At 44.6% G+C, this 288,358-nt stretch overlaps 2 protein-coding genes and 1 pseudogene across 3 annotated transcripts; 2 read left to right on the top strand and 1 right to left on the bottom strand.

Moving 5' to 3' along the window:
* The first annotated feature begins 60,411 nt into the window (after positions 1–60,411).
* On the top strand, positions 60,412–95,532 carry Kcnj6 (potassium inwardly rectifying channel subfamily J member 6). Its single transcript, XM_042687340.1, has 2 exons — positions 60,412–61,328; positions 95,196–95,532. The coding sequence occupies exons 1-2, from the start codon at positions 60,431–60,433 to the stop codon at positions 95,516–95,518; spliced, it is 1,221 nt and encodes a 406-aa protein (XP_042543274.1). The 5' UTR covers positions 60,412–60,430; the 3' UTR covers positions 95,519–95,532.
* Positions 95,533–145,538: 50,006 nt separating this feature from the next.
* Positions 145,539–274,833, bottom strand: Dyrk1a (dual specificity tyrosine phosphorylation regulated kinase 1A). Of its 2 annotated transcripts, none has more exons than XM_042687185.1 (12): positions 274,734–274,833; positions 234,629–234,714; positions 185,275–185,471; positions 181,591–181,710; positions 179,071–179,259; positions 172,912–173,059; positions 170,929–171,215; positions 166,873–167,019; positions 163,108–163,248; positions 156,367–156,673; positions 155,539–155,663; positions 145,539–148,852 (listed from the first exon to the last, which is right to left on the bottom strand). In XM_042687185.1, exons 2-12 carry the CDS (start codon positions 234,636–234,638, stop codon positions 148,232–148,234), a joined length of 2,292 nt encoding a protein of 763 aa, XP_042543119.1. In that variant the 5' UTR covers positions 234,639–234,714; positions 274,734–274,833; the 3' UTR covers positions 145,539–148,231. The 2 variants fall into 2 exon arrangements, with proteins under 2 accessions (XP_042543119.1, XP_042543120.1); XM_042687186.1 differs by having other exon boundaries at positions 181,591–181,683.
* Positions 169,793–170,175, top strand: LOC122114198 (annotated as a pseudogene).
* Positions 274,834–288,358: the final 13,525 nt, after the last annotated feature.

The following is a 288,358-nucleotide window of genomic DNA, read 5'->3' as shown; positions in this document are numbered from 1 at the left end:
CCCGTTTGCCAGGAACCCCAAGCATGAGTGTTGGGGTCCATCACGACCATCCCAGGGGACCACACGGAGGCAGGCAGGCATAGGAGAAACATTATTATAAGGTTTATTAGAGGGGCCAGGTCTCCCCTGGGAGAAGGGGCAATATGGTGTCTGCCCCTATGCAGGTGGGTAGCTCTGGACTTGGAAGATGCCACAGCAAGTAGCTGGGCAGAGCCCTCCGGCCTCCACAGATGTCATTCTGTACACATTCTCTGTTGCCTTCCTTAGAGGAAGTGGATGGACACCCATGAACAAAACAAAAGCAAAGGCTGGGATTGTCTAACTCTGCGACTTCCGCATCCAGAAGTGTGCTATTGAGGAAGTGACTGCCCTTATCCACAAAACAGGGTTAAGACTTGAGCCTACTACTGTAAGCACCAAATGAGAGGAGCAACCTAACGCTTTAGCATCTCAGCGCCCAGCAAATCCCAGCTGCTTGATACCTCTCACTGCCTCTCCTTACCTCCTGCACTGCAGGACCATGCCCTTTCCAAAACACCGCATTTGTTTACTGCTTGCCGTCGGTCAATATTCTGCTCATGAAAGACTGGGCCAAAAAAAAGTGTCATTGTGCTTTTCACTGTGAAATGCCAGGCAGAGGTAGATGCACAGAGGGGAACTGAGATCAAAGGACACAAAAATAATCAACTTGGTGATTGATCCAGGGCAGCTGGGGATTCCGCCACCATCTGGAATGAAGCCACAGAACTCGGGCAACACTTCTGGAGATGGACAGGGCTCCCCGGAGACATGCGTTCTGTTCCAAGGATGCTGAAGTGATTACAGAGCAGGGAAGACCAGGATGGAACGCGTGCATTGCCTGTGGAGGGGGGCCCTTCACCATCTGATGCCTCTTACTTCACCTCTGATACATCTATTGATCCAGAAAAATGTGCAACTACATATAATCCTTAGCAGTGAAGTGGACACCACATCTCAAATGAACCATCTCAAGTAATGGGTGATGCTGTATTTCCTTCCTATCAATGAAATGCTTGTTCCCAACCGGTTTGCAGAAAGTAAGGTGGAAGGCATTTTTTAAGCAGGCTTAAGAAAAAAATTAAAGAATGAAATTAAAGAAACAAATCCAAAGCATCATTTCAGTCTTTGCCAGAAGATTAGAGAAGCAGAACTGACTGACACATTTCCTTGGGGAAATGTAAGCAAGAAACATAGGTGGGTAATAAAATCCCCCATCAAGAAACAAAAACACTTCAAGTATTAGGCAGCTTTGATCAATGCCATTCTATAATTATATTTTCTTTTATAAGCCTGGGCTGCTACTTTTATTAGAAGAAAGCTTATGGAATAAAAACATTACCAACCCAGACTACAGCCCCATCTCTAAAGCCATGTGTTTCCTCTTGTCAAAGGACAATGGGACTGTTTTTCCCAGGGTCCACACACACCTGGCCTGAAGTTCAGTACACAGGCCCCCATGCAGGGACTATGGTGATGAACTTGCTTGTCTTCTCCCACCTGGAGTGAATCTAGGTTCAGAAACCCCAGATCACAGCCCCTGAGCAGTAACTATCCATTGTATTTTCGTGCCTTTGAGGACGCAGGAGGAAATTTGTTTTGTCAGTGCCTCCAAGAGTGAGGTAAATCAGAAACCACCTGTAAGAGAAGGGAAGCGCTGCTGTGTTTGAGGACAGAGGCCAGCCTGTGGTTGGGTCCAGAGGACGCCATGTGGCTAGATGACAAGGTCCCTTTCGGGGCTGAGTTCCAACAGCACCACAGAGCCAGCACTTGGTGATGCGGAATGTGAGACAAATTTAAAAATAGATTGTGTAAAGATGTAGCAGAGGAGAAATCACAATACAAATTGCCTTTTGCCACCCAACTGTGATAAACAGTGGGAAGTAATGGAAATGTAATTGAGGAGCCCTCAGATGGGGTCTTAAACTTTGAGCAGAAAGGACTCCACATTAGCAAGCAGCAGGGGATCTTTTTTGGGGGGGAGGGGAAGTGGCTCTGATTTGATCACTTCATGGTTTGGATCCTGTTGACAAAGTTTCCTTCAAATGTTTGTAAGAGAAGGATAGGAACATGAAGGAATTTCCCAACAAAATACTGCCTTTTGAAGGAGCATAGCCAAAATCCTTCCATCAGATGGAGAACCCCACAATAGCAAGAATCCACGTGGGTCCTGAATGACTTGGTTTTACCGTATAAACCTATGTAAAGCAGAAGCAGGACACAGTTCCATCCGGATTCTGCCACCCGAGGTCATGAACCCACACGAGGCACATATTCTGTACCTGTTTCCTCACCTGGAAAATGACGACGAAAATGAAACCCAGAGCACAGAGCTAAGAACTCACAAAAAGTAGACACACAGAAAATACTCAGTGGTGCCAGCAGGGACAGAAGAGAGTAAGAACAGAGGCTGGGATGTAGAACACTTGTCTAGCAGGCCTGAGACCTTGGATTTCATTACCAGCAGAAGAAAGGAAGGAAGGGAGGGAGGGAGGGAGGGAGGGAGGGAAGATGGAGGGAAAGTAAAGGAAATAGCAACAATTAATGTTATTGTTGCTTTATAGTTCAATGAAGCATCGCACAGCAAACAAACATCACTCCCTCCTTCTTGCTTCTCTACTTCCCTACATCTCCCTTTGGTAAGAACGTCTAGGTGAAAACACCATCACCTCCTCATGCAACCAAAGCTTCTTAGGAAGACATTATCTCCTAGCCACAAACTCAAAGACCCACAGCCCTCAGCCCCAAAGAGATGCACCAAGAGAAAGGCTGTGGTACAGTCTTTAAGCCTGGGGCAACCTGTGGAGACGTGGAGGGGCAGTCTCCTGGACCAGATGAGAGAGGCTCATTGGAGGTAGGAAAAGTAGACTGATCACCTACTCCTGAAATCTGTGGTAGACTCCACCTCACTCCCTGGACGCTCGGGTGGCCCTTCCCGCTGTGTGCATCTCCAGCCCCCAGCATTCATAGTCCTGGCTGTTCAGTGGCCTTGAAAGTCACAAGAGTTTTCACCATTGATCTTGGACTCAGACCCTAAACCCACGCATATGGGCCTGCAGAGACCTAAGGCACTGAACGCTGTTCCCCAGAGCATCATGGGGGAAGGCTCTGAGCCACACGTAAGAGGCACTGGTGGAAAGTGTGACCACAGGGAGGGCCAGGCTTTCCACGCAGAATAGGAGATTGGCGATGGTGACTGGTACTGATTCAGCCATCCAGAGAATTCTTCCTGGGAAGAGGAGAGACAGGAGGGGAGGGGAGGGGAGAGGAGGAAAGAAAGGAGGGGAGGAGGGGAGGGGTGTAGATCCAGATCGTACTCTTCTGATAGGAACAGATCCTATGAGATTGGGGCCCTACGCCACGACTTCGTTTACTCTCCAAGTCCTGACTGCACGTATAGTAGCACAGGCACAGATTTTAGAAAGCACACTGAGCAACCGCAGCTAAGAATATGGAGAGATTATCAATCATTGTGTCACGGAATCAGATTAGTAACCATTCTCAAAGAGAAATAAGGTGAATATTACATACTGTATTTAAAAGATTTTTATTTTTAAAAAGCTCCATGTTCCATGGATAGCTACTGGAATGGAGCCCACACTGTCTTAACTCTTCATATGCTCATTTTTCATCAAAGCAAGACCGGCCAGCACTGTGACGGATATGATTTGTCTAAAACTCAGGCAGAGCTGGAGAGGAAAGGCGGGATCCATGAACAGCTCCCTGGTGCCATCAGTAATGACGGAGCAGTTTAAAACTTCGTGGCTAGGCAACTTCCTGCCACTGCAAATCTTCCTTCCCAGCTTCTGGTGTTTGCACACGATCCGTACTTGAGAAATAAGCTTAGCTTCCTGTCTGTGACCTCCAAGAAGACTTTGCCCGGCCCAACGTGGGAATGACACCACGGCTCTCCAGCTGCACTATGCTTAATTAAAGTAGCTGTTGATGGAACTGCGACCTGAAGGAAAACATTCCTGACCTTTCCATGACTAGGCTCAAATTGCAACTTTAATTAATAGTTCTTCTGCCAGTTCTTTCTAACGCTTGTTTTGAACCCATCGGCTGATGTTTTTGCAGGCCAATTCCCTTTGGATTTCAAAACTGATCAGCATTAGATTCTCATGGGTGTTCGCGATCACCTTTCTTTTCCTAACTAGATTGGGTCTACTACGTTTATTGCAAGTTCCTGGACAAATATGTTGGCATATTTGGGGAGTCCAAGACATATCTACTGACCCACCCCCTTGAATATGCCAAGTAAAACTTCCCTGAACATGGCTCAGAATAGGACGATGACGGGAGGCCATCCCCTTGAGGGCCAGAAAATGACATTTCCTGACATTCTCTGGTATCCCCAGACATGCGCATAGCCAGCTTTAGTAAGTCCCTGTTTGAAAAAGGGTCACTAGACCTCCAACCTGCCTCCCCAAAGGTGTCTGTCACGTAAGAACCACTGGTGGCAGGAATCTGGAAGCTTGCTGGAGTGCTCACACGTGGAATGACCTTCAGTGACCTTGCCCCAGGTTCCTCCCAGCTCACACTTCCCTCAGGAGGTTCCCACACCAGCCAGCAGACAGCCTTTGGGATCCCGACACAGGCAGAAGTTCAAGCTCCGCCTTCTATTCAGTTGTTTTCAACTGTTTTCTGAGATGCTGGCCTGGATTCGAGAGAGGGCAAAGGAGAACCAAGTCCAGGCCGTGGCGGAGGAGAATTTTCAAAGCAGCCATATCTACCGGAGATCCAGGGACACATTTATTAGGTCCCCACTATGTGTAACGCCATCTATGGAAAGGGATCCGAGGGATGCCTTCAGGATTTTCTAGTCTGCTTACAGACGGAGAGTAACGATCAGAAATCATTGCTCCATCTCACCTACCATTTCCTGATCCTCTTATTATCTTCCAGAATCTGGGTTAGGAATTCTTAGGTGAACTGTCACATCTAATCTTCTTATAAAGTTATTATATTGTGGTTATCATAAAGTTATAAAATAGCTTCATCTAAAGTTATTTTAACTTTTAAGTTAAAATGTAAAGTTAAGAGAAGGTTAAATCAATGTAAGAGAAGTAAGGTAAAGTTAAATATAAAGTTGAAGTATACAGAGCAATGTAAGGTTGATCAGAAAGCTGTGGACTCACAAATTCTACCCAAAATCAAAGCTATTCCTCAGCTCCAAGGCTCCATGAGATCTCTCTTTGCCCTAACAAATGGAATGTATCCTCACTAAATAGTGTTCTAAACTTACCAAGTGCCTAACTAAATCATTTATACATTTTTAAAAAGTTAAAGTAACTTTATATAAATATATAATACAAAGATAAAATAACTTTATATAAAGTTAGTTTCTATCTATCTTATTATACAAGTTATAAGATAAGTTTAAAGACACCATGACTCAGAGCAGTTAGACAAATGTCTAGGAGCATGTGCCAGTAAATAATAGACCAAGAGCCCAACTCTGCTCTACCTCACTCTAAGATTGAGTCCTTTTCCTAAGTACTGCAACAGTGAATCAGCCAGTGGAGATGAAGGTCGAAGAATGGAATCAGGGTGTAAATATGGCCTTTGAACCACCGTGGGGCGGAGGAACTGTACTGGAACTATTGTTTAGCTGAATCATTGGGTGGGCAACCATGACCCGCCTGATTCCCCAAGGGAGTACCCCAACAGAAAGAAGTATGTGTGGTCCAGCCAATTTTTTGGTGAATCATGGGGCTTGAACTCTGGGCCTGGGTGCTGTCCCTCAGCTTTTCAGTTCAAGGCGAACGCTCTACCCCCTGAGCCACAGCAACACTTCTGGTTTTCTGGTGATTTATTGGAGATGAGAGTCTCACAGACTTTCCTGCCCGGGCTGGCTTTGAACCGACAGCCTCAGATCTCAGTCTCCTGAGTAGCTAGGATGACAGGTGTGAGCCACCAGCACCTGGCTTGAATCCCCAATTTCTTATAAAATGGACAACTTTCCTCAGCAGTTTGTTTTGGAAGTTAATGAAGGAATCCCCACGAGACCCCATCTGTGCACCTTGTCTGTCAGTGCACCTTGTCTGTCAGAGAATGAGTAGCACCTGGTAAAGGCTGGGCCACGCTGCTTGTGAACAGTGAATCTGACCCACATGGCAGCAAGCAGCAGTGGTGAGCTCAGCACACTGAGAGGGCGTGGTTTCCACGGTGCCATCACTCCTGGCTGAGGCCTGTCATGGCTGAAAGTACAGGGTAGGCCTTCATCCAGTGACACGCGGTTTACTTATGGACAGAATAGTATGCCACTGGCTGAAACCTTTTAGGAGAGTTCTGAACGTTGTCTGTAATGCTTGGGACTCCTTGTAATACAAGAATATCTTTCCTGATCATCCCAGTTCTTCATATTGAAAGGATCCCATGAACACGGTGTCCTGTATCGCTGAGCCTCACGCACAGGTGACCCTGCTAATCCCAGCCTCTTCTAAGCTCCCTGAAAGTCTTCAGAAACACTGCTCATGAACGACTCTGTTCCTGCACCTGCGATGCCACCTGGGCCTCCATGGTCACCCGAGGTGCCTCCAGGTCTGCGTAAAACACCTGCTCTCAGAAGGAGGCAGAGATGAATCCGAAGGAGCTGAGGAGGTCTTAGGAGACCGAGCTGTGCTTAAAATCGCCCATCATTGGGTGACTGAGGTGTAGACAAACTGAGAAACATGCGGAGTTTAAGGAACAACATTAAATTCTCCCAAGGAGCCATTTTGTAAGAGCCCCTAGAGTTTCTAAGAGCTAAGTCACAGCAAGCAGATGGAGACGTAGGGTGCTGGTTGGGAATTTTAACATCTAGCTCTGCCAGTAATTCACACTTCCCCGAGCCAGGCAGGACCTGTGTTCTGTGGGACCCGGACCCGGCCCCCGGGCCCTGAGCCGTGGATATGGGACAGACAGTGCCCTGGGGCTGGGCAAGCCGACACAGGTCAGTGTAGAAGCTTGGTAGCTTTCTGGGTATCAGGACCTAGGGAAAGCCCCTGACTGCCACTCACTGCCCTGTCCTGAAGAACCAGTATGGAACCAAGTACTGATCATGAGGATGCTGAGTTCCTGGGGCCCCAACAAAGTAACACAAACCTGGTGGATAGACAGAGATTCTTCACAATTCCTAGACATGTAAGTCTGAAATCAAGGCACAAGCATTGCTACCCAGCCTCTTTGAGGCTGTTATGGCTCCTCACATTCTTTGGCTTGTGGCTGTATCCATGCAGTCCCTCCCCACCTTCACATAGCCCCGTCCCTCTGGGTCTCCGTGCCTTCTCCTGCTTACCAAGATAACAGGTTTAGGATCCACTCTAACTTCAATATGAGCTCATCTCCAGATCTGCAGGGAAGACCCTTGTTTCCAATAAAGTCTGGGTGAGTGTGGGTGGAGCGGAGGACACTGGACGACATACCTCACGGGCTGTAGTGACGCCCTGACTTCCGCTAGCCATGGAAGGGTCAGGCTGGCTGAGGGGAAGGGAAGGTGGAGGGCCGCAGAGCCTTCCACCTGGACTTCAGCCAGGGAAGAATGTTGCCTGGGTGGCTGCAGGAGGTGCCTCTTGGGCAGAAGGCCACTGAAAGGTGGAAAGACCGGGGCAAGCTAGGCACACCGCCCTAGGAATTGATGCAAGTGTGAATGTTTTATGCTTGGAAACAGGTGCACAGGTGGGAAAGAAAACTAGAAAGGAGGGAGATCAGCCACCTGGCAGATGTGGGTTCAATAAACAGTAGCTATATCGGTCAGTTGGTTATGCTGGGCACACCCAGAAAATCCAGGGTCATCCCTCCAGCTCAAGGATTTCAACTTAGTCACACTGCACAGTTGGTTTGGCCGTGGGAAGTCATGGATTCGCTGGGTTCAAATGTGGACCTTTGGGGGGAAGAATGATAATCAGCCTCCTGCTGTGTGTGTGTGTGTGTGTGTGTGTGTGTGTGTGTGTGTGTGTGTGTGTGTGTGTGTGTGTGTGACAAAGGTGTTTCCAGGCAGAAGCAGTTTTCTCTCTGATCCTGGGCCTGGGAAACGCTGGGTTTGCAGTTTCAGCTGTGCCCAGGCCTCCTGGTTGGGAACATGCCATCGAATCTAGAGCATGGAAGATTGGATTCCGATTCCATCCTGCTTCTTACTAACACTGCAGCCTTACCCAAATCACTTGCTGCTTTGAGGGCCTGTTCTCTCTTTGCAGGAGGGAACAGTGGTTGTTCTGTCTCTCTGCTGGCATGCCTGGTGCGAGGTGAACGTGAGTGAGACATCATAGTAACCACGCACACACACACACACACACACACACACACACACACACACACTGGACTTCATTGCACTCACCATCACTAGGGCAAGCAAACCACGAGCCCTTCTGTAAGCAGACATTATGTCTTTGTCAATAGAGGTAAGTCAGGCAGAGTCACCTCCCGGGCTCAGGGCTGAGGATGTAAAATGCTTCCCTTCCTTGAGAGTCTCCAGCCCCGTGGCTGAGCACACATCCCCAAGGCTGCAACTTCACTGACCTCTGCCAAGGTTTGAATTAGGTTTGTGAAAGAAGTATTTGTCACACAATCAGCAAAGTTCACGTGTTCTGCAACAGAGAAGGGATCAGACTTGACAGCCCCGGGGGAAATGCTCCCTTATCTAGAAGATTCTATCAGGACCGCATTACTGAAAGCTGCCTGTCACAGAACCCAAGGTTAAGTGGAGAAGGAAAATGCAGTTCCCATCTGTTTGGCAGAAGCGACGTGAGGTGGGGGACAGGACAGGCAGGAACGGGCGACACCCCAGGATCCAGGCCACCAGAGAGCCCCGCTGCTCCCCTCCCAACTCAGCCACCCAGGGTACTGAAGCTAAAGCCCTCTATGGGAAACTAAGGCAAATAGATCTCTCTTTTCTTTCTTTCCATCCTTCTCTCCTCCCCTCCTCCTTCCTTGTTTTTCTTCCTTGCCTTTTTCCCATTCTTCCTTTCTTAGTTCCTTCCTTCTTCTTTCCCTTCTCATTCTTTCCTTCCTTTTCTTCTTTCTTCTTTTCCTTTTCTTTCCCTATCCATAAAAAATGGTTCTAACTATGAACTTAGGCCATGGCATATGCTAAGCAAGTGGTTTACCACTTGGCTTTCTTCCTTTCTTCTTCTTTCTTATTCATGGGCATGATAAGAAGTTTTAGGTTTATGGAAATTGAATTAAAAGTACAGAAAATTCCCCTAAGACTACACCCCACTCAGAAACACACATACACATACACATGTACACATGTGTACATACAGTTACAGTTTGCCCTATTATTAGCGTTTTACATTACTGTGGAATATTTGCCAGAATCGTAACACTGTTGTTATATTATTATCAGTTTGTAGAATTCAGCCACTCTGGGCTATTCTTTGTAAGGAGTTGGTTTTTTTTTTTTTCTTAATTGATCACAGAGCTTGAACACAGAGCCTGGACACTGTCCCAAAGCTTTCGTTTTTCACTCAAGGCTAGAGCTCTACCACTTTGAGCCACAGCACCACTTCCAGTTTTCTGGTGATTAACTGGAGATAAGAGTGTCACAGACTTTCCTGCCTGGGCTGGCTGCAAATCGTGATCTTCAGATTTCAGCCTCCTGAGTAGCTAGGATTACAAATATGAGCCACTGTTGTCTTGCAGGAGATTCTTTATTACAGTTGCAATCTCATTGCCTATTCTAGGTCTGTGTATTAAAGATTTGCAAAGTATTCAGAACACTCATGATCTATATTTCACTTGTATTTGCTGTTGTATCACCATTTTCATCTCTGATTTTATTTGAGTAATTTCTTCTTTTGGTCAGTTGGCTAAGAGTTTATGATTTGTTTATTTTTTAACAAATAGTATTTTATTTGGTTGCTTTTTTGTATAGTGTTTTAGTCTCCACTTTGTTAATTTCTACACACACACACACATATATTATTTCTATCTACTAGTTCAGGGTTAAGCTAAGGGCTTAAAGTGCATCATACAGGTATTAATTTGAGACGTTTTGTTTTGTTGACATAAGTATTCATAGCTATAAACGTTCTTCCTAGGACTGCCTTTGCTGCATCCCAAACATTCTGATATGTTATGTTTCATTTTCACTGGGCTCTTGGAACAATACATTCACCAATATATTGCTCAAATTCCATGTGAGTGTATAATTTCTGTAGTTTCTTTTGCTGTTAATCTGTAATTTTGTTCTAGTATGGTCTGGCAGTATATATAGAGTTATTTAAATTTTATTATATTTGCTGAAACATGCTTTATGACCTAAAATGTAATCTATTTTGGAGAAAGTTCCATGAGCTGCATAAAAGAATGCACATTGTGCAGCTGCTAGATGAAATGTTCTATAGATGTCTTCCAGGTCCGATTGGCCGATGGTGTCATTCATATATGAGGCTTCTGTGCTGAATTTTGTCTTGTGAATGATCTAGTGGTGAAAGTGACATAGTGGGGTCTGGATCTGTCATGTGTTAAAGCCTATATATTTTTTGTTTTTTGGTTTGGGTAGTTGTTTTTTTGTCGGTTGTGGAAATTGAACTCTGGGCCTGGGTGCTATCCCTCAGCTCTTCAGCTCAAGCCACAGTACCACTTCCAGTTTTCTGAGTGGTTTATTGGAGATAAAGAGTCTCACAGACTTACTTGCCTGGGCTGGCTTTGACCCGTGATCCTCAGATCTCAGCCTCCTGAGTAGCTAGGATTACAGGCATGAGCCACTGGCACCCGCCTGCCTATATGTTTAATAAAGATCACCAAGATTTGGTTATAGATTTTTATGTCTTCTTGGTGAAGAGACCCTTTTATTACAAGGAAGTGACTTTCTTTGTCTCTTCTGATCAATGTTGATTTTGAAATTTACTTTTTCAAGTACAAGTATACTCCAGCCTGCTTTCAGGGTGATTTGTGTGGAAGACTTCATTCCAACCTGCCAATGTTTATTTTTACCAGATAGATCTGTTTCTCGTGGACAACAATGGTTGGTCCTGCTTGTCATTCTATGCATTTGACCCAAGAACTGAGTCCATTAATAGAGTGTTAACAATGAAAGGTGTGAAGTAGTTCTTGCCATTGTAAAAACACTTTAGTGTTAGATTCTTTCCTTCTCCTCTTCTTGTCTACTCATTTGGTGGAATTTATTCTTTATGCTTAATCCACTCCCTCTTCTGTACGCAGAATGTCTTTTAATATCTTCTATAGTGTTAGGTGAGTGGTGGCAAATTGTTGTAATTTTTGTATATCATGAAATATTTTACTTGCCCTTCTGTTAAGACAGCTTCAGAGAATAGAGCATTCTGAGTTAGCAAGTGTTAACTTTCGGTACTTGAAATACATGGTTCCAAGCCCTCTTTGCTCTTAAGGTCTCAGTGGGGAAATAGGACGTTATTCTGATGGATTTCCTCTTGCAAGTGGACGGGTTTTTCTCTCTTACAGCTTTCAATATTGTTCTTGTTTCTCTGTACATGACATGTTTGTAGAATATGTTCTTCACTGGTCTGGTCTGTTGGGTGTTCTAAAAGCCTCTTGTATATAGATGGCTTTCCTTTTTCAAGATCTGGGGAGTTTTCTGCTATTATTCCTATGCCTCTGGCTATCGTCACTTCTCCTTGAGTAATGCCCATAAGACATATGTTTGGTTTTTTAACTGAATTTTGAAGTTCTTGCAAACTCCTCTCATTTTTTTTATTTTTTTCTTCCACATTTTTTCTAACTTTTTGACTATCTATTCTATCTTCAAGTCCTAAAATTCTGTCTTCCTGTCTTCTGTATCATCTGCCCTGCTGGAGAAGCTTTCCACTTTACTTTTCACCTCTTTGATTACTTTCCAGGATTTCTCACTTTATTGAGATGAGATCCCTTTCGTGTCTTTCATCCCTTTTCATGAGGGCTTCACTTCATTTGCTTATTAGTGTCTTCTTTGGTCTCTTTCAGCTGTTTGCACTCATTGGCCCAGTCATTTATAGTCACTTGGTATTTATATCTCTGTTCTCACTGAATTACGTCATTTGCTTGAACTCATGTGGTTGCTTGTAGATATTCCACTTTTATTTCATTGAACATTCCTTTGCACCCAGTATATGGGATTTCCTCTCCTTCCCCGTTATTTTGATCATTTCTTGCATAATTGTTGGTTTCTCAGAGGGTCCTACTTCTTTGCCTCCTCATATTTTGTATTCGATTTTACTCATTTGGGATAAAATCTTGATTGTATTTTTAGCTGTCTTAAGTCTTCCTATGGGGTTAGTCTCTATCCACTGCACTTGGTGTCAGCAAAGTTGCTGAATCAAGTCTCACTGCTGGGTGTGCATCTCACCTCTAATAATTTTTCCAATTCAAACCCCAATGGAATATTTAGGTACAGTAAGATACCATTGATAGCTTTATCTACATAACCAGTTATGCCATACATATTAGGGCTGGATTTTTGTATCATACTATGAGGGGTAGAAGGATAAGAGTAGTTTGCATAGGGAACAGAACTAAGCTATGAAGAATAGGGACGGGAGGGAGTAGATGTGGAATCAGAAAGATGGTAAGGCCGGGCACTGGTGGCTCATACCTTAATCCTAGCTACTCAGGGGGCTGAGATCTGAGGACTGCAGTTCAAAGCCAGCCTGGACAGGAAAAGTTGTGAAACTCTTGTTTCCAATAAACCACCAGAAAACCAGAAGTGGAGCTGTGGCTCAAGTGGGAGAGTGCTAACCTTGAGCTGAAGAACTGAGAGATAGCGCTTAGGCCCAGAGTTCAAGTCCCATGACTGATCAAAAAAAAAAAAAAGAAAGAAAGAAAGATGGTGAGAAGGAGAATGGGATCGGATAGATGCTGGTACCTAATATACTCCTATATAGGTATATAGTTAAGTTGTTGTGGGAGGGTAGTACCATGAAAAGTTACAAATGGGTAGAAAGGATAAGTATAATAGAGAAAGAAAGAGAAGGATGGGTTACTAGCAAGAGGAGAAAAAAGAAAAAGAAAAGATGAAAATAAAACCATTTTCTTCCTTATTGAGGGTAAAGGTTGGTTGCTAGCTGGGTTCTGTCATCAAAATAGAACCACACTTTGAAATCTTAGATTCTGTTCTGGGATCTGGTTTGAATTTGCCTAGTGGAAGGGAAAGGGAGGGAGGGAGGGAGGGAGGGAGAGAGAGAGAGAGAGAGAGAGAGAGAGAGAGAGAGAGAGAGAGAGAGAACACACTCCGACTATCTTGAAACTCACACTTTGCCTTGCTCAGGTTTTCTTGTCCTGGTAGTGCCCCAGGATAAGGTAAAATTCAAGGTAGTCTCTAAGGCTGCCATTTGAGGGAGAAGGAGTTCCTACCACTCTGATACTTTGTTTCTAGACTGCCCCAGGCCAAGAGGGGTCTGTGGATCTGCAATCACCTCTCAGGGATATGCATGTGATGCACTTTCCCACCACTGACCTTCCCTCCTGATCACCTGCTCGGCACAGGAGGGGTGTGGGTAGATGTCCCAGGAGTAAGGCATATTATAATGTTTCAACAGCACCTGCTCCAGTGGGATCCTGGGAAGTTATGGCTGACACACCAAGCACTCACCCATTGCATTATTAGACATGGAGTTCTTTTTTCAGGCTACTCGTCTGGCTTCTTATGGATTCTTATATTCTAGTTGCTCTCACTTTCGTATTGAGACAGTATGGCACTCTCAAATGCTGCTTGCCTCTCCATTTCATCCTGATCTGAAAACCACCCAAGCCAGACTTGCAGTTCTCAGTGTAAATGAGCGGTTCTATGTAGAGTGTGTGGGTCATGCCAGGAGAAACACACACACAATACATACATACATATATACATGACCCACATACACACTACATACATTACAATACCACATACATGCCTATAATACACATACACACATGCAATACATACACACACACATATACTACATGCATGCACACCTAACTACATATACACATGCACTACATGCACACAATACATGTGCACACATACATTACATACACACACATACACACACATTCACACACACGGCTCTGGGATTGCCACTACCACTGCTGCAGAGGGAATTCTTACCTCCATACACCTTCTGAGTAAGGCTTTTTGTTTTGATTTTTGGGGGTGTTGCTCTGCTTTGTTTTGTTTTAGAAGTTTAATAGTCAATAGTTTATTTATTTATTTATTTATTTAGTCGGTCCTGGGGCTTGAACTAGGAGCTGTCCCTGAGCATTTTTTTGCTCAAGGTTAGCACTCCACCACTTTGAGCCACAGTTCCATTTCTGGTTCTTAGGTGGTGAGTTGGAGAGAAGAGTCTCTGGCCTTTCCCGCCTGCCCTGGCTTCAAACCAAATCCTCACAGCTCAGCCTCCTGAGTAGTAGGATTACAGGTGTGAGCCACAGCACCAGTAATAGTAATTCCCACTATTACCTTCATGGTGCCCGACATCCCCCCCTAAACAAAGCTTTCCCTCCTAGCCCTGTACCCTGTTGACACACAGAAAATATCACTGTCAGATACTCATCAAGGCAATCATTCTAATCCATGTTCTTAACTGACAACAAGCATACAGATTCTAGACCAATGCAGGAGAGATGAGCCGTGAGACACCCCCTCCCCCCACCTGTACAGAAAGCAGCACAGTCCTGGTGAAAGACAAGAATCCAACCTAGGCAGACATCTGAAAGCAAACACTGCCATATATTGGTTCAAGAACAGAAGAGTTTATGCCTATAAAGTGTTATGTGTAACACCCATGACTGTGTAGGCAACCCCCCCCCCCCGAAGGCCATGGTCATCTCAGAATCATTCCCATGTGTTCTCCTGGGGTCATAGGCCTGATATCAAATAACCCAGTCCTGCCTGAAGTGGAAGCTCCTAGGATCCAGCCACCGCCATGCCCCCAAGGTGTCTGTCTTCATTCACAGCGCTCCCCCTCACAGTGACCCTCCTCGTCAAAGGAGGACTGAGTTCCTACAGCAGAGGCAGCTCGCTCCACCAAGAGATGGCTGGGTTTGCAGACGGACACCAAGCTTCTTACAAGTTCATGTAGCCCACAGTGGCTTATGAGTGAACTTCATTCCATCCCCTTTCTCGCTACACCTTGAAGACAGGAATTGGGCAGGTGCTAACACGTTGACCTCGGAAGGCTGAGAAGGATGAGCTCAGAGCTGCTCCTGCAAAGCCTGAAAGCTGGCACGAGAGATGAGCTTCACTGCTGTGCACTGGGCTTTCCAGAACCTTCCAGGGACACCTTACAGGACTGTTGTATGCAGCAAATGAAGCAAGGGCCTAATGAGGTGTAAGAAGAGGGCTCCCAAAAAAAAGCCAAGGATCAAGACAAACACTATTTTAGTACAGTGGGTATTTTTTTTTTTCAAGACAAACACTATTTTAGTACAGTGGGTATTTTTAATTAAAATGAAGGCCCAAAAGGCACAATGATCCAACTATTCCAATTCAAAATAATGTCAAAAACCTGTCTGTCCTGCCCATCTCTGAGCTTTGGTACCACAGTCTCCTCATCCTAAAGTAGATGCTAGAGTTATGAACATTTACATGCAGTCAAATGGTTTCCAAGCGTATTAGCCTTACAGATTGTAAGAGCAGTAACAAATGAGAGAGAGCTGCACCAGATAGTTGTGGGGTCTTAGGAGTCAGCTAGCCATCCTTCACCAAATGAGGGGTCCAGGAAAACGCCATGACACAGCAAAGAGCACACAGATGGGGGGGTGGATATGAAGAGTGACAGGAAACGGGAGACAGCATCTTGATGCAGACAGAGGCTGAGTGGAAAGCATGAAAGGAAATGTGTAGGACAGGCCAGTATCCAGGGCAATTTCTCAGGCACAGAATTACCTGCCATCAATTCAAGAGAAAAAAAACTAATGGACAAAAGGCACACTGTTGCTGCTTTTTAACTATAAATGTAGTTCTCCCATTACAAAAAAAATAATGCAAGCTCACTGTATGAAGTAAGAAAATTACAAGAAGTACAGGGATGACACCCCCAGAGTTGTGACATATTTTCTTCCCATGTTCTCCAGGAAGATAAAATGCAACAAAATGTTTGAGAAATGGAGCAGCAACTGGCAGAAGAAGAAGTCCTTTCTTCAAGAGTTCTTGCATGTGGGGTGCAAATGCTGACTGAGAACAGAATTATGCCCCTGCTTGCCTCATGTGTCCCCAGACACCCCAACAGTACATTTCCACTGTAGCTCAAAACATGCCTCTCTATGCTCTCCCTCAAAGACAGAACACCCTCATGGGTGGGTCATGGTTTCCCCCATCATTTTTAAAATTCTGCTGCTAGGCTGGGTGCATTTTTCCTGTTCTTCTGAAACTGACTCCATCCCTGAGTCTCTGGCCTGCAGAAGGAAGGAGTCTGTGGTTCAGGTGTGTTAGTCTGTAGGCAAAGGTGATTCTCGAGTTCTAAGCATCCTTCCTTTTGAAGAGCCTCCAATTCTTAGTCCACAGACCCATGAAGCTTCTCCTTCTATTAATGCATGGGGGGAACACTGGACACAAGCCAGACCGAGAATTCTGCAGCAGATGCTTAATTCCCTCCCAGCGAATAGGCAAGATTTGTGTTATGCAATTTCCCAAAGCGCTAGCTGATAAAACGGCTATTAACTCTCCTTTATACAAATCTTTAAGGGTGCGATTCAATTTATCAAAAAAAGAAGACATCAATTCCCCACCTCCCTCAGCTGAGTGTGGTACTTGGCTCTCAAGTTCTTAATAAAACAAATTAACCACGAGTGCAGTTCTAGTTCAGGGCCTGGAGAGAATGGCCCCGTGTCTAGGAGAATCAGATAGAGAACAGGCACTGGGGCTTAAAGTCAAAAAGCAAGAGCTGGGTCATTACTGGGCCATTACAATAGGTCAGTCAGAGACAACTGGGGGGTGAGGACCTCCCACTGGGGTAAATCTACCCTAAGGTAAATCTCGTCCAGGCATAAGCTGTGAGTACTCCTAAAGTTCTCACCACAAGTATTTATGCCTTAATCTTATAAGGTAAATGCTTTACTGTCATTTTAGACCTGGCAAAACTGTGGTGTCCAGGAGAGGTTAAGAAGTTTACGTGAAGTCACTCCAGCAGTCTGCCTCCACAACTCTTGCTCCCACCTGCCAATATGACATGAATCATGAAAGGACTGAACACGAATGTGGAGGCCAGACCTTGTAGCAGCCAGGGAGATGGAACTTGATATAATGAGCAGTCGGGATCTGGGTTGCGTTTTTGAGGGAATGTTGTGATCAGAGTATTTAGGAGACTTACTACCACACTAGGGTGAAGCAGAGGTAACAGAAGGTAAGAAATGCAAAGGCCAGGCGTGAATCAGAAGAGCCTGGCCACCAGGAAGGGCTTGTCTGGAGAGGATGCTGAACACTGGAGCTTGGAGACCCAGGAACCCCAGGCCCACACGAGACACTATTTCCCAGCACTGTCAGCTCTGATGGAAACTTTGGTCAGACAACCCATCCGGTGCCCTTCCCAAAGCAACTTGAGAGAAACAGAGATGGAATTCACTTGTTTCAGGTTAAACTAGTTTTGATAGAAGAAAGCAATCCTAAAGAAAAGTTGACCTTTCCACAGAGTCCATTTCCACAGAGACAAGTAATTATACAGGACCTGGGGGCAGCGGGTGAAGGCTGGGATGAAGGGAGAATCTTGTCACTTGGCACTTCCAGCTGCTCCCCCTTCCAGGGAAGGGCTAACGGTTACCCGCTTCTAACCAAGAGTTAGCTTGGTCCTGGCTGGCAGCAAGGTCAGGGGAGAGTAATGGTAAATAGGGCATGGTGCCTGCTCTTGAAACTGAAGGCAGGAGTGTGGATAGACTTGTCCAGGATACATATTTCACGCCAGCCAGGACACATTCTGAGAGCTACAGCAGCTCCTGCCCCTTCCAGCCTTTTACAACATACCAGGAAGGCAACAGGAGTAAGAGAAAATGGGGAAAGGGGATTGCTATCCGCAGTCATTTTCCTTTACTCTAACACCTCCTAGGCGCAGAAACCCTGCAGCCCTTCTGACTGCCCTAGAATAACTATCTTCTTGAAGCAGGAGGAAAAGATGGGATTTTCCACTAACTGGGGATTCCCTAATGGAAAAAAAAAATATATCAAATGACCATATCACCTTTCCTGAAAAGATGCAAGCTCTTCACACACATCAGAGCATAGTGCAGACCACATGCAGCTATTCATAGAGCACAAAGATGCAGGAAACTTGATTCTATCACAACACATAGATAGTTAGCCCTATTGCTTACGCGTACTTTCTCATCTCCAGTGAGGAGTCGAAATTTTTCTGTAAAAGCAAAGATAATACAAAAGTCATAAGCGCCCTCCAAATTTTTGGCTGGAAGAGATTAAAGAGCAAGCAAAGCATATGCTATACAGATAAAAATTGGAAAATACTGAGGTGGCAGTATAATCAGAAGGCATTCTACCCAAATCTCTTGAGCTTTATAATTCTGCCTTTTAAAATTAAACCCATTTAGAATATTTAATGCCCCAGCCATAGCTTCAGTTTTTTTCTCACCATTGGAAAAAACCATGGTGTAGAATTTAAAGACATAATGATTCTAAAGCAAATATTAAGTACCTGCCTGAATAAAAACAGGTACTTTCCATCTGCTATTACTGGTAAACCGGTTGCATTTCTACCATAAAGCACATGCTATATGTTCATGTAGGTATATGTTTGTGCGATTAGGTGTGCACACACTTGTATGTGTACATGTGTTTGTGTATGCACATGTATGTTTATGTGTGGACACCTGTGTGTGTTTCTATCAAGAAACCATAAAGGTGCAAGCTAGAATATTCGTTTCACCAAGGTGGCATAAACACAATATATCAGTTATAAATTCTCCAGGTACACTCTGAGTCTACTGAGTGTCTTTTCAAAGACTCTGATATGAAAATCCTTCTTTCAAATATAGTTTTGGAGTAGCCTTTAATTTTTACTTCCTTATTTTTACAGTAAGTCATTTTAAAATTAGACCCATGGTCTAATTACAGTTTGTCATGAGTGAAGTTAAAAGTAAACTAATGAGCTCCAGATAAGTTTAATGTCATCTGTGGACTACAGATGGTTGCATAAATGTTTCCCAAAATATCTCCTGCAGTTCTCACATTCAAAGCAGATGAGTGACCACGGTCCAGGATGTCCCATTGCTTTGACCCCAAGGGCCCAGAAACATTATAAAAAGCATGAGGAAGCCTAAGACCCAGAGTTCTCTTTAACAGTATTCCTCAAATTTATTTGCCCAGAAAAAAGCTTCATCCCATTGTCACATAATCATAGTAATTTGGGAAGTTCTGTGGCGCACACACGCACACCATCCTCGGCCGGATAACATTCCTCGTCAGCTGCATGGCGGCCACACTGTGAGCACCACGCACCTGACGCTCCCTCGTGGGTCCTGGAGCCCGCCCACCCTTGCTTAGGAGTGCCCACAGGGCCACCGGTGAGCCAGATGGCAGCGGGCAGACACCCCACCTGAATGCGCACACTAGAGGTCTAGAGAATCAAGATAAGACCCCAAAACACAGGGGAGATAAGATCACATCAAATGACAAGGCGTGTACGTAACAAAGGGGAGACTGTACAGTAAAGGTAATCCACAGAATGGGAACATATTTTCACACTACCCATCCCAGGAGCAATTGAGTATATAAGGGATAGACATTCAATGCAGAAAGAGGGCGAGGGAGGGAGAGGGACAGGGGAAGAAGAGGAGGAGGAGGAGGAGGGGAGGGAAGAGGAGAGGAGAGACAGGAAGGGGAGAGAGAAGAGGGGAAGAGAGGGAAGAGAAGAGGAGGAAGAGGGGAAGGGATGGGAGAGTAGAAGAGGAAGAGAGGAAGGGAGGAAAGAGAGGAAGGGAGGAAAGGACAGGACAGGAGTGAGGAGAAGAGGGGAGGGAGAGGAGGGAAGGAAGGGGGAGGGGAAAGAAAGGAGGAGAGGCAGGCAAAAATTGATTTTAAAATCCTAAATTGACATTTCCCAAAAAATAAAACACATGCAAATTGCCAGTGGATATATTAAAATATAAGACTATATATTAATATATAAGACTATTAATCACCTTCCAATGATACAAATGCAAATCAAGATCATAGTGAGGTATCACTTCAATCTAGTTAAAATGGCTACTATCAGAAAGGCCAAATGTAAGTGCTAGAATGAATTAAGAGATACTTATTTACTGCCAGAAGGGATGTGAATAAACACAGCTATAACAGACAGTATGGAGGTTCCTTGCAAATCTTTAAGAAGAGCTACCATATGACTCAGTAATCCATATATATACCCATATACCCCAAAAAGCTGTCTTCCAAAGAAGAGAAGAGTAGCTACTCCCTGGAAATGGCAGGAAGATGGTGAGGGTCTGCCTGCTTGTGATTCGGTACAAGCCTGCCAATGGCTTGGAATCCAGTCTCTGCTGCCCACACGTCACGCATGACTGGATGTGCTGGCTTGTAAGGCCCAAGTGGCAGAGCAGCTTGTACGACAGCCTGGACCTGTTGCAAAGCCTCCTCTTGTTCTAGAACTCACTGAAAACCATCGGTTTCCCAGCAAGTGGCCCAGAATAGCACACAGGATGTATTGCCTCCAAGCCCTAAGCATTGAGATTGTCTTTTGGTTGGTGATGGGGCCTTTACCTTGAAGGAGAACGTCAAGGTCTCAGGGGTTTATTTCCCACTCTCACAGAAAGCCTCGAGTACTTGCTACTTCTTTCTCACAGGTCTGCCAGATCTAACAGTTTCACGAAGGCTTACAATATCCAGTGAGGGTGACGGGGAAATTGAGGTCCTACACTGTCTTGAGCTTGGACGGTGAGGGTTCACCAGCCAAAAGCAAGTTGTGGCTGGTGGTCTTGATTACAGGTATAAAGGGGAAGGGATAATTACAGGAATTGCATACAAGGCCTAAGAGGATGTGTTCACTTTCTCAGGAGATGACGCACATGTGCACAAGCACATTCGTCATCTTCTGTCTGTCTCCTGCCGTTCTTAACAGAGGACGTTCAGCTTCCTCTCTACCAGCGCGCAAGTTCTTAGGGGAAGTGACCAGTTCACTCTGACAGCTCCAGGCTGCCACACCGGAAGTAGCCGCATGAACTGAGGATGGAAATCCATGTCTGGGTGGGAGCCAAGCACATGGGGAGATACACAAAAACAGAGTGAAGCCAGCTACCCTGTAGCCATTTGAACTTTCTATGTTGGGGTCTCTCCTAAACATGCCACCTACAAATAGTGTTCCCTCAGCCCGTGTGTTGATTTAGGGACGCTCCAAAAAGGTGTTTCCATGCTGACTCGAAGATCGAGGGCCCCTTCCCGTGTGATTATATCTTATCATTTCCTTTTGTTGGTCCATCTTGCTCTAGGACGCTTTGGGGTGAACCGGACTACAATGTGCCCTGTGGGGCAAGTGTAGGCCCAGTGTGTCCTAGCAGTAGGGGATAGCTTGCCTCGAAGCCCATTGCTCTGGTGTTCACTGGAAACACTAGTCCTTTCACCTAAGTGTGAGTGTATAGTAAATACACAGCCTCTTGCACAAGGATCCATGCTCACTTTTTACAAACGAGCAGGGAAACCCGAGAGGTTTCCTGAGCGTGGCTGCTACGCTGGCTCCCGGCAAGCCAGCAGTCTCATTTGGGTTGCTGAGTTTTTCATTTGTCTTCTTTCCTACATTTTCCTCTAGCAGGAAAATTGGGTCTGAAGAAGAGCCTTAGGAGAAGTTGTAAAGATGCCTCAGCTAGCCTGTATGTCTTGCTGTCATCTTTTTCATGGGAAAACTCAGAAACGAAGTAATAGCACCTGCTCCCAGTGAATGCCCAGCTGCCCTTGCTCCCATGATTACAGAATCCGCAGCCTGCAGTGTCACAGATAGTGAGAGGACCCTACCTACCATGCCCATGACCTGGACAGCGTGGCCTCAAAAGACCAGCTCTAGAAACCACACGGACCCACAGGCTGACATGTGGCAGGGAAGAAAAAGTCAGACAACTCAAGATGACTCACACAGACGCTCGAAATTTTAAAAATCCACACACAGCCACCTACGGTATTTTAAATTAAAATTTTTTACCCCAGTCCTTTGGAAATAGAATTTGCCCACATGTCTAAAAAAGATTTTTTTTTCTAGTTCCCATATATGAATTCCACAGACCTTCAGGCTTCTCCATCTCCCTCCAAGACGACATTACTTTCCAGCTTTCGTATATGAAACACAAACACGGGTTTAAGCTGAAATCTAATCAATCTACCCTTAGTAGAAACATGAAAATCAAATTCTCATCTCAGAATTTTCCAAACAGCAGCTGCTGTGTGGGTTTTTTTGGGGGGAGGAAGTTGTTCTGGGTTTTGGAGGGCTTTTTTTGTTTGTGGAAAGACAAAAGAAACAATGCTTTTGACCAACACCTCTTTGGGGTGGGGTGGGGGGAGTTCTTGGCCTTCCTACCTTCTCATGGCGGATGGAAAGGGGCATGACAACAAGCCTGCATCCAGGATGTCCCCAGATAGCCTGCTCCTTCATGGGTCCCATCTCTGTTGATACTCTTCTTCGTTGAGGGTGGCATCTGAATCAGAGGTCTCTAAGATAATCCCTATGACCATTCCACAGCTTTTTTGCCACCCATCCAATACCATCTGTAGGATGATCCGTCCTATAGTGACGAGTAAAGGTGAATGATACGTTTATAATTTCCCTGGGATGAGGGGATGAATTCAGTTCCTGGTCTCCTGTCTTTCTCACTTAAATCATCATACAGGGTCCCCAGTTCCTAAAGCTATCAGGTGTAAGATTCACAATGGCTGATCTCGTGTGTGATGTCCTGTGCTAACCTGCACCTTGTTGGGCATGGAGAGCCTCAGAATATCCCAAGGTGGCTTCTCCAGGACTCACAAGCCATTGGTCTTCACTTCCTTCGCTTCCTTGTGGGTGAAATCAGATGAAGCTTTCCTCTCTTTTCCTTGGTGTAGTGGGCCTTGTCTCTGATTGTGGAGTTCCTTCAGCCTCATGGGCTTTCAGGTGCACACTCTGCCACCTATTGACTCGTAACATCCAGAAATTTCCCATTACCCCTGCTGTCAAAACTTGCCAGGTCCATTAGACTTCCATCCCGGGTGCACATGGTGGCATCTCATAGATGAAATGCATGATCGAAATCCTGCCAAAACTCCAGGCAGTTACTCTTACCACCCCCTTCCCTTCTGTCCCCAAACCCATTCCTTGTAAGTCTAGTGACAACCCACCTGTCCCCCAAACAGCTGGCATGAAGCACTGGAGAGAGGTCCCTGGAGTGGATAGTTACGGGGTGGCAACTAGCGTCACAGTGCGAAGGAAGCATCTTCTACTCCCGCCCCCTCCCCCCCCACCCTGCCCGGGAGCAGCAGCGTGGTCTATGCACACATTTGCATTCGTCCTGCGCCCTGCTCCGGTCCTCCCAGAAAACGGTCTCCCAGAATGACACTGTACTTTCTCTAGATGTGAAATCTGTGAACATATTGTGTGGGATACAGAATGAGGACGCTACATTTAAAAATCACATAACTCTGCAAATTCTGGCTAGGGCTGTGCTGCTAAACATTTATCAGCAGTCTCTTCAGGAAAAAATAATTCAGACCACACACACACATATATACACGCACATACACAAATACACATACACATACATACATACACACACACACATACACTTTTCTGGTCTAAAGGCATTTTCCTGGTCTATTTATAAGTAATCACCTACATAAAAAATTTATTGTGAATCCCACATAACCAATTGGTTATTACACAATAAGCTTTTGTTGACTTTCACTAGCTAGCCTGCGCCCGTGGCTAATATATTCAGGTAGAATTCCAACCTGAATGCTGGTGAGTGTCTCCCTCTGGTCAAGTGAAGAAGATGAGGATGGGTGTAACAGCAAAAAAGTGACAATTCCTTTGCTGAAACGAGAGTTTTCGGCTAATAGAATAATACTGTCTTGGTGTGGGTGGATGTGCGCTCACACGTGCACATGTATGTTATTCATATGGTAACAGGTACAGGTCATGCCCCACCTCCCAGTTAACTTCACACTGCCAGCAAGTCTCTCACTTTCTGCTATCTGGATCGAAATTCTTCGCCTTTAGCACCGTCAACCCTTGGAGCCAGTTCCTGAAACAGCTCTTGGGGAACATGGGCTGGAAGACAACTGTTCCAGGCATTAAGATGTGTTTAGCATCTCTGTCTGACTCCTTCCCATGAGAGACCAGTACAATCTGCATTCCCTGTGTCCGTGAGCATCTCTAGATATTGCCAAACATCTTCCAAGGGCAAAAACTACCTCATTCAGAACAACTCATTTTAACAATCAACAAAACAACCTGCCAAACCTTGATGCATTGTGTTTGACAACCCCCCATGATGCCAACTATGGCTATGGAAGTAACATCAAGAACCCAGATTTTTTTGGGGGGGGGAGGAGAAGGAGATGAGGTCACAGGCAACAATGCAGAATTTCCATCGTACAGATGCAAGAGATGGAACTAACCTCAAGAACATTGATAAATAAGAGGGTGGAAACTTTTAGCGCTTAGTACCTTTGCTTTTAAAGTTATTAGTGTAACTGCCAGTGTGGGTAGTTTTGCTTTAACGATAGTGGAGTTCTTAACAACTACCACTTAAAATTCCTGAAACATTAACATTGAGCTGTAGAAAGTCTTGGGTACAACATCACCTCTAACTCATGGAAAGCTTCAGTTTGGAGATGAAATTTTTGTTCTGCCTCTGAGCTTCACTCTAGAGTTTCTGGTTTACCTGAGTCAGTTGCTTCACCTCTGTAAATGTGTCTTCTGCTCACCCAGGCTAACATCTCCCCTCTGGTTCCTCTGTCTTGTTTCCCTAGTGCTCTACTGATAATGGCTCACATGCTTTCATTTTCTCAGCCTCCTACTTTGGAAAGTTACTGTGGAAAGTCCCTTAAAACTAACTGCACCTGAATCATACAGTGACAAGACCTCTCCCTGACCTGAGGCTTGGCTCTCAGTCCCAGAGGGGAATTAGGACCTATAACTCACCTGTATTTTCAACAGCTGCATGTTGTAATAATGCACTCTGTTGATCGGAGAGTTGGTTTCCCTTTCAGACAAACTTTGAGTGTGTAAATCCCCACCAGCCTCTTTCTCTATGACTTCTACATCCTCATGTTAAACCAACTACAGATGAGAAATATTTGGGGAGAAAAAAATGTGTTTGTAGTGAATATATACAGATTTTTTTTTCTGGTCATTATCCCCAAAGTAATACAGTTAAATCTAAGTGCATAGCACCGATATCATATGAGCTAGTAGACGCCACCTGCAGGTGAGCAGGGGCCGGTAGAGGATGTGTTGTGTTATAGGCAAGCACTGTGCTGCCTATATGTGCATAAGTGATGAGAGCACTGTGGGGTGTGGCATCCATGAGGGATCCTGGAACCAATCCCCTATGGGTGTGGAGGGATGCCTACGTATGGCGTGAGACAAAGGCTTTAAATCAGCAAAGCACCATCATTTATATAACCTCCTGCCCTGGAAAACTTAGGGGCAGTGTCTGACACTTGGATTGAGGCCATGGGGGCCTCAAGTTATCTTGGAGGAAGCAGGGATGCCTCATGCCCAGACAGGACCTGTCCTGGGCCCACCTGCCCTGTGGGAATGGCTTTTACATAACCCAAGAGAAACAGCACACAGACAGCAGCTGCTTGTCTGAGGTGGGCAAGGGTGTGCTGGGGACTGCTAGGGTCCCCAGGCTGAACGGTGGAAAGGCAGGGTCCCCAATGCATAAGGCTATCCTCACCTGCCAGGCCCCTACAGCAGATCCCGTGCAACTGCGGAGACACCTTCTTCCTGGCAGGGACACAGAGACTCTTCTTCAAGACAGCAGCAGTGGGCCTGGCTCCCTGGGAAGACTGGGTTGTCTGACAACTTCCCAAGTATCCATACCCCATGATACCTAGATTTTTTTGGGGGGGAGGGGTGATGAGATCACATGTAACATGAATAATTTCCACCATACAGATGCAAGAGACGGAACTCACCTCAAAAACGGCAACACAAGCCGGCGCCAGTGGTTCACGCCTGTAATCCTAGCTATTCAGGAGACTGAGATCTGAGGATCACGGTTCAAAGCCAGCCTGGGCAGGAAAGTCTGTGAGACCCTTATCTCCAATAAACCACTCAGAAAACTGGAAGTGGCACTGTGGCTCAAGTAGTAGAGTGCTAGCTTTGAGCTGAAGAGCTGAGGGACAGCACCCAGGCCCAGAGTTCAAGCCCTACAACCAACAACAACAACAACAACAAAGAACTGCAACACATTAAATAAGAGGACAGAAACCTAGTGCATAGTGTAGGGTTTGCCGAAAGGAGACCACCACATGGTTCAGGCAGAAATGAGTTTCTTGAGGGGAGAGCGAACTGCAGGCTTGCACGAGATGGAGGCCTGCAGAGAGAGAGAAGAGAAGAAAAAGAAAGAGGGCGGGGACTGTGAGAGAGTGGGATTCTATAGGGAACCACCGGAAGTGCAACCCCAGCGGATGCGGACGCGATCTTAGAGCCTAGGGAACCTCTCACTGTCCAAAGGAGGCGTGACTGGGGCGGTTCAGGAAGTGACCTCAGCAGATGAGGAAGCGACCTCAGAGCCTGGGACCCTTTGCTGACTCACAGGCCGGTGATAGATAGTCAGGTGATTACTAGTTTCAGGCAGGTGATTTCTGGCAAGGCTACGTGCTGTCTTTCACGAAGAGGAAGGGGGGGAGGGGGCTGCTCCCCCCAGGCAGATCTAACAGGACCTTTGCTTTTAAAATTATTAATGTATCTATAAGTTTGGGTAATTTTGTTTTTAACCACAGCAGCATTTAACAACCACCTCTTTAAAAGTCCTCTGCCTCGTGGACCATTGCTGCTCATTCTCTGATTGCCCCCACTGACTTGGTACGAACAGACTGGCAGGCAGGATAGGATGGGGCCCAAGAGGCAATCGTGACGTCTAGCTGCAAATAACTGCTGGATCCAGGTCTCCCCAGTGGCGAGCACAGGACCACCAAGCAGGAGGTCCAGTGGACTCCAGACACCCCCGGGCAAGAGCCAGCCTCTAAGTTGTCAAGATCTGGAGAGTGACTGGGGCGTGGTTCTGAGAAATAACATTCATGAAAGGACCGCTGACCTTGAAACATGCCTGGAATGGCTCAGCGTGGCTCCTTTCTCTCAAGATGACAGGTAGACAGCAGGTTAGAAGCACAGTCCCCTGTGTGGCGGTGTTGAGCTGGTCTAGACTTTGCCCACGTAGCCTGATGGGATGAAATTACATCCTTGGTGGTCACATTCTCAAAAGAGATGAATGCAAGTCTCCTCAGACTGGATCTGTGCCCTAGAAAATGTATTGTTATTAAAGGAGCCAGTCTGGCCACTCGCTAGCCTCTGGCTTCCTACTTGCCACGTGACCTGGTACCGGTGTGATATCTTGGGTCCTGGGCACCTCACCAGAGCTGAGCAAAGGGTAGTACCATGTCCCTAACGCTCCAAAATGGTGAGCTGCATAAACCTCTTCTTTATGAAATAGCCAGCCTTAGGTGTTTTGTTCTAGCAACACAATACCGGCTAATACAGTTCCGAGGGGTAGAGCAAGGAGTGACAAATTCCACGAGTCACCTGATCTCTCTTCAGTTAGGCACACAGGTCTCAGCAAGGGGCATGGTAGGAGATCACGTAAATCATGACACTCCCCCCAGGGGTCCCTGTGAATCTGGATCACCTTGTGGAAAGAACCCATGGGGACAGGAGGCAGAAAAGGTCCCAAATATCCCTGGGCAGACATAGCTTCCAAGGCCCTCACCCTGCCCCTTAACCACTCCCCACCCCAGCCTCACGTGCCACAATCCCTCAAACCTCAGCTGGCACTGTTCCCACACCACTCCCAGCTCCCCCTTTGCTGGTCCTGGGAGCAGGCCAGGCCCACCTGAGGAATCTGGCCTCTGAGACAGGGTGGTAGGGGGTGGATCTGCCCCAGGGCTCTCCTACTGCATGTAGATGGGGCATCCTATATGCTCAGAGCTGGGAAACTCCCAGGGCACTGGCAGCAGCCATGACCAGCCCCTAGCTTAGGGGTACTGTTATCTGCCTTGCAACCCCCTGGGTTGGGCACAGCAACCTGGATGCATTGGGGTGCAGTCTGGATTGTCCAAGCCCTCAGGAGCAGAGCGTGGACATCCCCGTGCCCATGAGCAGAGGGTGAACCTGCTCGGACCTCATGTCACACAGCCATCCGCCCCGCCGGAATGTGGGCTGGAGGTGCGTGGCATGGGTTCCGTGGCCTCCTCTGGGCCAGGAGAGGGAAGAAGGGGAGGAGGATGTAAGCAGAGGCAGCAGCGTGTCCCCTGCTGCTCAGGGAATCACCTCCTGGCCACAGGAAGCCTCTAAACCCACCCACCCCCCAATCCCTCCCTCCACGTCCTGAGGGGGCCCAAGCAGGGCTCTGCAGGCCCCTCTGCAGGGCAGGCCGCCAAGCCAGGTAGGAATGTGCCAGCAGTTGGATTGTGACCCTGGGAAACAGCTCACCATGGGGGGTCGGCCTCCCACTCCCCCAGAAACACTGAGAAGGCCCTTCTAGTTCAGATCTATCATCCGATGACACACATCCATGGTCTTGGTGAGGCTTCTGGGGTGGGGTGATCATGAGAGGCAGTACTTCTGGCCTCTCCCTTCCTCTTGCCCTGGGTTTGAAGGGCCTGCCCCTGTGCGGCCAGCATTCCCCACGGCTGGCTCCTCTTGGCCCACCAGGGGAATTCTGCACAGGCCTACGCGGCCCTGTTGCCGCCGCCCCCTCACCCCCCTGCGCCCCAGCTCTTGGTGGCTCCCATGGCACTGAGGCACTGGCATTTTCCAGTCCCCTCCCCAGGGGACCCCAGAATTCACAAAAGGCAGCGGAATGGCTACCCTGCAGCCAGGAGCCCCACGGACCGACCCACGTGGCCCACGCCGCCAGTGGACACACACTGAGTTCCATTCAGAGTCTGTGCCAGGGAGCACTAAGAAAAGGGCCCCAGCTCCCTCCACCCCTGTCCCCTGTGGTGTGCCCCCCCATCCAATCCAGGGGCTCCCCCTGACCAGCCCTGACACCTGTGACTCACTGAGACTGTGAGGTAGAACCCCAAGCTGAAAAACAGGTCTCTGGAGTAAATGAATGTGGGGGTACCTGACCCAAATCTGAGGCTGATTTGAGAATCCCCAGTGCCGTTGTGTTTGATCCTGAATTATGGCGTGCTCCTAGGCTTAGCTGCCCGGTAGTGCAATACACAGCGTATAAAGTGAGATCGACAGCAGCCTGCCCCCTCAAACAAGTGGGGAAAGCAGAGGTGGGTGGAGCCCCCAGCCCAGGTACATCACCCCCTTCCCAGGACCCTGAGCCAGCCCCAGGCTCCTCCCACTCTCCGAGGGTAGGGTCTGTGGTCCCTGGGGTCTTTGAGGATGAGTCACACTTCCCAGGCTTATGATAAGCAATGTCCAGGTTTCCTTCCCACCACAGAATGAATAATTACCTCTGGGACAGTTGATTTCCCCTGAGTCAGTTTTTCTCATTTTGTTTATTTTGGGTGACGGTTCTGCTGGCTGATCACAGAAGGCAGCTCACAGCTGTCCACGGCACTGACAGCTCGGAGCCTGGCAACGGCTCTCCCTCCCGTGTGAATATCCAGACCTTCCTGCCTCCCCCTTCTATAACAAAGCACACACAGGTCGCCTTCCCAAAGCAGTCTTTCTCTTTTCGAAACAACCCCCGGCAGATCATGCTTTTTTTTTTTCTTTTTTTGTTCTCCGGGGTTGAGGGGTGGATTTGGGGGTTTTGGTGGTTGTTATGGGGTTTTTGGTTTGGTTTGGTATTGGGTGGGGGAGGTTGGTAAGACTTTGAACTCCAGATGAAAAGCTGTCAGGAAGCTTTTGAAGATTGGCAGGAGTTAAAGATAACAAAGAAAGGAGTCTACAGAAAAAGCCTTGCAACCATCCCGGGCACGACCTTTTCTGGCCGTCTTTGACAGCCTCTGCCTGTGTATTTGTAGATTTTTCCCCCCCATTTGCCACTCAGTATAGACATTCCAGAAATAGTGGAACAGGACTATAGAAGCTAGCTGAGTGCTTTTTTATTCCATTTGGGTTTTTTTTATTGTAATCCTTACTCCTGCAAATTTTGTTTATTTAGATGCTTGATCAACTAAGATAGCAACAGACTTCTCTTCGATTTAGAAGTGGGTCTTCCTGGGGTCCTCGAGAAACTAACCTTCTTCCTCAAGCCAGTTTTCCTGTGGAATTTGGTGCTACTGCCTGCCACTGAGATGCTTTATCCTCAGAATCTTCAGATGTCTGAGCTGCTGGGCTGGCACAGGCCCAGCCAACTCAAGGTTTCCCCTCTTCCACCCCACACACTGAGACAGGAAATGTCCCAGCAATGGCAGCCAGGCTCCCTCCCCCACATCAGTCCCCTCCCCCTCCCCACCCGCTCCTCCCATGCATGCCTCCCATTCCTGCTTGCAGTCATTCCCACCCATCACACTGGCATCCCACCAATCGGCAGGCAGGTAGGCTGAGGCTGAGGATAACATTAGGTACACTGCCCCATCTGTCCCATAGTCTTCAAACGGAAAAGCCACACCAGGAAACGAAGCCACTTATCCTGCTTCTGCTGTTTCGTTTTAAACCTTCGTTTAATTAAGTGACATTCAAGAGGCACTACCAAGTGTCAGTCATTAGAAAGACAGACATACCTCAGGCTTCAGGCTAACCTGACCAGATCCGCGTTCTGCTCGCACAGAAACATCGTGATAATGGCCTTTTTACTCACTTCAGCATCGTGATGGTCTCTTAAAAGCTGGCTGGCTTTTGTTCACTCTAGCATCCCTTGAGAGTTAAATTGCTTCATCTTCTCTGGGCCCCGGAAGCTGTTCTTTCTGAGGAGTCCTCAGTAGTCTAAAAAACCCGGGACAAAAAAAAAAAAAAAAAAAAACCCTCAGTATTGCCTGGCAGAGGCTTTCTTTCCCCCAAGGGAATTCCTTCTAGCACTGACCGTCTGATCTGCAGAAAGTGGAGTCTGAGCTTGCGGATGACAGCCATCGCTATGTCTCGGCCGCTTGTGGTACCTTCAGTATGTTACTGAACATGCAAGACAGTCAGCCACCTTTGATCCCAGGCTCCCAAAGGATCCCCCTCTGCAGAGGAAAGTCAGCCGGTGTGCACACGCTTACAGATCCCAGCCTGATTCCAAAGCAAGAGAGGAGGATGCGAGGGGAGGGATCACTCGGTGGAGGCTGGTCTACAAAGCCTGACTCTCTGGCAGCATCCTCTCCTGCAGGTGACAGCTGCTGACAATGGCTATTTAAGAAGAAGGGGAAGAAAGGGAGAAAGAACAGAGATCTGTGAGCTGTCTTCTTTCACCACTGCACGGAGGTCCTGACCTGCCACCCCTGCAGCTGACCCTGGGGGCACGAGGCGCAGGGCCTCCCTGAGAACCTGCGATCGCTCCGTGGTCCCCAGGCGACCTGCCCTCCAGATGCAGCCTGCGTTTGCTGCCAAGGCTGGGATGCGTCCTCTCTGTGTGTACAGAACACTCTCGCCCTGTGCAATTTACGCCTGGCTGACGTTTCTCACCGCGCAGTCCGTCTTCATCAGAGGTCTGTGGTTCCCGGGAAGAGCCCCAGATGTGCCCTCAAATGCTCTGATCTCTGGGAACTCGGGGAAAAATCTAAGATCACACAGCTGGCCTCCGAGCCAGGAACTACCATCTGGGGCCTCCACTGCTTACCGGGGTCAAGTGCAGTTCTTCTGGTCGCCTCTGGGCATCGGGAAGACACAGATTGTGGGTAAGCAGACTGCCTTCCTCAGCCCGCTATGCCCCGTAGGGCTTTCATCGCTCACAAGCACAGACGCACAAGAAGCATTCATTCCACCCTGCATCCCCAGCCCATCAATACTCAGCCCTCCGCCCCAGGGTTCCCCCTCAGTCTGCCCCTCACCCCCTGCCCAACCACGTTGCTCTCTGTGTCGTCTTGCTCCTGGAGGACCTCGTCCTGCATCTCACGTGAGCAGTTCAGGTCTCTATTGCCTTGGATACACCAGGATGTGGATTTTTCTGGTACCCTAGCTTGAATTCCTCCTGTTCCCCACAGCATATCCAATCTTACTATCACAAATCTCAGAGTATCATCATCAAGGCCTGCCTGTATCTGGGAACTAGTAACGTTGAATTGAGAGAACTGAGCTCCGTGGAGTTGCAGGAAGCCCTGGCGGCCATCCTGAGTCATGGAGAGTCTGTTTAAATCTATTTCCTGGGAACAGGTGCTTCATCGATCCTCAGGATTTAAGAACACACTGGCTGCATTAGGGCGGCTCTGCCGACCCAGCAGAGTGCGCCTTCCGTGCTGTGGGCCCTGCATCTCCGTCTGTTCTTCTGTCGGCCCACACTGCTCTTGGCTTTCCCTCGGTACCTCACCTCCCCTCAAAGCTACTTCCTGTCGCCTCCTCTCTGCACTCCTCTGAGCCTTTGCTGCTTCTGTGACTTTTATGTTTCACTCTCCACATAGAAATTCCCCATCCCCCGCCCCCTACCGGCTCTGTCTGTATCTCTCCGCTTCCTAAGGTGCTGTGGCTTCCTCTCTAGCCAAGTGCTCACTTCCAGATCGACCAGGGGTGATCAAAGCAGCCAGGACCATAGGGGTGACGTGGGCCCCTTCTGCTGGAAAATCCCTCTGAAGCGCTCTTTGGGACAAAGTCCCAGGATGACACAGAGCTGCCCATCTTCCACACAGCACTTCGCCTCTTCCCACCAGGTAAACCATGACAGATCCTAGAGGGATATTCCCACAGGTCCCTGAGTCCAGCAGCATCACTTTCTGCAGGGATTGAAGGCTGACTGGCGTCTGCACAGGAACAGGATCGCCATCCACTCTAGTTTTCCATGCCGGATGTACCCTTTGCATTTCATGTTTTGCTTCACAGAGTGGAGCTGTCTTCCTACTCTCCCTCCTTCCTTCATTCATTCACCAAAAATACATTGGTGAGTCAAGCGCAGACTATGCTACGGCCTGATGATACACAGATCAGGGAAATGCCATCCCTGGGATGGCGTGAAGGCACCCACAGCGTTGGGTGTGGGACACGGCCCTCGTTTTTCTACTTCTTTCTCCCTTCTGGTCAGGATTTACAAGGAAGGTATTCTTTCCTTGTGAGGGGCGCACAGTGTCTGCACTGTGCTTAGTCTGGACCTTCCTGCAGCCCCTCCTAACCACTGTGATTGTAGCGCAAGCCCAAACTCAGAGTCGGAGCACTGCCGACCAGCAGGCTGCCCACCCTTCACCCCCAGCCCACTGGGTCTGCTAAGCAAAAACACTTCTCTCACTTCTCACTGCACTCAGCGAGTGCAAACCCACTGCGAAACAGGATGTTAAAACTTGCACTCCATTCCCAGGGCACTCTTAGTGTGCAAACAGGCACATAATCAGAACAACAGCCCCCACCCCTCCCCTGCCGCCGCTTTCCCACTCCCCTGCCCTTCCCTTGGGCACCACACGACCAAGAAGAGAGGTGGGAAACATCCCCACCCCCAGCAGTTCTGCAGGGAACACCTTGGGCAGCGTGTTAATAAAATAGCCGGCAGTGTGGAGCAGCGCACACCACAGCTCGGTGGTGAATTATTCTAGGCCTAACGCTTTCCAAGCAGAGATCAGACCATTAGCAAATGCTCCTGAGAGCAGGAGCAAAGGTTTTGTCTTCTCTCCATACGTGTGACTGTCTCTTGCTTTTGCTTAGACCTGTTCACACAGTCCCCTCAGAAAGAAAACCTATTCCTGTCCCCGAAGAATGCTCTCTTCCCCCAACATTCTCGCCAGCAGCTTCAAAGGACGTCATAAAAGCCAGATCCAAGCTGGAATGCCTCATCGCAGGGGCTCTGTTGTTAGCTCTGTCATACGAAACAAGGGTTTTTCTGGGTGCATAAGAACAGATCTGCTCTAGGCAGCCTTCCATTCCTGCCAAATTTGAGGTGCTGGTAAAAAAAAAAATAATGCATTCTTACAGCTTCTGCTCTACTTGCAGGGCATATTCTTGTCACTTATACTACCAAAAAAGAAAAAGAAAGCACTTTTTAGATCTGTCAACACAAATGTCTTTGCTATACAGATCAAGGTTCCCGCTCTGCGACTGATTAGCCCAGCTCCTGCCTCTCCCAAGATGGCGCTGCGGTGGGATCAGCTCACAGGGCTCTGGCGCTGCTGGCCGGAGAACGGGCAAACCGAGGAGGGGGCGCCTGTGTCCTGACAAGCATCATGCACTCAGGCACTGTCTCTCCCAAGGAAGTTCATATCCCAGGCTGAACAGATCATATTACAGCAGAGACAGTAGATTGCATTTCTGCAGCAAGCCAGGGGACTTGCTGATGTCAACCTAACATAACAGAAAGAGTCTTCAAAGAGAAGAGTTTGAAAGTTGCATTGCAATGTAAGGTGCACACCAGAGTAGCTGTGTATATTCTCAAAGGGCCTGAGGGGAGGGGAGAGTTGAAAAATGGTGGCAAGGGTTACATAAATCGTTTTGAAGCAATAATGCTTTGCTGCAGGACTCATAATAAAGGTGGCATCTATCTTAGGACGGACAGGTACTTGTTAGCCCTACGAGAAGCATTTTTCTATGTAAAGCTGCTGCGGTCATTGTCCATGCTGCGACCAGGGAAGAGTCCCTTTGGTCAGTTCTTGTCATCAGAGACTCTTATGTGCGTGCCTGAGACCCCCTCATGAATGACATCCTGCTTATCTTTGCCTCATCTGTTGGGGTTTGACACAGTAGCTCCACTTTAATTCTACTGACTGTCACAGTTCAGACTGTTTTCCACCTTCTAATAGTGTCTTCCAATGTCTTTGAAATCCTAGCAGAGTAGAAATTACTTAGTATCAGGACCTCCAAACCCAAATAGCCAAGTCCTTGTTACATTTCCTAACTACAAATGGACACAGGGCTAAACGATGAACCCACTAGACATGGGGGAGTCTAAATCTAGCTGGGTTTCAGGCTGGGTACAGAAGTTTCCATCTCATATTCTAGTGACATCTCCACCCCACGTGTATTCATGAAGCAGTCCCTGTGGGGGCCTTAGCGGGATGGGGGGAGTGTCCTGCCCCCACAGGAAAGGGGGGGAGGGGAAGCATTCTGCCCACAGCGGGGAGAAAGGGGAGAGGGAGTATCCTGACCACAGGTACAGGATGCTTCTCCAGGCTATGTTGATACTTACCAGCCTTCACACACACACTTATTTTCTGCTCAGCTATTTCCCCAGTAAAGTCCATCGTGGATCTGCTATGTGTACAACTCCAGCTGCCTCAAAGTGACACGAGTGGCGCTTTCTCCTCTCTCTTTTGGGCTGAGATGTCCTCACAACCATCCAGGAGGAAGTCAGCATATCTAGTGATGTGTTTCAAAATCCCTACTACTCATTAGGAACTATCTCATGACCAACTCAAACATTAGGGAGTTATGGAAATTGTCTTATACATTTCTAAAATCTGTGTCTCTGGCTCAGAAAGTATCTGTGTATAGGTATTTGCATTCTATATAAACAAAAGTATATATACACATCCAAATACACACACACACACACACACACACACACACACACACTTGTAGTCCTCAGGAAACAACAGGACATTGATGAACTGGTGGATGTCAAAATTTATGCTAAATGTTGTCACTCTTAATTTCAATCCCTGATGAACAGAATCTTTGGACACAGAACCTCTACAGAAGCCTGATTGTAAGTGGACACACGTACACATATGTATGTGTATGGCACTTGTGTGTGTGTGCATGTGTGTGTTGTGTGTGTATGTGTATGAAATTTGAAGGTCAAGGACCCGCTGGCTTCTCAGGACTGACTGCCCTTAGCACAGTAGAGCAGCCCACCACCAGGAGGACCTTGGGATCCTTGTGTGTGCCCCATAGTTTCCCCAGCACCTTCCCCTCATCATCACAACAGCTCAGTGGGCTCTGAGGTCTTGGCTCGGTACTTCTGTGGTAGCACTCAGCACCTCGGTGGAAGCACACAACTCTACTCATTTGTCCTGTGTGCTAAAGGCCAAGTGTGAATTTGTACTGAGTGGGTAAATCTAGCCTGCAAGTTCATGGAGAGGCGGTCAGACCTCAGCCAAGCCCACCAGCAGGGGCGGGAGACTCCTGCCCGCCCTCCCTTGAACCACCTTGATGCTTTGTGCTCACACCTGGCCTTTGTGACTAGAGCACTTCTGTTTCATATCACCAGTACATTTCATTTTGTCCTGTCTCCACAGACACAGATTCAAGCTCAGGATGAACAGAAAGCAATGGTGAGATTCCCAGTGAAAGAGTCCTAATATCCATTTCAACATCTCTCTCTGTCCCATCCAGGAAACCGATGATCGTAGTCCCCACTCCTTCCACTTCTCCCACCCTGTCTAAAACACAAGTGGAAACTTGGCTCTTTTTTGTCCTTTGTCTGAGAAGTGCAATTCTGCGCCAACTTCCATTTTCTTTTAGTGAGATCTTAATGAGGGTAGCAGCTGGGAATCCACTCATCATCCTCAGGTGTAAAACACATTTCAACCCTTAATTTCCCTACATCCAATTAAATTTCTGTGGACATCTGCAGTCCAGGGTTGGAAAGCTGTTTCTCTACATTGAGATTGAGAGATGCCATCTCTTCTACAGCATCATACAAATAGCCTAACCATCCTTAGTATAAGATTTATGCAACAGTTCCTGGATTCGGTCTGGTTTCCTGTGGGTGCATGCAGCTACCACTCTAGGCCCAGGAAGCCACCAATGTGGCACTGTGTCTCCCACAGACTCCGCCCTATGCCCTGGTCTCCAAGAATACCCATATTGCCCTGTGTTCTTGGAACAAATTGCTCAAAGCTTGGTGGCCTAAATGACACAAAGTTATTATCTGTCAGGTCTTAGCACTCAAAAACCTAACACAAGCTTCAGTCAGAGGTCAACAGGACTGCATTTCCTCCTGAGGAATCAGGGAAGAGTCTCCTCTCTCTTCCCACAATCCTTGCAGGGCCTCCTCCCCCATCTTTGAAGTCAACAGTGTGGGATCAAGTCCCTCTCACTTTTCATGTGTCTGGCTTGCCTTCTTCTGCCTCTCTCCTCTACTGAACAAGTACACTTGTGATGACATTGGGCCTCCTGGATAATCCAAGATGCCCTCCCCGAGTGGCATAACCCCAGTGCTGTCGGCAACTTCCATTCTCTCTTGCATAGCATAATTATTCTCAATGAATGTGGTATCTGTAGCAGCCAAACTTTTCATCTCTATGGCAAACTCCTTGAGTAAACAAGTTATGGGAAGAGGGAGTCGTTTTGACTCACCTTCTCATCTAGTCCTGGTCAGCTGGGTCCTGGTGTCTTGGGGTTGCAGTGAGGACAGGACGTCGTAGTAGAAGGACATGGAGGAGCAGAGTTGCCCACCTCATGGTGGCCAGGAAGCCGGATGATTCGTTCAGTGACTTCTTTCCTCTCACGAGGCCCTCCTTCCCAAGAATATTGTCATCTTGTGAACCTACCAAGCGATTTATCACAGTGATGAATGCAGACCTCAGTCATCCCAAAGCCCTATCTCTGAATACCACAGTGTTCGGCACCAAGCCTTCTAACTGTGAGCCTTTTGCAGGGACGTGTCCATACCATATAGCATCTTTGGGTTTGTTCTTCCTCTCCATACTGAAAACACCGACCCTTCCCTACATAATGGATGCAAGCTCAGCTCCGTACACTACAACCTAGCTCCCTTCTCCAGATCTTATGCTCTGCTAGCTTTTCCTAATCAAATGCCAAGATTTCAACTCTTTAGACAACCTCATTCTTAGCCTTTCACAGATAAGACTGTGAAAAAGAAAAGAGGATCTCCTCTCAGACAACTTACAAATCCCTTCTGGTCCTCTTCCAGGGAAGCAAAGAAAATACCTGACACTTTAGGAAGAAAAAAGACAGTTTCTTGGTTGTCTTGCCTACATGTGCCTTCTTTAAACTGCTCGAGTCCTGGAGGTCTGCTTTTCCCTCTGCATCAACCCCTCCTCTTCTTACGCTCTTGTGGATCTAAGATCACATCCTTTGTTTCTGGAAGCTTCCGCTGGGGCTTACACGGTGTGCTGCACAGTCGTCAAAGTCTTCTACTGATTTCACACCTCACAAAACGTGCCACAGCAGAGATTTTAGTTTTATCTTAGGAAGAGCCAAATGTCAGGAAACATCTAAAAGAAGATAGGACTGAGCCAGCATCAAACAGTGAACAGATCCTAGAATTAGAACTCTGTGTTAACTTTTATCTGGAACCTATTTAGAAATAATGATCGATTTTTTTTAATCATTAAGACTTTTTAAGATAAAGACAATTTAGAGAGCTTATAAAACATACCGACCACCATTCCAAATAGATAAACTTGAAGAAAGGGAGATTGTATCTTTGTTTATCCAAAGAAGATTTCTCAGGCTCCTAATATGCAGCAAGCACTGTCATTAGTACTGAGTTCATAGTCTTAGGAGCCCTCATGCTCCCTTCCTGTTTTTCCCCAGCTTCCTCTGAATTACAGAGTAAAGTGAGTATTTTAGAGGATATCAGGGAAGACACCTTGAGCAAGTTAAGAGAACTTTCCAGAAGCTTGCCTGTCCTAATACTTAACAATGGTGATAGGTCACATTTTCTCGCAGTCTTGGGAGGGAGGGGGAGTCTGAGATACATAATCCGCAGAGCAAACAGCCCTCTCTGCTAGAACCCACTCACATGAGTCTCAGAACCCCAGGACGCTGGAAGAATGGAGTGGCTTTCATCCCTGTACTTTGTTGTGCTGACCTAGGCTGGAACGTTTCTGAACCTCTGATTATTCATTTACCTACATCTAGTCATGCTTTCTTAACCCTTCCTACCTTGCCCCAAAGAACTTGTCTACCTTCTTCCCATTCCCATGTTTCAAACCCTAAATCCCAATATGATGATATTTAAAGGTGGGCCTCTGATTGGTGACTGGGATCATGAGGATGGTTCATGATGTGTTGATGTATCCTTATGAAATCGACCATCAAGTACTGGCTTGTGAGGCTTGGTTGAAAGGTGGCTACTTGAAAACCAGGAGAAAAGTTAACACTTGGATCTGGATTTTCAGCCTCTAAATCATAAGAAACCAATGTCTGTTCAGTCTATGGCATTTGGTTATAGCACCCCTGTGGACTGAAACATGTTAGTACTAGAATTGCCTTTGGTACACTACCAGGCTGTATGCACCTCCTTTTTCTTCAAATCTCAGAGCCCCTGAAGGTCGGATATCTTTATTCACCACTGGACCCCAGCTCTGAGCCCAGGATCTGGCAGAGAGTAGATGCATGAAGTGTATCAGATGAATTCAACTGAACCTTCCTGCTGCCCTGGATTCTCTATTGCTGTCATTTAAAATAATAATAATAACATACTACTTTGTTGAATGCAACTCCATACAACTACTTAAAGATAAAAGTAAATTTTTAAATCATCAAATTATAACCATTTTGGTATCACAAATGCATAGTCTTACACTTCTGAGAGAATTCTAAAATGTCATAGGCCTGAAGTGCAAGTGCCAGCAAGGTTGCGTCCTGGAAGCTACAGGGAAAAGTCTGGCTTCCGGGGACTGCCTACCTTCCTTAGCTCAGGGTTCCTTCCAACCTCTTCAGAGTCAGCAATGTTAGGCTGAGTCTTTCCTAAACTATCATCTCTCTGGTTCTCTCTTCTGCTTCTCTCTTACACCTGAAGGACCCAAGACAATCTCCCCACTGAATTACAACCTTAATACCATCTGCAGCCCAAATCCCCTTTAGCCGTGTAACATATGTGTGCATTCTTCCAGGGGTCAAGAGGTGGACATTGTCAGGGCCATTATTCTTTTTCTAACACACACCCTACAAAGAAGCTTGGAAATCCAGGATCCTAATTTGTGATGGCTACAACTCAGAGTAATCCAGGAACTGTCATCCTGCCATTACCTCTAAGACAAGGGTCCCAAATAATCCTGATCTCAGGATGTGGCTGTGTTGGCAGAGTTTGAGTTACTTAAGGCTGGTCCTCAGGTTAGCAACTACTTAACCTCCACTTCCCTCTCATGAATTACTACTGGGAGTACCAGATAGCCTTTGGGAAAGGATTTGTGTTAAGAGTTCTGATACTTTGCTGCTCTTTGCTCCTCGCAAAGAACATGGCATGATGTGTGGGGAAACCGATACCATTTGTGACTAATCTGAGATTTCTTTCTTTGAACACCTACTTCTTTCCAGTGTATCCAACCATCTGGATGACTTCCCAGTCTTTTCTCCTTAATTAACTCATCTGGGGGGATGGGGGAAGGCCTCTGATCTATCCATTATTTATAGAGAACTGTGGCTCCCCTATTGATTGGGTAAGACATAAATTTTCCTGGGGATAAAAAAGTTCAAAACATGGCTGGGAAGGTGGCTCAGTGGTAGAGCGCTTGCCTTGCATGCCTGAGCCCTGGGTTCGATTCCTCAGCACCGCATAAGAAAAAAGCCAGAAGTGGCGCTGTGGCTCAAGTGGTAGAGCGCTAGCCTTGAGCTGAAGAGCTGAGAGACAGTGCCCAGGCCCAGAGTTCAGGCCTCACGACCAGACCCCGCCCCCCAAAAAAAGAAAAAGTTCAAAACACTTTGAAGAGTGTAACATTTTACTTCCCATAGAAATCTTGGTGGAATTATAGCCAGGAGAAATGAGAATGGAGGTAATCTACATGGAAGTGTTCCTGGCCACACCAAAAAACAACCATCGAGTTTTCTAATGGCTTCTGTGGCTACACCATGGAAAGTATGTGTTTTGTACTGTTTGCAAGGGTCGGTATTGTTTTAGTCCATTTCTTGCTGCTAAACCAGAATAGCACAGGCAAGGAGATTTATAATGAACAGAAATTTATTTCTCAGAGTTCTGGAGGCTGGGAAGACTAAGATGGAATGTCAACATCTAGAAAAGACTTCTAGATTATGCTGTGGAGAAATAGTGAAAAGGAGAGAGAGAGAGAACAAGAAAAAGAGGATGCCAAAGTCAACCCCTGTGTAAGGAACCCACTGAGTTCATTCATTCATTCGGAGCCTGGCCTCCCCACTGCTAAACATTTCCACCTCCCAGCAATGTCAACAATGGGAATTCAGCTTCCATATGAGTCACAGAGAGGAAACACTCACACGATAGCAGGTACTTAAAAGTCAACATGACATCCACAAATTCATGTAACTTCACTCATCCACCAACTTGTTCATTCAGACGATGTCTCCTGATCCTCTACTATGTTTCAGACATCATCGTCAATTTTGGGCTGTGTCATTTGGCAGTCAGGATGAAAATTGACTATCTTGAAATCATGGGAGTTTCTCGAGGGGCTGAATCACAGAGATATCTAGAAAGATATTCATTAAAATATCAGTAGGAGCTGGCTCATGCCTATAATCCTAGCTACTCAGGAAGCTGAGATCTGAGTATCACAGTTCAAAGCCAGGCCAGGCAGGAAAGTCCATGAGACTCTTTATCACCAATTAACCACCAGAAAACCAGAAGTGGCACTGTGGCTCAAAGTGGTAAAGCACTAGCCTTGAGCAAAAGAGTTCACGGACAGCACTCAGGCCCTGAGTTCAAGCCCCACAATTGGCCAAAAAGAAAAAAGAAAAAATCAACAGGCACCAGACACCGGTGGCTCATTCAGGAGGTTGAGATTGGAGATCTCAGTTCAAAGCCAGCCTGGGAAGAAAAGCCAGTGAGACTCTTATTTCCAATAAACTACTTTTAAAAAAATCCAGAAGTAGAACTGTGACTCAAGTGGTAAAGCACTAGTCGAGCAAAAGAAACTCAAAGATAGCAATACATGCCCTGAGCTCAAGCTCCAGGACCCAGCATACACACACACACACACACACACACACACACACACACACACACACACAAAGAAAACAGGAACTACTTCTAGAGCAAGCATATAGGGTTATTTCTTGACTGATTAAGGATATTTTTATATTCATGTATTATTTTATATCATTTATATGTTTACTTTTATGTTATTTATAGTTACATATTATTTTCATATTTTTCTGAGGTGATTAAGGATACATTATTTTCATAACTCAGAACAAAAACACAAGGGCTTTGTTGCCACTTAAAAATAACAACGATCCTGAAAGACTGACATGGCCAGACCATGTATGAAAATAGAACTTGAACCCATAACCTAAAGCCACCTGTCCAGGAAACCAATCCTTAATCTACAACACATAACCTAGGAGGCCAGCCTTCTGTGAATCATAAGTGTAAGAAACCAGACTGCTACCTCTAGGGACAATCCAGGAAGCTCAACGGTAACTTCTCAACAATTGGCCCAACAAGATAAGAACATGATTGGTAACTGACCGCTTCCTTTAATTCCAACCAATCAGAGAAAACCAAACATTCCCCCCAACCAATCACATAGAAGGCTCACTTACAGTTAACCTGCCTACAGCTTCCCAGTGGCTACTGCTTCCATCAGAGCATTCCTAGAGACTTTTCCCCACTCCACTCCACAGCATGCCCCTCCCCTGCCTTCTCTGTGTCTCCACTAACTGCAAATGGTGGTGGTGGGCTTTAGTGCTACAGCAGCTCTAAATAGCCTTTGCTTTTCTTATTTGGTTGGTGCTATGGTTTAGATACAGTTGACTGGGCCCCCAAGGGTTGTGGGTTGGTAACTTGGTCCTCCATGTGACAAGTGGTATAGAACCTTGAAAAAGTAGACCCTAGCAGAGGGTCATTGGGAACTCAGAAGGAACTGATATAGCTCCTGGGGATGTGAACTTGTTCTCAAGAGAAAGTTGTTATTTAAAAGACCGTAATGCTAGCTACTCCAGAAAAGTGAGCTAAACTGGCTTCTTTTCATTATAAAGTGTCCAGCCTCAAATATTTCATTATAGCAACAAAATGAACTAATTCAGTTAATGTTCACTTATCTCCACAATTTAAACCATTCTGATACCATGGAGAGGCTGACGGGGACAAGGATTTAAGAAAAAGAAGCCACCGGAGGTTTGGTTTCCATTAGCGATGGGCGGAAAAAGAAGGGGAGGAGAGGGGAAAATTTAACCATAAAAGAATTAATCTAGCCCCTCTAAAGGAATTCACTTGGCAAGAAAGAACAGGTTGACAGATAATCCCATTGTTGGTGCTTCAAAGGTAGACCATGATTTTTTTTTCTTTAATACTGGGATCCTGACACTTGATTAATTACTGTAGATTTTTAAACCTGAGAACTCTTCAATCACTTTTAAATAAATGGATAAGGCTTATATATTTACCAAAGCCAGAAATATACAGCCTTCTCTCAGTTCACATTTTCCTAAAGCTATTTCCTCCCTTCTCTGGGCACAGTACCAGCATATCTACGTATAACTTCCCATCAGGCACTAATTGGGTTATTGGTGATGTGTGGAAAGCTGACATGTGCTTGCTTACTGCTTGAAAAATGAAAAAGTGAACCAGCTGGCTAAAATGGTCACAGCTTCCAAACTAAGAAGGAAAATATTTGCACATACATATCAGCAATCCCCCAACTCTTTTTCAATTACTCCTCCTTTCTCCAAACTCCCATCATCCCACAGCCTGAGAGCCCGCAACACCTTCCGTGTCAACTGGTCTGTCCTCCTAACAGGTGGCCCCTTTCCTCTGACTTAGGGCAACATGCTGGCATCCCTTTCCATCAACTCCATGCCAGCCCAGTAGGAGTGGGTATTACTGAGGTCTGGATGTGCTGCCGCAGCCCTGCGGATTAGAATGTAATGCCAGCTCTGTGTACGATCTTCACTTCTCCAGTATGCACACCCTAAAGTGAATATGCTGGTGTTATTTAACTAAGTATGTCCAGAGAATCATCATCCCAAAACATGACCAAAATGAAAACCTTTAATGGTGTGCCTTACGTTAGTAACTGTCACATTCCATATCATCTATAAAATCACATGTGTGTTTTACACTTACTCAATTCATGCCCACCTCACTTCAGACGCTCCATAGCAACCCAGGGTTGGTGGTCGCCATATTGAATACTGCAGGTTATCAAAATGACAAGACATGAGGAACATGATGTCCCTTCCTCTGATGCCCACCACAGGATTCTCTCCAGAAAAAGTTATTCATTTATTCTAGATAACTTTACCGTTCAGCCCATAAAAGGAAGAACTAGCAGATAATTGTTATTTTGTTTTGTATCCATAAAGAAGATATTAGAGTACTGGGAGCTCACACCTGTAATCCTTAGCTATTCAAGAGGCTGAGTGCTAGAGAATCACAATTCAAAGCCAGCCTGGGCAGAAAAGTCTATGAGACTCCATCTCCTCCCCCCAAATAAATGAAGACTAGAAAGCTAAGCTGGAGCCATGGCTCGAATGGTAGAGCACCTGTCAAGCAAGCAATCGAGCAAGCAAAGCAGAGTTCAAACCCCATTCGTCAGGTTCACCTGCTCTCTACCCATTGAGAAGGCATTTTAAGTAACCCAGTTTCACTCATGGGCTATTTAAAATGTAGATTTTGCTGGGCTCCACTGGCTCATGCCTGTAATCCTAGCTACTCAAGAGGCTGAGGTCGCAGGGCCTCAATTTGAAGCAGATAAATCCTTGAGATTCTTATCTCCAGTTAACCAGCAAAAAGCCAGAAGTAGAGCTGCGGTTCAAATGGTAGAACACCAGCCTGAAGCAAAGAAGCTAAGCAAGAACTCAAGGCCTTGACTTCAAGAACGGCTTTGGGTGCCCAGACAGAGCCACTGCAGGGCTTTGGGACCATTGGGCAGGAGTCTTCCTCCTTCTATGGAGAAGCAGCCCCCTGCCACACTGCATGAATTGGGGGATAGAGCCAGTGGGGGCATTGGTGGGAGACACAGAGTACCAAATGGTACCTGAGCCTCTCAGACCCTGGTCCCAGAATCCATGTCTCCAGAAACCAAGCAAGCTTCCCTTCAGTAGATTCCAAATAGACAGGAGGAGATGGAGCTCCAGATCTTTCTCTTCCTGGGCCAAAGACTCAACTGGAGATCAACTGTGATCAGAGCTGCCTTAAGATGCTGCAATATGTTGTGGCATATATAAGTGTTCCTCCTTTTTTGGCAGAGTGATCCCAGAATAGGAACAAACACTGGCAGCGAGCTGTAAAATAAAAGGCTCCTTCCTTTCCCCCCTTCAACTTCACTTTAAATGCACTTCATTTTGCAAGGGGAGCACGGCTGCTGCCCAAGCCGGGAGAAATTGGAAAGCGCCTGGTGAAATTCGTTTCATATCCTGACTTCAATGAGCGGATGAAGATAGGCACGCATCCAGTTTACTTGGGGCCAATCTAATCCCAAGTGAGACTTCCTCCCTCAGCAAGCAGACCCAGAGTGGCCAAAAGAAACAGATCTCTCTTGCTGTGGGGTGTGGGCGATATGGAAAGACCAACAGGGAGAGAACAGGGGTCGTGCTTTCTCAGGAAACACTATAGTTCCTCCATGATGGATGAGCCCATTGCAGGAAGAGAACGCTGAGCAATCAAAGGAAAAGTTCAGGCTGCCAAAAAAGAAAGACTGCTGATTCAGAAACTGAGCTAGAAGCAGTGTCACTCCATCTACTGCAATGGCCCCCATGGCAATTTGTATCTAATTGGCATGAGAACATTGTTAAAGACAGTGCCTAAAGTTGGGTGAACAGGAAATGCTGGAGTCCCTCGAAAGCTCACACGCCTTCATCTCAGTCAAAGCTCACCAATGGCCCACCAGAGGTTCAAGCCTGGCTTCACGCGCAGCGGTGGGCATTGAAATTGTAGACATGGACAGAACATGAACAAGAACAGGTCCAGGCCTCTCCAGGCTGGGGAAAGGAGTCACCCACCATTTGGGCTGCGACCCAGGCTGACCTTGGTCCTGCCTTCCCTCAGTGAGAAGCCATGGCTCACCCAAGAGAGCTTGGGAAGAAGGGCCCAAATTCCAGAGCCGGGAGTGTTGAGGAGGGGTCTTCCTGCCCAGGCTCACACACAGATGGCTCTATGCCAAGCCCACGGTAAGCACTAGGAACTGGGAGACGTTAACACCCCAGGAGGCTGTGGGAGACCAGCCCTGGGAGACCTCATCTGTGGTCCTAGGGTTCTGTTTTACTCCCAGCCTATCCGTGGAGTGTAACAATGCCTCAGGTGCCTGGCATTTGTGTCAGAGAGCCTGCTTCTGTGTGGATACTACGTCACTCTTGGGTGTGCTCATTGCTGGTTGACTGAGTCTTGTCTCTGTTACTCAGGGGAGGCCAGGGGAGGAAAGCGGGGGAGCCAGTGTGTGCCGAGGACATGAGGGGACAGCTGGCAGAGTAGGGGTGTGTCGGAGGGAAACAGGAGCAGGCTGTGCACACCAGGCAGAGTGAGTGTTCACTGTCCACCTTCATCATCACTCCAAGATCCATCAAACCAAACACATGTCCATACGGGCTCCTCAGGATCAGACAGGCACAGGTCAGACCGTGATAAACAATCTTGGAGAAAATAAACTTAAGCACTCATATATACACCAGGATCTCTCGGTGCCTTGAGTAGGCTAACTTGTTTAGAACTCTCCAAGAGGAAGGTAGAGCATGCAATATTTCCTAAAGCTATTGTCCGCTTATTTCCCTCCTCCTTCATGCCCACCTCCCTGACAAACAGGACCCTTTTGTCCCCATCTCTAGGATACAGGATTTGGTCCAGGCTGACAGGAGTGTCTGTTAGTTTGCCAGTGCCGATGGCTTAACAGATCAAGGATACCGAGGGCCAGTCTTCTGTTGATAGCCAGGGTAAGAGGTTTTGTACCACAGAAATGGACAAATACTGCAAGTCAGGCCTTCCCCCACATACCCTGAGAGCTGTTTTACCCCTATTACACTGGGGTTAGCACAGTTTACAGTCTTCCTGGGCTGAGAGCAGCCCTGTGGGTGCCGGGATGCCTTGGCTCTTGCTCACTGCTCTATAGAACAGGGTTCCACTTCACAAAATCCTTGGAACCCTCAGCTACTTCCCACTGCACAGACTGGAAGGGCAGCCTAACCTGCAGGGGCCACCTTTCACTCCTCTCGCAGAGAACCCCACCACTGATGGTTAACAAAATGTACTCCGCCTGTGACATCCTCTTTAAAAGAACAGATGCCTAGCCCAAGAGCCAGTGACACAGGTCTGTAAGCCTCCCTCCACAGCAGCCAGAGAATGAACGAGAGGATCACAGTTCCAGGCAGAAACGTTTCTGGGATATTTACATAACTGGGCACAGTGATCCATGCCTGTCATTCCAGGTACGTGGGAGGCTGAGATTAGGAGGATCACAGAGCCAGTCCAAGCCAAGCAGAAAAGTCCAAAAGGAGGGAGTGTGGCATGTGCCTGTCAGCCCAGAGACTATGGGAAGCAGCCAGACACATCTGGGCAGGAAACAAGAAGGCTCTGGGTTCAAACCCCAGTTCTGCAGGGAGAGGGGAGGGAGGAAAGGAGAGGAGAAGAGAGGAAGGAGGGTAAGAAGGAGAGAGGACAAAGGAAAGAAGGGAGGAAAGAATGAATGGGGGAGGGACAAAAAGAAGAAGGAGGAAAGAAGGAAGGAAGGAAGAAAGGAAGGAAGGAAGGAAGGAAAGAAGGAAGGAAGGAAGGAAGGAAGGAAGCCTACCCCAGCTTTCAGGTTTGATCTGTTTGTCCCTTGAAGCCTTAGCATACACAGCACGATGCCCCCAAAGAAATGAGAAAGACGTTTCTAATGGCACCCTCTCACCAAGCCACCTCCAAGTATACGCGGGGGTCTGCTTCAGGCAAGCGCCATTTTGCAGAGCACAGAATATTCATGCATGGTTTTCAGAAAACCGAGTTGACCAGGAAATTAAGGCAGAGAGAGAGAGAGAAGGACAAGAACACACATGGCCGATGTGGGTGTCACTGAAATGTAGGCGTCCCAGGGAAGCGTTGGATATGGGAAGCTGCTGGTCCCCATCAACCAGTAGAAACTTAGGATTCCAATTGCTTTGCTCTCTTAGGAAAATGAGATTCAATTTAGACATTGGGAAGAAATCATTCCAAATCACATGAAGCTTTCTAACCAACAGAATATCTTACATCAACTTGAAAGAGTTGCATGCACTGGAGTGAATGTATTTCAAATAGAAGCTGTAGTAAGAGTTCTTCACACAGTCCTGAGGTCCCTTAGCTATAGCTGAGGAACAAAGCAAGTCTCCAGCCCTCAAATCTACCCTGAGCCCTCCACAAACCCTGGCTAAGGAAATGCCCCATTCTGAGAGCGAACAAACCACCAATGGCAATGACAAACAGGCTTGCCTTCCAGAAATCCCAACCTCCAGATCCTTCTCCAACCACACAGATTTAATGAGGTGAGAATTATGGGCCTTTCTCATTCCAGGCAAGTACAGCCAGGCATTTAAACCACATCTAAGTAAAAGCAATTCTGTTTTATCGATGTAGGAATGAGAGTACTCACGGAAATACATGAAGAAGATAGAGCCTTCGAAGAAGAGGAAAACGGCATTAATCCATTCGAAATTCGGACACTCAACATGGAAAGTACAAAGTTAAACAACCTGATGCCCAGAGATTGTGCAAGAAGGTGAAATCAGAAGGGAAATGATACAGAGAAATGTTTCCTTGTAAAATTAACCACACCTCTTTAGAGCAGAGAAATACTCACCCTGAGCATCTGTGTGTCAGGTAGACCCTCTCAGTAGGTGCTGAATATGGGGGTCAGTTTATCCAGAACCCTTAATTACATGGTCACTGCTCTGAGCCAATTACCCAAGACCCACACTTCCTCCTGAAACCCACTTTGTGTTGTCCCCGGGAGAGGAAAAGCAACAAAGGAAATGAAATTCAATTTTCCACTTGCTAGAGCTCTTAACAGACAGGGGTCTGAGGGAAGTGGGCTGGAACACTTGTGTAAAATTGGAATTCCAGCTAATGCAAGGGTTCAGATGGAACTATTCTTTCCAAAGCACTCATGTCCCCCGAAAACTGACAAGAAGAAGCCAGGCATCCTGGGTCATGGAAAGCCAGGGGATGGGGAGAGGAGGAGGGTAGTGGTTCTGAAATAGCCCTCCCCCACCAACCCTCAAGATGTCACAAGGCCCTGTTTAGAAGCTCTAGCTTTCCACAGTTCTAGAACCATAGGAAGGAGTGTCCGGGGTCTCAGCTATACTAAAGGAACCCAGAAATCCATGCCGCCTCTGGATCCTCTCCACCCCTCCTCAAGACTGAAAACCCCCATCCCACCATGGCTCTCCAAAATGGATGAACACAGTCCTCTGACGGGACGCTGAAGGACAGGGCCCCCCGGGAACACCCCACCCCCAGTGGGCTTTCCCTTATGCCTTCCACAGGCAGGGAAAGGCTGGGCCCGCCACTGCCTCAATCCTGGGAGACCTCCTGCCCTCCTCCCAGAACACCCCAGTGCCTTCTCCAGGGTGACTTCCTCTCCCTCACGTAAGAAAGTTCCTGCTTCCTGTCCCCAGCAGAGCCACTCTACCATCCCCTGGGCCCCCTGCAGATGAAGCCTTTGCTAATCAGCCCGGCCAATGGATGTGCCAGAACATTCTTGGTCTCTTGTCCATAGCGTAGAATGTCACCGCACAGTGACAAAGGACTTTGTGTGGGTTCCATGTCGCCAACCTCTCTGCTTGCACCCTGGTCTCCATCTAAGGCTCACTGGTCTAGGCTGCAGTTTCCAGAGCAGGTCGGGCTTATCCAAACAGTGGCTGCTGTACTTACAGTCAGCTTCCAGCAACCCAGACACGGTGGGAGAAGCAGCAGTGCTCAGCATCGCCATCCCCCAGGTCCCACCCTTGCATCTGCCCTTCTTGTTCCGAGGTCTTCCTGGGCACATCTGCAAATTGAAGAAACCAGAATTCAGAGTTCCACGTGGCCTGAGCAAGATTCCAACCCAGGCCAGCCTGACCACAGCCACGCTGTACCTCCCGACATGCATGGTATGCACAGGAGACACCTCACCCCGTCCTGCTAATGGAGCACCTAAGGCTCCACGTCCTACAGCCAGGCTGGGCTTCTTCCAGTCTGACAAGCTCCCCACACCATGCTGGGACAGAGGTCCCAATGAGAGTCCTTCTTACTGTCAGAAGGAAACCAAGTCCAAGCTCCCAGGGGAGGAACAACACCACTTCAGAGAACACAAAAGACGGAGGTGGCAGCTGGAGTTCCCAGGCCTGAATGGCATGCACAGGTCACACGGATGCGGCTAGCTCCGCACTGAGCCACTGTGAAAATGACCAAAGATGCCCTCTTCCTCCAGGCCGGCTCCAACCGTGAGAGGGCACAAGGGTTGGCAGGCAAAGCACTCACTGGATCTCAGCCTCACGTTCTCCTCCGAGTGTCCTCCAGGCACTCTTATGTCCTCCTACACAACGGAACGCGGAGGTCCCGCGAGCTTCCTAGTGCTTCCTTCCATCTGCACTTCAGATTCTTGAAATCCCTTTCAAAGAGAAATCACAGTGTTCCATGTCCCCTTTTATCCAGCCCAAAGAGACCTGTCATTCTCTTCTTTCAGCAATGAAACGGTACATTAAAGGCCGCAGCCCAGGCCCAGCCAGCGTCGGTGACCTGACCTTGCAGGGGCTCTAGACCTTCTAAATTTAAATTCACATCCTTGGGGCCCCAGGCAGAATCGAGCTGTCACAAGTTCCCAGAGGAACACAGGAGCCATTTTACCACACACACCGGCGACTTTCAACTTCAGCCTCTGTCTAGACTTCTGCTTACAGTCATCTCCGTGTCAACAGAGCCCAAGGAACAAGACGATGAAGACCAGCACCCTTCACACACGCCACAGTGGAGGTGACAGGCATTATCGCCAGAGGCTCGCTGCCAGGGAGAAGGTCCAGACGAGGAATCCGTGGTGGAAGAAGGTCAGGGAAAGGAGCCCAACAGGAAATGATCCATTTGTCTTCAGACAGCATTTGTAACTCTGATTGGTCATCTGTCTCCAGGGAGTGAGATCACCAAGTGCATCTGTCTCTCTCCTTCCATGTCCATGTTTAGAACTATGCCCAGAACTATGCTAATACGCAGGGGTAACACAGAAGGGGGAAAAAACTCACCTTTCCCCACTGTAGCTCTTTGTAAATCTTTTCCTGATGTACCACTGCAACACATTTCCCAAGTGCTCACTTAAGTATGTTTCTTTTCTTTTCTAACCCAATTTTTATATATATATATATATATATAGATATGCACATATATATACACATACATATGTATATATCTTTATGTATGTATATATACGCTTAAGTGAGCATTCTTCTTGGGAAATGTGTTGCTGTCTTATGTCAGAAAAACATTTACATATATACATATATATGTGTATCTATATGTATATATAGTGGGTATGTGGGAACATATATACATATACACATGCATAAATACACACACACATGCTTGCATATACATTACACATATATACTTATATAAGTCTATATCTCCTGGAATTTTCCATATTAACCATTTGATAGAAGTCAGCATATTTATGATGTTGGGCAACATCAACCCCATCAACTTTTCATCTACCATCCACCTGCTATCCATCTATCCACCATCATCCATCCATATTGCCACCATCTATCCATTCACTATACCACCTATATCCATCCATCATCCCATCACCAACCATCCACCACCCATCCATCCACTATCATCTGTTCTTCCACCACCATCCATCCATACCATCCATCCACCATGATCCATCCATTCACCACCATTCATCCACCATCCATCCACCATCACCACCATCCATCCATCCACCAACCACCACCATCCATCCATCCACCAACCACCACCATCCATTCATCCACCACCATCCATCCATCATCCCATCACCAACCACCACCATCCATCCATCCACCATCTATCCATCCACACCATCCATCCATCCATCATCCACCATGATCCATCCATTCACCACCATCCATCCATCCATACCATCCATCCATCATCCATCCACCATCACCACCATCCATCCATCCACCAACCACCACCATCCATTCATCCACCACCATCCATCCATCATCCACCACCATCCATCCATCATCCCATCACCAACCACCACCATCCATCCATACACCATCTATCCATCCACACCATCCATCCATCCATCATCCACCATGATCCATCCATCCACCACCATCCATCCATCGTCCATCACCAACCACCATCATCCATCCATCCACCATCATCTATCCATCCACACCATCCATCCATCCATCCATCATCCACCATGATCCATCCATTCACCACCATTCATCCATCATCTATCACCAACCACCATCATCCATCCATCCACCATCATCTGTCCATCCACCACCATCCATCCATCCATCATCCACCAACCACCACCATCCATCCATCATCTATCCTTCACCATCCATCCATCACCATCCATCCAACATCTGTCCACCAACCACCATCATTCATTCATCCACCAAACATCTTCAGAACTTTATTTTCCTAAACAGAAAGTCTTTATCCATTAAACACCTACCACTTCCTAGATGATTTCCTGGATGACTCCAATGACTTCCTATAACGAAAACCACCCTTTGTTCTCTTATGACATGTCACTCTGTATATGTCCTTAAGACTCATCCATGTTGCACCCTGTATTAGAACTTCCTTCCTTGCTAAGGCTGAGCACTATTCCTGAAATTATTCTGCGGTGTTATATTTTGTTGCTGCACCCATTCCATCTTTGGGCTGCTGTGAAGAGCTCTGCTTGAACACAGCCTTTTCTGTGGGCTTTCCCTGACAAGTGAGAATGAAAAGCGTGGCCCAGGCTGTGGCTGTGCTGAACTCAGTTATCTGCATTGCTACAGAAGACCTGGGTCAATGAATCTGCTGACGCCTGGGTTTGTTGCACTCTCGGCAGTAATTCCATTTGAAGCTCCTTCAGCACACAAAACCTTGGGGAAATGTCCCTGGCATCACGCTCCCCACCTCCTCCCTTTCTCCTATATCATACCAACCTCTCAGGAAAGCCCACCTCTTGATGTCAGCACCTATCCAGCCTCATATGCACTGTTTTTCATTACCTCTGTTCCATCAAACACCTCATTCTGTATTGTCACTCTCCCTGTTGGCTTCTTGTCAGCATTTAAATGTACTCAAAGCTCTCTCGTTCACACACACTTGGCACAGGCACTCACACACACGCACACACACGCACACACACACACACACACACACACACACACACCAGTTCCTGCTCCAACCAGCTCCCTCCAACTCTGTCATTAAATACATGCCTTCATCTCTGGTCCCTTACTATCTCACTGATAAATCACTGTATAGCACACCATAGCACAGCCTTAGACCACCACTCAACTGTACCAGCTCACAACTGTCACCCATGTGCTGATTTCTTGGTTTGTCATAACAAAGTACCATAAACTGGGTGGTTTAAAGGAACAGAAATTCATTCAGTTGCAATTCCCAAGGTCAGCATCCAACTTCTCCATAGGAGAGCCCCCTTTGCCTCTCGCAGCAGCCTGGAGGACCCTAGCATGCCTTGGCTTGTGGCTGAACCACTCTGAATTCTGCCTCAGCCCTCAGGGCCTTCTCTTCCTTGTCTCTGTCAAGTGTGTTCTGTCCTGGCCTCTAATTCAAGTTAGGGGAAAACCTAATCCAGTATGATCACATCTAGTTCCTTATTCTCATTAATTGTGTAAAGACCCACCTTATCCTAGAACAAGGCCACATTCTGAGCTCTGGGATGAACATGAATTGGAAGAGGAAACCTTTCAAACCACTATACTAGTGAATCCTAATTGCCAAGTGCAACGGACATTGTCTCAGAAGCGTTTTGAAGAATGTGTTTTGGTTATTCAAATCCGAAATAGCTTTATGTTTCCCACTTGTTTTTCAGATGACAGAAACATATTAAAGGAAATTTTAAATATAGAAATATTGAAAGAGAAAGCAAAAACGCCCACACAAACCTACAATTCAGAAATGGATCAAAATTCATATTTTGGAGAACATTCTGTATATACACACACAATCACACATTTGCAAATGAACACACAATCATAAGAAAGGCATCTATGCAGAATACACCGTATGTTTCAGAATCTGATTTTCCCTTTCCCACTGTGGCGTGGACGATGTGACAGGTCAATAAACATTAGTAAACATGATGTGACATCAATAAACACATGATAACTCATCCTGCCCCCAAAGCCACACTGGTCACACAGACCAGGTACACCTCCCACAGTCTGGGCGCCATCCTCAAGTGAGAAACATATAGATCACTGATGTTTTCTGACAGGACAGAGCAATAGTAAAAACAGGAGCATAATAATGTGTACCACGAGAGAGGTGAAAAGCGCCACAGGAAAGCAAAGAGCAGTAAAAGAAAAATGATGGAGAATACTGAAGGCAATGGTTGTGATTTGAAATGTCATCTCTTTGGGAAATGTAGAAAGTGGAAGACTTCATGTATAATGACCATATAATATTCCCTTGATTATATCTACCACAGTATGCCTACACAGGCCATGTTGGCAAACATTTATTAATTTGTAGCTATAAGAATACATTTCTCGCATACCACTTATAAGTTTGTGAAGTAAATACTTTAGAAAGAATTTTAGCCTCTGAATCCAAGACAGTAGATTTTAAATTATAAAACCTACTATCTCCCTATTCTCCTAAATGACTGTTGTTTTACACGTTCAAAAGTACATATATAGGAGATTAAGGTTTTGCTCTCTTACAAGTGGAGCTGTAGCTCAAGTGGTAAGAGCCTTGAGTGAAAAAGCTGAAGGACCAAGGTGAGGCTCTTAAGTTGAAGCCTCATTACTGGCAAATACATATATGTATATGTATATGTATATATATATATATATATATATATATATATATATATATATATATATATACTTTCCTACCTAGCACTCACCCATCAAAAACTGCATGTGTTGTTTATTTTCAACTTTGTCATTCTTAGGGTAAAAATGTTATTTTATTTATATTACTTGTACTTTTTACATGGTTGACCAATTTTTCATATGATTTCTAGCTGTGTGTTATTTCTCAGATACTCCTCATTCACACCCATGAACTATTTACTATTTGTGTATTGGACTATTTATTGCTTTTTTGTGTGTGCCAGTCCTAGAACTTAACACAAGACCTTGGTGCTGTCTCTGAGATTTTTTTACCCACAGCTTGAACCACAGCTCCACTCCTGGCTTTTTGGTGGTCCCTGTCTGGGCCATGATTCTAAGATACCAGCCTCCTGAGTAATTAGGCACCTAGCTTATATACGTTGCTTTTAAAAGTGAGGGACAGCTGGGCACCAGTGGCTCATGCCTGTCATCCTAGCTACTCAGGAGGCTGAGAGCTGAGGATTGCGGTTCAAAGCCAGCCCGGGCAGGAAAGTCCGTGAAAGTCTTATCTCCAATAAACCACTGGAAAACCAGAAGTGGTGCTGTGGCTCAAGCAGTAGAGCGCTCACCTTGAGCTGAAGAGCTCAGGGACAGCACTCAGGCCCAGAGTTCAAGCCCATGACTGACCAAAAAAAAAAAAAAGTGAGGGACATGGACTCAGTGTGCCTTTGTCTTCTTGCTTGTCTGTTTATCTGTTTTCCTGTTTGTTTACCTGTTTGCTTATTCAGTAAAGCTCTGCTTTGTCTTCTCAACAAAAAAGGGGGGGGGGCTGGGAATGTGGCTTAGTGGTAGAGTGCTTGCCTAGCTTGCATGAAGTCATGGGTTCAATTCCTCTGTACCACATAAGCAGAAAAAGCTGGAAGTGATGCTATGGCTCAAGTGGTAGAGTGCTAGTCTTGAGCAAAAGAAGCTCAGGGGCAGTGCCAAGGCCTTGAGTTCAAGCCCCAGGACTGTCAAACAAAGGAGGGGTGGGGGAGGACATAGATGTTACACATGGCAAACATAGTTTTTCAATTGGTCTTCCTTTTTTATAGACATTTAAATTTTTACATTGTCAAAAATATGTCTTTTAAAATAGTTTCTAGGTTTCTATTGTGACTTTTAAAACATGGCTCTCTCCACTCAGAGAATTACTTTGAAAATTCATCTTCTATATCTACTTCTGGAGCCTTTCCATGTTGCACTGAAGTCCTCGATCTGTGTGGAAATTATTGTCACATACAGAAGGGACTCTCTATCTCTCTCCAGTGGCCATTACTTCCCACGGCAGGCACGGACGGATGCCCCAGCCTGCCGCCTTGGCACTGGCCTCCAGCTCTGCCCACACAGCACCTGCCAGCCCCCATGCCTCTTCTCACCGCTCCCCAGCCCCTTCCCCAGCTCCTCCCGGGATCCAGCTTCTTGATGGCACTGTTTTCCAGGATCTATATTCTATTCTCCATTCAGGGGTGTGGAATTGTACATTTGTTCTTTTGTATCTGGCTTATTTCGCATCCTAGTGTCTTCAAGGTTTATCCACGTTCTAGCATGTATGAGGATCTCCCTCCTCATTAAGGCTGAATGCTGTTCAGTTATATGAATGGATGACAGTGTATTTCTGCACTCTTCTACTGGTGGGAAATACAGTCATGTCCACCTTTCCACTAAAGGCTGCCATGAACACTGTGTGCAAGTGTTTGCTTCCAGTGGTTTTAGGTTTATGCCAAGAGGTGGGCTTGTCGGAGCTCATGATTTTTTTTGGTTTGAGGTGTGTGTGTGTGTGTGTGTGTGTGTGTGTGTGTGTGTGTGTGTGTGTGTGCAGGAAAGCTGGGCTCTCTCTGCTTGGTTTTCAAAGAGACTAAAGGGGCACATGCATTTACATTCTCTCCAGTCATAAATACTCGATTCTCCCAAATGCTAGTTCTTACAAACACAAACGTGAGCCGTGCATCTCACTTCCTTTTGCATCTCTCCACTCTCTCATAACCACTCTCCCTGATGGTTCACTCATATCTACCTAACGATATCATGTATTTCTGCCCATAAAATTAGAGGTAAGGCTTGATTTGATAACAGAAGGAACATGTGTATTGATCCAAACAGTTATTTGGAGGTTTTTCCTTGCTTCTATACATAGGTGGCAGGTCTTCAACACAGCTCACGACCCAGGCTCCTTCCCTCCTGACTCCCGCATCCCTCCCCACCCATAGCTCAGGACCCAGGTTCCATCTCCCTGACTCCTGCATCCCCTACAGAAGGGTCAAAGACGGAAGAGGGGGCAGAGCTGCTGTGGAAGACCTTAATGGAGAAAGGGACACCTTTCTGTAGACAGGCCAGCACTCAGCCTCCGTGGCCAGCCTGACTGACAGCAGACAAATAGCAGGGTCCTGTGACACAGAAACACAAGCAATGACATGAACACGGCAACATGAACATGACAACGTGAGCTAGATAGGCAGAATTCCTTCTCTGGGATTTCAGCTTACATCGACTAATTAGAACTGAAGGGAAGAGCAATGAGCAGGAGGTTTCGTTGATTTGGGGTTGCTAACGCTCAATTCTTTTCCATTAGTCGCGGCACGGTTTCCACAGGTCTTATTCTTGGGAGCAAACATGTTGGCCTTGAACTTGGCGATGTAATGAGCAGTGGCTGAACCCAGGAACTGTTGAGTCACACATATGCTTGTGTGTGTATGTGTGTGCGCACGCGTGCACACACACACACACACACACACACACACACACCCTCTCTCTGATGTTGGCATCATTTGACATAACCTGCTTATCTTTATGTAGCTGTCTAGAACCCTACTGGTAGTAGCCTGCTTTGGTCATAAGGGGCTTCAGGTCTTTAGTAAACCTTGTGGTGAAGAAGGCTAGAGTAGTCAATCTGAAAAATCCTCTTCTTCCACCTCAGGACTGGGCGGAGCCCAGGGCCTGGGGTGGCTGCCCAGTCGGCCTACCAGCAATCAAGACCATAATATGCTCCAGGCCTCCTGGGCGACACAGCCTTTCCAGCTGGCAGAGCTCCATCCAGTCATTATTCCACATGGAATCCTATTTAGACACCATGCAAAGCAAAATTAGCAGCAAGCGGTCAGATAGGATCATTTAGGACCAAAAGCATTCCCGCAGGGAAGGCTGCTGGTAAACAGGGGAGGAGCCCTCCACCCTCATCCCCATCCCTCCTCCACCCCTCTCCTGGCAGCCTCTCTTCCACCACCCCTCCCCCGCCCAGGCAGCTGTTTTAAGAGGTAAAATGAGCATATTTCCTCATTTACAATTGAAGGGCCATTGAGAGCAATGATGTAAAAGTCAAAGCTATCACAGCACACAGCAGGCTCTGTGGGTCCCTTGCTTGCTCTTCCTAGGACTGAAAACATCAAAACAGGTTTATGCAATCAATCTACAAGACAACTAAGCAGCTCCAGGCAAAGCTGGTCCACACATTAAGATGGCACCACTCCAGTCCCATCCCCGGCTACTTCCTTACTCCCACCAGATCTCATTTGTCCTTTAGCCATGGAAAAAGCATCATTCCTGAAGAGGCAACACAGCTACCAGGGCCCGGAATGAAAGCCTGGAGGGAGACATGGCTTATAAAACTTTTAGAGGCTCTGAAATTATTGGCTACACAAATAATTTTATACAGTGGTTGACACGCATGTAACAGCAGGTCCCAAAATCGCCTGCCCTCAGAATCAGACTTTTCCTAATACATCGATAGCTAATACATTCTACATGAGGACCACCAGAAAGAAAATAACCACACTCCAAACTACAGATGCTAAATGCTGAGGCAGAAACCCAACCAAATGTGTGAATACACACACGGGGGAGAGAGAGAGGGAACATTTCTCCACACTTCTTTTATAACCTTGGCATTGAGTCAAACCATGAGAGTACAGCGCATGCATACTAACAAAAGCAAGAACACTTTCTAAGCTCTGTAACTTGACCAGAGAGGGAAGTTCTGGCTCAAAATTCTTGCTCTAAAATAGGAGAACAATAAGGAAATAATTTATTATAATCAGATCTGAGTCACGTGTCTCTTGCAGACACGGCTGTGGGTTTGCTTAACCTTACAACAATGGTGATTGTGTGTGGAGAGAGGGGCAGGTAGTGCGCAATCGGAGGCTCAGCGGGTTTGAATGCCAGGGTCTAACCAAACTTGATGACTTCAATAACAAGCGTCTATGATCTCACAGTCCTGACGGGAGGCTGGAAGCCAGTTGGAGTGCCAGCAGGGCTGGTTTCTGGCTAGCCTGCCCTTGTCGATGGAGCTTTGTCAGCGTGCCGCTGTGAGGCCTCCTCTCCCGCACATCCTCGCCGTCTCTTCCCCGGCTCATAAGGACACAGGCCTGTTACATTAGGAGCCCTGCTCTTTCTACTTGTAGTCCTTTCCCTAAAGCTTCCATCCTCATAGCTAAGATATGGAACCAACCGAGATGCCTCTCAGGAGATGAATGGATCAAGAAAATGTGGCATACACACACACACACACACACAAACACACACGCATGCACACACACACACACAATAGAACTCTATGCTCCATCAGAAAGAATGACATCACCCCATTTGTTAGGAAATGGAAAGAGTTGGAAAAAGTTATATTAAATGAAGTAAGCCAAACTCAAAGAAACATAGGTCCCATGGTTTCCCTTATTTGCAATAACTAGTATATGTCTGGGACAAGCAGAAAAGGTCAAAAGCTATGTACATATGACCACATAAGATGATGTTAAGCGAAATGAACCCAAGACAGGGACACAAGTGGTTTTTTCTTTCTTGTTATGGTTTTTAACGTATTTATAATGTACCATGTGATTTTTTTTGTTTCTTTGGAATGTTCCTCGCCCATGGTATAACCCCTGTTTTCACTGTATTTGATTCCAGTGCCCTGCATCTTATATATACATTTCTCCAATTTGGGGAGGGGAAGGGAAATAACTTTTTTATAAAGTAAGAATTTTAAAAATTAAAAGATAAAAATAAAGATTCCATCCTCACATTATTCACAATCGGACCTGAAGCTTCACCCCACGGTCCAGGTTCTGGGACTCACGATTCAGTTTCAGGGCCCACACTTGCTAAGCAGTAGAAGCCCACCTGTCTGAATCCCAAGCTGACTTCTTGAAAGAGCTGGCTGCCTCTCCCTGTCTCAGACGGAGGAAGAGACACCCCCCCGCCCCCCCCCCCCCCCCCGACAGCAGGCACAGTGGCCACCACTGGCAGGGAGATAAGGGTTCTGTAAGAAGCTCCATCCTGGCGGGCCGGCTGGCAGAGGACCCGGATGAGCCAGCTCACGGCACACAGAGGCCCAAAGGCCGCGCCAGAGGCCCATCCCAAGCTACACTAACACCGTTCACTACAAGGCTCGTGCAGGTCTGTTATCTGTAGAGAGACAGCATTTCATTAAGTTCTTTCTGTCTGTCTGTCTGTCTGTCTTTGAACTACCAGCTAACGTCCTGGAGGGCGACTCAATGGACCAGGACGTGGAGAGTCCGGTGGCCATTCACCAGCCAAAGCTGCCGAAGCAGGCCCGAGACGACCTCCCAAGACACATCAGCCGGGACCGGACCAAGAGGAAAATCCAAAGATACGTGAGGAAGGACGGGAAATGCAACGTCCACCACGGCAACGTGCGGGAGACCTACCGCTACCTGACCGACATCTTCACCACGCTGGTGGACCTCAAGTGGAGGTTCAACCTGCTCATCTTCGTCATGGTTTACACGGTGACGTGGCTGTTCTTTGGCATGATCTGGTGGCTCATCGCCTACATCCGTGGAGACATGGACCACATAGAAGACCCTGCGTGGACTCCCTGCGTCACCAACCTCAACGGCTTTGTCTCTGCCTTTCTGTTCTCCATCGAGACGGAAACCACCATTGGCTATGGCTACCGGGTGATCACAGATAAGTGCCCGGAGGGAATTATTCTCCTCTTAATCCAGTCTGTGCTGGGCTCCATCGTGAATGCGTTCATGGTGGGATGCATGTTTGTGAAAATATCTCAGCCCAAAAAGAGGGCAGAGACGCTGGTGTTTTCCACCCACGCGGTCATCTCCATGCGGGATGGGAAGCTGTGCCTGATGTTCCGAGTGGGGGACCTACGGAACTCCCACATCGTGGAGGCCTCCATCCGGGCCAAGCTCATCAAGTCCAAGCAGACTTCAGAGGGGGAGTTCATCCCCCTGAACCAGACGGACATCAACGTGGGCTACTACACAGGCGACGACCGGCTGTTTCTGGTGTCACCGCTGATCATTAGCCACGAAATTAACCAACAGAGTCCCTTCTGGGAGATCTCCAAAGCCCAGCTGCCTAAAGAGGAACTGGAAATTGTGGTCATCCTAGAAGGAATGGTGGAAGCCACAGGTAAGACGGCTGTGGGATGGGTGCTCAGTCCACTGGGCCATATCATACTGAGCCTTATTCACCATTGACCAATCACTTCTTCCGTGAAATTAGATGCTTCTGTGTCCATTAAGTTCAAGTATTTTCATTAAGAATACAGTGTGTGTACGTGTGTGTATGGGTGTGCGTGTGAACCTGTGTGCACGCTTGTGTTAATGACAGTACTGGGGCTTGGGCACTGTCCTCTAGCTTCTTCAACTCAAAGCTGGCACTCTATCACTTGAGTGACACCTCCACTTCTGGTTGTTTGGGTTGTTAATGACAGATCGTCTCATGTTCTTTCCTGCCCAGGCTGACTTTGAACTGTAGTCTTCAGATCTCAGCTTCTCAAGGAGCTAGAATTATAGGTGTGAGCCACCAGTACCTGGCTCACTTCCCATTTTTAAAGCCCTTTAGAAAATATTAACAAGCATGACAAAAAATACTGCTGGGATATTTTAAATTTCCAGATATTAAGTTAAAATCCGATCTGTCTCTTAACATGTTTTTAAAATCGCTTTAAAATGTGGCTCATTGAAACGCTTACGTTATTTATTACTAAGACAAAGGGAAGAAATTAAGCCATTCCAAAGGAGGGAGGGAAATAGGCCTGAAACAGTTTTAATACAAATGTGTTTTCACCCCTCTCTCAGGGTGCATTTGTTAGACACCAGAGTTAGTTTTCCTTTTGTATCCAGAGCAGTCTCTCTGCACTCTACCTGCAAGCCCTAGCAGACATTGTACCGCGGACTGAGCGACAAACACCAGCATAAAAGCAAAGGACTTGAAGAGCCACCCATCCATTCATGGCAGTCCTATTGATCTTTCTACTACTTGCACTAATCATGGCTGCTTTTGAGTGGAGGTGATCTGTTCTCTAAACAGAAAGCACTCTCTGTTTCCTCTGAAGTCTCCTCTGGCATCTTCATACAGGCTGCACCTCCCAAGAGCCAAGAACATCCTGCCCATAATTGTCTGTAAACATCCCACACAATAGAGCCATGAGCCCTGAACCCCAGTGCTGACAGCAGTAGCTCCCAGGAAGAGTGTAAGGTAAAATGCCAGTTCATCCAGCGCTCACTGCTTTGAGCCCCAGTGTGTCCCCCTTCACACACGACCTGCCCTTCTGTGTTTCTAACTCTTCACCTTGAGTTGCTGGGTTGTTAGACTGTATCTGGATATGCCCACTCAGCCCTGAGCACGCCCGGTTCTCCATCAACCTCTTGACAATAGACGCAGTCTAGTTGCCCTGAACATCCAACTTCCGTCCCCCAGGCCCCTGCAAGAAAGCGGTCATGTCCTCTGCCACACTGTCCCAGAATTTTGTAATTTTTTTCTTTTGTCAGTCATGGGACTTGAACTCTGCGCCTGGGCGTTGTCCCTCAGCTCTTCAGCTCAAGGCGAGTACTCTACCGCTTGCGCCACAGCACCACTTCTGGTTTTCTGCTGGTGAATTGGAGATAAGAGTCTCATGGACTTGCCTGCCCAGGCTAGCTTTGAACTGCAGTCCTCAGATCTCAGCCTCCTGAGTAGCTAGGATGAATAGCTAGCGTGAGCCACTAGCCCCTGGCTACAATACATTTTTTTCAAGTGCAGCAAATACTGAAAACATGAAACATGAATAAAGCTTGTGCACGGTGCTCGGCGAATCCAGTGCTGTCCTTCCACAGAGCACTAAGAACACAGACCGACTCTAAACAGCCCTCCACACAGCAGCCCATCGGCAGCGCCAACCACCCGTAGGCCTCTAACATAACATCCTTGAACAGAATCTTCATTAACAGGGACTGGCCTCTAATTGCTGTTCCCTAAACAGAGGCAGTGGCTCAGTTCTTCATCCACCTCTGTGCAGTGCTTACAGAGGGATAAGGGGTCAGTATATATTTATCCTACCCTGCACTGTGTGCTTAAGTTGTGGAAAATGAGCCGCAGAAATTGGCATCGGACAGTAATAGGTCAAGACTGTGCGATGAGAAAACTCTTCCCGGCTCGAACCCACACGGCCCCTCTTATTTAAAGATCTTTCCCTGTGTTTTGAACTGTAACTGTGCTGAAATACTAAACAACTGATGCGGGTGTGAACACAGCTCTATACCTTCCACCTGGTGTTTGTTTGTTTTGTTTTGTTTTATGCTCTCCTCAGGCAATGGGTGGGGTTGGGAGCCAGGAGAAAAGAGAAGAAGGAAAGGAGAGAGGAGAAGAAGCAAGATGCTGGGCTGGGAAGGTGGCTCAGTGGTAGCGCGCTTGCCTTGCCTGCTCGAGGCCCTGGGTTCGATTCCTCAGCACCACATAAGAAAAAAGCCGGAAGTGGTGCTGTGGCTCAAGTGGTAGAGCACTAGCCATGAGCTGAAGAGCTGAGGGACAGCACCCAGGCCCAGAGTTCAGGCCCCACGACCGGACCCAAAAAAAAAAAAAAGAAGCGAGATGCTGGGAGGAGAAACAGGAGAGGGAGAAGAGGAAGGACAGGGGAGGAGAGGAGGACAAGGAGGAGATGAAGAAAGAAAGAAAGAAAGGGAGAGAAGAGAAAGGAGCGGTGATGGGAAGTAGCAGGGAAGAGAGGAAGAGGGAGGAAGAACGGAGAGAAGTAAGAAGGATGGAGAGGAAAGGGGAAGAGGAGGCAAGGAAGGAGGGGAAGAGAATAAGGAGGGAGATGTGAGAGGAAAGGAGGGGAAGGGAAGGAGGAGGGCGAGATGAGGGCAAGGGCGAGGGGCCGGGGAAGGAATTCTCTTGAAGCCAGGAATGCGGTGGCTTTCCCCGCCTCCTGAGCACAGGGACTCTGGCACCCCCTCGTGGCATCCTGAAGTGTTGCAGCTCAGGCAGCATCAGCTGACCACTCGTGATTGCAATCCTCAGAGGGACAGCTGTGGACGGATCTCACCACCCTTGTGTCTCTGGCCTCTGATTCCTGGGGTGACCCCACTTCACATGCAGGACCCCAGCTTTGCACTCTCTCACAGAACGCCCAGCCTGGGGGGGAAAAAAGGAAAATTTGGAGTAAGCAAATTTAATTTCCAGAGTCCTAATTCTCCCTGGGGCAGAAATGTCTCTCTGATGAAAGCTCGTGACCGGTGAGACTATCCAACGGGAGAGACGTCGTTTTCTTGGTAATCCGCAGTGATCCTTGCCTCTAAGTCTGGGTAGTGGCCAACAGGAAGAATAAAAATGCTCACCTCTGTGCCTCAGAAAAGGAAATCATTCCTCATTTTACTTAAAAACAGGATACATTCTAATTTCTGAAAAAGTAGAGGAGGAGGGCTATTCTAGAAAGTTCTGGAAGAATCTGGAAACCAGACATGTCTTGTCCTTTCCTTATAATAACAGTTCAGTACAATTCCATGCCTTGGTATAACTCATCCCTTAGGCTTCAGAGGGATACTTCTTTGTGAATGAAAACCACAAACGGGATTTACAGGCATTAAACAGGCTCTTGGGGAGAAGGAAAAGAATGTTTACTGTATCAAAGCCACAAGAAAAACAAATACGGGGCAAAGGCATGATGAGAACTAATTCACAAGGATCTAATTATTCATGACCGTGTAGGGCTGGAAATCAGAAACCATGAAAACCAACTAAATGGCCCCCTTGACGCATTGCTTTCTCAGGCTAGACACTGACCTTGAACGTCTGGTCAGGCATCTGGATTAGCCCTGCATCCTGACTCAATACACCTCCCTGTCAGGGGCACCCCTGGCCCACGGCAACCTGGACAGGCTTTGTCTGGAGTCCTGTATGACCTCACAGAAGTCTGCCCACCTGTGTCTTGGATCTGCTGGGAGCTTACTAGAAGAGTAGAGAGATGGCCGTATTACATACAGGGCGTGTGATATGGTAACCCCACCTGCACCGTGTGGCTGACTACCACCTCCAGTAGAACATGAGCCCCTAGGAGGGAGGAGGACAGGGGCCTAGACCTCCTTGATGTCCCCTGAAGGACAGACAGGCACACACACACACACACACACACACACACACACACACACACACACACACACACACACACACACACACATACACACCAGGGACAGACCCACGTTCTCCGGATGGCATCAGCCTAGTCCCGTCTAAGTCAAAGGGACAATCGAGGTGACCTCTCAAGAACTTTCCAGTCATGTGATTCTATTTTTGAAAATGAATCAAACCCTGGAAAATTCTGACACCAGCCACCCAGACGCTGCGGAGTTGGCCACGTCTCCTCTGCAAATAGACTTTTAAAGGGGGCCCTTTGTGCTCCCGACACATGGGCAATCTGGAGATGGTTGTTGTTTACAGAAGGCTTCGTAGCTATGTAAACAAACGTGCACAGCAGCTGTGGCGAAGCACGTTAAAATAGTAGAGCATGCGTATAGACGGGTATTTATAGAGGGCAAGTGGGCCTCGGGCGCATGGCACCCGCCCAGCGCCGGGCACCCTGCCAGCCTGCTCCTCGCTGAAGCCTTCCCAGCCAGCCTCCATTTGTCACCCCCCGAGATGATGTGGCTATGACCGTCCCCAGCACTGAGCCTCAGGGGCATGGAACCTTGGGGGTGCCCTTAACTCTTTATGAGATGTATACAATTTAGACGGAAACAGCAGATCGAACCATTAACCCCTGGCCACCTGCCGTTCCCTTCTCACAACTGCCACTTCAGGACCAAAGTCATCTATACCTTACTAACTTTCCCCCACATCCCAGCATCCCACCTGCACACGTCTAAGTACCTGTCTCCAAAAGATAAGTCCTTTTATAAAGTACTCTGATTCAGTTATACCAGCGAAAATAATTAACAGTGGTTTCTTAAGATCCAATAGCTATTCAGTGTTCAAGCTGCCAATTACCTCATAAATGTCCTCCGATTTTGTTTGTTTAGATTTACAGTCTCCATAATTGTATGAATAAGCTCTGTTGGCCAGGCGCTGGTGACTCAATCATCAACCCTAGCTACTCAGGAAACAGAAATCTAAGGATCATGGTTCAAAGCTAGACCAAGCAGGAAAATCTGTGAGACTCTTTATCTCCAGTTAATCACAGAAAAAGCTGGAAGTGGCTCTGTGGCTCATCCAGTATGCAAAAGAGAGAGAGAGAGAGAGAGAGAGAGAGAGAGAGAGAGTCAGAAAGACTTACATACTGATTTGAAAACTGAGGAAGTAGAAGAAAGGAGACAGCTTCCTGATGCTTAGTGGATGCCGCCCCGTGGTGAGCTTCTGTATCTGTGGATTTTTGGCTTTGTGGATTTGGAAGGATCGTAAATACTTGCACTTGGATATGGAGACTTTCTTGACATTTACTCCCTAAACCATGGCGTTCCCGCCAGAATCTACCCAGCATGCACATTGAACCAGCTCTTATAAGTAATCCAGAGGTGATTTCATATCCATGAGCGAATGTGTGTAGGTTTATATACACATTCTATACCGTTTTATATAAGGAGTTTGAGATCCTGAGGACTGGGGTGTCTGGAGGGATTCTAGAGTTAATCCCTCATAGATGCTAAGAGAAAAATGCGTACAGACAAGAGAGCAAGTCTGACCACTCAGTGTCCTGTGCATGAGTGACCAGGGGGAGGCCAGGAAACCCCAGAGACGGGGAAAGGCAGGCTGTCCTTCACCCTGGACAAGCCTAGCTAGCGTGGCATTGCTCACGGACAAACATGAATCCCATCCCAGAAAGCAGCTCTTCCATGAGGACAAGGAAACAGATTCCAAGACCAAGGGCCAGTGATGTGGCTCAGGTCACGTGGCCTCAGGCAAAGCAGGAAAGTGAGGGTCAAGGCTGCAGCTGGTGCTTGCAGCTCAGTGCTCTGAGTCACCAGTGCTTGTTACTCAGTGAATATTCTGTGAAGGAAAAATGTACCCAGAAAAAGTTAACTCATATTTAATGTGCAGACTGCTGGCATTAATGTGCTGTCTCCTCTTCTTTCCCACCGATAATTCAAAGTCCCTTGTTTGCTTTCCCAGTGTGATCGATTCACATGAATTTTAAATGACCACATATTAAAATTAGCTGCACCCTCTAACCATTCTGGTTATTGAGCACTAAGGAGCCCCAGGGGAGATTCTGACGCTGCCCTGCCTCTGACTTCCAGGCACCGTTTTACCTTGCTGTAATCACACTGTCACTCTGCTCTGATAGCTTTGATTCTGCCGAGTGTGGAGGACGAGCTGGTAGAAGTTAACACTGCCGTGCTCTTGAGCTGTGTCTAGTAATAATTATTCAGCGATTACAGAGCTCAAATCTTATTTTCCCCTTTTGATACATGGCTGCTAATCCCTCTAGTGGCAAGCTGCTATCACCAGATTTACCATTTTCCTTTTAAGAGCTATCACCTAAACTACCCAGACTGGGAAGCAGTTAGTGGATAAGATCTGAAAAGCTACAAACTGGGGTGAAAAATCTTCACAGTGAGATCTACCTGTAAGTCTCTGTAAGGAGACTATCTCCTTGCTCAAAATCTATCGACTAACATCAATCCTGGTTACAGAGGAAGTAGAGCAGAAGAATCAGAGTTAGAGGCCACCTTCCATGGTAAGGGCCTATCTCAACAATAACCAGCAAAACACAGAGCTGGAGGTGTGGCTCAAGTGTTAGAGTACCAGCCTAGCAAGCATAAAGCCCTGGGTTTAAACTCGCATACTGTGAAAGAAGGAAAGAAAATGGGGGAAAGTTGGAGGGGGAAGGGAGAAGAAAGGGAGGGAAGGAGGGAGGGAGGGAGGCAAGCAGGCAGGCAAGGCTCCCTTCTAAAATGTCCACCTTAATATCACCTATCCCAGTAAAGTAACTAGCTGCGTCAAATCTAACGCCAATTGCTCCCAGCTTGTAGGGACCCTGTGTTCCGGTTTGCTAATGTCCTAACCATCTGCAGCTGGGTGCACAGTTAAACTCTCCCACCACAGCTTCAGGGAAGTTGCAAGAGACCAAACACATGACGCTACTCCTACACATTTCCCATAATCCGGAAGGCATTTAGAGTACCATAGTTTAGAAGGTATTGGGGTTGCCATATATTATTATGGTTGTAAAAAAAAGTCAGAATACTCTATAAAATGATTCATTATTAAAACAGAAGTACCAGAAAAGTCCATTGTTCTCCAAATGGGCCATGAGAAGTGACTAGAATGAGACTCAGTAGGAATCAGAGAGGTTACACACAAAAAAGGCAGTGGAGGGACTAGGAAGTGGCTCAGTGGTAGAGCGCTTGCCTTGCATGCATGAGGCCCTGGGTTCGATTCCTCAGCACCACAAAAGCAGAAAAGGCCAGAAGTGGTGCTATGGCTCAACTGGTAGAGCACTAGCCTTGAGCTGGAGAGCTGAGGGACAGCGCCCAGGTCCAGGGTTCAAGCCCCATAACCAACAACAACAAAAAAAGGCAATGTGAGGCCAGGCACCGGTTGCTCACTCTATAATCCTAGCTATTCAAGAGGCTGATATCTGAGGATCATGGTTCAAAGCTAGCCCACGCAGGAAAGTCCATGAGATTCTTAGTTCCAATAAACTACTCAAAAAAGCTGAAAATAGAGCTGTGGCTCAAGTAGTAGAACACTAGCTAGCCTTAAGTACCAAGAGGCTCAGGGACAGAGCTGAGGCCCTGAGTTCAAACACCAGGACTGTCACACACACACACACACACACACACACACACACACAGATGCAATGTGGGATTCAAAACCAAAAGAAAAATCAACCAACCACCTACAAGTTAGCTCTTAAAAAGAAAACAGCACAAGCCCAGCACTAGTGGCTCACACCTGTCATCCTGACTACTCAGGAGGCTGAGATCTGAGGATCACAGTTCAAAGTCAGCCCAGGCTGGAAAGTCCATGAGACTCTAATCTCCAATAAACTACCAAAAAACCAGAAGTGGCGCTGTGGCTCAAGTGGTAGAGCGCTTGCCTTGAGCAGGAGGGACAGCACTCAGGCCCAGAGTGCAAGCCCCATAACTGACACAAAAAAAGAAAAGAAAAGTAACAGCTCTATTCCAGTTACAAGAAAGATGTCCATACCGAGTCTCTAATTCCTTAAACAAGCAAAGTTTAATTATTTCCTAGAGCTTTCAGTTATATGAGGCTGACAGTGTTGTCAGGGAACCTCTTCCTGACGATTTCTAACATCCAGAAGATCACGGGAAACCACGTAAAACACACATACACACACACCCCCCAAACAGCTAGAGCTGCCTCCAGTCCAGTGAGCGCCTCTCCGCCCCTCCCCCACATAGGAGCCTGCATACTGCCTTCATTTCTAGCAAGCTTCTTTCTCCAAAGCAATCTCACTCACCTACCGCTCGGCTCACCAATGCCCTCCTGCCAAGCCCCAGTAGCCCCATTTACTGGCTGGATTTATGTCTCTCTGCCTCCGTTTCTTCCACTCTTAAACTGGTCTCCCCCAGGAGACCTCTGTGAATTCCATCAGAGCATCCTCTTTCAGCTCATGGACTACATGGGCGGAAAGCAGCAAAGCTGCGCTAGGACGAGCACCAGGCCAGGCAGCAGGGACCTCGCTGCTGGTGCCGACAGCATGACAAATGACCCCTCTGAAAGTGCTCCGAACCCTCAATGTGACTGACACAAACCGAGAGTGTCCGTGCACGCGATGGTGAACACAGCGTGGGGCGTGAGCCGGGCCTGGCCGCCTCTGCCCTGTCTCCTTCCCATGAACTCCAGATTGATGGGATCTGAATTAATGAGCATTGCTGGGGCCAGTCAGAAGGACTGTGTCCTATAAATAGCAGCATCCATCATAACAATGTCCGCCAGAGGTGGACGTGAATTTGACCGTGCTCAGGTCTTCTGAGGCCAGTGGCAACAGGACTGATAGTTTGTATCTGGGAACAACACTTCTATGTTACCAGTTCCTCATCCATAGAGTCCTTTCAACTGTTGAGGGGTCCTCTCATGTCCTTATTTTGAAAACTCGTTTTTTTAAACTATTAGCTAAATAATTTTTCCCTTAGGGGTAGCTCTGCTCTAATGTACTGACCTGTTTTCACAAGGTTGAGGGACAAACGGGATTTTCCTGACAGCCAATTCCATTGTTCCCTGTTTCCAATGAAAGAATACTGAGCTGGACACTGGTGGCTCATGCCTGTCATCCTAGCCACTCAGGACGCTGAGATCTGAGCATTGTTTTGAAGGCAGCACAGACAGGAAAGTCCATGAGACTCTTACTCCAATGAACTACTCAGAAAAAGCCAACTGTGGAGCTGGGGCTCATATGGTAGAGGGCTGGCTAGCTTTGAATACAAAGAGGCTCAGGGACAATGCCAAGGCCCTGAGTTCGACCCCCAGGACTGGTGGAGAGAAAGAAAGAGAGAGAGAGGGCAGGAAAGAAGGAAGGAAGGAAGGAAGGAAGATTCCACGCACTCAGATATGAAAATCCTGCACCAGGGGCCCCATGGAAGGTCAAACTCAGCATTGAGAAGGATCTTCTGCTCAATTTAGAAGGACTTTCCACTCAAAAGCAGAGACCCATTGCTGCCCTTCTCCTTTGTCTTATTAGGAGCTGCGTATGACTTCCCTTTGATCTGCCAAACACCCGTAAAGATAGCTGCTCTCCCCATGTAATAAATGAGGAAGCTGGGTCTGAGGTGAAGGGCTGGGAACACAGGAACTCTGCCCAAGGGCAAGTGAAAGGCAAGGGGTAATGCTGAGATTGAGTCTTGGAGTTCCCCGTAGCCCCAACACACTTGCCTCTCCTGTCACTCCAGAGGGGAGGGCTGGGCAAGGGCTGCCCGAGGGTCTCCGGATCTGAACTCATCCGAGCACTGACCCGGGTGATGCTCACCCTTTGGTGACCAGCCCCGCTCCACCCAGCTCACCTGGCCTGGAGAAGACAGCAGGGAAGCTCTCCCCATACCTTTTGGCATGGAGCCTCCCGGGAGCCGCCTGGGCTCCCAGCTCCACCCAGTGCCATGTCATCCGGTGACCACGGCAGAGCTCTCAGCCAACTGCATCTAAAGTGGCCCAGTGTGTTCGCCAAGCGTGACTCAAAGTTCAACCAAGCAGCCGCTGATGACCCTTTGTGGAGGAAAACTTAAGTTTAACATTGACGGGAGAATCGATTTCCATGCTGAACTCCCTGTCAAAAAGCACTATCAGAAAAATAATATAGACAAGGCTGGAGATGTGGCTTAGTGGTAGAGTGCTTGCCTAGCGTGCATGAAGCCCTGGGTTCGATTCTTCAGTACCACATAAACAGAAAAAGCCAGAAGTGGCGCTGTGGCTCAAATGGTAGAGTGCTAACCTTGAGCAAATGAAGCTCAAGCCCCAGGACTGGCAAAAAAGAAAAAAGTAAAGAAAAGGAAAATATACAGGCTTTGACTAGCCTAACACAATCTTGTTCAGGTTTATATTTCACTGTGAAACATTGTAGCAGAACCTTTTTTAGCAGGTGGTGGTAGTGGTGATGATAAATGAGGATGATGGTGGTGGTGAGGATGATGATGGTGGTGGGGAAGAGGACGAGGAGGAGGAAGAGGAGGAGGAAGAAGAGGAGAAAGAGGAGGAAGAGGAGGAGGAAGAGGAGGAGGAAAAAGAGGAGGAGGAGGTTGGTGATAGCTAGGATTACAGGCATGAGCCACCAGCACCGAGCTTGGCAAAATCCTATGGACAGTCTCTGTCATCACACCCACATAGCAAGGTAGCAGCCACAGGCGGGAAGTTAAAAGAGGAAAAAGTGCGCACGGCTCTGTCCCCATACCTTTTTATTCGCCGACACACTATCACTTTAATGTGACATCACACCTTCTTCATGGGGTTTTCTCAAATGTCTAAAAATGTCAAAACCATGTTGAGCTCTTTCCCGTCCCAAAGAGCCAGACACACACTGCAAATCCGAGGTGTCATCTATGCCAAGGAGCGCTGGGACGGGGTGGGTAGGCCTTCCCAGCGCACATCGCACACTCTCGATCGCTGGGCAGTGTGCATGGGAGAGGAGACCATTTGCACTTGTTTTCTTCCTGAATACAAACATAATGGGAAGCAGAGGTTTCCTGACCTTTCAGAGAGCTAAAATGGAACTTCCGTTCAAAAGCAGAGATCCATCGGAAAACAGCGCTATTATTAACCTCGCCTTTTTGAAACGGTGAAAAGAACGTGCGCAGGTCCTCGTTAAGGAGTATTCGTGCGCTCCCCCTTTCTTTTCTCCCAGCAGTTCCCCAACTTCCCCCCAGGCAGTGGTTTTTCTTAGGGCTGATTGATTTGGAGGCTGGAGGTCCTGAACGCCAAGAGCCTTTCTTCAGCTGGCACTGAAGCTAGGAGACTGACCACAGAGCCACCTTTGCAATACAGGAAGTTCCCCACCCACGGCAGCATGTTTGGGACACAGTACAGAAAGTCATCCCTAAACAGGTACTGGTGGCTCAGGCCTGAAAATCCTAGCTACTCAGCAGACTGAGATCTGAAAATCGCTGTTCAAAGCCAGCTTGGGCAGGAAAAGCTTCGAGCCTCTGATCTCTAATAAATTACTCAGAAAAAGCCAGAAGTGGCACAGTGACTCAAGTGGTAAAATGCTAGCCTTGAGAAAAAGAGCTTCAGGGACAGCGCGCAGGCCCTGAGTTCAAGCCCCAGGACTGGCGCGCGCATGCACACACACACACACACACACACACACACACACACACACACACACACTGTCAGGGAGGGAGCACAATTTTGTAAGCTGCTCACATTCTTCACGAGCCAAGCAGAGCAATAACAGAGGACCAGGACGTTGTCACCATCACTAAATATCTAAAGTTGCCAAATCTCTTCCCTTGATGCCACCAACACCAGGAGCAGGGGACCGGGCGGCTGCGGGCCCAGGTGGGGTGGGCCCAGGCCTGTCACTGGTCACACTGTGGAAGGAAACCCCAGGTGGGTAAGATTCACTTCCTAAGCTGCCTGTCGCCTTCTCTCCTCTGTATCTGAATATGGGAGCTTGCCATTGATAACAGCCCTCCGGGGTGGGGCCAAGGCCTGGGGTCCCCGTGATGGGGACCGCTGGTGACAAGGGCCACGGAGGCAGAGAGCAGGGCACTGTGGTCCAGCGCTGTCATTCTGTTGCAGACTGAGAGGACAGGAGTGGCCAGGGATTGGAGTCCAAGGGGAAAGCACCACTGTGTCCCCGGCCGGGACTCCCTCCCTCTGGAACATTCTCTGTGCTTGTCTTCTGGGGCCCATACGCAGGAAGGTCACCATGGTCTGGGGTTCTGAGCTCTGTGCAGACTCACCCAATGGGATCTGTGCTTTGATAGACATGTTACCTAAAGAATCCTTCTGCACTACTCACCGTGTCAGGTCGCTGGGGCCCCCACAACCCGAGACAAACCTGCGGCCACTCGTCAGGCACACGGGGTACACAGCTGTCCCTGTCTTTCCAGGCATTTCCCAGACTCACCACGCCCACCAGGCCATCTGGACCGTGCGTGGTATGCTTTCCCGGCCTCCCTCTCCCCCTCCTCCCCCACCTCCCTCTCCCCCTCTTCTCCCACCTCCCCCTCCTCCTCCTCCTCCTCCCTGCAGTCCTGTGGCACTTTGTTCTCCACAAGCAGAGGAAGAAAGGGGCTCCATCCCACAATATCCTCCAAAAACACGCCGCCCTGGGCGACCAAACAAGCTCCTGTCCCTGCCTCCTAAATGCCCACATGGCCTTCCTGTAGCCCTGCCCTGGGACCACACCTTCCACACAAGACCCAAGACACTCAACTCACACCTGACACATCAATTCTGAGCTCCACTAGCAGGAAAACACGCCTAACACAGCCCTTGGTACCATCTATCTCAGAGACAGAAACTGTGACACCTAAGTGATCATCTGATGGATTTTCAAATGGAATTCGTGCTGTCAAAACAGAAAATATGACAGCAGGTTTTCTTTGTATCCATTAATTTTTTTAAGCTAGGAAACAAAATGGTACATAGGCAGAACTGTTTCTAGAAGCTCTCTTACAGAACTTTCTTTTCCTGGCTATTCACAACCCCAAAAAAGACTTGTATAAAACGTATCACTTTGCTTCTATGTTAAAAGTATCTACTCCAGCCCTCTTATTTAAGTTGCCATGTGTTTAAGGAAAGCAATGGTAGGAATCTGAGCTAACTAGACAGCCCTTGATCTCATGGGGCCGTTTCTGGATCCCAGTCAGTGCATTTTGTTTCTTAAGGAATGTCAACTCATCATGATACTGTCATCCTTACCCGGGGTTTCAGTTACTCATGGCCAACTGCAGTCTGAAAATAGACAACAGGAAGATTCAGAAAGAAACAACTCACAAGTTTTCAACTGAACGCTATTCCTAGTGTAATGAAATTGCTTTCAGTCCCACTTTATCCTGACAGGAAGGTGAACCTCCCCTCTGCCCACTCTCTCTACTCTAGCCATTGTATATGTGCTCACCCACCCAGCCTCAGTTCGTCACCATCTTGGTTATCAGACTGCTTGGCCATGGTGCATTTGTGTTCGAGTAACTTCCATTTTACCAGTGATGGCTGCAAAGTACAAGAGCTGTGCTGGGGTCTTCACTGTACTGCTTGTCATCTGTCTCATCTGATTTCCCTGGACCTCAGCTCCCACACCTGACGACTCCCCTGCCCAGCCTGCTTGCAGGTATATTAGATGAGAAGATATCAAAGAGCTGAGAATGGATCTGAAATGAGGTAGACAATTAAAAAAAAAACTTCCGCTTACACTGCTGTCATAGCTGCAGCACTCAGTGTTTTACTCACCTGTGAAATGACAGATTGTTTAAACATCTAGAAATCTCTAGTAAGAAAAAGTGCTTATCCTCCTTATTAGCTGACAGGTCTCTCCTAGCGGAATCTCAATGAGATGAGCTGGGAACTCCATCATGTATAATTCAGCTATATGACAGCTCAGCCCTGAAATTATCCTCAGAGAAATAGAGAGAAATCATTCTCTGCTATGCCCTTAAAAATATCAGCTAAGAGCTGGGCACCAGTGGCTCACGCCTGTAATCCTAGCTACTCAGGAGGCTGAGATCTGAGGATCACGTTTCAAAGCCAGCCCGGGCAAGGAAAGTCCATGAGACTCTTATCTCCAGTAAACCACTAGAAAACCAGAAGTGGCGCTGTGGCTCAAGCGGTAGAGCACTCACCTTGAGCTGAAGAGCTGAGGGATAGCACCCAAAGCCCAGAGTTCAAGCCCCACGACCGACCAAAAAAAGTCAGCTAAAAAAGCGCTGGTGACTTCATGCCTGTAATCCTAGCTACTCAGGAGGCTGAAATCTGAGAACTATAGTTCAAAGTCAACCTGAGCAGAAAGCCTATAAGACTCATCTCCAATTAACCAGGTAAAACAGAAGGACAGCTGTTGCTTGAGTGGTAGAATGCTAGCCTTGAGCAATAAAGCTCGTGGACAGTGCCCATGCCAATAGTTCAAGCCCCATTAGTTCAAGCACAAGGACAAGTGCTAAATTAAAGGCTAACTGGCCAGGTCTCTGTTTCTCCTTCACATGCTTTATACCTGTCTCATGTCAGCCCAGAGGACATTTCTATCTTGGACGACGGGGCCCAATGAAACAAGCCTTCAAGGCAGCCAATCTGCCCGAACTCATAATAAACAGGATACTAAAATGTTTCAACCATCTATTGCTTCTCTATCTGGCACCTTGATCCATGTATATTCTAGAATGCATCTTAGAACATCCAAATGCAACCACAAAACATGTAGGTAACATCGCAAGGTTTTGGCATCATATATAAAAATGATAAGAAGGTAGGCATGGCCTTCATCTTTTATTTTTCTAACAAGAAATCCTAACAAGGGGGCTGGGAAGGTATTTCTGTGGTAGAGCACTTGCCTTGCATGCATGGTCCTGGGTTCGATTCCTCAGCACCACATAAGCAAAAAGAAAAAAGCCGGAAGTGGTGCTGTGACTCAAGTGGTAGAGCGCTAGCCTTGAGCTGAAGAGCTGAGGGAGAGTGCCCAGGCCCAGAGTTCAGGCCCCACAACCGGACCCAAAAAAAAAAATCCTAACAAGTTCAGTTGACTAGCTTCCTAGAGCAGATTAGACTAGAAGCAGCAAACAAAAAAGGAGATGAGTTTGCTGAAACCGGCACATTGAATGCAGAGAGAAGCAATTGGCGATTCCCACTGGGGATGAAGAAAAGCCCAGAGCTATAAATCAAGGAAGAAAAGCCCAAACACGTGGCTCACCCCAACTGTGGTGAGAGGAGTCAATGCTCATCCCACCCACCTTCCAGCACAGGCCGTACAAAAGGACAGAGCAGTAGGTGAGGCTTCAGCTGGAGGGCCGGCCCCCTCTTTCCTCCCTCCCTCCCGCTTTCCTCCCTTCTTCCTGAGTGGCATGGAACAGGACGGAGAGCTTAAATGATGATACTCAGTGCGGTCGGCTGGTACAGAATGGGAAGCGTTTGCCTATTTGTATTGCGATTAAGGGACCAACCTTGGTCACCTGAACACTCCCCCGGGCCATGTGACTGAGGAAAAAAACGCTGGGCCCAACTATCTATCACCCTTGCTGGCTTCCAGCAGCTGATCCTCCCAGCCAAGACTCGTCAAGCTGAGAAGCTCCAGTCACAGGGCCTCTCAGGCTGACCACGGAGGCAGCTCCAAGCGCCTGGAGCCATAGCACTGGGTTCTAGGAGTGACCAGCCCTCAGCCCAGGGCCCCCTTCTAGAAACCTTGGGTTCTGGGTGCTGTGGGGTCCCGCCCCACAGGCCAGGGCCTGGGGGAAGGACTCCTCCCTCCTGGCAGTTCGGGTGCAAGCCAGCTAGGACACTCAGGGTCCCTTCTCCGCCAGGCCTCACTCAGAACAAGCTGCTTTTGGTGTCTCTCAGGAGTTTGAGTCTGCGCGCCTTTAGGCTCTCCAGCCCCGCCCTGCACTCATTTACGTATGCTCTGACCCCTCCCTACCACCTCTGGGTCCTACATCCTGGTGCATATGAGCTGAGACCCTCACCCAAGGCGCAGGTCTCTCTGTTCACCTGTGTGCTCCGGTTAACACCTCACAGGAGAGGACACACCAGGTGCATTGTAGTTCTTTCCTCCCCAGACGGCACCACCTCAATACCCCTCCCCCAACTCAGCCAGCTTGGCAGGGGGATGAACCTCCTGCCTGTGCCTCCTGCCCGTCACTGTCATCAACCGTGTCTTAGAACTGTGCCTGTCACTGTCAACCGTGTCTTAGAACTGTGGCCATCACTGTCATCAACCGTGTATTAGAACTGTGCCTGTCACTGTCAACCGTGTCTTAGAACTGTGCCTGTCACTGTCATCAACCGTGTATTAGAACTGTGCCTGTCACTGTCAACCGTGTCTTAGAACTGTGCCTGTCACTGTCATCAACCATGTCTTAGAACTGAGACCGTCACTGCCAACCATGTCTTAGAACTGTGGCCATCACTGTTATCAACCGTGTCTTAGAACTGTGGCCGATATCCCAGAGCCAAATGTCTTTGCTGACAGAGGAGGATCAATTTCTTGTTCCTCATTTATTTGATTTCAGTATTTTTACATGCATAGAAGACATTCATATACATAAAAGAATGCACAACGGAACCATAGCCTCCACTAGGCCTCTGTTCCTTTACCCAGGCAAAACCCATGCTCACAATCATTGGAATGGTTTTCCAGAAATATCCTCTACTTCTCCAAGTATATGGAGATGAGTCACACAGACTTTTCGGCCTGGGCTGCCTTAGAACGTGGCCCTCAGATCTCATCCTTCTGAGTAGCTAGGAATACAGGAGTGAGCCACCAGCACCCAGCTGATTAGGTCTTTTTAAACTACAAAATAACATCCCATCTTAGGGGTGTGTGATCACTTATGCACTGGTGCTCTATGGAAGATTATCTTCAAGGGCTGCCTGCTTTTTAAATCAACCTCTTTGGTTTCTATGGAATGGAATCTTGGAAATAATACTGATGGGATGGAGGGATGTGCATATTTTACTAGTGTGCATGTGTGCAGGTACACACATGTGCACTGGTCCTAGGGCTTGAACTCAAGACCTGGGTGCTATCTCTGAGCTTTCTGGCTCAAGGCTAGCACCCTACCACTTGAGTCACAACTCTACTTCCAGCTTTTTCTGCTAATGTGGTGCCAAGGAATTGAACTCATGGCCTCATGCATGCAAGGCAAGCACTCTACTACTTGAGCCACAGCTCTACTTCCAGATCATTTTGGTCGTTAATTGGAAGTAAGAGTCTCATAGGCTTTCCTGCCCATGATGGCTTGAAGCAATGGTCCTCAGATCTCAGCCTCACGAATAGCTAGGATTACAAGTGCCCAGCTACCAGTTCCCAGCACATGTTTTATATTGCCCAGTTGCTGTCCATAGTTGTGGTATTTGCAGATAACACTAATGGGTGTGAATCTCCTTCAGTAGAGGGCATGAACAACTCAGTCATCTTTGCAGTGAGATAAAAGGGTACCAGGTGTCACTGAGATCCCTCAGGGAGGAGGCCTTTGCAGCTCAAGGCCACTGCGCCCCCAAGGGCTCAGCAGTTTGGGTCTTTGCTTTCTCCCCTCCCTCGTCCCCCCTCCCCTCCTGTGACCTGAGTCACACAGAATTCACCAGCCACATGTACACTCGCAGGAAGACAGCTTAATGGATGCCCAGAAGATTTTTAAAGTGGCTCATTCGTTTTTTGCCCTTTGGAGTGAGACTATTATGAAGGATGCAGCTCAATGCAGAAATCTCTAAGAAAATGACCCGACCTGACCGGCTCATTACACACCAGACAGACCGACATGAGCAGGTTCATACAGGCAGTCATCAGAAACTCCGGGTTGAATTATAGAAGCGGGCAGGTTCCCGTGCCAATTCCCAGCAGGTGTCTGCCGCCCTTCTGGAAGAGCAAACCAAGAAAGAACAACCACAGAAAATGAGAGGAAAGCCTCTATCCAAGGAGCACAGTGAGTTATCAGAGCAGCATCCGGCCAGCTCTGGATGGTCCTTCATTATCCCTTCCCACCCTGGGAATCCCCTCCCCTCCCCTGAGCGCCTCCAGCTGTCAGCATCAATTGGCAAATGTCAGGAAGGGCAGCACACAAGAGCTCTTGCTTTCTGAAGAGAATAGAAAGACAAGAGGACGCCAATGTCCTGACATTGTTAGTATCTGACCAGGACTGTGGAAGCTAAGCCTTTTACTTAGATCGATGCTTTGAGACTAGCTAGAACTTGTGGAGTCGAGGGAGCAGGGGAAATATCCACAACCGATGTGAGCCACACACACACACACACACACACACATACACACACACACACACACACACATACACACACACACACACACACACACCCCGCAGCTGGGAGCAGCTGGTGTTGTTGGGAGTGGATGAGCAGGTGAGCTGTGAGGTTCCAGTGACAGTGGCTGCAGCATTCTGCACAGTCTGTAGATTCTCCAGAGATTATACCCAATAACATATGAATCTCACACACCCATAAATATATACACTTATCTACAGAGATACAGGCTTCTACATCGTGGTAGGTACACATAAACAAACACCCCTATCTGTAACCAGATGGATGGATGGATGGATGGATGGATAGAGAGTTAGATGGATGGGTGGATGGATGGATGGGTGGTAGATGATTTATTATAAGTGACTCGTATGTTTATGAAGGCTAGACGATCCTGAGATCTGTAACTGACAAGCTGCAGACCCGGGGAGGCTCCTGGTGCAGTGCGATGGTCTCTGTCCCAGTCCACAGGCAGGAGTGGACCACCGTGCCAGCTCCCAGGCAGTCAGGCAGAAAGAGCAACTTCTCTTTTTCTTCTGCCTTTTTGGTTCAGTTCTGGGCTATCAATCAATTGGAAACAGACCACTCACCCTGCATAGAGCAATTAGCTTTACAGAATCTACTAGTACAAACGCCGACCTCTCAGAGGTACCAAGAATGATACATATTATTTTATATATTTATCACACCTCTGGGCACACCGTGTCCAGTCAAGTTAGCACATAAAGTCAAGCCACGGCAAGGATTTGGTGGTGGCCACATACTGCGGAGCCTTGCCCACACTGTGAGCACAGGTGGTGAGCGCCCTCTGCTGCCTCGGTCTAGACATGCTGGTGCAGAGTAGGACTAGGTCAGACTGAGGCCTGTGGGAAGCCGGGCCTTGTTAGAGCCCCCTGACGGGTGCGGGTGCGTGCTAACGGAAGCCAGCACAGTATATGCGTGTGCTGTGCTGTCCAGCCTGCAGGAGGCCTTGGAAACTGCGCCAGTGCTCACGAGGCCTTCACGAATCCTGGTGTTTAGAGGAGCTCCATCACCAACCCGAGTCAGTCTTGGCACACCTGCCACTCAGAACTGTCCTGAGAAGCCTGGCTTCCCCAGAGACCTATGCACTGAGTTGGAGTTTTACGACCTTCCCTCCCAGGCCAGAGAGAAAAATAACAGTTGAAGATGAGCTGTCCATATATAACAATGTTAATAGCAATGGTACTAAAGATGTCACAATGGTGAACAGCCCTTCTGCTAGCTCAGGGCTTCCCTGAGCACACAGGCCCAAAAATATCGCGCTTCCCCCCCCCCCCCAACCACCCCCCCCCACTCCTCCTCCTCCTCCTCCTCCCTCTTCCTCTCTCTCTCCCTACCTCAAAAATGAGTTGGGGGAGAGGTTTTTGTCAAGTTCTCCAAGCCAATCATTGGAGAGGCTTCTTGCCATCACCTGTAGTGTGTGGGAGATTCCACACACTGGCTGTCAAAATTTCCTAAGAAACGCAGGATGCTGAGCTTTGCGCGATCCCTACGCCACACAGGACGTTTCTCTCCGCAGCTCAGCTCCCTCGATCACCCATGACCTGAAGCCATCCTGTCTCTTACACTGAGTTTGGGTCATTAGCATCTGCCAAGTGGCCAAGTGCTCTCTATCTCCTTTCAGCACAACTCCGCTTCCTCCCTGGCCTTCCTAAGTTTGCCTGAGATCACTCTCTTACCAATAACCAGTCCTAGCCCACATTTAGGGAACCCCTACTGTATACTGCATTCATTCATTCACAACATGCTCACTACGCTACCATCCTCCCCATGACACAGAGAGGGACACTGCAGAGCTCATTAACTCACCTAAGGACTCACAGGACGTGTGTCAGGCATCACCTCCTGTGTAACAACTTGCCCCAACACATGGAGGCTAAGAAGAGTCCGTTCGTTACCTTGTGGCTATTGCAGACCAAGAGTCCAGGGAGTGGCAGGCTGCGATCTCGGGCTCGCGGTGTCTCATGGAGCTGCAGAGATGCTGGCTGGGGGTTCACCCTCACACCGCTGGGGCGGAGGCCCGTGCCCAGCCACCTGGGCCTCGATGGAGGCTGCTGGGAGATCCTAACATGGCAGCTAATTTTCCCCAACGCCAGGAACTCAAAGGAGAGAACAGGAGGAAGCCACGGTGCTCTCGATGAGCGGCCCGCAGGCACACAGCACCGCGAGACCTGAGTCGCTAAATGCAGTGCGCACAGGAGCGGGAAATCAGGCTCCTTTTGGTGAAGGCGGACCTGAGAACAGGTGGCCGCACATTAGACGTGAGAGCGCTGAGACTGACCGCCTGGCTTCAGGCTGCCAGAAGCTCTTATGCTAAGCCCCAGGAGGACCCAGCCTGGGCTCAAAGGCAGCAGTCTGCCGCCAGGTGGTGGGTCCTCCTGGGGAGGAATCTGAACCAGTCATCGATCTTGGCCCCAGTCCATGTGGCTGCCAAGCTCAGCTCCCCTGGTTAGGAGCTCGAGGGCGTCAGGCACCAGGGCCCACACCGGCCTCCAGAGGAGCTGGTAAAGAGCAGTGAAGCTGGTGAAGCTCCCTGGCCCCAAATCCGCAGCACCTGCAGCCTGCCCTCCCTCCCTGCACTCAAGGTGTTAGGGATTTTGTTATTCTTGGCTCCAGAGGTGTGGGGCGAATGACACTGAAAGGCGTTGGCAACTTTCTGGGTCTCTACCCTCTATACTAGTAGCATCCCAGCCCTGTCTGTGACCATATACAAAGTCTCCAAGTTGGGCACTGGTGGTTCATGCCTGTAATCTTAGCTACTCAGGAGGCTGCGATCTAAGGATCGCAGTTCAAAGTCAGCCCAGGCAGGAAAGTCTGTGAGACTCTTCTTTCCATTTAACTACCAAAAAGCCAAAAGTGGTGCTGTGGCTCAAATGGTAGAATGCTAGCCTTGAACACACACCCCCACATACCCATGCGCACACATACACACACACACACACACACACACACACACACACCTCAGAGACTGCACCCAGGCCGAGTTCAAACCCCAAGACCAGCACAAAACAAATGTTATTAATATTTTTCAAGTCTCCAGAGGACACGGCTCAGAGATGGAGCATTTGCCTAGCAATATCCAGTCAAAGCTGATTTTACGCAAGTGTGCGTGTCACGCTGAGAGCCTCATCTTCCCAAAGTCTCTCGCTGCCCCCACTCCCCTGCCTCCTCTCATGGCTGAGGACACTAAGCGAGCACTTTCCCCGGAGCCACACCCAGCCCCTGTGCCCCGTTTTCCTCCCACCCCACCCCTTCACCGGCGGGCAGCGGACACAGCCTGGAGGTGGGTGATGGTTGTCTCGGCCCACGGCGCTTTCTCCAGATGCCAGGGACACAGACAGCCCCGCTTCCTTCCCACAGCCCTGAGTCTGAGATTCAGCCTCTTCCTCCTCGCAGCTTCTCCTGCAGTTGCAAAGTTAGGACAGCAAAGCACAGCACCCCGGTCCTGGGGTCACTGCATCTGCAGCTGAAGGCACCCCAGCAAAGCCCCCTTCTTCTGCCACCGCTGGCTGGGGTAGACCGAACAGAGAGGCCTTCTGGTGCTTTCCCGGCCTGGCCAGTGCGACCAGAAACCCACCAGGGCACTTCTGACCAGCCCTGAAAGATGGGCGATCGCCAGCGCCACCTGGTGGTGTAGTGGCCACACAGCCAGGCCCTTCACCAGCTGTACACAGAGGCCTCCGAGTAACCTAGGATTTCCTGCATCAAAAGCAGTCACTTGGGGCTGGGAAAGCGGCTCTGTGGTAGAGTGCTTGCCTCGCATGCATGAGGCCTTGGGTTCGATTCCTCAGCACCACATAAGCAGAAAAAAGCCGGAAGTGGCGCTGTGGCTCAAGTGGTAGAGAGCTAGCCTTGAGCTGAAGAGCTGAGGGACAGCGCCCAGGCCAAGTTCAGCCCCCACGACCAACGAAAAAGAAAAGAAAAAAGCAGTCACTCACTGAAAAACACCCCCTGGCCACAGTCCTCTCTCTGTGGAGGCCAAATCTGCGCAGTCTTTGTAGTTCGGAGAGATGGCCACATCTCTGAAACTCCCTTTGCAAAATGAGTGCCTATTGAGAAAACTCCCGATCAACTCCTGATAACTACCCACCCTGCAAAGCCCAGCTTGACTTTGGGGAAGGAGGATTTGCCTGTATCACCCTCACTGCATGGATTTCTCCTTCTGCATGCCCTTCCCTTCTTTCCTCTCCCACCTGTCCCCCACTTTTTTTGTTGTCTTCTTCTCAGTAATGAACACACATAAAATGTTTGGCGGGGAGGGAAACACCATTAAAAAAAGAAAAAAAAAAAAACATTGATCTCATTGAAAAGAAAAATGTACACAGTCCTTCCACATGTATTTTATCTTCCCTAAAAAAATCAAGCGGAGGTGGGAAATTTAAATTAAGCTGGGAACATACCATGCTCCTTGGACCTTTAAAAAATAAAAAACACTAAATCAGAAAGCAATAACAGAGAACCCAAACCTATGTGTGCAAGAGACAAAAGAAAATTTAGAAGAAAAGCAGCAACACCAACACAAACACATCACCTGTCTTCTGTAACTGAAACTCACCAGAGGAAAAGGCTTCCAAAACAGCTCTCTCCTTACACTGTGATGGCTGCTCGACTCCACTCGGGACCTCAAGTTCCCCCGGGAGGAAGAGTCCTGACTTTTCCAGAAGCTTTGCCGGAGAGCAGCTTCCTTCCAAGATGCTAAAGTAAGGGTTGCTTTGCAGCTGGTTATCGTAAAGCAGTTCTTTCTTGTGTTGTCCTCAACTGGGGATGACAAGAATCAAGTCAAACCCTCTTCAAATACAGGGTGAAAGGGGAAAAAATGAAGATAAAGTTCCTCCAGGGCAAGCAGGCAAGGAAAAAGAAATGAAAGATATCCCAACGAGGAGAAAGATGTAAAATTAGCACTATTCAGAGAATAGGCCCAGCATCAGTAACTCATGCCTGTAGTTGTAGCCTCTCAGGAGGCTAAGGGATGAAGTTATACATTTCCTCCTCCCCCTCCTCCTCCTCCTCCTCCCCCTCCTCCCCCTCCCCCTCCTCTTCCTCCCCCTCCCCCTTCCCCTCCTTCTCCTCCTTCTCCTCCTCCTTCTCCTCCTCCCCCTCCTCCCCCTCCTCCTCCTCCCCCTCCTCCTCCTCCCCCTCCCCCTTCCCCTCCTTCTCCTCCTTCTCCTCCTCCTTCTCCTCCTCCTTCACCACCACCACTACAACCACCTCCTCTTCCTGTCCCTCCTCCTCCTCCTCTTCTTGTTCTAGTACTCAGGTGCTTGAACTCAGGACCTAGACAGTCTCAGCTTTTGCACTCAAGGCTAGAACTCTTGTCACTTGAGCCATGCCCTCACTTCTTAGCTTTTTGAGAAGGACCTCACAGGCTTTCCTGCTTGGGCTGGCTTCAAACCAGGACCCTCAGATCTCAGCCTCCTGAAGAGCTAGGATTACAGATGTGAGCCACCAGGGCCTGGCTCTCCTCCCCTCCTGATGAACATCTTGACACCCAGAAACAGAGGGGTAATGCAGCGGCGGGAGGGACCGTCTCCCATCAGGACTCCAACATGGGATTTCTATACACATCGCCCCAGAGGAGTTTGTGTTTTAGAGCCCAGAGTATTTGCAGCGCTTGTGCCATGGGCCCAGATTTGCATGTCACTGAGCCCACCACTGTCCCGACTTCTCCCCTGGGAAGCAGGGCTGTGGCGGACACTGAGCGCTGTGGCCTCCCGGTTATCCTGGAGCAGCTGCAGTGGCAGGCCTGATCAGAGAAGGCCCCGGCCTTGCCAGGGAAGGGAGCAGATTCGGCCCAGCCTGCACTTGCCTTGCGCCCCTTCCCCCCACCCCCAGCCAAGCTGGCCAACTTTTTCTTCTGGTCCTAGTCCTCAGGGGGCACCTCAGGGGGCCCTGGGCTGGGACAGGACAAGAACAGACCAACAAGGCCGAGTCCTTGGAGTCTATCAACACCACTTCCCAGGACTCTGGCAGCCTCTCAGACACCGTTAGTGGGTTCCACTGACAGCTCCGTTGTCAGGTGGGAAACTATGTCCACCATTTGGTGAACAGCTTTTGAGCCCTTGCCCATCGGGGACAGTGACAGGACACCAGAGGAGGAGACAAAATCTGGACGTGGCTAAGGATAGGAAGAGCCCAGTATTCACGGCCGATCCCATGTTCTGAGTATGTCGGCACACAGTCACAGGGACAAGGCTGTAGGACATAATCTCCTTAGCGTTCCAGACAGCTGAGGAAACGGAGACTGCAGCCCTACACCCACCCAGATACCCCAGTGCCCACAGCCAGGCCCTGGCAGCAGCTGGCCCCAGGACAGCCGAGGACTTCCTTCAGTCCCTTGTCTGCTCCTTCTCCTTGTATTTCTTCTTCTTCTCCAGTCTCCCTCTCCTCCTCACCTGCAGCACGAGGCACGCCTGGATCTGCACAGGGGTCCTGCAGCCCAGGCCGAGGGCCCCCTCCCTTGATCAGCACACCTTTGGGTCCACATTGCTGGCTTATGTGGTGCTCAGCCCCCGGTCAGGAACGCAAGACCACTGTTTCATGCCATTCTGTGGAACAGAGTAGTCTGATCTGGGCTACAGTTCCCAGGATGCCTAGAAGAAGAAAACAAAACCATAAAGCCGGGGGCCTGTGCGGAACTCCCACCTGGGATACCACCAGGGGCTGTGATGCAGCTGATGAAGCCACAGAGACTGAGATGCCGGGAAACTCTGTGCAGGAGCCATCTCGTGTGAAAAAATGAGATGGGAGGATTTCCCCCTTTGGGTTCCAGCTAATATAAAGACTCAACCCAAAATTAATCATTGGAGGGAATAAGGGGTTTTCTGTCTGGAAGTGTAGGAGGCAACATTTCTAGAGACTGTAAATTTGAGGAGCAGAATGGAAGAGAAGAGAGGCCCCGGGCATCAGATCTGGAAACAGCAGTCAACAGAGCGACCTGGAGCTACTGCTGCCTCAGTTTCCCCTTTTGCAGCAGAAGCTGTGGGACTGCCTTTGTTGTTGTTGGTGGTGGTGGTGGTGGTCATGGGGCTTGAACTCTGAGCCTGGGTGCTGTCCCTCAGCTCTTCAGCTCAAGGCCAGCGCTCTACCACTTGAGCCACAGCACCACTTCCAGCTTTTTCTGCTTACGTGGTACCTCATGCATGTGAGGCAAGCACTCTACCACTGAGCCACCTTCCCAGCCCAGGGACTGCCTTCTTGAAGCTCCCCTTCCCACGAGTGCAGCAGGCCTCGGTGCTGCCGGCTTCTCTGGCACTGGCGTGCCTCCCTCCTTGGTAGCCACACACTGCCCTTTGCCTTGGCTGGTGTGTGATCAGGAGTGAGTATGATACTTGAGTCTGTTTCTCTTTTCATCCATTCCCCAAGACAAACCAAGGAGGGCAAGGGCAGGGAGGAAAAACAAGAAAAGAAGACCATCTCTCACCTCCACCCACTTCTGCAGGAGGCTTTAAATCCTCCACAGAGCTTTATACAAACATCAGGCCTGCCTGCCTGCTCCTGCACTGCTCCAGCAAACGCAAGGCGCTTCTAAACATTCTGCACTGCAGATATTTTAGGAGCAATTTTTAAACGGCTACACAGCGGCAGGAACCTCACAGAAAAGCCAGTAGGCGAGGGGAAGTGTTTCCAAGAGATTTGGAATGCCATGTGTGCCTTCAAATGCTTCACCTACCCCTTTATTCGTGCATTTTTCCCACCACATGGCTTGAAGTGCCCCGATCCTGCTTGCATTCCCCATTTAATCTCCAAGATGGATGTGTTGGTCATGCTATGGGCATGAAATCCGTTAATTGGGCCCTGACTTCTGACAGCCCTCTCTACACCACCACCACATCCATTCCACTGTGATGTAAAAAAAAGCAATCGGTGCACATTTAAGAGAAAACACCTTGTTACAAAAATAAGTCTCACGGGGCTGGGAAGGTGGCTCAGTGGTAGAGCGCTTGTCTTGCATGCATGAAGCCCTGGGTTCAATTCCTCAGCACCACATAAGCAGAAAAAGCCGGAAGTGGTGCTGTAGCTCAAGTGGTCCAGCGCTAGCCTTAAGCTGAAGAGCTGAGGGACAGCGCCCAGGCCCAGAGTTCAGGCCCATGACTGACAAAAAAATAATAATAATAAGTCTCAGTGCTTAAGCCCCATCTCATAGCATGACAAAATGAACGTGAGTGGACAACAGATCTGATTTCATATCACCTGCTTACAAAACAATTACAAGCAAACTGGGGGTAGTGGCGTACTCCTGTAATCCCAGCTACTCAGGAGGCAGAAATAGGAAAATTAGGATTTGAGACCAGCTCAAGTCAAAGCCAGAGACCTATCTGAGAAAACAAACTTACAGCAAAAGGACAGGGAATGTGGCTCAGATGCTACAGCACTTGCCTAGCAAGGGCAAGGTCCTGAGTTCAATCCCTAGTACAAGTTTCACAGAAACTTGTTTGCCCCAGAAAACCATTTCTTGGGGCAGAGACTTTTCCAAATCATGCACTGGTTGCCACTTTGTTTAACTGCCTTTTTACTGATACTTCAATGAACTTTTCACACAACAAAGAATGTTCCATAGTTCTTTGTGCCCAGTATTATCACTCTTACATCAACCAGCTCTGAGAGACAGAGAGAGAGACAGACAGAGACAGACAGACAGAGAGAGAGAGAGACCTATAGGGAGCCACATAACATCTAGTATTCTTTCTTCCTTGGAAGAAAAAGTCTGTTGGAATTCTTGTGAAGAACAGCCAGTGAGTTCACTTTTCTCCTTTATAAATAACAGCGGCTCTGTGGGGCTCAGCGTGCTCTTTATTCAGAACATAATGCGGCTCCTGCTGGCTGCGGGTGTAGAGCTTAGAAATTCACCTCATTACTTGTGACGCACAAATTCCTGCCCATTCAAGTCCTGGGGGGGGAGGGCTAAAGTCCTTTCATGTAGCTCCCAAGAGTTCCAGAACTCTCTGCCATTGACTCCTAGCAATGGCATGGCATGAGTCACCTGCCCTGGGTCACATGTCTGTCTGTGTGGCCTTAGGAATGTCCAGGCTGTCTGCTCAGGCCTAGTCCTCCACTTCCCATCCAGGGCAAGGGCAAGAAAGATACATCCCCAAAGACAGGGGCGATGATGGACACAGATGTGGAGAGGCAAATCCTAAATGTCCACCACATCCTGGCTCTTGTGGGCGTTTTCTCTGTGCCTCGGGAAGTCATTTAATCACATCTAAGCTTGCTCATGGCTAAAATCGGAGTGGCAAGAAGTAGCATCCTTCATGGGGTGGCGGGAAAGATCCAAGGAGACCAAATGTGAAAGGAGAGTGGCCAGGGAGCCCCAGGACCCGCCCAAGGCCACCCTGCGATGTCCCGTCAGCACTTTCCCCATGGCTGCTGGGGCTGGGGCTGGGGGACAGTGGACCTGAAGTCAGCACCGAGGGGAAGAAAAGCTGGGAGAAGGCCTTAGCTGCCAGGACAATTCTCCTATCTATCAGGGCATAGACACGTGTTCAATGGGGAAGGAAGAGGACCCGTCAAAGCAATGGAAGTGTTACAAGTGACTGCCATTGGCGGAGTATAATGAGACAGGAAAGCCCGACAGTGCCAAGAAGCTAGGAGGCCTGGAGAGGCGGCACTCACTGATTACACGGATGAATGAATGAACGAATGAATGAGCGAGCTATCATACCTGCCCCCTGTCCAGTGCTACACAACATGTTCTCTAATACACACATGCGCACACACACACACACGCGTGTACATGCACACACAGTGCTTATTCAGGTTCTGAGCAATGGCCAAGCATGCACAAGGGCACTTGTGCCAAAACTCCTCCCTCAAAACCTCTCTGGACTCTGGAGGTCTCTGCTCTGCTTTCTTTTTTCTGGAATTCATTTTGATAACTGTGATTTACATGTTCAGAGCACATAGGCATTGCCTTGGGGTTCGTCTCCTAAGAACATCCTCCTTTGGTCCCACTGTGAATGTCTAGAGACTTGTCTAAGTTATCATGTCCCAGTGTATTTTAGATCTAACTTGCACATGTGAAAGAAAACATGTGTAATTGGTCTCTCGGAGCTTGGCTTACCTCACTTCACATGATTTGTTCTAGGTCCATCCATTTCCCTGCAAAGGACATAATATTATTCTTTCGAATAGCTGTGTAAAATTCCATTGTCTATACTGCTTCTTGAGCCCCTTACAGTCTCCTGGTGTTTCTGCAGGAGAGATATTTGATATTGTCTTATAGAGTTGTTTTGCCCATTTATCCGAGTAGTTGTTATAACAAAGTATATGTGCCTCTAACTTTTCTAAGGGGAATGTGTTCTTGGCTAAGAGAGGTCATCTGGCCTTACCTCATACAGCCTGATAAGAAAAAAGAGCATTACATTGGAAAATGAGAACAGGGAGATCATTCGGTGGATTCTTTTGCTCAGAACACCGAACTAGAATGCCAACAGGGTTGGAGTTAGGATGGAAAGGACTGTGTTAGGGGAAATATACCAAATACTCACTGAAGTCCTCACTTCTGCTCACCTCTGCGGGGTAAATCCACGCTAGCAAAGCATTGCCACAGAGGCCAGTCTCACCCTAGCCCTCCACACTGCCCTGGAATGTTACCGTGTTTCTCTGGACAGCCTGCTCTCTCCACATGTCACCTCAATGAAGGATGGGAACTACTTCCTGTCTGATGTTCCAGATCACCCAGTCAAGCGCAAACTTCTCATCTCAGTCTATCCCCTGCTTCCTTCCTATTTGAAAAGAAAAGGTGTTCATAACAGAAGCCGGTGTTGGTGTGCATTCTCTTAACAGAAGTCCACATCTTCCCTCCGCTTTAGATCCCATCCCCTTATCTGTAAAACCAGCATCTGCATTTGTCCATGGGTGTCACTGTTTTAGCACCACAAGTCGTCTGTCCCAGAAAGCAAGCCTCTTAGTCCCTGGCAACCAGGAAAGCCATTCATTCTCAGGCATCACAAGTAACTCCGGATTCCCTTTCTCCTGAGTAGTCAGTCACACTCTCTTGCCAACGAGTCCTTTGCATTAGTGAGTAACTGTGTTCATGTCTCTTCTGCAAAATCCAAACTTCTCGCAAGAGTGCTGGATCAGTGAGTTATATGTAGGTCTCAAGTCAGACGGCTAATAAAAGGTTACGATTACATTGGAAAGGCGCCAGGTGAAATGTGAGTTCCAGCCTAACAGTGGAAGACTGCACATCGAAGCGTAGAGTCAATGAAACATTTAGTTAAAAAAAAAATGTGGAGCCACACCTGTCATGTTAACTACTCAAGAGGCTGAGATCTGTGGATCAGAGTTTGAAGCCAGCCTGGGCAGGAAAGTCCATGAGACTCTTCTCTCCAATGAACCACCAAAAATCTAGAAGTAGAGTTGTGGCTCAAGTGGTAGATAACTTGAGAAAAAAATAAAAAAAATAAGAAGAGTCTTGAACAAAACAAGCTTAGGGATAGCACTCGGGCCCTGAGTTCAACCGTTCAGGACTGGGGGACAAAAGTGAGGGCTTTTCTCTAAATGTCCATCTAAGGAAAGAGATCAAAAAGTGGTCAAGTAAAAAAGCAAACTAGACACAAGTTTAGCCATGAAAATCTTGGTAAAGCAGCAGAGCTAGAAAGGAGCAGGTGAAGACAGAGTCCTGTCCAAGTCCTGTCCCAAACCCGGAGAAATCCCACTGACGGCACCGTCACGGGGGAGCGCAGGGAACCCACGCGAAAGCCCTTACACTAGGCTTGGCAAGGACGTGGTACAGCTTCAGGCTGCATATGTGAGGCACCCAGAACAAAACCTGCCGCGGCCACCGCTCCAGTGCGTGCGTTCAAGGATTGAGGTCCAGGAAGGAAACAGAACAGGAAATGAGTGCCATTAAGAAGACAGCTTATTACTCACAAGTGCTCAAGAGGAGCGGCCCCACCCGCCACAGGCCGTGGCCAGGGTGGGTCAGGGGACAGAGAAAATGAGGAGGAAATGGCAGGCCTGGGCCTTTATTATGGTGTCCATGGGAGAAAAAAAATCAAAGCTGTAATAAGGATAATGGTTAAAAGTCTGTTTAATAAATGATGCCATAGCTTGGCACTGGCTTACGCCTGTAACTACTCAGGAGGCTGAGAATTGAGGATCAAGGTTCAAAGCCAGCCTGAGCAGAAGAGTCTGTGAGACTCTTATCTCCAATTAACCACAAAACACTGGAAGTGGCACTGTGACTCAAGTGGTAAAGCACTAGCCTTGTGTACAAAATTTCAGGGACAGTGCCCAGGCCCAGAGTTCAAGCCCCAGAACCAGCAAAAAAATAGAATAGAATAAATAATGCCATTAAGAACATGTTAGTCTAGGCATTCACACACAGTGAGAATGAAGGAGACTCTTAGGGGAGGGGCACAAAGGCACAACGTCTCTGCGTCTCTGATCATATGAAATAATTTTTATCAAAATGAACTCCAGGAAATGGAAACAAAGAGGGTTTTTTTCCTTTTCTTCTTGTTTATCTTTTTTTTGGGGGGGGGGAACGTAGGGATGCACAGAAAGGGACAAAGGAAATGCATCAGTGGTACTCACTAGACACTATGTGAAAAATGAACTATACAATTTGTGGGCAGGCACTGGAGGGAAAAATGGGAGGAGAATGAAGGAAGAGGTAACATTATCCAAAAAGAAATGTACTCATTACCTGGCTTATGAAGTGGGAACCCCTCTGTACATCACCTTAATAATAACAATGTTTTAATTATTTAAAAAAAAAGATGATGTCAGTTGCTCTACATTGCACTGGACACTCGTGTCTTATTTCTTCTCATCTATGACTTATCCTCAATCTAGGGAAGATGATCCCATCCCCCTTCTCTCTGATCCACACACACCATGTACGCCAGGACTGTGATGTCAAAAGTTAGACAGACAAGTGCTTTGGCCCAGAATCTGGGAACCTGCTGTTCCTGCTCTCCCAAGAACTTGTAGAGCATCCCTCAGCACACCAGCTACCCAGGCTGGAACAGGCCACGCCTCACTCCCAGGAGGAACAGAAAGATGAGATAACAGAGATTAGCCCAAACAGGAACGCGGTGCTGTTATTCTGTTCTCCCTTGTCTTTAAAAGGCAGAGGCAAATACATGATTAAGCTTTGTGATATGAATATCATATCACCCCAGGATAATAATAGGCCCAAACTGTGAATACAAACTGACACATGCCCCTGTTCTACTGGAATCTAGCCAGCTGGGTGAGGACTTGGATACCTCATGGTGATCCTGAGCAATAGGTGATATGTGGTGGGGGTTTTGTTGCCCATCAAGTTTACATTTGTTCCTGGAACTGTTTGCATCGCATTTGAATAGCAAGAATCCTTCTTTACAATGTCAGACTCTCCTGGATCACATTTTTCACCATAGATGGTCTGGGATGAGGAATGTGGAGATTAGGTAATATATGTACTTCAAAACTGGATTTAGACTAAAGGAGACTCATTTCCAACAGCATTACGTATGCACTGACGGGGATGTACTAAGTCAGGGGACTTGGCTCAGACTCTATAAACAATACCAAATTTTGACAACTAGGAAAGATTCCCAGTGTGAACACACTTAACTGTACTAGCTCCACAGGAGTGTCCTGAGAGCCATAAGCATGCTGTCCACTGTTAAAGAACAAGATAGCTCCCAACGTATCATAAGAAAGGCTGCCAGCTGGGCACAATGGCTCATCCCTGTAATCCCACATACTTGAGAAGTAGAGATGGGGAGGATTGTGGTTCAAGAACTTCCAGGGCAAAAAAAAAAATTTTTTTAATAGAAACTATCAAAAAAATAATTAAAGCACAAAGCACTAAGGATGTGTCTCAAGTGGTGGAGTATCTGCCTAGTAAGTGTGAGGCTTTTAGTTCAAAAATTAGAGAGAAAAAGGAAGGAAGGAAGGAAGGGAGGGAGGGAGGGAGGGAAGAAAGGGAAGGAGGTGAGGGAGAGAAGGTGGGGGGAAAGTTCTGACATTAAAAAAAAGTAGTTTTATCCAAGCCAAAACACAAGTGACAAAGCTCTGGGAGCATAAACTATCAGTTATCCAGTGAAATGTCCCCCACAGAACATGGCACCCCATGAAGAGTGTACACATGCTTTTTACAGTCACAAGACAGAGTAGGTGGTGTGAAGTTCACAGATAAATTCACACACACAAATAAAAGAATGAGTTCAGGACGGGCTTTGGTGGCTCACACCTGTAATCCTAGTAACTCAGGAGGCTGAGATCTCTGAGGACGGAGGTTCGAAGCCAGCCTAGACAAGAAAGTCTGTGAGGCTCTCATCTTCAATTAACCACCCCAAACTCGGAAGTAGAGCTGTGGCTCAAAGTGGTAGAGCACTAACCTTGAGCAAAAATAAACAAAAAAAAAAACAAAAAACAAAACAGCTCTGGGACAGCTCCCAGGCTTGAGTTCAAGCCCCACAACAACAAAGAATGAGTTCAAGTAACGAATACACTTTAACTGTACTAGCTCAATAGGAATGTCCTAAGATCAGAGAGAATGTTTTACTATTACTTCCCAGGTTCGTGGCCAAGAGTCTCTAAAGAGCAAGGCAAACGCAGTTAAAGCTGCAGGGGCCTGAGACATGACCTTAGGGTTCTTGTACGGATTGGACGTGAGCACAGGTGTGCATGCTTGGTGCCTTCCTGGTGCAGCCCGGACGGAGGCACGGTGCGCATGCTCGGTGCCTTCCTGGTGCAGGCCGGACGGAGGCACGGTGAGTGCTCGGTATCTTCCTGGTGCAGCCCAGACGGAGGCACGGTGCGCATGCTCGGTGTCTTCCTGGTGCAGCCCGGACGGAGGCACAGGTGCGCATGCTCGGTGCCTTCCTGGTGCAGGCCGGACGGAGGCACGGTGAGGGCTCGGTATCTTCCTGGTGCAGCCCAGACGGAGGCACGGTGCGCATGCTCGGTGCCTTCCTGGTGCAGCCCGGACGGAGGCACAGGTGCGCATGCTCGGTGCCTTCCTGGTGCAGCCCGGACGGAGGCACGGTGCGCATGCTCGGTGCCTTCCTGGTGCACCCCGGACGGAGGCACGGTGAGTGCTCGGTGTCTTCCTGGTGCAGCCCAGACGGAGGCACGGTGCGCATGCTCGGTGCCTTCCTGGTGCACCCCGGACGGAGGCACAGGTGCGCATGCTCGGTGCCTTCCTGGTGCAGCCCGGACGGAGGCACAGGTGCGCATGCTCGGTGTCTTCCTGGTGCAGCCCGGACGGAGGCACGGTGCTCATGCTCGGTGCTTTCCCGGTGCAGCCCGGACAGAGGCACGGTGCGCATGCTCGGTGTCTTCTCGGTGCAGCCCGGACAGAGGCACGGGTACGCATGCTCGGTGTCTTCCTGGTGCAGCCCGGACAGAGGCACGGGTGCGCATGCTCGGTGTCTTCCTGGTGCAGCCTGGACAGAGGCACGGGTGCGCATGCTCGGTGTCTTCCAGGTGCAGCCCGGACGGAGGCACGGTGCGTGCTCGATGCCGTTCCGTGCTCCCACCCCACCAGCTCCGGCTGGAAGCAAGCCGGGATCTCTCTGTTGTTCCCCCGGGATCCTGGATCACCTGGCCGGGGTGGGGCGAGGAGGGGGACGGGACGAGCGGAGTGCAGGCCCCGTGGGAAGGCGGCCTGCCCAGGCCGGCCGCACTCAGTCTGGCCTCTCTCGGCAGGGATGACGTGCCAGGCACGGAGCTCCTACATCACCAGTGAGATCCTGTGGGGTTACCGCTTCACGCCCGTCCTCACGCTGGAGGACGGCTTCTACGAGGTCGACTACAACAGCTTCCACGAGACCTACGAGACCAGCACGCCCGCCCTCAGCGCCAAAGAGCTGGCCGAGCTGGCCAGCAGGGCCGAGCTGCCCCTCAGCTGGTCTGTGTCCAGCAAACTCAACCAGCACGCGGAGCTGGAGACGGAGGCGGAGGAGAGCCCCGAGGAGCAGACCGAGAGGAACGGTGACGTGGCCAACCTAGAGAATGAATCCAAAGTGTAACCCGCGCCGCGGGGGACCCCTGCCCCACGCCGCGCCCCCCGCGGGGCACCCCTGCCCCACGCCGCGCCCCCCGCGGGGGACCTCTGCCCCACACCACACCCCCCGCGGGGGACCCCTGCCCCTCCGCCCCACACCACACCCCCCATGGGTGACCCCTGACCCCCGCCCCATACCACACCCCCCGCGGGGGACCCCTGCCCCCTCTGCCCCACACCACACCTCCCGCGGGAGACCCCTGCCCCTCCGCCCCACTCTGCCCCACACGGCGACTCCTCGTCTCCAGCCCTCGGCTTCTCTCTCTCTCTCTCTCTCTTACTTTGACCTTGATTTACCTAATTTAATTTCAACATGACTAGGACACAAATCTTGGAGGTGTAAAATTTCTACCTGCCCCCCTTTCGGTTGTCTAGATTGACAGGTAGACCCGGATTTGGCTAAGAGGAAATGCACTCTGGTTTATAAAACCCAGGCCAGGTCTTACACACACACACACACACACACACACACACACACACACACACACGCATACACACACACACAATGACACTCAACTATGAGCTTCAAGCTTCTTACCTGCATGGAGTTTTACGATACAGATCCACTCAAAAGAAGTGTCAGAAGATTTTACCTGGCTTTGACAAGGAAGGACTCTAGTGCCTATTTATCACGCAGTGAGGCTAGGTTACCACCCTCAGTTGTACAGAGCCCAATGTACCTCATCTATTACAGAGCAGGTGCTTGCCCATGCGGGCATGGCAGAACTAGGACCCAGGTGAGCTGAAGACAAACCACCTGTACATAGATATGCCTTATGTAATGACTTTCTTTTGACCATTCGTAATCAAAGTCCAGCATGTACAAAAAGTACAATAGAACAGAACTTCTAAATAATGTACATAGGTGTATCATTAATGTAGTTTTAGAAATATATATATATAACACTTTAGAAATAAGAAGAAAAAAATGTCCAGTAGGTATTTGTTTTGAGATCTGTGTTTTCTGTCTTACGTTGTTCCCTTTGACTGCTGGCCTTTTACTGCATGGCCTTTCTTCTGGGTCCCAGACTGGCAACTGTTCAGACACCTCTGTATCTCCCCATTGACCCTTTTGTTCAATCTAATAAGCCATAGATCTAGGGGCAGATGGCAAGACTGACCACCAGACCACCGGAACGCTCACACACTGTGACTTGCTTACAAACCGGTATTGTTTGTTTAGGGATAAACAAGGGCTTTGCTGCATGGGAGAGAATATCAGATACAGAGTTCTCTAGTACACTACTAACCATACTTCAATGCTTGTCTCATAAGCTCTGGCCCTGTGGAGATCAATAGTTAAGTTTTCTGCCAAACCATTAACTTTCCAGCTGTCCCACTCACCTATGAGCAACTACTGAGTGTTAAAATGAGACATGTTAGCAGAAGTTGGTTTGAGTATAAAGCCAGGAGATGTGGGGAACAGGCAGTAGGTACCCATATCAGAATTGTTGATCTCTCACACTTTCGACTCCATCTGACACTCTAAGAATGAGAGCTTGCCTGGCCCTAAGGGATTCTACATTGGCATTTCTTGCAATGGGATTTTTTGTTGTTCTTTTTCTTCTTTTAAAATTATGAAATGACCAGACTTCAGTATTCAGAGATTAGATCCATAGTCTTAGTGAGAGTCCAAAAACTATTTCTAGAGTGCATCACTATTTAAATATCAAATCCAAAGTATCTCTCCATCAAGAGAAAACAAACAACAAAAAAAGGTAGCCTTCATTCATTTTTATCTACAGAGAGGAAAAAAAGAGGGAGAGGGAAGGTGGGAGGGAGGGAGAAAGGGAGAGAAAGGGTACTAAAAATCCAAATTTCAAAATAGGAAAAAATGTAAGAAAAGCAAAGTGAATGTTAAAAAAAAACCTCAGGGGCAGGTGGAGATTTTGCACTGTAACAGATCTTCCCCATTCATCTTGCATTTATAGACTGTTTGTTCTTTAACACAGTTGTCCATCATAAATATTCATTGACTGGATCCAAGTTTATTTTCAGCTCCTACAGCTGCGTGCTGTTTGAGACTTTGTACCATGCAGGTCAAAGAGCTCAAACTAGAGCCGTTCCTCTGTGTTTCCCTCCTGTCCTTGACCAGACTTCACAGGCCTTTTGCTGTCGTTCGGGGGACTTTATCTACTAAGAAGGATGCCCCCGAGATGAGGAGAGTGACTGCCATGAACACCAGGGTCTCTCATCTACAACAGCAGAGACCCTGCATCAGGAGCCCTCCTCTGACTATGTGGAAACAAGCTATTGGCTGCAGCCTTTCCTGCCTGCCAGCATTTGTTGGGGGCATGGATTATCTGTTGAGTCATCCGCTTGACTCCCTTCACTCTATGCAGGAGGTGGTGGGGGAGGAAGGAGCGAATGCACTTTCTGTGTGGCTGTGGGCGAGCCTAAGCTAACCTCGCTCTGGTCCCAGGAGGCCCCTTGGCTTAGGGTGCCCACTAGGGTTGCAGGGCAGGGTGGGGGTAGAGTGGGCTTTGGGGAATGCCCACTGTTTTTGCTCTTGAAGACTCATTGGACCTCTTCAAATCCATTACTGCAGGGTTTCATGGGCAAACACTCCCCTCAGTTGGGCTGGGAGAGCAGGGTGGGGCCTGCTGGCTCCCCACCTGCCCTTTAGCACAATTGGAGAAGAGTCTTGGCAGCACCTGGGTCACCCACCAGTTCTGTGTCCATGAAAGGATACCGGCTGGGAGGTCATTCTGGGCTTTGCAGTATTTTGGTGTCCATGTAGTTGGACCAGAACTGGAACCAGATCTTGTTTTTGTTTTTGTAATGTGAGCTTTGGATCTTTCAAGAGAATGTTCCTGAAAGACCTTTTATTAGAACGTCTCTATCAAACAAGTCTATTTTTCTACAGTTATTAAGAATACGGTTTAACAGTGTATTTTGTGTCAACTGTTACAATTTGGGGATTTCATTAAGACTGAATTTTCTAAGCAGTAGTGAGTGGGATTTTTCATGAAGACAGTTTAACAAAATGGACGCACCGTCCCCCTTTCCCATTCTACCACACCCAGTCCTCTGCCACCCCTGAGTCACTCCATTAGCAAACCAAGTGCTCTGACCATAAACAAGCCTGTCTGAACCTGGAAAACCAGTAAGTCTTGACGATCACTCTCTGCTTGCTATTCTGGACTGTATGGCTGGTCTTGTCCATTAAGCATAGTAGGACTCATGGGCCAGATACGAACCTGTGACTAGTGGGTGATGGCGTGCCAAGCTAACAGTCAAGTGCTCCTAAGAAAAGGGCAGGCTGAGCTGGAAGTGTGACCTTCCGGTGGGCCTCTGAGACTCTTAGATCTCTCCCTTCCACCCACCCCACTGTGCTCCCCGTGGGAGGAGCACCTACTTTTTTATAGATCAATTTCATGCAACCATTAAACTGTTGATGTTTGGGGCTGTCCACTCTTGGCATTAACATACTGGCCACTATTATTCTGTCGGCTCAATGCTGTTCCATTCCTTCATCATGTGGCATTCCAGCCTGAGAGAGCCAACATACAGTCACCCAATGTCCATGAAATGGAGCACTCCCTTCCCCCACTCCTTTTCTCCCTCTTGATCCTTTCTGCTCTTTCTCCAGTTCTCTAGCTTCAAATCTATTGATTTAACTCAGCCTCTTAGGTTCCCTAACAGAAATCTAGCTGCTGTCTCTAAAAACACCAACCTATACCATAAGCACAATTTCTCTTACAGATTTAACCAAATGAGGGCTCTAATGTGTCTGGTTTTTTTTTTTATTACACTCTAATTTAAGAATTATGAGCTCATTTAAAAGCTTAAATTTTCAAATCTCCAGAGCAAGTCTTCTGTTTCTATTTCACTGTTTCTTCCTACATCCCAGGATTCTTGCTTTCTTTCTCCACTTTGCTTTTTTATATTTAGATTTAAGCTATATACTTGGGATAGTAAGGTAGGAAATAAAAGCAAAAGAATTCCCTAGAAAATCCAATGAACACACTGAAAAAAATGGGAGGTCATTCAACTAGCTAAGCAAACTCAATTAAAATACTCCTAGTCACTTTCTAAAACATTGGCCAACAGCGGACAGACATTTCGGTCTTTCTTTCCTTTACTTAGGTAATACTCTCCAAGATTCACAAGAGTCAGAAAGGCAGTTGAAAATTAAATGTCCTACATATATGACCAGTGTCCCCTTCCACAGTGAGTTCCTGCCAATATGTGGCCATAAACGTGAAAAGCACAGGGAAAACATTCATAGCAGGTTGATCATATGACAATACATTCCAGAATAGTCAAATATTATTATTTTGTTTCTAGACTTTAATGACCAATCTGTCCCTAAGAAATTTGTTACCTTTTGATTTAAAGTCAAATCAAATATACCTCTTCCTAGTAGTTCTACCCTTAGCCTCTTGAAGAGACTGATGCAAAATGTTATTTTAGACGTCAAAAGACTGTCGGAAGGCTGAAGAGATTTGGGCAAAGCACAGCATGTACGATAATAACAAAATGCTATTTTACCTGACACTGTGAGACCTCACAATCCTGGGCACTCACACATTCAGTCAGAGTACTAGGGTTTTGACCCATTGAGAACTTCCTTCAGGTTAAGAAGTCAGCAAATAGATTCCGATGTCAAATCCAAAAGACTATATCAGCCATAGGCTGTTTTAAAAAAAAAACAAAAAACCAACACATGCATACATAAAAGGTGGCAAACCAAATCAGCTAACAGAATCTATTCTGATTGGAGCCTGACTTTTTTAATGTCTTAAGTATATAACTGGTTGTGGAGAGGATGAGAATGTTTTGGGCCATGGAAAATTCAAATCCCAGTTGGTTCACAAATAACATTCTATTGGCTCACAGCATGTCATTTGCGTGTGGACTGCCTCCACTTCCACTCTGCACTGGGCAAAGCTGAGTAAATGCAACAGACTGAAGTATTTACAGGAAAAGCTCACCAACACCTGCTACTGTACCAGGAAGCAATGTCGATCATTAAGTACTTACAGTATGAATATTACTCATAGGAATTGTACTGGACTCATAAAAGACTCCTGGGGAGCATGGAAGATTGACATGCTTTCCCAGTACAAATCTATTAGAATCAGAAAGGGTCAATTTCCAGGAAAACAGCCCATATGTTTGGTACAGGGACACCTACTTCACAAAACTCTGAGAACTGGTTATCTGGTGGGGGCAAACAGATGAACAGCCAGCTGAGACTCAGAGGGTAAGTCAGCAAGTGGATACAACCAGTAAAGCTACTCAGTCATGAATAATAAATGAGACTCCCCAGACCAGTAAATGAATGACTTCCTTGGTGTTTACAGACATTGGATCCTGTGGACCCATGGCTTCTGCCCCACCCTAGAAGAGAGCCTGCAGGGCTGCTAGATGAGACGGCTCTTGTCTCCTTAGGAGTTTCCTCTAGCCTACCACTCACAAGTGATTCATGTGATGGTGATGGCCAACAGCGGAACTATTGCTGGGGTTTAATTATACTAGTCCTGGCACACGTGCTCTCCCTCCCTCCCACTCAGCTACAAGTTGAGCATGCCAAAAAGAAACTAAATGCTTCTTTTGGAAACCCAAGAGGTTCTTTGACAGGAGTTCAGGGGGTTTGCAGAGGGTGGTAAAGAGATTTTTGGATCATGTGTCACTTTCTAAGAGAACAATTGGTAATTACAGAAGCATTGGCTGGACTAAATCGAGACAATAGGGGATTTCAGATAAGTCAATGTTAAATGACATTCTGTAGTGTCACTTGTTTGAACTCACTTGTGTTTAAGGAAGCATTATTAACAACTATGGCCAGCCAAGTATGGTCTTTTATCTTATCAGTTCCAATGAAAAACAACCACCACCGCCATATCAAGTTCTCAGTTCTGAGTGCTTTTCTAGAAATTAGGTGGGAAGGAAAAATGTTCTGTGACCCATTGTGGCATGCTGAATCACTGATAGCTAAATGATGGATTTTGGTGGTTTGGACTTATGACGTATGCAACTAATGACATCTGCTATATAGACGTGAAAACTTGCAACCCTTCAATTGCATGCAAGAGAGAAAACTGTGTCAAAAGGCTCAAAAGTTCAAAAATACCCTAAAATTTAAATCAATGTTAAAGGAGTCAAACTCTTACTTGGCCTCATCATCTTGGCAAAAGAAAGCTTAACATATCCACCTAATTCAATTAGAATCCTAGAGAAAGGCATAGACGATTAGCTGATGTGAGGTGATCAGCCGTGAGATTGGTAAGGGTTGCATCACTTGGAAAAATGTACATATTGTTTATAGACACCCTGCCCCTAGAATTGAATCCCAAAGTGCACTATGTTTCTCGGAAGAATTATGAGCATATAGTCAGCAGATCTTAGTTCCTGAGAGTGAAATGTTCCTGTCATCAAAGAGCAATTGGCCGTTTCTAGATTGAGGCTCAGCATCCAGGGTATTAACTCTGATCATGAATACTGTGACATCAACTTAGCCAACCTTTACGAGAATATGAAGGGCTGTTTTTCTCAGGCAATGTAAATACCTGCTACCAACAAGCACTAGTGAATAAACATGTCAGGCATCATTGTTTCTAAACTTTTAATAGACATTATAATATGTTCATCCAGGGTCTTCCAGTGTTTGGCCTATTACCACACATACCAGTAACAGAATTTGATCAGCTGGAGTTAGGGCATGGGACTCCAGCCAGCTGTGCGTGATCCGGACTCCTAGATCTTAGGCCAGTGTTCTCAGGGGAAGGGACAGACTTCATCTTCAGTTTTACCTGTAACAGGCTCCATCCTGGAGTCCTGTCAGCGTCACTGCCTGTGGGAGGAACCACAAGTAATACCCTCCTTTGCTTAGCATTGCCTACTCCACCTGCCAGGCTCTTCCAAGTGAGCTTCTCCCTGGAGGGCGGATCATCTGGACAGTGATTCAAAAGAAGTGTCTTCTAGGGACCATGTGTCTTTAAAGCTTATCTTGGCTAGCTGTCTTTTTTTTTTTTTTTTTGGGTCAGTCATGGGGCCTGAACTCTGGGCCTGCGCACTGTTCCTCAGCTCTTCAGCTCAAAGCTAGCGCTCTACCACTTGAGCGGAGCCACAGTGCCCCTTCCTGCTTTTTCTGCTTATGTGGTGCTGAGGAATCGAACCCAGGGCCTCATGCATGCAAGGCAAGCGCTCTACCACTGAGCCACCTTCCCAGTCCAGCTAGCTGTCTTTGACTCCATAGAGCACCACTGGGTCAGGGGTGAGGAATGGAGTAAGACCTTTTGAGTTTATTAATTACTGCTGACCTCACTCTTGTCCATCCAAATATAATAATACTAAAGCAAAAACACAGAAAGTATAAGGATATCCTCTAAAGTTCTGATTTCTCCAGAATAATTTTTTTTGGGGGGGGTCTGGTTATGGGGCCTGAACTCTGGGCCTGGGCACTGTCCCTCAGCTCTTCAGCTCAAAGCTAGCGCTCTACCACTTGAACCACAGTGCCACTTCCGGCTTTTTTCTTTTTGCTTATGTGGTGCTGAGGAATCAAACCCAGGGCCTCAGGCATGCAAGGCAAGCACTCTACCACTGAGCTACCTTCCCAGCCCCCTCCAGAACAATTATTTTATAGTTTTTTTTTCCAGATATCTTATTCTCCACCCTCTAGAAATTGTCACTTTGGGACCTGTGATATCATGAGGGCACTCAGTCAACAGGCAATTGTAGCCACCTTTCTGGAGAGTTTGACTGGTACCTGCTTTGTGAGAATGTCTGAGCGTTGATGTGTGTGTACCTTCCACTACCAAGAAAAATTCCACTCTCATCAAGAAACTTCATTTCCCTTCCTCTTCCACTGACAGGGCCACCAAACAAGGACCACGATGTCAAAGATCTGGCCTTTACCTAGAGCTCACGTGGACTGCAACACTTGGAGAGGCAATGCTTGCTGCCCCTGGTGTCAGGATTTTGGGTGGCAGCAGGATCTCATGCAAGCATTCTTAATTCACTGTTCAACCCATCACCAAAATTCGATTTCATTATGAGCAGAAGCTAGAATCTGGGTCTAGTACTGGGTTAGTGCTGACCTTACCACTTGCTCAACACCAGCATCCAGTGAGCACGTGGCATGTTTGGAGTCTGACCTCTTGAGAACAAACATGGAGGACATCACTTTGAGCTGAGGCGAGATGACAGGGCATCTATGACCTCAGCCCAGCAACTGACCAGAGCAGTGCAAAGTGAGTTCTTGTGCTAAAAGGACCAGACTTGCCCAGTAGGGTCTTTCCATTCTTCCATCCTTCACAATATATGATTAGCTAGTCAGCTTGCCAGAGAAGGTTGTGGATATTTTTGCTTGGAATTCTTTTTATAAGATGAGGGCCACGTAGGACTGCGATTCTGAAGTGATCCCCAAAAATCTGCCTGTGTTCTTTCCTCCCCACTGTCTGCACACACTGTATTATGGGAGAAATGCCTGGCATTCACAGGATGCCTGGTTACCCAGGAGCTGCATATGGCTGTTGCCATGACAACCCCAGCTTGTCAGAATGGACCACTCCTGCACAGGCCCCAGGAGACCTGGCAGAGGCCACAGGGACCTAGGCTCTGAAGGCTGTTCCACCTGCAGATGGCCCAAGAACCCCAGATGATGGAGGGCAGGGCCTGCGTACCAGGTAGAATGCTCCTGCTCCTTAACACGGCATCCACTTCAGTGACCACATGGCTTCTAGCGGAGCTCTTCTGATGCCATCCTTTCTGTACCATACATAGGCATGCACTTGAGCAAATACACACATATCACATCCTTGTATGTGTGTGTATGCGCGCATGTACAGATATGCACATGTGGCAGTCCTAGGGTTTGAACTCGGCCTGGGTGCTGTCCCTAGCACCCAAGTCTAGCACTCTACCCCTTGAGCCACAGCTCCACTTTCAGCTGTTTTTGGTGGTTAATTGGAGATAAGAGGCTCACAGGCTTTCTTGTCTGGGCTGGCTTCAAACACAATCCTCAGATTGTAACTAGGATTACAGGCTGAGCTACCAGCACTCAGCTCACATCTAACAAGTTACACTCATGTTTCCCAAGGTAACTCATATCCAAAGAGCTGACATTTTCTGCCGTCAATAAAATTCCACCTACAAAATTAAGATTGGCCCAAGACAGTGTTTCAAAACTAACACCAAGTACAAATACCAATTCTTTTTTTTTTCACTTACACCTTTAGAAACCCTGATTTCAAAACAGAGACGTTCATTTTTGCCCCATATTGGAAAGTCTCCAGAACATTATTTGTCCTTGAACTTGACATTGTCCACATGGCTTTGAACCTGAGAATACTCTACATTGGCATGTAGGTGAGGTGGAATCAAACACTAGTATTTTCAGAGTTAAACCCAGTCTGACCCCTGGACCAGGTATGAAGCTGACCGGGACAATTCAGAAATGATCAGTAAACACCAACTGCAGCTGCAGACAAAGTCTGAATCTGGCAGTTAGTTGAAACCAGGTCTGCTTTCAGAAAGGAAGTTCATGTTCAGATCTAACTCATGCCCACACTGCAGGGGACCAGCCTCTTCAGCTCCCAGTGTCTGCAACTCACTTGTGGGCTTACCAGGTCTACAGCTTACCTGGTCAGCTTGCCGTATCCACTCGGGGCTTTAGAAAGTTAACAAGAATTTTGTACAACCTGGACAGATGCATTTCTAGACTTTACTCCCATCTGCTTTGCTGACTCTGTTAGAACAGACATCAACAAAACACATGGCCTTTTTTTTTTTTTTTTGTCGGATGTGGGGCTTGAAGTCTGGGCCTGAGCGCTGTCCCTGAGCTCTTCAGCTCAAGGATAGTAGTGCTCTACCACTTGAACCACAGCACCACTTCCGGTTTTCTAAGTGGTTTATTGGAGATAAGACTCTCATGGACTTTCATGCCCGGGCTGGCTTTGAACCGCAATCCTCAGATCTCAGCCTCCTGAATAGCTAGGATTACAAGTGTGAGCCACCAACGCCCAGCTACACATGGCCTTTTATCAGTTGCTTCTTCCCAATTTACATCCCCCTGTATTTCTTTACCCATTTTTAGAAGGGTAAAGCCTCCTCTGAGTGTTACACAACGCAATATCTGATAACCAGTCCTTTGAAACTAACACACAAACTCAGAAAACAACCAGACATACACACACGTATGAATGCCTCACAGAAGGTGAGCATCATTAATAGAAAATAAACACACAGCTGCATCTTGAGGCTCAGCTATGAAAAACTTGACCAGTTCCAGAAGATTATCCCTTTTAACACAAATTGAGCTCTACGCTCTCTAAAACATGCATCTAAAGCCCCTGGAAAAAAATGCATCAATCCTAAACCCAGCAGTATCATTAAGGAGCCAAAAGGCTTAAAACATAGTGATATTTGCTGTAAGTGCTTTACTTTCACCATATTCTTCTCCTTAGTGGCATCATGTTTTCTGCTTTCAGTCTCATACCAATAGAGGAAATTAGTAACTATTTTCCAGTATTACCTGAACATAATTAATTATATTTGTATTTCCTAATCAAATAGCATGCTGCCAAGGCCTGGAATATTTGATGTGGCCTAGTAAAAGGCTGTTCCGTGAGCCACTTCCTAGGTTAGAAAGGAAATTATTCTAGAACACTTACTACTAGTTCAAAGTCCACAACAGTGTCACATTTCAACAGGTTTCAGGGATCATAAATCTATTTAATTGAGCCTAAGACAGAATCTGGTTTGGAGACTGCATGGTTGGAGACATGTGTGTGTCCTCTGCCCTGCAAATTCTCACTTTGGCCAGCACACAGAACTGTCAAAAGCAAGTCCAGCTGGCCTCCCACCAGGTCATCAAGTTCACATGTCGTGAAAAGCCCACTGGTGTCCATTTCTAGAGAACGTAAGTCTTCTAAATACAATTTTTTGGAGGCTAAGCATAGCTATACTTATTCTTCAATTCTGTCCCTAGAAATTTTTTCTAAGAACTTGGCTTCTCTAAGAAATGCTCATATCCTGCCGAGAAATAAAGTGTTTTATTTTCAAGTATGTGGACTTTGCCAGTGCAGGAAGCAAAGAAACACAGACACAGCAGCTGAGACTCGACAAGGCCAAAACATTCTGAAAGGTGTCTGATGCCCCATGGTTCATTGTTCTAAAGGCACATTCACTTGGCTCAGTGCACAGACATCAGTGAACACTTGCAGCATCACAAGCAATGTCTTGTCTCTGACAAGTCCTAACAATTTCCACTGTCCGCAGCAGGATCACACCCCATAGCTATCAGCTCTCGCCACTGTGTGGAGTGCTCTGCAATCCTGAGAGCAAATACTCAGCTCCCCTTTCCACATGAACAAAAAAGAACTGTGTCTAGCTTTAGGAATAAGACAGCCCCAGAGAGAACAGCACGTACAACCAATATACTGCATTTAAGGCAACAAAAATGGTGTCATGAGAAAGGAAGTGACAGTGTCCCCATATTTCTTGAGGACTCGTGGGCTTTGGAAGGCAGGGGTCCAGAGGAGAGCAGGCACTTCAGATGGGAGGATCAGACATGACAGATGTGGACAGGGAAGGCCAGAGTAGGTACCTCAGCCAGTCTAAGTTGGGCAGATGCCCAATCACAAATACAAAGTGCTTAGACCAACTGGTGCTACAACTGTAGAAGACTTGGACTATCAGGCAAAGGAACAAGGACAGAGACAGGACTAGCATGGAAATTCTTATTAGTAAAGCCCTCAAAGGCTCAAAAGGCTCCTAAGACTTTAGAATTGAACAAAAAGAATAATTCTCCCTGGACAAAAGCAAAATGCCATAGGTACAACTTCAGCTTTCAGAAATAATCCAGTGAGGACAGGGAAAAGAGAAAATAATCAGTAGCAATGGAGTAGTGAACTACAAATGCAGCAAAACATAAAACAAGGATTATTACAGTAGAGACAGACATTAAGGATGCAGTATATGAAATAAAGTTCTCTCTGAGCAATTCCAATATCCTTGAGAGGTGAACAGGAAAAAAAAAGAAAAAAGAAATGTATCCTTCAAAGGCTTCTGACTTTCCTCCATGATAACGTAACTCGAATTTGCTTCTAAAGTTACTATTGCCAAACTTTCCACCATGTTTTTTATACTGAAAAGCCAGGTAGGGCTCAAGTACTAGTCTGGCTCCTGATGCACCTTTTGTTCTTTTGTAACCCCCCTTCATCAACTCCAGATACATCCGTGCACGGACTACAAGACGAAAGCATGAAAAATGCAAAAGCACAAATTATGTATTGAGAAATCACTACAATGCCAAAATTTTAGAATAATATATATGTACATCTTTAACAACTCGCTGTGTTAGGGAGAGTGTTTACATATTGAAGCGTTCCTCCTTTTTTTTTGACTGGAACAATAAAAATAAATTTGATATGGCCTTTGCTTCTTTTCTTATATGCATTTATTCAAAGACGCTGACCTTTTCTACAGGCACAAGCGTGCCAAGCCCTTTGCCATTCAGGGTGTGTGACTTCTTACCAGAGCACAGGGGATAATGTCTAAGTGTGCAATGGTCTCTCTCTCCCTTTCTCCCTGTCCCCCATTTTCTCTCCATCTCCCCCTTTCCCACCTTCTCTCACCCAGCCTCATCCCTCACCTCTCCCTCATGCTCTGTCCAAAGCCAGATCCCAGCAATGGGTCAGTTCTGCTCCTTCCCACCCCTATCCACCAAGGCAGGCCTCACTGGACACCTGCTTGCTGTTCATACCTGATGGAACTTGGACAAACTGGAGAGGACTGGTTCACTTAAAGAGCACCTTGTCCCAACCTTTACCACAACGCCACAAGCCTTAACAAGAGATCTGAGACTCCTGAACCCACATGGTTCTTATTTCTAATTAACCAGCAAAAAGCTAGACGTGGAAGTATGACTTGACTGATGAGTGCCAGCCTCAAAGGGGGGATGGGGGCGAGGTGGGGGGAGCCAAGTGAGAGCACAAGATGCAGAATGCAAGCCCCGGTGTCAGTATAAAAATACGGATACTATAAATAAATACAATAAATATTAAATAAATAAATACGGGGAGGAAGGGAAGGTTAAGAGATGAGTTGGGAAAATGCCAGAAGGACTTCCGAGTATCCCTCAATAACGGGGTGCAAGCGTCCTCGTGGCAGGCAGTGACGGCAGGCTGGGAGCACTCCGGCACAGGCCCATCCTGGTGCTTCCACGCCTCAAGCAGCCCCAAGCTGACTCCTCCAAAAGTCACACTTGCTTGCAACCACGGGACAGGGCTTCATTTGGAAACGGGGTCTTTCCAAATGTAACTAAAGGGTAGGCTCTAAATCCAGGTGTCCTCTGCAGAGGACACATGAAGATAGAGGGACAAAGGCCATATGAGGATAAAGGTTGAGATGGGAGTTCTGCTTCTACAAACTAAGGGACTGCTGGTGACACCAGAGCGGGAGAGGTGAATAACAGACCCTCCCTGGAGACACCTGACAGAGAATGTTGTCCTGTGGAACTCTGAGTGTGTACATGCCTGTCACTTCATCGTTCACAGCCTGTGATACTTCATTAAGCAGCCCTGGGAATTGGGTAAGCCTCAGCCCCTAACTGTCCAATTGGCAATGAAGAAAATCCAAAAGCAGGGCTGGGAAGGTGGCTCAGTGGTAGAGCGTTTGCCTTGCATGCCTGAGGCCCTGGGTTTGAGTCCTCAGCACCACATAAGCAAAAAGAAAAAACCTGGAAGTGGCGCTGTGGCTCAAGTGGTAGAGCACTAGCCTTGAGCTGAAGAGCTGAGGGACAGCACCCAGGCCCAGAGTTCAGGCCCCACGACAGGACCAAAAAAAAAAAAAGAAAATCCAAAAGCAAAACCATAGGCACCACGGAGGGCAGAAAAGACGGGGCTCGCCACACTGCCAGCCTGGGCAGAAGAGTCGAGCTCAGCTCATCATGGTGAATTGGGGCACAGGCTGAGGCTCCTGCCACAAGTCCTGCTTTCGTAGCCTGAACTGGGGAAGGCCTCCGGTACAGCATGCTCGTAGTTTCATAGCAGGTCCTTCAGTCTCACAAGAAATGAATGAATAAGTATGAGGATGAATGAATGGACCAGTGAATAAATGAATAAGAGGATAAGTAGATGAATGAATAAATGAGTGGGTGAATGTAAGGATGGACAAGCTGATGAGTGAGTGAATCGGTGAATACATGAATGAGTAAGTGGATGAATTAATGAGTAGATGGATGAATTAGTGACTGAACGAATTGGTGAGAGGATGGGCAAATGAATGAATAGGTGAGTAAATGAGTGAGCAATTAAACAAATGAGTGGATGAATGCATGAATGAATGAATGCCTCCTCCCTTTTCTCAGTACACCATAAGAGAGGAGCCATTCTTAGCTTCTGCATGATGAGGAAACTGAGGCTCAGAAAGTTCTAGCTATCTCCCCAAGCCTCACAGACCAGAAAGCCAAGATAGCATTCTATAATCTGATTTGGCACCCACCTACAGCAATTATGTCCAGACCCCTCTGATATCTAAAGCTAAGCTTTCCCATGCAGTGTCTGTGAAAGAAAAGAAATTTCTAGAAGCCTGAGTGGCAACAAATTATCTATAAAACATGCAGATTGACAACATTGTTTCTAGTAAATCTGACTGTCAAAATGCCTGTGGGTCGCATCTGTCACCCCAGATTAAAAACCTCCACATTTATTAAGCCTGTAGGCGCTTGCAGCAGCTGCTTCCAGTTACTCCATTAGCAATCCTTGGCTGCTGTTCGCAACTTCTGAGACAAGTATTTGGGGCATGACTGAAAGCTCCCATTCCTTCCCTAAAGTTGCTGTCAGGTTAGTTAATTCTGCCCGTAAAATAAGCAGATTATGCATGGTAAATTAAAATAGCTGGAGAAGCTTTCTGAAAATAGGAAGCAACCTCCTGGTCTTTTATGAAAGAGTGCTCTCCTGAGAGAGACTGTCACCTCTGCGGAGAAGCGACATGTGCATAAGAATCTTGAGACTAGGCTTGGAGCTTTTTTTCTTCCAAGGTGCCATTTCGATATTTATAACATCATTCTCCAGCCGTACAAAACCATCGATAGGAGAAGCATCTGTCCTGCCATGTCCCAATGATGCTGCAGGCCTAACATGGCCGAGTGGCCAGATGTTCTCCACCCCTGAGAGGGTCGTGCACCATATCATCGTGGAGTTCAGTCCAGACTGACCAGATCCCCGCCCAAGACCCAACAGCATCATGACACTGAAATGTGGTCTACTCCCCCAAGAAGCCTAAGATCTGATGATGGCAGTTTGAAGCCAGCCCAGGCAGAAAAGTCCTTTAGACTCTTACCTCCAATTTACCACCAAAAAAGTAGTCGTAGTAGCCAAGTGCTGGTGGCTCATGCCTATAATCCTAGCTACTCATGAGGCTGAGATCTGAGGATCATGGTTCAAAGCTAGCCTGGGCAGAAAGTCCCAGGAATTATCTCCAATTATCTCCAATTAATTAATTATCTCCAATTAATCACTCAAAAACCAGAAGCAGAGCTGTAGCTCAAATGGTAGGGCTCTAGCCTTGAGCAAAAAGAGCTCAGGAACAGCACCCAGGCACTGAATTCAAGCCTCACCACCAAAAAAAAAAGGGCTGAAGTATGGTGTGACTCAATGCTAAAGGACCAGCCTTGAGCAAACAAGCCAAGCAAAAGCACGAGGCCTTGAGTTCAAGCCTCAACACTGGACCCCCCCAAAAAATAAAATAAAAACATGTTTTGAGCTATTTTAATAAAATGAGAGAAATCACAGGCTCCTTTTTGAACATTCATAAAAAAGTACTTTTTCCTGACATTAAATGCATTAATGCTGAAATAAACTATAAATTGATTGAATATTTAAAAGCAATTAAGTAATAAAAACAATACTAGAATGTATTCTAGAATTGGCAAAAATAGTAACAGTAACAGTTGAAATTATATCAAAAGCACTAGAACATTAGAAGGAAAATAAACTTCTAAGAAGAGAAATTCATGAATGATCTGCTATCCAATTAGTAATGGGAAGTGAATCATAGGAATATGCTGAAATCAGATTTTTAAATTTTTGCCTCTGTGACACTATTAATGATATGGGTAGACAGTGTCAGAGTCACAGCATGCTGGGGCATGAGACATTAACAGCATCTGGCCAATGAGGGTGTCACTTCCCAGTATATAAGAACAGTCACCAGTAAGAAAATCTGTGAAAGTTCACATGAAAGAAACTTGGTGCAGAGGCCCCAATTTGATTGCCAATCCTGAACCTTTACCAGACATCACCAACAAATCCACACACAGATCATTTCTAAACCACTGATAACAAATGCCAGAGGAAAGGCTAAACTACCAATCTGCTTTCTTGTGAAAAAGTTTGCTGTCTTAATATAAAAAAGAAAACAAAGAATATACAGCTGATAGGAAAAATGAATACATAGAAGGAATACATAGGAGGAATAAAGTGATTCTGGAAAATACTCCTGAATTTTTATGTGGGTTATAATTGATGTCTTCCAAATAAACCATCACTCTTGTGACTTACTCCATAGTCCTAATTTCACAATGTGTGTGTGTACGTTGCACACACACACACAACTACCAATACTAGAACATCACATCTTTGCATGGCTTGTTTGCTAGGCTGGTACTCAACTTACCAGTTGAGACAAGCTTCCATTCCAGCTTTTTGCTGGAACTGGAATCTTGAAGATTTTTCTTCAGGATCCTGTAGATCTCGGCCTATAGCTAGGGTTACAGGACTGAGTCACCAGTGCCCAACTTCATTCTTTTTTTTTTTAACATTACAGTGTGCCCTCAAAATATGTTCCACAAAACCCAGATGCACACATATTTAAGTCCTGACCAAGTACTGGTGCTCTTACATAAATTATGACAGCTATAATGTCGATGGACGATATAATCTTATGGGATGACTATGTATAGGAGGTAAATCATAGATAAAAACTCATTATGTAGCTTGTGACTAAACAAATAGCAGACTATGGTACAAAAACTACCCAGAAGACATAAAGTAATAGACTATGATTGTTCTGTACGGAGATGAAAGCTAGTGTGGGGGAGGGGCTGTGAGGTGAAGAACTAAAGTTGATGCCGCACCATGGGGTCACTCCTAGTATCGTTCATTTTTAAGTTTTAATGAAGGAAAGAGCAGAGACCCCTGCTTTGACAGCTGGGCCACATGCAAGACCTCCTGAGGAGTTAAGGAAGCCTGAGCTTAATCCAACGAGACAGCTGGTACAGGAAACTTTTATGTCTGCAGTGACAAAATAAATCTCCAGCACAGTAGCTCAGGCCCACACTCTCCTAGGAATTTTTAACAGTTTGATGCCAAGTTGAATCTATCTGCAAACCTCAAAAGTAATTATTAGTCAGATCTGGGATGTACCTGCACAGGCACACTTACTAGGATGAGACTGTCAGCTGAAGGGCTTTTAGAAGTGATTGGCTGATGAAGGCTCTGACTTCATGAATGAATTCACCACTGATGGAGTCATCCATTGTTGGATTCCTAATTGGACACTATGGGCGGTGATGGAAATGTTAGAAGGTAGGATCTGGCTGGAAGAAGCAGGTCCCTGGAAGACTGTCTTGGAAGGATGATGTGTCTTGTCGCCCACCGCTTTCAGTCACCATGCCCTACCTCCTGTCCACAGGAAGTGAGTCACTCTATTCAACACTACATGTTCCCTGCCAGAGGACATGTGACCATGGCCTGAAACTTCTGACACTGAAGCTAAGTAAATCTTTCCTCTCATTTCTGCCAGGTATTGGGTCACAAAGAAAGTATTCATATTATGCCCACATGAGGATACAGAGGCCAGGCTGATACAAGAGTTAGGACTAGACCACAGATTACACAGCTTAAACAACAAATTCATCTCTCAAAGTTCAGATGGAATTGAGATTTGGGAGCTACAATGGTTATATCCCAGTGAACTTTCTCCTGCTGCTTTGCAGACAACAGATGTCTGTATCCTCCTCCTGGTCTCTTCATTTCCTCCTCAGGGCACTCATCATGATGGCTCCCTCACGTGACCTCATCCAGGTCCAGTTGCCTCTCAGAGACACTGGGCACCCACACACCAACGCATTGAGTTATGGCTTCAATATACAAACTGGAGGGGGTAGATCACAAACCGTCCATTCAGAAGAAATAAAGGAATTTTATTTCTTTATGAGGTGAAGAACCAAAGTTGCAGATTTATGTACCAATGGTTGAACACCCTATCATATACTAATACAAGGGAATTAAGTTCCAGAGATGTTTTCTGCCAAAGGATATTGGCACCTACTGCTGTTCTGCTGAGTTGTTCCTCCCTTATGTCAGCATGGCTCATTCACTTTCCTCTCCCAAGTCTCATCTATCAGCTCCACAAAGAGGACTTCCCCGACCTATCACTTCCCCCGTTGAAGCCCTGGCAAATTCTTTGGGAAAGAATGAATTTTATCTGCCATGCAAAAAATCTTAATAAATCGTTCCAGAGAAGAGTCAAAGTATATGCTTGCAAGTCTTTCTTACCATAGAGGGTGTGTGTTTGGGGGGGGGGGGGGGTGTATAGCTTTATTTTAGCTGCATGAGGGGAGGTTAATAAGGGAAAACTTGACCTAATGAAAAAAGGTGTAGCAGCAGAAAGATGCTAGCCACAAGCTCAGGAGGATGTGTAGGTACTGGCAAATGACACCTCAAAGTTTTCAGTCACTTGAGCCCATGGGGCCCTAATCCAGGAGTGGAGTTTGAGGACCAAAGAGAATTTAACACGTGGGGTGAGTTAGTCAGAGGATATGCTTGAAGTCAGCATAAACACAACTGACCTCTTCTCAGTAAGTATCAACAGACCCCAAAATACTGCAAATAGAAAGTGTGCATTTTAAAACGTGTCTGGAAAAACTATGCCTGGAACTGTGTAAGATACCTACTACAATTTGCTCTTTCCCCATCAGGGAAGTCATTTTCCAACTCTTGGCAGATCCTGTCAAACAGACACCCACGAACTCCTAACACAGCCAGAGCATGAGCCTGCAAAGCAAGAGCAAGGGTGGGCGCCCTGTCTGCTGAACACCTCCACACTATTAAACATCCTAGATCCAATCACTTGGGGGTTGACATTGTGTTTGTAGCTCTATCAGAAAAAGAACTGCAAGTAATTTCAACAGGAAGAATGAGAAGTAATTCCTCCCTGAGAGTCCTCAGACAGCAAACCCCTTGAAAGCTTGTGAGATTTCGGGTCTTGGACCTCTTCATATGTCCAGCACATGCTGTGATGTGGAAGGGCACACACTGCATGGCCTCAGAACAAACATGGTGCATCGCAGGACTTCCTAAAGACTTATTCAACTGTCATTACTACCATGCAGATTTAATGTGCCTAAATGACTCGCAAAGAGGTGTAAGGTCCGCTCCTGGATGATTAGCAGACTCCACCCTCCTCGCAGCAAAGTCTCCACCCAGTACCTGCGTTACCTAGGCAACTGGGACACCTGGAAGAGGTCACATCTGCATCCGCTGAGGTCACATCTGAATTTGATGTGGCCACACCTTTCCCCGCCCCTACCCTAGATAAGGCCTAGCTGCAGGCCCAGGCGCTCTCTCTGTTCTTATCTAGCTCTCTGCTCTCTGTTCTTTTCTAGCTCTCTCTGCTTTCTCTCTGCTCTAGCTCTTTCCTCTCTTTCCCAGGCCTTTTCCAGCCACGTGGAGTGCCAACCTTGCCTGGTCCCAGCAGGTCTACTGAATAAACCTACCCCTTACCTGAGTACCACGTGCGTGCTGGTGCTGTTCTTACTCGGCTACCTCTTTTTAAAAACCTAACAAGAGGAAGCCACCATATGTCCTTGGAAGGCCTTAACCCAAGCCCAGCTTTCCATGGCTCCGTAGTAAGCCACACGGATGGATTCAACTCCAACACATAACTACTGAGATCTGCTTCAAGGTGGATGTGCTCCAGGAACAGAGCTTATCCCCAGGATCAACCTACCACCCAGGCCCCCTCCGTGCCTACCTCCTGCATCCCAGGTCAGATACCGTCATCCACAACATCCCTGACAAGGAGGACCTTGCTGGAGAAAAGTCTGGAAAATACACTTGAGAATACAAACTTCTAGAACTGTTTTCTAGTAAGTATCCAGAGATTCGAATCCTAACTCTGCTACACACCAGTCGTCTTCAACCTGAGCCTGTATCCTCTAGCATGAAAAGATGGCAGCGTGTATCCCACACGAGAATTCTATTTGGTGTGCGATGCAACTCTGATCCTAGCAGCCCAGCGTCCAGCACCGGCGGCGCTGGCTGTCTTCCGCAGGCCTAGTGACTCCTCTCACGTGGTACTTGAGCTGGAGGCAGCCGGGGAGGGCGCGGGGCTGGAATGGGCCGGGGGGGGGGGGGGGGGGGGGGGGGGGGCTGGGCCTGATTCTCCCGTCACACATGGCCCTCAGGGCGGAGCCGGCCGGGATCACCGAGGTCGGTCCGACGCGCCCTCCCGGGGTTCTGGGTGGAGCAGGCGGTTGGGGACTGCCGAGGAGGGTGGACAGACCTACTTCAGAGCGCAGCCGCCCTGCGAGGAGCGGGACCCAGTGGGAGAGGAACCCAGAGGCGGAAGCCCAGTCAGCCCTCCGTCCCGCCACCTCCACTTCCGGCCATGTCTACTTCCGGCAGCACAGAACCGGAAAGCGACGCGGGACGAGTTCTGCGCTGCTGAGACCGTCCCTCCCCCGAAGCTGCCAATCAAAGCGGTTGACCAATCGGGCCGCGAAGATGTAGTGATGTGTCCTAAGAACCGGAAGCGGGTTTTCTAACTTCCGCCCGCTGCCCCTGCCCCCGGCTCCCCGCCCGGGGCGTGGTAGCGGGCGGGGCCCGGCCCGCCGTCTCGGCGGCTCTGGCCCGGGCCATCCTCGCTGGGGCGTGGCCGAGCCCACGGCTCCGCGCCGGCAGCGTCTTCACCGCACATCGCCCCGCCGCACCCCGCAGGCCGGGCGGGTCCCCGCCTCGGAGACCGGAAATGAGCCGAGAGGCCGGCGGACCGGGCCCCGCGCGGCCCCCGGCTGCCGCCCAGCCCGGGCTGACTGTTGGGGGTGGACGGGAAGCGGAAGTGCGAGCGGACCGGAGGGGGAAGCCGCGGGCGTGAGGGGCCGCGGGGCCGCGGGCCGAGGGCGGGCAGGGGCCGCCCCGAGCGCCCGGGGTGCGGCCCCGACGCGGGGCACCGGGGTCAGACTTGGCCGGTCGCCAGCGCAGCCAGAACCTGTCTGGCCCGCCTTGAAGAGGCTCCTTTGTGTGCCTTGTGTTTGGCTGGACGTTGGAGACGAGGTTTTGCCTGGCCAGGCTGGCCTGCGTCTGTGATGAGCCTGCAGGCGGGGCCGCAGCTGTGCGCCTCGCTGAGGAGACCCCTGAGGAGCTCACAGTGCGCACGCTCTTACTAAATTGTGGTTTGTCCTAGACCCAACATCAGTGATACCTTAATTGGGTCAGCCAATCTACATCAGGTACCTGTATAGTGTCAAAGTTCCTTCCTGCCATTTCAAACTCCCTGGAAGTCAGGCACGGTGGCACCTACCTGTGATCCCAGCGCTTCAAAGGCGTAGACAGGAGGGTAGCAGTTCCAGGCTAGCCAGAAGTATACGGCAAGGTCCTCTCAAGTAAATAGGCAAAAACCCACTGGGCACTGGTGGCTTATATGTGTAATCTTAGCTACTCAGGAGGCCAAGAGTGGGAAGGTTTGGGGTCAAGGCAAGAAAACAAAAAGTCCTTGTGACTCCATAGGGGAATCTGAACAAGGTGGTACATGCCTGTGATCCCAGCAACAATGGGAATCTTAGAAGTCGATCACAGCACAGATGCATACCCAAGCAGGAAGGTGCACTGTACCCTAAAAATTCCCAGTGAAAAAGAGGGCTGGAGGTGTGGCTCGGCAGTGTTGGAAGGACGTTGGTTCAAACCCTAGTACTGCCAAAAGGAAAAAAAAGAAGCCTCTATCAGTACTCTGCAGTTCAGGACTCTGCCTTCAAACTCATCAACAGTGAGATTCCCTTACACATGGCTTCAGAAAGAAGAGGCAGCACTAGGGAAGAGAGGACAGGAACAGAAGGAGAGGACTTCCCTCCCTGGAAGGCATCTGTAGAATCTCAGAGGGACCCTGGCCCACAGGACTCCTGTCACTGAGGAATGATAAAACTGACTTTGTCCCACTCACTCACCTCTGCCCTTCGCATGGCAGTGGATTTTCTCCCTCAGACGCCACACTGTTGGCCACATCCCAGCAATCCCAATGCTTTGGTGGCCACACTTGCCTCTGAGCAGCGATGTCAGAAGAAATCAGTCTTGACCACACCTTGACCTTGGCCTTCCACCCTCTGGGACTGAGAGTTATTTATTTCAACTATCCAGTCTGGTATTTGTGACAACACATACAGCCAATTACACTGGGTGGTCAGAGGCTCACGCGTCATCCTAGCTACTGGGGAGACTGAAATCTGAGGATCGCAGTCCAAAGCCAGCCCAGGCAGGAAAGTATGAGACTCGTATCTCCAATTAACTACTAAACAACTAGAAATGGCCCTGTGGCTCCAGTGGTAGAGCACTAGCCTTGAGCACAGAAGCTCAGACAGTAAGTACCTAGACCCTAAGTTCAAGCCCCACAACCAGTGTGTGTGTGCACACACACAGAGGCCAGCAAGCAGAAACGGCAGTTCTATACCCAGCTTCAATGATGGCTGGCACAATGTTCTTTCCCCTTCCAGGCAAAAGTACAAAAGATTACCCCTTCCTGATTCCAGACTGCCACTGTGTGCCAGAAAATGGGTATAGGGTGACCTCAATGAGAGCTGCTACCACCGCTCCTGGTAGCCTGGAGTAGAAAGTGCACCCAGATGCCCTCCACCCTCCGTGGATCAGGCTGAGGCTCTGCACTTGCTTCCCAGAAGTTTACTACGTGTGAGATCTCAGCCATGCAAGCAGCCAGGCATCTAGCTTTGTCTGATGCCTCAAGAGGCAGGCACCAAGCACAACCACATGGGGCCCAGTGAGCCCTGGCTTGTGGGCAACCTCTGCAATCCCACGCCATCTTTAATAGAGTTAAATACGGATAATTGGTATCTGTAAGGGATTAGGACACACGTCGACAGCCTGTATAAAATTCCATGGCATTTACAAGTGGCCTACACAATCCTTCCTATACTTGAACTGTCCCTAAATTATTTCTAATACAGGGGCTGGGAAGGTGGCTCAGTGGTAGAGCGCTTGCCTTGCATGCATGAGGCCCTGGGTTCGATTCCTCAGCACCACATAAGCAAAAAGAAAAAAGCCGGAAGTGGCGCTGTGACTCAAGTGGTAGAGCGCTAGCCTTGAGCTAAAGAGCTGAGGGACAGCGCCCAGGCCCAGAGTTCAGGCCCACGACCGGACCCAAAAAAAAATTATTATTTCTAATACAGTGTCAGTTATGTAAATGATTTGGGGGAATAACGACAGCATGCTCAGTACACAGCAATGACCTTTATATCACTGGTAGGAGGAAAACACAGGGCTTCATGAGTGGTGAGCAAGTTTTCTACCACTGAGCCCGCCCCCCCCCCCCCCCCCCCCCCCGGCCCACCAATACTTTTCATCTGTGTATGGTTGAATCTTGAGGGTGGATATAAAGGGCTGACTTTGAAGTATACGAGAGCTCACGCCTTAATCCTAACTACTTAGGAGGCTGAGCTCTGAGGAGTGTGGTTTGAAGCCAGCCCATGCAGAAAAGCTCGTGAGACTTTTGTTGGTGGTGGTGGTGGTGGTCATGGGGCTGAACTCTGGGCCTGGGCACTGTTCCTCAGCTCTTTTGCTCAAGGCTAGTGTTCTACCACTTAAGCCACAGCACCACTTCTGGCTTTTTCTGTTTATGTGATGCTGAGAATCAAACCCTCATGCATACTAGGCAAGCATTCTACCACTGAGCCACCTTCCCAGCCTCTATGAGACTTATCTCCAGTAAACCACTCAGAAAAAGGCAGAAGTGGTGCCGTTCCTCAAGTGGTAGAGCACTAGCCTTGAGTACGAAGAGGCTCAGGGACAGCACCCAAGCCCTAAGTTCAAGCCTTAGGACCGACAGAAAGAGAGAGAGAGAGAGCTGAGAAGGAGGGAGGGAAGGAAAGAAGAGAAAAGAAGCAAGGAAGTTGAGAAAGAAAGATTGATCTAATGTGTTAGGGTTGCTTTTTGCCTGAAGTTTGAATTTAATGTTGATTTTTGGCCAATTAGTTTACATATTGTATATTATACATATTTTTAGGATGTCCAAGGTTTTGTTTTGTAGTACTGAAGTTTAAACTTAGGGCCTAGCACTTGCAAGATAGGCACTCTACCACATGAGTCACAACCTCTGCCATTTTTGCTTTATTTATTTTCTAAGTAGAGTCTTTTACTTTTTACTCCTTTGGGCCTGTGATCCTCCTACACTTCACTCTCTCTCTTTATTTTCCCCCTACACTTCTCAAGTGTGACAGGTATGGGCCATTACACCTAGCTTTTTGTGAAGAAGGAGATCTCACTTTTTCCCCTGACTGGCCTCAAACAACAGTCGTCCTGATCTCCATCAGGAAGAATGGGATTTCAGGTGTGCACGCCTGTGCCTGGCTTGAAGTTAGCTGTTTCAGAAAGAAATAGTTCTTGGAAATAAAAGCAACAAGCCAAAGAGAGATGTGATAATAGGGTGTGGTTTCTGACAGGATGGCCATCTTCCTAGCATCCGCTTTGTCATTAGTCTGTCACTCACTCACAGCTTATATTTTCTCAGGTGGTTAAAACATTAAGGGGCTTTGAGGAAGTACAAGTGTTTCTATCTTCTTGAAGTGGGAGGTGTAGAAAATGGTAGGGGCTTCCCTCTGTCTGTCTGGCTCTCTCTCTCTCTTTCTCCCTCCTTCTCTCCCTCCTTCCTTCTCTCTTCCTTTCCTTCCTCTCTCTAATGTTCCTCCTTGAATTGCAGCCAAAGTCACCCAAAGGACTTCCAGGGCATATCAGAGCCAAAGCAGGAGGGGAGGGAGGGAGAGTCCCAGGGGAAACACAGGGCTTCGATCAAAGAGAATTGCAGATCAGAGGTGAAGGGCAGGGGAGAAAATACTCTAAAGGAAGCAAATGTCAGAACAGCGCCTGAACTGGCTCTTTGGGATCAACAGTTACAGTCTTCACAGCATATAGAGGATGTGAGGGTCAAGATGTAAGAGGGCAGTCTTCCTGTCTCACATTAGAAAGTCAACAGGTAACATAGCAGGCAAGCATACAAGGTAATAATACAGTAAGTACAATGTGGAGGTGTTGGTAGAGTAATGGTCCCCAAAGATGTCTTCATCCAAATCCTGGAGCCTGTAACTTAGTATCTTACATGACAAAGGGGATTTGTCTTGGTGTGTGATTGACTTGAGATGGAGAGATGGTCCCAGATTAGCATGTGGCATCTCTATATGTGATAGACTTTGCATCTGAAATGTCCCCTGCAGGTCCCTATGTGAAAGGCATGGTCCAGTAGTGCTGTTAGGAGACAGGGCCTCATGAGAGGAAGTTAGGCCATTGGATGAATGGCATTGAGGAGGAGTTGGGACCCAAGCACCTTTCTGCCTCTCTGCTTCCAGGTGGCCATGAAATCAGCCTCTTCCTCTGCCACACAGGCTCACCATGATGGTCTGCCTCACCACAGACCCCAAAACAACAGAGCCAACTAACTACAACAGATGGAAACCTCTGTAGCTGTGACCCCAAACCTGTCTTCCTTGTAAGTTAATGTTCTTGGGTATTTTTATCACCATGATATATAATTGTAGAAAGCTATTACACTGATAAAAATGTTAAGTTTCACCAAGGAATCCTGCATATACTACTCCCTAAAGAGAAGAATATGTGAGAGAGAAAAAGGGGACAGTTCTGAAAACAATGTTACAAACCGAGGATTTGTGTACTCCTGCTGCATGCCTGGCATGAACAAACATGTCTCCACATGTTGAAGCATGAAGCCTTCACATGAGGTGTTCTGGGCTGCACGAGCCTTGGCCCATTGGAAACTGGGAGGCAGGAAAGTTGGGAGGGAAGTGGTCTCATCAGAAGTCAGACCTGTCACTGAACCTGAGCAGCATTTTTTTCCCTCTAGGGCACTGTACCACTTGAGCCACAGCTCCACTTCTGGCTTTTCTGTTTATGTGGTACTGATGCTATGCAAACACTCTACCATTAAGCCACATTCCCAGTCCAAACGTGAGCAGTTTTGAAGAATGGGTTGACTTGGCTTACGTAAGGGAGGTCAGAGAGGGCAGAAGCCACAAAGGGAGGTGAGAATCGCTGAGCAGAGATGCCACAGGAACCTGCTAGAGAGGCCACGGGGACGGAATTCATCCACGGATAGAGGGCAGAAGAGGATGATCTGATCTGAACCCGCTGTCCTCAGCTAGTCTGCCCTGCACTCAGGTATTGCCCAGACTCAGAGCGTTACATTTCAAGATGCCAGGCTCTGGTGTGCAGTTGCCACATAAGAGCTAGAAGGAACCCCTGAGGTCAGAGCAGCTCTCTGAGCTTCCAACCACTAACTCATTCAAAAAGTGCTCGCCAGCTCCCACAGTACAGGACCATCCCAGGCACTCAGAATCCGATTATAAGTAGGCCAGTCTGAGGGCTTCCCTGGAGCTCACATGCCAACAGGGACACTGGAGACAAATCCCCTGTGCTCAGCTGTTACTGTAACAAACAAAATAAAAAAATAGAAGAGCTTGAGAAAATCAAGAGAAGGAAAGGTCTGTCAGGGTTCACGGGAGCTGATTTGGGTTTATCTCATCGTTTGCCCCATTGTGTTGAGGCCTGTGGTAGTACAGAACAACATGGCAGAATCATCTGAGGTAACAAAGCTGCTTACTTCACAGTGGCCAGAAAGCAGAGAGGAGGCCAGGAAAAAGGCCAGAATCCCAGTATCCTTGTCAAGGGCACAGTGCCAATAACCTAACTTCCTCCCCCGAGGCCTCAACCTCCCAGGGGTGGCTGTGCTAGTGACAAGCCTATGGACTAGACAGTAATGAGTGCTCTGAAGAAAACACGGGAGCTGTCATATAAGGAATAAAGTTGCATGAGAGGGGTGAGCGTCCCTACCTCTATCACACTACCACCGGCCAGTCTCCCCCAGGACCTCTGCCATCTGGAAAACAACAGCGGCTGTGCTGCCAGAAGAACCCATTGCAGACAGCTGCCCGCCCCATCTGCTACCAGCATTCGCCAACTATGCACCAAACCCAGCTGGGCATTCTCCAAAGATAGTCCCAGACACACAATGACCTTCCTGAATATCAGCTGCCAGAAAGACCTGTCAGGGGTCTGAGAGCGGGTGAGCTCGAGCAAGCAGAACACACGCGCCCGCCCACCTGCAGATGCTTCCTGGGGCCTCTTTTCTATATAAGGCTGTGCAGCCACACACATGCGGACCAAGCCACTGGCTCGGCTCTGGTGTTGCTAACTTTGGAAACAGCACATATCGGAGTCCCACTGACAGCCACGTCCACCTGTGCTTATCTGCTGGCCAGGCTCGCCCCTTACAAAGGCACGCAAGTGCCCAGGCTACTCAGGCCAGAGGAATTTCAGCGTGGTGCCTGGCCCTGGGAAGAGGATGATACTTGTTTGGGGACTGCAAAGGTGAGATGGGGTCAGAGAGCAGCTGCACTTGCTGAGTGAGATTTACAGTGGTGGGTTTTAAACTCTAGGGTGCTCCGGATTCAGGGGTCCACGTGGAGAACCTGCAGGCTCTTTGATCCTTCCAGAGACTGGACCCTGAGGTCCAAGGCAAGAGGAAGCTGGAATTCTGCCCAGGAGCTTCCAGTGCTGAGGACTCATAGCTTCAGGACTCAGTTGTTCAACTGCCTGGAACAAGTTGTTTGGAGATGAGGCCTCATGGGGAAAGACAGTCCACTGAAAGAGCACAGGCCCAAACACCAAGCCCTGGGGAAGGCTCCTAGGGAAGGAGCTGGAGCTGAGGGTACTTAGTCTCCAGGCCTCCAGGGTAAAATCTGACCAACAGTTTTGTTTGTTGTTTTTAACTCTCTTTGTCAGTTGTGGGGCTTGAACTCAGGGCCTAGGTGATGTCCCTGAGCCTCTTTGTACATATGGCTAGAGCTCTACCACTTGAGCCACAACTCCACTTCCAGTTTTTTAGTGGCTAACTGGAGATAAGAGTCTCACAGGGATTTTTCTGCCCAGGCTGGCTTCTTTCAAACCACAATCCTCAGATCTCAGCCTCCTCAGTAGCTAGGATTGCAGGCCTGAACCACCAGCGCCAGACATTTTAACTCTTTTTTATTTTATTTTTTTGTGCTGGTCCTGAGGCTGTACGCAGGACCTGAGCACTGTCCCTGAGCTTTTTTGCTCAAAGCTAACATTCTACCACTTGAGCCACAGCTCCACTTCCAATTATTTTTGGCAGTTAATAGGAGATAAGTCACTTCTGGCTGTGAACCCCGATCCTCAGATCTCAGCCTCCTGAGTAGCTAAGATTACAAGTGTGAGCCACCAGCATCTGGCTGTTAACTCTTATTTCCTGTATGTCCTTCCAAAATTCTCACTTCAATCAAAAGTCCCTTTCCTTTTGTCTCTTAAGCATAACTAAAATTAGCTAATATTTATAAAAATGTAATAAAACGAGCTGTGAGTACAATAATGGAAATCAGATTATAACCACAAATAGTCATAGCTACCCCAAGTTTCCAAAGGTGTAGGCGGGTTTCTTTGGATGTGGTGGTGCTGGGGTTTGAACTCAGAGTCTTGCACTTGCTAAGCAAGTGCTCTACCTTCTAAACCACTCTGCCAGGCCTTTGTACACTGATCACATTTTGAGATAGGGTCTTATTTTGTGCCTAGGATAGCTTGGACTGCAATCCTCCTATTTGTGCTTCCTTGATGGGGTAACAGATGTGTCACCACACCCAGCCATTGATCAGTTTTTGACTAGGCTGGCTTTAAATTGTGATCCTCTAATCTCTATCTCCCGAATAGCTGGGATTTCAGGTTTGGGCCACCATACCCAGGTTCTAATGCTGAGATCACCTATGAGAGATGGGTACCACCCCTCCACACAAACCTGATTCCAAGGCTGCTCCACGCCTCCACCCCCTCTGCCCAGTGGCCAGCACCACCACTGCCTCCCACGAGAACCAAGGCAGAAAACACAGTTTCCTCTTCCATGTAGACCTTCCAAGAACTTAGAACTGAGCTTGCCCCACCCACTTTTGGTTGTTGCCTGAAGCCCTTCCATCTCTGTGGCCCATCCTGACCTCCAAGCTCCACCCCATGCACATACAACCCATTTGTCACACACCGGTCCTCCATGGGAATGCATGGTAACACCCTCAGAAAGATATACCACAGAGCTGCTCACAGGAGTTTGCCCTGCCAGCCCCCGTGGGATTCTGGGAAATAACCAAGTGTGCCAAGAACTTGAGAGAACTCGTCCCTTCAGATTATGTTCAGTCAAAAAATGTAAGGCCAAAAGCTTAAATCCAACTCCTCACCAGCTCGGCCTGGACCCTGGTTTTGCTAGGTGCCTTCCTGGATTCTTATCTTACGATAGGAAAGGAATACACCCTGTGACCTGTAGCTGGGACTATGTTTTCACACCAGAAGACAGTACAGACCTGGCGAAGCGTGTGGCTCTTGCGGTTCATTTACATGTAATGACACAGGACTGTGTAACACGCAAAGCCCCTGGACACTTGAGAGATCTCATTCCACCGCCTAGAAGGCGGAAAACCCGGTCTGTGTGGTTGCCGTAGTAATTGAGGCCTTCTAGAACAAACCCATGCTTGGCTAATTATAGCTTTCTATTTTTAAATTCCTCCCCATTCTTCTCCCCCAACCCAACATTTCTCACCCAATTCCAGCATAAAATACTATTCCTTGTTATCAGCACCGCCTGGGCTGGGCTCAAAATAGCTCATTCTGCACGGGAAGGGAGGGGCACTGCCCCCAGCAAGCCACGGCTGGCTCAGAGCCCCAGCTGCTTGACACCATGGGAATGAGAACAAAGACACACATTTCTGGGGCTATGACCCAGGATCAAGGGTCAAGGGCCAGATGTCAGGGGCCAGGGGGAAGACTTGCCTATAATTTGCTCACAGTCTCTCCACTCCCACGCCTACGCTCCTACTGCCTCATGGAGGCCATGTGGTGACAGACCACGGGTGAGGCCCAGGAAGAAGCTTCCAGAAGCCTTCCAGGCTCTAAGCTTTAGACTAGCCCAGGCTCCACCTGAAGGTTGTCCTGTCCACAGTGGAGCGGGTGCTGCAGGCACGTGCAGACATAGACCACCAAATGAGAACGGGCTTCCCCGGCAGCATCGCCCATCCACACAGGCCATCCACAGTGGGGAAATGGCTTCTGCCCCAGTCCTGGGGCCTACAAGGCTGAGATCCCCACTCCACATGGCGGCAAGCTGCTGTAGTCCTCTCCCAGCGCCTTTCTATACGTCCGGCCCTATAAGAACTCCACTCACAACCTGGTCCTGGGGCGTCAGCGTCTGCCAACCATGGTGACGGCCTCGCCCTGACTTCAGGGGTAAGCAGTCAGTGGGGATTTTTTTTTTTTTTTTGGGAGGGTGGTACTAGGATTTGAACTCTGGCTCTCATCCAGGCTGGACAAGATTTCTACCCGCAGCCATGCCCCAGCTCCTTTTTGGCTTTAGTTTGTTTTAGATAAGCTGTGCAGCTGACCTCAGACCTCAATCCTCCAACCAGTGCCTCCTGAGTAGCTGGAATTACAGACACATCTCACCGGCCAGGTGTAGTGATGCCCAGGGCAGCAGGCAGTCTGTGACCAAGCCCTGAACACGAGGGCTCGTTGTGCCGAGGGCCTGGCTGGGCCTCCTGGGCTGACGGCAGCAGGGGTGTGGGTGATTTGGGTCTGTTTTATACTGATGGTCTCACCCCTGGTGCAGATGGCACTTCTGGCAGGCTTTGGGGACCCGCTCAGGCCAGTAGCCCAGAAGGACCCAGAGGGGTTGGAGCAGGTGATCTTTAAGCCCAACCTTGGAAAAGTCTGTGCCCGCGAGAAGACTCCACGGTGGGCGGTCCAGTGTGGACAGCTGTGGCGGAGGTATCTTCTGCAGTCATCTTTTACTACACAAGGCAGAGTGCAGGTGTGCGCTGCCAAGTGCAGAAACACTGGCCCCATGGCTTTTCCATCTTAAGACCCCTTTAAAGACCTCTTTAAAGACCCCAGACAGGCAGGACATGGTAGCTCATGCCTATAATGCCACCTACTGAGGAAGCAGAGATCAAGATGGTCTTAGATTGAGGCCTTCCTCAACCAACAAGCCAGGCATGATGATGCCCACTTGTAATCTCTGCTATGTAGGAAGCAAAGGTGAGAGGACCGAGTTCTGAAGCCAGCCAAGACAAAAACTGGAGAGCCTGCCTGAAAAATAATTAGAGAAACAAAAAAGGCAGGGCACGCTGGGGACACAGCTTAAATGGCAGAGCACCTGCTGGATGAGCAAGCACGAAACCCGAGTTCAAGAACGACTCCAAGGGGAGGGGAAACGGGGAGAGAGTGAGGGAAGGAGTGAGTGTACTCTTCACTGACTTACGTGACTGTAACCGCTCTGCAAATCCTTTACAAACAAGAAACATTTTAACAAGACTCCAGAAGGCTTTTAGTTAGGTGAGAGATAAATCATCTTTTCCACACTCAAGCTGAGCAATTTCTAAAACATAAAGCCCATTACATGTCCTTAGAAACAGCAGTCCTCGAACAATTACTCCAAAAGGACGAAAAGAATGGTCCGCAGACACTGTATTGTCATCAGACCTCCTGAGGGTCTGGCAGCCAGCAGTCAGCCGCAGTCCCAGACTTCTGCCTCCAACCATGTGATGACGACACATCCTGGAGCCGTGGAGACCACCGCACGACAGCAGTAGAGAAAGGGTTTGTAAATTTTATTATGATAACTTACTTCGACCTTGCAGATGCCCTCAGAAGGATCTCAGGTGCCCGGGGGACCCCAGGCCACGGCCAAGGGCTCACGCACGGGCTTAGACCTGCAGTGAGCTAGCAGGCGTGGACACAGGATACCGTGGCAGGAGGACAAGCAGGAGCCATGGCCGTCACAGAGGCAGCCTGTCCAACGGGCTGTACAATGCCACACGCCTGAGCACAGAGATAGGGCATTCTCAACTTGTGCCCAAGTCAGGGATTTGCAACGTGTCCACCTTAAAGAGACTAAAAGAACTGGGCATGGTGGCTTACCTCTGTCATCCCAGCTACCCAGGAGGCAGAGATTAGGAAGATCACAGTTTGAGAGAGTCTGGGGGAAAAAAGTTCATGAGAAGCCCCATCTCAACAGAAAAAGGTACCCAGGACTGTGATCTTTCATTATTCCCACTACAAAGTGGTATAAATAGGAGGATCACAGGCCAGGCCAGCTTCAAGGGGAAAAGGGAGACCCGATCTCAAAAATCACCAAAGTGGACAGGGTTGGAGTGTGGCTCACCAGTAGAAAACCTTGTACAACTGTGAAGCCCTGAATTCAAACCCTAGTTCACACACACACACACACACACACACACGTTTAAAAAAAGGAAAAAAAAGACATAAACAAGAAAAACAACAAAACTCTATTGTTCTACCCTTCACTTGCTAGATGGACTTGCAAGTATAAAAATAAAACAATTTGCAAGCTAAGTACTATTTCTATGCCTATCTCAAGATGTATGGGTGAAGAACAGGTGAAAGAAAGTAAACCCATTCGAGGAAGTAACTGGAAATCAGCAGTATTGGTCAGAGAATGCTGTATGGTACTGTGTAACAAAGAGCCCCAATGCTTAAGAGAATAGGACTTGAGTGATCTGTGGGACTACAGGTCCCTATACTTCCACTAAGTATGGATAAATTTGGGTTCCACTCTCCTTCCCCCACAATCTTTCTGCAATAAGAAGCAGGAGTGTGAGTGTGGAGGAAAAGTCCATGAACATATTGAAGGTTCTTGGGTATTGCTATTACTAACAATTCACAGGCCAGGCCCGACATCAGCAGTTCAACTTTGCCCACAGTGGGAGTGGGCCTTAACAACAATCCCATAATCACCTTGGGGTGGGAAAAAGAGAGTAGGAGAGACAAAGTTTAGGGAGCAGAGTAAGAAGTCCTGAGTTCAAGCCCTAATACCTGCATATCCACACACATGCATGCACATGCAGGCGCGCACGCGCGCACACACACACACACACACACACACACACACACACACACACACATACACACACACAGTCCCCTGCAAAAGCACTGGCAGTTAGACCAGGTAGGGGAAAAGAAAATCAGAACAAAAGCTCATACATAGCCATAACTTGAGATGAAAGTTAATGCCCTTTAAAAAAAAAAAAAATTTGTATAGCGTTAGTACTGGTACTGGAGATTGAACTCAAGGTCTGAACACTGTCATTTCGCTTTTTGCTCAAGGCTAGTGCTTTACCAGGTGAGCCACCTCTCCACTACCAGATTTTTGCTGGTACATTGGAATCTCACAGACTTTCCTGCCTGGATTGGCTTCGACCTGCAGTCCTCAGATCTCAGCCTCCTGAGTAGGATTGTAGGCATGCGCCACCAACGCCTGGCTAATGTTATTTTAATATAAACAAAATGCCCTAGGGTTTTAAACCATCAGGCACCAGTTCTAGATGCCAAGTGATAAACTTCTGGTAGCTGCCATTACAAGAAACAGATCTTTTATTTAGCAGGGGGAGAAACTGAGGCCCAGAATGAAGCAGAGGCCTTTCTAACATCATACAGCCCACCACAAAAGGGCTGGGGCTCTAACGGTATCTTCTCTGTTCCGGGACCTTTGCTGCCAGGCCTCCGATGCCATTTCTACCTCCTTGCCCTCGCTGCTTTTCTGGACCATTTCACTTCTTAGGAGGAAGAGGAGGCACTTATAAGAGGGGCAGGGGCTTCCGGGAGCAAGAGATGGTTAAATAGGCAGGGCCATCAGCAACCAAAGGATATACCCAGAAGTTGATTCTTGCCAGTGTTTTCCTTGCTTTCTTCCTGCCATGTACACGAATCCAGATTCCTCTTGCTTCCTCTGAGATCTGAAGAACCATGCCAGGTTCTTGGCCCAGGGGGGTGGAGATGTTCCGCTGATTCCATGCCTGGCGCTCTCAGAGCACTTTAAGAACGTGAGCACTGAGCCCTTTCTTCCTGCCTCCCCACATTAAATTATACTCAGAGCTTGGCAAAGAACTCCTCACTGCCTGGCCCATTAATCAGGGCACGCCATAAATTCCCTGCCTCATTGCCCTGTGGAAAAGCATGCTGCAAGATTGTCACACTCCTGCAGGTCAGGTTCCCCGAGCATCAATCAGGGAGTGACAGCAGGACAGCCCCAGGACACCTGCCCAGCCTGGCCTCCCGCACCCTCCCCCCCCTTCTCTTGTGTGGCCATGTGATCTAGCCACTGGTCACTCTGGGGTCCCCATCTATTAAAACATAAATGGGAGCCAGGTCCTGGGGGCTCACGCCTGTCATCCTAGCGACTCAGGAGGCTGGGATCTGAGGATCGTGGTTGAAAGCCAGCCTGGGCAGGACGGTCTGTGAGACTGTGAGTCTGTGAGACTCTTATCTTCAATTAATGACCACCCCCCCCACACACAGAATGGTGCTGTAGCTTAAAGTGGCAGAGTGCTAGCCTTGAGCTAAGAAGAACCCAGGGCCTGAGTTCAAGCCCCATAACTGACAAAAAATAAAAGGGGGGGGGGAATACTGAAGGACTTACCCACCTCTCCCCTCTTGGCCCAATCTTCTTCTGAATCTAAAGATAGAATACGAAGGATCAACCTCCACACTATTTTCCCAGGTGCACTCAGACGTCAGGCACAACCCCAGGCCTGTGCACCCAATGTGGGCAGGCCAGTCTGACTGAGCTTGGGCAGCACCGTTCCACTGTGAGCCTAACCCACGCCCCCGGCCTGCTTGCTCAGACCCCATACACACCCAGCTCCATCCCCACTGCCCTGCGCACCTCCCAGCCCAAGCAAGGCTTGCTGCCCCTGCTGCCATACCTCAATAAGCAGTCCTCACCGGTGGAGATGGAGAGTCTGGACTGTTCCTTCCTTTCCCCTCCCCGTTCCTAACAAAGGCTCCTGGACTGCTTTGAAAGTTTCTATGTGTACCCTAGAAGGTGATTTTTTTTTTAACACAAGAATACCAATGGTGGCTCTGGGGAGCAAACGTGTCCCTCAAAGCCACCCAGGCTTTGCTCTGGCTTCCCATTCATCCCATTGCCTTCCACCTGGATCAGTCAAACCACTGCTGGGAACCAGTTCCAGGGGCTCACACCTGTAATCCTAGCAACTTGGGAGGTTGACATCTGAGCCAGGCCAGGCAGGAAAGTTTATGGAACGCATCTCCAATTAACCAGCGAGAAGCGGAAGGGGTAGAGCTCAAGTGGTAGAGCACCAAACTTGAATGAAAAGCTAAGGAACAGCAGCCTATATTTGCACACATGCACGCACACACACTCACACACAGTGCTCCTGGACCAGTACATACCTCCTCCTCCTTTCTCCCTAAAATGCAAAACAAGCAAAATGCAGCCTGGAAGGCCTTGAACACCAGCAAAGGCAGCTGAGGGGCGTCGCCTGGGTGTCCCGTGCCTCCTCCAGAGGGCATTGTTTGGCCTTGGCTTTGTTTCTCCCAGCTCTTCGGTGCCAGCCCAGGTCTCTCCCTCAAGTGTACCCAGCACAGAGCTCTTCACGGCTGTGGAATGCAGCCATGAGCAGTACCTCGTGTTCAGTGCATGAGGAAACGGAGCCTCGCAAGCACCTGAGGAGTGCCCACTCCCACAGGAGCTGCCTACACGTGCCACACCGTGGCACGCTGAGTCATGAGGAGTCCAGCTGTCACAGGACACAGGCCCTGGACTGGGGCTGAGATCAGCACGGCTAGGGGACGGAGGAAGATGCCAGCTGTAACACCGGCTTCTGGGCAGGGCTGCTCCGGTCCTCGGTGCTCACTGTGCCTGGCTGTCTAGTCTGTGGCCAGACCTCTGGGTTTCTTGTGGACAAGAGTCCTCAGACAAGGCTGGACCCACGACAGTGATCCACAGCCGTCCGGAGACAGTGCTCCCCTAACTTCTCACCTGAACCCCAAGGTCTTCTGACACCTATCTCTACCTCAAATAGGCGTGTGGGGTATAGTTCAAACAAAGTGTTTCATTTGATTAATTTTCAGTTGTGCTGGGTAATTCTACAATAACTAATATGAAGACTCTCCACTTCATTACATGTTGTATATTTGGGGGAACTATCTAGGAATTTCTGGCATATTGGATAGATGCACATTGAACTTGGTAAGAAACTGACAAACAAGCAGTGTTGTTGGCTCATGCCTGTAATCCCAGCTTCTCAGGAAGCTGAGGTCTGAGGATCATGATTCAAAACTAACCCGGGGGCTGGGAAGGTGGCTCAGTGGTAGAGTGCTTGCCTCACATGCATGAGGCCCTGGGTTCAATTCCTCAGCACCACATAAGCAGAAAAAGCCGGAAGTGGTGCTGTGGCTATCAAGTTTAGAGCACGAGCCTTGAAATGAAGAGTTGAGGGACAGCGCCCAGGTCCAGAGTTCAGGTCCCACGACCGACAAAAAAAAAAAAACTAGCCCAGGCAGGAAAGTCCATAAGAACACCAAACATTCCCATTGCTCATTGCTACAAAATCCCTTTGAGCAAACAGGAATGATCACAGCTGACCCCCTATGCCCAGACACCAGTTACAACGAGGCAAGATGAACTCTAGACCAGACAACAACATAACCTACAACAACATAACAATAAATAGCAGCTGATGTAGAATGTTTTCAGCAATTTGCATTCCAAGAAAGAGACTCTTGGATTACTTCAGAGGATAACAGAGGAGGTGACACTGCAGGACCAGCATGGCCTTTAGGACTCAAAGCTGAGTCAAAGGAGGCATCTGTGGCAGCCCTGTGGGACAGGGGGTGTCCGGGCGCCCCCTCCTGCTTCTGTTCCTCCTCCTCCTCCTCCTCCTCCCATCCTGCCTCCTTCACTACAACTGGTACCTCTTGTCTATCACTCCCAACTTTGTCTGTGTCTCTTCTACACCCTGACACTAAATCAGGCCAACCTCTGGAGCACACTAACATCACCATTTTCTGAATGTGTCCTGGACGACCACATAGTTCTGATCATGCATGCACAGGCCACCCACCACCTTCCCTCATCTCCAGTCATCTCCCCCCTACACACACCCCAACCCAACCCTATCTTTATCCCACAAACACTGCTCAACACTGTCCTCAGGAGACAGATCTGCAGCTCTCCAACATGGCCACATGGCAGTGCCTCATGAAAACAAGCTCCTACAATCCTCCCCATTTCAGCACCTGGTACAGCAGGGCAGGGCAGGCAATAGCAACGCTTTCCACACCAAGTAACCACACAGCACTTCTTCCTCTGAAACGACACATCCTCCAGACTTCTACTTGGAGGGAGCATCAGAAGGCTCATTATAAAAGATTGTTCCCAGATCAGATGTCAGACACAAAGCCCTGGGCCTCCCATGACCTTCAATTACAAGTCAGTGTCTTCAAGAACCTCTCATCAGGTACGATTCTCTCATAGAACACGATGTGGAAAAACACTTCACTGACACGCACACGTTTAAAGGATAAGAGAGCACCGAGCAGCCAGGTACGCAGGTGCATGCGGTCCAAGGCCAAGAGTTTCTGTTCTCATGGAATTTGGGGTGCATGGGCCTCCCAGGGCATGAGTGCCCTCACCAAGCCAGAAGCCCTGGTTTCTATTACATGCGTATGAGGAATTAAATCACTGGCACTTGTGATTACACGTAATTCCCAGATGTGGAGGGCAATCACAGGGTTCTAGCCTTGGAATCTCACCTGTGGTTCCTCTAATAACCAGCCTCCATCTTCATGAACACATACTCAAGTGTGACACCAAGGGGCTCATTCCTCTTCTCTGTCACAGGCAGTGAAGAAAAAGACCAAACACGTTGTTTGGCTTTTTGTTTTTTTGTTTTGGGGTTTTTGGTTTTTTTTTTAAATGCCATGCTGTGGCCTAAACTCAGGGCCTGGGTGCTGTCCCTGAGCTGCTTTTGTTCAAAGCTAGTACTCTACCACTTGAGCCACAGCTCCCCTTCTGGCTTTTTTTGGTGTTTAATTGGAGATAAGAGTCTCATGGACTTTCCTGCCTGGGCTGGCTTCCAACCATGACCTTTAGCCTCCTGAGTAGCTAGGATTACAGGCATGAGCCACCAACACTTGGCTTTCTTTCTTTCTTTCTTTTTTCTTTCGTTCTTTCTTTTGGTCTTTCTACATTATACCTCCCCACTTAAGTCTGAAATAAGGTAAGGATTCTCACTCTGTGCCAGGGAACACTGCACTGGAATTATAAGATAATTAAATTACTGCTCATCACAGTATAACTAGTTAAGTACAAACAGTGCTGTACTTTAAAATATACTCATTTGTAGATAATATCATCATCAGAAAAATATGAGATTCAACAGACAAATGATTCAAACCAATGAGAAAAATCTGATAAAACAGCAGGGTATAAAATTAAACATAGCAGTTGATGGCCTTCACTGGGCGCCAGTAGCTCACACCTGTAATCCTAGCTACTCAGGAGGCTGAGAGCTGAGGATCATGGTTCAAAGTCAACCCCAGGCTGGAAAGTCCATGAGACTCTTATCGCCAATAAACCACTAGAAAACTGGAAGTGGAACTGTGGCTCAAGCCGTAGAGCTCTCACCTTGAGCTGAAGAGTGCAGGGACAGTGCTCAAGCCCAGAGTTCAAGCCCCATGACTGACCAAAAACAAAAAAGAAGTTGATGGGCTTCATATATCTGATCACAGCCAGTTAGAAGATACAGGAGAAGAGAAAATTCCAGTTACACAGAAATAAATTTTAAACCAGAAAACAATATCACAGCAAAAAATTAATGACAACTCTGAAAAACTTTCATGAGGTCATCCTCAAAACACTCTTGAAAGGCACAAAAGTATTCAACAACAACAAAAAGAAGATTCAAAATTAAAAGAACTTAATTCTTAGCCTCCAAATATTCTTTTTTTTTTCCTTTTTTCTTTCTTTCTTTTTTTTTGTTGGTTGTAGGGCTTGAACTCTGGACCTGGGCATCCCTCAGCTCTTCAGCTCAAGGCGAGCACTCTACCGCTTGAGCTACATTGCCACTTCTGATTTTCTAGAGGTTTATTGGAGATAAGAGTCTCACGGTCTTTCCTGCCTGGGCTGGCTTTGAACCATGATCCTCAGATCTCAGCCTCCTGAGTAGCTAGGATGACAGGCGTGAGCCACCAGCGCCCGGCCCCAATTTTTTTTATAATGACATATATGTGTCCTCACATATATGAAAAAAAGTTAAGCAAGGAACCAGGAAAACTCTGAAGAGGTAAAATTGAAAGTGTTACCCTGCTGGATAGGATGACCACACAGAGCCAGGTGTGGGAGCCATGCCTGTAACACTAGCACTTGAGAGTGGAGATAGATCATGAGTTCAAGACCAGTCTTCACTATATAACAAGACTCTGTCTTTAAAAAAAAAAAAAAGGGGGGGGAGGAGAGAATGAGGGAAGGGGTGACATTGTCCAAAAAGAAATATACTCATGGCTGGGAAGGTGGCTCAGTAGTAGAGTACTTGGCTAGCATGCATGAAGCCCTGGGTTCGATTCCTTAGTACCACATAAACAGAAAAAGCCAGAAGTGGTGCTGTGGCTCAAGTGGTAGAGCGCTAGCCTTGAGCAAAAGAAGCTCAGAGACAGTGCCCAGGCCTTGAGGTCAAGCTCCAAGACTGGCAAAAAAAAAAAAAAAGTACTCTTTACTGACCAACTGTATATCACCTCTCTGTATATCACCTTTATCATCATAAAAATAGAAATTATTTTTTTAAAAGGCCCACAAAGACCCTATAACTGAAACAGGTCTACAAACCAGCACAACCCATTAGAAAGTCCAGAACACAAGCCAATTCACATGACAGGCGCCACACACACACAGTGTGAATAATTTATAGCTTTTTTTTTTTTCCAGAGCTGAGGACCGAACTCAGGGCCTTGCGCTCCCCAGGCAGGCGCTCTTCCGCTGAGCTAAACACCCAACCCCTCAGTGTGAATAATTTAACTTGTAGAAGAACACTTAAACACTTAAATGTCTTGGAAAGAGACGCTTGAGAAAATGAGAAACTGAGTCTGTCCCTTAAAATACGCAAAATATAAAAGTCCAAACATCAAAAATCTAAACATAAAAATCACAACCACCAAAAATGTTAGAGCAGAGAAAACTTTCCAGCTACTTCCACAGCATAGAGAGCCAGCCTTGCAAGATCTAAGACTTAAGACACAACTGCTTGTAAATGTCTCGCTCTGGGTTGACTCCTACTCTAAACGAACCACAGTAAGACCCATTTGGAGGTGAGGGGCAATGAGCAGACAAATATGGACCAGATGTTTCCCACGCAGCTTCAGTGGCAGGCAAATTCAACAGGAGTTTGGGAGATGCCAGATGCTCTTCAAGCCATAGCCAGGCCCTGCAGGTTCCTGAACAGAAGTGGGCACTGACAGAGGTGGCAGGGAAGGAGGTCTGGGAGAGGACAAGAAGGAAGGAAGGAAGGGAATAGAGAAACAGAGAGGTTCAGTTTCTGTTACCTCAGTTCTCCTTGATTCCCAGCGTGCAAGAACTTGGGCTGAGCAGGAGCAAATCCTTCCTAGCTAAACATTAGTCGAAGGTGAGAAGCAAGAAAGAAAATAGACTCACCACTTCCTGGTAAAGGTCACCACACAGACAGTAGGCATCACAGGTAGCCGGCCAGTTGGTCCCCTGAAGCCTGGGTCTCTATAAAGCTGGATAGGTCAGTATTCATTTCTGGAAGTTTCCTTTAACACCTGCTCCAACCTCATAGTTTATATATTTAATCAAGTTTATATTTTTAATCTTTTTTTTTTTTGGTCCATCATGGGGCTTGAACTCTGGGCTTGGGTGCTGTCCCTCAGCTCTTCAGCTCAAGACAAATGCTCTACCACTTGAGCCACAGCACCACTTCTGGTTTTCTGAATGGTTTATTGGAGATAAGAGTCTCACAGACTTTCCTGCCCTGGCTGGCTTTGAACTGCGATCCTCAGATCTCAGCCTCCTGATTAGCTAGGATTACAGGAGTGAGCCACCAGCACCTGGCTCTTTAATCTTTTGAGTGCTTTTCTCTATTTGTTCTTTTTCTCCTTTTCTGGTAGCGCTGGGATTGGATCATGGCCTCACATGTTGGGTATCTTGTGAGAAATATTCTTGCTTTATGACTGTCTGGCCTGGACTGCAATCTTCCTATTTGTGTTTCTGTTTGTCCCTGGCAGGACAGACATGTGCCACCATACACAGACACTGTAGACATTGTGCCTCTCCCTCAGCCTGAATGATAGACACACAGCACTGAGCCCAGACACTGGTCAAAACAGAGTCTCGTAAAGACGTATTTCTTAGGCTGGCCTTGAACTATGACTAAAGGCTTTCTTCTTTGATAACCCTTGAGCTATCATTGTAACACATGGCCACTGCATAAGACTGGTGAAGAAGTACCTGCGTCTCTGGGGACCAGCTATTTAACCTCAAACTCTCCATTAGCACAGATTTTTTTTTTTTTTTTTTTTTTTTTACAATTTAGGCTTATACATCATATCATTGCATATAAAATATTCAAAGAACCAAAGAAACAGTCATTTAAAAAAATTGGTTCTAGATCCCTCAAACCAAATTCCCTTGGTGCCTCCACCATGCTCTAGAGAGAGGCTGTGGCTAAATCCCACTCTGGCCTCCTTCAAGCCAGCTCGTGTCCGCCTACCTGATCGCCAGCCCCAGGCCCGTGGCCGTGGGCAGTTCTCCCCGCATCCAGGTCCCCTGTATGTGATCAACGGAGCTTCCTTCTTACACAAACAAAATAAATAACCTACCCCCAAATGGCACTTATGAACAGAGGCCAGAGGAGCTGTCCCTGCTGGCCCAGGCTCCTCTACTACCAGAGGGGTAGAACCTCCAGCTACAAAAAGTTCTTCCAAGCACAGGGCTGCAATGGTGTTTCTCCTCCCAGATTCCCTGAGCAACTTCTTGCTGAGTCACTCCCAGCTCTATCAGCAATATGTTTAAAAAATAACTTCTTTCAGGTGCTGGTGGCTTGCACCTGTCATCCTAGCTACTCAGGAGGCTGAGGTATGAGGATCACGGTTCAAAGCCACTCTGGGTAGAAAAGTCTGTGAGACTCTCTTATCTCCAAATAACCACCAGAAGTGGCACTTTGGCTTAAAGTGGTAAGAACTCTAGCCTTGAACAAAGAGCTCAGACCCCAAGTTCAAGCCCAACAACTGAAAAAAAAAAGAAAAGAAAAATTTCTAAGAGCTTTCAGAAAGAGATTCAGATGATCAGGCCAAAGGGGCTTATTTCCAGAAAGAAAGACCTCCTATTCATTCATTCCTATCTATCCATCCATCATCCATCCTACCTTCCATCCATCCATTTGTCATCACCATCCATCATCTGTCCATCCATCACCCATCTATCATCATTGTGTATCTGCCCATCCACCCATTCAACATCATTCATCCATCCAGCCTTCCATCTGTCCATCCATTCAACATCATATCTATCTATCCATCCATTCACCCATCCACCCTTTATCCATTACTATCCATACATCATCATCCATCTATTCTTTCATCATCCATCCTTCCATTCATCCATCTACCTTCCAACCGTCATCCATCAGTCACCATTCATGTCTATCCTTCTATTATCCATCTTTCCATCCATCACACTCATCCAGCCATCCTTCCATTCATCCTTTCACCCTCTATTTATCATCTATCCACCCATATATCCGTCATCATCCATCCATCCTTCTATTCACCCATCCATCATCCATCCATCCATCAACCTACATGTACCACACACCTCCTTATAAGCCTCTGCCTTCCAGAGCTACAATCCTAGAGTCAGTGAGACAGATACGGTGAGTGCTGTGGCAGGCTCCTAGGGGCAACCACTGGGGCACACAAGGCGCCAGGCAACAGAGACGGGAACCCTGGTCACCAGGTTGAAGGCTGAGGTTGAGGTTGAAGCTGATGAAGACCAGAAGAGTGTCAAGAAGGGCTGGAGGGCCAGGCAGGCTGCCGTGAGGCAGAGGCTGTGTGCAGGAGGTTGGCGGGTAGCAGAAGCGGAGGTGAGGATGTCACCGAAGGAATTTCCCAAAACCTTGAATGTTATCTTCCTGCGAGAGGGGCGGGGTTTTTGAGACAGGGAAATGCTTGGGAATGCTGGGAGCTTGGTCTTTGAGTGGACACAGACCAGAGCAGGGTGGGCAAGGCTTCGAGGAATGGGGGGTCATGGGAAATATGTGGGCTCTCACCTGCAAGCCTAGGCTTGACCTGTAGCTCCAGTTACAGATCCTGGGTAACGGTCCCCCCAGAACCACGCTTCTAGAGCCATCAATAAGAAGTAGAGTGTATGGCTCTAGGTGCTAATGCCTAGAATCCCACAGAAACCTAGCAGGGAGGGCATTGCCACACCCCCATTTCAGACAGGTATTGTGGCTCAGCACCTTGCTTAAGACCCAGGTAAGAAGTGGACTTCAGCAGCAAGATGGGCTCATAAGTGAGTGTTGGCCGATTGCCGTCCCAGGAGGGAAGGCCAAGCCAAGACGCCCTGGGGGTGTCAGGAAGCTGGAAAGAGCTCACTGTGCTACACAGCCCATGCCAAGTGTTGCTGTGGGTCCCGTGGGTCTGGGGAAGGGTTTCCGCATCCCGATGTTAATGGCGATCATGGACTTGGAGCAGGAGTGGTCAGTACCACCTGGAATTCAGGACTTTCACAGCCTTGATCATTAATCCTTCTCCTCCCTCCGGCCTTGCCAGACACACAGCAGTGACCTGGACTGTTTGGGGGTGCTATACCGCGAACCTGGGCCTGGGTGGGTGCCCCACACAGGACTCCTCCAAATCTCAGCTTCACCCTCCAAGGGATGTGTTGTTATTCCCATTTTAGAGCTGAGGAAAAACAGAGCTCGGGAAGACTAACTTCCCTGAGGACGCACAGCTATTATCACTGATCTGTGATTGGAAATAAGACTGCACAGCACTGCTGAGCATTTCTTTCGTGCCTCTCAAGGCAGGGCATTCATTTTGCAGGTGATTTATCCCAAGGATATCTTGGTAGAGGGGATGAATTTCTAAAGCTGGGCATTGGTGGCTCATGCCTGTAATCCTACCTACTTAGAAGGTTGAAATCTGAGGATGGTGGTTCAAAGCCAGTCCAACCAGTAAAGTCTGTGAATTTGTTGGTGGTGGTGGTGGGGTTTGAACTCAGGGCCTGGGTACGGTTCCTAAGCTCTTTTGCTCAAGGCTAGCTCTCTAGCACTTTGGGTCACAGCACCACTTCTATTTGTTTTGTATGTTGGAGTGGCTAATTGGAGACACATGGGAACTTTCCTGCCCGGGCTGGCTTCAAACCATGGTCCTCAGATCTCAGCCTCCTGACTAGTTGGAGTTACAGGTGTGAGTTACTAGCACCCAGCTAGCAGAATGTTTTTTTAAATATATATATGTATAAACTGGAAATTCTCCCAAGGGGAACAACACTTCCATGAAGTTCCAAGTAGTGTCAATCGTCTGCATCGTTAAGTATGTTTTTTATTAGTATGTTACTTGCACGAAGGAGATGGTTCTGGGGACCTTCCTACACGCCATCCAGTCCACCTGATCTAACTCGCTCCCTCGCGGCCTCTCAGCTCTTTGTTTGTTTGAACCGCATCTCTTCTTAAAACAAAATGTAAAAGCTTTCCCCGTGGCTGGGTGCGGTGGCTCGCGCCGGCAACTCCTGGCTCAGGGGCTGAGCCTGGAGGACGGTGGCGTCTTCACAGATCCCAGCTGGCACCGGCCCTCAGGACCCAGGGACCCCCACTCCTCCACTTGGCTTATTTCTTCTCTGACTCGGGTCTTTCCCACTCCTGAGGACCCCAAGGGGGCATGCTTTGGGCTGTTTTCCTTGTTGGGAGCCTTCCTCGTTTGGGGTCCTTGGGTCACAGCCTCAAGTCAAGGCTGGCTTGGCTCCAGGACCGCAGGCCAGCCAGGCGCCAGGCCCCCTCTGGCTGGCAGGCAGGCTCTCCTGCCAGGGAAGGGGAGCGGTGGTTTCCTTTCTTGGATCCGGTCACTGCGGGTTCTCACCACCAAGTGAGGCGGGCAGAGCTCTCATCAGACAAGACTCCACTGGGGAGCAAGACTCCGGCTGGTGCAGCCCCCCCCCCCCCAGCTCCTACCTGGCCTGGAACTTGTCCAGATGTGGGTCACTGTGGCCATGGTGGCGGTGGGAGGGACCAGCTCATCAACACCCACTCTCTCCCAGGCCAGAATGAAAGGAATTGTAGGAAGCACAGCTATGCAAGGAGGGTCAACAGTAATCACAGCCCAGGACCCGGGCAGAGGCACCCTGGGTCCACCCCTCCCACTGCTCCCAGGTCATGAGGGGGTCTCCCGGGAGGGGGGCAACCTCCACCCTACCGACCTACCAAACTGGTCAGGGAGACAGGCTGGTATGAGGCCCAGCCCACATTTACAAGTAGAGGGTTGCCTGTGGTTTGTACTTGAATCCTGGGAACTCTACCTCAAATAAATTATCTGTCTTAGGTGAATACTCAAATCCTAGGACTGGATTTTGTCCCGGCTTTGCCTTGTAAATTGTGGGTACTGTGATGCACATGGACTGGCTTTCTGCTTAGCCTATTCTTATATTTCATGTAAGAATGAAAAACATTGTGAGAAGCTAAGCTAGCCTCACAGACAGCTAACCACAAACTATGCGGAGAGGGCTGGTACTGGATTCTAAACTCAGGGCTTCAAGCTTACTCAGCTGGGGCTCTGCTCCTTGAACCACACCCCCAGCCCAGCATTTTGCTGGTTAATTGAAGATGGCATCTACATACTTTTCTGCCAGGGCTGGATTTGAACTGCAGTCTTCCAGATCGCAGCCTCCTGAGTGGTTAGGATTACAGGTGAGGCTCTCAACAAATTTTAAAAAATTTTGTGTGTACATGCTTGTATGCTGGTGGTGGGGCTTGATCTCAGGGCGTGTGTTTGTTGCTTAGCTTTTTGGTTCAAGGTTGGCACTCTACCACTTGAGCCACACCTCTATTTCCAACCAAATTTTTTGGGACTAGCAGTGCCAGTCCTGGGGCTTCAACTCTGGGCCTTGGTGCTGTCTCTGAGCTTTTGGCGCTCAAGAAGTAGTGTTCTACCACTTGAACCACTTTGTTTCTGGTCCTTAATTGGAGCTCTCACACTTTCCTGCCTGAACTGGCTTCAAACCACAACCTTCAGATCTCAGTGTCCTAAGTAGCTAGGATTACAGGGGTGAGGCATGAGAACCCAGACAAAGTCATTTTTCTAACGAGCAGGGGAAGGTAGTAGTTAGCTTCCAGCTGCTTTGAAAATGTGGATGATAATCTTGTAAATCCCCAAAGCTTATCTAATGTCAATCTGATTTGTAAACTGAAAAGTGATTGGTGTTTTCTGCTCCAGGTGAGCTGGCTTTCTGCAGGCTGCAGAGCTGGCGTGTACCTGGCAGGGTGGGTGGGGCAGAGAGGCCGGGCAGGGCCGCTGGCCACATGGGCTCCAAGGCCTAATGACAAGGCTTGCTGAACGCATGCTTGCTTCTTACCTTGGCCGGTCCACCGGATGGCCTCCCTGTCAGAAAAAATCCTACTGAACACTATCCCATGTTTTCTAACATTTAAGCACCAAACATGTCAAAGCAAAATTCTAAAACAGCCAAACAACTAGTGAAGCCAAGTTCACATGCAGTCGGACTCCAGAAAGGAAAATACACCACACAACAACAACCCTGTTCAGATACTCTGGGAAAGTCCCACCCCTCTATCCTCCCCCTCACCTGCTGAAGACCCACCCTCTGTACTTTTAAGTTCTAGCTCTTCCACACGTCCTAAGATTTGTATGTACAAGGTCTCACTGAAGCTGCACAAAATCCTGTAACTGGACAACAGAGCTGGAGGCTGCAGTCTGGGGCCTTGAACCCGCCCCCCCCCCCCCCCAAACAGTACATGTACTGTTAGGATATAATCTAATGAATTCATTCTCGTGGGACATCAGAAAGCTACTGAGACAGGATATCCCATGGACCCCTTCACTAAGAGATTACCTTGTGCCTGTATTGTGTCTTGAACTCGGGGCTTGGATACTATCTCTGAACTTTTTCACTCAAGGACGGTGTTCTATCACTTGAGCCACAGCTCCACTTCTGGGTTTTTGATGGTTAGATACCAGTGTCTCACAGACTTGCCTGACAGGGCTGGCTTTGAACCGTGTTCCTCAGATCTCAGCCTTCTAAGTAGATAAGATTACAGGTATGAGCCACTGGCACCTGGCTTCATTTGGCAGCTTCCAGGTTTGTTAGAATAACCTTGTAGTGCAACTACTGCATGCATATGAACACCAGTAGTAAAACCTTATAAGGATGTTCTTGAATTCAAGCTAACAGGTTAGCTAACAGAGGCCTCTTTCTGCCCCCACCCCCTCCATTGGCTGCAGGTAAAAACGCACATGCTCAGACCCTACCCCAACTCTTTTCAAGCAATGTAATGACATTTTTGCAAAGACCTTGAAAGCTGCAGCCTCACACGCGTGTGTATTAACTTAGCAGTTTGAGATCACCAGAGCTCACCCAAACTGCCCTTCGTCTGCTCAGGCCCTAGTCCACACCAGATCAGCACTTGGCCTTGTCAGAAGGGATGTAAAGACTATGCTCCAGCTCAGTCATGCCTTGCCTTGTCTTTAGACGCATCACATCATAGCACCAGACGCTCCTCCATCCCAGAGGGCATCAACCAACCCATATCCCCACAGCGATCACATTTTATGCAGCTCTTCTCTGTAACAGCTAGTGAGGGCAAGCCAGCATCCCACACTGCACAGGTGCCTCCACAGCCACCGTGTGAACACTGCCGCTCGTGCCCAGGGCCAACATCTCCCTTCCCCTGGTTTGCTGAATAACTCTCAGACAATTGTAGAGACTAATGAGGTGCTGGGAGCTATGTTAGAATAAAACCCTCAGGTAGCAACTCTGGAAAACTGGAAAGGTAACCAATAAATCAAGGTCTTTCAAAGTGTAAACACTAATGCCCACACTGGCCTTTCCACGATGTCACAGGCTGAGGTGACGTCAGCAAAGCCCAGGAGCAGCACCGTCCACAGCCTTGCCCCACTGCGCGCGCACGCACCCACTACCTTGTCTTCTGGTCTTCGCTTCTGCATGGAGGCCCACCATCTTTGTCCAAGCTCAGGAGGACTTCCATCAGCCATCCCCAGCCTGCCCATGCTCTGCCCCTTCACAACCCGACAGACAGGTTAACACTTAAGGGGAAGCCAGAGGGGTGTGGCCGGCTGCCTGCACCCCTTGCTGCTCTAAGACTCAAGTTTTGCAGGGCATGACCAGAAGCTCATGCAAAGCTGAAACAAATGAGTCCAAACCGCCACCCCTCTCACAGGGAGAAAAGGTAAAAAATGACTTTATTCTTCACTGAACATTGAAAGGAAACCTGAGGCTCTGGGTACCTAGCTCTCCTGGGTTTAGACCAACGTTTCGTTGGAGTAATGCCTTGCTCTGAAGTTCTAAGAATGTTTTTTGAAAGTGATAAGATACCTTTTGCTGTCAGTGTTAAGAAAGAAGACCCTCAGTTCTTTATCACTTCTCACCGAGAGTAGCTGCCAGATGCTGAGGAAACCACCAATGGCCACGAACTACCTACCTCATCCGAGTTTCTACCACACGTGATACCTGGTCCAGAGGGAAGCCTACGGGGCCGTGTGGAGTGGACGCAGCCACATCGCGGACGCATGAATACAAAGACAGGTTTCTTCTGCCTTGTCTCTGACTTAGTCTCTACTTCCACTCAGAAAACCAAGTAAGGAAGGAGCATACTTCTGCTTTCTGAGCAACGACACCCCAAGACAGATTTTGAAAAAGGGAGCAGAGTCTCAGAATACTAGTCACGCATGGCTTTTGTCCCTTTACACATCCGCTCTCTAACTTTCCCCTTACCTGACGTGAAAGGGAATTCATGTACTTGGAATAAACCATTTGATCTGTGGCATCTGGTCATCCCTGAACAACAGACATAAAATACTCAGGTGGTACTGAGGGCTGAACACTTCTGGCTCAGCCTGGCTGTGATTTTATGCATTTTCACACTAGAGGAATGTGGAAGAAGTTTACCATCCTACATTGAGAGGTTCAGTGGTAAAGTCCCCAATGCCGTTTAGGGGGGGAGCCTCGTGTGACTGCTCGACATGTACTTCTATTACTCAGCACGGAAAGTAGAAAAGCCTTGGGTTCTTTTGTTTTTCAGTCCAACCTCACAAAAACATACCACTTTATCCAGGCGAAGCCTCCGTTCTCCTATGTAGGAAGTTCCACTTTGTGTTGCCAGCCTCAATTTTACAGAATTACATTTACTCTTTTAACATTTCTTACCTGGTGAATGCCAGCTTAGAATGTATGTATGCAGGTTAGGTTACACAAAGAGAAGGCTGTTGTTAGAAATCTACTGTCTGTCCTGGCACATGCTCACAGGAGGATTCTGTGGTTTCTCTCCTTCAACCGAGCAGACGTAGTCTTAGAGAACACGCAAATGCACATGTCCACTGGTAATGCTACCAACTGAAATGTTAACACTGGCAACTGTGTGTTTAAAAAAAAAATCAAAATCAATGTTAAAAATCAAATCATCTGTTAAACCTCCAGCTTTTACTTTCAGACATATTTTTACCCTATGTTGATGTAACTCAAAAATTTTCTTTTTTATACATTTGACTAAATACTCAGTATACCTACCAGACCTGGACCAGGTTAATTGCATAGGAAGATTTTTTTTTTTTTTTTACTATATTTACATTTTTTCTTAAATTAATTTTAAAAAAGCATAGTAAAGAGTCTGAGGACAAATTATTCAACTGTTTATCATACATAAGACCGCATGACTATAATACAAAGGGGGTTCTTGTTTTCATTTAACGTTACAATATACACAGCAAGTCCGGACTAGATCTTACAATCTGAACACAGGTATTTAACCTTTTCCATGCTGCTTATGTTTACAATGCACAGAAGTCCTGTAACCAAACTGTGTAGTAAAGCACACAAAACTGGACTGTAACGTAACACAGTATGCAGAAGCATTGGATTTTATGATTTTCTTTATGTAAGTATCGGCTTAAAAACTGCTTTCATTTTTTGGTGCTTGCTAAGATGTGGCAACCAGCACAGAAAAAAAAAAAAAAAAAAATGAGCTGACCACACAGTGTCAGCCTTCTAGTCCACACTCCTGAACGGCAGTAACTAGTGAATCCCTTCGGGTATTGCTAGACTCGAGATGATATCCTTTTATTTACTGTAAACCTTTATGAACTACCAAGTTCAAAAAAAGAATCCACAGGCTTGACATTTAATTACAAAATAAATATGGATTTCCTGATTAACAACAAAAAGCTTTTGTGGTTTATAAAAACGATTATTTCCAAGGTTCCATTCACAGTTACATAGTCATTAAGCCTTTCTTTTGTCACTGTTACATATAAAAACCTGCTTTTCTTCAGAAAAAAGTTGACCTAGTCAGCCACATGGAGTTGACCACTAAAAAGTAACATGGTGCTCTGCTGAGTTGTTCCGAGCAGGGGTTTCGGCAGAGGTAGATTACTGCTTCTTTTCTAGGCTTTTCTCGATCCTGGACAGGTAAATGACTATATCTTCATTCTCCCACTTCAACCGCTCTAAAGGATAACATCCTGAAATTGGTCAATCTAAAATGGGAACACAAATTTAGCGACTGCCAGACTGCGTTACATTAAGGCAGCATTATCCCCAAAGCGAGGCACTGTTAAATACCAGCCTGTTCACTTCGGGTCATGCTGAGGTTCTGCTTTACTCCTGCTCCTAATTTGGACCTATTGGTGCAACCACGGTCTTGCGTTCAAGTTGGGTAATCAGGAATACAAGATCACTGCTGGCTCCACAGCTCCTGGGTCCAGGGTCCCTTTACCTTCAGAAGCCTGAACACATTTAGAATGCGACAGATGTCATGATCTTGAATTAGATGTCAATCTATTATGTTCAGTACACAGATTGCTGTAAATGTATTGGCTATGGATTCAACAACAGTTCCAGTTTTGTTTAAGCAATAGTACAGCCATAATTTTCAACTGACATTTAAAAATGGTCTAGTTACACCTTGTGTCAAAGTGCAGAACTGCTACATTATTGGTTACAGACATCTATGTGCTATAAAAACAGCTTTGGTACAATAAATTATCAAAAAAGAAAATAAATTTTTGTAAAATTCACAGCATAATTGTGAGGCAAAAAAGCAGTCACATAAAATTCTGCATTTTTAAAAATGTTCAGGATGAACAGAAGACATCTTTGTGCAGAAGAAATGGTGGAGATACCACGTGCCGAGAAAAAGCAAAAGTAAGAAGCAGGAAGGGCCACAGCTGTAGCTGCTCCCATCAAAGCAAACCACCACTTCTGTGACCTTCGACCAATAATGAAGTCAACTTCATGACACACGCAAAGTCACCTTGCAATACCTTACAATTAGTGGGTCACAAAAGTCTATTTTAAAAGAAAGGCCTCTTGAAATACCCATTCTCTATGTTTTCAGCATTAAGGACTGTCTGCAAAAGCACGTCCACAAGTGATTGCATCTGAAATGGTAGGCTCTTCTAACTCCGAGTCCAAATCCATAAGGCCAAAGGTTATCCCAAAGACCACCACTCACACCTCCCCAGGACTGGCCACGACTGACCCGTTGATTGCTTCTCAGTGCACCTTGGTTAGGAGACCAGTCATGTTCCATTCCTATCCTCCCGTGGCCTCTACCACGGGAGACCCCCAGGATCCCATGTCACCGCTGCTTTGCTCCTCAGTATGTTCAGATAGGAGAGTTCTGATCCCCGCCACTTAGCATGCTCAATGTGCCTTACAAACGTCAACACAGCGTCCCTGTCACGCGGCTGAAGACGGTGTCTGTGTAAGCTGGAGGTCCCTCTTCCTTACAGTACTGCATTTTCCGTGCCCAAGTGTGTTTCGAGGACTTAAAAACCCAAAATTCCCACCCATCCCTACCCGAAACAAAACAACAAAAACAGGGAAGAGTAAGCGGTGTGGGTGGGAGAGGGGGGAGAGAAGAGGAGAGGGATGGGGCAGAAAAAGGAAACAAAATAAAACACCCTCACGGGGCCCTTTATGCAAATTATGTGCAGTGCCTTTTTATGTTAAAATTAGTTGGCAAATGACCGAGACCAACATCTGAACATTAACTTTTGTTGAATAGAAAGACCAAAAAAAAAAAAAAAAAACCCACTATGACTGGAGGTGGCAAGTTAAATGGGGGAGGAAAAAGAGGATACCTCTGAGCTATCCATGAAGATGGGTTTGGACATGGCTCTTAAAAACTTCATTGTCCCTTTGCAATCTTTTCAAGTTTAAAAAAAAAAAGTCAGCTTTGCCCTCTTGTAGCGGTTCAGTGTGTTAATCTCCTTCTGATTCAAGCAGCTTTGCACTTTGTTTTTTGGAAAAAAACACCACTTCTATAAAAACACACAAGAAACAAACTCAAGTTTCAATGTAGTCACGAGCTAGCCACAGGACTCTGTTGCACACAGACTCCTGTCATGGGGGACTCTTCTCTATCCGCCCCCTGCCTCATCGTCAGATGCCCTTCAGTCATGTAATGTGCAGGACCTGTATTAGCAGAAAATTGGTATGTTGGGTGTCCAGCTATGCCAGTCTCTTGGCGGGGATTGGAGTAGACGGTCAAATTAACGTCCATAGCTCCGTTCTGTCCAAAGTCCAAGGTATTAGCAGCCACTGGGCGGTTCTGGTAGGCCTGATTGCCTTGATTCCCAGTAGAGGAGGAAGATGTGGAGGAAGAAGTCGTTGAGGAAGACAGGGACGTCATGGAGTGGTGACTGTGGCCAACCTCCATGGAATCCTGGGTAGAGGAGCTATTTGTTGGAGAATTGTAGACCCTTGGCCTGGTCCGGTTACCCAAGGCTTGCTGTCCATGGTGGTGGTGGTGGTGGTGGTGATGGTGGTGGTGGTGGGAGCTGTTTCCATGGTGATGATGCAATGCATTCTGCTGAGGGGCGACATGAAAGGTGGTTTCTTGAACGGGGTGAGTCTCAACAGTGACTTGTGTAGGAGCTTCAGTGCCTGACCAGCCAAGGGGAGCCGGAAACTGCTGACGCACCTATGAAAACACATTTTCCAAGGATTATTAGGAGTATTTATTCTAATCTGCAATCCCTCCAGCGTTTACATTACCAAGGAAGAGGTTTTTGGTGCTTTTAACAGACTCTCAGGATTCACTGTCATTTTGTCCTTGGAAGTGATGTCTAAGGCAGGGCAAACTTCTGTAAAACAGATCCTCAATCTGACCTCCTCCACCCACCTCTACTGCCACCATTCAGCTTGGCTACTAGCAGAATGTTCTCCAATGCAGGCCTTGCCCTTCTCTGGGCCCTCCTCCAAACAGAAGCAGGACCGTCCCTTTAAAGCTCAGCTCCAATCATGTCCCTTGTGAAATCCCTCCCGTCATCCCCTGCTCTTAGGAAAGCAATGCTGTTTCTCTAATCCTTTTCCTTTTTTCTATCCCCCTCCTTTTCATTTTATTTTTATGCTGGAATCAGGAATTCAACTTGAGGCCTAGCACCCTCGATCCATTTTCCTGCTCGTGGCTGGCACTCTACCACGTGAGTCATGGCTCTAGTCTGGCATCTTTGGTTGTTGTTGACTGGGTATTTCTCCTGGGAAAGGTCTCTCCAGGCTGGCTGGCAAACATGGTCCTGCTCAGCAGCTGGCGCAGCATTACGGGTCTGAGCCTCCAGCACTGAGAGGCCCCATTTCTTTGTCATCAACACCTGGGCTCAAACCACACCGTCCCCTCTTTTCACTCTTCCACCTGGCAAGGTCTTTAACTGCTTCAGTGCATGTGGCACTGTTCTCTTCCACCCAGAACACCCTTCTCTATCTGTGCTGGACGTCACTTTCTTATACTTCCGCTGTTCCAGAGCCTTCCCTAACTAACCACTTGGCTAATGCTGTCCAGCCTCTCTGCCACAGGCTACTGGCTGCACTTCAGGCCTTTATTGCTCTCATTCCTGTACTGTACTTTCCAGCTCCCCTCAGACTAGGTACGACTATGTCCTAAATTACTGATGGAGTGAGTATGAGTGCATGTCACTGTTAGCCTGGCACTCGAAATGCCTCAATTCTGTCTTGTGGCTATTGCTCAGTGGGCAAGTAAGGCCCTTAAGGGTGGTGGAGCCATTACTTTCAACACCGGCTCTGACTTCACATAAAGAAGGGAGCAAACCCCCCTGGCAGCCTTCCAGTTTGCACACTGGGGGAGGGTCCTGCCATCCATTTGCCCTGCTTGACTCAATATATCCCACCCAGCACATTTAGTCAAGCTCCAAATCACTTTATCCTTTATTTTTCCTTCCATGGGGAATGACTACAATGCACTATCCTTGAATAATACTCCCAGACCCTTCTCTTGTTTTGTCTTTCCTGTTCTCATAGCAAATACCACATCTTTCATTCATGTTTTGTTATATCATTTTTATCACTGTAAGCTCTGAGAAGACAAAGACTTTCGTCTCTGCCGGAGGCTCATGCCTGGAATCCTACCTAGCTCATTAGAAGGCTGAGACCTGAGGATCCAGGTTCAAAGCTAGCTTGGACAGAAAGACTCCTATTGCCCATTGAACAGTAAAAAGCTGGAAGTAGAGGTATGGCTGGTGGAATACCAGCCTTGAGCAAAAAAGCTAAGCAAAAACTTTAGGCCTTGAGTTTGAGCCCATTACTGGTGCCCGTGCATGCATGCATGCACATACACACACAAACACACACAAAGACTCTGTCTCTATCAACAGCTGCCAATATTTATTGCCAGACCAAACATTTTACCCAAATCTCCAGCGTGAGCCTAAAACCTTGGACAGTGTTAAAGCGTGTGTGCATGTGTGGATGTAGGAACGTATGTATGGTTGCTCCTTGGTATCAGCGGGGGACTGGTTCCAAGACCTGTGAATATCAAACCCCATGGATGTCTAGCTCCCTATGCAAAGCAAGTGTCATTTATGCACATCTATTTTAAATAATTTCTAGATTACTTATAATGTCTAATACAATAGAAATACTATTAAGAGTAAATACACTTTACAAAAAAAAGTCTATGCTCACTACATACAAACTTTCCTTTCTAAGTATTTTCAATGTGAAACCATTCACGTGAAACCCATGAATGCAAATCCTACCACTATGGAGGGCACTGTGCCGTGTCTGTATACCTGTGATAAAGATTCACGTGCACATTCAGCATGGTAGGAGTTTAGCAACAATAGCTGATAATAACAGTACAATCATAATACTACACTGCAGTCAAAGTTCTAGTAAATGGCCTCTCTTTGAGGTTTTCACTAAGGGAAGCTGTAAGCACGGGAGAGATTCTCTGTGGCCTATCGGAATCGCCGGCACCATCACGTGTGTGCTCTGCAACTGTTACTGAGAACACTTGCTAATGGAAAACAAGCATGTGACAGACCCACTGTCACCGACACCTCAGGCGTCCCCTCTATGACGTACACAGGGAGTGGGTGCGACGTGGAGAAAGCTGGACAGAGCGACAGAGGGCAGGAGTGTGTGAGATGCCACCACACTACTCAAGCATACACAATTGAAAACAATTCTATTTCGGCCAGGTACCAGTAGCTCACACCTTTAAGCCTACCACTCAGGAGGCTGAGATCTGAGGATCATGGTGCAAAGGCCATACCAGGCTGGTAAGTCTGTGACCAAAAAGTCAGAAGTAAACTGTGGCTCAAATGGTAGAGTGCCAGCCTTGAACAAAAAAAAGCTAAGCACCCAGGCCCTGAGTTTAAGACCCAGTACTGGAAAAAACAACAAAAACCCAACAATTATTTCTGGAATTTTCCATTTTAATGTTTTCTGGCCACACAGGATTCTGCAGATAAAATGAGGCTATAAACTGTAACGTTTTCAGTGAAAAAGAAAGCTGGAGGGGAGGGGAGCGGAGGGCAAGAGTATGGGATGCAGTGCTGGGAATCTGGCCCAGGGCCTCACACGTGCTAAGCAAGCGTCCTCAAGGTTATGGCTCCCCAGGGTTGTGTGTGTGTGTGTGTGTGTGTGCATATGTGCACACATGTCTGTGTGCATACACAGATACGCCAATACTAGAGTTTAAACTCAGGGCCTCAAGTGCTTAGCATTTTAGCTCAAGGGTGGCACTTTTTAACACAAGCCACACCTCCACTTCTGGCTTTTTGGTGGTTAATTGGAGGTAAGTCTTAAGGACTATCCTGCCTCACATGGCTTTGAATTGGTATCCTCAGATTTCAGGCTTCTGAGTAGCTAAGATTATAGATGTGAGCAACTGGTGCCCAGAGCATGATGCTTTAAATACTGACTCTACATGTCTCTGAGGAGCTAAAGAAGCATACAGAAGCTAATTTGATAGTTGATAAATTGATAGTTACCTAAATGACAACTCACCTCACTCTTTGACTTAGCAATTTTACTTCCAATTGCATATAGAAATGTATACAGACAAATTGCATGGGTGAATGAGATATTAGTAGTTTTGCTATCCTTTCTGGAGGCATTTTATGACAGTGCAAGTAATTCACGTGCATGTTTTCCATTGGATCTCCATATGCTGTACCTTAGGTATAATACTCATCCCTACACATTTCAAAGTCTTGATTTTCCTACAAGTTTGCCATATAATTTACAGCTCTTTCTATGAATTCATAGAAGGTTGTTACTTATGCTTCATTTCACTAGTCCCCTATATATTTGATATTGTTTCCAAAAAGACTGTTTCCAATCTTTTTTGTTATAACAAATGATAGTACGGGGTTTTTTTTCATTAAAAAAAAAAAAACCTTGTACCCTATTTTTTACTAAAAATTAGGTGGTTAGATGATTTGGGATGGGAAAATTTTTCACTGAATCCTCTTTTGTATTTAACTTTTTTTTTTTTTCTTAAGTCAGTCATGGGGCTTGAACTCAGGGCCCGGTGATGTCCTTGAGCTCTTTTGCTCAAGGCTAGTGTTCTACCACTCTGAGCCACAGCACCACTTCCAGTTTTCTGGTGGTTAACTGGAGATAAGAATCTCACAGACTTTCCTGCCTGGGCTGACTTTGAGCCGAAATCCTTAGATCTCGGCCTCCTGAGTAGCTAGGATATGTAACTTTTTTTTTGTGATCTGATTGTATCAACTACCAAAAATTAAATTAACATGCTAGGTAGTGGTTGTATACTTGTACCCCAACTACTTGGGGAGCTGAAGCAGAGAGGCCTGTGAGTTGAAGTTCAGCTAAAGCAAATGAGCAAGATCCCACCTCTACAACAATAAAAATTAAACAAGAAAGGATTTGAGGAAAATGTTGACTTCTGTCAAATACAGTATTCTGTCAAATACTCCCATGTGCTGTCCCTGGGCTGCTTTTTGCTCAAGGCTAGCACTCCACTACTCCAGCCACAGCTCGCTCCACTGTCCTGCCAAGGCTGGCTTTGAATCTAGATCCTCAGATCAGCCTCCTGAATAGCGAGGAGTACAGGTGTGAGGCCCAAGCGCCCAGCACTAGGTACTTTTAATGTGTTTATGGCACTTAATATATCTGGAAGAGTGAAAGGAAGAAGACAGACTTTGGAAGTACGTAAGTCTAGTTTAAAGTAGGGTGAGTGGCAAAATAAGATTGCTTTAGTAGCACTCACTGGCTTCAGAGAAAGCAGAGTGCTGATAGGTGAATGAAATGAGACTCTGGAAGACCTGTCATGATGTTCCCCACAGCAGGAAAGGCTATAGAGAGTGGTCACAAGAAAGTCAAGTGGAAAGAATAAAACTAATTCAGATGCTGAACATTCAGCAAATCAAAGCAAGTCAAAACAGGAGCAGGTATGGAAGGTAGAGAAATATGGGAACAGAGAAGCATACTACCAGGGAAACCAGGTGAGTGTTTCAGAGGTTGGGGGAGAAGTGAACACTGCCCAGGGCAGCTGAGGAATGTGGAGGAAGAGCATTACAGTGTCCCCGACTCATCGGGGAAGGCTACCACTGATACTGGCAGTGGGAAGCTAAGTGCAATGAGCCAAAGAGTCCTTAAAGGGTGAAAGGGGAGGTGGCAGAAGCGTGGAGTAAGAAAGACGAGGGGCTAGGGAAGGCTACTTCCCATGGAGAGATCACTCGAAGGAAGCAAGCAGGTAGAAGAGGCTGAAGACATGGAGTCCGCGGGACGCCAGGGGCACAGTCCCTAGAAGACCGTGCCCTCGGTGCCTTTGACAAGAAGCAACACACTTCTTTCTAGTAAAAAGGGGATAGGTGACAAAAGGCAGGACCATATTTTAATCATACGAAGTGAGGGGGAGGAGGTGCTGCAGAGAAGAGATCCAGGGATTCAAAGCAGCCTGCACTTTAGGACTGGAGGCATGGTTCAATGACAGAGTACCAGCTGTGAGCAAAAAAACCAATTCAGAGTACAAGGCCAAGTTCAAGACCAGGTATACCAGAGTGCCAGAAAGAGTATAGAGAAATTTACAATGATTAGAGGATGGTGAGTGTTCATTAACAGTGATGACACTGTCGCTGATGTGACCCTCTGCGGCAGCAATGAGCCAGTGCAGACTCAGGCTTACTTCGGCTATTGAGCAACAGATCTACCTCTAAATAATGTAGCACACAGTATGAACAATAGTTTATACTCACTGAAACATCCTTATCATCTGCTTCATACTGATTTTAAAAATTACTTAACTGGATTCTTTTACAAGTTCAATATACAAAACAATAGAGGGTAAAATCTAACTAACAAAGAATCAGACACCAGCACTTTAAGGATACAAGACCAGGAGAGGCAGGATGAACTGAGGTGACAGCCATGGAGTATCAGTTCCCATAGCAAAATGGAGATTGGAACTATGTGAAGCTTAAGATGGGTAGTGGATCACACCTGTACACTTGGTTACCTGGGAGGCTGACACTGGGAGGATCACAGTTCAAGGTCAGCTTGAACTTTTTACTTGGGTAAAAGTTCATAAGATTCAACTCAACCAATGGAAGGAAGGGGGGCACTGCACTTGCTTGTCATCATAGCTATGTGGAAACAAAAAGGAAGAGCATGGTCCAGGCCAGCCTGGGCAAAATGCAAAACCCTAGGCTAGGCGCCAAGTGGCTCACACCTGTGATAGCAGTTAATTGGGAGGCTGAGATTCAGAGGTTTGTGGTTTGAGGCTAGCCTGGTCACACACCTCAACTCATAACTGGATGCAGCTGTACACACTATCATCCTAAGCTACATGGGATGCGGAGACCAGGTACAGGCTAGCTGCTTCCACAGAGGGAAGACACACATCTGTCATCTCAAGTACAGGAAGCTTACAGCAGAACGATTGCAATTCAGGCACACACCTGAGTGGGTTGTTAGACTCTATCCGAAAAACAGAACTGCTACTAAACCAGCCTAACGAGAAAAGGCCTGAGTTCACACTCCAGTAGCACCCAAAAGGGCAGAGCATGTGGCTCAAGTGACAGAAGACCCAACTAGCAACCACGAGGCCCTGAGTTCAAATGAAGAGGGGGTAAAGGCAGAGACAGACAGAGAGAGACTGCATAAAGCTCAAACAAAGTTGCTGTGGTGAGGTACGTGATACAGGGAGAAAATGTGTGAAATAATGACTGTTATGTCCTAAACGAATGTTAGCCACTTTTAAAGTGGTAGGAAATGACCCAGTGTGGTTTATTAGATAGGAAGAAGTTGTCTTTCCTGAGAGCTCAGGCCACCGTGAGTGCGGTAGTCGTCCTAAGGCACTTGTCACACAATGCTCTGAGGCAAGCAGTGCAGCGCGCTCACCTGGGGACTGTGGGTCTCACAGTCCATGGCCTGGACAGCAGCTGTGAAGTGGCCCCCGCTGTGCCGATGCTGGTGCGTTGGGTCCGACCTGGCTCTCCCACTGTTGCTTGTCCCTGATGATCCACCTTGAACAGCACAACAGAAGGTCACTCATGAGTTTCAAGTTAGTTATGCTCAAGTTGTTATTAAAAAAACATATATTAAACCTGAAGGGTGGCACCAAAAAAACACCCAACAAACGAAACAAAAAACCCAACCAACAACGAAAATATGTAATATTACCTTAAAGCAGACTAGCAAGTCATTGGATTCTCTGCCAAGAGCTGTCCTCTTACACCAACACTAAACTAATACAAGTTTAACTAAGGGAAAAACTTAAGAATGTGTGGAAAAATAATTCTATTTCAAAAACAACTAAATTCTTAGCCAGTAATTTTGTTTCCAATTAGTGGGTAGACTACTGCATGTAGGAGGTAGCCTTACCACTAACTACAACAAATACCTAACAGCTGCTCTCCCCAGGCCCCAGGATGAGAGACTGAACCTGTCAAGTACTTACAATTTTATAAACTTTTTTTTTTTTTTTTTTTTGCCAGTCCTGGGCCCTGAACTCAGGGCCTGGGCGCTGGCCCTGAGTTTTTTTTGCTCAAGGTTAGCACTCTATCACTTGAGCCACAGTGTCACTTCCGGTTTTTCTGTTTATGTGGCACTGAGGAATTGAACCTGGAGCTTCATGCACACTACATAAGCACTCTAGCACTAAGCCACGTTCCCAGCCCTATCAACATTTTAAAACCCGTACAAGCCTACACAGCACAAAGTACAGACCTGAGCTTGACGATGTGCTGGAGGTGGTGCCTGAAGACTGGGACTGCTCCATGGCAGGGCTCGTGGACACACTGTTGCTTGTATTTGTACCTTCATCAGCTGTTTTCTTGAAAAAGCTGTGCTGCAGGGCATAGTAAGGTTGAATCCGAGTTTTGGGGTCATAATCAAGCATCCTTAAAATGAGGTCTTTGAACTTCAAGTAGTCAGCTACTGTATGACCCGACTCCCCAGCACGTCGCCCACCAGGTCCTCCTGTTTCTACTCCAAGAATATTATGAAGTTTACGGGTTCCTGGTGGTTTGTACTCCTGTAAGAGAAGAAACAAAGACTTCCTCTAAATCTTATGGAATACGTAACAACTTGCATAATTTGTCCCCAAATATTCTAGTATTTTATATGCAGATTCCTTTACCTGGAAAGGAACTTCATGGAGTTTGATCCTCTGCCTATTTACACAATATTATTTGAATGCACTGTGGCCAAAGAAATGAAACATAAATTTCATAACCCAAATTGACTATGAAGATAACATAGAGCAGGTGTTGGCAAACTAAGGAATGACCCAGAGCCTACTTCTGAATAGCTCGAACTAGAAATGTTTGTTCTCTTTTCAAGGTTATAAAAACAAACAAAACACAAGCAAATAGCATGTGGTGTGGCAAAGGCGCACAAAGCAGAACCCACTGACGGCTCTCCAGAGGAGGTGTGCTGAGCCTAGCTATACTACTGGGTCTAAGAAACTGCGGTGCTGCTTCCATAAAGGTGGCTACAAGTATGTTCTAAGAAAAGAAACTCCTCTACCCAACCTGCTTATAGGAACAGTTTACAAAATGTTTCAGAATAAATTGCTTCTGGCATGTGTTGAGATTTTCCCAAAATGCTTTTCAATACAATACTGTAACACTCAAAATCTTTTGCATTCAGAATGGTAACATTGGATTTGTTTCCAGTTACAATGTAGAAACTTGTGAAGTGACTGTTTCCATTCTAAAAACAAAACAAAAAACATGCCAATGATGTCTGCCTATAACCCTAGCTTCTGCAGAGACTAAGTCTGGGGGAACTCCAGTTGGAAGCCAGTCCAAATATCTAAGTTTTCAAGAACTCTTACTAAGCAAGAACTGGACCTAGTAGTGCACATCTATTCGCCGATGATAATAAACATAAAATAGGCATAGCACCGTCCAGTTGCATGCCCCAGTCAGAAATAAGACCCAATGTCAAAAATAACCAGCACAAAAAAGAGCTGAAGCTTGGCTCTACTCATGAGGCTGGGCTATGAGGATCGAGGCTCAAAGCCAGCCCAAGACAGAAGAGTCCATGAGACTCTTTCTTATATGCAATTAGGTAGCAAAAGGGGAGAAAAAAAGAAAAACAAAAGCTGGTAGTGGAGGTGTGGCTCAAGTGACAGAGTGCCAGCTTTGGAGCACAGGCCTCAAGTTCAAGGCCAGGTCCAATGTATACATGTGCACATGCACACACACATGCGGAAAAGGGAAAGGAAACAGCTATACGACGACAAGGGCTTAAAATCACTGCTTTTTTATAAAACCATTAGAAGGCTCAAAGAAACCAGAATTAATTGAATTCTAGAAAATGTAAAGCCTCTTTCATTTTTTTCCTCTGTACTAGGTATCTAACCCAGTGCTGTGCTCAGGCTAGGCTAGTCACTTTCTACTGAGCCACACAGCTTCTCCGGGGAGAGGAGAAACCTATGAAGAGAGGCAAGCATGCCACCGCTGTGGGCACTGTAGACCAGCTATGAACCAACTTCTGACAGCCAAATGTGGACAGGCAAGAGGGAAGGGGAAGAGCCTTGAGAGTTAGGTGTGCAATTGTGAGGTAAGCAGTAATAGGGACAGGAGCTCATTCATCGGACATTGGAGAAGAGAATTAACATCAAATAAACAAAGCACCGTTTCAACTAAATCGTACATGAGACTGACTTGGCCCCACAGATCTGTTTCCAATGGGAAACATGATTTGTTTCTGTCTCAATAGTTTGACATGCAGTAAAAAACTGGACAGAAAAAAAACCAACTCAACTTACAAAAAAGTGAAAATTTAGGTAAAATGTTAACAGAAAATCCGCATTAATGGTCTAGATATGGTAATTAGTTTAAAAGATACTTAACTATAAGAAATTTAGTTTAAATTTAAAGACAATTTAGTTTAAATAAAGACAACCAGATGGGCTTCTCAGGAAAGAAAAATTACTTTTAAATAAAAGGAATGAAACTCATATACAAGTGAAGAAACTACTGAAAGTTATGCTTTACTTTGTCTTGTGCCAATCCTGGGACTTGAACTCAGGCCTGGGCACTGTCCCTGTTCAAGGCTAGTTCTCTACCACTTTGAGCCACAGCACCATTACTGGGTTTTTAGTAGTTTCCTGCCTGGGCTGGCTTTGAATCGGAGCCTCAAGATCTTAGTATCCTGAGTAGGATTATAGTGTGAGCTACTGATGCCTGGTTCTACTTAATAGCTTTAACTGCATATTAGACTCAAAATAAGAGGGAAAAAGAAAAACAACAATGAGTAGATAACGAAAGAAATAATACTAACTCCAGAAACACACACAAAAAGCCAGGTCTGATGAAAGAGCAAAGGAATACAACACTAAGGAGGTTGAGACAGAGACTGAGAACATTTCCCAGGCCAGCATAGACTAAACAGCAAGTTTATCTTAAAAACAAAAACAAATAGAACACCTCACAAAGGAAAGAAGAATGAAATTAATGAGCCACAGATTCCTGGGTAACAAGCATCTTAACAATGAGAACTAGAAGACTTAGCTGAATAAGCACTTTAAAAGATAGTATGAGAATAAAAATAAAAAAAACCCTGATAAAAGAGATGAATCTACAGATTCAAGAATTTCAATAAATTCTAATAAGAATAAACACATGAGAAGGCAGTACATAAATACATAATAATCAAACTGCAGAAAATCAAAGATAAAACATGTATCAGTTTGGCGATAGAGAGGTAAAACACTACAGATAGAAAAACCATGCTAAAAATAGCTACTGATCTCTTCAGTAACAATGAAATTGGAGTCTGAGTAGAAAGAGCAAAGCCTTGAATTCAAACTTCAGTTCAAGAAGACAAGATGGCCAAGGAAGGAAGGGAGGGCGAGGGGGGGGACATAAGGAGGGAGGAGAAATAGGAAGAGGGGAAAGGAGAGTGGGAAGGGAGAAGGAAAGAGGAGGAGAGAAAGAGGGAGATGGAAAGAGGGAGAAGGAGAGAGGAGGGGAGAAAGAGAGGAGAGAAGGAAAGAGAGAGGGACAGTGGAGAGAAAGAGGAGGAAAGAGAGTAGGAGGGGGAGAGAGAAAGTGAGGGAGGAAAGAGAAAGGGAGAGAAAGAAAGGGGGAGAGGGAGAGTGGAGGAAGGAACATGGCAGGGAAGGGCTGGAAGAGAGGGGAGGGGGGAGGGAGGGAGGAAGAGACAGAGACAGAGATGTAATCCACCCCCAAAAAAAATTCAGGGAGGGGGGAGAAAAAGAAAACCAATCTAGAATCATACACTCATAGATATATTTTGTCAGTAAATAAAGATATTTTCAAAGGAGGATGGCTGAATTTGTCAGAAGCCATTCACTAAAAAACCAAATAAAAAAGGAAAGCTCTTCAGGCTGAAGGAAAATAGTACCAAATATAAGCCTGGAACAACAGAAGCTTCAAATGAAGAGTAGTAGGCAGGACAAATATACGGATAAATATTAAAAAATCTTCGTATTGTCATTATCCTTTTGTATTTTAAAATGTCCATAAAGGTCTATTTTGTTTTTCTTTTCATTTAAACAACTGATAATGTGTTTGGAGGTTTTTGTTATGTAAAATACGGAAGTGCAAAAGAAGTTACAAGAGAGAAATTCGTGGTCATTATCATCATACATTATGTGAAGGTAAACTGATGTGAAATGTGCATATTATAAAAGTAACACTTAAAATTGTAAATGGAAGAACTAGTAACAAGTCAATAGAGATGAAATGACATACCAAAAAGAACTCAATAAACCTAATGGAAGCAAGAAAGAAGGAATAGAAAATAAAGAACATTGAAAATAATACGCCAACAAGAAATATCTTAAATCCAAAGCTTTTAATAATTATGTAAGCTGAATATTCATTGTAAAGGACAGTTATCAGACTAAATTAAAAAAAACAAAAACATTTCCTAGCAGGCACCAGTAGCACAGGGCTATAATTCTAGCTACTCAATGGGCTGAGATCTCAGGATCACAAGTTTGAATCCAGGCTAGGCTGGAAAGTCTGTGAGACTCCTATTTTCAATTAACCACCAAAAAAGCTGACTGTGGAGCTGTGGCTCAGGTGGTAATGGAGCAGTCTTGAGTGAAAAAGCAAAGGGACATCAACCAGTCCCTGAGCTGAAGCCCCAGTAGTGTCACCAAAAAAAAAAAAAAAAAATTGCATCATAAAATGTTATTAAGAAACAATGTATGACTATAATAATCTCAAAGGAAATTTAAAGACAGACTAAAGGAAAGTAATCCATAATGATTAAAAAGGTCAATTACCAGAAACCATACAGTAGTACAACTACAATACAGGTACAGGGAAACTGAAACAAGCCAAAAATTACCTCTGAAGTTTAATGCCTGCCCTCTATTATTGACAAAAAACACACACAAACATACCTCATACATAATATAAAGACAAATATTAAGCGACTTGGCTTACGTATTGATAATTGAAGACCATTACAACAGAAAGTATAATTTCTGTCAAATGTATATAAAATAGCCACCAAGACAGTTTAGTCTAAAAAACAAATTCCAGTGATTTTTTTTTTAGTTTTTTTGGTCGGTCATGGGGCTGAACTCTGGGCAGGGGTGCTGTCCCTGAGCTCTTCAGCGCAAGGCTAGTGCTCTACCACTGGAGCCACAGCACCACTTCTGGCGTTTTTTTGCTTATGTGGTGCTGAGGAATTGAACCCAGGGTCTTATGCATGCAAGGCAAGCACTCTACCACTGGGCCACCTTCCTAGCCCCCCAGTGAATTTTAAGTGAGCATAATCATGTTTTACAATCACATTGCCACTCAACTAGGTTAATATATCTAAGAACTCAAATATTATGTAACGAATTTCTAAGTAGATTAAAGATGCTACCAAAAGAAACTAAAAAAGATATCAAAATGAATGATATTAAAATATAGCATAAATTGCAATTAAGTTAATGCAGTGATTAGAGGAAAATTGATACTGTAAGTGAAGAAAGTTCTAAATAAGTAATCTAAGCTTTTACAGTAAGAGTTTAGAAAAACTCTAAAGTCAACCCAGAAAGTAAAAGAACACAATTGAGGGCAAGAATCAACAGAACAGAAACCACCAGATCAAACATGATGAAAGTTGATGTCTCAAAACATAAATCTGGGGAAAGTTAGGTTTCCACAGCTAAGTGGAAGTGAATTAAAGCAGCCCAGTCTTCAGTTCACTGAAAATGACACCTGGTGGCAGCACCACTAAAATGTGAGGACAAAACTACAATCACAAGGTGAATGTAGGTGCCCTATATCCAATCATATCCTTGTACATTAGACTCACTATACACTCGGTAGTAAGGACAACTAGATTGCAATTTGTATACACATGAAACACAATTGCCATCACTTGCTCTATTAAGCTATCAGAAAAGTCCGTAGAAAAAAATTACCAAAACAATCCTAACATTCCAAAAGCCTCACTTGGAAGGTCCCCCACCCCTGCAATTGACCTGTAATCCAGGTCAATAAACCAGGAATTGAATCCATCAGGAAGATCCTACAGCTGGTTCATATATCCTTGAAAACCATCATAAACTGGTTAAACTCAAAACTCATGTCACATATTTTACCAAAGAACTTTTTAAAAAGTGAATATTTTACTTCATTTATGACTTATTCTATTTACAGCTGAAATTATTAACTCTGACTTCACTGTATGTCCAAGGTGTGAGAAAGTCAAATTTACTGATTCTAAACAAGTATTTAGGCCTTTTCGCTGTTGTTCGTTTTGTTTTTTAATGAAGCCATAAAGAGAAGAACCTCTATCATTAAAGCAAACATTGGTCTAATTAAATTCAACTTTTGAACGAACTATCTACTTAAGTTATCAAAGAACTCATTCACTCTAACAATGATTTCCAGTAAAGTAAAAAACAAGATGTATTTGGGCTGGGAAGGTGGCTCAGTGATAGAGTGCTTGCCTTGCATGCATGAAGCCCTGGGTTCAATTCCTCAGCACCACATACAGAGAAAAAGCCGGGAGTGGCGCTGTGGCTCAAGTGGTAGAGCACTAGTCTTGAGCTGAAGAGCTGAGGGACAGCGCCCAGGCCCAGAGTTCAGCCCCCCCCCCCCCCCCAAACAACAACAACAACAAAAAAACGAGATGTATAAAAAAAACAGATCTGCCAGGTACTGGTGGCTCACGCCTGTGATCCTAGCTACTCAGGAGGCTGAGCTCTGAGGACCATGGTTCAAAGTCAGCCTAGGCAGGAAAGTCCATGAAACTCTTGTCTCCAATAAATCATCAGAAAAACAGAAGTGGGGCTGTGGCTCAAGTGGCAGAGCACTAGCCTTGAGCTGAAGAGTGAGGGACAGTGCCCAGGCCAGAGTTCAAGCTGACCTACTTTAAAAAAAAAAAAAAAAAAAAAAAAAAAAACAGATCTGATAGATAGGGAGGGGAGGGAAGGGGAGGGGAGAGAAGAGGGCCAGCCACAAGCAGCTACTCATATTTTACCCGTTTTCCATCTTTGGTCTTCTTCAAGTTCCAAGTGCCATCTGGCAATTTCTCAAAGAACTTTCTTGCTTTTGGTGCTTGGTCAAGAATATGAGCAGGTGGAATGCCCAGAACTTCCACTATTTTATTCATCTGGTCTACCTGTATGAAAAACAAAAATAAAGCTTGTAAAGTTTCTATTGTATATCCTTTTCTGATCAGTTAATTCCTAAATAAATAAATAAAGCATATCTTATGTGCCAAGTATCGTTCTAGGAAGTAAGTATTACAAAAAGACATAGCTCCTTTCCTGCTGGGACCAAACACTTGAGAGAAGAGAGGGGTAGACAGCTCATAAATAAAAGTACAAATCTGGGCTGGGAAGGTGGCTCAGTGGTAGAGCGCTTGCCTGGTATGCATGAGGCCCTAGGTTAGATTCCTCAGCACCACGTAAGCAAAAAGAAAAAAGCAGAAGTGGCACTGTGGTTCAAGTGGTAGAGTGCTAGCCTTGAGCTAAAGAGCTGTGGGACAGTGCCCAGGCCCAGAGTTCAGGCTCCACGACTGGACCCTCCCCTCCTCCCCAAAAAAAGTACAAATCTACACTGTGCCAGGGTGCCCTAGATATGGAGATTTTGGAAAGTTTATCTTTTAATCAATAAAAATCTTACAGCTTAATAAAATACAGACCCAATTAAAGTAATTTTTGAAACACAAATTAATTCATTCAACTACTGAGTGCCTACTAACCTGCCAGAAACCATGCTTAGTAATAAAAGATAACACTTAACAGCTGTCAAAAAAAGTTTACAGTCACACATAGTGCCTCAAAGCTTGTAATCCTAGTAATCAAGAGGTCAGACTTGGAAGTTCACAAGATCAATAGAAGTTCATTTCAATGAACAGAAACTGGGTATTGTGCTGTGTGCCTGTTATCCCAACTACATAGAAGGAGTAAATAGGAGAATCATGGTTGGTATTGATCATGCATGGCTCCTATTTGAAAAATAACTAAAGCAAAAAGGGCTGGTGATGTAGATGCCCAGCATAGCAAGCTCCAGACTGAGTTCAAATTCCAGAATGAGAAAAAAATACTTTATAAGAGACACTCGAAATAAAAGAACAGTTATCCCTCAATTATCTTTGAGGGGATTGATTCTAGGCAGGAACAGCACCTTCCAACACCAAAACCAAAGGATATTCAAATTCTTCATAAGAAATGACATAAAACTTGCATACACTTTAAATCATTTCTAGGTGATTTATAATTCCTGTGTACATATATGCTATAAAAATAAGCATTGCACTGTTTTCTTTAGGAAATCTTTTGTTTGGTACATATGTAACTTTTTTCCCATCTATCTGGACCTGCAGTTAGTTGAATCCAAAGATGTGGCACCTGCAGTTACAGAGAGACTACGGTAATTAAGTATTTTCTACCACATCATGGCTAAGAAGTATGGAGGAATTAAAAGGGGGTAGGAAAAGTGACATTGCAACTACATTTAATGTAGTGTTATGAAAAGCTTTGCCAAGAAGGTGATAGTTGACCATGGACTTGAGCCAATGTAGGAAGGAGCCAAGAAATAACTATGAAACAGCATCTTGGGCACAGAAAGAAACAAATACACAGGGCCTGGAATAGGCCTGACGGTGACATTTTTAAGGGACAATAGCTATGGTCATGAGTAAAGGAAGAGGAAAACAAGAAGTGTTGCAGAAAAACCTGCATTGGAGTGTGAGTTACTCGACTCAAATGATTTTGGTTTTGACAAGGTACAGACGAGATGCTACCAAATTACAATTAAGAAAAGTAACTATTTCATGGAACAATATTACTTATAGTGCATATATCACAGTTATCCTTGTTGACAAAGAATGCTCAATTAAAAAGGATGGAGGCCAAGCATGATTGCATGCCTGTAGTCTCAGCAACAATGGGTAATTCATTTGAGCCCAGAAATTTCAGGCCAATCTAAACAACACAGTGAGACTTCGTTTAAAAAAAAACAACAAAAAGCAATGATAGAAAGGAAGCCATTAAGTGTCTTTAGCCTTTCTTTTTTCAATTGTAAATGAAAACTATGACCAACATCTGATTGGGTTGGGGACAAGCAGAGCATCTACCTTGAAAGTACAGGGTCCAGAGTTCAAACTCCGGTAGCTCAATCAATATCTACGATGGCCTATTTTTCTTTTGAACAAACGAAAGAAACCTGGCAAGGTAGTGTACACTTGTCATCCTAGCTACCACAGGAAGTTAAGATCGGGGGAGGTCCAAGGTTCCAGACCAGCTCGGATAGAAAAGTCTACAGAACTGCATCTTAAGAGAAAATGCTGGCATAGCTGTGTGACTGTCACCCCAGTTACACTGGAAACCTAAGACGGGCAGTTTCATGGCCAAACACATGCCCAAGTAGGAAGCGAAATAACTAGGGGAAAGGGGCTAGAAGTGGGGCTCAGCAGTAGAACCTACCTAACAAGTGCAAAGCTCAAACCCCAGTACTCCTACATCCCCCTACAAAACAAAACAAAAAAACCCACAAGCAGATAGCTTTAAAACAAACTGAAGCTCAATGAATTGTCCTTGCCCTCCCAGACACTGCTTCTGACCCACCTCCAAAATCTTAGGAACAACCAAGGAAAAACCCATGGTCTGCAGATTGACACAGCCTCAGTAACCCTAAAACTCTAACACTCAAATTACACTCCCAAAATTTACAGCCATGTTTACACCATTTTTCAGGTGATCTTATTCTTTTGTTATTATTTACTTAAGCTTCTGTTAATATACTTAAAACCTACATAACTTATACAAACATACTTAAACTTTTTCTTTCATTAACAGATTAGTATATCTTAATTACCATCACTTAATTCTAAATTCACCTTTATATAATATCTGACAGGCATTAAAAAAAGGGAGAACATGAAATACATTCAAAACTGGCCTCACATCTGAAGGACTATGTTTTGTTTGTTTGTGGTGGGGCTTGACCTCTGGGCCTGGGCACTGTCCCTGTGCTCTTCAGCTCAAGGTGAGCACTTTACCGCTTGAGCCACAGCGCCACTTCTAGTTTTCTAGTGGTTTATTAGAGATAAGAGTCTCACAGACTTTCATGCCCAGGCTGGCTTTGAGGCGTGATCCTCGGATCTCAGCCTCCTGAGTAGTTAGGATTACAGTCCTGAGCCACTGACGCCTGGCAGGACTATGTTTTGGGGTTTTTATTGTCGTTCTCCCCATCCCCACCTCCCCAGCCCCAGTCCTGGGGCTTGAACTCTGGGCCTGGGCACTGTCCCTGAATTTCTTTTGTTCAAAGCAAGCACTCTACCAATTGAGCCAGAGTGCCACTTCCAGCTTTTTCTGAGTAGTTTATTGGACATAAGCACCTCACGGACTTTCCTGGACTTTCCTGCCCGGGCTGGCTTTGAACCGTGATCCTCAGATCTCAGCCTCCTGATTAGCTAGAAAAGACTATGTTTCTTTTTTTTTTTTCTTTTTTGCCAGTCCTAGGGCTTGAACTCAGGACCTATAGGCACTGTCCATGAGCTTAATTTGCTCAAGGCTAGTGTTCTACCACTTGAGCCACAGCACCATTTCCAGCTTTTTTTATGTGGCACTGAGGAATCAAACCCAGTACTTCATGCACACAAGGCAAGCACTCTACAACTAAGCCACATTCCCAGCCAGGACTATGCTTTTAAACAAGCAAATTCCTCTGAAAAATACTTTCTGACAACATGGTTGAGAATGAAAAGGACACGATTGTTAGACATTTCACCATATACCTCATTGGCACCGCTGAACAGAGGTTCTCCAGTATGCATTTCAACCAAAATACACCCGAGGGACCACATGTCAATAGCAAGGTCGTAAGGCATTCCCAGTAGCACCTCTGGAGACCGATAAAAGCGACTCTGAATATACTGATATATCTGAAAGAGATTTCAAGATAGTATTAATCAATACAAATTATGTTTGTAATTGTGAGCAACTTGGATTAAGAACACCGATTTTACATTACAACAACATTTTAAACACTAGAATATGAATATTGATTAAATAAACATTTCCAGGGGATGGTAAGCTGAATATGAAAGAAAAACAAGTAAAATTTCAGACTCTTTACTGTGACCCAATCTTAACTGTTCATGGAGGTAAGTTTTACAGCAAACAGCAAGCCTGCCTGAGCCGCAACCCTGGCTGCCTGACCTGCGCGGGCCCCGGTGTGGGCTGCACTTGTCCTGCATGTGTGATTCCGGGGTTTATTCCCAAGTATCACACAAAAAGAAAACAGAAAAGGCTTTTCCTGTGTATATAATACCTTACAGAAAAAACAATAGAGAATTACTTTTTCTGTATTAATAATTCCTTCCTGCTCTGGTTGGCACCTGGTTTTAACACTGACTTACAGTTACACTAACCTACATAATGTGTTTAGTATCAGAAGTCAAATCACCTCAAGTGCAATGAAACTTTAATTCAGACATTACTACTCTACTATCTCTCAGATAAAAATCCAATAAATATTACTATATATAAAGATTCAATTGAGATCAGTTGCTTCTCTACCTTGTTCTCCCTGCCTCCATCTAAAGAGTTCCTGGGGGAAGGGAAATCTTGAAGTAGAGTATTACCAATGAAATAATCTAAAAATATCTTCATAGACCAACTCAATTTACTCACAGTCACTACAAATTTGCATCTAAAACTATATTATTAAAGCAAAGATGGGAGGGAGGGAGGGAGGGAGGGAGGGAGGGAGGGAGGGAAGGAAGGAAGGAAGGAAGGAAGGAAGGAAGGAAGGAAGGAAGGAAGGAAGGAAGGAAGGAAGGAAGGAAGAAGGGAGGGACATCCTAACTAAACTTCCTAACAACACTTGTGCCATGTAGACATGACAACAAGGGAGGGACATCCTAACTAAACTTCCTAACAACACTTGAGCCATGTAGACATGACAATTCATGGAAGCTCCTGGGATTCCACTGAAAATAACACCAGCCAAATCAACCAAAACATGTAAGAAAGAAAGGTAATTCAAGCCATCTAAAAAGTACAGGTTGAACATCCCAATCGACAAAAACCAATCTTGAAGTACTCCCAAAATTTAAAAATGGCACTTAAATATGTCAATGTTACAGCATTTTAGATTTCAGATTTGGGGACTAAAGGAATTCAATTGTTAATGTCTATGTAAATATTTCATAATCAAAAACACCCTGAAATCTGGAATACTTCTGGTTTCCAAGTATTTCAGGTAAATATCTAAGCTTTTATAAGACAGTTTCAAGGCCCAAGTGATTGTAACTAAGAATTTCTCACTTCACAGCTTATCCAAGAAAGCAAGCAAGCAAACTTGTCATTATTTACCTATCCAGTTTGGTTAGAGCAATTGTTTAGTTATCTACAGGGATGAGATACACAGAAATACACTTTTTCCTGAAATACAATGTTTTCCCACCTCTGACTCTGACCCAAACATCTATACTTAAGGTTACAGTCTACACAGTCTGTAGTTTAAAACTTACCAAGCAAAAGGGTTATCTCCTATTGGCTAGACAATATAATCATGTTTGATATTAGGACAGAACAATATGATTCTCTGATACTAGGACAGGAGAAATGATTTGGTTTAAGTAGTGAAAAAGAATGCCAAACTATAAAATCTATTCTGATTTCTTTTAAAATGGTCATATATATTCCATTCTTAAACCTATTTTTTCCATATCACGAGCACTACTTGATTTTTAAATGTATATGAATCGCATACCTTGCTTCCCACTCCAATTCTAAGAGCTTTTTCAATAAGTGGTGTGTTCACTTAAACTTTACATACTATGGTAGCTTTGCTATTGAAAAATAATTTGCAGGAAATAACAAAGACCATCCTATAAACCTAGCTATAAACCTAGCCAGGAATGAGCAGGAAAAGAAATTTCACTAATACAAAAAAAGAAGGAAAAGTTAATGTGAAATAGTAATGTTTCAATGTTAAGACTTTTCTTTTTTTTTTTTTGGTCAGTCGTGGGGCTTGAACTCTGGGCCTGGGCGCTGTCCCTCAGCTCTTCAGCTCAAGGCGAGCGCTCTACCACTTGAGCCACAGCGCCACTTCCAGTTTTCTGGCGGTTTATTGGAGATAGGCATCTCATGGTCTCTCCTGCCCGGGCTGGCTTTGAACCACGATCCTCAGATCTCAGCCTCCTGAGTAGCTAGGATTACAGGCGTGAGCCACCAGCGCCCGGCTAATGTTAAGACTTTTCAAGACACACTATTAATAGTTTTTGTAATGCTAGAAAGGACAGTAGTCAGCTAAGCAATGTATCATTACAGAAATGGTTTTTTAAAACAGTGTGAACATGTATCAGAATTTACATAAATTCTGATTTCAAGTGGAGAGTTAAGATTTAAGTTTTTTAACTGAAACAAATAGTCCACCAATTGTGTGGTTTCTATTTTAAGGTACTATGACCAACACACAAAAAACCACTGATTTTTTTTTTTAAACTTGTAAGTTTAAAGAAGTACTTTGTGCCAAGGATGGAAACTTTGATGTTTGACTGCTCCAAACTTTGTATTAAAACCACTATTTGAGAGACAGACATCACCTAGTGTTTAACATACACCTCATTCTCTCTTAATCCCTGAGCAGACATAACAATTTAAATACAGGCATGCCGGCGTCGCGTGACCGTGGCCTCGGGAGCGCCACAGGGTCACGTGCCGAGGTGGGCCGCCGGCGGGATGGAAGCCACTTTGGAGCAGCATCTGGAGGACACAATGAAGAATCCATCCATTGTTGGAGTCTTGTGCACAGATTCACAAAGACTTAATCTGGGCTGCTGGGGTACTCTGTCAGATGAACATGCTTGAGTGATATCTGTTCTTGCTCAACAAGCAGCTAAGCTAACCTTTGACCCCACTGATATTCCTGTGGTATGTCTAAAATCAGATAATGGGAACATTATGATTCAGAAACATGATGGCATAACAGTGGCAGTGCACAAAATGGCCTCTTGACCTTTCATGTCAGTTTTATAGAAGCCTGTCATAGGGATTCAGCCTACCAGTACTAATTAAAAATTGTAAAACTATTGAATTATACTTGTAAAACTACTGATGTTCCAGGGGTTAGATCATTCACTGGTATACATTGGGCACTTTTCTATTTATGTAAATTGCTTTTAAACTAACCTCTCAATATGTAAGAATTTTTCATGTTCAAGGCCAGTGCTCTACCACTTGAGCCACAGCTCACTTCTGGCTTCTTGGGGGCAGTTAATTGGAAAAAGAATCTCATGGACTTTCCTGTCCAAACTGTCTTCAGACTATAATCCTCAGATCTTGGCCTCCTAAATAGCTAGGAGTAAGTATAGGCATGAGCCACAGGCACCTGGCTAAGAAAGGATCATGTTTTGAAGCCAATATAATATGGATGTACTGAGGAACAAGGGGTTTACAGCAGGGCGAAATGGATGGGACAGGACAAACCAAAATGAGTATTGATGTAATAGCAAGTGATCTAGTTTGGTTAGGCAAGAGGTGAACAATTAGCTCCAGGTCAGTTTGTCTATAGAATTTTCTATATACAATAAATAAATCTGTTTGGAGGGAAAAAAAAAATAAGAATTTAAATACATCCATCTGGGAAAATTTATTACCTCCTAATTCAAAAAGTATTGCTTTTGTAGTAATAAGATATCAACACAAGGTGAATCAGATGCTGTGTTTTAAACATAAATAAGCCTCTCATAATTATCTCCAAACTCTAAACATATTACAAAGAACATTTCAAACATCTATGTACACTGTTTACTGTCTAATTTACAAGTTCTAAAACAACTTACCCTTTGCCCCAACTGACAAGAACTGCCAAAGTCAACAATCTTGATTGCGCTGCGTTTGGGGTTACAAAGAAGGATATTCTCAGGTTTTAGGTCACAGTGAATGATACTAAGTTCTGGAGTCGCAAGGAAAAGCAGTGCAGTGCACATCTGTTGTGCAAACTTTCGTGTTAGGTTCAAAGAGACCCCTCGGAAATTGGTGTTCCTCAGCAAGTCATAGAGGTTGTAGGACAGCATTTCAAAAACTAAACAAAGATGGTTTCGAAACATAAAGTGGCGTTTCAAATGCACTGGAAGAGAAAAAAAGTTTCATTAAAGTTACATATACCATTAAGATGAGAGTAACACAGACTCTAAAAGAATCTATAAAATTATAATGTTAAATGCACAGTGAAAACTGTGCTGAGGTTTGAAGATCAGCGTCCTGCACTAAGGGCAAGTTTTTTTTGTTTTTTTGTTTTTTTTAATTTTTTTTTTATTGTAAAGATACTATACAGAGGGTTACAGTTACATGAGTGAGGTAATGAGTACACTTCCTCTTGAACATTGTTACCCCCTTAAGGGCAAGTTTTTTAACTAGTCAAGCACATTGCTGAATTAAATAGGTGTGATGGAGATGACAGAGGCAAGAAGCACCACAAAAATGCCTTGTTGGCCCACCTCCTGCCAACTGGGATCTGTGGAACAAGGCCATATTTGGCAGCCCTCCACGTTGGCCCTGATAAATATATAAACTGTGCATACCAGGAATTTTCTGTAACAACTAACCAGTACCTTTGTGACTTTGTATGTGCCAGTACTAAGGCTTGATTTGTGTTCAAGGCTAGCTAGCACTCTTAACACTTGAGCCATAGCACTACTTCCGGCTTTTTCTGGGTATGTGGTACTGAGTAATCGAACCCAGGGCTTACTGCATGCTAGGCAAGAACTCTACTACTACGCCACATTCCCACCCTATTTCAAGATTTTAGATGTTTTCTTTACCAATAAATGTTTGAAGAAAGATATCCTTATCATAACTTCACCAGTATACAATGCATGTATGACACACACACACACACACACACACACACACACACACACACAATATGTTTGTACCTCATTCATGTAACTATGTACTAAATTTTAAAAATTAATTTGAAGAGACAAGGAGCTAGATCATTTCAATATTAAGACTTTCATATCAGAATAAACTAGATCCAATCACCTAAATATGGGTCTATCAAATATAAAATTTCTTTTTGGGGGTTTCTGAAAATAGGACCTCAATTTTTGACATATCATGTGTGTCATCTTCCTAGTAAGTTAAACATACCCAAACTATATGGGTTGTAATTTTGAGGGAGGCAGAGAAAGTTCCCATCCTAAGTCCAAAGCCCTGAGGCTCCGCAGATGTTACTTCTCAAATAAGCCATCTGTCACTTACGGACTCTAACCAACCACACTGTTGAATAGTGGCTAGGATGATAGAGGAATTCCGTAAGTCTAAGTCTGGCAGTTTCTTTTTTTTTTTTTTTTGGTCGGTTGTGGGACTTGAACTCTGGGCCTGGGCGCTGAAGTCAGGCAGTTTCTAATGCTGGCAAGGTGACAAATAGTGCCAGAAATTGTGATTTGAACATTGCCAAAATTGTCTGTAACCATAGTCAATGTAGGTAAAGCTTTTATCACACACCAAGTTTCTGAGGTAGTTAGAAATGCCTAAGTTACCACAATAATGATTCCAGTAAAGACAACACACTAATTAAAGCAAACAAATGACACATAAAAGCTGAAATTTTAGGAAAAGGCACTACTCTCATTGGTTTCAACATTTTATATCTTCTGAAATCAACCATTCCTACAGATTTTGAACCAAGTAACATAAATCCAATCTCTTCAAAAGAAATTTTTAATCAATCACTTTAAGATAAAAACCAAAGTATTCAGATTTTTAAAAATATTAATTTAAATTTCTCTTCTGAACTGGGCATAAAAGGTTTGGTTTACCTATATAGTATTTCATTTCAGTGTCATGTTTGTTCATGAGCTCAAGAAGTCGAACTTCAATCTGGGCTTGATTCAAAAATGCTTTCTTGTTCTTGATTATTTTAATGGCAACCCATTCTTGCTCCACTCGATCATATGCTTTCACAACCTAAAAGAGAAGCAAGATATGTAGTTCTCTATTACATTAATAACAACAGTTCCAGAATTTTACATGTCTCCCCAATGGAAGCTAATTATCACTTCACGGTACATTTTGCTGACCTTTATGGGTAGAAGATCCAATATGCCATCAACTTCATTACAGGGAATTTTAACTCTATCCTTTCAGGGTTTTTTCTATTATCTTAGCCTTTCTTTAGGGGTGAGAGGAGAGATAGTAAGTAGTGAGATTCTGAACACAGTCTCATGTTTGCAAGCATTCCTTTTCACTTTAGTATTTTTCAGAAGGTTCTCATGCTCTTTGCCCCAAATGGCCTTGGACTGAGGTGCTCCTCTTCATGCTTCATGCACAGCTGGGATTACAGATATGTTTGTTGAGATGGGTTCTCCTTAAGTCTTTTAGCCTAGGTTACACAATCTTCTCAATCTCCATCTCTCAAATAGATGAGAGGGGCTGGGAAGGTGGCTCAGTGGTAGAGCGCTTGCCTTGCATGCATGAGGCCCTGGGTTTGATTCCTCAGCACCACATAAGCAAAAAGAAAAAAGCTGGAAGTGGTGCTGTGGCTCAAGTGGTAGAGCGCTAGCCTTGAGCTGAAGAGCTGAGGGACAGTGCCCAGGCCCAGAGTTCAGGCCCCACGACCAGACCCCCCACACACACACACAAAAAAAAAAATCAATTAGATGACATTATAAACATGTGTGAGACACAGCATCTGGTCATAATTTCTTTTTGTAGTCTCATTAGAATATTCTTCAGGAATAAAATGAGGAATACTGACAAGTACTTTGGGATCTTTCTACATTCTTACTAATAAAACAACCAACTCACTCAAATATTCTTGTGATGAGAAAAGTTGGCTTAAGATCCAAGAATACACACAAATATGTAAAATGTTGTGATACATCTCAGAAAGCAGTAACTTTCTGACTTTAGAGTCTCAAATATAAAAACAAATATTAGTTTACATGTATCTACCCCTATGCAAGTACCATAATTAAAAGATAATGGGGGTCTGGGAATGTGGTTAGTGGTAGAGTGTTTGCCCAGGCTGAGTTTAAGCCGCATGAATGGCAAAAATAGTAATAATAATAATAGGAGCTGAGAAGGTGGCTCAGTGGTAGAGCGTTTGCCTTGCATGCCTGAGGCACTGGGTTCGATTCCTCAGCACCACATAAGATAAAGAAAAAAGCCGGAAGTGGCGCTGTGGCTCAAGTGGTAGAGTGCTAGCCTTGAGCTGAAGAGCTGAGGGACAGCGCCCAGGCCCAGTGTTCAGACCCCACAACCAGACCCAAAAAAAATTTTTTTTTAAAAAAGGTAATGGTAGTTCTAAACCTCTTTCTACTAACCAGAGACAACCATTTGTATCTAAATAAATGAAAATTACAAAGCTTGTTGTACATTTCCTAACTATTCAAAAATTTTGAGGACAGAGATTGATCTTTAAATGGTTCTGATCTGAAGGTTGGGAAATACTGAATTATGAAAAAAAAAATGGATGCAAATTCCTAAATCTAAATCACTCAAAGTTAAATATATTTAACTAAAAATCAAACTTGGAATGAGAAAATGCAGTATCTCTGGTTTCAGTAAGATTTAAGTCATTATCTGATATGGATGTTAAATTTAAAATGCCATGAGATATGACAAAGTAAACAGGACTCAAGAAACAAAGGACCTCTTCTTGTATTATTTTTAGATGACTCTATGTTCTTGACCCCACATATGGTATATACCTGTGCATATCTAAGGGAATCTAGAGGGAGGGCACAGAATCAGAGGGAAACAAGGGAAAAAATACAGCAGAGGGCCCATCAGCTGCACTGGACATGGATCAAAGTGAACTAAGCAACTCAAGGGCAGCAATGGGAGGGAGGAAGTGACAGAGAAAGAGGGAACAGCTGACACTAAGCAAAAGGAAAGAAATATACATATCACGCTATTTAGAAGAAACAGTTGCATTTTCAGTTTGTAGAGTTCACAAGCTTTATGGACTATGACAATTCATCTTGGGAATGTTAAAATGTGTTTGTAACTTTAGCTAAGCATCACTATCCCACAATACTGTGTAGTTGGTGTAATCACCTAATCTCAATAAAGAATTTTTTTAAAAAAATCATTATCTGTGGGTCTTATATTAGAAACTACCTTTGGAAACATGTAACCAAGTGGCTTTGCTAACTCTATGCCTATGTACCAAGAGCGACAAGTCAGTGTTCAGATCCTAGTGGTCTCAACAACTAAAGTATTTAATGACTGGCTAAATGCTAAAGCAATTTTCAATCCTTTGTTACACATTCAATATTGTTTAAAATATTAGTGTCTAGGATCCAGCCACAGAGGTTTAGAGCCCAAGAATTATTTTTAAAGCTCTCCAGAAATTCCAATGAACAATCAGGACTGAAAACCATTCACTAAATAAGTGGAAAAACCTCTATTTGACAAGAACCTGGCATGGAGTTCAGGAAAAGTTTTGCTAAGCCATTGCGGAAGACATTTACTCTGATGAACACCACGAACACTGTACACTCACCCAGGAAGGAAACTAGCAGTATGACCTAGGGAAAAGGAGTATATTTTCACAAATGCACTATATTCCACTGCTCTAACAATAAGACCATGAGAAAATTAAGGTGAAGAAGAAAAAAATATGAGCTATAAGACTAAGGCAAGGACAACCAGGTTCAAAGAACCTAATTAGTGGTGGATATAAAGTTTAATAAAACAAACAAAACAAAGCACTGTTGAGAGCAATTGCCCAAATATTGTTTGCTTTCTAAAGATAGCAATCCTTATATCCATAGGGTAGATAAGAGCTGAGCTTCAGAAATGCCTTAAAAAATGTTATTATAAAGGTGATGTACAGAGGGGTTACCATTTCGTAAGTCAGGTAATGATTACTGCTTCATTTACCTACCTTTTGTCCCTCCATTTTAGACAGACGGACAAAAAACAAAAGAACAAATGGGGGGAAAAAAGACACCAGAAAGTAAAACAATGTCATCATTACCAACAACAGCAGAAAAAGAAGAAAAAAAAGGTGTGGGGGGGAGGGGGTAGACAGGAGACATCACTTCCGTTTTCTGGAATTCATTTTGATGAATATTATTTGTATGTTCACAGGCACATAGGCATTGTGCCTTTGGTTTCCTCCCCTAAGAGTATTCTCCTTTCGTGTCATTGTGGGTGACTGCCTAGAGTTCTGTATAATTTATCATGACCCAGTACATTTTAAAGCTAGCCTCCAAATATGAGAGAAATGTGCAGTGTTGATGTCTCTGAGCTTGATTTACCTCACTCAACATGATTTGTTCTAGGTCCATCCATTTCCCTGCAAATGATGTAATATTATTCTAATGGCTGTGTAAAATTCCATTGTATAAAAAGCACCACATTTTTTTGATTCACTCATTTTTTTGTAGAGCATCTGGGCTGTTTCCTAACTTGACTATTGTGAACAGTAAGCAGTGAACATGGATGTGGAAATATCTTTACAGTATCTCGTGTATGATGTTCAGGGTGGATGCCCAGGAGTGGTATGGCTGGGTCATCAGGAAGAACTATATTTAGTTTTTTGAGGAACTGCCAGACGGCTGTCCAAGGTAACACTACCACCAACAGTAGAAATGCCTTTTCTTAAAGGACTCAGATAGACAATCAGAAGCTGGTTCTGATAAAACAAGAATGCCCTCATAATAAAGGATTTCCCAAACACTGAGAAAGCCTTGATTCAGCAGGGAAAAAATGAGGTTTTAGATCAAAGGAAAGTTCCATCAAATCGTGGATTTACTACACTAGTCATGAGAACCTGAAAGAACAAGACTAGACTTACAGAGGTCTCTGAATACGCTAGCTTATATGCTTACGTATTTAATACCTTAGGTTTACCTAAGTTTAGATCTGTGGCTGCTAATGGCCTATAGTAATATGTTTGTCCAAAGCATAATTAAATTTGACATTTGATGGATTTTTCCTCATAGGTTGAAAAGTGGAGTATACTCAGCTTCTTTTAGCTTAGGTAAACAGAAGTAAATACATAGATTTTATAGTTTTAAAAAAGACATGAGGGTCAAGTGCCAGTGGCTTACACTTGTAATCCAAGTTCCCAGGAAGCTGAGATCTGAAGATCACAGTTTGAAGCTAGTCCTGGCAGGAAAGTCAATGAGACTCTTATCTCCAATAAGCGGTGCTATGGCTCAAGTGGTAGAGCACTAGCCTTGAGCAAAAGGCTTGACCAAAGATAGCACCCAGGCCATGTTCAAGCCCCTAGAACCAACACAGGCAAAAAAAAAAAAAAAAAGAAAGAAAGAAAGAAGAAAGAAGGAGGAAGAGGTGGAGAAGGAGGGAGGAAGAGGTGGAGAAGGAGGGAAGAAGGAAGGAGGAAGAAGAGAAAGATAAGGTTTCTTTGTTATTATATTGTTCATAGTTTTGGGGCTTTTTTCCCCTTCCTTTTCAGGGGGCAAAGGTTCAGTATACAGTAGACTGATCTATATAACTGTGGGCAGGGATGGGAAGGAAAAACTGGGGAAAGCTAAGGAAGGGGAAACATTGTGTAAAAAAAGAAAGTACTTGTTACCTGACTTATGAAATGGTATTCCCCTCTGTACAGAATTTTTTTTTTTTTGGAGGTGGGGTCAGTCATGGGGCCTGAAAAGGCTAGCGCTCTACCACTTGAAACACAGCACCACTTCCGGCTTTTTCTGCTTATGTGGTGCTGAAGAATCAGACCCAGGGCTTCATGCTTACGAGGCAAGTACTCTACCACTGAGCCTCCTTCCCAGCCCCTGTACAGAATCTTAGTAATAAATTTTATTGAAAAAAAAAAAAAAGACATGGGAAAACAGGAGCATCCAGCACACCTGTTGGGGCATAATGCCCAAAGACTACTTTGAAAATAATACAGCAAAAAGGGGCTAAAGATATAGCTCAAGAGGTAAAATGCCTGCCTTGTAATAGAGAACCCCAGAGTTCAAACCCAACTATTGTCAAAAATAAAGAGGGAGAAAAAAAAAGAGAAACATCCAATTCAATAAAAGTCATTTTGACTCCTGTTTCCCTCACTGAAAGGAAAAAAAAAATCAATGAGGTATGGACTGCTCATTAATATCTAAGTAACTGCATAAGGCCTACCAGACAGATTAACAGAAAATCACATCTCAAATTTCAGAAGTTTGGCGACTGTGAGGTAGGAGGTCAGGGTGCTAACAACTAGGGAAACATGCCAGAGAAAAGGCCTTTCCAGAGTATGAGAAATAATCCCAGCACTCAGGAGGCTAGGGCAGGAAGCAAGTTTGAAGTCAGGCTGAGCTACGTAGCAGAATCCCTGTACCAAGAAAGAGAAGAGGGTAAGGCTGACTCCTGATCTAGGAGACTCATCCTATTACGGGGTTTTATGCTCTGTAATGGGGTGGCTAGGAGGTGGGTGTTGGGTGTTCAGATAAGGAATGGAGAGTGGTAGGTGGAGAGAAGAACCAAGAGCTAGGGGGAAAACCAGGTCCACTGTTGTTAGCCAACCTGAGTATTAGCAATGCGGTGCTCGAGAACTAAGGAAGACATTCTGAAGCCTATGTGCCACACTGGAGACCTGACAAACTAAGAGGACGTGAGGAAAAAGCCCAGGGCAGAGTCAAAGTCTCCAGAAAAGTGACTGGGTAGCTACTGCAACACCAAAAAATGATCAGATAGAAACGTAAGCATCTCTAACATACATAATAAAGAACCATCTATAAAGTCTAGTGAAAATACAGTATTAGCTATTAGTAATTGAAATTAACCAGTACATTAGTTAACAGCTAATTTTTACAAAGTTGAAAAAAATGTCTAGTAGAGTTTTTATACCTGATGCAGTCTTACTATCTTTGGAGAATTTTTGATTATCTTCATACTTAAGATATCCATTGTTTCAAGCATTATAAATATTAAAAGTGTGTTAATGAGGGAAAGATTTAACAATATAACTATGAAGTTCTTTTAATAAAATTCAGTATTTTTCATTAAATTACCTGTCCAAAGGAACCTTTGCCTATCAAGGAGTCAATTTCGTAACGGTCCATCCACTTTTCTCCGTTTTTTACAATATAATCATAGTTATCATCATCGTAACCATCATTGTAAACCTTCCGCTCCTTCTTGTGACTAGAATCGTCTCCCTGGCCTTGTTGGTGTCTTCGCTTCTTTTTTGCATAGTAAACCTGGAATAAAAACATACAGTGTTAACTGTAGAATGTAAATCACTATTATACCTGCACAGGGCTGGAAGAAGGTACTTATGAATCAAGAGTATATATGAGGCAAAGCTCTCCGAGACACCAATGAAATTTAGTTTTCCATAACAAATACCAACAAATGAAATATAGAATTTTTCTATAGGTGGCACTTGGGTTAGAATATATTAACTGGTATAACAAATGTGAACACATATTTATGTCAATTTCACTACATAATTGTATTGGAGATACATCTGATAAACAGCTGATATTCTCTAATACATCTTTTTCAAGAAGTGTTAACAGCCCATTTACAGTTGCTTGGTAAGTATAACTTCTTTAGAAAAATAACCCAGACCTAGGAGGTATCTGGACAAAGTATACTAATACAATCAACAAAAGCCAAACGAAACAAATGGTGCTAGGGTGTGAACTCAAGGGGTCAAGCTTGCTACACAAGTGCTCGACTACCAAGCCATGCCTCCAGATCTTTTTTTTTTTTTTTTTTTAAAGGGTCAGTCATGGGGCTTGAGCTCTGGGCCTGGGCCCTGTCCCTCAGCTCTTCAGCTCAAGGCGAGCACTCTACCGCTTGAGCCACAGCGCCACTTCGGTTTTCTAGAGTTTTATTGGAGATAAGAGTCTCACTGACTTTCCTACCCGAGCTGGCTTTGAACTGTGATCCTCAGATCTCAGTCCCCTGAAAAGCTAGAGTTACAGGAGTGAGCCACCAGCACCCGGCCTCCAGATCTTTTTTTGAGACAGGGTCTTGCTCTTGCTCATGATTCGCTGTGTTAGGTTCCTACTTGCAGTTGGGATGAAGGGGGCAAGGCATCATGCCCAGCTTTCTTCTCTTAACATGGGAATCTCTCAGACTTTTCTGCATAAGCTGGCCTGAAACCACAATCTCCTGAACTTAGCCTCCTAAGTAAAGAAGATTTAGTGTCATTCACCATTGTCTAGACTCAATTTCTAACAATCTAATGACTAATTAAAAAAAAATCCCTTTGTCCATCATCACTTGAAGTCTTAAGCCTTGTGGTAATCACTAACAGTTTTTATATACAAATAAGGTGAACTAGGCAAGTAGTCCATGTGGTAAATGAAGAATTTTTTTTCTCTTTTTTGTCTATTGTGGGGCCTGAACTCTGCGCCTGAGTCTGTCCTTCAGCTCAAGGCTAGCACTCTACCACTTGAGTCATAGCTCCACTTCTTGCTTTTTCTGCTTATATGATGCTGAGGAATCGAACCCAGGGCCTCAAGCATGCAAGGCAAGCACTCTACCACTGAGCCATCTTCCCAGCCCTAAATGAAGAAATTTTAAATTACATTCTGGAGAGTCATATCAGAAACACTCTAGTTAACAAGGTGGTAAGACATATGTAGGAAGCCTTAATAAAACTACTGCTCATAGTTCAAAGTTTTGTTACTAACAATCTAACAGATAGTAACAAAGTGACATACATTTTCAGATAATCACAAGAAAATCTGACACATTGTTCATAATACATAATATGTATATAATCTAAATTAGAAATGCTCCTGGTGGGGTGAATTCTAACTTCATCTTTACCACAATATCACAGTAGTGTAGTAACAACTGGCAGGAAACAATAAAACCTGTTGAAAGTTTGAATGGACCTAAGAAGTTGGCAGGGCATAAACCTTTAATGAGGAAGGATCCAGGACTTTCACTGGAAAAGGAAAGCTCTAGAACAGCTCACCAAAAATAATTATAGAATACTGGAGGAGAGGCCTGAAGCAAATGGTAATGAAACCAAACCAGGCCCAACACACCAGAAAAGTAACCTCTAGTGGCAAAAAGTCAAGCCACTGGACAAGTAATTTTAAATCTTATTTACTTTCACAAAAAAGATATTTTGTATCTTACCATGAAAATATAAATGAACACAAAAACCTAAGACAGGAAAAAAAATTCCACAGACATATAAATAGTTCAAGTAAGCTAGGCCAACTGCCTACAGCATGGTATTAAAATATCTCAAAGACTCTTTACAGCAGCAAAAGTAAAAAGATTCAGTTTCTATACAAATGAATTTAAGTCAAAGGGTAATATATGTAGATTTTTTTAACAGTCATTAGTCCTCTTTTTGTTTTGGAGAAGTTATACAAATAACTTATGTTATATCTTTTCTTTTACATAGATTTAATTCTACAATCTATCATTAATTTATCATCCTTCATAATAATCATAAATATGACAGTCATTAAGAACAAGTTTAGAATATTTAGAAAGGCACAATAATATAACTCAGCTCCCCTATCTATAGATAGATGCTACCATAACAAACATCTTACCTCATTAATATGCTTGTATGTTTTGATCAAGTCAACAGAAAGTTTTCTCAGGGGAGCGGTGGCTGGATCGCGGAAGGTTTGGGGCATCCGCCTCTGTAACATGACAATATCAGGCATCACCTTAAATAGACAGAGAAGACTACCACTTTAACTCTACTGTATTCATGCAATACCTTCTTCTGTACCCTGAATATTGTACTTTTAAACAAAAGCCATCCATATTAGCAGATTACAAATTCTTTGTTACTTTTCATCTGGATTCCAATCCCATTCTCCTAAATCTAAACAGAATTACACACACTCTCTGGTCCAAGAAACACACAGGACACTGCCCCAGAGTGCTTCTCTCCCATACAATTAGCCATTAAAAAAAAATTCTACTGAGTTACTCAGAAGGAAATCAGGTCAGGTCAGGTTTACAACAGGTGGGCAGAGTTAAATCCAACCACCAAAGGAAGTCTGCAAGTTCCTAAGGCAAAATTTCAAGGCGCCAGTGACACCAAAACACAAGCTGGTTGGTACCAGAGCCCCACGGCTGCCAATTGTTGGGTGCTAAGAAGTGCAGCTGATAGCACCATCAAACTTTACTCACTCACACACACCTGAGCTACAAACCCAGGCTCAGGTGTGCATTCCTAACATTGCTCTTTGAGCACTATCCACAAAGCATCATGCTTCAGTAAACGAAGGGAAGGACCCATAGAACTTCTTACAATCAACAGATTTTTCAAGCCAATTATATCAATGTATTAGCACACTAGTCCTCCCTATATTCTTGCCTTGCTTTTATGGATATTTCTACAAGTGAAATTTGCTGAATCAGACCCTCTTGCAAAGACGACTCAGAGAACACAGGTCAATTAGAGAGAAAGACCAACAATATAAACAACACAAACTCATACCTTCAAAAGTATCTTGAGAACTAACCCATACTAATAAAATAAAAATAAAAAAATTTTAAAAAGAAAAGGGCTCTAACTGTGCAGAACAAGAACTAATCAGCATCCCTGTGGTCAGGCACGATGGAGTTATTACAAGCATTCAGCTAGAAGAATTACCAATATTAATGTTAAATTTCCTCTGCATGAACACTCAGATTCTAAAAGAAAATTTTTTTCAAGATAGTAAATTCATTTAATTACTGAGTAAACTATGGCATCTTTTCTAATTGTCCTCTCCTTCTTGTAGTTCCAAATAAGACACAGGGCGGGACAGGTATACCACCCTTGATAATTTAACTACTGAGGAGATCTTCATAATTAATAAGACCTGAAATAATTTTCCAAATATATATTGTTTTATTCCAAAAATAATAGCAGTAGGCAAAACTAAGTTCCCTGGGAACTTAATTTATTAAAGACAGTATCAGGTCTGGGAAGGTGGCTCAGTGGTAGAGCACTTGCCTTGCATGCATGAGGCCGTGGGGTCGATTCCCCAGCACCACATAATCAAAAAGAAAAAACTGGAAGTGACACTGTGGCTCAAGTGGTAGAGCGCTAGCTTTGAGCTGAAGAGCTGAGGGACAGCGTCCAGACCCAGAGTTCAGGCTCCACGACCAGACCAAAAAAAATAAAGAAATGAAGACAGTATCAGTAATAAACATGTCAATTAATTATGTGAATGATATAAACATTTAAAGGAACGAAAAATGTTTACAGTGCATAATATATATATGTAGTTTATATGTTTATGGTTTATAACAGGTTTCCTTTTTTAAATTTTTGTTTTGTTTTTTTTTTTATTGTGAAAATACTGTACTGAGGGTTTACAATTACATGGTCAAGATAATGAGTACATTTCTTATCAAGCATTGTAGTAGCCTCCTCCTTTGTTTCCCCTTCCCATCCCTTCCCATTTCCCCCAAACCACCCCCCCACCCTGCCGCCAACCCAAGTTGTAATGTGTTTCGACATAACGACTTGTACATCTTATTGTTGCCATGGGTCCACCTGTATCCCTATTCAAACAATTTGTTTTTGCCCTTCCCCTCCACAAATTATACCAACATCAAATACAGTGAAAGCAGGGCTTATACCGCGGGGGAGGGACATACAAAGCAACAAAGAAATCATCTTGTAAGTAAGTTAGAAACAATCGCATGAAAGAAAAAAACATTTGAATACATATCTTAGGGTTCATTTCCCTAGCATCACCTTATCTGACCTTTTCTGCTTGACTCAGACATATACTAGTTATTGCAAATAAGGGAAACCATGGGACCTATGTTTCTTGGGGCCTGGCTTACTTCACTTAATATAATTTTTTCCAAGCCTTTCCATTTCCTAACAAATGGGGCAATGTCATTCTTTCTGATGGAGGCATAGAATTCCATTGTGTATATATACCACATTTTCTTGATCCATTCATCTATTGAGGGGCATCTGGGTTGGTTCCATATCTTAGCTACGGTAAATAATGCTGCAATAAACATAGTCGTACTGGTAGCTTTAGTATGGTCTTGTCTGTGATCATTTGGGTAAATGCCCAAAAGTGGGATTGCTGGGTCATAGGGGAGCTCTATGTGGAGTCTTTTGAGGAACCTCCATACTGCTTTCCAAAGTGGTTGAACAAGTTTACACTCCCACCAACAATGTAGTAAGGTTCCCTTCAGTATGCATCCCCTCCAGCATCTGTTGTTATATGAGACCCTTGTCCATTGTATGGCTAGTGAAGATCTTTTCCCAATCGGTGGGCTTTCTATTGATCTTGATAGCTATGTCCTTTGCCATGCAGAAGCTCTGCAATTTTATGCAATCCCACTTACCCAACCTTTCTTTGATTTGTTGTGTTTCTGGGTCTCTATTAAGATTTTTTTTTTTAATTTTGTAAGCAAAATTAAAATGCTGAGCTCTAATGCTGAGCTATGGCTTCAAGCCTTTTGTGTGTATGTGTGTTTGTGTTTTTGCCAGTATGAGGCTTAAACTCAGAGTTTCACCTTCATACACTTAGTTTTACAGTTCATGATTGGTACTCTATCACTTGGGTCACATCTCCATTTACAGCCTTTTGCTGATTAACTGGAGATAGTCTCTTGGATGTGTCTTCCTAGTCTGGCTTGGAGCCCCAATTCTGAATATCTTTCAATTAAAATATAGTGTTTAGCTTTTGCTTTAAAAAAAAAAAAGATCTTAAAATATAAACATCTTATGTTTTGCCTATCTAAACTTTCATACTATATTTAAAAATGCAAACAATTATTTCATATTCCAACTTTTCTTCCCCTGGTACCAGGACTTGAACTCGGGGCCAAGCACTCTTCCTTAGGTTCTTGGACCAAGGTTGCAATTGTTCTACCATGTTAGCCACACCTCCATTTCTGGCCTTTTGCTGGTTAATTGGAGTTAATCAAACAGCCAGCACGGGCTGGCTTTGAACCTCAATTTTCAGATCTCAAACTCCTGAGTAGCTATGACTGTAGGTATGTGCCACTGTCTCCCCGCCCCAACTTTATTCTTTTTTTTTTTTTTAAATTTTTGGTTGGCCTGGGCACTGAACCAAAGCCTAATCTGAGCCATGTCCCCAGCCCTTTGCTTTATGTATTGTTTCTGAGACTCAAACTTTGCCCAAACAGGACTCCTTGCTTCTGCCTCCCCAAAACCTGGGACAACAAGGTATATGCTTGGCTAACATGTTTAAAGAATAAACTGCCATATCAACTTTGTTTCTGACACTTTGTCAACTTACCTGGTTAGTTAGAGGTTGTTGAATCTGGTCAGAATATGATAAGGCAGAAACCTGTTGGTCACTTATGTTTGGCTGGCGACGGTCACTGTACTGATGTGAATGGGGCATCTGTCCAGCCATCTGAAGGCCAGCAGCATGGAATGAAAATGACGGTGCAAGCCGAACAGATGAAGGTTTGCATGCTGAAGTCTCTCCTCCTGTGACAAGATAAACACAGTTTAAGTAAGTACTCATGTTCTAATGTTAGTACCATTTGATGTGTCTAACAGTTGTTTATTCTAGGCCTTTCAGACATTCAATAATATTAAAACCTTTATAACATCAAACAAGATCTGTCACTAAACATAAAGTTAAATGGTGTAAGAGATACTGATTGAGTGCATAGAAATTTATTGAGAAACTCTTAAGAAAAGCTTTGTATATGGCAACAGTAGAAACCTTTAAAAGTTATTTTCACAAATGAAAATTTTATCCATTAAGAACCCTAAGTCACAGTTTGATGAGAATCCCAAGTAACAGTCTCAGTTCTAGAAAAGCCTTGTCAATACATCAATTCTTCACAAATCAACCCGCGAGGAAGTGGCACTGTAGCTCAAGTGGTAGAGCGCTCGCCTTGAGCTGAAGAGCTGAGGGACAGCGCCCAGGCCCAGAGTTCAAGCCCCACGACCGACAAAAAAAAAAAAAAAATCAACCCGCGAACAGTGCTGATATGCTGCTTTGCATCTTTCCAGATATATGGCAAGCAATATTCCAGGGATCCCCAAAGCAAAGATCTGTCAGGTCTCAGCAGTGACAGAAGTAAGAGCTGAACATATGCACCAGAAAGAAATACACAAATGCAGAATTCAACGTCATTCAAAAGTGCTAAGAGAACTAAGAAATGGCAAGCTGACCAAAAAGAAAAGGCTATCTATCAATAATCATCCCACAGGTATAAGAGGACGATAATTATGGTATATGCAGGGCAGAAACAGATTAAACCTTGTGACATGGGAAACTATTGACAAGCTTACTAACAAAAGACTTTTCTTCTTGTATCCAAAAAAAACTTAACTACAAACTGAAACCAAGAAGCAAGGCACAAAATACTTGTCAACAAATGCTAGAGCCCAAAGACTTAATGCTCCATTCTGAACGGACTAGCTATTCCAACCTTGCACAACACCATACTGACTAGTACCACACCACACTGACCAGTACACCAAGATGCTTTTCCTCAAATCTATTTTAGGTGTCCACATATACTGTGGGCTGATCATACCATCAAGAGTGCAAACTCTCAGTCAAGCTGGAGGGTTTGAAATCCCAGCTCTACTTCTTACTGCAATAATGGCATCAAATTTCCCAATAAGGACGGTTCCTATCTGAAAAGGTTATTGTGAAAATATTTGCAATAGCACTGGCAATGATCAGGTATACTAAACGTACCCTGATTATATGGGGACAGCATCAGCCTCTACTTCAGTGTTGACAACACTCAGAAAACTGAAGAGAACAAAGCTCAAAAGTCTCAAAACTTAGGGATTCTTACTTCAAGATTCTCCCTCAAACAGAATCAAAACTGGGGGTTACACAGAAGAGTAACCCCACCTGCCATGTAGCCTATCTCATACAGCCGTCTATCTCCAAGGGCACTCCAAAACAACTGCTTTTCCTTTGTTACAACTCACTTAAAATTACCAAACGGATTCCAAACAGCTCTTTCTCTTTATTCTGCTCATGAGTACTTGCACAGCTTTACAATGTTTTAATGTTTTAGTGTAAAGGTGGTGTACAGAGGAGTTAACAGTTTCCATAGTCAGCTACTGAGTGCATTTCTTTTGGAACTGTGTCACCCTCCCTCATTTTCTCCCAGTCGGCATAGTTTTTCAAAGATGGCCAGTAATCCTTCTAACAAGTCTTCCACTGCCTGCCGTTGGCACTGCTTTTTGATCTTGGCTTCTCTCTCCAACATGTGTTATTAAATGACCTACACAAAATGACTAAGTAAAAGAACTTTGAACTTAGATGAGAAATGAGTTTTCTGAGCATGGCATTTTTTTCCTTTGATTCAACTGTAGGCAACTTCTGTTCAGCTTAAGAAATGAAAACTGGGGGCTGGGAAGGTGGCTCAGTGGTAGAGGGCTTGCCTTGTATGCATGAGGTCCTGGGTTCGATTCCTCAGCACCACAGAAGCAGAAAAAGCTGCAAGTGGCACTGTGGCTCAAGTGGTAGCGTGCTAACCTTGGGCTGAAGAGCTGAGGGACAGCGCCCAGACCCAGAATTCAGGCCCACTACCAACAAAACATAAATAAAAATTCTAAAAAAAAAAAAAGAGGGCTGGGAAGGTGGCTCAGTGGTAGAGCGCTTGCCTTGCATGCCTGCGGCCCTGGGTTCCATTCCTCAGCACCACATAAGCAAAAAGAAAAAAGCTGGAAGTGGCGCTGTGGCTCAAGTGGTAGAGCACTAGCCTTGAGCTGAAGAGCTGAGGGACAGCGCCCAGGCCCAGAGTTCAGGCCCCACGACCGGACCCAAAAAAAAAAAAAAAAAAAGAAAAAAGAAATGAAAACTGGTCGTGCACTAGTGGCTCACGTCTGTAATCCTAGCTACTCAGGAGGCTGAGATCTGAGGATCGAGGTTCAAAGCCAGCACGGGCAGGAAAGACTGTGAGACTCCTATCTCCAATAAACCACCAGAAAACCGGAAGTGACGCTGTAGCTCAAGTGGTAGAATGCTAGCCTTGAGCTCAAGAGCTGAGGGATAGCGCCCAGGCCCAGAAAACTGATTTTTTTTTTTTTTGGTCAGTCATGAGGCTTGGACGCTGTCCCTGTGCTGCTCAAGGCAAGCACTCTACCACTTTAGCCACAGCGCCACTTCCAGTTTTCTAGTGGGTTATTGGAGATAAGAGTCTCATGGACTTTCCTGCCCGGGCTGGCTTTGAACCGAGATCCTCAGATCTCAGCCTCCTGAGTAGCTAAGATTACAAGCATGAGCTATAATCTGGCTGAGATTGAATTTCTCACACACACACACACACACACACACACACACACACACACACTTGTAGTTGTCTAATACAACTCTGAATTACTCCATTATCTTGCTGATGACTTGCCTCACCATACATAATACAAATGTATATAAATATATAATAAATATACACATTTATTCATAAAACATTCAACCAAACATTCAATACAGATGAAATAAGACACAAGGAATTATCCGGAAGGACAAATGGGAGAATTATAAAAGAATTACAAGTAAAATGGGTAAATTCTTTTTTTTTTGTTTTGTTTTTTTGGGTCCAGTCGTGGGGCCTAAACTCTGGGCCTGGGCGCTGTCCCTCAGCTCTTCAGCTCAAGGCTAGCGCTCTACCACTTGAGTCACAGCGCCACTTCCGGCTTTTTTTTCTTTTTTGCTTATGTGGTGCTGAGGAATCGAACCCACGGCCTCAGGCATGCAAGGCAAGCGCTCTACCACTGAGCCACCTTCCCGGCCCTAGATTCTTAATTATTAGTTATAACATCCTCCTAAAATATTTGCTTCATATCATCAATTTAGATTCAGCCAATTATGTCTATTAAATCAAGTAAGTCCATACTGGAGGGCTACACTGGCAAGGCATTCAGGTTCTGTTACAGTGCTTCTCAAACTTAACATGCACATATCATCTCTGAATCTTGTTTAAAAAGCAGATTCTGATGCAGTAAATTGAAGGTAAGACTAGAATGTCAGCATTCCAGCGAGCCTTGGCTAACATCAACGTTGCTTTTACACCCAGCATCTATAAAACAACTTGCAGTCTACTTCTTATAAAATTGCTCTCAACTAATTCCAATAGAGATAACCCCCAAATAAGCTGTGTTCTGACTCTGTATATCATACACTAGAGGGTTTTTCCTCCAAGAGACTTACCTTCCCGCTTATATTTTTGTTTTGTCACTCACTCACTGCTCTGGGTTTTAGCTCGGGCTATGACTTGCTTAGGCGAGAGCCCTCCAGTTGGGCCATGCTCCTGGCCCTCTTTGCTTTAAATTATTCTTTAAATAGTCTCTTGTGTTTTCCCCCTGAGCTGGCCTAGACTGCGATCCTTCTATCTACAGCCTTTTACTTTTGGGACCACAGAAGTGCACCCCCAAAGCCAACTTATTGGTTGAAATGGGGTCTTGCTTTTCCCTGAGGTTTACCTAGAACCACAATCCTGAATCCTGAAATCCTCCCAAATCTCTTGCTTAGATGGAATTACAGGCCTGAGCCCCACAGCCATCTTTTTTGTGTTGGTATTTAGAGACTAACACATATCCTTATGTATATGAGTAATATATTAGGTGACATGCTCTTTAAAAAAAAATGCTATGGGCGATCTATGAGTATGGATCAACAACCATAACTATGTTTCTCACTTCTGGAAATGTTTAAGATACCTATTACATTATTTACCATAACTGATTAGTTTTTCAGTGAAATTGAAAAACTCGTTGCCTATTCCATTTCCTAGTATGGGAGTGGAGGAATACACACACACACACACACACACACACACACACACAAACACACATATTCACTATCTCCCTTCTTAGCTCAATTGCTATGTATCAAATTCAGAAATCAACATCAATTACTTTCCTCTCATGATGCCAATATGTAAGCTATTTACTCACTTATTCTTTTTTTTTTTTGTTTTTGGTTGTGGGGCTTGAACTCTGGGCCTGGGTGCCCTCAGCTCTTCTACCACTTGAGCCACAGTGCCACTTCTGGTTTTCTGGTGGTTTACTGGAAATACGAGTCTCGGGGAATTTTCCTGCCCAGGCTGGCTTTGAACTATGACCCTCTGATCTCAGCCTCCTCAGCATGAGCCACCAGTGCCCGGCATCACTTTTTTTTTTTTATGATAAAACCCCAAGAGGACAACCTAACTAACATGAGTATTTCTATTCAATCTGATTCTATAACTAAGAACATATTCTTTCTAAAGTTTGTACTTTCCATTTTAATTCAAATATTAATTTAAAAGGATTTAGTTTGTCTGTTAATAGATGTTATGTTAATAAAGTACTAGGCCAAGCCGTATGAGTTGTTGCTTTGCTACAAAACTGATAGCTACCATAGCATTGTAATATATATTCAACTAAATTTACAATTAGCCATATTAGTCTAAGAATGAATCACAATGAATGTGGAATTGTCATGGTTACAATTGCAGATAAACTTTAAAAAATTCAATTCAAAATTACCTTCAAAATCATTATTTGGAGATCAATTCCAAAATGATCATTAAAACTGCTGTCATAGTACAAAAGACATGTTACAGAAAAGTATGCATGTGGCAACCTATTTGTACTTAGTATATCCTTCTGAATTATACACACTTACGTTTAACTTTTTAAATTTATAAAAATCATGTTGTAGCTGGGTGCCAGTGGCTCACATCTACCCTAGATACTCAGGAGGCTGAGATCTGAGAATCATGGTTTGAAGTCAGCCAAGGCAGGAAAGTCCAAGAGACTCTTACCTCTAATAAACTACTCAGAAAACATGAAAGTAATGTAGTGGCTCAAGTGATGGAGCAAAGGAGGTTCAGGGATAACACCCAGGCCCTGAGTTCAAGCCCCATGATGTACAAAAGAAAAAAAAGTTATAAAACAAACAACAAAAACTGAAATGCAATCAAGTTACTATGTCCTAGTATGAAACATGCTACTGGGAGAGTGGACAGACTGTAAGGAGAAACATTGCATCAAGACATCTCTAAGACTGAGCCTTAAGCTGAACAACAGAGCAGCCCCAGAGGAAATAGCATTTTCAAAGCCTGGGATATTCTGAGTAAAATAAAAAAGTACAAACCAGCCATTTATCTCAGATCTAAGACTGTACGCAGGTCACAGGTCTGAATGTACACTAGTCAGCTATCTTAAATTTTAGTTATTAACATGTTGGTAAGAGACTATTCCCTTAATCTCTATTAGGTTTTAAAGAGAAATAGCTAAACCTAAGAACAAAATGGAAGATTGAAATTGAAGTAGAAATAATTCAAAATAATTAAAGTCACAGCACCCAAGTATAAAAACTACTATAAATCTAAGGTTCTGAGATCAAATCCCCTAGATTGGGAGGAAACAAGCTTATCTGATTAGAAGCCTGCAGGATCCCTAGGCAACAAGGCACATGAGAATTGCAGACAAATGTTAAAGGAACAGACAACTATGATGACTGGAAATAGATGTATGGGACTGAGGACAATTGAAGGTGGGCCTACTAGTAAGTTCTGTTCACTTTTAGTACTAGTGCCAAGAACAGTGCCTGGGACACAAGGCCTATATTCAATAAACATTTGCTCAGTGAAAAAGTGAACTGAATGGGTCAGGAATTTTAGCCTATGAGGAGCAGAGAAAGGAATGCAGAAAGAAGCTGAGGAGGAATAAGGATTTAAGAATTATTTTTAAAATAGGCCCACATGTCAAAAATAAAGAAGTATTATCACAGTTTCCCTATGTGTTTTACTACCCAGAGCACACACTGTGGAGAGTGGCGCCGGCTCTGCACAGGGCATTTCACAGATATGTATTAAAACAACTGCAAATCAAATGACAGTGACTTCACAGTGTAGTACTAAGGAATATCTACTGTGGTGACCTCATGGAAAGGAAAATTAACCAACTTATTACCCTGTAAGGTGCCAAATTAGTACATCAGGGTCTACAGGGGAAGGGGAGTACCTGCACAGTTGCACAGGCACGCACGCACGCACGCACGCAAGCACGCATGTATGTGCACACACACACACACAGAGCCAAAATAGAATATTATCAGTTATACACAGACACAATGAAATTACTCACATGAAATCTGAGAACACAGGCTTTCAGTGTCAAGTATTCATCAAAATAGTATATGAAATCCTTAATAACAATGGATATAGACAAAAATATTTCCAAAGCCTATAATCTCAGACCTCCATTTTGATCACCTTAGAGTCCTAGTTAACAAACTACTTTGCTTATAAACAACTATAAAAACTGATCAAGGGGCTGGGAAGGTAGCTCAGCGGTAGAGTGCATGCCTTGCAAGCATGAGGCCCTGGGTTCGATTCCTCAGCACCACATAAGCAGAAAAAGCCAGAAGTGGCGCTGTCCAGTAGTAGAGCGCTAGCCTTGAGCTGAAGAGCTGAGGGACAGCGCCCAGACCCAGAGTTCAGGCCCCATGACCGGCAAAAAAAAAAAAAAAAAACTGATCAAAACCTGAAGTAATTGTTTGTAGACATGTTGAACATCAGGAAATGGAAATCTGTGATCGATGAGGAAAAAGGCAGTAATCCTGGCAAGCCCCACAATCACACTGGCTTTCTATCTGGATGTAATTTCTACAGTGGTAATGGAGAAGAGACCCAAATAGAACAGGGTAGAGTCAATGAGCTAAGGAGAGAACTCCGGAATGCTGACTTGCTAGAAGGTATGGGGCAGTTACAAGGAAGTAGCTATGAAGAGGAGCTGTTCTTTGGCCTCCCAGCTGGGGAAGGGTACTGAAAAAAGCCAGGGATTTGTTGGGGGTGGAGGGGGACTGTGCACACTACCAAGAAGCTGCAAGCTGAGTAATTAATCCTTGAACTCACACAGGCCAGGCCAAGTAAGTATTCAACCAGGAAGGATAGAAAGGTAGATCCTAGAAAGATCCTAGAAAGTTCCAGGTGCAGGCCTAATCTAGTTAAGGAAAGAGATTGAAAAAAAAACTTCCAAGGATGAGGATGGCTAACAAGCAAACAGACCTGGTAGGAGACAATCAGCTCCGAATCCAAATTTTACTAGACTTAATGGTACAAAAAACTGTGACTCAAAAACGAGGAAGGGAGTAACAATGTTTGACAAGAAATATACACTCATTATCTTACGAATGTAACTGTACATCACATCTGTACATCACCTTCACAATAATAATAATAATTTTTAAGTGAATTGTACTAAAGAGAGGAAGAAAATCTACTTAGACTAAAATAAGAGAAATAATGAAAAGCAGCCAGAGCAGTTTACAAGCAACAGAACCCACTGACTTCTTATCAGAAATCACACACAGACTACTAGAAGAAAATAAAATATTTTCAAAATGAACAAAGGAAAAGACTTGGGCCTACAATTCTAAACCCAGCAGAAACAACTTTCAAAAATAAGGCAAAGTAGTTTTTCGGACAAGTAAAAGTGGGCTCATTTGTCAACAGCAGATCTGCACTCAAAAAATGTTCACCAGAGCTGAGGACCTCTGGCTTAAGCAGTAGAGTGCTGGTCTAGCGAGCACAAGGCCCCAAAAAGTTCAAACTTCAGATCCACCCCCAGCCTCCCCCCACAAAAAGAAATCACAGAAGTATAGAAACTAGGAGTCACAGACACAAAAAATAACACCAAACTGTTTTTTGAAAAACAATGTAGATACAGATCTAGGGGTAGACAACTGTAATATCAGCACTTGCAGGCTGAGACAGGGAGGATGGCAAGTCTGATGCCCTGATGGGCTACACAATGTGAGGGCACAAGAAAGACAGGAGGATTGTAGTTCAAGGCCAGTTGGAACAAAAATGTTAGCAATAGCCTAGCTCCAGGGATGGTAATAAACTCAAGAAGTGAGGACTGTGGTCTGAGGCTATCCAAGGAAGAAGCCCAATAAGCTACCTGATAAATAACTACAACAAAAAGGGTGGGGGCCATGGCTCAAGGGGAATAGCACTTGCCTATCAAATGAAGGGCTCTGATTTCAATCTCCTGTATGAGAGAGGGTTTATGAGGAGAGAAGACAATGGAATGTTTAAAAAGCCAAGGTAGTATTTGTGAAATTTTCTGACATGTATGAGATGGAGGGCAATCACAGAGGAAAGTGGAACAACAGGACACTGCAACTTAAACATGCACATGGCAGGCCCCAGAGCAATCAGGTAGGTGAACTAGGAGTTAAAACGGAATATTAACGATATTAAAGAACCACCATGAATAGTCTTGACACTTTACTGTAGTAGATAAATGCATGTATTTCTTATCAAGCATATATTCTTATGTACTGCATCATCCTAAAAACTAAAATCACAGAAAATCTTATTTATCCTAGTAAATGGGCCCCTTAACACAATTAAAGAAGCAAACCAAATTACAGCTGGAACAGAGAGCCAACAATAATTTTTAATAATAGCATATAGAACACAGAAAAGATAAAAACAATGACCCAAGATATACCTGGATGTCACAAGTGAGTTTGGATCTCAGAGATAGCTCATAACTCCTCTACTCTGAATTAAGAGTTTGGCATAATGACTTCTGACAAAGTCGTCTAAGGATGGACTTCAAAAAGAAAATTACTGAACTGTTCACAGTACAACAAAACACATGGGTAAATGTGGATTTTCCCCAATATTTTGAAGTCATAAAATAATTTTAAATTTAAAAAATCCAAGGCAGATAATACCACCTTGTATTTTATAGGTTTATTAGCAGTTACAAATATAATAAATGGACAAATATTTAATTTTTCTCATAGCCCAAAATTTTAGTGAGTAATGAAGTTCATCTAAATAGCTTTTCCCAATTAAGAAAAATGAGAAGACATGAAAACAAAAGACATATAAAGATTATGCCTCAAGAGGAAAGCTGAAGAAAGATTAAACCTTTGAAAAGATGTCTAGCCACTTGCTTAAAAAATAAAAATAAAACACAAAGATGGTGGTTCTCAAAACTGGCCAGTTGGTAGATTAACAGCCAAAGTCTTCCCAGCAGTACAGTAAAGTTACTGAAATGTAAGCAGTAATAAGAACCCCACCCCAGCGCCCACCCTTCCCCTTCTGTCAGCACCCAAGGACTTACGATAGCCCAGCACAAACGAGAGGCTTCTAAGTTTTTGTTGCTTAACAGATGTCATGGGCATAGTACATAAAGACCACAGGCAAGTGAATCTGTTATTAATGACAATAATTAGCCATGCCAGCACAAAAAAAAAAAAAGAGATTCTTTACATATTACATTAAGTATGATTAACTGAAGACTGATTTAAAATAACTGCAACAAAACTTTTGAAAAACTGAAAATACTTTACTAGAAAAATTCCATGCTAAAGAAACCAAACAGGGGCTGGGAAGGTGGCTCAGTGGTAGAGCGCTTGCCTTGCATGCATGAGGCCCTGGGTTCAATTCCTCAGCACTACATAAGCAGAAAAAGCTGGAAGTGGAGCTGTGGCTCAAGTGGTAGAGCGCTAGCCTTGAGCGGCAGAGCTGAGGGACAGTACCCAGGCCCAGAGTTCAGGACCCACAACGGACCCCAAAAAAGGAGAAAGAAACCAACTAATTGAATATATCAACAGAAGGTGGTCATTTGTATAAAATGCTTACAAATACATGTACATGTGTGATAAAGTCAATAAAAATAGTTTATCTTCACAACAGTAATTTGTGATTCTTGGTGGCTGAATTGAGAACTAGTCCTAAGGCTACCAAACAATTGTAAATACAAGTTTTCAGAATTTATGTACATTTTTATTTAATGCATTTAACCTCCCATCCTTTGAGAGAACAAATTCGTTCCTTGTGAAAGTTCCACTGGGCAGCTCTGAGAGAAGCAGGAAAGGATGTCTTCTGGATTCACAGAATCCAGGTAAAACCCAAGGAAACACTGCTAAAACAGTCCTTGCTGGCAGTATCAGAATCTTAATACAAAACGAAAGGCTACAGAAAAACCAAAAACTAAATTACATTCCAGGAGATGAATACCAGGATATTATTTATTTAACAGATAACTGACCTGACTAGTCTTGAAACTACGCTCCTAAAATAAATAACTAAAACCTACCATCACTCAAGGATGAACCCATTTTCTGGAACTAATAACATCTACAGAGGACAGTAACATTGCCTCATCAGGCTTCTAGGCTACTACTGAAGAAAATGCAACTTTTCTTCCAAAGAAACAGAGTATGCCTGAAATGAAGTCATAAATGCATCTCAAAAAGTTAGCTGCATGGTTAGTCACTTCTTAAAACAGCATAGATATCTGAGGTCATGATAGGTTGCTTATCTGCTTATCACTTTTTTTTGGGGGGAGGGGCGGCGTTCAGTCATGGGGCTTGAACTCTGGGCCTGGGTGCTGTCCCTCAGCTCTTCAGCTCAAGGCTAGGGCTCTACCACTTGAGCCACAACGCCACTTCCAGTTTTCTGGTGGTTACTTGGAGATTAAGAGTTTCACAGACTTTCCTGCCTGGGCTGGTTTTGAACCGGGATCCTCAGATCTCAGCCTTCTGATTAGCTAGGATTACAGGTGTGAACCACTGGTGCCCGGCTGCTAATAACTTTTTTAATGAAAAGATTTAATTTTCAGTGAGGCCTGAAATCCTAGTGTGAGAAAAGCATCTTTTCTATTAAAATAGTTTGCTTTCTTTCTGTTAATCTTGAGAGAAATGTTTTTCTAAAGTTTCTGCTTTGGCCAGGAAGTTTAGCTCTTGTTAATTATACTTTAGTTACATACTTTTCCTGTTGCACTTCAATTAAGAGATCCTAGAATTTTAATTATACCCTGTTAATAAAGCCACATCCTTTTACAGATTTCAAACATGAGCTCAGCCAATGAGTGAACAGAAGGGCAGGGCTTACTGGGTTAGGGATAAAAATGAGCAGCCTGTCACCTGTTGTGTAGGTTTGCTTGCGAGATTTTTGGCTGGCAGCACACCTTTCTGTAGAAGCAAACTTGCCTTTCCTAGTTGCTTTTGAGTTGGTATCCTTATTCCTACATGACACTCCAATATCCTGAAACTTTTCTATCACTAGCCACTCAGGAGGCTGAGATGCAAGGATGATACTTTGAAGCCAGCTCAAGTAGAATACTCTTATTCCCAAAATAATTCCAAAGCCTATTTTGGAAGTGTGGCTCAAGTAGAGTGCCAGTTGAACAAGCAAGCCAAACAAGTGTGAGGTCCTAGATTCAGACCCTGGGATTCAATCCTGGCACTGGAAGGAAAAAAATTCAGCTTTCAGAACTGCATAAAGATATCAGAAGTTCTACAAAATGTACTCAAGCCCTTTTTTAAATTGACATTTGATACTGATTATAATCAAGGAACTCTTTAATGCAATCTCTTTAATGCAAACTCTTTAATGCAACACTGAGAAGGATGTGCCTAAAAGGTGATCTAGAATCTGCTTAGGACTGAAATGCATTTAATTACCCCAAAGATGCTTCCCTCCACCCCAGTTAGATCTCTGTACCACAAGTTAGGGCCTACGTCCACACTAAAGGTGCCTCCTTAGCTCGGACCAAACACAGCAGAAATTCTATCAACCAGGATACCTTCACCTATGTCAAAACAGGCTATTTTAAGAAACGCCTGGAGATAAAACTAGGTTTCAGGTACATATTGGTTTCTTTGCAAGGAAGCACTTGCTTCAAGCCTTCCTTGGACATCATCTCTACCTCCTAAGGCAAGCCCAGCAACACCAGCTGAGGGGGAGGGGAGAAGACTTTTTGATCAACTTCTTTTCTTTCTCCCATCCAGGGAGGAATGAAGAGTCACACACACACTCCTCACTAACAGCTGTTAAATATACAAGTTATTTTTAAACCAGTTAAGCACTTTGGTGTCTATATTGAATTGCAGCATAACACTTAAGATTATCCAATGAGGCAATCATTCGGCTTGTGATTCTAATTAAAACACTGTATAATTACAGAATTTTTCCATTACAAAAGTCAAAAGGCAAGATATTTATCTGGACAAAGACAACTTAAAAGTTAAACACTGGCCAAATTAATTATTCAATAATAGTTACAAAATTTAATTCAAAGTATATTTGTATAGTAAATAAACATTTTAAAGCTTTAATTTGCCCTCTTCCATATGTACACTGAAAAAATATTTAACATTTATGCTTCCATTCTACAGCAAACCAAAATAGTCTTGAAAAATATTACTATCCAAAGAGTTATATCCTAAATGTTTAAGGAAAATGCTCTAGCAATAAAATTAAAACCACTATAGTCTCTTCTTTCACCCCACTCAAAAAATAAGAAAAAGATGCAATTCTTACTAATTAAAAATAGGTATATGAAATCTTCAAACTTACTAATAACCAAAATAAGTATCTAATGATGAGATTTCATTTTACTTTCTCGAGCCAAATTTTCCAAACCAGAAAAGGTAATCTCAAAAATAAAACAGGTTTCTCTGACTCTGCCACGGTTCTGAGGTAGTTTTTCACAATTTAAAAAAAAAAAAAAAAAAAAAAAGTGTTGAGGCAGGAGTAATAAAATGAGTAACATTCAAAAAACTCTTAATTCTGTGCCAGTCTGGTCCACTATGCCCTTCTATCCACTGAACTCAATAATTAGGTAGCATTATTGCAACAAGTCACACTTTACACAGACACAACAGGGTAAGAGCCTCCAGACCACCCTCCATGTGATGACCTCTCTGCACTGCAGGTTAGTGCAAGCCTACAGAGGAATGCACTGGCTAAGAGTCATGGTTTCAGGAGACAGACCTCTGCTCAGCAATGTATTCTCTATGTAAAACCTGCTCAGATTTAGAGGAAAATAACCAAGTAGGCAGGTAGCTACGGTCATGTGAAAAACCAATAAAAGTTCAGGGAAGATGAACTTCATTCTAAATTTTAGAAAGCACCTTAAAAAATGAAAGTTCTAGCCGGGTGCCAGTGGCTCACACCTGTAATCCTAGCTACTCAGGAGGCTGAGATCTGAGGATCACGGTTCAAAGGCAGACCGGGCAGGAAAGGCCTTGAGACTCTTATCTCCAATAAACCACTAGAAAAACTGGAAGTGGCGCTGTGGCTCAAGTGGTAGAGCGCTTGCCTTGAGCTGAAGAGCTGAGGGACAGAGCCCAAGCCCAGCGTTCAGGCCCCATGGCCGACCAAAATATATATATATATTTTACCTGACTTGTATTACTGCTCCCCTCGGTGCACCACCTTTATAATAAAATTTGAAGATGGCAGTTCTTTAGTGCCTGTGGGTCCCATGGTCCTCAAGGGTCTCAAGGGAAGAGGGCAAAGGCATTCCCTCCACAAGCAGCCCCTCTGTGGGCTCCAGCTCGTCCACAGCAACCTGACAGTCCTTGCTTTGCCTCATTCCTGTTGTACTGCTTTGTCCAACCAACCCCATCTCCCAAAATTTAAGTAGATAGCAGCTTATATGCCACCTAAGCCTGACCAGAGGGGCAAAGGTCCCAGTGGCAGATTAAAAGGTACAGGTATGATATGAGTAGCATGGGAAGGAAAAACTGGGAGAGCGTGAATGAATGGATGACATCATCAAAAAGGAAATGTACGTTTTGCCTAATTTATGTAACTGCAACCCTTCTGTTTAATAAAGCTTTATTTGTTTTGTTTTGTTTTTGCTGGTCCTGCGGCTTGAACTCAGAGCCTGGGCACTGTCCCTGAGCCTCAGCACCACTTCCGGACTTTCGTGAGTAGTTTTTGGAGATAAGAGACTCACAGACTTTCCTGCTTGGGTTGGCTTTGAACCATTATCCTCAGATCTCAGCCTGAGTACTTATGACTACAGGTGTGAGTCATGGACGCCCAGCTAAAGATGATTTTTAATTAGGAAAAAAAAAAGTAGATTTTGTAAACTCTGCTAAAGAGGATATGCTCACCCATGTCCATCCATGTGTTCAGTTAGATCAGTAAACATCCTGATATATCTGGATTAATTTGCCACTTACTAATTAGCCACTGTATACCTGCAGAATGGGTTTATAAGACTACTTAAACCTCAGAGAAAGCTAATGTGTTACTGTTCAAAATAGTCCACAGCACATTTGTAAAATGGATTGACTACACGGGAGAAACCACCAATAGAGATGAATGAGGGATTTAACTCAACAACCCAAGCAAGGGACTGAGAGCATCTGTGGGGTCAGCGTCAAAAGGGGAAGGAGCTGTATGAGCAGATAATGTGAGAACCGAACTGACAGAACTTGAAAACTTGCTAACAAACCGAAGAGACAAGTTGGAATGTTTTTTTTTTCCAAAAAAGAGCCTAAGTGATGATTATTAGAAAGTCAGAAAAGTTGGATGATGTTTCCTTAAATGTATCTTGGTTTGAAATTCAAAGCCTGCCTTGTGGTGTATGTCAATAGCTTTCATCTTTTCTGGCATAAGGCAGTTTATTAAAACTTTGCTAAAAACAGAGAGGAAAGCAATATGCAAAAGTAAAAAAAGGAAAGGAAAAGAGTGTGGCAAAGAAAACAAAACTAGCAAAACCAGGCAAAAAGTTCTCAAGAATCCATCACAATCAATAAAACCTGAGCAAGGGGCTGAGAAGGTGGCTCAGTGGTAGAGCGCTTGCCTTGCATGCCTGAGGCCCTGGGTTCAATTCCTCAGCACCACATAAACAAAAAGAAAAAAGCCGGAAGTGGTGCTGTGGCTCAAGTGGTAGAGCGCTAGCCTTGAGCTGAAGAGCTGAGGGACAGCACCCAAGCCCAGAGTCAGGCCCCACGACCGGACCCAAAACAAAAACAAAAACAAAAACCTGAGCAAGTCAGACATCTGGCTCATGCTAGTGACTGTAGCTACTCAGGAAGCTAAAATCTGAGTATCAAAGTTCAAAGCCAGCCAAGGTAGCAAAGTCCACAAAATACTTATCTTGAATTAATTACCAAAAAAGCCAGAAGTGGATCTGTGGTGGAGCAACAGACTTGAGCAAAGGAAGTTCAGGTACAGGGCACAGGCCCTGAGTTCAACACTCAGGACCAACATTCAAAACAAAAGGCAGGTGCTTGTTATTTTCCCAGCTATATGGAAGTGTATATGGGAGAAATTAAGGTCAAGGCTACAAAGGCATAAATTAGAGGCCCTACTGAACACCAAAGGGCTGGGGCTTGGCTCGATGGTATAGCACAGACCTTGCAAGTGCAAGGCTCCAAGTTCAAACTCTAACACCAAAAACAAGACGTAACAATTCCTACACACCACGCAGACAATGTTTAAGCACTGTAAGTTTGTGAGATCAGAGGGATAATTTGGGAAAATAATTTACATTCATGTATATGAAATGCATGATTTCATACAATTTCAAATATAATTACTATTCTAAAAATTAGACTCAGTTAATTTTTAATACCAGAAATACTTTTTCTAGTTGAATGATGCCATAATAAAAATACTGATACATGCCAATAACACTTTTCTTTTATAAGTCATTAAAGAAAACATTAAGCCTTTGGAGTGGATAGGTGCCAGGATCTCAATCCAGGGCCTTGTACATGGTAAGCACATACTGTACCCCTACCCCTGAGCATCTAAAAAGACCTTCAACTACTTAATATCTAAAATGCTGGGAAGAAGCAGTTCTCACACGATTCAATTACAAGTTAATGCTGATTGGACTAGACTTCCAGGTTTTTAAGTATAACAAAGAAAACTCCGCATTCCAGATCACCTCCCCAGATCCTCCTGTAGCAATCTGTATTCTGACTCCTCCCTCTCCCTGCCCCTACCTCTATTTGACTCTTCCCCTACCTCACCCCACTAGCTCTGTCTTAAATATATCAATATGCTCAAGGCCTGCAGTGAAAGCAAAATTTTTCTTTGCCTCCTCACAGAATCTTTTATAACCAACTCATCTTCCAATTCACTTTTTCACTCATTCAACAAGTACTCACTGATTCCCTACTAGGCTTTCACCTTGGCAATTCGTAAGTCCCATGTGGCTGCTGAGCACTTTCATAATGGCTACTCAGACTGAGATGTGCTATAAATGTGAAATAGTTCATTAATATACATTTTGATTAGAAGCTGAGTAATGTTTTAGATATGCTGAAATATGCTATTAAAAATAATCTTAATTTTTCTTTCGTAACAAATGTGCCAAAATATTTTTAAGCTATTTAAGTGGTTTATTTTTTTTTTTTCTTCCTTCCTTTTTTTTTTTTTTTTTTTTTTGTGCTGGTCCTGGGGTTTGAGCTCAAAAGATTGTGGGCACTGTTTCTGAGCTTTCTTTGCTCAAGGCTAGCACTCTACCCCTTGAGCCACAGCTCCACTCTGGCTTTTTGGGGTGCTTAAGTGGAGTTAAGAATCTCACAAACTTGGGCTGGGAAGGCGGCTCAGTGGTAGAGCGCTTGCCTTGCATGCCTAAGGCCCTGGGTTCAATTCCACAGCACCACATAAGCAGAAAAAGCCAGAAGTGGCGCTGTGGCTCAGGTGGTAGAGCGCTAGTCTTGAACCAAAGAGCACCCAGGCGCTGAGTTCAGACCCATGTCTGACCAAAAAAAAAAGAATCTCACAAACTCCTCCACAGTATAACCCCTGCTTTCACTGTATTTGATGTTGGTGTAATTTGTGGAGGGGAAGGGAAAAAACAAATCGTTTAGATCGGGATACAGAACCCCTGCTTTCACTATATTTGATGTCAGTATAACTTGGGGAAGAGATGGGGAAAAACAAGTCGTTTAAGGATACAGGTGGACGTGTCTCAACAATGAGAAGTACAAGTTGTCATGTGGAAAACGAGCTTTACAATGTTGGTGCGGTTGGGGGGGGGAGGGGGGGAGGATTGGGGGGGGGGAGACTGGGAAGGGATGTGAAGGGTAAACAAAGGAGGAGGCTGCAATGCTTGATAAGAAATGTACGCATTATTCTGCCCCTGTAATTGTAACCCCTCTGTACAGTATGTTCACAAAAAAAAATAAAATTAAATTAAAAAAATAAATAGGGATACAGGTGGACCCATTGCAACAATGAGATGTACAAGTATTTCTTTCGAAAAACGAACTTTACAACTTGGGGAGGGGGTTGTGGGAAGAGATGGGAAAGAGAAACAAAGGAGGAGGCAACAACGCTTGATAAGAAATGTACTCATTATCTTGCCCATGTAATTGTAACCCCTCTATACGGTATTTTCACAATTAAAAAAAAAAAAATACTTCACGTATATTTGTGGAAAATGGGGGGAATCTCACAAACTTTCTTGCCCAGGAAGTCTTCAAACCACAATCCTCAGATCTCAGCCTCCAGAGTAGCTAGGATTACAGGTGTGAACCTCCAGCTTCTGTTTTAAGTGGCATATATTTCTATGGGGCAGTGTTGTTCTAAACAATGTTCTTAGTATGAATGGCATAAATATCAAAAAAAAGGGCAAAGCCTCAAATCCCCTAGAGTTTGAGTTTTATTCGTGTGTGGAAGGGGAAATCTAACAACTAAGAAGTATATGTCACAGTATATGTCATAGTATCAAAATGTTGAGTTCTGAAGAAAATAAAACAGGAAATACAGCAAGTGGAATAGGGCAGCAGCCTTCTCCTTTCCCGTGTGTCATCCCTACCCCTTTTCACTAAGGATGGCATATAGGTTTTCTCTTCAACACAAACTCAACAGAATGGCAATGGCTGGCTGGAACATTCAATGTTATAGGAAAAATTCCAAAGCTAACTCCAGCCTCAGTTGGAAGTATATCATGCTATATACAACTATGTCTAAACAGGAGTGCCAAATTCTACTCAGTTCTATAAAAGGCAGCTCACTCTCTTAATTCTACATGCATGACCCTTTTACAACCCACCAACACTCTCCCTTCTCTTTCTCTCTCCCTTCTCTCTCTCTGTCTCTCTCTCGCTCACCAATACTCGAAACAACAGAGCTTTCAAGCTCTCTCTCTCTCATCTCATTTCTACCATTAGCCCACCATGACATCCTTTCTCCCAGCTGCACTCTGTGTTTCCAACACACTGCTGCTCTCCATCTACAACACAGTCCTTGCTCTCTTCTTTTCTTAGAAATCTTGAACTCAACTGTCAAGACCCAGATCAAATGTCATCCCACCGAAGAAATACTCCCAGAATTTCACAGGGCATTTTGTCCCACTCTTCTCCTACTATTCAGTTCTTAGCTGCCCACAGCAACTACACTAAAGTCATGGTAATGTGTAACATTTAGTGCCCTGAGGAAAGGACTGGTCTTTGTATTCTCCAACTACCATAATGCAAAGGTTTCAAGTTATTGTCATAAGTAAATGAGTGAAAGAAACAGAGGCGTGATTCTGAACCCCTGCCCACCAACTGCAGACAGCCTGAGTTGCCACACTTCTCAGGATTTCCTTCACCTCTGGGCTGGACCAGCTAACACTTCAGACCAAGTGTGTCCTGGAATGATGTTCTCTGTTCACTCACCCACCTACACAAGAGCAAGAATGCTGTCCACACACCTTCACTACAGGTTCATTCACAACTAGACACCTCGCTCCCACATTTCAACTTACACAAGGGGGCAGCAGTAACCCAGAGACTTGCTCACAAAAGTCAGTGGAAAATCAAAACAGAACACAAATCCCTCATTTTGTATTACCACATATTTCTCCTGAGGTTAAATAGTAGTTGTCACTCTTTTGGCCAACTGGTATCTGGATACCCTACTTGTGGGACTCAGAAGTGATGTGTGCCCCACCCCACCAAGCACAAAAACAAATCAAAATAACCATTTATTACAAAGCCAAGCAAACAAAATCCTTGGAGGGGGAGCCCCAGGGGCAATATTGGGAACGTGAACCTAGTCTATATGAGCAGCACATATCCTAAGCCATTTTTGACCATGATTCTCCCAAGTCCAATCTCTTTAGTATGTAAGATTACAGGCATTAGTCATCAAAATCTGGTTTGTTTTTTTTAACTTCTTGGTAACTAGGGCTTTACTAAGGAACAAAGTGTGTACAGTCCCATTCTTCAGTTCAGAACCTTGAATGCATACTCTTTTTTAATATAATTTTATGCTATTACTAAGGTTCTGCACAGGTTACCATTTCCTAAGTCAGACACATCTTTTTGAACAATCACCCCTTCCTTTCCTTTCTCCCAGTTTCTCCTTCCTGTACTTACACACAACTTGTGTAGTTCATTTTCCAGTATCTACTGAATGCCATGACTATTTGTTCACCCTTCTTCCCTCCATTTCTTTTTTTTTAATACATTTTCTATTGTAAAAATACTGTGCAGAGGGGTTACAGTTACATGAGCAAGGTAATGAGTACATTTCCTATCAACCATTGTTACTTCCTCCTTTGTTTTTCCCCTACCCTCCCACCTCAACTACACTCCCTCTCCCCTCTCCCTTCCCTCCTTTTCTGCAACCTCCCTCCCCTCCTTCAAAATACTAGTAAGAAACAAAACAAAAACAACCAAACAAATAACAACACCATTCCCACCACCAAGAATGGGAACTCTTAACAAGATACAGAAGCAGTGAGAGATAATTCACAACAGCGACAAGAAAGTGCCGAGGATCATAGAGCACTCTGAGGACATTTCAGATCCAAATTATAGCAGGTCCCTAATTCATTTTTCTAGTATAGTTTCAGAATTGCCAATCTGTTGTGCAAGTGTGCTTAAATAATCTTCCATTAAGTTCTGTTTTCTGGATAAGTTACCAGGGATAGTTTGTTGTTCAAGAAACATTCCATGTGAACAAGCTACAACAAATAAACCCTACCCCCAAAAAGGACAAATATGGTTCATTCTGAATAAACATGGAACATGGATAAATGTGGAAGGGGGGGGGGGGGATAAGAAATAAATGTTAACTAAAGATTAGCCAATACTGCTTATTGACAGCCAAAGGGGGGAGGGAGAAGGTAGGGGGAGATTCTAAGCCTAATCTTGTGGCTATCACGGTCATATGAATGTTAACAGAAATACAGTATGATACTACTGGACTCATGAAAACACCCCCTATATTACACATCTATTCTCTTTTCCCATTAAGGATTGTACTTAATTCCTGATTTTAACACTTATTAAAAATCATTATACAGAGGCTGGGAAGGTGGCTCAGTAGTAGAGCGCTTGCCTTGCATGCCTGAGGCCCTGGGTTTGATTCCTCAGCACCACATAAGCAAAAAGAAAAAAAAAAAGCTGGAAGTGGCGCTGTGGCTCAAGTGGTAGAGCGCTAGCCTTGAGCTGAAGAGCTGAGGGACAGCGCCCAGGCCCAGTCAGGCCCCATGACCGGACCCAAAAAAAAATCATTATACATAATTCAACATCAACAACGAGTACTTCTGAAACACAACAGGTTTCCAGACTCAAGGAAAGAATACTTAAGTCACTGCTACCACAGTGATCCACACCTAGAGGATATACCTATTCCACCTCAAATTTCCAACTATATTGTTTCTTTAGCTACTCAAGTCAAGCTGAACATTCTTGCTCTGAACCTGAACCTGAACCTGAACCATACTTTTCAGTAAAATGCTTCCCAAAGTCTCTGTTGAGCAGGGATCAAGATGGTTTGTGCTGCAACCAGTTCTGTCCTTTTTTTTCTCCCCGGTCCTGGGGCATAAACTCAGGGTTTGGGTGCTGTCCCTGAGCCTCTCTGTACTCCAGACTACTTAAGCCACGGTGCTACTTCCAGCTTTTCTGAGTAGTTTGTTGGAGGTAACAGTCTCACACTACTTTTCTGCCTGGGCTGGCTTCGAACTGCGATCCTCAGATCTTAGCCCCATGAGTAGCTAGGATTACAGGTGTGAGCCACCAGCACCCAGCCACTTCTGCCTTTGTAGCACAATGTTGCCACAGATAACACATAAACCAAGAAGCACTGCTGTGCTCCACTAACAAGTTATTTTCAGAAAGAGACAGCAGGAGAGATTTGGGATGTTGAGGGTCTTCAGACAGTAGTTACTTTGTATGTATATGTATATATATTACAAGTCTTATCTGACCACATCAAATATATTTTAAATTATTCACTGTGTATTTATCCTATATATCTACGTATTTACATGTTACTGATATTCTCTCAAATTAGAAGATCCAAAACAGAACTACTGCTGATACTGACAAACACGCAGTGAATGAGCAAATAGAACAGGCACGTAAAAAACAATGACATGAGACTGGACCACAGACGAACAATGAAGAGGGCCAATGTTAAAAAAAAGGGGGGGAGGGCTTCTATAGAGATGATTCACGTAAAGGCATGCCCGTCTAACGAGGATGGCAAATGCCATCACTGTCAATAACAGGACCAACAGTTAAAGGTAAGGAAAGCAAGACGGCTTTCAGTCTGGCAGGAGTGGCTCCTGTCATGAAATGCAAGCCCCAGAATTACCAAGAGGTGTCAAGAGAGCCCTACTCCCTATACTAATCATGATTTGAAGTGGGATGCTACCATAGTACTGCTAGCTACTTTGGACCATTAGTTTTGAAACTAGGTCTTAGAACAAGCATTCAGTAACTACTACTAAAAAAAAACAACAACAAAAAAAACAAACTTTAGCCTCAGTTCTACTAGTTCAGTGTAATCCTGGCCTTTACCCAGAATTTGCTGACATTTCCATGAAGTGCAAAAGTAAGAATACATAAACTAGCTAGTTAGAAAGCCAACTTTCCAACTAATTATCTACCTTATTAAATAGAAAAGAGGTCAATTTAATTAATAGAACAATTTCCCATATGGATATGAATGACATTTTCATTTTTATCTTTACCAGCAGTAACCTGATAGCTTTATTTTCTAAATAGCACCCGCTGCTGTATTTATCTTCATAGTAATTTATTTATTTCATTGTTTTAGAAAAAAGTAATTGTCAATGATTTAGGAGGTACTCATTCTTAGAAGACAGCAAGACAATGTAGTGCAATTTTAGGGGGAATGGGTGAATCGAGAGCCCAGCTCAGGAAAACTATTTCAAACTTATGGTTATAGAATTTTTTTTGCACATTAACTAATTAAGAAATATAGACAGTAAATATGGTTCACTAGCAAGAATTTTCATCAACAAAAATTTATCGTACATTACTATATCCTGTTTTTAATGTTTGAGACACTCTGGTAGCAAAATCTACTTTTTATTTTAAAAGCAGAGCTATCCTAACATCTAAATAAATTACAGAATCTTAAGATCACTGTAATGTTAAGAGTAGCATGGTGAATTCCCACCTTTTCATAGCTTTTCATAGTGACAACTAGACAAGGTCTACAAATGACTATATGAAGGTTCTGAGACTTTCATTTAAAAAACTGTTACAATGCGGGGCTGGGAAGGTGGCTCAGTGGTAGAGCGCTTGCCTTGCATGCCTGAGGCCCTGGGTTTGATTCCCAGCACCACATAAGCAAAAAGAAAAAAGCCGGAAGTGGTGCTGTGGCTCAAGTGGTAGAGCACTAGTCTTGAGCTGAAGAGCTGAGGGACAGTGCCCAGGCCCAGAGTTCAGGCCCCACAACCGGTTAAAAAAAAAATTTAAAAAAAAAAACAAAAACTGTTACAATGCTATTTCAATTGGAGGAAAAAAATACTAAGTTACTTAGGATACAAGCGATAAGAAATTCTGCCTAATAATGACTGGCACCAACATAAACCAGAATACTTGAAAAAAAAAAATACAAACAGTAGCTACGGAAAAAGAGATAAACGTCTACAGTAAGATTAATATTTCAGATGTTAAGTGACATAAATAACATCACAAACAAGAAGAATAAAAAGCTCTAGATTAGGGCTGGGAAGGTGGCTCAGTGGTAAAGCGCTTGCCTTGCATGCCTGAGGCCCTGGGTTCGATTCCTCAGCACCACATAAGCAAAAAGGAAAAAGCCAGAAGTGGCGCTGTGGCTCAAGTGGTAGAGCTCTAGCCTTGAGCTGAAGAGCTGAGGGACAGCGCCCAGGCCCAGAGTTCAGGCCCCACGACTGGACCCAAAAAAAAAAATAAAAAAAAAAAAAAAAAAAGCTCTAGATTTGTTTAAAAAAACAGTTGGAATGAGTAACAAGGGATGGAAATTACATATATAACTGAACCAAAGCAAAACAAACCAATAATAATCACAATTCAATAAAAAGAGTTTAAATATAAAATTTTATTGATAAGCAGACATTTTTAGAATGGGAACAAAAACTAAAAATAAAGCAAGGCCAACTCTTTGTTGCCTATGAGACACATTTTAAATATAAAGATATTGATGGGTTAAATGTCAAAGATTGGAAAAAGGAATCTCCTATTAACACTGATCAAAATCAAGACAGAATGGCTATATTAATATGAAAGAACGTATACTGCCATGAAAGAATGTCATTAGGAATGGTCACTTTGTAATGATAAGATGTGTCAAACATCAAAAGACCTTAATGTTCAAGAGACTCCTGAATGTTTACGAACCCATTAGAGCTAGATAGGATGAAACTGTAAACATAGACACAACTATGTCAAGATCTTTCAGTATCCATCCTCCTCTCAATATTTGATAGAATAAGTACATAGAAATTCAGTAAGAACATAGAAGATTTAACAAGACTGTCAATTTTAACATTGTTAATAACTAGAGACTTCCATCAAGGAACAGCAGAATATACTTTTTCTTCTAATTGACACAGAACCTTTATCATGATAGACTGTAAGCCATACAAGTCTCTTCTAATTGAGAAGGCATATTTACCATGATAGACTATATGACAGACTATAAGCCACACAAGTCTCAATAAATTAAAGAGGTGATACAAAGTATGCTTTGTGACAATACAAATAAACTAAAAAACAATAATAACAATAAATGTAAAGTCTAAAAGGGGAACTCTTTAGGAGGAGAAAACCAGTGCTAGAGGGCAGGGAGAAATTAAAGAGGTGAATATGATCAAACTATAATATATGCATACACAAAAATAACTTAATAAAGCCTATTAAATTGCTTTAAAAATGGGACAGGAAATAAAAAGAGAGCTGAGGGATTAAATAATATCAAAATACATTATATGGTCAGGCTCTGGTGGTTCACGCTTGTAATCCTAGATACTTAGGAGGCTGAGATCTGAGGATCACAGTTCAAAGCCAGCCCAGGCAGGAAAAGTCCATGAGACTCTTATCTCCAATTAACCACCAGAAAACCAGAAGAGCGCTAGCCTTGAGCTGAAGAGCTGAGGGACAGCGCCCAGACCCAGAGTTCAGGCCCCATGACCAGCAAAAAAAAAAAAAAAAATACATTATATGCTTGTATGGAAAGGACCCAATGAAACCCATTTATATAATTAAAATATATAGTCTCACTGATACATAATCTCAACTATTTGGGAGGCAAATTAAAGAGTCACAGTTCAAGACCAGCCAAAAAAGTAACTAGACTCCTGCAAAAACAAGCCAGGCATAGTGGTGCAAGCTTTTAATACCAGCTATGCAGAAGGCACAGGGATATGGATCACAGTTTAGATGGCTCCAAGCCAATAGTGACAGACCCCACCTTAAAAACAACTGAAACGAGTGGAGTTAGGCATGTTACTAAGACTGCAGAGCACTGGCCATGCAGGCAGGAAGGCACGTTCAGTCCCAGGTACCCCACCTAAAACATCTAAAGTCTCAAATATTTACAAACTAAATGACAGCTATAAATGATTGTGGCTAAAAGTATAAATAAATAAATAAATAAGTAAGATAGGAAATTATGAAGTACTTTGAACAAAATGAACTATCTTAAAATTTTTTGAAGTATCTCAATAATTTTGATACACCTAAAAGTAATACTTAAGAAGGAAATTATAAGACTAAGTATCTTACAAGAAAGAAGGTTCTGATATCAATTACTACAGCATCTTAAATAATCTAGAAAGAGCAATGAAATCCAAACATAATAAAAGACATAAGTGTCCTGTCCCACAGAGCACCAGTGGCTCGTCTGTAATGTTATCTTCTCAGAAGGAGGAGATGAGAAGGATGTAGGTTGAAAATCAGTCCAGGCAAAAAAGTCTGTGAAATTCCACTTCCAACTTAACAGTAAAAAAAAATTCTTGAGGCATGGCTCAAGTGTTAGAGCTCTAGATAGGCAAGGTAAGCCAAGCCAGTGAGAGGCTCTGAGCTCAAGCACCAGTATTAGAATAATTATAATAACAATAAGCAAACATCCAAAGCAAAGCAAAAAAAAAAAAGATAGAGGAAACTCCCAACTAAATAAAACTATCATAAAGTGAATCAAACAACAGTTAAGAAAAGACAACCTGGGCTGGGAATATGGCTTAGTGGTAGAGTGCTTGCTTAGCATGCATGAAGAAGTCCTGGGTTCCATTCCTCAGTACATAAACAGAAAAGGCCAGAAGTAGCATTGTGGCTCAAATGATATATTGCAAAAGAAACTCAGGGACAGCACTCAGGCCCTGAGTTCAAGCCCGGAAAAAGGGGGAGTGGGAGGGGGAGGAGGAAGGGGGAGGGGGAGAGGAAGAGAAGGGGGAGGAGGAGGAGGGGCAGGAGGGGGAGGGGGAGGAGGAGGAGGCAGCAACCCACTATAAACAAGTAGCCTTCATTTGAGAACTGGAATGGCAAATTAGCATAATCAAATTCATTTTTAAAAAGAACCATGATGAAATGCAAACCTTAGATGAAGAACAAAGTCTTTTCTAAATTCAACATTCTTCATTAAAAAAAAAAAAATTTAAGTTGAAATAGACTATCTTCCTCAGTTTGATAAAGTGTATTGGCAAAGAAAACAACTGACATCCCACTTAGTGTTTGGAAGACATTTCTCCAAAACAAGGACAACAATGCCTTGAGGGTCACATGTATTCAGCACTCTCTGTATTCTGTATTCTGCAGTAGTTCTAGCCAGTGCAATAAGCTGGGGGGGGGGGGGGGGGGAGATATCTATATATCTATCTATATATATGCATGTATGTATAAATATATGTATGGCAACCAAACTGGAATAAAAAAAGGGAACGTAACTATTTATGGTTAAAAATGTAGTGGCATCTAACAAAAAACTAGTTGTTAATCAGAAAAGTTGTAAAAGATCAATATATGAAAATCAAATTGTACTTCTGTAAAACTAGCAAGTACAATCAGAAACCGAAATTTGAAACTATCTATAGGTATGAAAACACTGAAGAAGTAAATCTAACAAATATACATTAAAGATAAACACACTAATTTTTTTTTTTAATTTGTCAGTCCTGAGGCTTGAACTCAGGCCTAGGCACTACCCCTGGCTTTTTCTTGTCCCTCAAGGCTAGCATTCTACCACTTGGGCTACACCGCCCCCTGCTTTTTTTAGTGGTTAATTGGAGATAGGAGTCTCACGGACTTTTCTGCCCAAGCTACCTTTTAGTCTCCTGAACAGCTAGGATTACAGGTGTGAGCCACCCGTGCCCAGCCACACTGGTATTATTCTAACTGGAAAATTAAGTAACTACAGAAATACATTATACGTGAGTGTCTAAAGAATCAATATTGCTAATAATTCTTCCCAAAATCATCTGTAGATTTAACACAATCGCAATCAACAACCTAGAAGACTTTTTAAAAGAAATTAACAGTATGATTTAGAGATTCATGTGGACATGCATATAGCTGAAACAATCCTAATTACTGTGACAGTGAAAAGGAAAATTGTGAGACTGCATTATTGCGATACTTAATTAGGCTATTTAAACTGGGGGTTCTGGTACTGGCATCAAGACAAACAAACCAATAAAAGAGGATATAAAGTCCACAGACATGCATATGTAAAACTACTGTAAGTCAGTGGTTCAATAGGAAATCCATCTGTCTTAAAAATGATCCTACAGAATATTTTGATATGCATATTTAAAGGCACTACTTGCAAATACTAACTTCAAGTGGATCACAGACTTTAATGTAAATTCTTAAAACTGTGAATTTGGAGGGGAATCAAAGAAAAAAATGTATTTTCTTGGGATATTTGAGGAAAACTGTTTTGGAAGGATGATTGTTTTTGAACTCAAGAGCCTTTGCTAGGAAGGAACTCTACCACCACGCCACATCCCTAAACTTTTTGTGGTTTGCTACTTTTCAGGTACAATTTTAGCATTTTTCCTCTGGGGCTGCCCTCAGTTTCTGAGCACACTTGGTTTACTCAGAGGTGGAATCTCACTTTTTGCCTGGGCTATCCTAGAACAGAAGTCTCCTTGATCTCTCTGTCTTCCAAGTAGCTGAGATTATAGGCATGAGGTACTGTGTCCAGTCTTTTTCTTTTTTTCCTTTTTTGGCCAGTCCTGGGGCTTGAGCTCAGTGTCTGGGCACTGTCCCGAGCTTCTTTTGCTCGAGGCTAACACTCTACCACGTGAGCCATAGCGCCACTTCTGGCTTTTTCTGTGTATGTGGTGCTGAGGAATTGAATCCAGGGCTTCATGCGTACTGGTAAAGCACTCTACCACTAAGCTACATTCCCAGCCCCCAGTCTGTATTTCTGAAAGTTAAAATTTTCAGTTCTATAAAACTGGAGAAAGTATTTCTATTTAAAGTAATAAAAGCCTGTCTTGGGTTCATTTAGGCTCCCCAGACAACATGCCACAACCTGAATGGCTCACAAAAAAACAGGAATTTTTTTCTCTTAACTCTGGAAGCTGGGAGGTCCAAGATCAAAGTACCAGCACATCTGGGGTCTGCAGAGGGACTGATTTGGGGCTCACACATGTTACCTTCCTTGGCATGTCCTTCTAGGACAGAGGGACAAGGGAGCTCAAATGTGACCCACACACAGGGGCACCCAAAGAATGATTCCTGAAGTTGGAGGGATGGCTCAAGTGGTAAAGTGTCGGTCAGTCAGTGAAAGCATCAGATACTAAGCTCCAGTAGCATCTCAGACCCTCAACCCCACCCAAGAAAAGACTCCATTATGGGGAGGAAAGGGGGAAGTGAACTTGGGGGGGCGGGGGGGGGGAAGGGCGGCTGAACTTAGGGCCTTAAAGAATAAGGTTGGTGCTCTAACCATTTGAGGCACATTGAGAAGAATGATTCGTAAAAAGGAAATTTATAAATAAAACAACTTTAAACACTGAGAATGAAAAGAGGAACAATAGAGGAAAAATCTTTGCAAATGTATATTGATAAAAGATTTGTATTTAAAATAAGAAACTTTTAAAGCTCAACAAGAAACATAATTTTTGAACAACGATGACATTAAGCATACATTTATCATATGATTCTGTCATATCACTGTTGAACATTAATTATCATAATAACTTTATTTATAACTTTACAAACACTGAGCGGCCCGAAAATTTTTCAACAGGTAAAGAGATAAATTGTGGCATAGCCATACAATGAAATACTTTTCCGCAATAAAAGGAATGAAATAGTATACATAATACCAAAAAAAAATCTTTGAAAGAATTATGGTAAGTGAAAACAACAAGACAAAATAGGAGAACATATTGTATGGTTCTATTTATATAAAATATCTAGAAGAAGCAAAGCAATGAATCGTGACAAAAAGCAGTGCACAGCCACCTAGGGATGGGCTGAGAGGGTGCATTACAAAAAGACAACAAACGAGTGTGGGTATGTACCTTATCATAAATAAGAAAAGTAAAAGCTTAGTAGGTAACAACAGTATTCATTAATATGTGTACTTTAGGTAAGTTTATTGGTTGCCAAATATAACACTAAAACTGTTTTTGAAGTTTTAACCAATTCAAAACCAGAGCTCAAAAAAAAACCTCTACAAAATTACCCAAATCAGACAATGACAACCAAAACCTTCAGTTGTTTAAAGACTAACAACTTAGTACTGACATCGTATTTTCTTACTTTAATAATCAGAAAAATTGCTATTTGAAATGCAAATGTTTAAAAAATATTGCCAAAGAGAATGAGTAATATTGAGGGTAAATAATATTGCAATACATGGATTCTGTGTATAAAGTTGAAAGCTGTTAAACAACAAGGGGTGGGGAGGGCAAGGTAAGGGAAAACAAGATGAGGTCAATCTGACTAAACTATAACATATACATGCATGAAGCCCTTTTGAACAGTTCAGAGAGGAAAATAATCTAGGCTGTATTGAGGGGTGAGGATCAGCAGAATAGGCGAGGGGATGGGTTGAAGTACTTTATATGCAAGTATGAAAATAGTAACTTGTTGGAATTGCTTCAAGAGGGAAGGGAAGATGAAGAACAGAGTTGGAAAGACTAAGTTTGATAGTACATTGTATGTGTGTGTGTGTGTGTGTGTGTGTTAATGTCACAATTAGCTGCCCCTCTTGTATAACTAATATGTGTTAATTAAAAAGTCTGTTGTCATCAGGTGCCGGTGGCTCATGCCTGTAATCCTAGCTACTCAGGAGGCTGAGATCTGAGGATCAGAGTTCAAAGCCAGCCTGGACAGGAAAGTCCGTGAGACTTCTATCTCCCATTCACTACCAGAAAAACTGGAAGTGGCGCTGTGGCTCAAGTGGTAGAGCACTCGCCTTGAGCTGAAGAACTGAGGGACAGCCCCCAGCCCAGAGTTTAAGACCCATGACCCACAAATAAAGGGGGCGGGGGAAGAGTCTGCTATCTACCATTCTTTAAAACTTTAAACAACAGTCTCCTTGACCATTACCTTTGTAATCTCAATTTCTGAACAGGCCTCCACCGTTAAATAGAGTACCATGTTCCACACCTCTCATTCTCAGGGCACAACCAGTTAAAATACTAACCATTCTTATAAACCATATGAAATCCCACTTCCCATCAAGAATCTTTCACTGGTCCAATGCAAAAATGGCTCCATATTCTGAATTTCCACCTCGCTTATAGCATGGACACTCTACCATGTAAAATGTATGTAAAGACAAATCCATCCCTGTTAAATTATGAATTCTTAGTCTAGGCCCCTTTGATTGTACAGCTGAATAAAACATTACTGTAAATGCATTTTGGAATGTATCTTCAGGATATATGCCTAGGAAACCATAACTAATAATCAAGTTCTTGGGGTTTTGTTTCATTCGTCACAAGTCTGTATAATATACTGGTCAACTTATTCGTCTGCTTGATGTAACCAGGCTCTTAAAGAACCAAACAAATAGGTAAATAGTTAAGAGAACTCCATACAAATATCTACATTCATATAGATTAGTCTGTGTATGTGCGTAAACACATGTGGCTCCTAAGGTTTGAACTCAGGGACTGGGCAATGTCCCTGAGTCGCTGGTTTGGTTTTTTTTTTCCCTCAAGGTTAGCTCTCTACCACTTGAGACACAGCTCCACTTCCTGCATTTCTAGTAAGAAAGTAGAGTTAGGAGTGTCTCACACTTTCCTGTCTGGGATGGCTTAAACCATCATCTTCAGATCTCAGCCTTCCTGAGCAGCTCCGCTTACAGGTATGAGCCACCAGCATCTGTATTTCAAGACTTTAGGGCCAAATAGAGGGATAAAAGGAAGTCTTATGCTTTTACCAATAGACACAAAAAGTGAAGAGCATTATTTACCACAAAAATCAAGTAATTCCTGACTTATATAACTGTAACTCCTTTTTATCACCCTAAATGCCAATGAAATAATTTTTTTTTTAATGAAAAAGTCACAGACAATGATAGCAAACAATAAGATAGCAGGTATGATTTTAAGTACATGAAATGACTAGACTACATGGAAGCCCAGACAATGAAATACCTACAACCCCAGAAGCCTTGATCACACCTGCACCTATGCTCCATAAGCCAAAGGTTTTGCTCTTGTTCACCTACTCCAAACTCTGAAACCTTTTCTTCCTGTAATTTTATTTTAATTCTATTTAAGTCACATTTTGCCACAAAACAACTTGAGATCAAAAGGCCTAGTGACTATCCTCCATACAGACCCCCAATTATGTTTTTCCTGATAAATCTTAGGGTACCTGGCTATGTGGTCATCTTGCATTTACCTCCAATACTGCAAGGGATTCCTCACTTTTCACATTCCTTCAACTTAGAGCTGAGTTTTGTTTCTCACAAAACTTTGTACCTAATGAGATGCACTAGGAGACTTAATGTAAACCCAAAATAGTGCAAGCAACAGTTAAACTGACTGATTTCATTTAGAAAGGTAATAGCAGCAGGAAGTAGTGAATAAGTACAGTATGTTCTACAAATGAACAGAACACCACCAACAGGGGATTCAAGTTCACAGTTCATACTCCTACTTACTAGATTATATGGGCACTATAAGATAAATTCTGACTGAAAGCTTATAACAATTAATTATAAACAAATATGTTCCAAGGGCCAAAATCATGAGTTGTTGTTGTTGTTGTTGTTTGGCAGTAGTACTATTCCTAATTTTGGGGGAAAAAATGATCAATTTTGCTCAACAGTTTTAGAAAACCTGTGCTATTATATCTTAGAAGGCAAAGAGTGTCTTATGTTACATGTTATTTAATTAATGATTTCTCACAACTTAATTCTTATAATATACATATTTTTGTTACAGATATTTAACATAGCAGTTAAACCCTTGTTTCCACTTCTGTTCTAAATCCGCCTGCCCGCAGTGAGTGGGAACTGCTGCAGATCATTAAACTCTCATCCATCAATGTCTCTAGCTAGGCAACACAATGCAGCAGAACAGCACACAGAAACTATCCCAACCCCAGCAACAGCGGCTAATTAGCATAGCCTACCACTAAACCGGCACCATATGATTGGAACTGTTAGTCAGAATGTTAGCCAATCAAACCAGGTTATGCAAATAGCCTATTTTAGTTGCCAGGGTAGAGCTACTTTCAATTGTCCAATAGGAAAACAAGTAATAAACAAAAAATGAAATTGAGCTTTGTCACATTTTCAAGTTGCTGTTAACACTTTCAGGTTTAGAACAAAATTAATAGCAACTGTACAGGATTAGAATTAAATTATGCATTGTACTCCAAAGACAATCCAAAGATAATACACAGGGAACACAATTAAAAGTCGTGTATCTGCTAAATTTTTAACTTTTTACTTTAGAGACAGAAGTTTTTCTAGCAGCTGCTGCCATCAACATTTCCTGTGTTTCCCTGGTAAATTCAAAAGCATTATACAAATGTTTTCTATACACTCAAGGAGATTTTCAAACACTGCATTTTAGAGAAATCATATAAAACATTTGTATTTTATAATGGAAAGACTACAAATGAGATGGACACAACAGAAAATGACTGAAATATAAGTGCTCCCAGGTTGAAAAAAGTGACATTTTTTTCTTTGGGTATATTGATACATAATTATATTGTTATAATTGATTGTAACATTACTTCAAAGGTGCTTTTAAAATAATAAAATCCAAATTATGAATTAATTTTAAGGCTTAATGTATGCACACTGGGACCTAGTAAATATTTCTCACAGTAGGGAACAAAGTTCAACTACATGTAATATTATGTAACCATAGTATAAACACATTCATGTGTAAACTTTCAAATAATGAATAAAACATCGAAAGCCCTCCAGTTCTCTCAGCGCATACTCAGAACATCTGTGTTCTGACACTGTTTAGTGGTTAAGAGAATTTCTCTACTCACATTTTCTGAGAAATGCTTTAAAATATGTCAAGGAGACAGTTTCCATGTGTGCTTTATAAAAGGTACAATTTTATGTTAAAGTATATCAACTTATCCTACCTATTTTAGCAATGATCTCCACCTGAGTATGGGTTCATCCCACACCATGGAGAAGTTACTAGTCTTATACACATTTTTTCAAAGGCCTGAAATTATCTCCAGAAAGATTTCTAGTATTTGTAAGATATATTGTATTAAGACAAAGAGCTTATTTCCAGCATTAGCTTCTAAAGGAAGAGTGTGTGGATCTCCACTGCAACTCATCCTCCTCTTTAAGTCAAGCTAAAGCACATATACACCATCTCCAGCGTTCATCTCATACCTGTCCCCTAAAGTCTTCTGTTCTCTCTACTTTGGTATTTTCAATCAAATCCCTTTAAAAACCCAGGAAGCCAGACCCTGGTAACTCTCACCTATAATCCTAGTTAGTTATCAGGTGAAGATAAGGATCCAGTTAAGAGGCCACCCTGGGGTAAAAAGTTCACAAGAACCTACCTCAACAAATAGCATGGTAGAAACAACGGTGTGCACTTAGCAACACAGCTAGTTGAGGAAAAAAACAAATTAGGAAGATGCGGTCTTCCCAGAAAAGCTGAAGTTAGTGAAATGTGTCTGTCACAAAGATACAGAGGAAAACTGGAGAATCAAGGTCCAAACTGGCCTGGGCAAAAAGTGAGAGCCTATCTAAAAACATAACCAGAGCAAAAAGGGAAGGAGCCGGGGATGGTGGCTCACGCTTGTAATCCTAGCTACTTAGGAGGCTGAGATGCGATCTCAGAGCCAGCCAGGCAAGCCAGCCAGGGCAAGAAAGTCTCTGAGACTCTTATCTTCAATAAACCATGCAGAAAACCGGAAGTGGCACTGTGGCTCAAGTGGTAGAGCACTAACCTAGAGCTGAAGAGCTGAGGGACAGCACCGAGGCCCAGAGTTCAAGCCCCATGACCGACAAAAAAAAAAAGAAAGAAAAAGAATGCTTTTACTAGGCACTGGTGGCTCATTCTTGTAATCCTAGCTACTCAGGAGGCAAATATCTAAGGAGTGCTGTTCAAAGTCAGCCTGGACAGGAAAGTCCATGAAGACTCTTACGGTATTAACCACCAAAAAAGCTGGAAGTGGAGCTGTAGCTCAAATAGTAGACACTAGCCTTGAATACAAAAGCTCAGAACAGTGTCCAGGCCTTGAGTTCAAGCCCAGGACAGGCAAAAGAGAGGAATGGGGAGGGGAGGGGAGAGGAGGGGACGGGAGGGGAGGGGAGGAGGAACGAAGGAGAGAGAGAGAGAGAGAGAGAGAGAGAGAGAGAGAGAGAGAGAGAGAGAGAGAGAGAGAGAGAGAGAGAGAGAATGGAGGGGGGGAAGGAAGGAAGGAAGGAAGGAAGGGAGGGAGGGAGGGAGGGAGGGAGGGAGGGAGGGAGGGAGGGAGGGAAGGGAGGGAGAGAAAAAAGGATGCCTTCTTATCTATCAAGCATTGTTCCTATCACAAACTATTCCTGCTCTTAAAGAGGAAATATTGAAGACATGGCACTTCACAAACTGGGGAGCAGAAGCACAAGAAAACTTCGATCTGCCTAATAAGAGGCACTCTATGATAAAACATCCAAACTTAAATATTGTTCGGCTCAGAACTTTTGTTTAAAGCTGTTGGTTTCAGAAAAATATCAATACTTTTACAATCAGAAATTAAACATTTAAAATGTTTAAAAGTAGCTGCGTTTCAGAATTCTGAGTAAAGAGGTAAATTTTCTAAATATAGGATTTATCACTAACCTTTCTAAATGACAGTATTAAGGTTTTATTTTATCAACCGTACTATAAGAAATACATTTTTGAACAATTAAATTGTAACTGCTCATTTGTCATTTGTATGATTAATTTGTGTGTGTGTGTGTGTGTGTGTGTGTGTGTGTGTGTGTGTGTGTGTGTGTGTGTGTGTGTGTGTGTGTGTGTGTTATTGAAGTTTGAACTCAGGAGAAAGTACTGTACCACTTGGGTAAAGCCCAGCCTTTTGGGTTTAGTTTGTTTTCGGATAGTGGTTTGGTCTAGGCTATCTGTGTTTCTCAAATAGCTATGAGGATTACAGATGCGTGCCACCATCCCCAGCTGGCTTTTCTCAGATGAAGTTTCACATTTTGCCAGGGGTGACATTAAACTGTAATACTCCCATTTCCACCACCCAAGGAGCTGGGATTTCCAGCACCTACCACCTAGCTGCCTTCATATTCTTTTAACAAGCTCAAGAAATAGCTTCTATCTTTTCAATGTACAACAGCCATCCTCATGCTCAGTAATGTATTATCCTTTCACTTATTCAAGACAAACCAGGCTGTAGCTAAAAGAAATACAACGTAACTATAAAATGTAAAACATGAATATAAAGATCCTTATGAGGAAAATAAATGCACAAAAAATCTGTAGGCAATTCCTTGGTCAAGTTTTTTTCTTTCCTTTTTTTTTTTTTTTTTGGAGGGGGGAGAGGGGTCCGGTAGTGGGCCTGAACTCTGGGCCTGGGCGCTGTCCCTCAGCTCTAGGCTAGCGCTCTACCACCTGAGCCACAGCGCCACTTCCGGCTTTTTCTTTTTGCTTATGTGGTGCTGAGGAATAGAACCCAGGGCCTCAAGCAAGTTTTTTTTTTTGGGGGGGGGGGGTGAAAATACTGTACAGAGGGGTTACAATTACATGGGCAAGATAATGAGTACATTTCTTATCAAGCATTGTAGCCTCCTCCGTTGTTTCCCCCCTTCCCATCCCTTCCTCCCCCCACCACCCCCCCACCAAAGTTGTAAAGTTCGTTTTCGACATAACAACTTGTACATCTCGTTGTTGCAATGGGTCCACCTGTATTCCTATTTAAACGATTTGTTTTTCCCCTTCCCCTCCACAAATTATAAGAACATCAAATACAGTGAAAGCAGGGGTTATACCGTGGGGGAGGGACATACAAAGCAACAAAGAAATCATCTTATAAATGTGTTAGAAACAATCTCATGAAAGAAAAAAACATTTGAATACATATCTTAGGGTTCATTTCCCTAACATCAACTTAACTGACCTTTTCTGCTTGACTCAGACATATACTAGTTATTGCAAATAAGGGAAACCATGGGACCTATGTTTCTTTGAGCCTGGCCTTGGTCAAGTTTTTAATAAACCATTCCATAAAATAAGTAAAGCAAACTATATCGTATTGCTAATCTCTTATAAATGACTAGTAGATAAGTATTTCTATTTTCCAGCTACAAAGCAATTTTAAACTAGATACTGTGGCTCACACCAACAACATTAACTACTCAAAAGATTGACTGGAGTATCAAGGTTAGAAGCCAGTCGGGCAGACAAATCCACAAGACCCTTATCTCCAATTAACCAGTAGAAGTAGAGGTATGGCTCAAGTAGTAAAGCATTAATCTTGAGCAGAAAAAGTTAAGCAAAAATGCAAGGCCTTAGCTAGAGGCCGTTGGCTCAGGACTATAATCCTAGCCTCTCAGGAGGCTGAGATCTGAGGATAACAGTTCAAAGCCAGCCCAGGCAGGAAAGTCCATGAGACTCCTATCTCCAATAAACCACCAGAAAACCGGAAGTGGCGCTGTGGCTCAAGTGGTAGAATGCTAGCCTTGAGCTGAAGAGCTGAGGGACAGTGCTCAGGCCCAGAGTTCAAGTGCCACGACCAACTCCCCCCTACCCCAAATGCAAGGCCTTGAGTTCAAACCCAATACCCTGCATGCATGCTCATGCCAGTCATAATGTTAGTACTTCTCTTATAACTAGAACAAATGTAATACTTTGAAACATGATTCTACATGCCTCTCTAGGGGTCCTGATAACCTTACTTTTTCTGTTTTCAGATTTTAAGACAAAAACATGGAATTCAGGAAATGGTGCTATGGCTCAAGTGGTAGAGTACTTGCCTTGAGTTGAAGAGCTGAGGGACAGCACCCAGGCCCAGAGTTCAAGCCCCACGACGACCACCACCACCACCACCACCACCACCACCACCACCACCACCACCACCACCACCACCACCACCACCACCAACAACAACAACAACAAAACATGTAATTCAGTAATAGCTGTTTCAAAGTATACATACCTATATACAATGTAAAGTTGTCTTAGTGGTTAAAGGCTATCAGAGTGACAGAAATTTATGTCTTGGAAAACCAAGTAAAACTATAAAATCAGCCAGTTAAGATGTTTTTTAATCTTGTGATTATTGATTAGTAATAGTCGATAGAAAACCTTTAGAATAGAAAACACAGCATACAATGCTACCTGATTTCATCTTTCTAGGAAAACAGATAATAGCTTTGTAAATGATAAAACAGAACAATACGTATGTCATGGTTTATAAGGATGCAAACAGCCAAGAAAAGCAAGTGATTAAAAAGGAATACACAGTTGGGGAGGTAGGGAGGGAATGGATGGTAGGGGGAAAAGAAAGGAGGGGGTAACAATGCTCAATAGGAAATATGCTCATTACCTTACTCGTGTTAACTGTAACCCCTCTGCGTAGTATCTTTACAATAAATAATATATATTTTAAAAAAAAAAAGGAAGACTCAGAGGAAGGGGAAGGAGAAAATGTTTTTCAAAACTGATTTAATTTTATTATATGAGTGTAAATTGAGTGATCAGTGTGTGATTTTAAAGAGAAACAAAGGCTCAAATCTAAATTTTACAATTAAGTTGAACACATGGTCCCTCACACATGTGAATCCTAAGAACCTGGAAGGCAGAGATCAAGAGGCCAACCAGGGGAGACCTAGCACCACATAGCTGGCCTCCCAGTTCAAGAGCATGAGGCTGAAATTGGGAAGAGTACAGTTCTACAAGTCTGGGCAGAAAATAATAAATTATAAAAACTACAAGATCCTCTCTCAATAGAAAAAACCAGGCACAACAGTACATGTCTGTCATTCCAGGTACAAAAGAAATCCTAAATAGGATCAAAGTCCAGCTGTCCTAGAGGGGAAAAAATAAGGCCCTAATACAACCAGAGCAAAAAGCAGCAGAGCACCTGCCTAGCAAACATGAAGCCTTGAGTTCAAACCCCAAGTATGACCAAAACAATGATGATAATGCTGACCATGGCATTATTGGTGAGAAGAAAATGCTTTACTTGTAACTACATCAAGTATCAAGCAAGTATTTTCTTTGCCGTTGATAACCACACAAGGCAGATCTAGGTTTGTATTAACAAGGTTAGACAATACACATGCCAGGTCATTCTGATTCTGTCTCCCAAGCGCCTTTGGGTAAGCTGTTCTTTCTAGGAACTACCAGAACTTAAAACTCTTTGAGAGCACAATGCTCTGGAAAACCTGACTGATTGACCTAGTGCCCAATACTGCTGGGGAAGCATCTTGGAATGTCATCTCTCTTCTTTGAATTCAGAATTGAAAACCAAACTCTCTGCTTCACATTCTTAAAAAAAAAAAAAAAAAAAGGAAAAGAATCAAAGGTACTGGAAATCTTTCAGTCACCAGACAGACTGGCATCATGAGTCGTTCCTAGCTCATAAGGAAGCACCAGGTAGGTCCAGGTGGAACAAGGGCCCAGAAGGTGTCAGCAGTAATTTAGAATCCTCGTGGGGCCTGGGGACTCTGTGCTGTACAAACTTGACTGATGTCGGAGACAAGAGTCTTACCCCCACCTAGTCCCCCAAGCCATCAGCCTAACAACACTCAAACTCTTTCCAGAACAAGCTCTGGCCTTGGCTCTTCCTTCTTCTTCCTCCATCCATATCTTTTTTTTTTTTTTTTTGGGTCCGGTTGTGGGGCCTGAACTCTGGGCCTGGGCGCTGTCCCTCAGCTCTTCAGCTCAAGGCTAGCACTCTACCACTTGAGCCACAACGCCACTTCCAGCTTTTTTCTTATGTGGTGCTGAGGAATCGAACCCAGGGCCTCAGGCATGCAAGGCAAGTGCTCTACCACTGAGCCACCTTCCCAGCCCCCCTCCATCCATATCTTAAGACTAGTTTTTCTCCATCTCTGGAGATCTTCCAGTGGAGGCCCATGCCTCTGGGGCTCTTTCTCCAAGCCTCTCTTAGACTCTCAATTATACTTCTTTGCATTGCCTGAGGAGCCTGCCATCCACTCAGTGTGCCTCCCCCTATACCCACGTGAGCTCAGGCTCCGTCTTAGCACTCTTAGTGTGCTCCCACCCAGTGGGCACTTACTGGGAGGGAACACAATATGAGCTCAATGATTCCAGTCACTAAAGATTCAGAGACTACAGAGCAAACTACCTTCCTCAACAGGAAGAAGGGCTAAGAGCAAACTAACAAATGTGTGAATACATCTGCTATGGTTCCAGAGTGGTACCAGCTAGGAAGGAAAAAGAATCATGACAGAAGTACTGGGGGAGCCAATATAGGAACGGTAAGGACTCCTCATCGGGCAAGCACATTGCCATCACACCTGTCCACTCATGTCTAATCCTCCCAACTCATGAGACAGGAACAGCTGAGTGGTCCCTACTTTAGAGAAGGGAAGGCAGGACCCAGAGTTTGGATAACACCCACTTCTCAACAGCAGAGCTGTGCTGCTGCATCTCAGACAACATGGGTGCTAGCCTGGACAGTCTTTCTTCCCCTCAGAGCCAAAACAGTACCCTAAGCAGAAGAACTCCTAGCACTCCCTGCCTAGTGCCCTGCACCTACAGGGACAATTGTATGGGGTCTCGGGAGTGGTGATTGGGACCCGCCCGCACTGGGTGATGCTCTTGGTTGTTTCTTACTGTGTGTGCCACCGCCCAACTATTTGCTATTTAGACAATGCCCACTTCTCTCACTTCTGAGTCCACTTCCTGGGCAGGGGTCAGTCCTGACGAGATGACTTACAGGCTGGGAGAGCCCAGAAGCCTGTTCCTTCCTGTGGACACTGGGTTTGACCAGTTACTGGGAGCATGGCTGGACATTTATAATTCAAACAGAGACTGAACAAATACAGAGTTACAGAGATAGAGAAAGACAAGAGAACCAGGCAGAAGTGACATCACTTGGTTTCAGAAGTCAGGCATAGTTATAGGGATCTACTATAGATCAATGAAACTCTACACTTCTAGGATAAGAGAAATATACAAGCCTGGACCATATGAAGAAGCATCCACAACTAAATGACTGATATCAACCAAAAACATAGGAAAGGCCACAGAGAATTATATTTGGAGTTTCCTTTTTCTTAAAATATTTTTTTTTGGGGGGTCCGGTTGTGGGCCTGAACTCTGGGCCTGGGCACTGTTCCTTAGCTCTTCAGCTCAAGGCTAGCGCTCTACCACTTGAACCACAGCGCCACTTCCTGCTTTTTTTTCTTTTTGCTTATGTGGTGCTGAGGAATTGTATCCAAGGTCTCATGCATGCAAGGCAAGCGCTCTACCACTGAGCCACCTTCCCAGCCCCTCTTAAAATAATTTTTAAAAACTGCACTCCAATTCCTTTCAGTAATACATAATCTTCCAAACTCTTGTCAATTTTAAAAACACAGGTTTCAATGGCTGAGCATGATGCCACACACCTGTAATCCCAGCTACTTGGGATACAAAGATCAAGAGTAGGAAGTGGCGCTGTAGCTCAAGTGGTAGAGCGCTCGCTTTGAGCTGAAGAGCTGAGGGACAGCGCCCAGGCCCAGAGTTCAAGCCCCACCACCGACAAAAAAAAAAGTATGGGCTGGGAAGGTGGCTCAGTGGTAGAGCGCTTGCCTTGCATGCCTGAGGCCCTGGGTTCGATTCCTCAGCATCACATAAGCAAAAAGAAAAAAGCCGGAAGTGGCGCTGCAGCTCAAGCGGTAGAGCGCTAGCCTTGGGCTGAAGAGCTGAGGGACAGCGCCCAGGCCCAGAGTTCAGGCCCCACGACCGGACCCAAAAAAAAATTAAAAAAAAAAAAAAAAAAACAAAGATCAAGAGTAAAGGCCACCCACTGAAAGTTAATGAGACATCACCTCAACCAACAAACCAGGAAGGTGGCTTCCCAACCATGTTTCAGCTACAGAGGAGGCATAAGTAGGGAGACAGCTTATGCTCTGAGGTCAGTACCAAGTAAAATAGCAAGAAATCTAGGGTTGGAGGTGTGGCTCAGTTGGTAGAGTGCTAGCCAATGAGCAAAAATGCCAGGTATCGGTCTCTTGCCAAAACAAAAAAAGCACCAAAGCCTTCAGGGAAAAAAAAAATAAGTAAAGCAAAAAAAGATTAAAGAGATTGGCTCAAGTGGTACAGTACCTGCCTAACTGACAAGCAAGAACCTCTCAGTTCAAATCCAAATAATGCAAAACACATCCCAAACACACCCATTAAACAGAACATTCTCTCTCCCCTCTCTCTCTCCCTTGCTAAACAAGGAACAGGTTTTCCCCAAAAGCTTATACTGGTAGTGTAAGGATCTTAACCAAAGAATAAATAATGAAGCCTTTAAATCACTTTAAAGGGGTAAATACACAACACTGACAAACTGTTAGTAGCTTTATTCTCGTTTGTTCAAAAGATATGAAAATCTATTATGAAATCTATTGTGTCCCAAGCATTATCATTAAGACCTAGTCCCTCTAGTACACAGTGCTCCTATATAGCACGATACACTGAATAAAATTAGGGTAAATGCAAACTGGAGGGAAAAAAATCTATCAAATAAAGCAAAGAAAAGCCTGGCCATTCTGAGAGTTATCCTGGGCTTGTGTGCTACTTCTATCCCTTCCATTCCTAATAGCTGTGTGGCCTGAGAAGGCAGCTAACCTCTGCAGGATCAGTCATGAGACCTGCTTCTAAGTTACTATCAAGAGAAACTTAACACATGCAAATACTTTGTAGTAGTTCAAATACATAATGAAATTACAGCAAAAGCCAATATGCTCACCATAAAAAAAGTGATAATCTCTGATCATCTCTAATAGGTTTATTGGTGGCCTTCCTCTGTTGTTGGTGGTTTTTGTTTGTTGTGTAAAGAAGAATCTGAGGGGATATAGGATCCCACCCACTTGTGATCCTGCATCAACCAAGGAGATGGATCTGACAGCTCGTGCCCGTAATCCTAGCTGAACAGCACAAGTACACAGGAGGCCCCAGGATAGCCCAGACAAAAAAAGCTATGGCTGGGAAGGTGGCTCAGTGGTAGAGTGCTTGCCTTGCATGCCCGAGGCCCTGGGTTCGATTCCCTAGCACCACATAAGCAAAAAGAAAAAAGCCAGAAGTGGCACTGTGGCTCAAGTGGTAGAGCGCTAGCCTTGAGCTGAAGAGCTGAGGGACTGCATCCAGGCCCCAGAGTTCAGGCCCCCACGACCAGATCCAAAAAAAAAAAATGTATTTCAGACAAAAAAAGCTATGTCGCTTATCTGAAAAGCAACCTAAAAGCAATAAAAGCTGGAATACAGCTCAAGTATAGAGCTCTTGCCTACCCAGTGCAAAACCCATGTTTACAACTCAATGCCAAAAAAAGAAAATAGTGACAACCTTTCTGCTAAGGTCCCAGAATTCCTTCATCCCTGTCATGTTTATCCATATCAACCTATTTTTACAAATCCTTTATAAATAAATCCATAATCCAAATCATTGGCCATAGTTGTGGCAGATTATAGAAAAATTAGCATAATTCCAGTACTAATAAAAAAACATTTTCTAAACCCAAATATTTATTTTCAACTCCTACACTACATAAAATTTTATTTAGATGAGATAATATTACACTTAAGTGTAAGTCTGATAATGCAGGCAGGACAAATAAACTTTAAAACGTTACCATGTAATTTGAATAAACATAAACTTGTTTTTCAAATAAACAAGCAATTTAAGAAGTGTACAGTCCAAGCTAGAAACAGTGATGCAGCCTATAACATTGGGAGGAAGAAAGGGGCATCAAGCCAGCCAGGCAAAGAAGTTCAAGAGACCACATTTCAACCAAGAACTGTCATATAAGCTATGTGAAAAATATGAATAGGACAACTGTGGTCAGGATGGCGTAGGCAAAAGGGTAGACTGTATTCGAAAATAACAAAAGCAAAGAAAAACAAGGTCCAAACTTGCATAAATGGTATAATAGTAGATAGTATACTAACACAGGAGAGAAGATAGTAAAACACTATCATGTAGTACTACTTGTAAGTGTTATTATCATTATTCTGATGATTACTCCCCCTATGAAAAAACTGAGCTTTGGGCTTCGTGTTTTGTTTTTTGTCAGTTGTGGGGCTTGAACTCTGGGCCTAGGCAATGTCCCTCAACTCTTCAGCTCAAGGCAAGTGCTCTACCACTTAAGCCACAGCACCACTTCCGTTTTCTGGTGGTTAATTGGAGATTAGAGTCTCATTGACTTTACTGCCTGGGCTGGCTTTGAACCATGATCCTCAGATCTCAGCCTCCGGAGTAGCTAGGATTGCAGGAGTAAGCCACTAGCACCCAGCGGGCTTCCTGTTTTTGTTGTCACTGTTACCATTCTATTAATGCCTTTATATCATAAATTTCTTCTATTTGCCTTTTTCCTAATTATGTGTCTAAGGGTAGAAAGGTATGATTGATGTATTGATTTCACCATCTACAAGCAACAAAATTTAGCCATCTTTTTATACCCCTTTTCCTCTTCGTCCAAACATCTGATTTAACTGCCCTCCTACTCCCAGTTAACTATAAAGCACTCAATAACCTTATTCTATTTTTATTTTTTATATTTGTACTTTGTCTGTGTCAGTTCTGGGACTTGAACTCAGGGCCTCAGTGATGTCTCTGAGCTCTTTTGCTCAAGACTAGTGGTCTACTACTTGAGCCTCAGCTCTTACTTTTTGGTGGTTAACTGGACATAACAGCCTCTCAAACTCTTCTGCCCAGGCTGGCTTCAAACTACAATCTCAGAACTAAGCCTTCTGAGTACATAGGATTATAGGCATGAATCACCAGTACCCAACTATTTTGCTTGCTTTTTTTGTTTTAACTTCAAGTCAATTTAGCTGGGTACAAAATTCTTAGGTCTCGCTTGTTGAGTATACATTAGATGTTACTCTATTGCTTTGGCACAAAGACTTGCTATCGATCTTATACATTCTGTTCCTTAATAAGGACTTTGGGTGACTAGATACACAGACCCAGGAATTGTATTCTTTATAGCCCAGTAAAATTTTTATTGTCCAGTGTCTATATGCTTGTCGTTTCTGAGTTATTTTATCCAGTTTCACACTGTGCCTTTTCTAAATATAATCGCAAAAGTTTTTATCATTTCAAAAAGTTTTTTCTAGAATTCTAATTGTTAGAACCTGTTAAGTTTCAGTACTTTGGTTCTTCATGATTAAACATCTTTGTATGTAACAACTATCACTTGTCCTGGAATACTTCTTTATCTACTTTATTTCCTCTTGGTTGATACTTTTTCTGCTATTCAAGGACACTTCTCTGAAGACATTATGTTTTTCACCATCATGTTTAGGGTTCAAGTTTAGTCTCCTTGTTTTTTAGTAAATTTTTTTCTCTTATTTTTCTTTTCTGGTATCCCAATCCCAGACCTCAAAGTCTACTACAGAGCTGTAATAACAAAAACAAATTGGTACTAGGATAAAAACAGGCCTAAAGATGCATGGATCAGACACTAAGACCCAGAAATAAAACCATATACTTACAGTTATCTGATATTTGATAAGAGCCAAAGATATATGGTGGGGAAAAGTTAGCCTTCTCCAATAATCAGTGTTGGGGAAACTGTGCATCCATGTGCAGAAAACTAAAAGGGGATTCCTGGTTTGTCATCATGCACCAATATCAAGCCAAAGTGATCAAAGACCAAAAACTTTCAAACTACTGCAAACTACTGCCTAGAACTTATAGGCACTGGCAGAAACTTTTTGAGAGGAGTTCCAGAGGCACAACAGATAAGAGAACGTTCACAAATAGAGTTCATCAAAATAAAAATTTTCTCCATAGTTACTAAAATTAAGACAGCCAACAGACTGGGAGAATATCTTTACCAGCAATACATCCAACAAAGTCCTAATATCCAAATTATACAAGGAGCTCAAGAAATTAACCCCTTCCAATTAATAAATCAATCGATAAATGGGCAAAGGAGCTAAAAAGAGACTTCTCAGAAGATAAGGTAAGAATGACAAAGAAACATATAAGGAAATACTCATCACCCTTGGCCATAAAGGAAATGCAAATCAAAGCAATTCTGAGCTTCCATCTCATCCCAGTTAGATTGGCCAACATTGTGAATTCAAACAACAAACAACCCCACTGCACCCTTGGTGGGAGGTTCCTCAAAAAACTAAGCATAGATCACCACTAGGACCCAGTCATACCACTCTTGGGCATCCTCCCAGAACATCACAAGCCAGGATACTGTAAATACACCTGCACATCCATGTTCATTGTTGCACTATTCATAATAGCCAAGTTGTGCCCTACAATAGATGAGTTGTTTTTCTTTAAATGTGGTACAATGGAATTTTACATAGCCATTGTAAAGAATATTATGTCATTTGTAGGGAAATGGATGGACCTAGAACAAATCATGCTAAGTAAGCTAAGCAAAGCTCAGAGAGACCAACGGCACATGTTTTCTCTCATATGAAAAGGCTAGAGCTGAAATACATCAGGACATAATAAAATTACACAGGACTCTAGGCATTCACACACAATGAGACCAAAGGAGGGGAGGAACACACCTCTGGTCATATAAAGTATTATTTATCAAAACTAATTCCAGGGGGCTGGGAAGGTGGCTCAGTGGTAGAGCGCTTGCCTTGTATGCTCGAGGCCCTAGATTTGATTCCTCAGCACCCATAAGCAAAAAGAAAAAAGCCGGAAGTGGCACTGTGGCTCAAGTGGTAGAGTGCTAGCCTTGAGCTGAAGAGCTGAGGGACAGTGCCCAGGCCCAGAGTTCAGGCCCCCACGACCGGACCCCCCCCCCAAAAAAAAATGAATTCCAGAAAAAGAAAATAGGACATATAATCAATTTTTACGTGCACCATATTAGTACTTTTAAAACTGAAAATAATTCAAACTTCTTATCTAAGAATAAAGGATCTCTAACAACTAGAAAATGATTATAAAAGGCTAAAATCTAGACTTAAAAGTGTCAAAATGAATCCCTCATGGAGCTGGGAAGGTGGCTCAGTGGTAGAGTGCTTGCCTTGCATGCATGAGGCCCTGGGTTCAATTTTTCAAGCACCACATAAGCAGAAAAAGCCGGAAGTGGTGCTGTGTCTCAAGTAGTAGAGCGCTAGCCTTGAGCTGAAGAGCTGAGGGACAGCACCCAGACCCAGAGTTCAGGCCTCACAACTGACCCAAAAAAAAAAAAATCACTTCTCTGAAATACAGGATATGGCTCAAGTGGCAGAGAGCCTGTCTAGTAAGTACAAGGTCCTGAGTTCAACACTAAAGCTACCTCTTCAAAATGGCTTATAGTTCTTTTTTTTTTTTTTTTTTTTGTCCCATTGTGGGGCTTGAACTCTGGGCTTGGGTGCTGTCCCTGTGCTCTTCAGCTCAGTGTGAGCGCTCTACCACTTGAGCCACAGCGCCACTTCCCGTTTTCTAGTGGTTTATTGGAGATGAGTCTCACAGAGTTTCCTGCCCGGGCTGGCTTTGAAGTGTGATCCTCAGATCTCAGATTCCTGAGTAGCTAGGATTACAGGCATGAGCCACAAGCACCCAGCTTGGCTTACAGTTCTACGTGCTCTAGGATCTGCTCCAAGTTCACAACAACAGCAGATTCTCTAATGTTAGTTTTTGATGCCACAGAGAAATATTTATGACATCAAATGCATTCTACCCACGCTTACCATCCTAAATGACTAACTGTGATGATCTTAATCAAAACTGGCATAGAACAGGAAGTTCTTTAATCAAATAAACCAAAGGAATACTAGCTTAACGGTGGTTTCTTCCTACGGAGCCTTTATGTTAATATGCATGGTATTATTCAAAGATGTACTTTCTCCAAATCTAATCTCAGGAGTGATTCTTCACCCAAAATTAACTAAATTTGGTTACTTCTAGATTCCCAGGATGACAGCATTTCTGGGTAGAATGTAACATTCCTCACTACTAGGTTTAAATAGAAAAGGAGGGGCACTTATGAAAGAGAAATCAGGAGGCAGTTACTTCAGTTTGGTGCTCAGGAGAGAAGGCAGGGACACAGAAGGATTTTTTATAGCAGGGACATATATATATGTCAGCTGAAGTCAACGGAGAACCCTATAACCCAGAGCGGTTTCTATTTTCATTCTGAATGGTTTGACTTTAACAGGCAAGTCTTAAAATTTGATCATATACAGCCACTGAATTGTTTGTTTACATATATACACTCTGCCTTCACTGATTGCTAAGAGCTGAGATCCTTGCAGGAAGATTGCCCAGCACAGTACTCAGGACAAACACTAGCCAGATGTTTACCCAACAAGTGATTTTTTTCCTCCAAAATTCAAAGAAAGTCCAAAATTTACTTCATTCTTATATTCTAATTATATTTAAAATATGGGGGGAACCTCAAATATAACAACACAGAATGACTTATTTATGTATGGTCTGTTAAAGTACAAAGTCAACCTTTGGTGGCCAGTAATTTGTCTCATTTTTTTTCATCCATCTTTATTGAGGCACAATTGGGAAATAAAAAATGTACAAATTTAAGACATGCATGTGCACACACAATGTATAATGATTACTAATATCAAGCAAATTAAGATACACCTCACCTTACATAGATACCATGGAAATCTACTAATAACATTTTAATTCTTGAAAAGCCAATTCCTGCCTCAATGTTCTTTCTCAATCTTACTTCCATACCCTCACAAACAGCGTAAGAAAGTAAGTTACCACCAAATCCAACTAACATAACCAAGTCAGCAACATGAGCAATGCCTGTAGGAAAAGCAAGCCCTGAGAAAGTATGAAATTTGTTTTCAAATCCTACCAGCTGAAATATGATAAATGTATATACAATAATACAGCAAGCTGCTAATATTGACATGACTCGAAAGCTATTAATTTTATGTTCAAAAACAATTATGAACTTTCAATAGAGAAATACACCAATAGTAAGAGACTAGACATCCAAACCGAGTCCATAAAATTTTTCTGTGTTCTAATAATCACAAAGTTAACTGGGTAACTTTTACAAAGCACATTTATTCTTTGGATACTTAACTCCATTAACTCCGCTGTCTTTAAAGAAAAAAAAACTATTTGGAAATCCTGCACCTTCTAAGGACCAATAGCAACTGCCACCTTGCAATCTCATGAGAGAAATTTTCCCAAAGTAGAAATATCTATAAGTAAACTATGAGATAACCAAATACTTTTATTTTCAAGAGTCTGAACCCCAGGTATATCTGTAATTGCCATCCTTTTTCCCAAAAGTATCTCAAGTAACTATAGAACATTCAAAAACATTACTTCATAAACTTTTTACACTACTTTTCACAAATAAATATAAAGGATAAAATGATGAAAGGGTAAGGGGAAAGGAGGGAAAGTGATATAGGGAGGAAAAGAACAAAACAAGAGAAAATAAAACCCTAGACCAATTTTTTGCGAGGGAGGCCATCTTGGGGTTTGCTTGAACTCAGGGTCTGGGCGCTGTCTCTGAGCTATTTTGCTCAAGGCTATCGTTCTACCACTTTGAACCAGAGCTCCACTTCCAGTTTTTAAGTGATTAATTGGAGATGAGTCTCACGGGGACTTTCTACCCAGGCTAGCTTCAAACCATGATCCTCAGATCTCAGCCTCCTAAGTAGCTAGAATTATAGGCGTGAGTCACCAGCACCCAGTTAAACCAAAAGTTTTAATGAACCAGTTTTAGAACTGACTGTTGTCAGTCTTATTAAAATTATCCTACTAGCACTGATTCCCATTTACTATATTCTAATAGGGATAGATCTAGGGGAAACATATATTTAACCATTAGGAGATATATTTTACTAACAAAAATCTTCCATTACCACCAACATAACGACAACTTTTGAAGAGCTTAATAGTATTATATTGTACTTGTATTAACACCACTTATAACAACTCTTAACAGAGTCCCAAAATCAAGTTTAGTAAATATTCTATCTGCATTACTCATCTACATAACCCCCCACTACATGCTATTTATCAGAAAGCTCCTTCAAATAAAATATTCCATCAGTTCCACATTTTCTTAGACAACCACAGCTTTTACTATATTTCAAAACTTGAGTCACCTGTATGCATCGTCTTCTTTCAAGGCTCATAGCATCCTGACGGGGTGGGGGAAGGGAGGGAGGAGTCCAGCGGCAAAACTATAACACTGTGTGAAGAAAAACAGATTACAATAAGAGATAATGATGTAAGACAAGTATCCCTAACTAAGGAATAACTGATCTAACTACAATCCCCCAAACTTAAACACAAAACTATTTCAAACTTGTAAAAGTGACTAACATTTAAGTTTACTTGAATAATTTCCCTTAGCCTTTCATTTATCAAAATGAAGTACATTTTTTTAAAAATCAAGTATAATTAAAATATATTCAATATTCAGAGGAAAGAAAAAGTTTTTTCAAAGTATGTTTAGTATCAATGAATATTTTAGGTATCAAATGAACTTATAATATTTGACAAGTCTATATAATGTATGTACATTTTGTATTTATCAGTTCACAGATCATATGAAAGTAAATTCACTCTCATAGTGACTTACTATCAAGGCAGAGATAATAAAAGTTACTTGTTGAAAAGATAACATGCCAATTAATCACTGTTATTCATAAAGTTCAGAGACATTTCTCCCAAGCCCTGCTCCCTCTTCAGTTCTCCAAGTGGTCATTCATTATTTTACTGCAATTCTCTTACAATATCCCCCCTCCTACTTAATACTTCCACTGGCATTTAATTACATAATGAGGATGGAGACGTGAAAGGAGTCTTATAGCTAGCTGTCAGCCGACAACACATAATAACAGAAGCAAAGACAAATACAAGCTGAAATCTAACTTCTGAAATCATTTGGTCAAAAATTACTTTTTAATTGATCCTGAAAATTTTAGTGATTATTCCAAATAAAATGTTGTTTATGTTGACCAAGTCCAAAGCGAGTCAAATGAAATCTATTATACCAGCCAGGAACTGGTGGCTCACACCTATAATCCTAGCTACTCAGAAGCCTAAGTTCTGAGGATCATGGTTCAAAGTCAGCCAAGGCAGGAATGTACATGAGACTAACCTTCAATTAACCACCAGGAAACCAGAAGTGGCACTGTGACTCAAAAGTTGTAAGAGCACTAGCCTTGAGCAAAAGAGCTCAGAGACAGCACAGAGGCCCTGAGTTCAAGCCCACAACCACCAAAAAAAAAAAAAAAAAAGAATCTATTATCCTAAAAGATAAGTCATATAGAGAATTCTGCAAAAGAAATACAGAAACTTTATTCCATTCTTCATCATTTAGACAAGTTCTAAAGTATTTGTTTTCTTTGTTGCTCTCTTAATCCCCCATCCTATACTTTACATTGTGGCCCTTCAATGATTCTACTTAACAGCCCTTTTCTCAAACTTATTCTAACTGCTAAGCTACCATCCTCAGAGTAATTCCATTTCCTAATACCTAGGTATTATCAAGGCTAAAATAATTCACATTAATATTTGCAATTTCCAACAAGTATATTTGTTAGCCCAAATGAATTTACTGGCACTAGTCCAAATAGTGTTGCAAAATAATAAAATTTAAAAACTACTCAGGTAGTGTGAAGAAAACCATTTTTGGGCAAGTGGATTGTTGTATAGCTTGAGTTTCCACTTATGCAGCAATATTTCTGCTTTTAACTTAATTCTCCTATTTTGGACTACTGCTTTTTTTAGAAGTTCCAACTTTGTGCTCCAAATAGCAGCAACAAGAGATACTTCACTGAATGAGAAGCTGGGGACAAGGGATTAAATGTGTGAATTATTTTTGAATCAGGAATAGTCTGTTTGAAATTGTGTATATTCCAGATTTGAACTATTTTACCAGTTCAAATGCTTTGTATCAAATAATCCCTTAGGTCAAGTGGTATTCTCCAGCTTTGAAAGTGTACAGCTAGCATATAAAAAGTACTTATCAAAATGGTTTTATTTCCAAAAATAACCAGTTACATTTAGTCCAAAGTCAAATTTTCAGGAGAGGGGAGAGGGAAAGAAAGAGAGAGGGGAGAGAGGAAGGGAGTTACACTTAAAAATGGTCAGTCTTGCTGGGCACCGGTGGCTCACGCCTGTAATCCTAGCTACTCAGGAGGCTGAGATCTGAGGATCACGGTTCAAAGCCAGCCCAGGCAGGAAAGTCCATGAAACTCTTATCTCCAATAAGCCACCAGAAAAGTGGCACTGTAGTTCATGTGGTAGAACGCTAGCCTTGAGTTGAAGAGCTGAGGGACAGTGCCCAGGCCCAGAGTTCAAGCCTCTCAACAGACCAAAAAAATAAAAAAATAAAAAAGGTCAGTCTTATTTAGGAGGAAATGGGGAAGGGGAAGGAAAAAAAAATGAAGGTAAAGAATTTTGAAGTACATTTTGAAAGAGGATGAATGTAGTTCAAATAGATTGTTTCAAACTATGAAAATTACACAATAAAACCTGTTGCCATCTGGGGGGAAGAGGGAAAGGAGTAAGAGTGTGTAGTGAGAGTAACAGAGGGAATGAGGTTGATTGAAACATATTGCGAATATATGGAAATATAACAATAAAATCTCCCTCTGTATAATAACAATAGAAGCTAATTTCAAAAATGGTTAGTCTTTAAATTCCAGCATGGACCATGGGGAAGGAAAATATAGTTTAGTCACTAGGTATCAACTGGACAGTTACAACCTTTAGGCTCTTCACTTGACATTGTCCACCCATAAAAGGTTAATACTGCTGCAGGGGGCCACAAGAATGGAGGAAGGGTGGATAAATGTAGCAATTATATTCAATGAATGCACATTATCTAAAGAATGAACTATGTAGGGGCTGGGAAGGTGGCTCAGTTGTAGACTGCTTGCCTTACATGCATGAGACCCTGGGTTCGATTCCTCAGCACCACATAAGCAGAAAATCCAGAAGTGGTACTATGGCTCAAGTGGTACAGCGCTAGCCTTGAGGTGAAGAGCTAAGGACAGCGCCCAGGCCTAGAGTTCAGCCCCCATGACCGTCCAAAAAAAAAAAGAATGAACTATGTAACTTGAGAGGAACAAGAGGAGGAAAATGGAGAAGAACCATGAGAGAGGTGACACTGACCAAGAAGCATTGTACTTAAAATCTGACTTATAGATTTGTAACCCCTTCATACAGCTACTTAATAATAACAACAATAATAAAGTTACACTGCTACCTATAGCTTGTGAACTTAAATCACTTCTATAGAAAGAAGTGGTATTACTAATATCAAACTATTTTATATCAAAAGTACAATCAAATATTTTTTATTAAAAGTTGTTAGAAATTAAAAATTGTTAGTAATTAAAAAGTACTGCTTTGGTCTGAAAATGTGGCTTAGTGGTAGAATGCTTGCCTAGCATGCATGAGGCCCTGGGTTCGATTCCTCAGCACCACATAAGCAAAAAGAAAAAAAGCCAGAGGTGGCGCTGTGGCTCAAGTGGTAGAGCTCTAGCCTTGAGCTGAAGAGCTGAGGGACAGCGCGCAGGCCCAGAGTTTAGGCCCCACGACCGGACTCAAAAAAAAAAAAAAAAAAAAGTTCAAGGGCAGTGCCCAGGCCCTGAGTAAAAGCCCCAGGACCAACACCAAAAATGAAACAAAAATTACTGCTTTAAGTACCTAAAGATTAAAATAAATAAATAAATAAATACCCCCAGAAAATTCTCTGACACCTCTTAGAAACATCTATTAGTCACTACTCATTTAAAAAGTAGTGCTTAGCATCAGATAAAGCATACCCATGATAACTAACTTTGTTCCTGACATAGAGTAACTAAACTGTCATATGCTGAGTAATGACAAGTTCCTGAAAACTTGACCTTTGATTAATTTAAATAAAGATTCTGCCAGGTGCCGTGGCTCACTCCTATAATCTCAACTACTCAGAAGGGCTGAGATTTGAGAATTTGGGTTTGAGACCAGCCCAGGTGGACAAACCCAAGACTTTTATCTCCAAATAACTAGCAACAGGCTGCAAATAGAGGTGTGGCTCAAATGGTAGACTTGTGGTGAACCTTGAATGAAAAAGCCAAGCAAGAATGTGAGGCCCAGAGTTCAAGCCTCAGAACATCAAAAAAGAAAAAGAACGAACGAAAAGGCAAAGGGGGGGAGGGAGGGGGGGAGGGAGGGAGGGAGGGAGGGAGGGAGGAAGGGAGGAAGGAAGGAAGGAAGGAAGGAAGGAAGGAAGGAAGGAAGGAAGGAAGGAAGGAAGGAAGGAAGGAAGGAAGGAAGATGGAGGGGAAAAAAACATAGTAAACTTTGATTCAATCCCCACCTCCATTAGTCATTCACAAACTATGGATTAACAATTAAACCCTAATGAAAAACATCTACAATTACTCCCATAGGAACCTCTCATAGTTCCCCAAATTTCTCACAGTATGTTTTAGCTCATACCTTGACTAAAGCAATAAAATGGTCCATAAACAATCCAAGAGCTAAACTTTAGTGGTTTTCTGAAACTTAACCATTTTTCAGTGGTCTGAAAGCCACTTTACAATATTAACCCACATGAAAGGAGGGAGGGAGAGAAAAGGGAAGAGGAAAGAGAGGGGGGAAAAAGAGGATAATAACTAAGCAATAACAGGGGGCATAGCTGGTCGCCTGCCAATGTGCGGTCCTGAGTTCAACTCCAGCACAGCACAAGTATGTAAAACTATCAGTGATACTGTATTTATTTATTTATTTATTGCTTACTGTCTTTTCTCTCCCTTTGGGAAATGTGAAACAATTTTCATAGTTTTATAAGAATCAGGAATTTATGCTTGTATAGTCTAAGTTCCTCCAATATGAGTTCTGAGAGCACAGAGCTTTTTAGGAGCCTGTCACTACTAGAGAGTGAGGTATATATACATATATATGTAAATAAACATTCTCTATGAGGTACAGACCTAAGTTCCAGATGGCTCTTCTCTAGCCCAGTTCTCATCCCTGTTCTAGGCCAAGTGCTCAGACTCAAGCTCAAAGCCTGAATCTCCCAACAAAGTTTCACTGTGAATCTCTTTAATGGGCACTTTACATCTTACTTTAATTCACTTAATCGTCATAATTATATAGATCACATTAGCACCTCCATTTTTACAGGTTAAGGACATTAAGGTCCAGAAAAGTCACGTCACATGTTACCACTTGTAAAAAGAAGATTTACATCTAAACTAAGTAACTCCATTCAAAACCACTGCTTTGGGGGGCTTGGAAGGTGGCTCAGAGGTAGAGTGCTTGCCTTGCATGCATGAGGCCCTGGGTTCGATTCCTCAGCACCACATAAGCAGAAAAGGCCAGACGTGGAGCTGAAGTTCAAATGGTAGAACGCTAGCTTTGAGCTGAAGAGCTGAGGGACAATGCTCAGGACCAGAGTTCAGGCCCCACGACTGACCAAAACACACTCTCTCTCTCTCTCTCTCTCTCTCTCTCTCTGCTTTCGGGCTAGGAATGGGGCTTAGTGATAGAGTGCTTGCTTGCTTGTCTAGCATGCATGAAGCCCTGGATTTCATTCCTTAGTACCACATAAACAGAAAAAGCCAGAAGTGGAACTGTGGCTCAGGTGGTAGAACACTAGCCTTGAGCACAGAGAGGCTCAGGGACAGAGCCTAGGCCCTAAGTTCAAGCCCCAGGACTGAGGAGGAGGGGGGAAAAAAAAAAAACACTTGCTTTTGCTTTATTTTTCCAAGGTGTCAGTGTTCTGTCCAAGCTGGCTTTGAAACTTACTCCCCCTATTGCTGTCAGCCTGCCCCTCAAAGCCCAGCCCAAGTTAAAGATCTTAAAGGAAAGGAACTTACCCTCAATTATCACAGTGGATTGTAAATGTCATCCACATCAACTGTCTCTCAAGAAAGAGGCAGAGGAAGATCTAGCAAACACAAGAGAAGACACTATGTTCCCAGAGGAACAGACTTATGTACCCATATATCAAAGAATGCTGCAGCCATCAGAAGCTGGAAAAGAAGCTAGAACAGATTCTTTCCTGGCATTTCCTGAAGGAAGGATAGTCCTGGCCTTGAAAACTCCCTGAGTCTTGCTGTGGTAACAGTTTTAGACTTCTGCCCTCCAGAGCTGTGAAAATAAACTGCTATTGTGTTTACAGTAATTTGTAGGTGGCCACAGTGGCTCACACCTATAATCCTAACTACTCAAAAGGCTGAGATATGAAGACCATAGTTTGAAGCCAGCCCAAGGAAGAAAGCTCATAAAACCCTTACCTCCAATTAATCACCAAAAGCCAAAAGTAGAGTCTTGGCTCAAGTGGTAGAGTGCTAACTATAAGCAAGAAAGCTAAGAGACAGAGATCAAACCCTAAATTCAAGCTCCAGGATTGGCACAAAAACAAGTTTCCAGTAATTTGTTATAGTAGCCACAGGAAACTAATACAAGTAGGTAAGAAAAATGTTTTCAAATCTTCAGCAACTCTATTTGTTCTGTAAATGTGACCTATGAAATGCTATACCTATGATTGGTATTTTTAGATGTTCAAATGGAAAAACTGTGCTTAATGTCAGCTTGGAATTATGTGCAATCATACCACCTTTTATTGTAGTATTTTACCTCTACTATTCAAACTTTTAAAAAGTTAGAACTACTGAAAGACATAAAATTTGTACCACTATCATGTTAAGTGAAACAATACTGAACAGCATCAGTCAAGCAAAGTTCTTACATATTCTATCACAAACAGCAAATGTTAAAATGCCAGACCGAGGCAGCATGAAGGCACAAACTGCCTTTTCTTTCCCACATAACACCTGGTACAATATTTGTCAAGTAAATCAACTTTTATATTTTCCTTTAACTACCAATAGCTGCAGGGTTTCTACAATGCTCTTCTCTCCAGGTTGATAATAAATGCATAAATCTCTATCTCTAATATCATAATGGGGTAGCAGCAAACATGTTTTTTAGATCCAAGATTGCGACTTAAACTCAGTACCCAATGCTTTCCCTCATTGGCTAGTGCTCTACCAACTGAGCCATGCCTCCAACAACCATATCCTTGTTCAACAAGAAAAAAAGCCAGACACTGGTAGCTCACACCTATAATCCTAGCTAGTCAGAAGGCTGAGATCTGAAGCCAGTCTTTGGCAAGAAAGTCCATGAGACTCACTTCCAATTATCCATCAAAAAGCCAGAAGTAAAGCTGTGGCTCAAGTAGTAGAGTACTAGCTTTGAACAACAACCAAAAAAGCTCAGGGCCAGCAAGCCCCAGGACTGACACCACAAAAAAAAGAAAAAAGAAAAAAGAAAGAAGAAGAAGAGGAAGAGGAGGAGGACGAGGAAGAGGAGGAAGAGGAGGAGGAGGAGGAAGAGGAGGACAAGGAGGAGGAGGAGGACGACGACGACGACAGGAAGGAAGGAAGGAAGGAAGGGAGGGGGGGGGAGAGAGGGAGGGAGAGAGGGAGGGAGAAGAAAAGGAAGAAGGAGAGAGAGAGAAAAGAAAAGGAAGGAGAGAAAAGGAAGGAGAGAAAAAGTGAGACACTGAAAAGGGAGGAAGAGTTTGGTGAGGCTTCAGCAGCTGTTTCACATGAATTGTAGAGGTGGAAAGTGAAGGAGAAAAGGAGTAGACAAATGGAGAAAGGAAAGGTGGGTGAATAGTCATAATATTCAATGTGAAAACAAAACTAACTTGAAGGGATGGGTGGGGTTGGGAGAGATGGAGGGAATCATGAAAAGGGTGACATCAAGATGCTCTATATTCATAAACTGACATGTTGAATTGAAATCCCTTTGTACACACATTAAAAGTAATTTTTAAGTTAGATAAATAAGGGGCTGGGAAGGTGGCTCAGTGGTAGAGCACTTGCCTTGCATGCTCCAGGCCCTGGGTTCGATTCCTCAGCACCACATAAGAAAAAAGCCGGAAGTGGCGCTGTGGCTCAAGTGGTAGAGCGCTAGCCTTGAGCTGAAGAGCTGAGGGACAGCGCCCAGGCCCAGAGTTCAGGCCCCACGACCAACAACAACAACAACAACAAAAAAGATAAATAAAAAAGCTGTTTCATTAGGAAAACAATTTAAATACCTATGAATAAGTGAGATTTGACTCCACCATTACCAACTGCATCCAGGTTTTAAAAACCCTATATTCTTTCCATTAAAGGACAGAATATGCCTCTTCTCACAAGACACCTATAAAGTACTGAGCACATGATTTACATGGGTTTTAGTTCTCTGCTCTGTATCCTAACCTATGCAGGCTCCTCCATCATTTTGCTTGCCTACACGGTCTTGGAAACTGCTCTACACGAAGAGTTCTCTAGTGCCGGGCACAGACTGTTCCCTCGGAAGTAAACACTAACCAACCCAGCAGCCTCCTGACAGAGGATTATCCCACAGGACCTCTCTTTCTCCAAAGCTGTACATCCTAATCAGAACCTTTCTTGTTCTGGTTGTAGGATTCAATCTTTAAAAGAAAACAATCCTTCAGAACGCCTCTGAAGTCTTTTTACCAGACTGTAGCTCCTCACAAGCAGAGACCCAGTGTGTCATTCCCATAGGCCTCCCTACAGCACAGCCTTCCACACAGATGACACTGAATGTGTGTTTACCTGAGGGCATCAAGTTGAAACTATGTAAAACGAAAGTATCTGTAACTTATTTAATAGCACTTCAACTGGGTAGCTAACATTTTCTGAGTTCCTACTTAACTGAAAAATCAAGAAGCCTAGATTTCTATCTATCATTTCCCATGTAATTCTAAGAGGAATTAACAGTACTTATAATTCGCAGGTATTGTGTGAGTCAGTACAACACATGGACTATCCTATAAAATAGTATAGATGGACTATACTATAAAAGTGTATACTAGGATATTTCTTGATTCTTTTCAGCTTATGAAACAACTTCAAATGTAACTCACTCCATGCTCCCTGAACCTTGGGAGGTACAATGCCTAGATAGGTGTGATTATGCATGTTCCCATGTGAGGTAACTGAGGAATAGATTATCCAAAGTGGTTTCCATAATGGACAGCTACTGTACATCAGAATCACCCTGAGGGGCTTGGTAAAAATTCAGATTCAGACACATAACCATCAAAATCTCCAGAGGGTAGGGGCTAAACCCCATGCTAAACAAAGATCCCAGGCAATTTTGACACATGGCAAAATCTCCAGATTATGCTAAAAATCTGGATCCCAAAAGTCCTGACAATGCTTAAAAACAAACTTTATAGGACGGGTTTACTGCAGGACTATGGGCTACTCCAAAGATATTTGACTCTTAACTAAATGACAATGTAAGTGTGCCTAAGAATATATCCAGTGTAGAAAAATTATAACTTCCTTTACCTGACTTGTACCTCAATGAGACAAAGGCAACCAGAACTGGTTAGCTTTGTATTTCTAATTTCAAAATCTTTCATTATCCCTGGCCTTTTACCAATCATTTTTCAAAATAATTTATCTTTTTTTATGAACCATATAACTTTTTGCTTAGCAAAAAAACAATAAGCAAAACACTTCCCTAAAAGAACTCTAATAAAATATATAGTACTTGTAGCTGAGACTCTAGTCATCCTCCTCCTTGGTTAATAGTGGTCAAGTACACTGTTGGCCAACTTAAGTTAAGCTTCCTTGGCTCCCTTGAAACTGGAACTAACTATGTAAAGAAGTTTTCACTGACAAAACGTAAACAGTGCCACTGGGGCCTCAGGACAATGAGTGAATGAACACTTCTCTATTCCTACCTTATTATACCATACCCAAGGAGACAAGAGAGCAACAAAAATGGAAGAAAAAAAAAGTGTCTCTAAACCATGAGAAGCTGTCACTCCTACCAACCTGGAATGCCCAGTCATCTTGAGATGACTCTATGCTCCTGGAGCCCAGGAACAGACCGAGACCCTGTGTTTTGCTTTCTACAGGAACTATCCCTCTTCACAACTTCATCATGAGGAGACAGCTCTAATGTGATCACAAAACTTTCTGAACTCTGCTTTGACAATCAGGTACCCAATTTCTTAAATTGATAGAAATGGATACTAAAGTCTAGGTATCTTTAACTTCCAAGGTCGTATTTCCTCCAATGCCATGCTACAAATGATTCCAAGTCTACTTTCCTCTCAATATTATGCTATAAATTAGATTCTAAAACTGTACAGAAGGAACTACTTCAAAACTAACCTTTGGATTAATTTCACTGATTCCATAGATAATCTACTCCAACACCTGCCAGCTGCCAATGAATTTTCAGGTGAATGGACATTTATAGAGACCTTTAGTGCTCTTATATACTGTCTTCAATGCTGCGAAGCCTATACAACTTACACAGAAAACAAAACAAGACCGAAGTTAACATTACCTCAAGGGGCCTAAAATAACCACCATTAAAAGTGGCAGTTTTCTTTACAGAAGGTGGGTAAAACATTAGAAATGCCTCTTCTACCTCTCCTATCACTGCCTTCCATCAACTTCCAAATTCCAGAAGCACTTCTACTTACATCCACGCACCAACACACCCAGATATCAATATTCCTTCCATATTCCTCCCTCCTAGATGACCACTGCACCCGTTAACCTGCTGTCCTGCATTGCCAACTGGCCTCGATCCCAAGAGGAGAGACAGGCATGTCGTAGGGACCTGTCTTAGATGGCAGGCCTCCTGTTTCTGTAGCACTGAGTAACCCTTCACTCACTGTACGTTAAGAGCCGGAGACTGTGAAACGCTTTCTCATGTTTATTTCTATTATAAAGATAAAAAGGTTTCCTTGGCTGGGAATGTAGCTCAGTGGCAGAGCATTAGCCGAGTATGTGCACAGCACTGGGCTCAATGTTTCCAAATCTCAGAACAGAGCTCCCCAATGAAACTTTGTTCATAGAATAAACTCAATTACCTTGGACTCAAAACTCCACAGGGCAAATGCATATTCATCCCTCTCCATTTTTTAAAAGGAAAACTCAACATAGGTAAAAATTTGTTTTGTATAAATACCAAACCTATCAAATCATGTACTGAAAATAACTCCCTTCTCAAAATGAACTTCAGGAAACGGAAACAAGGGTTTTCTCTGTTTTGGTTTTCCTTCTTTTTGTCTTTTTTGTTCATTTATCTGTCTCTGGAGGGAAAAGGGAAACACAGAAATGGAGGGACAAAGGGTGAGGGCCCAAGGGTGAACAAATCCAGCCAATTAGACACTATACTGAAAATGAACTATACAACTTGTAAGTGGGGACAGAAAGGAAAAAACACTATCCAAAAAGAAATGTACTCATTATCTGACTTACATAACTATAACTCACTTTTGTGATAATAATAAAAAGTTAAAAGCCAGGCACTGGTTGCTCACACCTATAATCCTAGCTACTCAGGAGGTGGAGATCTGAGAATTGCAGTTCAAAGCCAGCCTGGACAGAAAAGTCTGTGAGACTTATCTCTAATTAATCACCAGAAATCTTTGTGGCTCAAAGAGGTAGAGAGCTAGACTTGAACAAAAGAGCTCAGGGACAGTGCCCAGGTCCTGAGTTCAAGCCCCACAACCAAAAATATAAAATGAATAACTCAGAGAACAATGTTTCTTTGCCTTTTTTGATTAGCCCATTCCAGAAGAAAAACTTGAAATTTAACTTCAAAACCTTAAGTTTTAAATTAACTTTTTTAATTTTAATTTTTTAATTAGAAAAAAATTAAATTTAAAAAATTTAAATAGAAAAAAAAATTTTTTTTGGCCAGTTACTCAGGACCTGGGCACTGTCCCTGAATTTCTTTTGCTCAAGGCTAGCACTTTACCACTTGAACCACAGTACCACTTCTAGTTTTTTCAGTTATGTAGTACTGAGGAATCAAACCCAGAGCCTCATGCATGCTAGTCAAGCACTCTACCACTGAGCCACATTCCCAGACCAGGAATTAGATTTTTTTCAAGTAGAATCAATCCTGGGCCATGGTTTATGGTTTTCCACTCCTACTCACAAGAACAACTTTTGTCTTCTTGGGGACTGATATCAACCTGAATGGTCCAGACCTCTCCAAAAAATGATTTTAAACTCAAGAATCCATATTTCTTTTGTAAGCTTTACAGAAAATTCTGGTGTACAGGCTATGAGTCACAATTTCCTAACACATTTCCACTGTCACACCAAAGGCTAAAAACAGCATTAACCATTCCTCTCCTCAAATTAGAATCAGGACACTACGTAAATAAATAAAAAAACTAAATCACCTAGGCATTAAGAAAGGAGATGTAATGTGTTCAGGAAGCTGAGGGGAAGGTCTGTACTACAATTAGAAGAAGCTGAGATTGCCTCTCTTCTTTAAACTGTACAAAGGACACTCGCAGGCTTACTGTGGTGGTATTATGTACTTTATGCATTGTAACTGACCCAAAGGAGGTTTATTTCCACTGTTTCAAAGTATTTATTGAGAGTTTTTAGTCTACTATTTGGTATTTTTTCTTAGGTGAAACTTGGAACTGAGTACCCATAAAGTACTCATTCTGAATTTTCCCTTCTCTATGTTCATGAACCCTATTCAAAATTACATATATGGGGGGGGTAAGGTGGGTCAGTGATACAGTGCTTGCTTAGCACGCATGAAGCCCTGGATTCGATTCCTCAGTACCATATAAACAAAAAAAGCCAGAAGTGGTGCTGTGGCTCAAGTGGTAGAGTGCTAGCTTTGAGCACAAAGAAGCTCAGGGACAGTGCCCAGACCCTGAGTTTAACAACAAAAGAATAAACCTAAGGAAAAACATATGGCTTCCATTTTTGGTACCTCTAGAATCACAGAAGCCCAACTACACTAAACCCAAGTCATGAGAAAGTCTCAACTGGTAAGGTAAAAAGCCACATGAAGAAAGATACCTAAAGCACCATACAACTGAAGGAATAAGTCATCTATGTGAAATGGAGAAAAGCCCTGCCCAAAATAGAACACTGTGTGCATGTAAGTACTGTTGTTTTAAGCCACTGAGTTTGTTAAACAGCAAGAGATAACCTCAACATTTTGCATGCCAATAAATGTGGGGGGGAGGGGAATTACAATAAATCTTTTGGCAAAATGTTATAAACATTATACTTCGTTTGAAATAAGTGATCTTCTTAAATTTAAAAAGAAACTGGTAAATTGTACCTGCTCATATTATATCAGCATATCCCAACAACAAAAAAAGGAAGGATCAAGATTAAACCTCCATACTACAATCATAAACATACATTAAATTTTGGTAAGAATCATTCATAGATGATCTCTGTTGTTTTTTTTTTTGTTTTTGTTTTTTTTTTTTGGTTGGCCTTGGGGCTTGAACTCTGGGCCTGGGCGCTGTCCCTCAAGTTCTTCAACTCAAGGCAAGCGCCCTACCACTTGAGCTACAGCACCACTTCCGGTTTTCTAGTAGTTTATTGGAAATAAGAGTCTTACACACTTTCCTGCCTGGGCTGGCTTTGAACCACGATCCTCAAATCTTAGCCTCCTAAGTAGCTAGGATTACAGGCGTGAGCCACCAGCGCCCTGCTTAGATGACCTCTTTTGAGGATCCACCCTCTCAACTAAGATACACCATATTCAAAACTGGCTTGTATACTCATATAGATATTAGTGAGTAAAAAGAGTGTATGTACACTGTCAACTGTCACTGTTACACAACCATTGGTTGTATAGCTCAATCTAGTAAAGGCTCTGTGTGGTTGTTATTATCTGAGTATGTCTCCAAGATTCCCATGTTGGAAAGATTAATCCACAATGCCACAGAGTTGCCTTTGGGGAGTTGCTTAGGCTCATAAACAAATGAACTTCCTTATAAAATAACTTGGTGGAGGGTGTTTGTCCTTTTTGCCCTTCCACTTTCTGCCATTTGAGGTTATGGCAATCATAACCATATGGTTATAACCATCTGTCAGATGTGCCATTTTGGAAGCAGACTCTGGAAGTTCATCAGGCAATAAATCTACCAGTGTTTTGCTTTGTTTGAATGTCAGCACTAGGACTCAGGGCTTCAAACTCTCCCTCAACTTTTTACCACAGCTGATGCTCTACCACTTGAGCCATGTCTCCAGTTTCAGTTTTTTGCTGGTTAACCGGAGATAAAACAGTCAGGGATTTATTTGTCCAAGCTGGTTTCTCACCAAAATCCTCATACCTCAGCCTACTAAGTAACTACAACTTAAGTCACAAGATTTGCAAAAAAATGTTTTTCCTTTATAGTGTAGCCAGTCAGCAGTATTCTGTTACAGCAGTGCCAATTAAGACAAGTCTGAGTATTAGCATCTCCTCCAAAATGTGAGAACCTGATAGAATTAAGAGCCTCTAGTACCATGAGGAATAAATTTCTATTACATATAAATTACCTAGTTTTTATCATATTAGCACAAATGGAGGCAGACCACAAACAAAAATAGTAATTTTATAAATATTTTATATATACAATAAAGCAATATGAACATACGAAAGGAGAACAGAACTTGACTCCTTCCAAGAAAAACCAAAGGCGCTAACATGTGAGACGAGTTAGGTTACAGAACATTTCCCCAAATCCAACCCATCAGGGTATAAATTTAAGTATTTTATATCAAGTAAAATTTCCTGCTTTATTCCCCCACCTATCCTATCTAAATTGGGACCTATAATGTAAGAGGCACTGAGAATTATTAGATTTCATCTTAATTTCTCAAACTATTGTGACTTTGGACAATTAATTCAACATCATTAATAAAAGATGAATAGTGACTTAAACAATGGACAACAGAGCCAGGCACTGGTGGCTCACCCCTGTAATCCTAGCTGCTCAGGAGGCAGAGATCTAAGGGTTTCAGTTCAAAGCCAGCCTGGGCAGGAAAGTCCGTGCGTGAGACTCTTATCTCCAATAAACCACCAGAAAACCAGAAGTGGTGCTGTGGCTCCAGTGGTAGAGCACTAGCCTCAGTTCAAAGCCAGCCCAGGAAGGAAAGGCTATGAGAATCTTATCTCCAATAAGCCACCAGAAAAGCGGAAGTGGTGCTGTGGTTCAAGTAGTAGAGCTGAGGGATAGCGCCCAGGCCCAGAGTTCAAGTCCCACAACTGACTAAATAAACAAATGACAACAAAGAGTTTGAGTGGTATTAAAGAATATAACCTTTCTTTAATGCCTCTAGCAACTGTATACCAGGCCCGATATCAGAGGGAAAGTGCTTCAAGAGAAACAAGCACGGACAATGTGCTCCAAGAGAAAACTGAAAGGAAAATCACAAGAAGACCTAACACATAGGGGAAATCAGCTACTCTGAATAGCTAGCTCTACAATGGAGAGAGTAAGACAGGACTACAGAAGAAGACTGAAAAGCCAAATTATAGTCAGATTACAAACAGAATCTGATTAATAGATCTGGTTTTCATTCCACAGTAAGAAGAATCATAGAAGACGGGAGGCTGCAAGACAGTACACTTGGAGGAAGGGGAGGCAGAAAAGGCTGATGACTACAAAAATAAAAATATAAACAGAAAACCTGATGTGAAGGAAAAATTTAAAGCTTCAACAAATACACATTCAACACAGATGACAATCCACGCATTTGTTGGCTCATACAAAGTCACTGAAAATAAAACCCACCTAAAACCAGTGAAAGGGTAAAAAATACTAAAACACAGAAGACAGTGATGGACAACTCTTCAGACACACACAAGAGAATGCAGGAAGCCACAGAGTAAGTGCCCAAGGCTGCCAATGCAAAGGGAATATCCAAAGAAATCTCAGGCCTGTATCTCAGGCTGAGGAGCACTGGAGGGCCAAGACACAGATACATTCTGTAGTTCTGACAGGGAGGCTAGCGATACATGTACACACTAACAGCAATGAGCACATCTAATGTTCAAACATGAGTTTCTAAATACATTCTCCACTAAAAAGAATCAGGGCACTAGGCAAAGAATTCTTAAACTTTGTAACAAATGCACAATTTGTATGAGAAAACTTTAAAAAGTCAGACCCCAACAGAAACATTTCTACCAAAAATAGCTCATCTGTACCTATTATGAAGAAAATCAAATGCACACAGATTCAATGAAATAACTTGGACTAGCCCGGCGCTGGTGGCTCACGCCTGTAATCCTAGCTACTCAGGAGGCTGAGATCTGAGAATCGCGGTTCAAAGCCAGCCCGGGCAGGAGAGACCTATCTCCAATAAACCACCAGAAAACCGGAAGTGGCGCTGTAGCTCAAGTGGTAGAGCGCTTGCCTTGAGCTGAAGAGCTGAGGGACAGCGCCCAGGCCCAGAGTTCAAGCCCCACGACTGACAAAAAAAAAAAAAAGAAATAACTTGGCCTGCATTCTTCAAAAACATCAACATCGTAAGACCAAAAAAAAAAAAAAAGTTGAGAAACTTCTTGATCAACACAACTAAAAAACACATGACAACAAAATATATATATATGTGATCCCAGGCTGCAGCTTTTCTCTAGAAAGAACACAAATCAGCCAGGCACTGGTGACTCACACCAGTAATCCTAGCTACTCAGGAGGCTGAGATCTGAGGATCACAGTTCAAAGCCAGCCCAGGCAGGGAAGTCCATGAGACTCTTATCTCCAATTAACCACTCAGAAAACCAGAAGTAGTGCAGAGGCTCAAGTGGTAGAGTGCTAGCCTTGAGCAGAAGAACACAGGGACAGCGCCCAGGTCCAGAGTTCAAGCCCCATGACCAACAACAAAAAAACAAACAAACAAACAACAAAAAAAGAAAGAAAGGAAAGAAAGAAAGGAAACAATTCAGACAACTGTAGAAACTTGAAAGGAGATTCAGGATAAATCGTAGTAACATATGAACACTGTTACTTCATTCCATAGTTGTATTGTTGCTTTTCAAGTAAATTCCTTATTTGAAGGAAAAAGGCCTATAGCATTCAACACAGCAGACTTCATTACAACTTTTCAAATAGTGTAGGAAATAAAAATTACTTTCCGACAGGCGGTGGTAGCACACTTGTAATCCTAACTACTAAGAAGGCTGAGATCTGAGGATCATGGTTCAAAGCCAGCCTGGGCAGGAAAGTCCATGAGACTCTTCTCTCCAATAAACAACCAGAAAACCGGAAATGGCACTATGGCTTAAGTGTTTAGTAAAGGGTTCACCTTGAGCTGAAGAGCTCAGAGACAGCACCTAGGCCCAGAGTCAAGACCCACAACCGACAAAATATATTTTTTTTTCTCTTTTCCTAAAAGTTTTTAATTAGTTTCAATAAAATATAGAGCAAGGTCTGGGAAGTTGGCTCAGTGGTAGAGTGCTTACCTCGCATGCATGAGGCCCTGGGTTAGATTCCTCAGCACCATATAAGCAGAAAAAAACCAGAAGTGGCGCTGTGGCTCAATGGGAAAGCACTATTGAGGTAAAGAGCTGAGGGACAGCACCCAGGCCCAGAGTTCAGCCCCACAACCAGATTTAAAAAAAATTTATATATATATATGCATATATATATATATATACACACACATATATATATATATATGGTAGCGATAACCCAAGTTCTAGTCCAAACCCCAAACAGACTGGCAAATATCCTAGCTACAAAAATAATGGAAGAATAATCTGAGGAAAAAGTAAATAAAGAGACTCTGTACTGAAGAGATAGCAAGCACAAGAGAAAATAGATTTGCAGAAGCAAGAACAGTGCATTCTAAGCTCATGGCCCAGTTCCACTGGGAACATCAGCAACAGAAATATGTACTCCCTCTCCCCCAGGCATAGAATTTATCATCTCAATCCAAGACACTAAAAGTCCTGCACTAAAACTGCAAGACCAAACACATGTGTCCCTCACTCACCCTGAGCCTTCAGTGAAAACCCTCACGAGCCTCACCACAAGGAGTCACTGGTTTTATCATGCCTTAGTCCTAAATGCAAGCCCAAGGATGGCTAAATTTTGAGGAATGATGCTGATATAAATAAAGGCAGAAACCAAGAGCTGGGCATGGTAGTACGTCCCTATAATCACAGCTACTCAAGAATCTAAGGCTAGGGGCTGGGGGTTTAGCCCAGTGGAAGGGGGTTTAGCCCAGTGGAAGGGCGCCCACCCAGCGCACGCAAGGCCTTGGGTTCGGTCCTCAGCCCTGGGGAAAAAAAGGGAAAAAAAAAAGAATCTAAGGCTGAGGCAGAGGATCACATGAGTGCAGAAGTTCAAGGCTGGCATGGACAATATGGAGACTTGTCTCAAGACAGGAAGGAAGGAAGGGAAGGGGGGGAGACTAAAACAAGCAGAAAAGCAGGAATCCAAAGAGAACTGAAACAATACAACGAAGAGAAAAACGGCATTAAATTATAAATCTGCTCAAACATATATATATATATCTCCAAATAAAAATATAATGCTAAAAAATAGAAAACAAGAAAACTCTGATCTAAAATAAAAGTTGAAAATATCTCCCATGGAATGAAATATATATCACACAAAATAATAAAAGTGCTTCCAAAACACAAAGGAAAGAAACTACACAAGAAAATTCCCAGGACTAAAGATATGCTCCTCTAAAGTGAAAGGATGGTTGGAAACAGTGTTAAAACGCTGTGTGGCATTATGTCAGAATGCATGCCAGAGGTAGAGAGCAAATCTTTAAAACTCCCAGAGTATGGGTAGAGGACATATAACAAAAACCAAAAGCTTCTAACAAACTCCAGCATCTGGAACTCAAAAGAAATAAAAATAGGGGGATTATCATGGAGATACATTCGAAAGCACCCAAGCCACAGGAAGCTACAAATGAAATTAAATACAGAAACTCCAACAGGAGAAACAAAACAGCGGAGTAGCCAACAGATTAAAGGAAGCTTTAGAGATGTGTCAAACTATGATAAATTATGGACCTTACTTAGATTCTGATTTGAATATATTGTTTTAAAAATACAATTATAGGGGCTGGGAAGGTGGCTTAGTGGTAGAGTGTTTACCTTACATGCATGAGGCCCTGGGTTTGATTCCTCAGCACCATATAAGCAGGAAAAAAAAAAGCTGGAAGTAGCGCTGTGCCTCAAGTGGTAGAAGTAGCGCTGTGCCTCAAGTGGTAGAGCGCTAGCCTTGAGCTCAAGAGCTGAGGGACAGCGCCCAGGCCCAGAGTTCAGCCTCCACAACCGACCCCCCTCCAAAAAAATACAATTATAAGGCAATCAAAGCAATCTGAATTTTCATCTGGAAGAAAAAATAATCTTTAAACATTAAAGGTATCAACATCTCTTTTTCTTTTTTTTTTTTAGTCTTGGGGATCAAACCCAGGACGCTGCACTTGCTAGGCAAGCGCTTTGCCAACTTTCAACATCTTTTTTTTTAAAGGTATGATAGATAAACTATCAGGATTATAGTCCGTGTGTGTGTGTGTGTGTGTGTGTGTGTGTGTGTGTGTGTGTGCATGCGTGTGTGTGTGTGTTGGTCCTGGAACGTGCGTGTGTGCGTGTGTGTGTGTGTGTGTGTGCGTGCGTGCGTACCTGTGTGTGTGTGTGTGTTGGTCCTGGAACTTGAACTCAGGGCCTAGGCTCTGTACCTGAGCTTCTTTTGCTCAAGTCTAGTGCTCTACCACTTGAGCTCTACCTTCAGCTTTCTTGGTGGTTAATTGGAGTTTATAAAAGTCTTACGAACTTTCCTGCACAAGCTGGCTTCAAACCGCAATCCTCAGATCTCAGCCTCCTGAGTAGCTAGAATTACAGGCATGAGCCAACTGTACATGGCAAGAGTATCAATTTTCTAAAGAGATCACAAGTTAAATAAAAACAAACTGAGAGTTCATTATAGTCTCTTTTTCTATCTTTTTTTTTTTCTTGGTTAGTTGTGGGACCTGAACTCAGGGCCTACGTGCTGTCCCTAAACTCTTTTGCTCAACTAGTACTCTATCACTTTGAGCCACATCTCCACATCCAGTTTTCTGGCGGTTACTTGGAGATAAGCGTTTCAAGGACTTTCCTGCCAGGGCTGGCTTTGGACTGTGATCCTCAGATCTCAGCCTCCTGAGTAGTTACAGGCATGAGCTACCTGCGCCTGGCTCATCATTTTGTTTTCATGGAAAGCAGCTTATAAAGTAAAATCATTTTGCAATATAGAGTTGTCAAATGATAACTGATTATGAATAAAAGAAAATTTGAAAATGTTTAAGAAAGTGTCTCAAAAAATTAAAGCAGAAAGCAGAAAAGGACTAAGAAGCTGATCTGTTGGAAAGTCTATGACCAATAGTATCTGAAAGCTACTTCAGATACAACTCAAAATCTGATAGCATGCAAGTTTGAAAATGGTAGAAGAGACAGAAGCAGTAAAAACACAAAACTTCGTTTTCTTATGAACTATGCTGATTGGATTATATTAACTGGTACCACAGACCAAGTTTTTTAAGAAGTTCCAGCTGGAAGCCGGGCGCTGGTGGCTCACCCCTGTAATCCTAGCTACTCAGGAGGCTGAGATCTGAGGATTGCGGCTCAAAGCCAGCCCGGGCAGGAAAGACCGTGAGACTCCTATCTCCAATAAACCACCAGAAAACCGGAAGTGGCGCTGTAGCTCAAGTGGTAGAGCACTCGCCTTGAGCTAAAGAGCTGAGGGAGGACAGCGCCCAGGCCCAGAGTTCAAGCCCCACGACCGACAAAAAAAAAAAAAAAAAGAAGTTCCAGCTGGTAAGCTCAGATATTAGTACATTAACTCCCATTTCCCTATAAACATATTATAGGGTAAAGTGGATTCCGTTCCAACATACATATGTGTATGATTCCTGCTCTTACAAAACTAAATCTAGTATTTGCTAAAAATATGCCCCACAGAAGAAATACAGTATAAAAATTAGGAATGAAGGCTGTCATCTGATTTGAATTCTACCACGTTACTAATTTTAGGGGAAATTACTTCACATCCAAACGTAGCTTTCATCACAGGTTAAATAAAAACAATACCTAATTGAGTTGTGGTATGTTTGTATTTATAAGAGTTAAGAGCAAAGGGCTGGGAAGGTGGCTCAGTGGTAGAGCGCTTGCCTTGCATGCATGAGGCCCTGGGTTCGATTTCTCAGCACCACATAAGCAGAAACAAAAAGCCAGAAGTGGTGCTGTGGCTCAAGTGGTAGAGCGCTAGCCTTGAGCTGAAGAGCTGAGGGACAGTGCCCAGGCCCAGAGCTCAGGCCCACGACTGGACCCAAAAAAAAAAGAGTTAGGAGCAAAATCAATAAAGACTGTGGTAACCTAACTAACAGGGAGGGAGAACCGCCATATTATGTTCATGTATGAGTTGTTTCTCTCCAATATTCTCCCAGTTTACTTTCTTCCCACCTCAAGTTCTAATGCTTTACAGAGCACATTCTGGGGAGAGAAAGTATGAATCCTGCTTCCAGTATACTAGGAGTGGTTTTATTACTGTGTCTTTGTCCCTCCAGCCTCTCAACTATTTTTGCTACTACTTAGCATCCACTCTGCAAACCTTTCTAATCATAGTCCTAAGACTATTACACCTAGATCCCAAATGCTAAAGCCTGACCATCTCAGAACCAGAGACAATCTCTCAGACTGACTTCTCCAGTACTGGAATAGTAATACTAAAAATGTTTACCAAAGAAAGAATGCATACATTAACATCAGTTTTATAGTTAAACACCCAACATTTAAGGAGTCTTCTATGTGCCATCGTACAAGGCACTCAAGATACAGCAATGAACCAAACATACAACTTGCCTGAGAGCAGCTTGGTCTAAAGAAAGCAAAACAAATGCAACAACTATACAATTCAGTTAAGTATATCAAAAGGTGAATACAAGTTCAGGGTGCTTGAAACCCAACTTAAAGGAGGGAGGGGAGTCAGGAAAGTCACTGAACGTAGGATAGCTGAGATCTAAAGATGAGATGGAGTCACAAGACAAAGTCTGAAATACTTTACAGAGAAACTGGGGCTTGGAGACATTTATGAAGCTAGAGAAAGGAAGGTGTGATTGTCCACAGCTACCCTACCTCATACTGCTTATGTCTTCATCCAGCGCTCCCTCACCACCACCAAGTTACAAGAAGGATGTGTAAAGATTTCAATCAGCAGAATATAGCAATGGTAATGGGACATCCTTACCACGGTTACTGACGCTTGTACTACAAAGTAACTAACTCTTTTGCTGGCTCTGGGAAAGTAAGGGCCAAGTTAACAGGGAGCACATAGCACATAGACACCTGCCAACTAGCAGCAAGAGACTCTCAGTATGATAATGCACAGGAATAGAATACTGCCAGCAACCACATGAGCTCAGAAGGGACCTTTCTTTCCCCCTTCAGGAGTCAGATGAGACCACAACCTCAGGCAGTATGCTTCCAGCCTCCGAAGGTCCCAGGAAAGAGTGCTAAGATAAAATGTGTCTAGACATCTGCCACACAGAAACTATGAGATAATAAATGTATACATGTGTTTTGAGCTAACTTTGCATTGTTTTGTAATGAAAGAAATACAAAGTAGTACAACAGATCAATCTTTTCTACCATACCCTGCTGCTTTGCTGGAATACTTTTTTCCAGCTACACGAACTACAACACCAAAACCACTTCAAGTTATAATCGCAATTACTCTTGCACAAAACTCATGTATCAAGATGTCAACGTGAAACCACAACCTGACCCTCAATTTCATATGGACTTTTTTAAGAATTCTGTTTGCTAATTCTCTTTGTTGTATCTGTTTCTACAGTTTTCTCTTCCGTATGTTCAAGCTTACTTACCTTTCTTTTTCTGTAATAGCTAATATAAAGCTATCATCCAGTTATTTTCCATGTCTGTGCCTCATTTTCTAGAGAACTGCCTTGTTATTAATGTCCTTGTTTGTTATTTCTACCTTCTTGTGTCAGTTTCAGATTTTGTTCACCTGATTTCTTACCTATACTTCTTCACATTATTTCATGTTTAATTTAATAGTGTACCTTTTACAGGGCTTAGGACTAGGATCTATTGTTTCTTTGGAACCCACTGGACACTGCAATGACAAGCAATTTACATTATTTTCAGATGAGATTACTCTTTTTGAGGTTTATTTGTAAGCTTTTCTCTCCCCTCCTCCCCCCAGACTGATCCAGAGAGGCCTTTACTTTTTTTTTTTTTTTTTGTCGGTCGTGGGGCTTGAACTCTGGGCCTGGGCGCTGTCCCTCAGCTCTTCAGCTCAAGGCGAGCGCTCTACCACTTGAGCTACAGCGCCACTTCCGGTTTTCTGGTGGTTTATTGGAGATAGGAGTCTCACGGTCTCTCCTGCCCGGGCTGGTTTTGAACCGCGATCCTCAGATCTCAGCCTCCTGAGTAGCTAGGATTACAGGCGTGAGCCACCAGCGCCCGGCTAGAGAGGCCTTTACTTTAGGACTACTTTGGCCCTTCTGGAGTTTCAACAAATCACGCATTTGCGATCTTTCCTTTCTGGTACTCAAATAATTTTAAACCTTGTATATTTTCTGAGGATTGTCATGCTCACAGCTTCCCCAAAGAGTGTTCCTTTATGCAACCGTATCCTATTTGTTTATATAAGTATTCATCCAAACAAGAGAACCACTAACAACACAAGTAGATGGATAGAACCTTTATACTTAGCTCCTTTCTCTCTAGAACTCTGTTCCTCAAAGCAGAAGCCCTTGGTCTTCTGCAGCTTTAACCGTTGCTTCTGTAGCTTTCCAATCTTTGGTCATTGAGTTCCCAACTCTATCTAGACCTTCTATCTAGAATCCCCCTCCCCACAGACCTCAGTGCCTCCAGGCAGTAAACTAAGCCATCAGGGGACTCACCTCATTCACTGCTCATCTATCAGGGATCTCAGCCCTGTAGTACCTAGTATTCAGTATCTGAAAAGTCTTTTGTGCAATGTTCCAGATGTTTATGGTAGGAGGGAAAATTCAGAATGCTACTATCTCACAGTCAAAAGTACAAGTCCTAATTCTTTGAACCTAAGTTTAAACTGTTATGCCAAGGTCACAGGACCCACCCCCCCCCCCCCCAGCAAGAAGACCACCAAGAGTCAGACTCTACAGCTGTTTTATTTAAACGGTCTGCAGCTCGGGCCTTGTCCTACACTCCAACACAGCGGAGCCCAGGAGGAGAGCCCTGAGCTAAGGATTTGCATGTCTTATATAGGCACACAACCAACCAGGTGTTTTGATTACCACCACGTGTTGGCAACACGTGGTGGTCACTGCCTCAGACTTTAACCTTTCAAAACTACACATTTTATAAACTGTAACACCTACATACACACAATATGTAAGTCATGCATCTTCACTTTGTGTGTGTGTGTGAGATGGTACTGGGGATTGAACTCACGGCTTTGGACTCTTGATTGACTTTTTCACTGAAGGAGTCACACCACTACTTCCAGCTTTTTGCTGACTACCTGGAGATAGAGTCTCTTAGACTTTTCAAGCTCAAGCTAGATTCAAACTTTGATCCTCAGATCTCAGCCTCCTAAGGAACTAGGATTATAGGCATGAGCCACTGGTGCCCAACCATTCATCCATCACCTTTGTCATAATATTATTTGACTTCTTGCTTCTTCTACATCTTTACAACATCTATGGGTAAAGGGATCTGTATCATGTCACTCGCGTATTCCCTTCCCACCTAGACTATATCCTGGCCTAGGCCAGACTCTTGAACTTGACAATTAAACCAATAAGCAAACTGTTTTATAAGTATTTAACATATACCAAGACCTCTTCTCATTAGAAAATTCTAATCTTGATGCAGGTAGGCCAGACCCTGGAGAATTCTTTTGAATTGTCTATTATCTTAATTAGCATCATCTAAAGGAAAGCTTAGCTGCAAACAAAAGCAACTAGCTCTGGCTTTGTTGAGACTGAAAGGGAAGTTATTAAAGTATATTAGGTAATTCCCAGAAAACCCCATGAGGGGACAAGTCCCAGTTAAAAAGAAGAATCAAACTTCAAATAATAGATCTGGTCTAGTAAAGGCCACACAAGATTTAGACACTGCAACTTGTATTTGACACCCCTGAGACCAGACACTCAAATGTTGAAAGTGGAATCTCTGCTGACGCTGCCTCTGAAAAACACACAGCACTCACTCTAACCTGGAGCACAGATTCTATGCGCCATGTGCTTCTGAGGTAGTCAGGCACAAGTAGGTCACCTGACTGCAAAAGACAAAGGGAAAGTGAACAGCTGGTCTCACACTGGAAAGAGGTCTCTGCTTTTCACCAAGACTTCTCAAATAAAGACTTCTTAAAACATAGAAGTTAGATTTTATTAATCATCCAAAAGACGAATGAACTTCTAGTACCGGGAAACAATCCCACACACTGAACTTTTATCTACCTCTTCAATTAATGGGCTACAGAAGGTCCGTTTCTTTCTTTCCTCTCTGAAAGTTCAAAAATGGGTAACTGGCCGGGCGCCAGTGGCTCAAGCCTGTAATCCTAGCTACTCAGGAAACTGAGATCTGAGGGTCACGGTTCAAAGCCAGCCCAGGCAGGCAGGAAAGTCCATGAGACTCATCTCCAATAAACCACTCAGAAAAAACGGAAGTGGTGCTATGGCTCAAGTGGTAGAGTGTTTGCCTTGAGCTGAGGGACAGCGCCCAGGCCCAGAGTTCAAGCCCCACAACCGGCAAAAAAAAAAAAACTTGAAACAAATGTTAATCTTATAAATTTAAAAAGCACTGACATGCTCAATAGCCTCAATAATTTTCTAACTAGTTACAAGACTCATTCTTTTAAAAATCTGTCCATTCTATAAGCCTATACTTTCTTCTCATCTAAATTTGAAATCAAAGCTTTCTAGCATCCAAACTATTTTCTTCACTTTTCTGTCCGTTTTAAATGAAACCAAAGCTAGAAGTGCTAGATTTGCAGTTGAATGAGCATCACTCTGTTGGCTAAGAATAAGGCTAAATATATTATCCTAGCTAATTCCCTTCTATAATTTAAAACTACTCAGCAGGATTTGGTGGTTCATGCCTTTAATCCCAGCAATCTGGAAGTTGAGGCAGAATGATTGAGATGTGCTAAATAAACTGCCTAAGTGAACTGCTCCAAATGACCACCAATGACTGTACTGAGTTCAATAAACTGGTAACATTACATATACTTTTAATAAGGAAGGCACAATTCTTTCCACTTCACACTCAATACTAAACTACCAATATATAGCAGGCACTCATAATCCACAAATAATATTCTCTTTCTAGTTTGTACAGTAAATAGATTTTCCAGTCTATCTTTTTTTTCTTTATATGCTGACAACGGGGCCTGAACTCAGTCAGGGTGTAGGATTCTTGCTCAGTATTTCAGCACAAAGAAGATACTATCGCTTGAGCTATACTTCTGCTTCCGGCTTTGTGCAAATTAACTGGAGAGAAGAGTCTCTCAGATATGGCTTGGAAGACTGATCCCCAGATCTTAGTCTCCTGAGTAAGTTAGGATTATATTACAGGTATAAGCCAGCCAGTGCCTAGCCCAATCCTCTATCATTAAAGAGCCTCACCCTCCTTTTCCTCAAACTTCCAAACTCCCTGTTCTTACTTGAGTCCACAATTAATCCACTGTCCCAGTTTTTAGGTTCCCAACACCAACCAGCAAAAATCAGAAAATGCAGTTCATTGATTCATTCAACAATATTTATTTAGTGTTTACTAAGTATCAACCACTCTAGAAACACTTAAGAATGGGAAAAAGGGAAAATACCACTGTTAATTTCTTCAAAGGACTAGTCTATCAAACATTAAAAAAAAAAAAAACTATATTGGAAGTGGCACTGTGGCTCAAGTGGTAGAGCACTAGCCTTGAGCTGAAGAGCTGAGGGACAGTGCCCAAGCCCAGAGTTCAAGCCCCATGACCAAAAAAAGAAGAAAAAACCTATAGTAAGAATTATAAAGGGACAGGAAAAATGAAATTTTTTAAGCTTAGACTTGGGGAGAGTAGGAGGCCTTCCCTAACAAAGTTTTTATCTAGGCTGAAAATGAATGAGGAAAAGTAGTTAATGAAGAGATGATTTGGGACAGAAAGGGAGGCAGCTACTGCCACCTGACCCAGGAGACCTGAGAAGTGAGATGCAGCAACACTGCCAGGCAGATCATTTGGGAAAGAGTGGAAAGGTTCACCTTCAGAGTCTCAACCATCAAAGAGTAAAATGACAATGAAATCTGGCTCATTTACTCAAATCTCTCTTCTATTTCTGCTCATTCAAATGAACTTTTCTTATTCCTTGATCTTTCTATATGCCCACTTTATACTTGACAACTTTTCCAGTCTGTCTGCCATGAATCCTAAAACTCCTCTCATCAATCTCATTTTTCTACAAATGCTGTAGAGTAACTGTTGGCCTTCAGGACAATTCCTAGGCAAATTTACCTAGATTTATTGAGGTTTTAAGCTGTACTATGGAACCATAAAGAAATGCAAACAAAATTAGAAATTTTGAAATAGTTAATGAAATCTTATTCCTTTGAAAAACTGTCACAAAACAATCTTCATCCCACAGAAGTAATGTCTATCAATGACAAGTGGTGTTAAAGCAGGAAGTAAAATCACCACTAGGTAGAAGTTTTTCTTTTCATGAGAAAATTATCAAATCAGAAAAATTTTAACAAACCCTATTTGTCTTAAGGACTAGAGCCCTAGGCACACCCAAATAAACCTTTAACTCAAATTAATTGTCAAAAAAACTTTTTAAAGGACTATTTGAACCTTGGGTTGAAGACACAGTTCAGGTGCTAGAGAGGAGCAGAGCCAGCGGCAGGCCCTGAGTTCAGTGCCCACTGCCACAGAGAGCACCATCGAAAGTGGTCAAGTTTATATACTCAAGGTCCCCCAGTGAGAATTTATGTTTCCTCTAGACTGTGTCCTTCAGCCTACACAGAAGACTATTAAAGATTTCTCCATTAGGACAAATCTTCCAAGATGGCAAAGACAGTGGTAGCCATAATTTCAGTTTGGTAATCCAAGGCTTGCTAAAAGCTTACTATCAACTCACAAGATGCTTTTTAGCTGATCACATTTCTTAAAATACATGTATAAATAAACAGAATATCATGGTTTTCAAGGAAATACTAAACAGAATAAATGAATTTCTCCTATCTGTTACTCTGTATTTTATACATGACGACTACTTGCTTTTCCGATCTGCAGCTTCAAACACGGCATCTGGCATCTCCTGCTGCCCCATAGTCGAGCTCATCCCTAAAGGTGCTGCAAACTGTTTCCACCTAATTTTTTTTTTTTTGGGGGGGGGAAGAAGTCTTGGGACTTGAACCCCGGGCCTGGGCCCTGTCCCAGAGCTCCTTTAGCTCCATGCTAGTAGTACTGGACCACTTGAGCCACAGCTCTACTTGCAGATTTTTCTGTGATGAACTGGAGATAGTCTCACAGACTTCCCAAGCCACTGACTTTCAACCGTGATCCTCAGATCTCAGCTTCCTGAGCAGCTAGGATTACAGGCGTGAGCTGGCAGCACCTGGCTCTCCACATGCTTCTAATGGGATGCAGGAACTTCCTTTCATGACTTTCCTGTCATTCTCTTTCCCTTCTGCTCCCAGTCAACCTCTGTGGGTATTGCCCAGAAAGGCCTCTAGCTCCTGGCCTCAACAGACCTTCCATTCTTTCTTTCTCCAGAAACTCTGGTCACACTGATGATAGAATACACCTTCCATTTCTTTGCTGTGTTCTCTTCTAATCTGTAATTTTTAATCAACGGACCAGCTAAAAACTTTCCCTTCATTTTCCATCACGGCTGTCCCCACCCAGCCTTCCTGAGCATGCTCATCTGCCCCTGTCCCTTTTTCACCTTCTCTCCAAGCCTCTTCCTCTCTCCAATGTCCAGACACGTCTGTCACCCACCATGACCACCCTACTGGACTCCTACATATCCCTCATTCCCTCTTTAAGATCTAGTCCCAACATTGCAACTTTATTTACCTCAAAGAAAAAGCAAAAAAGGCTTATAATACCATTTCAGGTGTTTAAACTCAGTCATAAAGAAATACAAATCCAAACAATTAAAACATTATTTACCTGTCAAGTTGGCACAGATTTAAAACTTTTAGATCATTTGTAAGAAACTGGAAACTACTTGCAGACACTGGTGGTCAAAGTATAAATTGGTGCTATCTTTTGGAAGACAGTTCAGCAGTACATACTCAAATACTCAAATAGCCATTTTTCTCATAAATAAGCATCATTTGGCTAATGCTCACAGGCCACAACATGCACAAGAAATAATACTACCACAACATGGTTTAAAGAACAAAAGTATGAAAATAATTTAAATGTCCATTAATTAGTATTAAATAAAAGAACACCCACAAAATCAAATGTTCCACAATCATTAAAAACCACAGAGAAAGTTGGGCACCAGTGGCTCACACCTGTAATTCTAGCTACTCAGGAGGCTGAGATATGAGGATCACAGTTCAAAGCCAGCTTGGGCAGAAAAGACCATGAGACTTATCTCAAATTAACCAACAAAGGCTCAAGTGAGCAGGACTCCTGTGGCTCACGCCTGTAATCCTACCTACTCAGAAGGCTGAGAGCCAAGGACTATGGTTCAAACCCAGCCCAGGCAGGAAAGTCCGTGAGACTCTGATCTCCAATTAACCACCAGAAAACAGGAAGTGGCGCTGTGGCTCAAGTGGTAGAGTGCTCACCTTGAGATGAAGAGCTCAGAGACAACACCCAGGCCCCAGAGAGTTCAAGCCCACGACCCCCCCCCCCCCCCCCGGCCAAAAAAAAAGACTCAAGTGGTAGGTCATTACCCTTGAGCAAATCCTAACTACTCAGGAGCCTGAGATGTGAAGATCCTGGTTCAAAGACAACCCACATAGGAAAGTTTGATTTTCTATCTCAAATTAACCACCAAAAAGCTGAAGTGAGCTATGGCTCAAGCTGCATAGCACCAACCAGCCTTGAGCAAAAATGCTAAAAAAGAACATCTAGGCCTTGAGTTCAAGCCTCAGGAACTACACAAATGCAAATGCGCATGCACACGCGCACGCGCGCGCGCGCGCGCACACACGCACACACACACACACACACACACACACACCACATAGAGTAGCTCTGTCAGCTAGTACTGGAATCAGTCTTTTCTTTTTGATGTACTGAGATTTGCACTCAGGGCCTCATGCTTGCTAAGCAAACTCTCTACCACGTGAGCTACTCTATTAATCCTCCTTTTTAAAGGCATTGGTTATTTTCAATACAGGGTCTCTATTCTGGGGCTGGGCTGAACTGTTATCCTCCTATTTATGCTGCCCTTTGTGAAAGATATGTCAGACACATGCCTCCTGTAGTTTAGAGTAACAGATACATAACAGTATGCCCATGGGCATTAGTTGATAGGGGAGTCTCAACTAATGCCCATGTTGGCCTCACACCTCTATCTCTACCTTTTAAGTAGCTAGGATGACGAGCTTGAGCCCAAGTCCCTGTGCTGACTTGATGTGGAATTCTAAGATCAAGTAGGAAGCTTACGTTGCAAAACTGTGTGTTTAGTATGCTTTTGTTTCTAATGTATACTTTGTACAAGCAGAAAGACACATACAATGTCTAGGCACTAGAATAGGGCTACAGGTGTAACTCAGTGGTTGGAACACACACCTAGCATGCACAGGCACTAGTTATCTTCAGCACCACAAAAAGGAGGTGATCATACTAAACATACAAGTTTTGCAACAACAATACATATTAATTAGTTTATACACACTATATATAGAGACACACAGAATATTTCTGGTAGGGAAGCAAGTTATTATCTTTGGAGCAGGAGAAGAATGTGTCTGATATTGTATAGGGCTTGGTTTTTTTTTTAATTGTATATACCTTTTTTTGTACCAGTTTCTGAGGCTTGAACTCAGGATCTTGGCGATGTCACTGAGCTTTTTCATTCAAGGCTAGCGCTCTACCACTTGAGCCTCAGCTCCATATCCATGGGCTCTAGTATAGTAGTTAAACAAGTTCAGAGGTCCTCAGCAAGATTATGCACATTCCTATCACTGTCGGCCCATGACTGTCCCACAAGTGACAGTTCTCAGTTTGCCTCAGGAGAGGTAAGTGTACTACATTCTTCCCTCTCCCTCTCCAAAAAGCTCTTGGTGTAGCTGCTAACTTGTAATAAATTCCAACAGTGAAAACTTCAAGAACTAAGATTTTTTAAAAAGAAAGTAATAACTTGAGGACAAGATCTACGTTTGTTCCTTGTCTCGTTGGTTTTTCTCAGTGCTGCTCTAGGGGCTTCAACTCAGGGCCCAGGTATGTTGTCATTGAGCTTTTTTGCTCAAGACCAAAGCTCTACCACTTGAGCTACACCTCCACTTCCAGACTTTAGGTAGTTGAGATAAGTGTCTCATAGCCTTTCCTACCCAGACTCCCTTACCTTCAAATGGCCATCCTCAAATCTCTGCCTCCTGAGTAGCTAAGAATATAGAACTGCTAGGGTTATAGACAAGTCCTACCTATCCAATCTACCTACCCTAATGCTGTCCACCACAGTACTATTGCTAACAAAGCCTCACTTAAAACTTCCACTTCTCACTTTTAAATACTCTGTTGACTGAGTCATTTTTCTACTAGACTCAAAGGACAATTAAGAGAGCCAACCATTTACTAGGGATGAAATCACACACAAAAAGCAACATATTTTAGAGTGACAGTTACTCCTATAAAAATCCCAATGCATCTTGTAGGCTTTGTATACCATTCTTTCTTCTGCAGAAAGAACAACTAACCAGAAGTCAGGAGAACTAAAGCTAGTCTCAAGTCTACTTATTTTGAAGCACCAAGCTAAGTCACTTAGCTTCTTTGCATTCATTGCCTACTGCAATAAAAGAGGAACATTGTTTCTCAGAATGTTTCTTCTGCATCTCAGTTACCTGTAATCCTTATGAAGAAAGCAGACTCCATAAATTACCCCTAATCTACAGAAAGACAAATATCTGAGCTTCAGAATTCTAGGATTCTGATGAGTTGTCCAAGAGACTGATAATCATTATTTTCCCAAGTCCCTATTAAATAACAGTTGAAAGGAAATCTAGATCTTCCTTGTCTTTTCAAACTCACAGAAACTAAAGATGAGACTATATAGTTCGTATCATCACTTGCAATGTTCAACAACACAAACATTTACTAAAATCCTGACAAGATCCAAGTGTTCTCCTGGCATACTGTGCTGCAGAAATAAGCAGGAATACATGCACAGGGTAAGTCCAGTAAACTACTAAAACTAAATCCAAAAACTTAGGTTTCAAATGTACATGATATCACAGCTATCAAGAATTACACTTTGGGGGCTGGGAAGGTGGCTCAGTGGTAGGGTGCTCGCCTCACATGCATGAGGCCCTGGGTTCAATTCCTCAGCACCACATAAACAGAAAAAGCGAGAAGTGCGCTGTAGCTCAAGTGGTAGAGTGCTAGCCTTGATCTGAAGAGCAGAGGGACAGCGCCCAGGCCCAGAGTTCAGGCCCCACGACTGACCAAAAAAAAAAAAAAGGTCAAGTCAGTACAAATTTTAGGTCCCAAATTCCTTCACTGCTAAAAGTATAGATATATTTTCTAAATTGACTATAGATGTATATGTTGCATAACTGATAACCAATTTGAGTTTGCATACTATATATAGTTCAGAAGATATAAATATAGAAAATAAATTGCCTTTTACCAAAAATTTCTTCCAGAACACTCAGAAATTGGAAGGCAAGGTTTAATTTTCCCATTCTGCTCTTCTAAACAAATTTTCAGCAAAACAGCCACCCTACCTCATATCTCAGCTTCTCTTTACAGCCAAGTATGGTAATATGACTGTGTGATACCAACAAGGTATACACAGAAGTCATGTATGCAGCTTCCTGGTTTATCTATAAAGGTTCTATGTCCTAATTCTGGACTATGGAAATGGTGTAGAGATATTTTGTACTATAAAAAGAAAGGTAACGCCTTAAATACAGGAACACAACAAGAAAAGCAATTACATGTCCCCATATCCTACCAGTCCTACCAGTCTCAGACCATTTGTTTCATTCACTGTTTAAGTTAACTTGCATTCTTTTTTTTTTTTTTTCTTTTTTTTGACTGGTCCTGGAGCTTGAACTCAAGGCTGGGCACTGCCCTTGAGCTTCTCTGTGCTCAAGGCTAGCACTCTACCACTTGAGACACAGAGCCACTTCTGGCTTTTTCTGTTTATGTAGAACTGAGAAACAGAACCCAGGGCTTCATGCATGCTAGGCAAGCACTCTACCACAAAGCCACATTCCCAGCCCCATTTAACATCCTAACTAATGCATATCAAAAGGTAGCTCACACCAGTAATCCTAGCTACTCAGGAGGCTGAGATTCAAGGATCACAGTTCAAAGCCATCCAAGACAGAAAAGTTCCTGAGGTTCTTATTTCCAATTAACCACACAAAAAAGAAAGAAAGGAAGAAAGGAAGGAAGAAAGAAAGAAAGAAAGAAAAAAAGAGAGAGAGAGAAAAGAAAATGATAGAAAAGAAAAAGCTGCAAGAGCTATAACTTGAGTGGTAGAGAGCTGGCTTTGAGTGAAGGCACTCAGAAACAATACACAGGCCCTAAGTTCAAAAGCTCAGGAGTAGTACCCAAAAAAATGAAGAAGTTTAAATTTATAACCAGGCACCCCTATTATCCTAGCTACTTGGGAAGCTGGAAATGGATGGATCATGGTTCAAGGCCAATACAGCAGAAAATTTCCCAGGACCTATCTCAACAAAGAAGCCAGGCACTAGTGACTCACACCTATTCAGGAGGCTGAGAGCTGAAAATCATGGTTTGAAGCTAATCCAAGCAGGAAAGTCCATGAGGCTTTTATTTCCAATAAACCACCAAAAAGCTGGAAGTGGAGCTGTGATCCAAATGGTTGAATACTAGCCTTGAGTATAAAAGTTCAAGGACACTGCCCAGGCCTTGAGTTCTACCTAGCACACCCATGCACACACAAAAGAAATGTTTCAATTTACAGTACATATTAAATAATAGCTACCTAACAACTTGGAAAGCTGAGACTCTAATTGCAAATTCTTGTTCTGAGTTACAATAAACCTCATATTGGACAACTCCATTTCTGAGATTAGTAATGACTCTATCATCTTATGTTTATAATCATCTTATATGTTAAGAAAGAAAGAGGGGCTGGGAAGGTAGCTCAGTGGTAGAGTGCTTGCCTTGCATGCATGAGGCCCTGGGTTCGATTCCTCAGCACCACATAAGCAGAAAAAGCCAGAAGTGGCGCTGTGGCTCAAGTGGTAGAGCACTAGCCTTGAGCTGAAGAGCTGAGGGACAGCGCCCAGACCCAGAGTTCAGGCCACATGACCAGCAAAAAAGAAAGAAAGAAAGAGAGAGAGAGGGAGGGAAGGAGGGAGGTAGGGAGGGAGGGAGGGAGGGAGGGAGGGAGGGAGGGAGAACCTCTAGCATCTAATTAAATTCTCCAAATCCTAGGCAGGATAGGTAGTGACATCCACAACTGATATATAGAATCCTAAGGCACAGAGAAGTTCTTACACCCAAGATTAAACAGCTAAGTGTAGTATTAGGCAGGAATCAGGAATCAGCACGCAGGAATACTCCTTCCACATACGTACAAACACATACACATACACGGACACGGACATACACATACACACACACATATCCACACCTGCTATATGCCAGGCTCTGCAGTCACGCTTTGATCAAGGAAGACTTATGGCCAGGCACAGCCACTCAGGCTTGAAATCCTTGCTACTCTATATGGAGACTGGGAGGATCACAGCTGGAGGTCAGGAAGGAAAAAGTTCAAGACCTCATCTTAACCAATAAAAGTGGGGCCACACCAGGCGCCGGTGGCTCACTCCTGTAATCCTAGCTACTCAGAAGGCTGAGATCTGAGGATCACGGTTCAAAGCCAGCCCAGGCAGGAAAGTCCCTGAGACTCTTATCTCCAATAAACCACTAGAAAACCGGAAGTGGCCCTGTGGCTCAAGCAGTAGAGCGCTAGCCTTGATGAAGCGCTGGACTGAAGAGCGCAGGGACAGCGCCCAAGCCCAGAGGTCAAGCCCCACAACCAACTAAAAAAAAAAAGTGGGGCCAGGCTCAAGTGGAAGAGTGCTAGGCCTGACCAAAGAAACTCAGGGACAGTGCCAGGTTCTGTGTTCAAGCCCCAGTCCCCACCCACGCGTACACACACGTGCATACACACACACACACACACACACACACACACACACACACACACACACACACACACAAGAGGGTATGGTGCTGCATACCTGTTGTTTCAGCTACATGAGAAAAGGGCAAATAGAAGGATCACAGAAACGAAAGACTCTACAGGAAAATAACTAAAGGAAAAGGGACTCCTTGAGTGGAAATGACTGCATAGTGACCACTAAGATCCGAGTTCAAACTCCAGAACTACAGAAAGCTAAATGACTGTTTTCTGTCCCAATGAATCTAACAGAGAAAGAAACTGATGTGAAATGAATAAATATATACATGGACGTAAATGATTATACTATATAGAGAATGTGAAAGAAAAGCCGAGTGTCCAAGGAACCTCACCTAGGCTGGGGTTGGAAGAGGCTGCTCACAAGCAGTTATGCTTGAGTATGAATTAAACAGAAAGGTGGAAGGAAAGGAGAAAACGAATTTACATTCACTATCACCACCTTCACAAGAACCTATAACTGTCATCAACCCCAGTTTACTGAGAAAAGTGAGGCTTCAAGAGACTGTCATGCCTAACACTTGCGCTAGCAGGGAATGAGTCTCCAGAGCTGACTGGCCGCAAGCGCTGCCATCCCACCACAGCTGAGCTCCACAGCAGCATGCCCCTCAACTGCTACCCGTAACTACACTGTCAGCAAGACCTGGGATAGATGCCACAGTTGGAGTATCTTCCTACCCAAGTACATGTGCCAAGATACAAACCTTAATAAAAACCTTAAACCTTATCAAGTTTTTTAAGCCAATTCTTGTCATTAGAAATGTGTTTAATGACTAAGATGAACTCAGCAGAGCTGATGTTAAAAGGTGGTTGCATTTCATGTCAAACCTGTTTATTAACACTTCCTTCCCCCCAAATTCAACTGAAACTCAAAATTCAAACTTAAATTCAAAATTAAATTATGGGGAGATAAAACTCCAAATGATTAATAAATGGTCCACACATTTTAAACTATACTCACTGTACATAATATGAAGAGCCTAAGTCCCTCAAACAAGGACAAAAATAAGTTCACTTCTCAAAATTTTTAATACAAACTTTCAAAAAATCACCTTCTAGAAAAGAGAAAACATAGAGCCAACTGTCAAGAGACTGAAACAACGCATAATCAGCAACAAGCACACCTAGCCTGGGAGGAACCGCATCACAGAAGATGTTCAACATAAGGTATCTCCAACAACCAATCTGAACTCACTACAAAACTCTGGAAACAGGATTTCAAAGCAACGGCTTAACTCAAAAGGTGGGGGGGGGGGGGGCTGTTTTATATTATATAAGTGTGAATCATTTTGTCTCCATACACCAAAAGTTGAAACTGAGGCTGCCTACAACACTAGATTAAGAAACAAGACTTGCCAGCATTATCTAATATGAACCTTAACCTTAAATCAGCCACGTGCAGTCTACATTTCAATCTCACACATCCAATGGCTAAACTTGCAACTCTAAACTTAATAGTGGACCTGAGACAAGGCTTCCATTTCTTTTCTAAGGGGCAACAGCAGAGAAACATTAGGCAACTTACAATCATTTGCAGACTTCTTCCAAAAATTAAAACACTAATTTTCACCCCCCAAAAAAAATTTTTAACCCAAATTGTGGAAGCAGTGGTTATGAATTCACCTGAGTGCTCTAGTAAATCAAGAAAACACGGTGAGAGTTCTTGAAGGCATAACCACTCCCGTAAGATGCCATCCACCAGTCATACACCAGTCACACAATCCACTTTGCAACACACAGGGCAAACTGTAGGATCAAGTTCAGGTGACTTCAATACTGTCAAGTATTAACTTTATTTCTAAAATGAAGTAAGGAGAGAAAACCAATAAAAAGCAAAGGCTGTGAGCTCATAGTTTAGACTACTACTGAGGAATACCCTCAAATTCTAAGACTAATAATTCAGAGTAAAGAGCCAAATTCTTGATGGAGACTTTGTGGAACTTTGTAGGTTTTGCCAGGTTCGAATGGTTAAGTTCTTGGACAGAGAAAGAGAGGAAACGTGTGGGTGTGTTTGGGTGGTAGGGGAGGGGCAAAATAAAAGCTTTTCATTGTAAGAGAACTAATGCCAAAGCAAAAACCAGTACCTATCTATCAGATCACAAATACTAAGATATCACCAACTAAGCCCTCCTCATCTACTAACTAGTCTTTTTAATGTCAAGTACAAGACAATCCCTTCTTGCCTGTAACACAGTTCTTTCTATTCCAATTTTCTTCCCATACCTAGACTCACCAACCATAAACATGTACAAAAAAAAACCCTGGATAGTCTAAATTTCTAAGATCCTCTTTTTTTTTTGGGGGGGGGGGGGGAAGGGTCGGTCAGTCATGGGGCTTGAACTCGGGCCTGGGCACTGACCCTGAGCTCTTTAGCTCAAGTCTAGTGCTCAACCACTTGAGCCACAGTGCCACTTCTGGTTTTCTGGTGGTTAATTGGAGATAAGTCTGCCCAGGCTGGCTTTGAACCATGATCCTCAGATCTCAGCCTACTGAGTAGCTAGGATTACAGGTATAAGCCACTGGCACCTAGCTTCTAAGATATTTCTTTAAAAAAAAAAACTTTCAAATAATAGCCAAGATTTAACACAAATAATATTTTCTATTTTTAAAAAACAAAACACATGCCAAAGGCCATGACACATCCTATTTATAACAAGTTATTTTGACTTTTACTTTTGCAGATAAATATGTACAAAATTATTTAGCGCTAAATACCTTGTTGCACCCACCAGGCTCCACTCCTACCTCTTTTAAGTCACAAAGTAACTATTCTTAAGAAAAATTAAGAGACATACCTCAGAGAATATTCTAAAGGGAAAAGTAATTTCTATCCAAGCAGTTTTTTTACTATTAATATTCCCAAACAAGGCACTGCACGCAAGGTGACTATCTACATTTAAACTGAATGTTGGTGCTCCTAAAAACTAACTTCCGCACTTTCAGATGGCTAGCACATAGTAATTTTCTATGTTAAGTTTGTAACAAATCCTGCCAAAAAGTCACCAAGGTTTAAAAAATGGTCTCATGGCTAACCTTCTCCTAGGAATATTGAAGATCTCACTAAATCATTTAGTCCCTTACCCAACTCTACCAGTAACTGTCATTCCTTCAAGTCTATTTCTTCAAAGCTAAAATCACCCACCAGTTATAAAGACCTGTGCTTTCACCTTTGAAACATCAGGAGAAACCCTTCCTCCTAGAATTCGTTGCTTAGCTTATGTTTCTCTGAAGTAAATATGAACTTTTTATACTCAGCTTTACAAGAGTACTTGGAGTAGAAACTGACAGGAGTCCTTAACTTTCTGGCAAGCTTTGAGGTCTAAATAAATTTGGACAGCTACCATGAACACCACTGCCATGCCAAGGCAAACCCTTCGAAACTGCTAGGACCCTGCAAGTGTAAATCCTATGTACATCAGGACTCCTAACCACCAACAAATAAACTTTTATTTAACAGCTATTTGTTTGAAACCTTAGTTCGTGAAATGCTGGCTCCCATTTACAGTCTACCAGAAAATAACATTCTCTTAAAGAACAATTAAGAGGAATGCAGGGAGACAACAGCTGAAAGTTAACTTCGCAGAATTATGGATACCCCAGACCGAAATGCACTCACTCATTGTAACACATGTACAAAAATCACATCAGCGGCTCTGGGGCACATCCGAGCTTCCTTAGGAAAACGACTGACAGTAACTTCACACAGAGCTCTCCCAGGACTCAGCAACACTCCGAGGGCAGCGGGGACTTAAAGGAAGAGCAGGGAGCCAAGCGCACCACGTAGCGAATCCTTTCAAAAAAAGGTGCCGAGCTCTGTGGGGCAGGGGAGGCCGCGGGGAGGGCTCGCGCCGCGCGGCACACGCTTAGGCACCCCGAGCTGAACGCCGGGCCGGACGGGCCGCGGGCTGAGAGCCCTGAGTCATCACCGACAAATGGCTCCGAAATCTGCCCGTGTTTCTAACAGAAAAAAAGAGGAGGAGGAGGAGGAGTTCGGTGGTCAGAGCCTGGCCTGGCCACCGACGCCCGGTGGCGGAGGCCCGGCTGCGTGACCTTGGGCCGGCCGGGCCCGCGGCGGGCTCAGTCTCCGCGGCGGTGAAATGGGCCGCCGTCCCCGCCCGCGTGCTCGGCGCTAACCTCCGCGCGGATGCCAAAATGTTCGGCGGGGTTTTCCGGCGAGCGGGCGCCGGCACCGGGCCCGCACCGGGGCCACGGGATCGAGGGCCGGGCGGAGGCGCGGCGGCGCGCCGGGCGCACAACCTGGGCCATTTTTAACTGTTTCGGGCTGGGGAGCGGCCTGTGGCGGCGGGGCGAGCGCCCGGGCCTCGGGTGGCTGCGAGGCCCGAGGGCGGCCGGGCCTCCACAGCCAAGCCTCCGCCAAGTCGGGTTCGACTCCAGCACTGCCTGACGGCGCCCGGCTCCCCACGCCGGGCTGAGCCGCCCGCCGCTCCACCTCCGGCGGCCGCGACGGCTCCCCACTCCCGGCCCAACTTCGGGGCCCAGCGGCTCTCCCCGTTCCGGCGCCAGGCCCCGAGGGCCGCGGAGGCCGCGGGCGGCAGGGCGGCCGACCTTCGCCGGCGCCCGGGCCCGGCCCCGCGTCCCCGCCGACCGGCAGCCGGCCCCCAGTTGCTTAACCCGTGCATTGTCCTTGTGAGGAACCCCGGCGGTTCGCGCAGCGGTGGGGACGGAGAGGAGGGACGAGGGAGGAGCTGGGGCCGAGGACCAGGAGGAAGAGGAGGAGGACGACGACGACGACAACCTCCCCCCTCGGCCCGGACGGCCAGCGGAGGCTCGGGCGCTCGCCCGGGCCCCGGCCCCGGCCCCCGAGAGGCCGCGGACCCCGATCCCGCCCTGCCTAACTTTCCCTGGCCCGGCACCCGCCTCCCCTCCGGGGCCCGGCCTGCCCCGGGCTCCCTCCCCCGGCGGCCGGCCCCGGGCTGGCGGGCGGGCGGGCGCCTCCTCCTAAAATGGCAGGTCCCTCCCTCCGCCCGCCCGGCCGGCCCGGCCCGGCCTCGGCGCGGGCCCCGCTGCAGCGGGGCCGCCGGGGGCCGAGCGCCGGGCCGAGCCGGGCGGGGCCGCGGCCCGGCCGGACACTCACCGGGACGATGGCGGGGCGCTCGCGCCGCTCCCTCCGGTGAGTCTCAGCCTCGGGCTCCCGCGCCGCGCTCGCGCCGCGGCCTCCGCAGCCAGCGCCGCCCCGGCCGCCTCTCTCCGCCCCCGGCGCTCCCGGCGCTCCCGGCTCTCGGCCGCGCCGCAGCCCGGTCAGTCAGTCTGTCTCCTGCTCGCGGTTCCAGCGGCGCCCGGGGCCGGGGAGGCGACAGCCCCCTCCCCGGCAAATACCGCAGTCCCCGGGCCCTGAGTCCCGGCGGCGGGGCCGCGCGGCCCGGCCCGGCCCGGCGCGGAGGGCGGCGGCGGCGGCGAGGCCGGGCGCCGGGGCCGGGCGCCGAGTGGCGGCCGCTGCCGGCGGCTTCTTCCCGAGGAGGATTTTGTAAATCTCACAAAATGGCGCGCGCTCCGAACCTGCGCAGCGAGAAGCGCCGGGGCCCGGGCGGCGGCGGCGGCGGCGGCGGCGGCTCCTCCGCCAGGAGAGCCCGAACCGCCCGCCCCCGACCCCGCACAGACAGACAGACAGACACCGCGCACACGCGCGCACCCTCGCACACGCTCGCTCGCACACACTCGCACACTCACACCGGTCCCGCCCGCTCGCCGGCGGCGGCAGCGGCACCAACAGCAGCAGCAGGAACAGCAGCAGCAGAAGCGGCGGCGGCGGCGGCGGCGGCGGCGGCGGCGCCCGCACCCCCCGCTCGGGGTGTCCGCTCCCTCAGCCCGACCTGGGCCGCGATCAGCAGCAGCGACGGCAGCAGTCTCCCCGGATCCCCCCGCCGCGGTTGCCGCCGCCACCCCCGCCTCACTCCAATGGGGCTTTTTATTATTATTCGGGCGGGAAGCGAAAGGGTTTAAAAAAAAACCAACCAACAAAATGGCGACGGACCGACCCGGTCGCTATAGCAACTGTCAATCAAAACGCAAAACCCCGGCTGACGTGCTGACGTCCTCCTCCCGCCCCTCGGCCCCCAGCCGGCGGGCGGGGCCTGTTGCCCGGGTAACGGCAGATTCCGTTCCCTCCTTTCCCTCTCCCCTCGGTCCCCAGCCAACCACCCAACCCCCTCAGGTCACGTGAAGGATAAATTCGGAGCTGGGGCCCGCTACGAGTGTCCGAGGAGGGCGCGTGATTCGCTCGGGGAGGGGAGCGTGGGGGGTGGGGGGCGGGCGGCCGAGGTAGGGAAGGGAAGGGGGGGAGGCGAGGCGGCGGCCTGCCCGTGCGCGAGCGCCCGCCGCCCCCGGCCGCCTCGCCCCGCCCCGCGCCCGCCGCGCCCCGCGCCCGCGCCGACTGCGGCCCGGGGAGCGCGCGGCCTCCCGCGCCGCCGCCCAGCCCCGCGCTTCCGCGTCGCGCGCCCGCAGCCCCGCCCGCGCGGGGGAGGGGGCCCCGGAAAGCCCACCCCGCGGCCGCGCGGCTCCTCACCGGGGTCCGGGCCGCCGCGGGCCGCGGCCTGCGCGGGCGGTCGGGCCGTCCTTGGCCGGGCTGGCGCGCCCCGCGGAGGTCGCGGCGGGGGCGGGAGGCCGCCTCCGCGCGCCAGACATGGCCGGGATTCCGGACGCGGCGCCCGAGCCCGGGGAGCCCCCGCGGCCGCCACCTTGAGCCTCGGATCCCGGCCGCGCCCGGGCTCCGGCGCCGGGCGACGCGGGCCGAGCCGGCCTGCAAACTTTCCAGGCTGTGCACGCCCGGCGGTGCGGCCCCTCCCCGCCGTGCGGGGCGCAGCCCGCGGCCTCCGTCGGAGTGGCCCCCGGTGGACACCCCCCCCCGCGCGGCTGCCTCGCGTGTCCCCGGCCGGCTCCCCCGCGCGCGCGCGCGCGCAGACTCCGCGTCGGTCTCCACGTTCTTGATTTCCCCACCTGGCCTACACCATCGAAACTCTCCATTCCCGGTCCTCGGCCTCCGTCCCTAGGGGTTGGCCCCCCGGCCCCTCGGCCCGGCTGGAGGCTGCGGGGCCGGGCGTGCGCTCTCCAACCCAGGCATTAAAACCCAGGCGTTCTACGCTGGCTACTTTGTAATTAGTAGAGAGCCACTGGCTAAAAACCGACCAAGTCTAAAAGGAGGGCGTTTAATTAATAGCCCAAAAAGGGTGGGTGTGCATACATATTATCTTACACCAGAAGTTATTTCTCTGGAATGGTTCCTACGCTGGATTTTTCCTGCCTCTTTTTTTTTGCTCAAGCAGTGCACACACAGTTGCTACAGATACCAATCTTACAAACTCTTCTGCGTGAAACTGATGGTAAACTCTGGCCTCTACCCCAAGCAGAATAAGGAAAGACACTGGCTTAAATGATGTCAGCAAAAGGTTCCTTCTTACAGTTACTAAAACATGGATACATTAAGACAACCATTCAAATTAGCGCAGGCCAAAAAAAGAAAAATAAAGGTAAATAGCTTGCTCCAGAATGATTCTCCCATCCCACAAAGTTGCCCTCAGTAGCAAAAGTGCTTTAGGACTGTTGACATTTTTTAAATTGCCCAGTTAATCTAAGTAAAATTCAATCACGCCTGTAATCCTAGCCACTGTGGAAGCTGAGATCTGAAGATCAAAGACCCTGTGAGAAGCTTATCTGCAGTTAACCACTCAAAAATCGGAAATGGAGCTGTGGCTGAAAGTCAGAGTGCTAGCCCTGAGCAAAAAATGCTCAGGGACAGCACCTAGGCCCTGAGTTCAAGCCCCACAACCAACAACAAAAAAAAAAAATTGCCAAAATTCATATTCAACTCAGTTGTTTAGAAGGAAGAAGTAGCCAAGCGTTGTCCCAAGAAGTTACTTACTCCACCCAAGCTCAAACATCTACCTGCGTAACCCCCCATCTTCCCTCTTGCTTTCCACTCTCCTAACGTGTGTCACTCTTAGCACACAGTGCAGTATTTGCAGCCTTTATCACTAGGTTAAATTGGAGTCAAACGCGTTTTCGGTGGCAATGAAGGAAACTTGCTCTATCTTTCTGGATAACCTAGACACCACATAGAACAGGCTGAGATCTGAGGACCATGGTTCAAAGCCAGCCTGGGAAGGGAAATCCATGAGGCTTCTATCTCCAATTAACCACCAGAAAACCAGAAGTGGTGCTGTGGCGCAGAGTGGTAGAGCGCTAGCCCTGAGCAAAAGAGCTCAGGGACAGAGCCCAGCCCCTGAGTTCAAGCCCCACAACTGATCAAAAAAAAAAAAGAAATATGTCCTCATGGTCAGTCAGGCCAACCTAGAAGGCTGGCAGGGTAAAGCAGAATCTTGAGAGTGTACATATTTGCACAGAGAGCGTTGCTGGACTTCATCTATACAGGGCTGCTCCATTTCTCCCCAGGGTGACAGCGTGACCCAACATTGATCAATGAACTGTCATGTCTGGGTTAGAATGCTGTTAAATGGTTTTATATGGGCTTCACCTAAAAACAAACCTGTAAATTGTGGCTGGCACTGAATGAGTGAACACGTAGGCATTCTGGAACAAGTGCAGTTTAGTGTTAGCCAGGCTCAAAAATTAAAGCCTTGATGCCATCTGGAACCCTCCCATTGGATTCATGCACAGATACATTTGTTCACAGAAGCAAAACTGGAAAAGAAAGACACCACCACCAAAAAAAAAAAAAAAAGTCATAGATTTCACTTTGCCAGCCATTCTAGAGCATCTCTTAACTCTGAGTATCCTTACATCATATTATATAGAAGAGAACACAAATCAGAAGTCATTAAATGACATACCCAAGGTCACACCTCTAGTAAGTGGAAAAGACGAGACATCAAGCCCGAGTACAAGTGTGAACCCCATGTACTTTCTACCATACCAAGGGGAGGGGAGATTGCTTGGAGCTGGGTTCTTTACAGCAGTAAATCAAGTTGAAATGAGGCCATGAGGGTAGACCCCAATTCATCGTGACTAGTGTCCTTAAGCAAATTGGAACTAAAAACAAACAGGTATAGGGAAGACCTGTGTGTGATGACACACAGCAAAACACTCTCTGAACCGAGCAACACCTGCGCGTTGGAGGCGCTAGGAAGGAGGCCTCTTTTGAGGCCATAGGAGAGAAACAATGGGTTTTAACCTTGATTTTGAACTTCTACCATCCACAACTTTCTGATATTAATTCACATCTAGTGTGTAATGCTTTATTAGGGAGGAAAAATGCACAGATCCAACTCAAGATAGCGGCTTCTTTTGACTGCTCTACATCCTTAGTAATCACTCTTGTTGATGCACTGTTTCAAGCCAATTAAGTTTAGGAGTCCCAATTCCACTGGGAGTTATAAACTATTCCAAGGACAAACAAATTAATACTTCTACCTTTGCCCTCACTGCAGGTAAGAAGGTGGGTACACACACAACAACTAAAATTCCTCCTTGACAGTGGGCCTAGAATCTGACACTCTGCCCTTCTTACAGACTTCTAAGCCCTAAAACAACTTCTTAAGTAATCTTAAAATATTGGGAGAGGAGCCGGGCGCTGGTGGCTCACGCCTGTAATCCTAGCTACTCAGGAAACTGAGATCTGAGGATTGCAGTTCAAAGCCAGCCCAGGCAGGAAAGACCGTGAGACTCCTATCTCCAATAAACCACTAGAAAACTGGAAGTGGAGCTGTAGCTCAAATGGTAGAGCGTTCACCGTGAGCTGAAGAGCTGAGGGACCTCGCCCAGGCCAAGAGTTCAAGCCCCACATCCAACAAAAAAAGATATGGCCAAGATATGGTTCAAATGGTGTCTTGTTTTTTTAAACAATTTTCATTACTTTACACTCATTAAGCATGCTTATCAATATTATATCTTGAATTATAGTTAACATTTTGTTTCCCTGTGACATTAAGATAAAGGTTAAATAAAAAATTGCTAAAGTGTGCGTTTTGAACTATTTTGGCATATCTTGAAGCAGTATGCTGTAATATTTTGGCAGAATATTAAAATAAACAGATTTATATATTAACACATACATATATAATGGCATCCTCAAAATTAGCTGGATGAAGTATAAATGTCCTAATGAAACTAACAAAAATAATTACATCTTGCCCATGTAATTGTAACCCCTCCATACAGTATTTTTCACAATAAAAAAAAAGAAAAGAAAAAGAATTACACATGTGGAATTAACAGTTTGGTAGGAGGCAAAGATTTCTATAAAGGCTAATCCTTCAAAGATTCATTAGCTCAATACTTCTTGGATTTATTAGGTTTTGTCTTTTAATCTAAGTATTTGGTAGATATTATTTAATATTCTTACAGTATTAATATATATACATTTATAGTTACCATCTTTAACATCTTTCAATTATATTTGCTTCAAAATGTATATTTATGTGGCTATATTATATTACTTTATTATATTTACATTATATTTACTATAAGTACTTTTAAGAGAAGGATTTTAGATGTTTGTCTTTGCCTCTTGAAGACCATATCTGGCTTGTTATGTACTGACTTGTATTTTCTGGTTATGCTTATGCTGGGGCTTGAACTCAGGGCCTAGCATTCTACCACTAAACTACACCACCAGCCCTGTTTGATTTTTTTTTTTTGAGGGGGGGGTCCAGTCGTGGGGCCTGAACTCTGGCCCTGGGCGCTGTCCATCAGCTCTTCAGCTCAAGGCTAGCGCTCTACCACTTGAGCCACAGTGCCACTTCTGGCTTTTTTCTTTTTGCTTATGTGGTGTTAAGGAAACGAACCCAGGGCCTCAGGCACGCAAGGTAAGCACTCTATCACTGAGCCACCTTCCCAGCCCCCTGTTTGATATTTTTAATGAAAAATTATTTCCTGCTGTTGTTTTCCATTTCCCCCCATCCTATACAGGTTCTTTACAGTATTAAGCTTTAAGGGAAACTGTCTGGTGGTTTGGATCACAGCAGGAAATGTTTTTTTGGTTTTGTGTGTGTGTGTGTTTCTGAGTTTAACTTGAATGGAACTTCTTTAGTGTTATTACAATGGGAAAAGTCAAAAGAAAGTCTTAGTGTCTAGCTACAGTAAGGGTAGTGCTTACCATGAAGCTAGCTAGTTTTGCTACATCTGAATTTCTCAAACTAAAGTGTCTTCTCACTATTGATAGCTCACCCAAGCTAACATCCAGTATGAAAAACTATAAATCTGGCCATTCTCATTGAATGGTCCAGGCAGGTCTGCTGAGTGGCAAAGGCTGATTATATTCCAAATGCAAAACTAGTAGCTTTCTATTACACGCAATGCTAGCCATTTAAGCGTAGAATTGAAGAGCAACAACCCATTCATGAGAGAGAGCAAACACATTTGTCCATTCCTAGGTCTGGATTTCATTCCAGACTCTTAAAAGCAAAACTCAAACTGGGTACCAGTGGTTCACCCCTGTCTGTATGCCTAGCTACTCAGGAAACTGAGATCTGAGGATGGTGGCTTGAAGCCAGCATAGGCAGGAAAGTTCATGAGACTCTTATCTCCAATCAACCACCAAAAAGCCAGAAGTGGAGCTGTTGTTCAAGTGATAGAGTGCTAGCCTTGAGCACAAAAGCTCAAGGACAGTGTCCAGGTCCTAAGTTCAAGCCATTGGACTGGCAAAAAAAAAAAAAAGTAAAAGCAAACTCCATTTATTATATCTCTCTTCTTACTATATAACCTAAAAAGCATAAAGACTAAGCTGGGCACCAGTAGTTCACATCTGTAATCAGGAGGCTGAGATCTGAGGATCACGGTTTAAAGCCAGCTGGGGCAGGTGAGTCTGTGAGATGCTTATCTCCAATTAATCACAGAAGTCAGAAGTGTTGCTCTAACTCAAGTGGTAGAGTGCTAATCTTGAGCAAAAGCAGCTTAGAGTTCAAGGCCCAGGACTATCCCCCCCCCAAAAAAAGGTATAATGACTAAGACAGAAGGAACTATTAATCCTGTTTTCTCAATAATGACTACTTATTTTCAAGAAAAGCATATGCTTTAAAACTTCATGTCTGTAATTCTAACAACAGGCTGAGCTCTGAGGACTGCAGTTTGAAGATATCTCAGAGAAGGAGATCCATGAGATTGTGGTGTTGAGGTGTGTGTGTGTGTGTGTGTGTGTGTGTGCGCGCGCGCGCGCGTACGCGTGCGCTAGTGCACTGATAATAGGGCTTGAACTCAGATCCTGGGTGCTGTTCCTGAGCTTTCTTGCTCAAGGGTGACACTCTACCACTTGAGTCACAGATCCATTTCTCACTTTTGGTGGTTAGCACTAAGAGTCAAGTGTTGGAGTGCTGGCCCTCAGCAAAAAAGCTCAGGAACAGTATCCAGGACCTGAGTTCAAGCCTAGTACCATATAGAATACAGAGGACTAAAATAAAGAGTCTGGGCCTCCTCCTGGCCTCCTTGACTCTTTCTTCTTTTGTCCTACTCCTCCAGGCTGCAAAGGACCCTGGCAAACATTCAGTGTTCATCGTTGCTCACTGAAAAGCTTAAGCAGCTCCTCATTGCTTTGGGGGTAAGATTCACACTTGCATGTTTGCCACTCAGGTCTGTCTGGGAGTGGATCTGTCTGTGGTCTCTGCTGAGGCTTGCACAATCTACGCTCCCAGAACACAACTAGTTATTTCCTGTCTGCTGGTCTTCCCCGGGAGACCTCATTCCTTTGCTGGAGCACTTACCTCCCTGTGTTTTCCTTTTCTACCTGTCAGGAGAAAAGGAAACATTTCCAGGGCACAAACCTAGTTCCCAATTGTTTTTGGCGTTACCTTTGGCATTTAACCAGTACCAGCTATATCCTGGGCAATACAGAAATACTTTTGAAAGAACCAGTCATGACTGGATTGAAGAGCAGCAAGAGTTGGATGTGATGGGCAAGCCGCTAAAACCAGGAAATGGGTGAAGCCAAGTGGGCTGGAAGGGGGCTGGCCTCTGCTTCCCTGTCTGAGGAAGGAGGAGCTTCCGTAGGAAAGTTGTATCGCACAGGGCTACAGAGGCCCTAGCACAGCCAGAGGAGATGCCTTCATGGTAGACTGGAGTGGCAGCAGAGAACCGGTCACCTGACAGTGACACTGTCAGTGTCACTGACAGTGACGCTTCCTTTTTGCTTGTCTAGCCGGGAAGGACCAGGTTGGAGGAAAAACTCAAGGCAGATACTGAGAAGTAGAGACCAGTGCCAGGGCTCTGTGCCTTGCCCGTGGACAGGGGGAGTGCATGCAGGCCTGAAGCCCAGGCTCTGAGTTACCAAAGCTGCAGATGCTGTGACTGAGGCCAGCTTGGCCGTCCATTCCTGCAGGCTCTCAGGGGTTGGTGGTTAACTGGAGATAAGAGGCTCATGGGCTTTCCTGTCTGTGCTGGCTTCAAACCCTGATCCTCAGATCTCAGCCTTCTGCATAACTATGATTTCAGGCACGCACACATCTTTTTCACTCTCCCGTCTTTTAATGTTCGATAAAATGGTAGAACTGGCATGCCTAGTAGAGAGTAGGGATGAGAATTGAGGGAGAAAAGAACTTTTTTGTTTTTGTTTTTGTTTTTGTCATAAATTCCTTGTAGAGGTGATAGCCTCGAAGTTTGTCAAGACAAGCGTGACTTCTCCAAGGCTGATAGCTCAGCCTTGCGCTTGCTATGGGGTACTCTACCACTTGAGCCACGGCGCTGCTTCCGGCTTTCTAGTGGTTAATTGAAGGAAGAATCTCACAGACTTTCCTGCCTGGGCTGCCTTTGAATCACGATCCTCAGATCTCAGCTCCTACGTAGCTAGGATTACAGGCGTGAGACACTGGCACCCGACAGTGTCCACGTTTTTATTGGAGAGATGAGACCTCACAAACTTTTCATCCAAGCTGGCCTGTGACCGCAATCATGTTGACATCAGCCTCTCCAGTAAGCTAGATTACAGGGATGAGCCAGGATGCCCAGCTTAATTGTTACTACTTGTCTTTCAAAGGTTAAACAAACATTGTACATCATGTAAGCACGTTTTATCTTTTAAGCATGTTTTAAGCATGTTTGTATCTTTCTAGATTTAATGTATCAAAATTTATTTAAAACTTATTAAAGATACCCAGGCGCTGGTGGCTCACGCCTATAATCCTAGCTACTCAGGAGGCTGAGATCTGAGGATCGCGGTTCAAAGCCAGCCCAGGCAGGAAAGACGGTGAGACTCCTATCTCCAATAAACCACCAGAAAACTGGAAGTGACGCTGTAGCTCAAGTGGTAGAGCGCTCGCCTTGAGCTGAAGAGCTGAGGGACAGCGCCCAGGCCCAGAGTTCAAGCCCCATGACAGACAAAAAAAAAAAAAAACTTATTAAAGATTGCCATTTTCATCAGACTCATTCATCTGTAGCATTCTTTGTAATGTTTGTCTATCAGTTATACTAGTCTCATAAAACATATATACAGGGCTGGGAAGGTAGCTCAGTGGTAATGAGTGCTTGCCTAGCATGCACAAAGCCCTGGGTTCAATTCCTCAGTAACAGAAACAGAAAAAGCCAGAAGTGGCGCTGTGGCTCAAGTGGTAGAGCACTAGCCTTGAGCTGTAGAAATCAGGGACAGCACCCAGGCCTACAGTTCAAGACCCACGACCAACAAAATAAATAAATTATACACACACACACACTCACACACACACACACACACACACACACACACACACACACACACACACACACAGAGTTCCCTTTACCTCCCCCCACCAACTCTGTGAAAGTATTACATAATATCAGTATTGTTTCTTCCTTAATTTTTTTTCATTAAATTTACCCTTGAGAGAGATTACCTAGATTTGAAGTTAGCTTTTGATTGTTGTTGTTTTTTTTTTGGCAGGGGGGAGGGCAGTTTGGAATTTGAACTCAAGACCTCACACCTTAACTCTTAAGGTGTTCTTAATTCTTTTTTTTTTTTTTTTTTGTCGGGCGTGGGGCTTGAACTCTGGGCCTGGGTGCTGTCCCTCAGCTCTTCAGCTCAAGGCGAGCGCTCTACCACTTGAGCTACAGCACCACTTCCAGTTTTCTGGTGGTTTATTGGAGATAGGAGTCTCATGGTCTCTCCTGCCTGGGATGGCTTTGAACCGCCATCCTCAGAGCTTAGCCTCCTGAGTAGCTAGGATTACAGGCGTGAGCCACCAGCGCCCGGCTCAAGGTGTTCTTAATTCTTGACCTAGGCCACAGACCTAGGACTTTTATGCTTTATTTTTCAGATAGGGCTCTGTGTTTTTGTCTGTGGCTGACCTCAGACCACAGTCTCTCTCTTCTGCATGCTCCTGTGTCACTGAAATTATAGCACAGATCACCACACTCGCTTCTTTGTTGAGATGGGGAACTGTTTGTGTTTTCCTTACCAATCTCTGCCTCCAGAGTGGCTAGGATTACAAACATATATATATATATATATATATATATATATATATACATATACACTGCCACACACACACCCAGCCTGGCCTGAAGTATTTATTAGGGACTGTTTCTGATAAGAGATTCCATTTGATATCACATTGCTTCTTGTGTCAAAATTCCTTAATGTGATCTAACCTGATGTGAATTTATGAAATAAAGTTGTTCTTAATTTCTATTAATTAGCCTATTGGTATCTGTAGGATCTGTGGTGATAGTTTGGTTTTCTTTTCTTTCTTTCTTTCTTTCTTTCTTTCTTTCTTTCTTTCTTTCTTTCTTTCTTTCTTTCTTTCTTTCTTTCTTTCTTTCTTTCTTTCTTTCCTTCTTGCTTGCTTGCTTGCTTGCTTGCTTACTTGCTTTTTTTTCTGTAGGGCTGAGACCAGGACTTGAACTTGGTACGGGCTACTTTCACTCATTGGCTAGCATTCTACCAACTGAGCCACACCTCCAGCCCCGGGGAGCTCAGTTTCCACGTGTGGCATTGCCAACTGTTTTTCTTTCCTTTACATATAATCAGACTTGTAAATGTCAGCAGCTTCCGATCCCGCTGCTTTTCTCTTTTGTTTGTCTGTGTTTACACTTCATTAATTTCTGCTTTTATTTTTAAGTATTTTTCTTTCCTTCTGCTTTCTTTGGGTTAAACTCTTATTTTTCTAGTTTTTTTTTTCAGACGTAAGTTTGGATAATTGAGTCTTAACATTTCCCCTAGCTTAAGCTTTGCAGTAATGCATTCCACTCTTACTGCTGCTCTAGCTGTATTCCACTCATGCTGATATGTTTCAGTTTTTGCTAGTCTCACCAACTTTGCCGAGGCTGGACTCAAACCAAGGTCCTCCCAATTCCTGACTCCCCTGGAGCCGGCTGTAGACATGTATATCACCACACCCGGCACTCATCTATCATTTTTTTTTTAGATGAATTTGCCAAAATATGGTAGAGCACTTGCCAAGTATGTACAAAGCCTTGGGTTTGTTCCCAAGTACAAAAAAATAAATAAAAATTCCAGACCAATTTCATTTAGCTAACATTAAAAAATTATTGTTATTAAAAAGGTGATGTACGGAAGAGTTACAATTATAGGTCAGGTAAAGAGGGCGTTTCTTTTTGGACCATGTCATCCCTTTCCTCATTCTCTCCCAGTTTTTCCCCTTGTCCCCACCCACGAATTGTATAGTTCACTTTTAGCATACTGTTTAGTGAGTACTATTGCTACAATTTAGCTAGTATTTTTAGTGCATAGGACTTTCTATCTTTATGCTCTGAAGCTACCATTGTTCTTTGATTTCAAGTGTGACTGTGTGCAACAGTGCATCTGTGGACCAACACATACATGCACACACACAAAACAGAACTACCATATTACCCCACTAAACTACACATAGGAATGTAAATTAACACACAAGAGAGACACCTGGACACCCATGTATATAGCAGCACTATTTACAGTAAAGATAAGGGACTAGCTAAGGTACCCAACAACTGATCACTGAATAAAGAATAGATGGGAAATGTCCACATGGAGTATTGTATTGTTCATCCATAAAAAGAATGAACTTATGTCTTTTGCAAGGAAATGGATTAACTGGAGATCATCATGTGAAAGCAAGACAGGCTCTGGAAGACAAATGTCACATTTTCTTTCATGTGAAACATCTAGACCTGAAAAACATGTGTCATAAGAGTGGAAGAGTGGGGTTGGGAAGGTGGCTCAGTGGTAGAGCGCTTGCCTTGCATGCCTGAGGCCCTGGGTTTGCTTCCTCAGCACCATATAAGCAAAAAAGAAAAAAGCCGGAAGTGGCGCTATGGCTCAAGTGGTCGAGTGCTAGCTTTGAGCTGAAGAGCTGAGGGACAGCGCCCAGACCCAGAGTTCAGGCCCCATGACCGGACCCCCCCCCCAAAAAAAAATTAGCACAATGCCCTCTGTATATCATTTTTATAATAACAATAAGACATTTAAAATAGTACTATGAAACCACCAAAAACTTTAATAAGGAGGGGGAAGAGGGAAGGTGGCATAGAAAGAATAATGTAGAGGGGTTAAATTTGATCAAGGACATTATCTGTATGATGTATGTCACAATGAAATCCCTTGTTACTATTAATTTATGCTAATGCAAAAAAATAAAAACAACAGAGCTTTGTGAAGCAGCTGGGTAAAAAAGTTTGTATAAGCCAGGTGCCAGTGGCTATAATCCTAGCTACTCAGGAAGCTGAGAGCTGACCAGAGCAGTTCAAAGCTCACACCTGTAATCCTAGCTACTCAGGAGGCAGAGATCTGAGGACTGCTGTTCAAAGCCAGCCCAGGCAAGAAAGTCCACAAGACTCTTATTTCCAGTAAACTACTCAGAAAAAGCCAGAATTGGCACTGTGGTTCAAGCGGTAGAGCACTAGCCCTGAGCAAAAAGAGGCTCAGGGACAATGCCCGGGCACTGAGTTAAAGCCCCAAGACTGGCAAACAGAAAAAAAAGTTTCTTTTTCAAGCACAAGTAATAAATTTTATTCACTATTAAATGTGAAAGACAGCTGGGTGTCAGTGGCTCAGTCCTGTCATCCTAACTACTCAGGAGGCTGAGAGCTGAGGATCATGGTTCAAAGCCAGCCCAGGCAGGAAAATCTGTAAGACTCTTACCTTCAATTAACCACCAGAAAACTGGAGGTGGTGCTGTGGCTCAAGTGGTAAAGCGCTTGCCTTGAGCTGAAGAGTTCAGGACAGCGCCCAGGCCCAGAGTTCAAGCTCCTCGTGAAAGACACACATACAGGGCTGGGAAGATGGCTCAGTGGTAGAGCGCTTGCCTTGCATGCCTGAGGCTCTGGGTTCGATTCCTCAGCACCACATAAGCAAAAAGACAAAAGCCGGAAGTGGCGCTGTGGCTCAAGTGGTAGAGCACTAGCCTTGAGCTGAAGAGCTGAGGGCAGTGCCCAGGCCCAGAGTTCAGGCCCACGACCGGACCCAAAAAAAAAAAAAAAAAGACACACATACACATACATGTAAAATATTTAAATGCTATTAGAAATTTATAAGTTGAGGACAGGTAGTCTCAGTAACATAAAAAGTCTCCCCAAATTATTTAAGTATAAATTTAATGTGAGAAAAAAATCAAAAGTAAGCCAAGGGCGAAGAGACAAACGGTACATGGTCTCCCTGATAAGTGGAAGCTAAATCCAAAATGTTAGGTGATACGACAGAACTAACAGGACTTAAGAAACGAAGAACTCCCACTCATCTGGTCGAACCACTACTAAATATCCCCATGCTGCTGATCACATGTATGGTGTGTAACATGTGAACACCGTTATATGTTACAGACTGTGATAGACAATATGCTCCAGGAAAGT

Source organism: Dipodomys spectabilis, unplaced genomic scaffold (genome assembly GCF_019054845.1).
Source record: "Dipodomys spectabilis isolate Male_0828 unplaced genomic scaffold, ASM1905484v1 ptg000107l, whole genome shotgun sequence".
NCBI lineage: Eukaryota > Metazoa > Chordata > Mammalia > Rodentia > Heteromyidae > Dipodomys > Dipodomys spectabilis.
The sequence above is the reverse complement of the archived record's forward strand: the minus strand, read 5'-3'. Positions and strand labels throughout refer to the sequence as shown.

Coding starts and splice junctions, on each gene's coding strand:
- Kcnj6 (XM_042687340.1), top strand. CDS start 60,431: ATGGACCAGGACGTGGAGAGTCCGGTGGCCATTCACCAGCCAAAGCTG. Junction 61,329..95,195: donor AGGAATGGTGGAAGCCACAG/GTAAGACGGCTG, acceptor CTCTCTCGGCAG/GGATGACGTGCCAGGCACGG.
- Dyrk1a (XM_042687185.1), bottom strand. Junction 179,260..181,590: donor CATACAAGCATATTAATGAG/GTAAGATGTTTG, acceptor TTTTTATTCCAG/GTTTACTATGCAAAAAAGAA. Junction 156,674..163,107: donor AGACCAAAGATGGAAAACGG/GTAAAATATGAG, acceptor CTTCTCTTACAG/GAGTACAAACCACCAGGAAC.